Source organism: Balaenoptera ricei, chromosome 14, assembly GCF_028023285.1.
Source record: "Balaenoptera ricei isolate mBalRic1 chromosome 14, mBalRic1.hap2, whole genome shotgun sequence".
NCBI classification, from domain to species: Eukaryota; Metazoa; Chordata; class Mammalia; order Artiodactyla; family Balaenopteridae; genus Balaenoptera; species Balaenoptera ricei.
The window spans coordinates 21,352,475-21,594,900 of record NC_082652.1 but is presented as its reverse complement, the minus strand read 5'-3'; the positions used below and the strand labels follow the sequence as shown (position 1 = coordinate 21,594,900).

At 53.2% G+C, this 242,426-nt stretch overlaps 11 protein-coding genes across 15 annotated transcripts; 4 read left to right on the top strand and 7 right to left on the bottom strand.

The window, feature by feature from the left end:
- The first annotated feature begins 41,916 nt into the window (after nucleotides 1-41,916).
- On the top strand, nucleotides 41,917-46,793 carry LOC132348081 (NHP2-like protein 1). Its single transcript, XM_059895238.1, has 3 exons — nucleotides 41,917-41,993; nucleotides 43,083-43,129; nucleotides 46,217-46,793. The coding sequence occupies exons 1-3, from the start codon at nucleotides 41,917-41,919 to the stop codon at nucleotides 46,654-46,656; spliced, it is 564 nt and encodes a 187-aa protein (XP_059751221.1). The 3' UTR covers nucleotides 46,657-46,793.
- Nucleotides 46,794-58,962: 12,169 nt separating this feature from the next.
- On the bottom strand, nucleotides 58,963-64,152 carry LIF (LIF interleukin 6 family cytokine). The gene is made up of 3 exons (XM_059894165.1): nucleotides 64,134-64,152; nucleotides 62,167-62,345; nucleotides 58,963-61,451 (listed from the first exon to the last, which is right to left on the bottom strand). Exons 1-3 carry the CDS (start codon nucleotides 64,150-64,152, stop codon nucleotides 61,041-61,043), a joined length of 609 nt encoding a protein of 202 aa, XP_059750148.1. The 3' UTR covers nucleotides 58,963-61,040.
- Nucleotides 64,153-80,057: 15,905 nt separating this feature from the next.
- OSM (oncostatin M) lies at nucleotides 80,058-83,114 on the bottom strand. The gene is made up of 3 exons (XM_059895133.1): nucleotides 83,045-83,114; nucleotides 81,271-81,404; nucleotides 80,058-80,630 (listed from the first exon to the last, which is right to left on the bottom strand). The coding sequence occupies exons 1-3, from the start codon at nucleotides 83,076-83,078 to the stop codon at nucleotides 80,058-80,060; spliced, it is 741 nt and encodes a 246-aa protein (XP_059751116.1). The 5' UTR covers nucleotides 83,079-83,114.
- A 13,274-nt stretch (nucleotides 83,115-96,388) lies between these two features.
- On the bottom strand, nucleotides 96,389-100,992 carry CASTOR1 (cytosolic arginine sensor for mTORC1 subunit 1). Of its 2 annotated transcripts, none has more exons than XM_059893756.1 (9): nucleotides 100,724-100,992; nucleotides 100,059-100,129; nucleotides 98,698-98,918; nucleotides 98,480-98,612; nucleotides 98,083-98,206; nucleotides 97,511-97,624; nucleotides 97,257-97,339; nucleotides 97,067-97,161; nucleotides 96,389-96,939 (listed from the first exon to the last, which is right to left on the bottom strand). In XM_059893756.1, the coding sequence occupies exons 1-9, from the start codon at nucleotides 100,834-100,836 to the stop codon at nucleotides 96,871-96,873; spliced, it is 1,023 nt and encodes a 340-aa protein (XP_059749739.1). In that variant the 5' UTR covers nucleotides 100,837-100,992; the 3' UTR covers nucleotides 96,389-96,870. The 2 variants fall into 2 exon arrangements, with proteins under 2 accessions (XP_059749739.1, XP_059749740.1); XM_059893757.1 differs by having other exon boundaries at nucleotides 98,698-98,885.
- A 2,388-nt stretch (nucleotides 100,993-103,380) lies between these two features.
- On the bottom strand, nucleotides 103,381-133,502 carry TBC1D10A (TBC1 domain family member 10A). Its single transcript, XM_059894590.1, has 9 exons — nucleotides 133,217-133,502; nucleotides 114,247-114,346; nucleotides 110,567-110,674; nucleotides 107,042-107,148; nucleotides 106,244-106,358; nucleotides 106,096-106,161; nucleotides 105,208-105,397; nucleotides 104,935-105,089; nucleotides 103,381-104,195 (listed from the first exon to the last, which is right to left on the bottom strand). The coding sequence occupies exons 1-9, from the start codon at nucleotides 133,423-133,425 to the stop codon at nucleotides 103,710-103,712; spliced, it is 1,536 nt and encodes a 511-aa protein (XP_059750573.1). The 5' UTR covers nucleotides 133,426-133,502; the 3' UTR covers nucleotides 103,381-103,709.
- A 6,787-nt stretch (nucleotides 133,503-140,289) lies between these two features.
- SF3A1 (splicing factor 3a subunit 1) lies at nucleotides 140,290-160,095 on the bottom strand. Its single transcript, XM_059895736.1, has 16 exons — nucleotides 159,910-160,095; nucleotides 157,066-157,187; nucleotides 152,002-152,209; nucleotides 150,573-150,830; nucleotides 148,422-148,496; nucleotides 147,544-147,694; nucleotides 146,983-147,176; nucleotides 145,888-146,005; nucleotides 145,439-145,624; nucleotides 144,594-144,715; nucleotides 144,247-144,492; nucleotides 143,481-143,688; nucleotides 142,856-143,010; nucleotides 141,718-141,819; nucleotides 141,533-141,604; nucleotides 140,290-140,802 (listed from the first exon to the last, which is right to left on the bottom strand). Exons 1-16 carry the CDS (start codon nucleotides 159,970-159,972, stop codon nucleotides 140,701-140,703), a joined length of 2,382 nt encoding a protein of 793 aa, XP_059751719.1. The 5' UTR covers nucleotides 159,973-160,095; the 3' UTR covers nucleotides 140,290-140,700.
- On the top strand, nucleotides 159,836-174,148 carry CCDC157 (coiled-coil domain containing 157). 3 transcript variants are annotated; one of them, XM_059895735.1, is made up of 12 exons: nucleotides 160,222-160,308; nucleotides 163,418-163,496; nucleotides 166,268-166,526; nucleotides 168,224-168,395; nucleotides 169,096-169,741; nucleotides 170,435-170,512; nucleotides 170,871-171,061; nucleotides 171,430-171,606; nucleotides 171,775-171,943; nucleotides 173,026-173,165; nucleotides 173,621-173,709; nucleotides 173,799-174,148. In XM_059895735.1, the coding sequence occupies exons 3-12, from the start codon at nucleotides 166,279-166,281 to the stop codon at nucleotides 174,046-174,048; spliced, it is 2,160 nt and encodes a 719-aa protein (XP_059751718.1). In that variant the 5' UTR covers nucleotides 160,222-160,308; nucleotides 163,418-163,496; nucleotides 166,268-166,278; the 3' UTR covers nucleotides 174,049-174,148. The 3 variants fall into 3 exon arrangements, with proteins under 3 accessions (XP_059751716.1, XP_059751718.1, XP_059751717.1); XM_059895734.1 differs by having other exon boundaries at nucleotides 163,418-163,557; XM_059895733.1 differs by lacking the exon at nucleotides 163,418-163,496 and having other exon boundaries at nucleotides 159,836-160,308.
- Nucleotides 174,149-176,139: 1,991 nt separating this feature from the next.
- RNF215 (ring finger protein 215) lies at nucleotides 176,140-183,699 on the bottom strand. 2 transcript variants are annotated; one of them, XM_059894820.1, is made up of 9 exons: nucleotides 183,312-183,699; nucleotides 182,912-183,055; nucleotides 182,357-182,428; nucleotides 182,191-182,276; nucleotides 181,612-181,768; nucleotides 177,630-177,749; nucleotides 177,409-177,552; nucleotides 177,064-177,166; nucleotides 176,140-176,974 (listed from the first exon to the last, which is right to left on the bottom strand). In XM_059894820.1, exons 1-9 carry the CDS (start codon nucleotides 183,597-183,599, stop codon nucleotides 176,952-176,954), a joined length of 1,137 nt encoding a protein of 378 aa, XP_059750803.1. In that variant the 5' UTR covers nucleotides 183,600-183,699; the 3' UTR covers nucleotides 176,140-176,951. The 2 variants fall into 2 exon arrangements, with proteins under 2 accessions (XP_059750803.1, XP_059750804.1); XM_059894821.1 differs by having other exon boundaries at nucleotides 177,630-177,746.
- A 13,906-nt stretch (nucleotides 183,700-197,605) lies between these two features.
- Nucleotides 197,606-217,821, top strand: SEC14L2 (SEC14 like lipid binding 2). The gene is made up of 12 exons (XM_059894098.1): nucleotides 197,606-197,746; nucleotides 199,914-199,989; nucleotides 205,045-205,088; nucleotides 205,491-205,550; nucleotides 205,784-205,972; nucleotides 207,013-207,108; nucleotides 207,264-207,324; nucleotides 207,720-207,803; nucleotides 210,924-211,030; nucleotides 211,113-211,252; nucleotides 211,400-211,569; nucleotides 216,352-217,821. Exons 1-12 carry the CDS (start codon nucleotides 197,693-197,695, stop codon nucleotides 216,480-216,482), a joined length of 1,212 nt encoding a protein of 403 aa, XP_059750081.1. The 5' UTR covers nucleotides 197,606-197,692; the 3' UTR covers nucleotides 216,483-217,821.
- A 1,079-nt stretch (nucleotides 217,822-218,900) lies between these two features.
- Nucleotides 218,901-222,689, top strand: MTFP1 (mitochondrial fission process 1). The gene is made up of 4 exons (XM_059894099.1): nucleotides 218,901-219,350; nucleotides 220,122-220,249; nucleotides 220,623-220,855; nucleotides 222,055-222,689. The coding sequence occupies exons 1-4, from the start codon at nucleotides 219,284-219,286 to the stop codon at nucleotides 222,125-222,127; spliced, it is 501 nt and encodes a 166-aa protein (XP_059750082.1). The 5' UTR covers nucleotides 218,901-219,283; the 3' UTR covers nucleotides 222,128-222,689.
- Nucleotides 222,690-232,481: 9,792 nt separating this feature from the next.
- Nucleotides 232,482-241,740, bottom strand: LOC132347278 (SEC14-like protein 3). The gene is given in 13 exon segments (XM_059893670.1): nucleotides 232,482-232,670; nucleotides 233,497-233,666; nucleotides 233,766-233,932; nucleotides 234,300-234,406; nucleotides 235,996-236,079; nucleotides 237,272-237,332; nucleotides 238,010-238,105; nucleotides 239,046-239,234; nucleotides 240,213-240,232; nucleotides 240,235-240,271; nucleotides 240,407-240,450; nucleotides 240,737-240,812; nucleotides 241,687-241,740. Coding segments are annotated over 13 exon segments (1,227 nt in total). The 3' UTR covers nucleotides 232,482-232,548.
- Nucleotides 241,741-242,426: the final 686 nt, after the last annotated feature.

Sequence of the window (242,426 nt, the reverse complement as noted above, 5' to 3'; positions counted from 1 at the left end):
TCAGTCTGTAACCTGCAGATGATGCTACTAGCCCTCTCCTTATTCTGGAAGAATTTTGATAGACTTAATGATTAGTATCAGATGAATAATAAATGACGAAGTGTTATTTTTATTATTTATATAACATGAAATTTAATAATTTTCTTTAAATGGATAGGACCAATAAGTTAAATGTTATAAGTGTGTGTGCTTTCTGGTTAAATAAAGCCAAAATACGAGGTATTTTTTGGCTCATCTTTTTTTTCTTCATTCAGATCAGTGTAGAAAGGACATCAGTACCTGGAGTGCTTCTTAAAATACAGATTACTAGGCCTGCCTCATTTCTACTAATCAAAATCTCAAGGGGTGGGCCCTATGGAAAACTCCCTGGGTTCTAATGCACACAAAAGGTTGAGAACCCAGGACCCCTGATCCAGGCTAAAAGGAGACTCTCTGGGGCTAGACATGCACTTTAGCTAGCAGAAGGCTGTCGGTTATAACAGAGAAAAATCTGAGGGATCCTGCCTGTCCAGCACTACCTTTTGTGAGACTCTCATCCATTTCTGATTGCCCATAGGAAGCCTCCAAACTGGGGTCTTGAATTGGCCTGTAGCACTGGGGCCTGCCAGAGAGTAGCATTTTCCCTTCTCCCAGCATGTTAAGTATACTCACATAAGCTCACTCTGCCACTAAAAGGAGGAGGAGGGGGAAGGTATTGGGTTTATTATATCCTTGATAGAATTGTAGCCTGAGTCACCACAATTTCTTTTAAGAGAATCATATAAAGAGATTAGCTGTCTAGTAGAAGGATTAGGTTTATTTTGTGTCTCTCCAGAGCGTAGATCCAAGACCAAATTGGTGAAAGCTATAGGAGGTCATTTGGACTCAGTATAAGGAGGAACTTTGTAACTCCACAGGTTGTCAAAAATTTGAAACGGCCGGCCTTGTGAGGCAGTGATCCTACCCGCCCCCCAAGCGTTTGAACACAAAGAAGCTTCATAAATACTCTAGGAGGCTTTGACTCTCAGGGCAAATTAGTTGTGGGGAGTAATTAGTCAATCTGGATCTCAGAAAGAACCATTTTGTTTAAAAGGGGAATTTAGCTCTCAATCGATATTTATAATTTTCATAAACTTAGCCTAAGGTGGCAGGTCCTTTAAGTCAAAGTCTAGAATCTGAATCTGTCTAGATACTTTTTTAGTGAGTTTACCATCTCTATTAACAGCCCCCCTCCCGCAATGGATGCTAATAGGTGGAATGTGTATGTCTGATGCAGTGTGTGTGAGGCAGCAGAGAGAAGTTGCTGGGCCTGTGCCCTGGGCTGGGCACACAAAGAAAGAGATCTGCTATCAAGAGGATCTGAGAACCAAGAAAACGTGAACTAGCTGATTTTACACAGCAGAGTTCATATGTGCAACCAGCTATCAAGATTGGAGGCTGTTCAGTGCTATTTACTGGATGATTTATTGGGATGGGGAAAAAAAAAAAAAGAACCTCTTTTCTAGTCTATTCATTTCTGTCCTTAATAATAATGGAATGAGTAAACACAAGTTCATCAAGGAGCTGGAACTTCAGGGAAAAGAAGGAAGACTTAGACCCCAAGCTGGGGAGCCTAAGCTTTGGCACACTAGCCATTCCCTCACCCTGCTGGTGCCTGGGTTATCAGTGTGCTTATAAAAATCAGCTGCAGACAGCTTGGAAACCGGGACATTGTTAAATTAACATTTTTGCAGGGGAAGTTTGGCTGTCTGGGGTTTTTCTGTCTTTACAGAAAATTGGTCTAGCTGGAAAGAGACAGGTTAGGTTCGTGATTGCCACTAGCCTTTGAAGCCAGGCACCAAAACCACACGTTCATTTCCCTTCTTGTAGGTCCCTATGGTATCTGGGTTCTTTCATTCTCCAGCTCACCTCTACCAGGAAGAGACTGGACATGTTCATCAGTGTCAGTTACATTCACACAAGTTCAAAGTTGTGTATATGTTTTTTAAAATAACACTAACCATTAGAGCCAATTTTCAGTGTGTCTTAAAATTGTCAATTCATGGTTTCAAACCCAACAGTACTGGATCTTGAGAGATTTCCACAGATTCTTATAGTAAAAATAATTCTCAGTTGTAATCATCATCGGTCACAAGGAAGACCCAGGTGATAAAATGAGAGTTAACACACTGTGCTTGTAAGAGTTAAAGCAAGGTCCTCCCACGGTATGAGTCTAGACTCCGAACAAGGGAGGAAATGCCTTTGTCCCAAATGTATCCTCTTTAGAAATTATTAGTTTATATATATATTTTTTAAAAGGTAATATTTTCAATGTGATTGTGTGTTTGTGTAATGAGGCCCTGGCTGAGACTTGCTATGCAGTTTGCAAGTTTCTGCAGAGGAGGAGGGCCTTAATTAATGGGCTTTTTGGTTTTGCAATGGTAAAGCCAAGATCCTATCCAGAAATGGAGAGACATGAGATGCTAATCAGCTCACATCACTTCCCCTTGGGTGACTACATCTCTGCAAATAGGGTCTACCTTCTGGGAGTGTCGAAGTTGTTGAGACTGACTCTGGAGGTGGTGGAATCACAGTGGGGAAGGTGGAGGATAAACTGATCACTGCAACCTGGCTGGAAATTGCTGTGAGATTTGCTCAGTAGGGGACCCTGGGAACAAGTCTCACTAAACAGTGTCGTCTGGTCTCAACTGTGCCATGAGGTTCAGCAGTACAAGGGTTTCCCTGTGGCAGGAGTGGTGAGGCAGGCAGATTCAGAGAGCCAAAAACATCTAAGACAGACTGGTGGGGCACAGACCATTCCTTGGGGACTCAAATACTTAGGGACCTAGTATAAGAGTGGGGTTTGTTACTTGGGTACCGCAGGACTCCTGAAAGCTGGAGGAGTCTGGGGCATCTGGATTCCATCTGGATAATTACTAATCGGCTCTAGGGTAAGGAGGCAAATTTAGGTTTTCATCTTTCTGTGAGCAAGGTAGTTAAGGAAAAGGCTAGGGTGCTGGCTGCAGAACCTGGCTGCCGTTCTCTAGACAGGTTATTTCCCTGCTCTAGCCCTCGGATTACTCAATCTATAACATGTGGATAATAGCGGTACCTACCTAGTGACACAGTTGTGAGGATTAAGCCAGGCAATTCAAGCTAAGTGCCCAGCATGCATATAGTCGGTGCTCAACAGGTGTTCATCACTTTTGCTATTTTTTAGCTCTTGGCACGTCCCCTTCCTTAGTCTCAGGAGCTCAGGGTTCCTGTGCTGTTTTTTGCCTACCCCGAGATCCTGCATGAACACCCTCTCCAAGCCTGGGCTGGCACCTGAACCATGCTCCCAACTGCTTCTGTTCTCAGCACCCTCCCCACTCCTTTCCCTCAAGACAGTTTGATGGAAGGGACGCATCAGATTAAGCTTAATGCGCTGCCCTCCCACATTTGCACTTTAAAACAAAAGCTTGTTTATAAGAAAACTGAATCTCACATAGGGAATGAGATACGAGAAGAGATTGAATAAACAGGGAAGAAGAAAGTCTAAGCAGAACTTCATAGCTGTCTTCAAATATATGTGAGGCTGTCTAGAAATGCAGGAACCACAGACACAATCTGTGTTGTTCCAAAGACAGAACACACAGACCCAGGAGGAAGAAGTGGCAGAGAGGAAGGTTTGGGCTCAACATATTGAAGACTTTCTCCCCCATGCAAGGTGCCTGGCACATGGATTTTAATGTTTTCGTTAGCAATTAGAGCTGCCCATGACTGCTTCTTTCTTTTTTTGAATGAGTTTTATATGGAATTTTGATTTTTTTGGAAAATTTTTAAAATTCTTTTTAATCTCTATTTTTATTTTTACAGTTTGATGATTTATCACAGAGCAAACACCTAAGTATCTACCACTCATTCAATAAATAGATCATTGAATTCCCTGGAGGTCCAGTGGTTGGGACTTGGTGCTTTCAGCTGTGGCTCGGGTTCAATCCCTGGTCGCGGAAATAAGACCCCACAAGACGCGCGGCCAAAAAAAAAGATCATTGCCAGCATTCCAGAAATTGCCTTTGTACCTCTAGCACTCCTCTCTTCCCCATAAAAGTAACCACTATTCTCTGACTTTTTTATCCGTGACTGCTTCTGACTGTAATGAGTTCCCCATCACTAGAGGTGTTCAAGCCGAGTTGTCCAGGGTGTTGCTCTATGGATAAGAATTGAATCAAATGAATATTGAGGTCTCTTCTAGGTGTAAAATTCTATGACACTGTTATTAAAGGTAGAATTTCAACAGAGATATTTGGGGAGCAAAGGAACATTTTATAAATCCTTTTCCCAGAAGGCAATAGAGTGAAGTTGTTAAAGCTGAGGGTTCTGGAGTTAGACATTGCCTGGGTTCAAACCCTGGTCATCCTACTTACTAGCTGTGTGACTCTGGGCAAGTTTTTTGCTCTCTCTATACTTCAGTTTCCCCATCTGCAAAATGCGGTCCATAATAGTGTCTCTATTGCAGAGTTATCGTGAGAAATAAGTGAGTTAATATAGGTAAAGCACTTTGAAGAATGCCTGGCACAAAGAGAGTTAATGCTCAATACACGTTAGTTACAAGGTATTATCTGATACCCTTGCTACTCTGCAGCTTTTTACGTCTTTTCAGTATGTGGAAGGAAGTCCCTTCTACCATAATTGACCCTGACCTTGTTTTTTCCTAAATCATATGCCAGCCATGGCCACTGTAATTAACCAGTGCACTGTCTATCTCCTGTAAGCAAGCTTTAAAGCTAAACAAGCAGGCAGAGCCTGTGACGCACAGTTTATGAGGGATCCTGCTGATGAAACTCAATCACGGCCGTGGACACCTTAACCCTGATACATGCCTGGCAAGTGGTGGATGCCCAGTAAATACTTGTTGAAGGAATAGATGAACTTGGCAGGGTTCTTATTATTTCCTACATTTTATTTATTTATTTTTGATTTGGTAATTTTATTCACATGACTTAAAATTCAAAAGGAACTAAAGGCTATATAGTGAAACACATCCCTCCCGCCCTGTCCCCAGTTTTCCTCCCCATAGGTGACTAAGGTAACCACTATCTCATATGTCTTTCTAGAGCTATTTTAGGCATAAATAAGTAAACATACTAGCATACGCACGTTGGTTTCTTTCCCTCCTTTTTAAACAAACAGCCACATACACTGTTCCAGGTACGTTTACTGATGTGGTCACAGAAGTGGGGGTGAGCATGGGCGCACTAAGGAGGAATTAGAGAAGAAAAAGCTCAGAGACAGAAAATCAACCAGGCAACTCTTGCATCAACCCAGATGTAAAGTGATCAGAGCCTGGGCTAGTATATTAAAGGGGGTAATCAGGGAAAGAATTGTTTGAGTGGGTTTTTTTTTTAAGTTTTACACCAGGGTAACTGCCACCACAATCAAGATATAGAGCGTTTCTGTCACCCCCAGAAGTTCCTTCATGTTCCTTTGTAGCTGTGCCCCTCCCTGGGCCCACATACCCACTCCTCTGCTTTGTCAGAGTTTTTCAGCTTCTGTGTTTCAGGCCTACGTGGTGTGGTGGGACCTCCACTCAGCAGAGCTAATCATAGTATTAGTCAACATCAGTGGCACTTCCTCTGGGCTGGGCGTTCTACTAAGCACCCACTCGTGCTCATCCATTTAATCCTTTCCACACCAAAGGAGGCAGGTCCTGCTGTTATCTCGATTTCTGATGAGACATCTAAGATACAGAGAAGTGAAATCACTTGCCCAAGGTCACACAGCTAGTAGAGCCAGAATTTTGAACCCAAAGCAATGTGAAACTAATCAAGAAAATACTCAAACTCCAACAGAAAGACTTCATTACTATTTAACCAGAGCAAGGGAGGGGGGTAAGAATCCTTCGCAGGTTAATATAGAATGGATTTGTCCAGCAGTCTTCAAGTGTGCTTTAAATGGCTGGTAGCCTTTCTTCATGGGCATTAGTCAGTCAGCGGGCAGAGTTTCATTCCCTGGCCTTCAATGTGCACACCCACCACACCGCTTTCTCCTAAGAAATTACAACATTCAGAACTATCTCTTTATGGTAAAGAACTGGTGTGGTCAGGGTATTACTGAGAAGACAACTATCTCTGCCTATCTATGGGTCCCAGAATATGCATGTCATTCTGAAACCACAAGGAACGTGGTTAAGTCCCCTGGTCACATCTCTCAACAAAGATTTATCTGTTTCGCTGTTGCCTCCAAAGAGCTTTCCTCCTGGACTGAGATGTTAATTCACGGTGATGTCTACTAATGGGCCTTCCCTAAAGAGGAGCCTATTAAAGGAATTAATTACATTGAAGGTTCAGAAAACTTTCCAGCATAATGAAATAGCTCCCCAGCTGTAATAGCCTGAGAAAGAAACCACCGATCTAAATCCTGAGACAAGTTCCTATAAAGTGAGAGGCAAGTTTGCTCAGGTAACTACAGACCCTAGGAGAAACAGGATAGTGAAAATGTTAACAATTAAACCAATTTTCACACACTGATGGGGTTTTATTAAACACAGATCATATTTTTCCAAAAATTTCAAGTTCTTTATTACCGCCTCTTATATGAGACCTATGTTTGCCACTTATTAATACTACCAATTAACCTTAAAATGCAATTTTAATGTGGTTTTTTTTTTTAAATAAGAAAATAGTTCTCTCCAGTCAACATAGAATAAAAGATAATGGACTTAGGATGGATTATGTGGCACTCAAATTCAAGGGAAGGTGGTAGAATTATCCTTTCTGGAAGTCTAGATTGGTTTCAATGCAGTGCTGCCTAAAGCCTGGGGAGTAGATTAGATGACTTTCCAGTCTCTTATTCCTCTGTATGGCCTGTTCTTACACTGTCCAAATCTCCAGAAATGACAATGGCAGAAGAAAAAGATAATGGCAGAAGATTAACTGTAGTGCTAGGGATTGTGCTAGTTACTGATAAACCACCAATTTGTTGGTTTCTAGGTAGACTGAGGAGGGTAGTGTAATGTGGAGAACTGGCTAGCAATTTGGCAACATCTGGGTTTTAATCTTAGTCTTGGTTCTCCCTTTATTTCTGGACAAGTCATTTATCTCCTCTCTTCTTCTGTTTCATTAGCTGCAAAATGCAGATGGTGGCCCACCTAGGGTTTTTAACAACCAGGAGGTAGAAGCAAGGGGTGGTGACAGCTCACGCTAAATCTGGCCTTGTGCCTGGAATCCCTCTGCCTGGGCTCTGGGGTAGTTTGGAGGAGGAAAGGAGAGCTCCCTTGGGGGCCCAGCCCATTCACCACTGGTTCTAGAGAAAGCCTGATCCCCAGGAGCCAGGGGAGACCATACCAGTCCTCTGGCCCCTCCTCCAGACATTAAGGTTACTGTTGAGCAAAAGTGAAACTTATCTGAACCTAGTCTACGGTCAACTATAACATGGGCTTCACTTGGAATGAACTCAGCCTTAAGGTTGGGGCCCAGGGGAAAGGTTTTTTAAAATTATTATTATTAACGAAACTCATTTACAATTACGGTATACATAGAACAGTCATTTACATGCTATAAACTCTGTAGGAGACTATGGTGGTGACACACTATGTAAACTGACTTTGAAAAGTTAGTGGTTGCAAGATGATTAAACACCTTTCACTCTCTTGCTATTGTTTGGATTTTAAGTGTTTCTTAGAATGGGCAAGTGACATAAAATCTAACCTACTTCTAGCTAAAAGTCTAACAGTTCTGATGGAAACTGTTAAACCAATTCTGCAACCAAAAGACAAACGGCTTAAAACTGCCAGGTATCAGTATTATTGTAATATTCCCTTTATCAAAAACTTATAACTGAAATTTATAGGTAAGAATTTACAGTAAGCAGCAGGTACTTGGAAACTTGTCAGTTAAGGTTTCCCATTAGAGAACTTCTGCTGTAAGCTTTTTAACCCTCTAAAGTCAGAAAAAAGAAAAAAGAACTTTCACAATTAGTTTCTAAGGAAATTATATAAAAGTCATAATAACTAAGAGAAAAGTTTTAGACTGTCATTTCCAATAGGACATGACCTCCTAAAGAAAAAAACATTTTTTTTTTTTTTGGAGAAGGTTGTATATAAATAACAATCAAAATCTATATTCTTGATATATTTCTAAAGAAAATAGTTAACTAAATCTCTTTAAAGTGATTTTATTTCCTGCTGCTCCCCCAACCTCCTCAAAATTGAGAATACAACAAATATTTGCATAGGTTTATTATTCACATTTAATCATGAATAATTCACTTTGTACAGACAGCTGGGTAAACAAGAGATTTGGAGTTTCCTTTTTCTAGAATATTTTTCCCTTGGCTGAAAGGAAACAGCATCAGCGTGGTTTTGTATGGTTTTCAGTGCCGTCCTGTCCTCCCTCCCTCGAGCAGGAGGCATCCCCTCTTTTATGCATTTTTTTTTCCATTTCTTTCTTTCTGTCAGTTATTGGGCTACACCTCACAAACACATTTTTTTTTTTTAATTATGGAATGAAAAACGAGCTCCACCCCTCAGTACTTTGGTCTGCAAGACAACATCAAGTATACGTTCACGGACCTGCTTTTGTGTAGATACTCTCATAGTGTTGGGAAAAGATCCTTCTGAGCTCATCCTGCCTCGTCATTAGATCCTTCACCTTCTATCACTCATTAACAATTTCACAATTATTTGACTATCTACCACAAAGCCGGCTCTCATTTCCCTCTTCTCCTCCCAGGCCTACGTGAGGAAGTGAAGCACGCATCACTGCACACAGGTTTATCCAGGGCATTTCAACCTGGGCAAGGGGGCATAATTTACCAAAGGTCAAGGATCCTTCCAGTTCTGTGAACGTCACCAACCAGACTGTGATAGTATAACCTGTGGTTTAGAAGAGAATTAGTCTTGCTGTAATTCAGCTATGACCAAATTGGGGGTGGGGGGTGGAGGGAGGTCACAGTATACCCTTGAGAAAGCCCTGCTCTTTGTCATGACCTGGCAAATTAAGAATTTTAGCCACCCAACAAATGCCATGCGTCCACCCTAACTGCATTAGTTGAGCACAAAACATGGGCATAGGGATGTATGTATCCTCTCTTCAGCAACACGTATCATAAAATATGAATGCCATAGAAGTATGGCCAAGAGCATTCCAGAGAAAATTAACCACAATTTGAGTAAATTAAAAATTATTGTTTTCTTCATTTAACAAAAGTGCTTACCATGTGCTAGACATTTTCTAAGCACTTTACACACATAAACTCTTTAGTTCTTATAACAACCCTATGAAATAGGTACAATCCTTATCCCCATTTTACAGATCAGGAAAATGAAGCACAGAGAAATCAAGTCATTTGCTTAATGTCACCACAGGAAGTGGTAGGGCCAGGACTCGAACCAGGCAGCCTGGCTCCAAAGTCTGTGCTTTCAATAACCATGCTGTACAATGAGTATAAGTACCTGCTTATGGTAAAGTTTAGAAAAATAAGAAAAACATAAAGAAGAAAAAAAATTACCCATAGTCCCACCACCCATTTTTGTGTATTTTCTTTGTGTATGTGTATTTATGTTTGTGTGTGTGTACAAAAGCATTTAATTTAGTGGACTTTCTCATCTACCCCCCTCTCTCTTTCAATTAGCTATACCTTACGAACATTCTTCCATAGAAAGATATTACTTTGATTGCACAAACAATTGTCTTAGTCTACTTTGTAAATACCAGCCCAGCCAAGTTTGGAAGCACTTATTTATGATTTGTGGGGTGGAGTAGGGGGCTGCTGATTTAGTAGAGGCCTTATTTCCCTAAATTCAAAGAGCTTCCCTGAAAATGGGCGCAGAATGGTTTCTTTTAAGTGACCTGAAAAAATGTGTTGTGTCTAGAAACATAGCGTGACTTTTCCCCTTCAAAGCATTTCATGTTATGTCCACTTCATATTGTTCAGTTTCCTTAAGGGCGGGGCAGGGGGAGTGAGTCTGGGTGCAAAGAAAAATGTAGGCTAGTCAACAGGAAACCTGAAGTCCCTGAAACAGCACAGTGGCCACTAATCACACCCTGGCAGGGCTGCTTTCTCTTTGACAGGTGTTGCAAAAATAATAATAAATGTTCGAAAGAACCATTTACCTGGTAAACAAAACTGTTATTAAAAACTGGTATTATACGCCAAGACACTGAAGAACAGTCTCTGAAGCCAAGACAGTAGTGGTCATTGCTACGACCGGTGACAGCTTTGGGCCAAGTCACATGCCATCCCGTCAACAGCCAGGGAGGTAAACAGCACAGCTATGTGCCTGCCGACCTAACCTCAAAACCTCTGGGGAGCACAAGGAAATTGGCTTGAAAAGACTGTTTCTCTTTTTTTTCCTCCTTGTTAATTGAATTTCTAGCACTAGTTAAAGCAGCAGAAACAGAAAACCATATACAAAAGGGGAAGTCAAAGAATGACCCCAGTTTCTGAAAAATACGAGTCATCGAGTCATTAGAAACACAGTTGCATCAATCCTCACTCTTTCCTTGAGCTGTTTTACCCATTTGCAGGTGAGGCAGTGGAGAGCTGGGCCGAGGGCCAAGCTTTTCAGAGGGCCCTCTCTGGGAATTACTTTCATATGCACATAAATTTCCACAATAAGTACCTTCTGGAGTTTGCATACAACGGAGTTACTCTTCCAAGCTTCCTGTCCACCGTTCTAACTTGAGTTGTGCTACCAGAAAATCAGGTGAGTATCTCGACTGCTAAGTCAAACTTGGCTTTTTCTGGAAACTGGAACTCACTAACTTGAGCCCCTAAATCCACCCCCCACCCCGCCCCGTCTTCCCTTTAAATTACCTTTTACCCATAGTCACTGGTCCTAGGTCCCCTTGGAGCTGCTGAGGCAGGAGCTGTCTGAAATTTAAGATGCAATACCGGGCAGCCAGATGGATCAAAAGAAATTTTTCTTTGACCCTAAAACTAAGGTCAAATCTGTTTTTTTTTCTGTTGCAAGTGTTTTGAAAACTTCTTTCTGTCTGAGTCTTCTAATCCCCGGGGGAATGACAAGGCATTGGGACTAAACTAATCAGCTCTTCTAACCAACAACCTGCTAGGGATGGAGGGTCACCACTTCTCCCAGATCCCATAGAGCCTCCTTCAAGGGAGGGGTTGATCTGGGGAGAAGTGAGTGGTGAGGACCAGACTAACAGCCTGTCTCTGGAGAGGACCTGAGCAGACAATAACCACAACGCAGGACAACACAGAACTCACCTTTACGTAGGATTTACAGAGTGCCTCTAACGTATATCATTTCTTTGAATTTTCATATCTGTCTCGTGAGGTGGGTAACGACAACTGCCCACAGCCCGGAGAGGTTGTGTCGGCTGCCCCGATCACACCACTCACGTAGAACCTGGGTCTGAGGGTTGCAAGACGTGCATGCTGGCCTTGCTCTCCCCCACCCTCCATCTCCTTGGTCCACACCTTGTCCAGCTCAATATAGGGCCTTCACTGCAGTCGAAGGCTGTCTTTCTCTAAGGCACACTGATCAGTTAAATGACTCTGTTAAACGGTCAACGTCTGGTCTTGGTGACCCTCTACCCCATCCTGAAGGCTCCTCTCCTATGACCCCGGCCGCCTCCCATTCTCCCAGGACTCCCTGAGGCAACACCACAGCAGGCCTGCCCTCCTGGGTAACCACTTGGGCCTTGAACCTAGACCTTTTCTCCCACAATTAAACCCACTTACTCTGCATCTCATCTCTCCAAGCCCTACAAGGGGGGCAATTTGTGCTAAGAGACTACACGCTGGCAATGGTATAATATTCTAACACCCCAAACTGCCCGGGGACCACTTGCTGGCTGTGTGTGTTTGGGCAAGTAACTCAGCACTCACCCACGAATGTCACCTGTAAAATGCAGATAACAGTTCTTTACAAGTGAGGATCAAGTGAAATCATTCAGAATGTCATGTAAGTCAACTGAATTCCTTCTCTTCCCCTCAACCCTTCTTTCTCTCCTAAAGGAAATCTCAGGGCACTGTCCTCTCTCACCCAGTTTACAGTAGCGGCCCTTTGACCAGTCTCTCTGCCTCCAGACATGACCCCACCACACACCCTCCACCCTGGCTAAAAGAATCCTTCCCTAGAATGAGTATGAACAGATTTATCCTACCTAAAACCTCCAGCGGCTCCCCAGGGCCTCAGAGTCAAGTCCAGACTCCCCAGCGCAGCCCGTGTGCCCTGCACGCTCAGCCCTTGCCCCCCTCACCAGCATCCCGGTGCTCAGCGCCCGGCGGGCATGTGCCACGCTCTCCTCTTCCTCCAGGGCTCTGAGCAGGCTGTTTGCCTACAACACTCTCTCCCAGTGGTCTCTCCTCATTTCTATTCATTCTTTAGTTTAAGCATCATTTCCTCTAGGAAATCTTCCTGAGTTGGGTCAGATGCCTTCCCCTGTGGCCCTGTCCTCTCCTTCTTCTCATCCTGGCACCTAGAGCACACTGTAACCGCCTGGCCGCCCACCCCTTGCTTGCTCGTAACTCTCTGGGGCTAGGCAAGCAAGAGAGGGGTGAATATTCACCCTGGCACCTTTCCTGAAATACATAAGGTGGTCAATTATTTTAAGTATGTTACTCTTACTTGAAAATATTTGCATTTCAAAATGCCCACCCTTTTCTTTGCATCTCAAAATCCACTCAGCCTTCAATGCCTTATCCCAAATAAAAGAGTAACTTTGGAATATTAAGTCTAGCCAGTGAATATAGTATTTTTTAATCTAAATGAAAAGGGGGGGTGGGCTCATGTGATAATACTATTACAAGATAAATTAGTGTTAATACTTCTATGGTGGGGCTTCCCTGGTGGCGCAGTGGTTAAGAACCCGCCTGCCAATGCAGGGGACACGGGTTCGAGCCCTGGTCTGGGAAGATCCCACATGCCACGGAGCAACTAAGCCCATGCACCACAACTACTGAGCCTGCACTCTAGAGCCCGTGAGCCACAACTACTGAGCCCACGAGCCTAGAGCCCGTGCTCTGCAACAAGAGAAGCCACCGCAATGAGAAGCCCGCATACCGCAACGAAGAGTAGCCCCTGCTCGCTCTGCAACTAGAGAAAAGCCCGCACACAGCAATGAAGGGTAGCCCCCGCTCACCGCAACTTGAGAAAGCCCGCGCACAGCAACAACGACCCAACGCAGCCAAAAAAATAATAATAATAATACTTTTATGGCATAGTCATACAAATATCTCAATCTATTCTTATAATACTCCTATGGATTGGACTCATATTTTACACGATATATTAGTTATAACTCTACAATTGTAAGTGGCAAAACCCATCCTGAGTTAGTTTAAGCAAAAAAAAAAAAAAAAAAAAAAAAAATTGGAGAGTTTGCTATACCCATGCAGGGGTGGAACCCAAGGCTTATAGTCAGAGGTTGCAAAAGGATTAGACTTAGAAACTGCAAAACCTTTAGAAACCCAAGGTTACTGGGGTCTTGTTTCTGCTTCTTTCCACACATACAACCCATTCTTCTCTCTCTTCATAATGGCTCTTTCTGATACCCAGTCCATTGGCCAAAGATGGCTGCCCATGGTCCAAGGTCAACAGTCACAGGCCTAGCTACATAGGGAGGCTGAGAGGTTGCCCCTTGGATCCAGGCACTGGTCCTCCCGGGAGAGGGTCTGATGGCCCAGCTGAGTCGGGGAGGGGGGAGTGTGGACCACAATGACTGGGAAGGGTGGGAATCACACCACACAGAGGCCCATTCTCCTGACCCTGTGGCAGTGAGGTGAGGGGCTAGGAGGGGAGGAAAATGCCCACAGAAAGGGGTCCCCTACAAAGAGGTTAAGGGACTTGTCTGAGAGCAAATGAGGCCCAGACGGAGCCAAGATGAGAGAACAGATGTCAGACACTGACTTTGCGTAAAGGTCTACAATCATGTTTTAAAATCGAGAATCAGAAATATTGAGACTAGGCAGAATTATGACATATGGACCAAAATATGCATTCTACAGTGCACGTGTGACACTAAATGTACGTACTAAACACCCATTTACAGAAGAGGCCTGTCAGCAGCGTGGCAGGAGGGACATTCAAAGCTCTATGGAAACCTTTTGCCAGAGCTTAAAATTAAATTAAAACAACCTTATGTTAAATCCCAAAGAACACGCTTCCCTGGTGGCACAGTGGTTAAGAATCCACCTGCCAATTCAGGGGACACGGGTTGTAACCCTGGTCCGGGAAGATCCCACATGCCGCGGAGCAACTAAGCCCATGCACCACAACTACTGAGCCTGCGCTCTAGAGCCCATGAGCCAGAACTACTGAGCCCATGTGCCACAACTACTGAAGCCTGTGTGCCTAGAGCCCGTGCTCCACAACAAGAGAATCCACCATAATGAGAAGCCCGTGCACCGCAACGAAGAGTAGCCCCGGCTCACTGCAACTAGAGAAAGCCCACACGCAGCAACGAAGACCCAACGCAGCCAGAAATAAATAATAAAATAAATAAATTTAAAAAACAAACAAACCCAAAGAGAACTCAAAACCAATTAAGTTTATAAAACAATCATGTTTAAAACTCAACAGTAGGGCTTCCCTGGTGGCGCAGTGGTTGAGAGTCTGCCTGCCAATGCAGAGGACACGGGTTCGTGCCCCGGTCTGGGAAGATCCCACATGCCGCGGAGCGGCTGGGCCCGTGAGCCACAATTACTGAGCCTGCGCATCTGGGGCCTGGGCTCCGCAACAAGAGAGGCCGCGATAGTGAGAGGCCCGCGCACCGCGATGAGGAGTGGCCCCCACTTGCCGCAACTAGAGAAAGCCCTCGCACAGAAACGAAGACCCAACACAACCAAGATAAATAAAATAAATTAATTAATATTAAAAAAAAAAACTCAACAGTAATTTCAAAAACACATTTAGTTAATTCATTTAACTTCAATAGAAGTGGTTTTTAATATTGATCCTATTGGTTTTAAATTTGCTTTTAAGAATTCTGTAGACACTTAGAGGCAAAAGAGATTAAGCAAGTAGAGGTGGGAACCTGCCCTGAATTTCCTCTTAGCTGTGCGCCTTGCACCCGTCCACCTGGGAGTCCCCACTGTCCCTCTATGAAACCCTGGCTTTCTTCTGAGCAAGGGTGCAGCCCTGTTCGAAAAATCTGTGGTCTAGCCCAGATGGAAGAATGAGGCCCAGAGCAGTGGCTGTCAAACTTGAATACAGAAAAACACCTGGGGAGCTTTTCAGAAATACAGATTCTCAGACTCCACTCCCAGAGACCAGATCCAAGGAGTCTGCAATCCTCCCAGGTAGCCCAGCCGGTTCTGACTCGGGGGCTGCTCCAACCCACTTCGGCAGGAGCCGTCATTCCTAGGCCACTAGCTGCAGAGCCAGAACTGAGACCCAGGTTTCCTGATGTCCAGTTCAATGCTTTTCCCACCGTACTCCACCGACTCTCCAACTCTTCAATTGTTAAAATACAAACTTCACTATTTTAAAAAAGACCAGAATCAGACAACAATGGATGGATAAACAAAAGGTGGTATACACATACAATGGAATATTATTCAGCCTTAAAAAGGAAGGAAATTTTGACACACACTACAACAGGGATGAACCTTGAGGACACTATGCTAAGTGAACCAAGCCAGTCACAAAAGGACACTTACTGTATGATTCCACTTATATGAGGTACTTAGAGCAGTCAAAATCACAGTCAGAAAGTAAATGGTAATTTTCAGGGGCTTTGGGAGAGAGGAATGGGAGTCATAGTTTAATGGGTACAGTTTTAGCTGGAGAAGATGAAAAAGTTCTGGAGATGGATGCTGATGATGGTCGCACAACAATTGTGAATGTGCTTACTGCCACAGAACTGTACACTTAAAAAGGGTCAAGAGAGTAAAATTTTATGTTATGTATATTTTACCACAATTTAAAAAAAAGGAATCAAAATTTTCTCTGTCCTCCAACAGATTTCATTTACCATTTTGTGGATGGGAGGACACATGTACAAATCAGCTGGCTTCTGGATGGGGGTTCTGGACATTAAGGTCACCCAACTGCTTTAATTGTGTGCCTTCAGCCACCCCCAGAACGGTCCTCTCTCACAGTCACTCCCAAGGTGCTGCCTTTTGATGTTGCTGTGAAGTTCTGCGTCAGCACCTGCTCATGCCTCCGCCTAACTAACACCTGATGAGGGGGTGACAGAGGCCCTCGGGTCATGGAGGCTCGCCCCAGAGGAAACGAGGGAGGGCAAAGTGGACGCTGGAAAGTAACTCTGGAAACAGTGACAGTGGTCCTGAGCGCACATGAAATGAAGGCCAGGGAAAGCATTAATATGGAAAACTCTAATGTGGTCTTTTGCAAGAACCGCTGTAGCATTGCAGCTTCCTAGGAATATGGATGAAGGTCGTGAAGCACGGGGTAGAGATCACTGGAAAATAGGCTTCCTGACGCCTGGGCAGACTTTCGGACCTTCCTCTCGTGATGCTCAGCCTGACCTTGCGCGAAACCCTCTCCCAACAAGGTGTGCAGATTGAGTTGACCACTGAAAGCCTGCATCCACTTATGCCCAGAGACTAGCCCTTCACTGGAACTTCAGCCTAAGCTGAACAACCAATTGCGGAGAAGTTATAGGAAAGGGCAAAGCTGAAAATCCATGAGTCGTACGTAAGTCCTTGGCGACAGCTGGGAACCTAAATTCCATTCTTAGTGGAGAAAAGGGGCCTGAATTGCCTTGAGCAAGAAGGGAGAGCAAGGAAGGAGGGGAAAAAGAAACAGGGGGAGGTCAGGACTGACACTGGGGTGAGTTTTCTCTCCCTGCCCTGAGTTCACATGGTGGTCATAAGTTCACGGTGTCGAGCAATTTCCCAAACATTTGGGGAAGTTACTCATGAAGAAGAAGCCACCTCCAGACAGCTCATTGGGAAATGTGGACAGTCAGTGCCTGGGTGGTTTTCACACTAATCTGAGATTTATTAAGGCTTGGAAAGCAAGCAGCAGAGAGGGTTTTTACAATGAGAGTCATCGGCATTTCGATAGAGAAGAAAGTTTCTCTTTGGTCTGAAGGAAGTGGCAGGCCCCCGGGGGACTAGGAAGGCGGGAGGGGGGGCTCCTTTTGTGAGTGGAGTGGCAGAATCATTCCCTTCTGAGTCCCCTCCCTTGCAGGGTACAAGATTTTCAATTGCAGTTGGGAGGAATTGGACTCAATGATCTAAAAGACCTAACTTTTCCCCCCAAATATTGTGTGATGTCGCATCAGCACCTCGGCCAGATTCTGATGCTGCTCGGGGGGAAGTTAAACAGGTGGATTTCACTTTATAACACTGACTTTTTCTTCCAAAGTTATACGGAAATTAAGTTGTTTTAAATCTACAAAGGTAGGGCTTCCCTGGTGGCACAGTGGTTAAGAATCCGACTGCCAATGCAGGGGACATGGGTTCAAGCCCTGGTCCGGAAAGATCCCACATGCCGTGGAGCAGCTAAGCCCGTGCGCCACAACTACTGAGCCTGCGCTCTAGAGCCCGCGAGCCACAACTATTGAAGCCCGCTCACCTAGAGCCTGTGCTCCACAACAAGAGAAGCCACCACAATAAGAAGCCTGTGCACTGCAAGAAGAATAGCCCCCCCCGCTCGCCGCAACTAGAGAAAGCCCGTGCACACCAACGAAGACCCAGCAAAGCCAAAATTTAATTAATTAATTAATTTTAAATAATTAATTAATTTTTAAAAATTAAGAAAATAAATCTACAAAGGTAGTGAAAGAAACCCTACTGGAAATCTTTTGTAAATCTAAATATGTTTCTGAAAGATGATTAAACACTTCTGAAATATTTTGCACGTTGCTCTGAACTTTGATTCGTCTCCTTTGCCGCTGCAACATTCAGGATGTTGTAAATGTTGTAGTTTGATCATCTGTCACTACCTATCTTGATTTCCCAGAATGTTCCATCAACCAGATTGGTGTCCCTTAGTCAATGATCCAATAAGTCTATAGCTTCCTTGGGACTTTACAGTATATCAATACTTTACCAAATTTTTCTTTCACCAAAAAAAAAAAAAACAACCTAAAATAAAAAGATTTCCAAACACACTGGAAGACCAGCCAGCCCTAGATCACAGCTCAGGCTGAAATTCCACTGATGGGCTAGTCTCTGGGCATAAGTGGATGCTGGTTTCAGTGGTCAACTCAATCCACACACCTCATTGGGAGAGGGTTTGGTGCAAGGCCAGGCTGAGCATCATGAGAGGAAGGTCTGAAAGTCTGCCCAGGTGGTAGCAGCAAGCCCTGAGGAGGGATGCGGTTAACGAATTCCACAAGGACCCAGAGCACAGAGAGGCCTGGAATGTGGAGGGACAGCGCCACGGAGGGGGCCCCCTTCCAGCTAGCTCTTGAGGGGAGGTAGAGGTCTGGATACTCAGAGTCAGGCAGGAAAAACCTTTCCTACAGAGGTATGAGGATAGAGGTACATTTGGGGACAGAAAATGGACCGATGTGGCAGGGTTTCTGGAAAGGTTAGATCCTGGAAACGTTTCAGAAGAAATTAAGAATTAAAGGTTTGTAAACACTTATGAGAGAACAGTAATTGTTAGGAATCACTAAGCATGGATTCACTAAGAACTAGTCATTTCCTGTTTTTTATAAGATTACTAGACTGGTAAACTAGAGGGTGTTGTCAAAGGGATTCTTGCCATTGGCTGGAAGTTTCTATGGTCCTGTGCAGGAAAGGAACAGAAGGCCCTGAGTTCTAATGTGTGTCTCATTTCAGCAGGCACCTGACATAGTTGGGCTCAATGAGATGCTAGTCAAGAGCATGGTTTGTATGAGAAAACATTCATTCCCAAAGGCAGCTGGTGATGGATTGATGGTCGGATGGAGGACAGACTCTGGTAACTGACAGGGGCTCCATGTTTGGCCCTTTTTTCCATCTCCATCAACGTTTGACAGCGGCATAAGGAAACACACAGGCTGCATCTATCAGAATTTCAGATAATATAATACCGGAAGGGGAAAATAAATGTATTCGTTGATATATCAAAAAAAGGTCTTTGGGGACTAGAATGATGCCAAAAACAAGCAGCTGAAATACAATAGATATTAAGGGTAAAATGCTGCCTCCATCGTCAAAAAATCAACTTCTTAAGAAGCAGATGGAGAAATATGTCTCAGCAACAGTTGATGCAAGAAGAGACATAGGGCTTTTGGTTCACCGCTAGTGACCTAACGGTGCAACGCACTTCGAAGAAAAGACTGTATTTAAGAAGCATCTAGTCTCTATGTATTCTCTGATTCAACAAATCCTTATTTAGCCCCCCAGTATGTGTCAGGCACTGGGCTGGGCAGTGAACACAGGAGGACAAGACGGGTGGAGTCCCTGCCCTCATGCAGGCTGTAGTTTACTAGGGGAAAGAAGTAAACACACACACAAAAAAATCGCTGAAACTTGTGACAGGGGCCTAGCAGCACACAAATGAAGGTCGGAAAGAATGTGGTGAGGGATGCGCTTACTTTTCCTGGGTGGTCAGGGCAGGCCTCTCTGGGGAAGTAGCATTGAGGCCGAGGCCATATGAAGGGGAAGAGGAGACAGGGAAATGGAACATTCCAGGCAGGACAGGGAGTGCACTGGCCCTGACCACGGAAGGAGCTTGGTGTGTTCCCAGAATTGAAAGCCCAGTGAGCCTTGTCCATATTCATGGCTACCAAGATCCATTCTCGCTTTCCTCCGTGGTGATGCATGCCGACACGCTGTATCATGTTTCCCAGCCTCCTTCGCAGTTGAGTATGGCCACGGGACGGAGTTCTCACCAATGAGATGCTAACAAGTGGTCTGTGTTGGGAGCTGGGCTCTTAAGAGGTGGACACACCCCCTCCTCACTCTCTGTTCTTTCTTCCTCCTGGTTGCATCTGGGACTTGGTAGCCATCCAGCTTGGACCAGAAGACCCCATGGAATAGCGGAGCCCCAGCTCAAGGGGCCTGGGTCCCTGAATGACTGCAGAGAGCAGGGCCACTTGCTAACCTGCATCAATCACCTCAGGTAGGTACTTGAGAGAGAAAAAACATTCTATATTCTTTAAGCCACTGAACTACTATTGTATCTCTCACCTAACCTGACTATTACAGAAACAAAGGAGATACTAGCTCCACCAACCAGTGCACATTTAGAACATTGTGTTTAGTTCAAAGGGTCACTTTTTTTTTTTTTTAAGAGACACTGACCATTTGAAGCATGCCCAGGGGAAGGTAAGGACAACGACATTTAGGAATCCAAAAACCAAGTCAATGAAAATCTGTTAAGGACACCACAGTTGTTAAGTCTGGAAAAGAGATTTCTCAGGGGTGGCATGACAGCTGTCTTCAAACATTGAGAAAGAGGAATGAAGTTGAACTGGAGTAGCTCCTATAGGAGCGATGGGTGGTTGGGATTTACCACGAGGCAAATTCTGATTCAACATAGGGGAGAAGTTTCTAATGATTAGGAATGATTTGAAAAAGGCCAGATTGTTTTCAGGATCAGAGGCTTCTCCCCGCCACTGTGTCCAAGCAGAGACTGGCTGCCCACTTGTGAGGAGACATTTACAGGGGTGATTCTGGCATCATTGCAGAGATTCTAATGAATTCTAGGATTTTAGGTAGAAGAGGTGGTAGATAATGCAAGCTGAAGCCAGATCATAATGGGAATTGAATGTCGGTTTGGACTGAATCCTGGAAGAAAAGGGAATCTCGAAGGTTTCTGAGCAGAGTAGAAACAGGTTTCTGAGCGGATTAGCAACATGATAAAAGCAAGGAACATGGCTTTGGCCAACACAGGAGGAAGAAATCCTGATTTTCACAGCCCTTATTGGTCATTTGATGCATGCACTCCCTGAACCAGTAGCCATTTAAGGAAAGCCAAGAGTAAAGAATACAGATTTTCATTGCTTTATTCTTGAGATAATCCAAAAAATATTTGGGGACTAGCATTTTTTTTAAAAAAAAACTTATCTTCTGAGATGAATGATCCATTTAGTCCAAGGAACTCAAACTACACCCTTGTCTCATTCAGGCTTGTCTCATATCTGAACTGCTCTGTCAGGGGCAAGACCATCAAACCTCCTCTCTCAGATAAGGAGAAGGACTCACAAAGAGGGCCAGTGAGTTGTTCAAGGTCATGGTGAGTCACGTGCACGGTGGCAGCGCAGGCTCCTTGACTGAGGTCTCCCACGCTGCCCCGAGCCCACGCTAAGGGTGCCCTCAACTAGGAATGTCTCCCACATACAGGAAAAACCAACCTAAACCAACGGTCTTTCCAGAGTTGGAAATTACCCGAGACATTTCAAGTTCAACCAATTTCATTTTGCAGGTGAGGAAACTGAGCTTTAGTGAGGTCACCTGGGCAAAGGCATAGCTATGACTTGAACCCAGTTCCCGGGATCACCTGTACTACATCTTCTCATCCTGCCTACCGGTAAATTGCCCAGGAACACCCCACACACAATTACCTGGAATCAACTGGGTCATCACCATTAGCTCCACTGTCTGGAAATATAAAGGCTCATATTGGCTTTGGCCACCAAAGAGAGGAAACATTCTGCAATGCTTGAAAACTCACAGCTGAGGGGGTGCTGGGGCGCACTGTTTGAGCCTTGTACTACAAAGTCAAAAGGGAAAACATGTGTTTCACATTTGTCTTGGGATGGGAAAGAAAAACTTTTCCTTTCACTTAATCTCCATTTAAACAAACAGAGAGACTGCCCTTTTTGTAAACTCACCCAACGTCAAATATCGTTCACTAGCCTGGCATCGGCTTACTAAGCCACTACAGAGCCACTTTCCTCACGTAATCCCCTCAATTAGAAGGCACTTCAGCCTGAAGAGGGGCAAGTAAAATAATACACATTTCCTCTGATGAACTGAACAAGAGTCAGCTGAGGGAGTCAGGTTTCCAAATCTGTAACCTCTGGTTTCAGCCAGAGACCCGAGGCAATCCGGCTTTAGTCATGACTCAGGATTTGGGGAGTGAAAGCAAGCGCAGTCAAGTGATGTAAGAAAATTCCCCCCATTCCCCCATCCCCCTGGCATCCTGCTCCCCGGGGAATTCACTCTGAATGCCTTGGGGGGAGGAGTTGCCATGTCACTGGGTGCTGAGCTGCCTGCTCTCCCATCCCCACTGCAGTGGCCGGGTCTGCAATTGACAAAGGAAGTACTCAATTACAATTACTTTCCTGTTGGCCTGCGAGCTCAGATAATTGCTTTGCAACGTGTGTGTGTGTGTGAGAACCTCATAAAGTAAACCAAGAAACAGAAGGGCCAGGTCTGGCCTAAAGGGAAGTGTCAAGCTGGGGGAGTCAGGTGATGCAAGCCTGCCTTTGAAGTCATTTTGTTTGTGAAAAGTCTGCTGTGCTCTCTCTTAAGGAAACTCCACTGGAATGAGCTTTCTGTGCATGTGGGGTTTAGGGCTATTGTTTTTGGCTCTGAGGTTCACCTCAAGCCCGGCTAGGACATGTATAAATCCCATAACAACAGTCTGACATGAAATTGCTCACCCTCTCATTGCATCAGGGGACTTTTACTCAGGCGGATTTTTGAATGCCTCATTGTTTAACAGGACAGGAAGTTTACTCTTGATGCAAATGAGGAATCTTTCTGTTTTTTTCTCCGTAGCTCCTTGGAAGATTTTCACAGAGGCCTGCCTTGTCATCCCTAGTCTAGCTCCTTCCATGCGAGCAGCTGCACCCAAGTTCCTTCTCAGCGTAGGGTTTTCTTAGGACCAGAGTCTTAGTCAGGCTTTTCCCTGGAGGTGACACTGGGTGATGGGCTAAGGGCCACCCAGGGACAGGGAAGGGTTGGATCTTCTGAAAGGGGTTGGATTTTTCTCTTTTCAGTTTCGTTTGTTTGTTTGTTTCTTATACACACAGAGAGGGAAGCCCCATCACCAAACCTTATCATGCTTTTTCTCTTAAGTGACCAGCTCACATTGGGAACATGGGGCTGGGACTCAGGCATCAACAAGAAGATGCCTCATTGAGAACCATGACCTACCCTCCACTGGAGCAAATCCCTGAGAAAGAAACTTCTAGAAAAAGCCTTTCGGGGTCCCCCGTTTCATGACATAATCTGTAGGCAAACTCTTGAAAAGGCATAAGAAGAACCCTCTCAACCTTTTGCTGATGCCCCCAGCCAAGAGACTGGCCAAGAGAGGCCCTCAAAGAAAGAAAGCGTTCACAGATAACTACTTTTAGTCAAAGGAAACCAGATCTAGATGATGACAGGGTAAATGACAGGGACGCCGACCCAAAGCCCTAGGAAGGAAGGAAGGAAGGAAGGAAGGAAGGAAGGAAGGAAGGAAGGGAGAAAAAGAAAACAGTCAAGCACTGTGCATAAGCCCTAGAGATTAGCCTAAGGTTACAATACCATTGCAATTGTCTTCCGCACACGGCTGAAACAACATGTCCCCAAGAGTCACAGTGATACCTGACAACATATATGCTAGATTTGGTTTGTTTAAAATTACAGCGTTGACCAGGATTTTTACGTGTGTATGCGTCTATATATATGTACCTCTGTGTGTGTGTGTGTGTGTGTGTGTGTTTTCATTGTACCAAGTCAAGTGCAATTAAGCAAGAAGGAGCAACCTCACTGCTGGCCAAGTTCTGTCCCATGCCTACTTTACATTGGCATCACTTGCAGATCTTTAGCCACAACACACAGGTGCCTAAATGTCTCCCCACAGAGATGCTGATTTAATCAGGTGGGGCTGGGATCTGGGGGCAGATTTTTTTGAAGCTCCCCAGGTCATTATAATGTGCTTCCAGGGTCACCATCCACTGACCTAGGCCAGCCCCCATGCGCCTCCCTCCACTGGCCCACAGTCAGCCACACTCCTTGCACAACTTCCCTCTTACTCAGGCACTGGCACTTCTCTCTGTGGTCCTCACCCTGGCTTTACCACAAGCTTCCGCATCTGGAATCTGGCACCCCCTGTGACCATCATGATGGCAAAAAAAGTTCTCCCAAAAATGCCCTCGAGCATAATTTAACATCCTAAATTACTCCTTCACACTCAGTAAAAATGACTGTGTTTGTAGCACATCTGGCCATTCTTACATGATGAGGTGGGAAACACCAAGCTGTGTTCAGTGGCACTTGACTGCCTGGCTGCACCCTTCCTTGGCTAGTCTGCATCCCAGCTCCCTCAGGAGCCAGTGCAAAGCCGTCCTGTGCAAGGCACATATAACCACCTGTAGTGAACCTCCCAGGCCCAGGGCCTGGCACAGAGCCTATAGAGGCTCAGCAAACTTCTGATGAAACTGAGACTATTAAAGTCTGCAAATTCTGGGTGCTTCCCCAACCTAATTTGGGCCTGGAAATTCAAATGACTGGATTAAGAAAAAGATGTCCTGGTAATTACAAAGCCCCCACTCTGAGAACACAGTGAATGACAGAACTAGCCAAGGAAATGCAGCAGTGATCAGCAGATATGCATATATTTTACTCTCCCTGCCCCTCCCCCTTCCAAGCTCTGCCCAGGAAAGGAACAGCCTCTTGTGTCTTCACAAGGCCTTCTTCCCTGTGAGTGTGTCTGTGTATCTCTAAATCACTCTCTTCATAAGGATGTCAGTCACTGGATTTCGGGCCCACCCTACTCCAATACAGCCTCATCTTGACTTGATTACATCTGTAAAGACACTATTTCCAAACAAGGTCACATTCACAGGTGCCAGGGGTTAGGACTTTAACATATCTTTGGGGGGAGGGGAGACACACTCCTATAACATCCAGTGTGCTGGTCTCTGACCAGGCTACACCTAGAATTTGGGGTCCAGCTCATGAGCCACATTTCAAGATGTCCACTGAAAAAATTGCTCATATCTGTGTGATATGAGTATCGGTTATGGGAACTACATTCAGCTTAGATCCAGGAGGCATTAAGAGGAGTATATGTTCAGAAAACCATAAATTGAAAAGATACATGCACCCCAATGTTCATTGCAGCACTATTTACAATAGCCAGGACACGGAAGACACCTAAACAGAGGAATCTGTTTCCATCAACAGAGGAATGGATAAAGAAGATGTGGTACATATATACACAACGGAATATTACTCAGCCATAAAAAAGAATGATATAATGCCATTTGCAGCAACATGGATGGACCTAGAGATTGTCATACTGAGTGAAGTAAGACAGAGAAAGACAAATATCATATGATATCGCTTGTACGTGGAATTTTAAAACATGGTACAAATGAACTTAACTACAAAACAGAAATAGAGTTACAGATGTAGAAAACAAACTTATGGTTACCAGGGGGTAAGGGGGGGGGATAAATTGGAAGATTGGCATTGACATATACACACTACTATATACAAAATAGGTAACTAATAAGAACCTGCAGTATAGCACATGGAACTCTACTCAATACTCTGTAATGGCCTATATGGGGAAAGAATCTAAAAAAGAGTGGATATGTGCATATGTATAACTGATTCACCTTGCTGTACACCCAAAACTAACACAACATTGTAAATCAACTCTACCCCAATTAAAAAAAAAAAAAAAAAAAAAAAGTGTATATTTGCCTTCAAAGGGAAGCACTTTTTTTTTTAAAGATTTTTTTTGATGTGGACCATTTTTAAAGTTTTTATTGAATTTGTTACAATATTGCTTCTGTTTTATATTTTTTGGCCGCAAGGCATGTGGGATCTTAGCTCCTCAACCAGGGATCGAACCCGCACCCCCTGGACTGGAATGCGAAGTCTTAACCACTGGACCACCAGGGAAGTCCCAAAGGGAAGCACATTTTGGCTCAATATAATTTGACTCAAAGATCCAAATGATCTTTGGACGAAGGCCATCTACCAAGGGCTGTCTACCTGCAGCAGCAATGAGTTACCTCATTCTTCACACATCTGATAAATATGTACCAAGGCCCAGTATGTGCCAGGCAGCAGGCACCTGGCCAGACGATGGAGCAGTGACAGGCTTCAGAGAGAGATACAGGCCTTGCCCTCAGGAGGCTTCCCGTCTAGTGGCCCGGAAAGGGTCCAGGCAGGCTGGGTGGGCACACGCTTAGGATGTTATGGAGGAGGTTCTCTGTGGAGAGGGTGTGGACCACTATGTCTCCTCAGAGCCAAGGCACTCTAGTCTTTATGATCCCCAAGAGGCTAAATGTAGAGGAAATTGGAGGTGTGGGGCGGGAGCGTGAGGGCGGAATGAGTTAAGAAAAAAATTTTTAAGAGTTTAAATGAACACAGAGGGGCTTTCCCGGCGGGACACACGCAGAGACGCAAGCTCCCTCACACCATCACACGCTCTATGCAGAAGGGGACTTTTATCTCACAAGCCCGAGGCTCCGCTCTCCCGCTTCCCATCTCAGCCCGACCCCACCCACCCTAAGGAGCAGACACTCACAGGCCAGACCCACCGGGGCTGCTGCTCGGGCTGGAGCCACCTCAGTGGGGAAACCGAATCCCTCTCCCCAGTCTCAGCGGACAAAGCAGCCCGGGCCCTAGGTGCTTCCCTTCCTGCCGGGACACCCAGCCAGGGAAAGCAAAGCGAGAAACTCTAAATCAAGTGTTTTTAGCAGAACCAGGCCCCGGGGGTGGAAGGGAGAGGCCGGCGCTCTCAGCGGCTGCTCCTCCTTAACGAGCCTAAACAAGCTCGGCCCGCAGAGTCCGCAGGCGGCCAAGGTAAACCTTCGTCTGTGATGCCCAGGGCGGACAAGTCCAGCCCTCCAGGAAGAGAAACCCCAGCTTTGCTTGCTGCCCTTTTACCACTTGAGAAGCTAAGTACATTAAAAAAAAGATCTGTCCTCGGTGCTGGGAAACTCCTGGTACTCAACACCAAAGAGGTCTCGCAAAACAAAAAACCCATCTGGTCGCCATCACATCGTTCCCAACCCCACCTCCATCCTGGCCCAGCTTTCCGACGCATGCGCACACGTCCTCACGTGTGTGCGCAGACGCACTCAGGAGCACACAGCCTCATACGTGTATGCGTTCACTGTTTCACCCTTCCACACACATCCCGACACATATCTTCACACATACACACACATGCCCTCCCACGTTTGTGCACACATCCACCCTCACACGAGGACACGCATGTGCACCCTTGTATACAAACTTGTGTGCACGCACATCTTCACACAAGGCACACGTCCTCACACATGCACGCAATATATTTTCACACATGCATGCATCCACAAACATCCTCTGTGCACACACATTCATACACAAACACAGACCCTCAATCCTCACGCATGTACGCCCACTTGTGTGCGCACGCACACCCTCACACATAAGTGCACCTTCACAAACACACATGTGGGTACACATTTTCATACCGCAACATGTCCTCACATGCAGCACACAAAGGTTCACACGCATATGTGCATCCCTGGACACAAACACACATGCATCCTTACATAAACACATGCCCTCACACCTGGAGGCACACTCACCCTCACACACACCCCTTTTTTTTGCTGCTGCTTCCCTGCGAGTTGACTCTCCTCCTTGACTTGCTTACTGGGCCAGGTTTCGCTTTGAAGCTCATGGCCTGGGACCCAGTTGGTAGACAGACGGCTGGTAGCAAAGGCCCAGGGCTTGGGCCATGCACAGACCATGAAGACATTTGTCTGTCATGGAAAGAGCTAGGGCTTTGGAGTTGGGCCAGTAGGGTCCTCTCAATAGCTGAGTGACCTTGGGCAAGTTACACAGCCTCTCTGAGTCTTAGCTTCTCATCGAGAAAAGGGGGCTAATATCACCTACTTCGTGGGGTTGGGAAGGTCAGTATGATGTGGGTGAAGAGGCCATGCAGAGTAGGTGTTCAGGAGAGAGCTCGTTCCATTTGGCTGCCCTGAGTCACCAGAACTCCCCAGGCCACCATTTCCCAGGCCTCAGGTACATGCAGGATGGGACTAATTAAATCGTAGTACTAAAAGCGGTTCATGTTGTTGCTGGTAAAAGGGGCATTTTATGAGGTATCTGGCTGTCCCGGCCCTCCCTTTGTGAAGTCTGCCCAGTTGGAGAAAAGCAGAGGAAAGAGAAGCTGCAGAAAAGGAGATCCAAAGGATCAGAACCTGAAAGAACTCCACGGCTGCTGCCTGAAACATCTGGAAATACGCTAATGGGCATGAGGAGCAGAGCACGGCGCCAAGCCATCTCTTGGCACGTGTACTGAGAGCCGCCCAGGGAGCCGGAGCAGACACTGTGGGACTTTTCCTCTGAGTTACTGCAGCTTCTTTCTGAAGCCGGCCTGGTGTGGTGGCTGAAACACGGAAACATGGTCTGAATTCTCTTCCCACCAACCACCACCACCACCTGGCCGTGGCTTCTTACTGTCTAAGGTGAGCAGTTCAGTGACAATGACCAAGCCCATATTTCTAGGGAAAAATTATAATATTGTGGGTGCCAGGCACCATGCTGAGTTCTACACACACATCATCTCAATCCTTAAGGTGGCTCTGGAGGTGGCTACTAGCATGCCCATTTTACAGATAGGACAACTGCTCAGAGAGGGTGACAGCCTTGCCTAAGATCACAGAGCTGGCAAGGGGACAGGGTGAGGATTTGAACCCAGAGCCATCTGTCACCTAAGCCCTGTGCTCTCCTGCCAAAGAGGAACAAGTGTTCATCTAGCCGGCTCTCCCCCGCCCTTGGGAGCCAGAACCCCCTGGAACTGAACTGCCGGAAATGGATGACCTCAGACAGCCTCCTCGTTTCACAGACGACGGGGAAAGTGAAAAAGGCCAGGGACTGGCTCAAGGTCTCGTCCTGTGTCGCATCCTCATTCCCGGACTTCACTCTCCCCGGCAGCCCCCGGAAGGAGCTGGGGAAAAACTTTCAGAGACTTCCCTGGGGAAGACAGCTGGAAGGCAGGGCGAGCCAGGGCTGTAATAACGCGGTGATGAGGTGGTGACGATATGCCTGTGTTTCCCCCTTTTGAGAAATGCTCTGGCGTCAGATAAGTCCTGGGGGGAGGTAAGAGGAATTTGGCAGGGATCTGGTTATAAGCCATCTGGAGGCAGACGTGAGTACCAGAAAAGCCTCTGCCCAGTCAGTGTGGGCTCATCCGTGAGTGCACTCCGGTGCACAGCCCTCCGCTCCCCAGAGGCTCCGTCAGGACAGGCGAGAGTCAGAGAGAGGTGGCTCTACCCACAATCCCACGGCGGGGCAGGAATATTCCCCCCACCTGTCTTGCAGCCTTTGTCCTGGAGGACCAAGCAAGGACCCATTAGACACTTGCCTGGTGGCCTGGAAGCATGTGTCACGTCATTGCCTCAGAAAGCGGACGTCCTAGCACAAGTCACCACTGTTAAGCAATTCCTCTGTGCTGGGGCTGTGCTCAGCATCTTACCCACATTCTTGCTTCATCCTCACGACCGCGCTGTGGAGTCGGAACCAATACTGCCCCCGTTTCCACTCCAGGACACTGAGACCCAGAGAGGTTTGATAAGGTTCCAAAGGTGATAAGGATGGAGCCAGAACTCAAATCCAGGTAGCGGAGGTCCCGGCCCAGGCTCCCATCCACGACACCGAGCTGCACCTGTCACCACCTCCTGGCACCTCGAGGGACACCTGAGCAGAAACGGCCTAAATCCCGGCCATCGACCGTCCCCCCCCCTGCCCCACTTTCCCCTCTGAATTGGGGGCCTCGTCAGAGGCAGACCCCAGGAGATTCCACCCGTCCCCTCGTGTTGGCCTTGCTCACCCACGGATGAGTCAGCTGTAATTTTTGGACATCCCGGGCTCACAGCCGTGGTACCAGGAGCAGTCAGGAGGCAGGAATGCGCGGAATGCGGCTCCTTGGGCTCCGGCCTGTCCCCACCCTGCCCCGCCCCCACCCCCCAGGCTGAATCCACAGAGAGGCTTGGAAGGTGAATGACAAAGTGTTTGTCGAGGCTTTGGGACGACAGGTGCACGCGAAGATGAGGACAAAAACCGATTCTTTTCTCGGGGCTACCGCCACAGTTTCGCGCCCCTCCCACGCAGTCCGCGTTCCAACCCGGATGCTCAGCGCCCCGGGCTCCGGCGAAGGGCAAGAAACCACTGATTAGGAAGCGAAAAGTAAAAAATGTCCCGGGTTCTCAAGAAGACGGAATGTTCAACCTCTTTGCCCGACTCTGACTCGGCTCTGCAACTCCGCCACCCTGAAACATGACTTGGATTTTGTCGCTTACCTGCTCACATGCCTTTATTCAGGCGAAACGGGCTTTCCAGCACCTTCTCTGCGCGGGGCTCTGTCGGGCACTGCGTCTAGATGGTGGATAAGGCAGCAACAGACTTTCCTTCTCGAGCTTTCCTTCTAGAGGAGAGTTCGGATAATAAACGAGTGAGCGTGTAATTACAGAATGGGATCAGGTGAGGAAGGAAGCAAACCAGGTGCAGGATGGAAATGGGCGGGGGTTACTTTAAAATGAAATCCAACCCTCAGAGCTGCATGCTGCCTAAATTTGTCACCTGCCTCTGAGGCCTTAGCTCATGTCAGCCACCCAGAGCCCTTCTCGCCCTCCTGCCACTTTGCCCAGTGGATACTGGGTCACCTCCTCTCTCTGCCTGGCTGGTGAGCCCTTCAGGGGCAGGAAGCATGGTTATCTCACACACCAGAGACTCCTGGGGATCCCCTCTAACAAACGTGCCCTGGAACCTTTGATTTTGATGCCAGGCACTGGGGAGACACATAAAAAATACTTCTTTAGGGAATGGGCATCCCCAGACTCCAGCTGACTGTGGAAGGTCAGGAGGACCAGGGGCTCTGAGCAAAGAAACCATATTTAGGAAACGCTCCATGCCGAGAGCCAGCCTGGAGCCTCGTTGGACTCAGAATGTCCACATCACACACACGCCGGTTAGGAAAGAGGAAGGGTTGAGGGTAAAAACTGTTTGATCAGCCTCTCATCCGGAAGTTCGGGCCCACAGATGCTGCCTTGATTACCTATCGAAATGAACAAATGCCAGAAGTCACCCAAGGCCTTGCTGACGCAGGGCACTGGAGAGAGAGAAACCGCTCGGCTGATTATCTTGGCTTTATCCGCCACATCTGTTTTAGCTCAGCCTCTCTGCTTCTCATCTTTAAAGAGATGGCTACAAAGTTAGACACTCAGAGTTGGAAAGGGCCTGAAAGACCTCACATCTCACCTCCTTATTTCGAAGATAAGAGCTGTGTCACTTGAGAGACTGTGACTCACGCATGGCCACTCGTCTTGGAGGTGGGGCGGGCAGCTGGGACCATAGTTCTCACCTCCCAGGCCAGAGCTTTTCCCAGTTCTCCAAGCTGCCTCTCGGATCCCGCCAAGTCATTCCCACGCTTGCCTCAGTTAGGCCTCATTAGTAAGAGAAGCCGGCCATGGCCCTTTCTCATTCCCCTCCCACCTCTTGGCGAAAAAGGAAGGAGATTCCCTTCCACAACTGAGCAAGGATAGTTTTGCTTGTCATCTGATGCCTGGGACTACCCATGCCAGGCTCCCCTCCAGGGGTGCAGCTCCCTGCCCTCACATGGTATCATGGTATCATAAAAGAATTCACCCTCCCGCCAACCTTGAGAACAAGAGGCCATTTCTCAGCTGGGAATCAATCCACCTTGAGGGCCAAGGCATCAGAGGGACTCCGCTCGGCCCTTACCAGCCGCGTGCTCCTTGGCTGAGGCCTCCCCTTGGAGGGCAGGTGCTCCCCAAAGCATCCCAACCCCATTTCCTGAGTCCTCTATCTGGCCAGTCACCTCCACCCAAGCCAAGTCCAGAATCCCTCTGGAAGGTGCTTTACATCCATTCTGGAGGGGAGGAATTGTTATTCCCATGCCCAGTCCTTTTTTTTTTTTTTTTTTTTGGCCATGCCGTGTGGCTTGTGGAATCTTAGTTCTCCGACCAGGGGTGGAACCTGGGCCCTCGGCAGTGAAAGCGCAGAGTCCTAACCACTGGACCGGCAGGGAATTCCCCCCCCTTTTTTTTTAAACAGATGTAGAAATCCAGGCTCAGAGATGTTAAGTTACCTGCCCATGGTCACCCAGCTAGTGAGGGGCAGAGTCAGAATTTGAACTCGAGTCTGACTCCAAAGCCCATCTCTTTCCACAACGCCTCTCCGTGGGCCCCGAAGGAGCTGGAGGCATCTCAAGATACCATTGCACTCATGCTCAGAAATAGTCCCCACTGGTCTGCCTGAGTGCCTGGAATCCCCCCATTGGAGTCATCTCCTGGTGACCCCAACTGTTCTAACAGGAAAGGCCAGAGATGGGCAGGAGGAGGGTATACAAAGGTTTGATCATGGCAGGACCAACCTGAGGCCCAGGGGCGAGGGCTTGGGAGGGCTGGGGGTTGACAGGAGGAAAGGGAAATGGCCCGGGAGAGAAAGGGCTGACTAGTAGGGCCCAGAAGCTGGCAGGACAGGGCATGAGGGCAGCACCAGCGGGGATGGGGGAGCCTCCCTCCAAACCCCACAGAACCAGCTCCAGGGCACGGACTGGTTCTGGGGTGGAAGGGCCCAGTGTGACTGGGAGGCATTAGTCAGCAGTGGAGGTTTATGAAAGGAGGGATTGTCCGGAGTCTCCTTACTCACCAGGCCAGTTGGGTTGTCCCCAGAGACCGGGAGCAGGGCCGGTATCAGAAGGGGACCGGGAACTCTGAGCTGCTCACTGCCCAGGTTGAATGGCCCTGGGCATCGGGGGCCTGCCTGGCCTCACAGCCTGTGAGTCACAGCCGTTGGCTGGCAGGCTGAGTGTCTTCATTGTCCTCTCAGCCGTGGGACAGTGGGGCCAGAGCCCTGGCAGGAGGCCCGACTCCCTCCTCTTAGGATAGAGGACACCCAGGGCTGATTCACGGGGCTCCTGTGCCACGTTACCAGCCCGCTGCCCCATCCGAGGCCCCAGCAGTCATCTACCATTCCTTTGTCGGTCATTCACACGGTCATTCTTTCTGTTGCTGTCTTGGGTCAATCTTTATTTTTTCCAATTGCAAAAGTAATCTATTGAATATTATTCAGCCTTAAAAAGGAATAAAATTCTGACCAACGCTACAACATGGGTGAACCTTGAGGGCACCATGCTGAGTGAATAAGCCAGCCACGAAAGGACAAATCCTATATGAGTCCACTTATGTGAGGTTCCCAGATAGTCAAAATCATCAGGACAGAAAGTAGAGTAGAGAGGTTGCCAGGGGCTCGGGGAGGAGGCGCGGGGAGTTTGTACTTAAAGGTGCAGAGTTTAAGTTAGGGGAGGTGGAAACTGATCTGGAGAGGGATGGTGGTGATGGTTGCAAAACAATACAGATGTACTAATACCACTGAACTGTATTCTTAAAAATGATTAAAACAGGGACTTCCCTGGTGGTCCAGTGGTTAAGATTCCGTGCTTCCACGGTAGGGGGCGCAGGTTCGATCCCTGGTCGGAGAACTAAGATCCCACATGCCGTGCAGCGTGGCAAAAAAAAAAAAGATTAAAACAGTAAAGTTTATATTTTGTATATTTATCACAAAAACCAAAAAAAAAAAAACAAAACTCTGTTACTCGAACAATACATAAAAGTAAAAGGTAATTGGTAAATGTCCTCACCTCACTCTCTGGAATATTTCAAGCCTACTTATGTTCCTGTACAATCATGTGTGTGTGTGTAACAAAAGTCAGCCTGTGATGGGAAGGGAACACAGTCCCCGGGTGCCAGCCACGCTCCTGGTCTCTCTCTCTCTTTGAAGGACATGCGCATCTCACTCACTAACCCCAGGTGCCAGCTCAGGGTCAGGTGGCAAGGTCATGGCAAAGGTCATGGCATTGACAATCACGACCATCCAGAGAGAGCTTAGCCATGTCCAGCGTGGTGCTTAAGCCCTAACACGCACGAGCTCCTTCATCCTTCCACCAGTGTGGTGAGGCGGGGGATAGTTCATGCGCACCTCCAAGCCCATTTCATAAAGGAAGACTCAGAGGCTTTGAGAGTTGAGGGATGTGCCCAGATCACATCGCTAGAAGGAGGCAGAGCGGGAGGTACTTCCCCGTTGAACCGTTAGATTGTACTGCAGACAGAGATCGGCCACAAGCAGAACGATTGTTTATAGGATACTTGCTCACTTCCTAGTAATCCCTTAATTTCTGGCTTCCCAGGGGGAGGGCTCCTGTGGTCTCACTGACTGTTTGGTCCTCCTCAAGCCCTGGAACACAGTAGGTGTCCAAGAAATATTTGCAGAGAGAATAGTTCTCATTCATGTCTCTGTTTGATTGTCTCCCACACCCTTGTGAGGTAGCAAATTAGGAAATATGATTGCTGCCGGTGTTAGTCATCTGGCCAGTGGGCGAGATGGTCACACGGCCGGGCTGGGCCACTGAGGTAGAGCCCCCGGGCTTCTGGCTCCCTTCCCAGGCCTTTCCAATTTTGTTGTTGAGACCTGGGCCCGTACTGCTACAGAACAAAGATATTAATTGGGAGCAAGACTCCTTTGAGTCATTACCAGCAGTAATAATAATAATAATTGCAGTCATACTCATTGTAATCTTTAACTCATGTAACCCATATGGATAGCACCAATGAGGCACTAATATTATCTCAGTGCTACAATTAGGCCTAGAGAGGTTGAGCAACTTCCTCAACATCACACAGCTCAGAAGCGGCAGAGCTGGGATTCAGACTCCGTCTGGCTCCAGAGCCCATATGCCACACACTGCTGATATCTGAGGACCGATGAGCATCCTCAGTTGGACCCACGGCACAGCCGGGCTGAGCTTTGGTGAGAGATGGGGCTGAATTCCGCCTTCATTCATTCTGTCTGTCAGTGAGCCTTTGCCGAGCCACACCCGAGTGCTCGGCTGAATGTCTGTCCCGAGGACCTGACCCAAACAGGACGGAAGCCCTCCCCACCCTAGCAGAGTCTATGGACTGGCGGGAGAGGTCAATGTCCTTATTACACAGTTAATTGTCTCATTAGAACAAAGATGAGTACCACTGAAAGGCTATGGGCTCTGCCAGCCTCTCATGGGCACAGGCCAGGGCCAGGGCCTGGCAAAGGCTGCCCCATGGGGCTGACATCTCTGCTGAAATTGGAAGGGTGGGTCAGGATCAGGTGAGTGGAGTGGGAGAGCTTTGCAAGCAAAGAGCACAGCCTGGGCAGCAGCTTGGCTCTGACTAGGACAGAAACCGGTGTGGCTGGAGCCGGTGAAGGGGAAGGAAAGGGATGGGGGCATGGGGGGTGCAGGGGCCCGTGCCTGAGTCCTCCTATAGCAAAGAGGGCCCCTGTAATCGGCTCACTTTCTCTATTATCCTTAGAGAGAAAGTGGAAAAAGGAACGTGAAAAATTCCCTTTCCTCCCCAGCTGGCGGGGCTGGATGGGTCCTCCCATATGCATTTACTCCACTACCCGGGGGTTCGTACAGCTGTTTGCACTGGACATAATGCTCACTGTCCTATTTGACCCTCATGACCACCTGGAGGGAGGAAAGGCGAGCAGGTGTCAGGCATCCCCCGCACAGCAGAGGAAATCAAGGCAGGAAGAGGGGCTGCGCCTCCGGGACACGGTCTGAGGTCCAGGCCTTTCTTTCTCGGTGGCCTTTTCTCCTCTGTAAGATGCACTTAATAGCACCGGAGTCCCTGGGTTGCGGGGAGGGCAGGGTTAGGTGACAGAATCCGGGTAAAGAGCTGAGCAGGTAAAGGCTCAAGGTCAGTGTTCCGGAAGTGGTGGTGGCCATCATTTCCATCACCATCATCAGTGCTCTTCTCCCTGAGCACCTGCTCTGCTGTGTGCCGGGCACCGTGCCAGGTGCGGGGGGGTGGGGAGGTATGTGTCCCCTGCTCCTAAGGACAGTAACGCCTAATGGGGAGACAGTTAACTAGCGGCCTGGGGAAGCCAGTGAAGTGCTGAAGTAGATGGGCTCTGGGTGGGCGTGGCAGGGGAAGCCCAAAGGAGATGGATTCTGAGCTGTACTTGGACCAAAACTTGGACCTCGGGAAGGGAGAGCAGGTGCGGACTGTGGGGACACCTCAGATGGTTAGTGGTGGGTGTTCTCGGGGCTGGAGCCGACAGAGCTGAGGCTGGCGAGTTAGTGAGGGTCACACCGGAAGGGAGAGTGAGCGGGTGTGCACGGGGGATCAGGTCTAAGGACCACTGCCTGGACGATCACGGTCAACACAGCCATGACAGACACAAGTTGCATCATTCAGTGAAGTGGTCAACCAAGTGGAGCAGATGTTTCTGACAATAGCATTTGTTTGGAATTCTTTTCTAATTATTCATGTAAATTATGCATAATGTAGAAAAGAGGGGACGCAAACACACACAACGGGGGATGGCGGTGGGGGGAATGTCCAAATCGTTTGCAGCTCACCACCCCAGGTAGCCCTGGTTATCCCATGAGGGTACCTCCTTCCAGCCTCTTCTTATTCCTCAAAGAGGCCAATGCCAACTGATGTGAGGGTGAAGCACAGGGAGGTTACGGGGCCTGGGGACAGACGTTTCTTAAAGCTGTTTAAGAAAGAAAAGATTTGGGACTTCCCTGGTGGTCCAGTGGCTTTGGGGAGAAGGTGAGATTCAGACTCGCCCTTCAAGGAGGGGCAGGGTCCGGAAAGACCAGAGGAATTCCAGGCAAAGGGACAGCACTGCTAAGGCACATTTCTGGGGAGATGGATAAAGAACGTGACTGGCACCTTCTCTCGTGCCAGCCTCTATTCTCATGCATATCACATGTTACCTCATTTGATCTTCCCAACACCCTGTGGGGCGGAGACAAGAGAAGCCTCATTTTAGGGTGAGCAAATGGAGGCACCCACACTCTGGCCGAGATGTGGCCGTGTTCCTGACCCAGGGTTGGCTTGGTCTCGAGCCCAGGGAGCCACAAAGGACTGTGGGAGGGGGTGACCGGTCTGTCCTCGTGGGGAACGGGGAGGAGTGTAAGGAGCCAGGGCAGTCGAGGCCAGGGAAGGAAGGGGAGCGATGGGACCTTGGGTCTGTCCGGTCCCATGCTGCGGAGGCTTTATCGGGGCGCTGCAGGTCTTGACAATCACCGCTGCCCATCTGAAGCCTGGCTTCCTGGAGCTGGGCCGGCCGCCCTGGAAGAGATAAGGCAGCCCTGGTCATGTGGCTCTAACCATCGGTGGCCAAGCAGAAGCTGCTGCAGAGCTGATGGCCGGCTCGAAGGGAAGCCCCTCCAGCATCTTCTGACCACCTCCCCAGGGACCCTCCGGACAGGGCATATCCGGACGAGGAAAACTGCTGTAAGAAGGATACTTAAAACCCCTCCTATGTGTACTTTTGGTTCACAAAGCACTTCTACTGCCATTCTCAGCATGAAACAGAAAGGTGGGGCCTGGGAGGCCACCTGGGGTCCAGGCCTCAGGCCACCACTGTTGGCTCTGCGACCCTGCCAGGGGACATCACTTCTCTGAGCCTCAGCTTCCTCATCTGTCCAGTGAAATCAGCAACACCATCTCTCCTTTTCGTGGCTCGTGGCTCCGTGTCCGGCCAGCCTGTTGCCAATCCCCTCCTGGCCCTGCTCCCTCCCCTGCAGCCTCCCCTCCCTGCTCCCTCGAGGGCACCACCTTTGCACTGTACCAGACCCTGGGCCTTTGCCAGGCAGGGAGTTGAGTCAGACCTCAGTCCACCAACATGCTGCTGGGGTGGATGGGCCCGTGCAGCCTGGGATTCTTGTCCCAACTCCCCTCCCGGCTGGGGCTGGGTGAGAAAGAGGGGAGGGAAGAAAGAGGGGAGAAAGAGGGGAGGGGAGCTCCCAAGGGAAGGCTCCAATTTTGCCAGCGAAGGCTTTTGTGCTCTGAAATGCCAGGCCAGGGCAGTCAGCTCTGCCAACGAGGAGACTGGCCTCCAACAATAATGTTTTTCCCTGGGTTTCCAGAAGGCATCAGCTGCTTTCTAATGCAAACCATCAGGAGGAGGTTAACATGTGCTGAGTCTCAAAACGCCTGAGAAAGAAAACGGCTTCCCGCTCCCTGTGCCAGACAAGAGCGGCCTGGATGGGGCAGGGCTCAGGCAAGGGGCCCCTGGATGGGAGGCTGTGAGCGCTTCCCTGGGCTCCCTTGCGTCCAGCCCAGGTCCTCAGCTGGCACCTCCCCGGGGCAAACTTGCCGCTGGTCACTCCACCCACATCCACTGGGGCCCACTGTGTGCCAGAAACTGCCAGGCTTTGGAGTGATCACTGTAGCTGTTACTGTAGTTCACACTGATCAAGCACGTGTTGTATGAGAGCACTTATGCCAAGTGCTTTCCACTCATGATCTCTAGACCACCTACTATTATTCCATTCCACAGACGAAAAGGATGAGGCTCAGCCAGGTGAAGTCCCCCAGCAGAAGTGAAGAGCTGGGCTTCCAGCCCTGGATCTGCCTGCAGGGCTCCCCTGCCAGGCCTTGCTGCCCAGCACATAAAAGATGTGTAAGACTCACCACTTCACAACTACTAGGTTGGCTAGAATTAAAAAGTCAGATAATAACAAGTGACAGCCAAGATGTGGCGAAATCTATCATCATACTCTGCTGGTGGGAATGGAAAATGGTGCAGCTACTTTGGAAAATAGTCTGGCGGTTCCTCAAACAATTCAACATAGAGCTACCATAGGACCCAGCAATGCCATTCCTGGGTATCTACCCAAGAGAAATAAAAACATATGTCCACACAAAGACATGTATAGGAATATTCATAGCAGCATTATTCATAACAGCCAAAATGTGGAAACAATCCAAAGGGATAAACACAATGTGGTCCGTCCATACAATGGAATATTATTCAGCCATACAAAGGAATGAAGTACTGATACATGTTACAACATGGATGAACCTTGAAAACATTATGCTGAGTGAAAGAATCTAGTCACAAAAGTCCACATATTGTATGATTGCATTCATATGAAATATTTAGAATAGGGAAATCCACAGAGATAGAAAGGAGGTTAGTGTTTGCTCAGGGTTGGGGGTGGGAATGAGGGGGAACATGGGGGCTGGGTGATAATAGCCAAAAGTAACAGGTTTTCTTTTTGAGGTGATCAGAATGTTCTAAAATGGACTATAGTGATGATTGCCCATTGTCTGTGAATACACTAAAAACCATTTAAACGGGTGAATTGTATGGTGTGTGAATTTGATCTCAGTAAAGCTGTTTAAGAAAGAAAAGATTTTTTTTTAACACCTTTATTGGAATATAATTGCTTTACAATGGTGAGTTAGTTTCTGCTTTATAACAAAGTGGATCAGTTATACATATACATATGTCCCCATATCTCCTCCCTCTTGCGTCTCCCTCCCTCCCACCCTCCCTGTCCCACCCCTCTAGGTGGTCACAAACCACCAAGCTGATCTCCCTGTGCTATGCGGCTGCTTCCCACTAGCTATCTATTTTATGTTTGGTAGTGTATATATGTCCATGCCACCCTCTCACTTTGTCACAGCTTACCCTTCCCCCTCCCCATATCCTCAAGTCCATTCTCTAGCAGGTCTGTGTCATTATTCCCGTCTTACCCCTAGGTTCTTCATGACCTTTTTTTTCTTTTTTTTTTCTTAGATTCCATATATATGTGTTAGCATACGGTATTTGTTTTTCTCTTTCTGACTTACTTCACTCTGTATGACAGACGTCCCGAAAGAAAAGATTTGAGACTTCCCTGGTGGTCCAGTGGCTAAGACTTCATGCTCCCAATGCAGGGGGCCCAGGTTCGATCCCTGGTCAGGAAACTAGATCCCGCATGCATGCCACAAGTAAGAGTTGGCATGTTGGAACTAAGAAGCCTGCATGCTGCAACTAAGGGGCCCGCATGCCACAACTAAGAGTCCGCATGTCGCAATTAAGAAGCCCGCGTGCTGCAACTAAGGAGCCCGCATGCCACAACTAAGAAGCCCGCATGCTGCAACTAAAGATCCCACATGCTGCAACAAAGATCCCACGTGCCGCAACTGAGACCCGGTGCAGCCAAAAATAAATAATAAATAAATAAATAAATAAATAAATAAATAATTTTTTTAAAAAAAGAAGAAAGAAAAGATTTAAGGTGCAGGCTTTAAGGCGCTCACAAGTGAGGGAAGGCAGAGAAGCCAACAATTCCATTCATGACACCAGAAATCACAGGCCAGCATGAGGATGAGCATGAGTCCTGGTGTGAAAGTAACAAGTTTTCCACCTGAGGCCATGTAGTCATAGTGCTATGGGAAGAGAGGAGGACCATCTCTCAGCCCAGGGAGCTGGGGCGCAGTGGGAGGCAATCCAGGGAGGCTTCCTGGAGTAGGTGACACTGGCTGTGTCTTAAAGAATGAGTTGGGCAACAAAGTGAGGAGTGGAAAAAGATGTCACAGGTGGAGGAGGCAGAAGCATACCCAGAAAATGTCCTGAGGGTGGCAGTGGGGGAGAGGCTGAGAGAGGATTCCTGCCTGGCACAGTGGGAAAGGCAGGAGACTCCCATCTGCCCCTGCTCGCTGTGTTCCCTCAAGCAAGCCCCTGCCCCTCTCTGAGCCTGGATTCCAACAAAAACCCTCCCATCTCTGAAGTTGTGAGTCTCTGAGCCAGAGATTGAAGAGGGCAAACTGATGACAGATAGAGAGGGGGTGGTCGGGTGTCAGGACCTGGAAGCAGAGGGCCCGAGACCCCGTAGGCACGCTTCCCAGCCTGATGGGTGGCTGCCCATGGGCCACATCCCCCCACCCCCGCCCCAACCTCCCCAGGAAACACGGGGGCCTGAGGAGAAATCGAAACAGAAACACAGGCGTCTCTTCCTGGGCAGATTCCAAGAAAGAAAAGAAAGTGGCTTCTAAGGAGAGGACCTGTGAGCTTTGAAGTGAGGAAGGAAGCAGGCCTGGAGAGGAAGCGGAAGAGGAGGGGGGTATGAAAGAGGGGCAGGTGCCCTGGGTGTGGGCCCGCTCCCTGTGTTCAGGTGAACCCAGCTACGGGAAGCTTCAAAGGGGCAACAGAAGCGTGTGCGACGGCGGTGTTTCCCATGGGTGGTGCCAGGCAGCCTCCTGTCTTCTTACCCCAGTGCGTTCCTCTCCCTCTCTTGGCTGCCGTGGCTCTGGCATTTGTGGTCCTGAATTTGAGCCAGAGGATCTGGGTTCAGCTTTTGGCCCTGCCATGTTTTTTTTAATTGAGATATAGCTGATGTACAATATTATACAAGTTTCAGGTGTACAACACAGTGATTCATAATTTTTAAAGGTTATACTGCACTTATAGTTAGTATAAACTATTGGTTATATTCCCTGTATTGTACAATATATCCTTGTAGCTTATTTTATACATAATAGTTTGTACCTCTTCATTCCCTACCCCTGTCTTGCCCCTCCCCTCTTTTCTCTCTCCACTGGTAACCACTCGTTCGTTCTCTATATCTGTGAGTCAGTTTCGTTTTGTTATATTCACTAGTTTGTTTTATTTTTTAGATTCCTCATATAAGTGATATCATACAGTATTTATCTTTCTCTGTCTGACTTATTTCACTTAGCATAATGCCCTCCAAGTCCATCCATGTTGCAAATGGCAAATTTTGGGGGGTTTTTTATGGCTAAGTATTCATAGTATTCCATTGTATGGGTATACTACATTTTCTTTATCCATTCATCCGTTGATGGACACTTAGGTTCCTGCCATGTCTTAATTGTGGTCTCTGCCCCCTCAGTTTGCTCCTCTGTAAAGTGGGATCACCACTGCCGCTCTGCCTCTGCTATCAGCGAATAGGAAGACAGTCATATACATGAAAATACCTGGCCCAGGGACTTCCCTGGTGGTCCAGTGGTTAAGACTCCGCGTTCCCAATGCAGGGGGCCCAAGTTCAATCCCTGGTCAGGGAACTAGATCCCGCATGCCACAACGAAGATCTCGCACACAGCAATGAAGATCCCTCATGCCACAACTAAGACCTGGCGCAGCCAAATAAATAAATAAATATTAAAAAAAAAATAAAAAACCTGGCCCATAAGGTTAACCTCTTACACTGTTCTGTACAGTGTCTTCACCTTTCTAACGCATCTTCCTATCTGTTACCTCCTTTGAGCATCATGGCACCAAGCAAAAAAGCCAGGCTGTCTTCCTACCCATTTGACAGGAGACAACACTGAGGCTCCGAGAAGCTGCATGACCAAGGGCGTCAAGTGGCAGCAGGAGAACCCGGGGACACAAGGCTCCTCGGGCCCGGCCCTGCTGGCTCCCAAGTAGGGGTGCTGAGATCCTTAGGCTTTTCATACAGGCAGGGGACCACCCCACGTCCCAGGTCAAGCTTCCTGATCACATGCAGGGGCCTGGAACAGGGAAGATTCACAAGAATTTGAAGATTCACAGACATTTGAAAATTCACAAACATTTGAAGGTTCATAAACATTTGAAGATTCACAGACATTGGAAGATTCACAAACATTTGAAGGTTCACAAACATTTGAAGTGTCACAAACATTAGAAGGCATCTGAAGCAGATGCTCAATTTAGGCTAGTTCCAGGGTCAGAACTAGGACAAATGCTTGCAGGTTATAGGAACGTGCAGAAGGGATTTCAAATCATGGTGAAAAGGAACATTGTGAATATGCTGAACTTATGGACAGAACAGGCTGCCTGACAGTAATGACCTCCCTGTCCCTGGGGTGTGCTCAAGTGCAGACCTGACAGTCAGTTGGTGGAGGTGGCTCAGAGAGGGAGGGAAGCCTGAGGGAAGTGAGCCTAGAGAGGGGCTTCTCAACCTTGGTGTGGTTGACACTCTGAGTTGAGGCCCACCCTTAGCACCTGTATGATTTTCAGCAACATCTCTGGCCTTTATCTCTAATGCAGCACAGCCCTCCCCACCCAATCTTTGTGACAATCAAAGATGTCTCCAGACATTGCCAAGTGTCCCCTGGGGCAAAATCACACCCATTTCCCCCCTTCCTTGTTGAGAAACATTGGCTTAGATGACCTTTTAGATCCCCTGAGAGCCCATGACTCCGTCATTCTAGACAAGGAATTACAAGAATCACTGTCATTTTTTGAGCGCCCGTGGCCTGCATGATTGTTAAGCGTCATACATGCATCATCTCACCTAATGTCGTCATCTGTCTCAGTCATTCTGTCTTCTTACACCATTCTTCCTGCTCCTCTGCCTGGCTTACTCCAATTCCTCCCAGATTCAATGTCACTCTCCCTGGAGTCCCTCCCTACCCCACCCCCCCATCTCATTCACACCCCCGCTTTTTTGTTATATTCCAGCTCCCAGCGCCCCCCTAAATAGCACAGCATCTGAGTGCCTCCACGTCTGTCTTCCCGCTGGACCGCAGGCTCCTGGAGGGTCACTGGGTCTTGCTCACCTCTGGGACCCCACATGGTAGGGACTCCACACACACACCCACACCCACACCCACACACACACACACACACCGAGGGAGTGAGGCTCTGAGAATTCAGCTCAGCACATCACTAAGCCGACCCTGGTCAGTGGGGCTGCCTGTGACCGCCCTGCGCTACTCGCACACGCCTGAACCCCTCCTCGGGAAACCACCTGCTGCCCGGCCGCGACCCCCCCCTTCCCGGCTCTTCCCGAGCACAAATCTCTGACCCACATGCCAGCAGATGTCCAGACTGCTGGCTCCACGGGAAGGAGGAGGGGCGGGGGGCCGTGTGGGCAGGACCCTCCCTGCAGGAGGAGATGACCTGGATGGGGAAAGTGACCACAGTCGTGTTTACCAAACCCCTGGTCCCCGAGCAGGTCCTCTTCTTCAAAGCTGGAAGGAGATCAGTCTGGGATACACGAGGGAAGCCCAGTCAACTTCCACCCGGGGGGTGGGCAGGGCAGAGGGTGTTCTGATTTGGCAGGAATCTAGGCACAGGATGGTAGGAAGCCCACTGCCCCTTATGGGCTCAGGCCAGACCTCAGGATCCAGCAACCAGTGCACAACCGGCCACCTCTGCTAAGGTGCTCAGGGCTCCAGAGGTTTCCTTTGTCAAGTGAGGAAGATTTGAACCTTGTTGGTGGTTTCTGACATTTTACGGGTGTTTTTATTTTGTTTTTAGCAAAAGAAACCCCCCTCCTTAAAGGAAAATCTCATGTGATAGCCCAATATGTAAAACCCTGAGCTCTGCCTTCTCAGCGTGCCTCGTTCCCCACTCCCCCAAATAGCCCTGGGTCACCTCCCCGCCCCCCAGGGCTCCTCGGGGCCCGGTTTGAAACCCACAGGGGTTTCTTTGAGGCCCTTCTAGCTCCTGTGGTCTGCAGTTCTATAACTGGCCCCACCAAATGGTGAAATGCAACCAAACATGCCAGGGACGGGGTTTGGGGGGACGTGTATGTGATGCGCACTCAGGGTCTCGCAAGGCCCAGGGGATGGCTGTGACTGGGGTTGTCCTTGAACATGCTGAGATGGAAAATTCTGGTCATTTGAGTATTGTGTTTATTTCTGTGGGTCTCTGGATAAACAGGAATTCACAGTACCCAGCAAAGATAAACGTATGGAACTCATTACCCCAGAAAGGGTTACAGGCCGAGGACATGAGCACACCCAGGCAGGCCCCGCTGTGTTTGGATGACAGAGACACACAGGTCTGGTCCCAGCCTGACGGCAGCGGCCACAGCCCCAAGACAACAGCTGTAACTCTGAAATGCTGCACAAGCACTTTCTCATCCCTTTGAGGTTTGCTGTACATTCTTTTTCCTTTTTTTTTTTTTTAACTGATTAAGAAACCGAGACTCAGAGAGGTACAGTCACTTGGAAGTGGCTGAAGCCAGAGTTCTCAGCTCCACTGTCAAGGGCCTCCCAGGCCATCCTCTGAGTGGCCCTGAGCAAACCCAGGCTTGGTCTCCTAACCTGGATGCTGCGGGTGTTTGATGGGAGCCTGCCTTCGCATCAGCACAAGTGGCTTGAGTGATTGCTCAGGGCTGGGGATTGAGTTAGATGCTGATGATAGAGAAATGAATAAAGACATGGCCCCTGCTACATCAGGACAAGGGGCTAAGGGTTTACTCTGCCAGGCAGCTGGTGGGTGAGCGTTTGAAGATGGTTTCATTGAGAAGGGGATGTCTGAGCCCACTGGGAGACTGAGTAGTCAAGTGGCAGATGGAAGCAGCAGGGAATAGCATTTCCGCCTGAGGGAATAGCCTATACTAAGGTGCAGAGGCATGAGGAAGGATCTCAAAAGACTCTTCCAGCTCTAACCACCACGGGTATTGATGGGTTATTAAGGGATGATGGGGGAGGAAGTGTTAAGTGTCCCAAGATCAATATCTCAGAGAAGGAATAGGGTTTCTCCTTCTCAGGCTTCAGGGGCCCTGGGGCTACCCATGGAGAACATATCTGATAATAATGAGAATCTCTGGGTCAGTTCTCACAGGAGCTAGGTGAACCTTTTAGGAATTGTGTTCGTTTCCTGTGGCTGCCCGTAACAAATGACCGCAAACTGGGTGACCTAAAACAGTAGCCATTTATTCTCCCACAGTTCTGGAGGCCAGAAGTCTGCAATCAAGGTGTGGGCAGCGCCATGCTCCCTCTGAAGGCTCTGGGGGAGAATCCTTTCTTGCCTCTTCCAGGTGGCTTCTAGAAGATGGCTCTAGGCTTTCCTTAGCTTGTGGCTGCCTCACTCCAGTCTCTGTCTCTGTCTTCACATGACCTTCTTCCCTGTGTGTCTCAAATCTCCCTTTGCCTTTCTCGCTCTCTCTTTTTTTTTTTCCTTCGGCCATGCCGTGCTGCTTGCAGGATCTCAGTTCCCCAACCAGGGACTGAACCCAGGCCACAGCAGTGAAAGCCCAGAATCCTAACCACTAGGTCACCAGGGAATTCCCTCTCTGCCTTTCTCTTATAAGGACACTTGTCATTGGATTTAGGACCTACCTGGATAATCCAGAATAATCTCATTTAGAGATCCTTGACTTATTACATCTGCAAGAAATCTTTTCCAGATGAGGTCACAGTGACATGTTCTGGGATGTGGATGTACCTTTTTGGGGGACCACTATTCAACCCACTACAGGGATCAACCATCCTATGGCCTTGTTTTGAGGTTGGGGACACTGAGTCTCAGCCAGGAAAAGGCTCTTGCCCACGGCCAGCCAGTCAGTGACAGAGCTAGCACAGGGACCCTGGTATTGATGCCACCATTGTCAGCATAGCATAACAGGCATATTTCTTAGCACAGGCCAGACATTGTTCTATGTTATACGTCTATTAACTCAGAGTGACCACAACCTACAGAAGAGGACAGAGGCACAGAGAGGTCCAGGAACTTGCCCAAAGCCACACAGCCAGTCTGTGGTCCTGCACTCCCCACTGGGGACCCCATGTGTCCCCTGATACATAGGAATTGGTACACATTTGTGAGTGCCGGCTGTGGAATGGTCCTCTGTACAGCTCTGAGGACTCAGAGGGATAGAACAGGGGGTGGTCTAGCTGGGGAGATAGACACATATAAGATCACTTCTTAGAATATGGGGGAGGTCCTTGCGGCATCAGGCAGGAGACCGCCGAGGCAGACTCAGTGACTGAGGCTGATGTAAATCCGAAGGCCTACCCTCTTGCAGATGCCCACCTCACCAAGAAACTATTGGACCTCGTTCAGCAGTCATGTAACTACAAGCAGCTTCGAAAAGGAGCCAACGAGGCCACCAAAACCCTCAACAGAGGCATCTCTGAGTTCATTGTGATGGCTGCAGACGCCGAGCCCCTGGAGATCATCCTGCACCTCCCACTGCTGTGTGAGGACAAGAATGTGCCCTACGTGTTTGTGTGCTCCAAGCAGGCCCTGGGGCGAGCCCGTGGGGTCTCCAGGCCTGTCATCGCCTGTTCTGTCACCATCAAAGACGGCTCACAACTGAAGCAGCAGATCCAATCCATCCAACAGTCCATTGAAAGGCTCTTAGTCTAAACAGGTGGCCTCTGCCACACTCCCTGCTGCTGACTCCTACCCCAGGGGTTATGTATCGTTTGTCTGTTAGCATATAGTATTTCCAGCTACCTTCTATTGTTATAAAATATTGTAGTGCTCAATTTGGTTTTTGTATTTTTGTATTGTTTTTGTCTTGTTTTTAGGTTGTCATCTCCTCCCCAGCCTCTCCTGTAATCTCCACTTCCACTCTCTCTCTGCCATCTTATCCTCCCTTTTGGAAAATGCATGCCCAGAACAGGTGGAAGCAGGGTGGTTGACACCATTCAAAGGCAGGGAAGAGCCAAGGTAGAGATTTGGTTCCAGCTTTCAGGTGCCAACTTCCTACTGTGCAGGGCATGATGGAAGTAAACACTGTCCACTTTGTATCCCTTGTGCCCAGCATACAGGATCGTGTTTGAATAATCAAGGGGTTTCCTTTGCTCTCTAGGGCATTATGTATCATTTGGGGAGGAAGCACGTATTCTGTGAAGTTGTTGGGTGTATGTCCCAAGAGTCAGTTTCTGATGTACCCCTGCTGTTTGCTTTTGGTAATATATTTCCCCCCCAACTCCCACCTATGCCTCTGAGGGTGGCAGGGCAGCAACATACCAAAGAGATATGCTGCAAAATTCCAGAGGCGCCTTGGTGAGTGAGACATGGGACAGTTGACCTAGGTCTTGAAGGTGTGGCAAGAGGTTCTGGAATGGAGGATTCTGGGCCAGTCATGGAGAACTGGGAGCTACAGCAGAGATGATGGAATTCAAGGGAACATCCTTGCTTTGGTGAATGGAGGTTTCTTCAGTAGACACTTGGTACCAGCTCTGAGAGCCCTGACCCCTGCCTATGTCCTGCCATGATGTGGGTCAGATGTATGCATTCTCTGTCACAGCAGAAGGACAGTGCTAATGTGTCGTTCTTGTGAGCATCCTAATAAAGAACACATATATTCATAAAAAAAAAAAAAAGAATATGGGGGAGACACCAGCTTGGGGGTGCGGGGAGAATTCTCACAGGAGAAGAGGCCCAATTAGGAGGCTTCTCAGGAGGATGAAATGATACAGAGGAAAAAGAATGCGAAGGATGCGCTAGACACGGAGACTGGATGTACAGAGGCAGGGAAGCAGGAATAAGCATGGCATGTCCTGGGGACCACAAGCAGTTTGGTTTTGCTGGAGAATAAAGCAGGAAGTGATGGGGAATGAGGCTCAGGGGTGGGCAGAGCACAAGGTAAGACTTTGGACTTGCTCCCGAGGGTACTGGGGAGCCACTGAGGGTTTTAAGCAGAAGCTGCATCGGCTGATTTGTGTTTTAGAAAGATTACTCAGGCCCCAACCTTGACTAGGGCCCCCGGGGCCATGCCTAGTGTGGCTGGGGGCATCTCTGCAAGGACCCCTCACAAGGGTGCCATGTGCCCTGCCCTGGAGTCTAGCTCCGGTCCCTGGCTTAGCAGGTGTGAGATGAAGCTGAGATTTGAGGCAGAAAGACCTGTGCCTTGTTGACTCCCCTCCGTCTCCCTTTTTGTTCAGGAAGCCCAGGTCGTGCCAGAAGTCTAGGGAAGTGGAAGACAAAAGGTCTGCAGACAGAATTCGTGTGGGGCAGGCAGGCAGCGGCCTCTGGGAAAGATGCCTAACAGGACATTAAAGGAAGTGGGCAGATCAGCATTTCCCAGACCGTGTCCACAGAATATAGTTATGAAAGATCTATGGACATGCTGCACTCGCCCCTCCCACCTGACTGTCCTAAAGGCTCTGAGAAGTCCCACAACGAAGACATCTTTTTGATTTTGTTTAACCCAGAGTTTCCCAAACTTTTTTGATGCAAAGTCCTTTCATTCTCTGAACACCAGTGAGCTTCCCCTGAGGGTGGAGAGCAGTGGATCCCCCCATCCCCAGTGGGCCATGCTGATCCCTTGCTGGGATGCGCACCGCATCCCTGAGCCTCCATTTCCTCCTCACTGCCTCCTTTGAGTCAGTTGTCTTCTGTATTACAGTGACCACATGGCCTCCCTGTAAAACGGCTCTTGTGTTTTCACGCACCCACACCCCCGGCTCTAGTAGCTGGCACAGAGCCAGGCACTAAATAATATGTGAATGAAAGCCTCAAATGAGACCTGCCTCTCCAATCGGGTTATTAGGAAATTAAATAAATGAATGCCTATGAGATGAGTTTTACATTAGTAAATTTTATAGCCCTGCTCACCTGTAAGGAACTATTTTTTTATATACACTATAATCCAAGGGTCTTATCCCCCCACTGACTTGCCATGTGTCTAAAATTCCACCATTAGTCATTCATTTGCCTTAGGGCTCCGAAGACCCCAATTAAAATGTAAATGTGTGACCTAGTGGTGTCTCCATTGGGCCACCAGCACCCCTGGCACAGCATCAAGCCATAATCATTGGTAATCTGTTCATCAGATTAATCCGGCAGAAAAAACAGTCCAGAGGAAAGAATTCAGAACTGAGAGGCTCCTCTGTGGAAGAGGGGATAAAACAATGTTGCAGGGGGTTCCTGGAGCACAGGGAGCACGGGTGGGGCTATATGCCAGGTTTGACGGCTGTCACAGTTCCTATCAACCACCGCTCCCATCCAGACAGGGCTGGGCCGGGTTCCTTACCTCCCAGGACATCCGGGTCAGGCCCTTAGAGGAGGACAAGCCAAGGCTGGGAGGAGCCTCTGGCCCACTTTGCCCAGGGCTGCTGGTTGGCCCGAGGGTCTGAGCTGTGCCCTGCAGGAAGCCCCTGTAGCACAGCCCTCCTGGTCCCCTGGCCTGGCCACTGGGATCAGGCCAGTTTGGCCAGCTGTGGGCTTGGGACAGGACACTCCTGGGAATGGGCGCAGGAAAACAGGAAGGGAGGTAGCTGCTGGCCTTGGTCAGAATTCGGGCCTTCCTCCACTACCCAACCCCCCTCCCAACCCCCGCCATCCCCCCTGGCGGCAGCCCTACTGGCCAGAGGCCTCTCCTCTCCGAATCAGAAGGTGAGATGAAAGGCCCCTCTCTTAGGGGTCTTACACAAAGGGGTTTTAAAAAAATGTTGCCTCTTGGCCAGAGTTGACCCATTCCTGCCCTATGCAGCCGGGGCAGCCCCGAGGAGGTAGCAGGCGAGGCAACCGAGGCTCCGCCTCCATCACGGTCTCCACTCAAACATCACCTCCCACCACCCAGCTCTGCCACAGCATCCTCGTAATTTCCTCACCTGCTGACACCAGCTTGGGGACATGTGGGCTTGTTCATTTTCTCTCACCTCAGCTTGAATTGAAGCCGCGTGAGAGCAGGGACACGTGTCCGGCGGCATCTGCCACACTGCATGCGTTTAATGAACATCTGTTGAACAAATGAAGGAAGTAAGAACTGGGCCCAGAGAGGGGAAAGGACTTTGCCAAGGTCAATCAAAAGTCAGCGGAGGGCCAGGTCTAGAAGCCAGGCCCCTGTCCCCTGAGGCCAAGGCTCTTTCTGATGTCTTGCAGGCTGCAGCCAGCAAGGTAATCAGAAGGGCCCACCATCCTCTGCACATACCTTTTCCACCCACTGCCCAGAAAGCGGGGCAGTTCCTCCTTGGGCTCCAGACACACACACCCCACCGCCCTGAGGCAATCATTTCCCAACTTAGCCCAGGGCTCAGCAAACTTTTTCTGTAAAGGGTCAGATACTATTTTAGGCTTTGCAGACCATTAAGGTCTCTGTTGGATACTGACTCTATTGTAGCACAAAAAGCAGACCGAGACAATGTGTCAATGAACAGGCGAGGCTGTGTCCCAATAAAGCTTTATTTACAAAAGCAGACAGCGGACCAGATTTAGCAAATAAAAATACCGGACATCCAGTTAAATTTGAATGGTAGCATCCTGGATTTATCTGCAACCCTAAGCTGGTGGGTCATAGTGTGCCAACCCTGGTGGAGACTCTGTGTTGGTGTGAACCTCGGAAGTGTCAGGGAAGAGCGCCATCATGCAGTGCCTACCAGGTGGTGGCACTGGGCTGGGCAGCTTCTGTGTACTATCTCCTTTCATCTTCCCAGCAGCCCTGTGAGGTAGGACATGGGGTCCCCATTTTACATACAAGGAAATGGGGACTCAGAGAGGGAAGTAAGGAGCCCAGGTTCCCATAGCTGGTGAGGGCCAGAGCCAGGGTCCAATCCCAGGGCAGTCTGGCTGCAAGCCTGTGCTCTCCTAAACCAATCTCTATGATGCAAAAACTGAGGCTCAGAGAGGTAAAGTGGCAGGTCCAGAGCACACAGTAACGGAGACGCCTGCCCAGAACCAGAACCAGGATGTAGGCTTCCTGCCTCCCCATCCTCTGAGCTTTCCAAGGCTGCCCACCACGTCTGTGTGTGAACTTGCGTTGTTGTTGACCTCTCGGATTACTTCCTGTGTGTGTGCACGTGTGTGTACATGCATGTGCTCACACACAAGGCCTGAAGCTGCGGATCCAGTCAGTTTCGGGGGGCTGCATCTTCTGGGAGCAGATTAGATGCTGAGAGATGATGGGTTGATTGATGGATTCGTTTTGACCTGGGCTTAGCCTCCACACCATAGACACTTGGGCCGATGATTCTTTGCAAGGGGGGCTGTCCTGTGGTTTATAGGATGTTTAGCAGCACCCCTGGCCTCTACCCACTGGATGCCAGTAAGGAGCACATCCACTAGTTCTATGTGACAGCCAGCAATGTCTCCAGATGTTGTCAAATGTCCCGGGGCCGGGGGAAGTGTGAGTTGGGACGAAATCACCCCAGCTGAGATCTACTGCTTTTGACTAACTCTGAGATTTGAACCTCCTCAAAGGTCTCCTGGGGGATCCTGTACTCACCCACCCTCCAGAGGCCCACGAACCTCCCCAGGCCTTTGGCAAAAACATTCTGGGCGTCCTGACTGGTATGACTGGGAAACCCTAAAAAGTGGAAGAAAGACTTTGTCTTGGCCAAGCTGTGATAAAAGCTGTGAGCACAGAATAAACCTAGTCAATGCAGCCTGAGTTCTGGAGGCAGAGAATGATGCCTGGAGCCAGGGGTTCTGGCACCTGTCTGTGCCCTGAGCTTGTTCAAAGGCCCACCCACTCTGGGCCTGTCCTCATGGACCCACGCGGACTCTGGAGGGTGGTCGGGGGGTCTGTTCTCCCAACAGGTGTTTGGGGCCAACTCCTGAGGACCCCTTGGAGGGAATGAAGTGGAGGGAATGCGGGGCCCAGGGCTGCTGCTGGGAGAGAAGATTTGGACCAGGGACTTGGGGTGTGGGAATCCTGCCACGCGGGTGGCTGACTTCTTTGCATCAGGCTGGTCTGGTGGAGAGAATGACCTCACCTGCTTGGAAGAGCCCTTGGTGGTTGCTTGGATCTGGGGTTGGGGAGGGGTCCTGAGGGCCAGACGGAGGAGCTTGGGGGCTGAGAACAACTCCCCCCCGCCTGGCAGCAGCCCAGCGTGGCTGCCTGTGGTCTGGCCCTGGAGTGGGGACAGACCTCCCCCAGGGCTGGAACCCGCACAGCGGCCTCCTCCAGGGAAAGTGAGAGGGGCTGACGTTGGGGCTGACCTCACGCCCGGCTCCCCCTCCTCCAGCGCTTCCCTTGGGGGTTCACTGCTGCTGGGAAGCAGGACCTCCCGGGGGTCCTGGGGTGAGGGGCGGTAACTAGAGGATGCAGCAGGCTGGACTGAGTCGGGGGTATTGGGGTCCCCAGCCCAGGCCAGGGGTGGGAGTGGGGAAGACGAAAAGTCTCCCTTGCACCCCAGTACCTCCTCTGCTGCCTCTAGGAGGTCTGAGGTTTCCCTTAGCAGGGTCAGCATGGCGGGGGGCTTTCAAAAGTTCTCAAAGTGAATCAAGAACAGATGGCCCTTGTGGGCAGGGTAGGGGGAGGCAGCTAGGACTTGGATATTCAGATGCTACCTAAGCCACCTACCCCATGTGCCGGGCATTATGGCATCTACTTCTCTCAAAGGCTGTAGGAGAGTCACATGACAGAGGGGGAAAATGAGGCCCAGAGAGTGGAAGAAGCTTGCCTGAGCTCCCCCAGCTGCAGAGGACTGAGCCAGGATTCAAACCCAGGGTGTCAGAGCCCTGTACCTGTGCTGGGTGCTGTAGGTCAGCCCTTCTCAGACTCGAATGAACAGAATGCCCTGAGAATCACACTGAAATGCAGATTCCATTTGGGCCTCTCCAAGGTAGGGCCAAGATTCTGTACTTCTTAGCTCCCAGGGCTGTGGACACGGGCGGTCTGTGCTCCACTCATTTTACATAGTGTAACATGGTTAAGTGCCTGGCATGGGCCTTCAGTACATGGAAGCTATTATTTCTATTACCTAGTACATGCTCTGTGCATAGTAGGTGCACAAAAAACAGTAGGTATCATTATCTTTGTGAAACATGATCATATAAAGGAAAAGCTTGGCAAATTCTAGAGCCCTGTGCAAAAATACAATTGGAGCTAAAATGGACTTAGGACAGTCAAACTGAAGGAGTCAAGGAAGACTTCATGGAAGAGGTGACATTTGAGCTGGGCCTTGAAGGACCACAAAGAATTTCCCATGTAACATAGGAGGAAGGGCATTCTAGACAAAAGGCAAGAGCCAGAGCAAAGGTGTAGAATGGTGAAAAGATGGGACATTTAACAGACCACCAAGCCGCATGGCCAGAGGTCAGGGGGCACTGGGGAGGCCAGCCGAGAAGGTGAAGTTGGGCAGGGCCAGCAATGTGATTGCAAAATGAAAATGCAGGGCTCCTTCAAGGGGATAGACGGATGTGTTAGTGTCCTAGGGCAGCTGTAACACATTCCCACAAACTGGGTGGCTTAAAACAGCAATTTATTCTCTCACAGATCTGGAGGCTGGAAGTCCTAAATCAAGGGGTTGGCAAGCCCGAACTCCCTCGGAAGGCTCCAGCGGAGGATTCTCCCTCCCTCTTCTAGTGGCCCCAGGCATTCCTTGGCGTGTGGCTGCATCCTTGCAATTTCTGCCTCTGCCTTCATGTGACCATCTCCTCTTCTTTCCTCTGTGGGCCTCTTATAAGGACACTTGTCCTTGCATTTAGGGCTCACTTGAAAAATCCAAGATGATCTCACCTCAAGATCCTTAATGACATCTGCAAAGATTCTTTTTTCCAAATACGGACATCATCACACAGGTTCCAGGGATTAGGACACGGACATATCTTCTTGGGGCACCATTCAACCCACTGTAGCGGGCGATGCAGGCTACGCCCCTCTCCAAGGCGGGGGAGCAGAGCAGGCAGAGGAGGATGCCAAGACTTCTGCCCATGGGCTGCCCGCATCTGGTCTTTGCCTGTGACACACTCTTCTTCGAAGAACCGTCCTTCTGGGGAACTGGGAGGGTTCCAGCTGGCCTGCTGGGGTCGGAGAGGTGGGGCCTTGGTGAGCAGGGCCAGAAGAAAGCCTGCTGACAGGTAGAGCCCTTCCCGGCTTTGATTCATTGACCATCTGGGCAGGAGCTGGACCGAGCCTCTTGGAATTACAAAAATGCCTCACACATATTTTCCTCCCAGCCGGTGGTTTTGTTCTCAGCCAGCGGAGAAGGCCTGTCTGCTCCCTAAATCCCACTCAGGCTCCCATCCCCTCTCCCGTCTGCGGCTCCCTCTGCACGCCGCCCACCGCTCCCCCCAGAGATACCCTCTCCTCACCGCCGTCATCGAGGCTGGACTGGGCAGGCTTGACCGCGTCCTCATAATTGAAATATTTGGCCCCTGAAGTGAGGCCAGGGCAGGGCGGTGCTTCCCCCAAGTCAAAGGGACAGATTCAAGCTGGGCTCTGCTCAGGCAGGAGGGGGCACGGGAAGTGTCCTGGACGCTGAAGCCAGGGGCCCCAGGGGACCTGAGTGGCCTTGGAGTGAGGCGAGGACAGAGACTCAAGGCCCACCGACCCCCAAACCCCTGCCTGCATCACGGTGCACCCTTCCCACCCTTCTCCTCATGCACCACCCGGCATCACTCCAGCCTCACAGAATCTTCCAGGAGGGAGGAAGTCATCTGATGTCCATTTTAAAGGCATATTATACATCCATAAAACGGTTTTTCAAAATTCTGGGGATGGGGGTGCTTCTGAGGCATATTCAGCCCCTGCTGCAACCTCAGGACTCAGAAGTCCACTCTTGGGCCGGGCCAGAGCCCCAGTCTGTAACTGTGTCATCCTGGGCTCTTGTAGAATCCCTGTCATTGGGCTGCATCGGATGCTAAGCATTAGCTTTTGCAAAGACCGCTGCAGAAACAGCCCCCAGGAATTCACTCACTGCAGTAGGGCCCATCACATCACCCACTACCCCTGTGGGTCTCAAGGGAGGAATCCTCTTCAGAACCCAGTCCCAGGACAGGCTCTGTTTTCCCTGAGGCTCTAGAAAGCCTCCTCCTTTCTGACTATGAGATTTGCATAATAGATCACATTTCCCTTTTTCCTTTAGCTGCCAGGAATCTCAGAGCCAACTCTGAAGCTCAGCCATGATAATTATGTGGCCCCTCGTGATCTGAAACATTTATTTTCTTTCTCTCTGTGGTCTTAGTTTTCTCACTCTGTCTCTGTCTTCTCCGATGTTGATTCTCTTTATTTTATCAGTATTTTTATGACGTGCCTTCTGTTGCAAGATGCTTTGCATGCTGTTTAGGACAAAGAGGACTATAAATAAGGAAATAAATATATAGTGTTTCCATTACGATGTTAATTTTATTGCTGAAAATGTGGTTGTTTAGCATGATAATATAATTCTCCTTCTGCCTAGTCTGAACTTAGGGCAGAGGTGACCTGGGAAATTCTTTCTTCCACCGCTGACCCTTGAGCTCCTTGGGTCTAAAGCCTGGCTCATAGAGTCTTGACAAGGTAAGTGGACAGATGATGAATGTAAGGATGAGCAAATATAAGGAGCCTCTCTCAACAAGCTGAGTGATGGATGTCAGGAGAGTCAGCCTCCTGGGGCCTCAGTTTCCTCATCTGTAAAATGGACTAGTAATCTAGTCCCATCTCAGAATGGTTGGGAGGATCTCCTGATGGGTGAGAAAATGCTTTGTAAACTGTAAAGTGCAGGGTCATTACAGAGCCTGTGGGATTGTGCCTCTAGTGGGATAGCTGTTGACAATTGGCTTCTTGGTAAGGGGGAGGGGGTGTCTCTCCTGTCCTGTTGACCTCCCGAGAGCCAGTTTGGGAGAAGGCTCAGTTGGGTACCTGGGCTGCCCCTGGCTCCTCTCTGGGCTGGACTCCTCCAGGCCTGCGACTCAGGGTACCGTCGGAGGAGCAATTCACTGAAAGCTTGCCCGCCCAGCTCCCTCTCTTCCTCATCAGCCTAGCCCCCCAGCCTTGGAGTCAGAGCTGTCAGCTCCTCCCTCCTGCACTCACTGCGGGGGAGGACCCCCTTTCCCCTGAAGAGACGGCTCTGGGGTCTGAGGCACTGGGTTCTCTTTTCTCCATCTCCACCTACTGATGGGCCGGCTGCGCCAATTCACACAGCGTTTCGAGTTCCCTGCTCTCCGGTGCCTTTCGGCAGCCTCGTGAAGTAGATAGGATGGCATTCATCACCGATTCCTCTTGCAGTTTCACAGATAAGAGAGCTGAGTTCACTCTGGAGGGTCACAGGACTGCATGTGGCAGCACGGCGAGGACCCAGGCCTCAAGGGCACAGCCTTCCCAGCAGAGTGGCGGCCTCCTTTCCTCCCACCCACCAACTGTTTCACCTCCTACGGGAGGATCACCCAATGACCAATTAACCGCCCTGTGTTCTCTCTGGCCAGGGCAGGGCAGAGAACAAAACACCTGCCCTCTCTTGGGGTGAGAACTCCTCACAGAGGTGAGGGAAGACCCAGAGGGCCGGGCAGCCCAGCCAGCCCCCCAGGATGGCATTTAGGATCTGATATCCCTGCACTTCCCTCCTGTCTGAGCTTTGGTGTTTGCTTTGTTTTCCTCTAGCTTTCTAGCAAAGGTTTCTTTTGAAAAGCTTCAACCTTGTCTCCCACGAGAGAAGGAGAAGTGGGGGACGCTGGGGGTGTGGCCTGGAGGGGGGATTCAGCCAGCCTGCCCCCTCCCTGCCAGGAGCTTCAGGAGGAAAATTCTGAAACAGCTGTGTGTTTGGGGGCTCCCAGAAGCCGCCAGCCTCTCCCTCCCAGGCAGCTGCCCGCCCTGCAGCCCTTGGTGACTTACACTTGGCGTCTTGGTCGACTCAGGAGGAGAGGTGGAAGGAAGGTAGGGCGGCCTTTCTTGGGCTTTAACGTGCACTCGGATCACCTGCGATCTTATTAAAGGGCAGATTTCAATTCAGCAAGGATCTGCCCCCTCCCTACCTAAGACTTGCTGAATTGAAATCTGCCCTTTAATAAGAGGCAGTGATGCCACCTTCCTGATCACCCCCAGGTGAGGCCAGTGTTGCTGTGAGTCAAGGCCCTTCATGGCACAGAAAGCAGCGGACCTCAGCCTGAGCGCCCTGCTGACACCAGGCAGTGAGCGCTCTCTCCGCCTTGGCTCAGCACCCCTCTGTGCCTCTTCCATCAATGAGCGCACACACACACACACACACACACACGTGTTCACTCACTGTCCCACTCGCCTTGGAGCTTCCAGAGGCATGAACTCTATCCTACGCACCTTTGGAAACCTACACACGACCTGACACAAACATTCACGGAAGAGCACGTAGGTGGCTCTCAGAAAACTGCCCACATCCCTAAAGGAATCTCAGCTGGGGGAGCCCTGGACCCCAGCAAAGCACCGGGGAGAGACTGGCGGCTGCTTCAGAGTCCCTGCGTCTGTGACCATTCGGTTCCAAACTCTCTTGTTCCCCAAGGAAGGGGTCCCAGGAGGCTGCGAAGAAGGTTGCAGGGGAAGGGTGTCCCCAGGTGTGAGGCAGGAACAGGGACAGCAGTGTCTGCGGTGGGAGAGCTGCTCAGGCCCAGAAGAGCCCAACAGAAGCCCTGGTTCTGGCCCCAGTGTCCTGCGTGATTCCGAACAGGACCTCCTGGTGGCACCCCATGATCTGGAGCCCCACCCACCTTGTCCTGCCTGTGCCAACGTTCTGCCCACCCCACCCTCACCCATGCCGGCACCCTTGCCCGGTGGTAGCACCCCCTCTTCCCACCCGCCCGCCCCTGTCCTGGCAGAGCCCCACCCAGCTGTGCGCCCAGGACAGAGACGGTCCCGGCCCCTCCAGCCCCATCTCCCCACATGAATACAATCTGGAAAGCTTGCCAAGAGTAGATTCTTTATTAATTTCTCTTTTTTCTTTTTAAAAAAGTATTCCTTCAGTATAAAAAATAAATATTTTAAATATGACATTGAATAAATAAAAATAATCTGTCAGTATGAAACATTCCCACAGGGTACATTCATCAAAGAGGAATTTGTCCCCCAAGGCCAAGTCCTTTCCAGTAGAAAGGAAGGAGGGAAACACGGAAGGATGCACGGAGCTAGCAGTGTGGATGGGAGTGACGCCCAGGTACTGGGTGTGGGCGAGGGACAGGCAAGGGGGTGGAGGGGGGTGGCAATCCGGAAGTAAGAGCATCTGTACCATCTGAAGGGAAATTAACCTCTCACTTGGTTCTGGCCTCCAGCCCCACACGCTATGTCTATTCTGGAGAGCCAGCGAGGCAGAGCTGGACTGCTTCTATCGGGGAGACATCCCCAAGGAGGGGACAAGGAGAGGGGGAGAAGGACGAGGAGGAGGAGAGACAAATAAATAGTGGTGCTTTCTCGTTTAAAAATTTTTTAAATAAATAAGGTCCCCAATACCCCTCCTTCGATAAACTGCAAAAGGACTGTCCTCACCCCTCCTCTCCTGCCGGCCTCTCCCTCCTCCTCAGGCTGGGGCCGTGACCCAGGATGCAGGTGTGGGTCAAAACCAGATAAAGGAGGAAGTGGACAGCTTCCTGCCCTGCAAAGCTTTTTTCCACACAAAGGCTCCAAAATTCAGAGATGCTGCGCAAAGTGGGTGCCCATCTGCCAGACAGGTTCTACAAAGAGCACTGAGGATGAGGGTGAGGGGCAGAGCCGGGGCTGCGCCTGGGGGAGGAGAATCGCTTGGTCCCCGAGCCTCAGAGGCTGCCCAGGTGGGCCTGGCATGGGGAGTCTGCGTCCACGGGGTGATGAGATGAAGGGAGACCAGCCGGCTCCAAGCCTTCCAAGCCACATTCACTGAAGGAGCAGAGCGACGGGGGACAGCAGGCTGAGATCCTGGACAAGGCTGAGCGTGACCCTCAGTGTCTTAACCCTCAGTTAAGACAGTGTTGGAAAACGTAACCATCGTGGTCTCCTCCACCACCCGCCACAAAACAGTCTTGCCAACGGGACGGACAACTCCCACCTCCAGCCCCCGACCCCAGGCCTCAGGGCCCGCCTGCTGCCTTGCCCACCTGCCCTCCGATGGCCACGGGTAAAGTGCTCGGAGGAGGCAGAGGGGAGCAAAGTGAGTGCAAAGCACCAAAATCGTGCTGGCTGAACGGCTAGGCTCGCTGCCCGCTCAGGGTTTGAGAAGACGCCAGAACCCTGCTCTTAGCAGCTGCCCCAGCTCTGGGCCCTCCTCCCCTGCTCCCAGACTGGAGGGCGTTTCTCCACTAGCCTGGCCCCAGCACAAAGGAAAGGATCAGGTTCCCTGCCTGGGAGCCCAGACATGGGTGGGGGTGTGGGGGGAGGTGGGGCAGGAGGGACCACAGCTTCCTGGTCTGCATCCCAGGGCCTCCTCATCCTCCCCTCCAGAGCAGGGGCCTCCTCCCTGGGCCGTCCAGCTTCCTGAGGTCCAGCCAGGTCCTCTCGCCCTCTGTGGGTGTTCAGGCCACCCTAGAAGGCACTTCCCTGCTGGGTGCTGGTCAGGACTGTTCCAGGGCCCCTAGACTGCTAGTCTAGAGGCAGCGTGAGGACAAGGAAACAGCAGCAGGTGGGCCACCAGGGCTGCCTTGCTCACTGCTCCAGGGGTGCCATCTCCATGGTGAATGTTGCCTCCAACAGCACAATTCCAGGGGGCGCCAGACAACACAGTGTTGAATGGGCCCCTTGGAGCCAAGCAACATGGTGGCCCTGGGAAAAGGCCCCTTGGCCACTCCACAGACTGGCCCAGCCTGCCTTGCAGCCAGGGTCCCGATAGCCCCAGAGCCAGTTACCGTTAGGGTAGGGGTTGGAGCCGGGTCCCCCTTCCCCTCCCAGACTGACCAGTTCTCTCAGCTCCTGACCCTTCTCTGAGCCTCACCCGTAAGGCTTATCCCACTTGTAACATCTTCGACTTCCAGACCAGGCCCTGCTAAGGCCTGGCCCCGGCTCCTGCAGAAGGAGCCATCATATTATTTCTGTTGGAGAGGGAGCAGGGAAAGGGGAATTAACTTTGCTATTTAAAGCACCAATAAGTTAATATAAATAGGGCATCAAAATAAATAGACAATCATGCTAGGTCAGACACACAGCACCCTTGGATCTCAGGCTTCCTGAGACCCTGACCTCAACTTCTGCTGTCCCCTTGCTCCAGGGACCAGCGATGGCCTCTGGTGCCCCTCAAGTACCTTTGTGTGACCTCACGGGGCCTCCGTGGGCCTCAGATGTGAGCTGCCACTCTGAACTCCTCCATCCACCCCTCCCTTACAGACCCTTTGCCCACAAGACTCTGGGTCCCCTCAGAACCTCCTCACCTGACTTTGCAACCCGTCCACCTCCCCACACCCCGCCTCCAGGTCCAGCCACCAGACCCCAGCCATCCGGGACAGCGGGACAGACTGCGGGCTCAAGGAAGAGCCCGTCGAGACTTTCAAGGGCCTCTCTTCCTTCCCAGGACTGAAGGTGGCCTCTCTGCCTCCCCAGGAGCCTGAAGGCCAGCGACCTCCTTCTGGAACCTTCCACCTGGCAGTCCTAGGCCTGAGCTCTCCAATCACACCCAAGACAAGGTAGCATCTCAAACCAGAGCTCCCTTTCTAGCCTTCCACTCAACATACTTGTAGGGGCCAAGGATCCTTCAGGATCCCAGCCCCTCTGGGCTGCCTGAGTTCCAACCAGACCTTTCAAGGTCTACCAAAGGGGCAGCGAAGGCACTGATAGTCGTCATTCTGCTGGGGGCCAGGCAATGCCCCCGACCCCTGCTGTCTTGCCCCGTGGTCAGGGTCGCCGGAGGCAACTTGTGTGGTTTGCTCACGAAGACCCTGGCTGAGGGGACGAGAAGGGGCCGAAATCCAGCCCGACACCGGGTGCCTGGCTGCAGTCTCCCAGAAGAAGGGGCGCCTTCTTCTAGTTGGTGCCATATATAGGTTCTCCCTCTGGGAGTTTTGGCTCTGCTTGTCTTCATCACAGCCCACCCTGGAGGGGAGTAGACTGGCCAGGAACCCCTCGGGGTCTGCGAGCAGCCCCCACTTGGCGTTGGCACTGCTCTGGGCCCTGGCCACAGTTTGAGAGCCACCTAAGTCTAAGATCTCAGGTCACTGTGCGCTGTGAGACCTCCCATCTAGAAGGCCTGGGCCACCACAGCGATGACCTGCTTATACTTCCCCAGGAGCTGACAGCCGAGCTTCTTCTTCTGGAAGACATCCTTGCCTGAGGTGTCCGGGCCGTAGGCCACATCCACGTGGGCCACGTGGTACTTGCTGCACAGGCGGCAGAGCACGTTGCTGAGGAGGCCCCGCATGACGTCCGCCGTGGCGTTCAGCTTGCTGTGCAGGCTGTGGGCGCTGGGATTGAGGACCTTCTGGTCCCGCGTGATGTTGCCCAGGGAGGCGCCCAGGTATGCGATGATGCGGTACAGCTCCACCAGCCGGGCCCTCTCCGTGCCATTGGCGTGGAAGGGTGGGAAGTCGGTCACATTGGGGCTGCACAGCTTGTCCAGGTTGTTGGGGAACGGCTCCCCCTGGGCCGTGTACTGAGGAGCAGAGGGGCGGAGGGGAGGTGACATGGGAGTCAGGGACGGGTGTTCCAGCCCTGCCACCAAGCCTCTGGGTCAGCTCTTGGGCTTCAGTCCCCCCACCCCAAACACAGTGGCATGAGGACCCAATCACTTGCCCTATAGGCATCTCAGGACTGTCCTGAGAGCCTGAAGTAATTGTGGGTGTGGATTCCCTTGGTAAAGCACCCAGGCCTATACCATGCAAGGAATTATCCTCCTCATCACAATCATCAGGACCACATGGGGACAGAAAGGAAAACACCGAGTCTCACCTCCAACGTGTGCACCACACACACTTGCCCTTTCACCCACTGCACTCACCCTCTTCCTGGGCAGCTCTGCACCCCTGTCACCCACAACCTGCCGTCTCTCCCAACAGCACCTCCCCGTCCACCGCACCGCCTCCTTCTCTGTCTCTCATCGGCCTCTCCCTCCACAAGGTGGAGGAATCCCAAGGCTAGAAGTGCCAGGCACCCCCTTCTCCGGGCAGCTCTGCCCCTATCTAACTGGGCACCCTAGGAAAGTGGCGGAGCCTGGGCCAGGGGGTGGGGAGGAAGCTGAGGGAGTCTGGGTGTGGTGGGACCAGTCCCCCTCCCTTCCCTTCCCTGACCAGCCCCGCCAGCCCAGGTCCCTGCAGCAAAGCCCAGCCCCTCCCTCCCTCCTTCCTTGGCACCCTGGGGGGGAGACTTACATAGAGAATAAAGAGGGCTTTGGCACTGCTGTTGAGCTGCGCCAGCTGGTTCTTGATCTGGTTCATGAGGTTGCTGTGACATGGGTGGCGTGTGGCACAGGTGGCGTTGACAGGGGTGATGGGAAGAGGGCTCCCCGCTCCGTGTTTCCAGTGCAGAACCAGCAGCAGGGGCACAACTCCTGGGAACAGGCAGGAGGGAGCCATGAGCAGGGAGGTGGGGGTGTGGGCAAGGGGTCTCATGGTAGAGGATGCTCCTCGTCTCCCTCGGGGACACCAGTGTCCCCTCTCAGTGTCCAGCTCTCTCTTCGCCCAGCATGGCTGTTTCTTACTTTCACGATGTCACCAAATCTGCTTCTCTGTCCCCCTCTCCCCAGAGCTCTAACCCTCTGTCTCTGCTTCTCTCCCATCTATCACTCCCTGCTCTCTCCTGACAGGAGCAAGGGGGCAGGACGTGAGCTGTTTCTACCAGTTGGAAGCTGGGTCCAGGGTGACACCATCCTGGCCTCTGGCTGGAGGGTACCACGCCCCAGCCCCAGCAGGTCTCAAGGAAAAGAGCAGCCCCTGCCTCTCCACCTCCCAGCATGGTCCAGATTCCTGAGTGTTACTTCACGCTTCAGTCTCCCAGAGTGGGCTTCTTAGGGGACCATGGGGAGAGGGGGGGTTTCTGCTGACCCTCATCTCCCAAACCTGTCACATGATTTTGGCTCACTGGGCCCTTTGTCCCCTAATTCTGTGGTTATCCTTCTCCAAATGTGGCCACTCCCCTATCTAGGACCCTCAACTCCACCCCAATTCTGCAGTTCTGCCCCCCCCCTCCATTCCCAACTCATTCTTCAAAACTTCCTATCCCACTGTGTACTGCTCCTGGCCTCCATGCCCTCCCACTCCTGTCTACTGGTCCTTGCCCCAGGTTGTGGGTTAGGACAAGGAGAATCCTGGGGTCCCTCCGTCCCCCAGAGCCTTCGGGAGGGAAAAGGAATGGTGCAACCAGGAAAGAAAAAAGGGAAAATGTCGCACACAGCCAGGTGGGCGGGGGAGGAAGGAAAGTGAAAGGTGACAGGAGAGCTGAGAGCTGTCCGGGCCTGTCCAGGATCGCCCCTCCCCCGCCCCAGGGCGCCTGCTTCCCGCCTCCCACCACCCCCCCTTGCTTTCCAGGTGACCCAAGCATCAAGGGTTGGGGTCGGTGGACCTGTGAGGCTGGAGAACCGATGAGGTTGGGGGAAAGGGTGGCGCGCAGGAGCCGATTCCCCTCCTGGGACAGTGGCAGCCTCAAGTTCACTTCTGGGTCCCCTGTGCCTCCCAGCATCCCCCGGCAGTGCTGAGGCCCCCGAATGGCTGGGGGGCCCCCACACCCCAGGCTCACCTAGCACAGACCACAGCTTTCCGGACACTAGCAGATGGAGGCGGCACCTGCTCCTGTCCCGGGCCGGAGTTTGCAAGCTGCTCAGAGGCCGGCGCCCCTCCCAGGGAGCAGCCCGGGACGCGGTTGGAAAAGAGAAAGCGGAAAGACAGAAAGAAAGAAAGAAAGAAAGAAAGAAAGAAAGAAAGAAAGAAAGAAAGAAAGAAAGAAAGAAAGAAAGAAAGAAAGAAAGAAAGAAAGAAAGAAAGAAAGAAAGAGGGAGGGTGAGTCCCGGAGAAAGTTGAGCGGGAAGAGCAGCAGGGAGAGCCGGCGGAGCGAGAAGGAGGAGGAGAAGGAGGAGGAGGAGGAGGAAGGCTGCGGCGCACCCTCCCTTGCCCGCCAACCTGCGGGCCCCAGGGCGGGCTGGGCGCGCGGTGCCGGGACCATGTGCCTGCTCTCGCTCCCGGCCGCCACCCAGCGCCTCCGGCGGCCCGGCGGGCTGCGCGGGCGCCCCAAGTGTCCGTGTGTTTGCGGCGAGTGGGTGTCCCGCTCACGATCGCCAAGTGCCCCAAGTTGCCGCTGCGCCCGTGGCGGGGCGCGGAAGCCGGCGCGGGGCGGGTGGATTTACCTGCCGCCAAGACCTTCATTATGGGCTGGACTCCAGAGGGCCTTGGAGGAGACCTTAGATGCCTGCAGTTTTCAGAGGTTCATGCTCAAATGGGGAATTTGCCCGATTTATATACTGGAGCCTGTGTTGTAAGACAGAGAGAGAAACAGCTATATTTAGCAGGGATCCCCGTCCAGGAAGTTGTTTGAGGTGCATCATAGGAAATTATGAATGGAAGAAAGTGAGAGTGAAGGGGGGGCAGTGAGGGGGGAGAGTGGCGAGAGCAGACTTTTTCCCTCTTCTAAGAATTTGATTGATAAAATTATAATGAACTCTTCAACAAAACACCCTGCGGTTTTCCTGCGTGGCTTGCCCTGGGAGTTGTTTGAAGATGGGGAGGGGGAGGAGGGTCCCCGAGTCATCGGGGTCCTTGGGCAGTGGGTACCCCAGACAGCCCTGACTCACCTGGGCTTGGGGAGGTGGCTTGAAACTAGGCAAGCAGACGGAGGCTGCCACCTGCGGCCCCCTGGTCAGGGGGTTTGGGGGTCAGTGGGGAGGAGGCAGGCTGGGGCTTGGCTGAGAAGGAGGTTCCAGGAAGAGGGGCTGGGGCCCTGGTGTGGACTTTAGACGGTAAAAAAGCGAAACTGAACGTGGGTGCTGGAAGCCACCGCAGAGGTGGCCTCCTCCAACCTGCCCGCTGCCACCAGGCAAAGTGGGGCTCCCAAGGGGACAGGTTGTCCAGGGTCCCACAAGGTCAGGCCTCCTGACTGCCATCAGCAAGCCTGCACTGATGACCACAGGTACCTGTGGGGCTGAGGAGGGGGCTGGGAAGATGGGAAGTGAGGGGTTACTGTGACTCCCTTCTTTGGGGAGAGCCTGGGGAGGAGATTCTGGGAAGGTGTGATGTGTCTGGCGTTTACCTAAACTCTTTGCACCCTTCAGGGGAGGGTGGTCCAGCATTTCCATTTTGAAAGGACATTTGAAGCAGAGACTTAAGGAGGCTGAGCCAATCGGAGCCAGGTTTGCTCCTCAGGACGCAGAGGGATGGCTGAGGAGAACAGAAAATGTCTTGGAGGGCCCTTGGGGCTCAGCGTCAGAGAATGATTATGGCCCCCAAAAGGTGCTTCTGGAGTCTCTTAGGCAGGGTCACAAATTCTGGTGTCTATCGTGGCCAGGTAGATTCATAAATGAGTAAGGAGGGGCAGGAAGGAATGGTGAGGACTAGGGCAAAATGACCACAGCAACTCCTCCCTGGCAAAAAGCATTCAAAACAAAACAAAAGAGGTGGGGGAGTGCTGGTCAGACACATCTGGGGCTATGTGGTCCCACAAGTTGCCAGGGGTGTCCCCGCTGCAGCCCTCCCACCTGACCCTGACCAGAGAACGAGGCAGGAGAGTTGGTTCTCCAAGGCCAGGGAGTCCTGCAGCCTTTCCCTGGCCCCTGATTCCCTCTGCCCACCCCCTCAGCCATCCTCCATGCCCCCAACTCCCGCCTCTTGCCACATCCCAGAGGACCTGCCCAGCGTCGTTCATTCCTCCCTCTTCGTGCCAGGGCGAGCCCTCCTGCTGCCGCCGTGCCCCCTCCCCCCCACGCACGCCCTGCCCTCTCCAGGCTGCTTCCTCCCCGCTCTCCCAGCTGGGCCTCGGCTGTGGGGCGATAAAACTGCCCATCCCAGCGGGCGCTTCCCAGCAGGGAGGAGGCTGGTAGAGCCCACACTGGCTTTCCTTCCTCCTCCCGGCCGCTCCACACCTGGTGTCTTCCTTGGGGGCCATGGAAGGCCCCACCTGGCACTTGCCCCTCTCATGCACCTGCTCTGGGGTCTGTGTATGCCCCTAGGAGGTCCAGCCACCCCAGCCTGTCTCAGGCAGCCCCACACCCCAGGACATCCCAGGTCACCTCCCTCTCATAATCCCCCAGACCCAGTCTCTCCTGCAGCAGGGCCTGAGCACTCGGGGAGCACGAACTCTGGATCAGCTTCCAGACCCACACCCCACATCTCCCGGACCCCTGTCGTCTGACTCATCCTGACTCTTCTGATGTGGACCCCAAATCCATTTGACCAGGGCCCCACAGAGGCCCCATCTATGGATCCCCTGTTCCCCCGCCCAAGTATCTCACTGGGTGCCCTGATTCTCCTGGAGGCCGCCTCCTCGTCCCACTGCCCTCCTGCCACGGTTCCTCCCCTGCATCACTCCCAGTGGACTCGCCGGGTCTTGCACTGTCCTCTGGCTGCCCAGACCCCTCCTCAGCCCTATAAAACTCCCCCAAACGCCATGTAATCTCAGCCCCACCCCACAGGAAACAGGAAGTGGGGCGGAGTCTAGAAGACACTTCACCCTCGCCCTGACTGGCCCCCCTCCCCTGCCTCAGTTTCCCCTCTCACGGTACCTGACTTGGTCTGTGCTCCCCAAGTGTTCTGGGCCCCTCGGCACCCCAGGCCCAGCCTCCCTCTCCTGTCCATGTCCAGCCACCACCTGCACCGGGCCTCTCGGGGGCAGGCCGGGCAGGGTCTTGGAGCCGCGGACCCGTGAGCCGCCTGCAACGTGGCCTCGGTCCCCGGGAATCAGCTGCCCAGGCGGCGCTCCAGGCCAGCTTTGGTCTCCTGGAGTTTGTTTTCTTCCTTCCCTCTCTACACTGCTATGTGTGTGTGTGTGTTTTCCCCAGCTTCCTCACGGAAGGCATCCTCCCTTCTTGGCTGCCTGCTCCCAGGGTCGTGACCCCAGGCCCCACCCTGGAGTGGCAGCCCCAGCCCGGCCCCTTCCAGCTGTGACTTCATCCCCAGCCTGTCCTGCTTCTGCACACTGGGCCTGCTGGGGATTTGACCGGCCTCGGGGTGAGGGGGACAGTTGGGGCCCACATAGGGCACCCTCAGCCTGGGCGGGGGGCGGCCAGGCCAGGGCTGGGGGTGCTCCTCCAGGCGGCTGTGCCATCCACCTGCTCATCTCCAGGAAGTGAGTCCAGGGCTGGCCTGGGGCCTCCCCAGGGCCCCTGAGGGCTCTTTCTCTCCCACTCACTTTGGCGCATGTGGCCATTCAGCCCCTCCTTTTCTTCTGATTCTCACTCACCATCCACAAGTCTCTCTTAGAATGTCAGGTGGGGAAGCTGAGGCTCAGAGAGGTGAAGACACTTGCCCAGGGCAGCACAGAGAGTTAACAAGAGAATGAGGCCTGGACCCCCGGCCTCTGGCTTGAAGGCTGCAGCTATGCCAGCAGCACCTCATGCTGCGATGGGAGCAAGGGGTGGCGAGCTGTACTCAGGCCGCTTCTTCCAGGAAGCCTCCCCTTCCTCCCACAGCCCAGGTTAGCTGAGTCTGCCCAGTCCTGCCCACTCTCCTTTCAAGTGGGAACAAGTCTCATTCCTCCCTCTTTGAGGGCTTGGTTGGGGTCTGATCCTCATTTGTACTCTTGACAGCACCTGGCTCAGGGTTACATCAGAGCAGATGCTAAGTATTTTCTAAAAGCATTTTAGTTTCTAAAAGCTGTCTGTGCCAAGTCTCTCATGGCGAGAAGGCGTAAAGTCTGCTGGTTGGAAGCATGGACTTCAGCCTCAGTCAGAGCCAGGTTAGAGGTTTGGGTCTGCCAGTTATGAGCTGGGTGACTTTGAGGAAGTGACCACGTCCTGGCCTCAGTTTTCTCATCTATAAAATGGGAATAATGACACCTGTGCTGTGGGTTTGCTGTGAGGGCTCAGGCTCAGCGCAGTTCTGGGAGCCCAGCCAACCCTCTGCTCATCAGCATTGATCCTCCTCACCGCAGAGGAGTAGGGTTCTTGTCCCCATTTTACAGATGAGGAAAGTTGGGCATAATCCAGGGCTAAAGGGGGAAAGCTGGGCAGGAGAGGGGCCTGTTCATTCTCTCCTGATGGATAATGGAAACAAAACACCCTCGAGCCTCCAGCTTTCGGGGTGCCCCAGGAAGATCAGATGGGTTGCTGGGGGGGCTGGCACGGCGGTGGGCTCTCTCTCCCTATGTCCCATCCTGGCCCATGACCACCCCCACCCCAGGCTTGAGCTGCAGACAGTGGCTGACCCAGCCTCACCGCCCCCAGGAGCTGATTCACCCCCAGGGCCCATCTGAGAAGGAAGGAGACATAGTTCAGCTCAGAGGGGCTTGAATCACCAGCCGCCCCCTGCGGAGCCCCGGGGGGAGTTGTGGAGGTGGGGGACAGCCCCCTGCCTGTCTGTCTGTCTCTTTCCTGGGCCCCGGGGCACTCGGGGGAGAGGGTAACATGGCAGTGGCCATTGGCAGGGGGTGGCAGGGAGGTACCCTCTCAGCCAGGCATCCTGTGTGGGCAGCCAGGAGCAGTTACTCACCAGGTAAGCAGCTCTCTGGGCATCGGGGAATTCCCCAAGACTAGTGACCCAGAAACTGAGTGCTCTGGGCAACCCCCATTGCCCAGGCAGGCCCCCCTCCTCCCTTCCCATCCCTCTTCCCTGTCCCCAACTAAGATCTCAGTTCTCTGAAAACGCGACCAGCAGCTGCTCTCAGCCATCAGCTCAGGCCCCGCTCCTCGCCTTGATGCTCCCAGCTGGGAAATGAGCACAGGGGAGTCAGATGGACCCAGGGGAGGAAGTTGGGGGCCAGAGGGAGTGGCCCAGGACCAGAGTTGGTGAGGGGCAGCCAGAGGAGACAGGAGAAGCTCAGGAATTCCTGGCACAGCCCTGGCAGTTGGGTATCCTGTCCAAAAAGGCAAAAACACCTCATTATTCAGCACTTGAGAAAGGAGGATGTAACTACACCTGCAGGGCTGCCCACCTCCACCATCTATATGCTCTCATGTACTTTCCTGTGGCCGCTGGCTCGGCTTTGCAAGTCACCTTTGGTCCCTTTGGGGCTAGGGTGGTAGTACCCGTGAGTAAGGGTGTGTCTTAGAGCTAGGCAAACATGGGTTTGATTCCTGTCCACACCTGTGACCTGGGGCAACTGGCTTCCTCTCTCTGAGCCCACTGAGAGTGGGGATGCAGTAGCGCCGGGCTCATGGGGCTGTCATGAGGATGTTAAGTGGGAAACACACAGTGCCTGCCACGTGGCAGCCATTCTAACCAGAGGTCGGGGTGGCCACAGGAGGGGCTCAAACCCCAGCCTGAGTCAGGGGCTTGGGTTGGGCCTGGGTCCAGGGGTCCGTACTCCACCCGAGATCTGAGAGTTAGGCCAAGGAGGGCTCCTGGGTCCTCTCAGTAGACAGAGTGTGGCATGGGTCCTGGGGGAACAGGCAACCTCTCAGAGCCTCTGCAGGGGAATAAGCAATACTTCCCACCTTGGGAATAAGCAACACTTCCCTTCCAGCTGTCTTTGGGGCTCTTGAGGTCCAGCTCTGGGCCTATAGTCTGCCCTTCTCACTCTCACCCCATCAAATCTCTGGCAGGGACCAGCTACACACCCTCAGGGCCAAGTGGGAGCCAGAAGCCAGTCTGGCCTCCTGCCAACTGTCCCCAGCATCACCCTGACATTTCCTGACTGGTTCTGCGTCAGGAATCACCCCCCTGGAGGTGAATCAGAGTGACTGCATATTTTTTCTTCAATTCTGATAGAAATTGCAAGGGAAGCAGCAGCCTACAGGGCTCCGATCATCAGTGGGGTCAGAGGCCTGCCTCCGAGGTCCATGCCAAGTTGCATGGGGCCTGATTCCACTGCAGGCTCTGTCCTCAACGTCTCCATCTTTAGAATGGGTGTCTCTCCTCCCTGATGGTTCATGCATCAGCCCTTAATGGATCTGGCATTTTAGCCTCTGCAAGCACTTTGACCTCCCCCAGCCTCTCTCTGAATCTTGAACTAGCTTGAGACCATCGCAGGCAGAGGTAAAGAGCGATATTTTCACACTGTAAGTCTCTGCCTCTTAGTGGATCATGGATTCAATTTAGAGGGTTGCCGCCAGCACTTTCAAAAGAAAATAGAATCGCAAAATCACCCAGCATTGCCCAGAGCGAGGGCAAGCACTGCTCGGTGAAACTTTTGTTTCCGTTGTCTGGATGTGTCAGCGTGTGCATCACCTTCTGGTTGCAAGGTGCAATGTGTTTCTAACTGCAGGTCTCAGTCAGAAACGTCTGTAAGCCACTGGTATCGATGATGAAAGCCAGGCCCTGAGGGCCTGAGGAGTGACTTGCCCAAGGTCACTCGGCAGCTGGCAGCGTGGGGTTCCTGACTTGCTCCTCAGCTGCCGTCCCTTGCAGCCCAGGAGTGGCAGGAGGTGCTGCGGGCAGGGTGGGGCCGGGCAGGTGCTCACGGTGGGGGGCGGAGGCCTGGCATCATCCGGTGCCAGGACAAAGGCCCTCCCAGGGCCTGGCTTCTCACCGTCCACTCCCTTCCGCAGCCTCAGACCCCCGGGCTCCCCACCCCGCCCGCCCTGCCCGGGTGGGGCCCGGAATAGTCACAGGCCTTCCTCACTCTGCCACCGAGCTCTTCATCCTCACTCGGGCAGCGGGAGGGGGACGCGGGCTGCAGTCCCCGCTCCAGGGTAGCCCGCGGCCCAGAGGTCCAGCCCATTTCTGGGAGTGCCCGCTGGGCTCCCCTCGGGTCTGTCTCTCCCGGCCCGAGTGGGCATTCGCATGTGTGTGCGTGTGTGGTGAGGCCCTTTGTGTGGCTGTGTGTCTGTGTTGGGCTGTGTCTGGCCATGTGTGCGTGTGTGAGTGTGTGGCTGGGAGGGAGCCGGGGTGGACACACCTCTGGCTGACTTTGTGAGCCCCCTGTGTGATTGTGTGAGTGTGTGTGTGACCGTGTGCCTGGATCCTGTACCAGTGGCTGTGAATCTGTGCGTGCCAGGGGTCTCTGGACACGTGTGGGGAGGCGTGACCCTGTGTGTGTGTGTGTGTGTGTGTGTGTGCGCGTGCGCGCGCGCCCCCAAGTGTGTCTCCAACAATCCTTGCTCCTCACCCTCCAGCCCCCGCCCCTGGGAACTCTGTGGCAGCCTCACGTCACGGGGGCCACCAGCAGCTGGTTTCCTCCCCACCCCGCCCCAGCGCCGCCCCCCTGCCCTGGCCACCCTGACTCTTGGCTCAGGGACTAAGCTGATGTCAGAGCTGAGCTGACAGCTTCCTTCTCCCACTGGATTTTCCAAAAGAGAGAGACCACAGCCCAGCTCCTATTAAATAATCGCGGGGTTGGTGGGGGGAGGTGGGGAGGATGTTTCACTCAGTGATTTCCTGAACTCAGAGGCAATAAACAGAACAGGAAGCAGCCCCGCGGACCCACTCAGCCTGAAACTGGCGTCCCCTCCCCCAGACAAGCTCACTGGGGCCACCCTGACCCGACCCCAGAGCTGATGTCAGGGACCGTCCTTCAGTGCCAGCGCGGACTGAGGAAACCGTTCTGAGGATGGTGGGTGGGAGGTGATGTGAGCCTCAGGCCTGATGATAAGATGGAAAGAGTAGAGTAGCCCAGTCCCAATGGGCAGGGAGGATAGAGGGGATGAGGCCCGGCTGAGGTTGGACCATCCTCCTCCTGGGAAGAGAAGAAAAGATGAGCTCCCTGATGTCAGGGAGGGACAGGACCAGGTAGGGGAGGAGCTGGGGGGAGCCGAGAGGAGAGGGCCAGGCTGCCCCCTCTGTCCTCCAGGTAACCTGGGTATGACACCCATCCCCACTACCCTGCACCCTTGAGCCACTCCAGCCCTGCTTCCCATGCTTTCTGGGGCACGTGGCTGGCCCATCGCAGACCCCAAAGGCCTTATGAGCTTCTCTCCCGCCTGCATCCCCCAAAGCAAGCAAAGCACTCACGAGAGTCCCCTATTATCTCCGGTCCTAACACCCATCCCCACGGGAGACACTTTAATCCTGGTTTTACAGACATGGAAACTGAGGCTCAGAAAGTTGAACGGTTTGCCTGAGGTCACACAGGGTGCGATGGAGCCAGCTCTCCAGCCCACGACCCCACAGCCTCCCTCAAACTGGAGCCAGGAGGCCAAGGGTGGTCCAGGGCTCACTGGCAGCAGGGGGCCGGGGGGTCCCCAGGATGAGTCAACCCTGGGATCCCCTCCTTCTGCCTGGGCCGGCCGCTCAGCTGCTTATCAGCTGCAGGACTCCATGACACAATCCCGCTCTGATCTCCTGCCCAGCCAGGCCTCCTCCACCCCTGCCCCACCCCTGGACCCCGTTTCCGCTTCCTCCCTTTCTGGGTGGGACGGCGCCCGCCCCAGGATCACAGTGGACTGTCTAGAGAGCTGGAGTCCCACAAGCCCCTCAGTGGCTGTGGTCTCCCCAGAGTCCACTCTGGTCAGCAGGCTGGCAGCAGGAGACCCTCACATAGAGGGAGGACAGTGGCCTGTAGTTCCTGACCCTTAGGCTCCCCTCCAAGAGCCCACCTACCTCCTAAAGTGCTGTTAGCCTGGGAAACTTAAAGACCACCCTGGCCTCTGCTGCCTCCATGTCCCCACTTGCAAAGGGAAAAGGTCAGAAAGAATGAGGGGGGTGTCAGGGGGGTGGGGTTGGTGGTCTCTGCAATCAGCCAGGCCTCAAGGGCAGTCCTAGCTCTGCCACTCACAGCCTCAGACAGGTGACCTCATTGCTCAGACCCCAGTTCCAAGAGTATAAAATGGGACACTATGTTGTCAACCTGTGAGGTTAACATCACCCTCTGGGAAACCCTGCAGGCACAGAAGACATGCCTGAGTGACTGATAGTATTATTATCTTAGCTGTTAAAACGTCACAGGTGGGGCCCAGAGAGGGGAAGTGACTTTTCCAAGGCCACAGATTAGTGGCACATCCCCAACAGCATGTGGGCTGCGTGCCTCCCTCAGGCTCCCAGACAAGGAGTCAGGAACCCCAGGTTTTAGTCCTGATTAGCTGTGAGGATTCCAGAAAGAACCTTTTAGGAGTCTCGGTTTTCCCGTCTGTAAAACCAGCCTGGAGAAGGCCATCCATCTCCAAGGATCCAGAAAGGCTCTTTGAGGTGTGAACTACGGGATGGGGTGGTGGAGGATAGAGAAAGCCTCCCAGGCACCCTGGAGCACTGGACGCAGCGGGGGTGAGGGCCAGGTCCAGGGCTCGCGGCCCAGCGCTCGCCAGCACTCAGCCACTGAGCTCAGCCCCAAGCCGCGGGCTGCAGCGCCCCCCACTGACCAGTGGGCAGCAGGCACCGTGGCAGGGGCACCTCCAGCCCCGGGTCCACCTGACTGGGTCAGTGCCTCCCCTAGGGCTGGGCAGGGCAGGATTTGGGGATTGAGGGAGTGGGGGTAGATGCCTGGGGCTTGGAATGGAGGGTAGGCCGAGGCCATCAGCCAGGGCGGGGAAGGAGGCCAGTGGAGGGGTCCTGTAAGGGCCTCTGCCCTGCTGAGCACCTGGGGCTGGGGGGGGGGGGGGGGGTGCATTGAGGACTGGCCACAAGGGGGTGCCAGAGACCTCATGCAGCGGGCCTGGGGTGGGGGCTGCGTGCCTCCCTCCAGCGGGAGCTCTGGGAGGAGGGGCGGGGGTGGGGGGTGGGTGGGTAGGAGGGAGAGGACGGGGAGGAGGGGGACTTATGTCCCTTCCCACCCCCTTCAAGCCCCAGGACCACCCAATCCCCACCCAGGACAGGTTCTGGGGACAATGTTCCTGCCCTCCTGGGAGCCTCTCCCCAGTCCTGGGGAACTGCTGATGGCAAGATTGGGGTCCAGCCTCTTCTCAGGTTATTTATGCCAAGGTGCCACCCACCCCCCCCCCGCCCCCCGGTGCCAAACTCTGTGAAGACTACTTATATTTCTCCTTTCTCCCTGCATGGTCCCGTGAGCTGGTGCCCCCACAGTTAAGCCCATCTTACAGAGTAAACAAAGCACAGAGAGGTCGAGTCCTCTCTGGGTCAAGGTCAAAAGTGTAGGGGCCATGACCTTGACCAACCACACACCCCAGAGCCTCCCTTGAGGGACTTCACTTTAGCAAAGACTCCCTCTCTTCTCCCGAAAGCAGAGGCAGGCAGGGGCCACCCCGTGACCCACCGCAGCCCCTTCTGGGGGGATAGGGGCCCTCTACCTGCCAGGTCTCCATCCCAGGGAAAGCTAGGCCACCACGAACTCAGAACCCTCCACTGTTCTGGGGAAAAGGGAACTTGAGGGCCCCTTGGGAATCCAGGAATCAAGACCCCCAGGGGTGACCCCTTCAGGATGGCAAAGCCAGGATTCCGGCCTCCCCATCCAGTACTCTCTCCTCTGCCCTCTAAACCTGCCATGATCTTTAACCCCTCAGGTGTCCACATGACACTTTCACATCTGGTCTGAACTCTACCTCCACAGGCTCAGAGAGATGTGCAGGGCACGTCTTACCATGCCCATTACGCGGATGCGGAGACTGAGGCCTGGAGAGCCGGGTGGGCCATCAGGTGCCCCCGACACATGAGGGAAAAGGTGATGTTTGCCTGTGCTGAGGATAAATTCGGGGAAGCCTACCGTGGTCTGTGCCGCGCTGGACCCTCCAGCGTCTGGCGGGGTGCTTGCTGGGTCTTCAGTGGGGCACCATCGACATTGGGCCAGGCTCCTCTGCTTCTCTCTCCTGCTGAATCTTCTCTGGAGACAGCTCCTCACCCCGCCCCCGACTTGACTTCCCGTCCAGGGCCGGGTGGCCCCGAGGCTCCCCCCACTTCCACCCCACCCCCTGGCTGAAGGGCTGGGGGCAACAGGGGCCGGGAAGCCCAGGTCCCTGGCTAGACTGCACCTGACACAGATGGGGCAGGGTCTTCAGGCTGGTTGAGGGGAGAAGCAGGGCCAGGGGTGGGGAGGGGGCGTCCTTGGGCCCGGCGGCCCCTGCCCTGTGCTGCGTGGCGAGGCCGCCGGGGCCTGACTCACGGCTGACTGGGCCGCGCCCAGCCCGCCAGGGTGATCCAGGCCGGCATAAGGCGATGACTGGGCAGCCCTCCACATGACCGGCCGGGGTCGGCCTTAGGTGTTTTGACTCAGACCTGCCACAGGCCGTGTGCACCAGGGCCATGTCCCCTTGTCCCCATCCCTGGAGGAGTCACAGGGCTGCAGCCACCCCCCAGGACACGGTGCCCCTCAGCCACCACTCCTTGCCCTGGCACCCACCTCAGAACCCGGGAGCCACCTGGCCCATCTGGTCCGCCCTCCTCCACGGGCTCTGGGGCCCCACCTGCCCAACCCCCTCCCTCAGAGACCTTCGCCCCTCCCAGAGTCAGTGGAGCCCAGCCCTCGGGGACGCCCCAGGAAGCAGGGAGAAGGGTTGGCTGAGCCCAGGGCCTCCCCACTCTGACCGTGGACTGTGACCCTTTCCTCGGCGTGGAAAAGGGGTTCTGTGGGCGCTCCGGGTCCCAGGCCTGGCGTGGGTGGTGGCAGTGAGGAAGGGGGACAGGGACAAAGACAGAAGAGCTGCGAAGAAAGAAACCAACAAGGAAAAGGGAAAATGAGGGAGAGAAAATAAAGAGGACGCGGCTCGGGCACCTGTTCTGTGACAGCTTATGACGGCAGCGCCAACAGACCCTGCGTTGCATTGTTTCCCAGAAAATCTCTGCTCTGGCCTGGGAGGTGGCCAATTAACTGAGTCTGTTGTGCAGACAGGGAAGCCGAGGCTCAGCCCGGAGGTTACACGGGCCACGGGGCTGGGGTTTGAAGTCATTTTGCTGAACTCCCAAGTACTTTCCTGTCCCTTGAGAGAGAGCGTTCAAATCACATCAGAACTGGCGGGCAGTGAAGGCGCTGAGGCCATGGAGGCCAGAGACCCAGATCTGCCATTTGCAAGCCAGGAGTTTGTTCTTTAGACAGACTATAAGTGCTGGCACTCCATCCTTGCCTTTTTTCCTGCAGTTTCCCTGCCCTCCACGCCCCCCGTCCCAGGGAACTCTCCATCCGTGTGTGTCCTGTTCAGGGTTGACTGAGGGGCTGTGACTGTCACCCTGAAAAACTTGAGAAAGAAAAGAAAACCCAGCTTATGGTCGATTCCAGCAGCAGGGTTGCCCGAGGACTCCTTATCTCCCTGACCCTGTACCAGCTCGCCCATGGCCTGCGGCTGCTTTGTCCCTTCACATGAGCCACTGGGGGGAGCATATGCTATTTGCAGCCTCACAGGGCATCGCCACTCTGGGAAAAGCATGCCTTGTGGGGGATCAGCTTCACACTGTGGCACAAAAGCATTATTAGAACCCCGCCCCCCGCTACACCTCACGCCGGATGGTCATGGGAACCCTGATCTCACAGCAGTTGTTGCTGTAGTGGGGGGGGGGGGGGACGATCCAAGAGGGCTCGTTCTGACTCCAGGTGCAGACACCAGAAACGACCCCTGCAAGCTGCCCTGCCCGAAGCCCCAGGGAAGCCCCTCCAGCCACTCTATGGGGAGTTCAGGAGGAGGGGCCTGGGAGGGCGGGAGGCGTGGGGAGGGGGAAATGCAGGCACTGGGAGGTCAGGATGCCTGGATGTGTTGGGGGCCAGCTGAGCACGTAGCAAATGCAGAGATGAACTGGCAAAGCTGGCCGGGCCTGAGAACAGGGCCCTGGCCGGCTGTGCTGAGGAGTTTGGAATCGATGCCTCGGGCAGCAGCATGGGAAGGAGTCATCGAAGGTTTGTGAGCAGAAGACATGACAGTGAGATGTGTCCAGGGAATCAGGACCTGGTTGGCGGTGGGGAGAGAAGGAGGCACGTGCCAGGGACGGGGTGTTGGAGAAATCACAGGATCAATGGTGAGAGAAGAGGTTGAGGCTGAGGGAGGTTGAGGGAGGTGCGCTGGGGTTCTGGAACTTCAGTGGGGGCAATTAGGAAGCAGAAAGGTGTGGGCTTGGGGCTGAGTTCGGCCTTGAGGCACCCACAGGGCACCCAGCAGATGTTCTGGCAGCTGGGTCTGTGGATCTGGGACCAGGCTGGAGGTGGCACCTGCAGCTGTGGTCTCATCAGAAGACAGTGTGGAATTGACAAGTCCTCACTGATAGGACCCCCAAGAACCCCACCCCAGAGTCTGGGGCTCCCTGATCTGCTTCCTGCCGGGTGGGTGCAGCTCCAGTTCAAAGGCAGCCCCAGACACCTCTCCCGGGGCTTAGCCACCTCTCTAGAGGCTGGCAGGGGGCCCAGGCAGGGGTGGAGAACAGCCACCCTGGGCTTCCCAGCTCTTCCTCCGCAGACCAACCTCTACCCTCTCCGTGGGCAACCACATGCTGCCCTAATGCCAACTCCCCTTCTGCTCCGGGAGCCTGAGGGTGCCTGGCTTTCGGTGTCTGCCACCTCCCACCCCGAGATTCCCAGCAGCCCAACCCGAGGAAAGTGCCCCACCCCCATGCTGGGTCAGGGCAGAAAAGAGCAAGGCCGGCCCCTGCCTTTGGCCACACCTGGGTAGCACCTGTCTAGGCCAGGCTCCCTGCCCTGCTCCTCACTGAGCTCCTGCTGGGTGCCAGGTACTGTGCTGAGAGCAGAGCAAGGCAGATGTGGTCTCCATCCTTGGAGACTCCAGGCTAGCGGGGGAGGCAGATGGCAAAGCAAACCAGGGGAGGCCCCCCACATGACAGTTTTGAGAAAAATAATAACCAAGTTGTTAGACCCAGAACACAGATGGGGGTAAGAATAGCCGAGGATGCACTAACCAAAAGAACAGAGCACAGCATTGCAGACAGAGAGAAGAGCATAGGCAGAGACCTTGTGGTGGGAGGGTACCCTGGGCATACTGGGATCCCAAAAGTGGCTGGTGGGGCAGGAGCCCGAGAGCAAGAGAGAGCCCATTGGGGGGCAGTAGAGACCCTTACTAAGTACTTGGTAAACAGCCTGGAATACATTGGGCGCTCGCTGGTTGGGAGTAAGAGACCTGGAGTTCTAGCCCCAGCACTGCACTAACTTGCTCCGTGACATTGAGCAAGGTGCTTCCCCTCTCTGGGCCTTTTTGATAAATCAGCAATGCCTTCACTCACTATATCCTCATCCTTGAATGCTCGGAGCCTTTGCCCTAGCTGTTCCTGCCACCTACAGGCTCCACCCCTTCTCCTGTGCGTCATTCAGTCCTCAGAGTGGACATCACCTCTTCCAGGCACCACACTGACAACCCACATCACCTGACTCTCACTCTCTATTACATCACCGCTTTGTTTTTGCCAAGCTCAATCTCACACTGCAACCTCAGATGCTCCTGTTGGTTCTTTTGCTTGTCTATTGTCTGTCTGCCCCCACACTTGGGAGCTCCGTGCCCCTGGGGACTCATGAAATTGTCAGCGGATTTACAGAGGCTGAAAGGTGACAGGAGGATGCTCCTGCCCTGGCGTCTAACGGACCTGAATTTAAAACGTGCCCGCCCCCAGTAAATTTGCTCTGAGGACCCAAACTCTCTGAGCCTCGGTCTTCTCATCGGCAAAGTGGGTCATATCTATTGTGGGGAGTCCCACACAGGGCTCTCTTCCACCCCATGTTAAGTCCTGTTCCCACCAGAAATGGAACTGATCCAGGTCAAGTTCATCGGCTTCTGTGAGCCCTTCCTTTGTAGCTGCTGCCTCAGCATGTCATCAGCCTATAGATGACCCTCCCGAGGCGGGGCCCTGAGCATCCGGGGAGAGCCAGGTGGAATCCCTATCCACCCTGGGGCCCTTCAGGAAGCAGTTTCAAGCACCTACCAGGTTACAGGCCACATGTGAGGCAGGATCTATTATTATCTTGTCTGTTTCACACAACACACATCAGCACACATACCCCCAGCCAGACACCCACAAGGGCCCAGAGCAACCCGTACACTCCATCCTTCCTCCCTCCCCTCTGGCTCCCAAACCCCAACACCCCTGGTCCCCAACTTCTCAAGAGAGACCCATTCAGAAACAACAAGCACCTTGTCTGTGTTTGAGATGCCCCACAGTCAGAGCCCCCAGCTGACTGGGGTGGGCGACTTCCCTTGCTGGATAGAGCAAGGACCCCCCCCAGCCCAGGCCCCAGGTGGTGGATGCTTGTGGCCTTACCACATAGGGACAACCCCCCAAGAGGCTCCCCCAAATCCTGTCCCACAAGGCAGCAGAGAGACACAGGGGCTTTAGAAACCAGGCAAGTTTTAAATATATGTTGGCACAATAATAACATTAAATACACATTATAAATAAGCCTTATAAATAGGAAACAGATAAAAACTGATTTAAAAAATCTATAAATTAGTCATGTCCCTCCAAGGAATTGACCCAGTAGCTTCTGGGACCCCCTCCAGGAGGGCAATGGTTTCAGCATGAGAAAATACCATGATGTACCACCAGGGGGAGCAGCCAGCACCCAAGACCCAAGACCAGGCGCTTCCAGGTGCTAGCTAGGTCTCTTCCAGAGAGCTCCGTCTGCGCCCAATGGCCATCTGTACTGCGTGTCCCCATGTATGGAGAGAATTTGATATTCACCCTATGTCACAGAGTCCCAGCAACTGACAGGCAGAGAGGGCTTTACACAGTCCCCAAGCCCTTCGAATCACAAAGAGAAAACTGAGGTACAGAGAGGTAAAGTGGCCTTGCTGAGGCCACACAGCAAGTTAGGGGCCAAACTTGGACCTCCCCCCCCCCCAAATCAGTGCTCTTTCTAGTACACTCTGCCCCATCACAGCTGCCTAAAGTGAGGTCATCCAGACATCCAGGGGTCTGGCCCGAGACGTGATGAGGCATAGGAGGCCAGCTCAGGCCCTGACCTCCCCCCCTTGGAACCAGGCCACTAGGGAAAGGAGGAAGTATGGGGGCAACAGCCCTGAAAGTCATGAGAGGGACAGTCCGGCAGGCCTCCGGGGAGCAGAGCAGGGGGTGGCGGCCAGTCTGGCCATGAGTCATCCTGTGTCATCAGACCCCTGAATCAATGGAAAGTTGGCCCCATGTGGACCTGACCTGGCCACCCCACCAGACTGAGGAACTCAGGGCTGGGGGGCTCAACAGCCTGACCCTATGTCCCTAGCCCAGCCCAGAGGAGGTAGAGGGGCTGCCCGGCTCCCACCCCTTAAAGTGCACTTCTGAGAGGTGGGGAACAGAGGAGAGCAGGATGGCAGGCCCCGGGGCTGCGCCATCCTGCAGAGTACCTGCTGACCTTTCACCTGGCAGGGGTGCCCCTAAGGCTACCGGGGCAGGTGTCCCCTCGGCATGAGTCTCCTGTCCCTCCGGAAGGGCCACATCCTGCGGGCCCCCCCTCTGCAGGGCCCGGAGGGGGCTGTGTCTCCAGGGGCCCGGCGGGGGCTGTGTCTCCGGCTCCGGCTCCGGCTCCGGCTCTCCCCCCACTCCCGGAGGACCTGCCCCACAGAGTGCATGAAGCAGTGGTAGCCGCGCAGGAACCTGCAGCTCTTCAACTTGTGCTGGAAGGCGTCTGAGGGCGGTGTGGGCGGAGGCGTGGGCCCGGGGCCCGGCTGAGTGGGCTCAGGTGTCTCCGCCTCCGAGGAGCTGCGCAGCAGCAGGGACATGCAGTGGATGTTACTCCTGAACCCGCGGATGTTCAGTCCCACCAACTGCTGGGCTTCAGGGAGGTCCTGATACAAAGCGGTCAGTCTGTGCAGGACGAGGCCCAGCGTGGCATTGAGGGTCCGCAGGAAGCCCTGTCTACTGAGCCCCCGCAGGGCATCCTCGCTGGGGAAGGCCCTGGGACACTCCCTGCAGCGCTCCTTCAGTCCTGGCGTGTCCAGGCCTTGGATGCGGATCTGTGGGGAAAGGACAATCCAGGGATGAGAGCTGGAGCCCCCATCTCACGCGCACAAACACACACACACACACACACACACACACACATGAATCTGCTCTGCTCAGCCTTGAACCGCTGGACCTCATGTACCCCCCCATCCAATCCTCCCATTGTACAGATCCAGAAACTGAGGCCCAAGAGGGGAGAGGACTCCTGGATCACTGAAGGTGAGGTTAGAGGGATGCCAGGGGGCTGGAGGAGTGACCACACAGGTGGTGATTGTGGCATGAGGTGTGTCATTGGGGAGGTGATGGGAGGTGACATGAGCTCAGGAGGGTGGGACTGTTCACTGCTACATGCCGGTGCCTAGAACAAGGCCCGTGGTAGGTGTGCAATGAGCACATGGGGCAAACGGACGAATGAGGCAATGGAGTTGGGGTTCACACTCCAGGCCCACTAAGCTGGGGGAGCTGCATTGCCTCTGTGGCATCTCAGGGTTAGGCCTGGGATGTTCGCCGTGGCCCAGGAATAACATGGAGACTCGTTTTCCCCCCAGCCTCAGATTGAGTGGGGTTTGGGCCTGTCCTCTCTGGGAGTCACTGCTGCCCTAACCCCACAGTTCTCTGAGACTCAGATGCCCCCAGGGGCCGGTCACTCACATAGGGGTCCAGGAGCGTGCTGGTGTCCTGCATGTGGTCCGCCTGACGCCGGAGCTGCAGGAGGAGTTCATGGTACTTGCCCAAGCACTTGCTTGTGGCTGCCATGCTCAGGAACAGGAGTCCGAGGATCACACCTGGGGCAGAGAGGGGACGTGTCACCTGCCTTAGTGAGGAAGCCACAGGTGGGTGCCTTTCAGAGGGGAGGTCACTCAAGTGGGCCTCAGAGGGCACAGCCCATCATCCCCAGCTTTTTGCCATTCGGGGCGGGGCTGGGTACGGTGCATGCACGGGGGTACCTGCTGGGGCCACCACCACCTTCCCAGCGAGTCACTGCCCAGCACCCAAAACAGTGGTTGCAATTCACCAAGTAAGACTTTGAGAAGAGGTGGTGGGGCCTGGCTGGAGTCAAGCCTGCCAAACTCAGGAGCTGACCTGGGGTGGCCCAGGTGGGGCTGCTCCCCGCAAGTCCTCTGGGCTAAGGGGTGGCCATTGCTGCAGGCCCTGAACCTGCTGTAACAGACCCTACCCCCCACGCAGGTGGGCTCTGGAGGGTTTTGCAGCCCAGGAGCAGCCAGACACCTTGAGCTATGTCTGCAGAACCAGGAGAGGCTGCCTTTCTACCCAAAGTTTCCATCTGGAAAGGATGTGTGAGACCATCTCGTCCACGCCCCCATTTGACTGACAGGAAAACCAAGGCTCCAAAGGAGAAGGGCTTGCTCAGGTCACCCAAGGCCAGCCCGTGCCCCCATCTCTCAGGCCTCCCTCCTCTCTCCGTAAGTGGCCACTTTTGTCAGGCCCACCAGAGATGCTGTGAGCCAGAACATTCTGGGGGGCGGGTACAGTTACCACTCCCCCGCCTCCCCCCACCCACCCACAAGGCCCTGGCAGCCACGTGGTCGGAAGGGCCTGTGGCGCAATGGCCCGGAAGGCAGTGACACCACCTTCCCTTCCTAAGAACTGTGGCCCCTTGGGGAAGATGCTGCTGGGGAGGCCAAGGGGCCAGGCGCCCAGGCACAATGACTACCAGGCACCCCTCGCCGCCCCCCAGGTACCTGCTGCTGGGCTCGGGCAGGGGGGCTGGTGTGGGCACAGCGCACGTGGGACTAGGGTGCCTGCATGGGTGTGTGTCTAGATCTGCGCGAGGCTCGAGGGAACAGCTGGCCACACACAACCGTTGTGTCCCATCCACGGCAGGGGCCCCGGGCTGCATGCGGGGGTTCCCAGATTGGTGAGATTGAGGGTTCCAGATGACGTCACGTGGCTCTGTGTGCATGTCACCCTGTGGGTGTGGCTATGTGTGCTGTGTGATTGTGTGGGCTCCAGGGCCCCCAGGCCCGGCTGACAGTGTCCATTCATCCCAGAGCCTCCAAATCGGGGCAAGAAGGAGGCTCCACAGCCCTTCCAGACATCACACCATGACGCTGCTCAGCTTCTGCGGCTTCCTCCTCTGCCCCAGCACATCTCCCACCTCCCACCTGCTTCCTTGGCTTCTCCCGCAGTGATCCCCTTCCTTCACTCCCTTGCTCCCAGAGCTGACTCTACATCACCCTCCCCCTGGAAGCCCTCTGGTAATATCCTTCTCCACCCTGTGAAGATGCTCTGTTCTCAGTGGATCCCTCTCTTTGCCTGACCCCCTGGCTCTCTCCCCTTCTCAGCATCCTTCTGCCCGGCGCCTGGCCTCCCCTATTCCTGGAGGACAGAGAGTGCCCCTGCTCCCCGCTGGCACCCATGAGCACAGCAAGCAGGTGCTGGTGGGGAGGAAGGAAGTACTTACTGAGCGGTGTCCTCCGCATACGCTGTGCCCGCATGCTGGGTGACTGAGCTCTGGCCTGCGCCTGCTGGGGGTGACACCTCCAGGCTTGGAGCCCTGCGGGCTGGCAGCCACTTTATGCCCGCCGGGACGATTGGCCAACACCTCGTGAGGTGGGTGGGGAGGGGGAGGGGGGAGGGCAGGCCTTCTGGGAACATGACCCCAAAAACCAAAGTTTCCACAGGCGGCCAATGGGCGCTGGGTGCGGTGGCATGCCTGCTCCTCCTCCTGTTTTCTTCGAATTCGTTCTTCGAGGTCAGCCCCACGCCCAAGGATGATGCAAACCGCAGCCTCAGCCTTCCTGGGGCGAGCAGGGAGCAAGGGGGTCCGTGCTCGCTGCAGGGGGCTGTGCCCGGGGTGGAGGGGAGAGTCCACCAGCTGGGCTCCTGGAGGACCCACAGCCCAGTCCCAGCCCAGGAGCCATCGGCCTCACAGGCCTCTGTGGTTTGGGGCTGAAGGGAGCGAGACATCTTCCTTCTTGAGTGCCCTTCCCGCCCTCCTGCCAGGGCTGTTGGGACATCTGTGAGCGGAAACCACCGGGCTCTGGGCACAGAGCCAGATCCAGGCTGGCAGCCCCGAGATTGTGGTTCTGGCCCCAGGACCTGCATCCCCCAGCGGGGCTCCCAGCCATCTCCTTTCCCCCACGAGGCACCCCTCACATAACCAGCCTTCCCCATCCCAGGCCCATTGCCCACAGCCAGGCTCTTTTTCTATAGACAGGGCCCTCTGGGGAGAACCAGGCACTTGAGGCAAGAGAAACAGGAGATTAGGGTTCAAGCCCACTGACATGCTGTGTGACGCAAGGCAAGTCGCTTAACCTCTCTGGGCCTCAGAGCCCCACCCACCCACTGTAAAATGAGGATTTGAAAAGTATTTCCCAGCCACCTCACAGGGCTGCTGCAGTCATGGACATACAAGGCAAAAGCCCTTTGAAGGCAAAAGGAAAGATGAAAGTCTGATTCTAAGTACTAGCTGTCGGGAGGTGGGGTGGGGGGCCGGAGGAGATGGGGAGTTGCTGCGGCGACCGTTGGGGACCAGGTTTCACTTTCTCTGAAAGATAGTGATCTTGAGTCAGTCCTCTGCTTCTCACAGATGAATGAAAGGGCCAGAGACAGCGCCTCCCGAGCCAACCTGCTGCTTCAGCGCAGGATAAACTGAGGCCCTGGAGAGGGCAGATGAGGGGGTGGAGGGGCTGGCCCCAGCCTGCATGCCGTGCCTGGCAGCCCCAGCACATCCAGCAGACCTGGACGAGGGTCCTTGGCCTGCACCCTGAGGAGCTCGGTGGGGAGGAGGATGTCAAAGGCTGAGGAGCCAGGGTGGGGCCCCTGGGGGCTGCCAGGGAGGCCTGAGCTGCTCAGGCCCTGTGGAGCCTGGACTAGGAAAGCCAAGGTGGCCAGAAGGAGGAGGGCCAGGCACCCTCCCACCCATCCCCACCCCGGCACCCATCATCACCACCAGGGCCGTTCCCACCAGCCCTCCCCTCTGCAGACGCGCCCACGTCGCTCATTTATGCAGTCGACAAACTTTCACTCAGCCGCACGCTTTGCCAGGTGTTGAGGATCTAGCAGTGGGCAAAACCAGAGGCACCCCACCGCCAGGAGGCTTCTCCTCACCCCCACCCACTCCCTGGCGCCCAGCATGGTCCTCATCACACCGTTGCCACCCCTGAGGGCGGATTCTGCCACCCCTGAGGGTGGAATCCGCCACCCCAGTTCCGGATTCTCCTCCCAAGAACGTCACTTCCGCTCGATTTCTCATCTCAGTGCCCACCTCCAAGAGGCGGCTTCCTGGGGCCCTGGCCAGTCCGGGATCCTGCTTCATTTCACATCCCTGATCTCATCTTGCTACAGCCCTGGGAGGGAGACCGGCCGGGCAGGGATGCCTCAGCTCTCTTTAACGAGGAAACGGAAGCTCGGAGAAACTCAGGGCCGGGCTCCAGGCAGGAGAGCCAGGGCTGGCTGGAGAGCTTCATGCCCCTCTCAGGGGCTCCTTGCTGACCGGCCTCCACACTCGTGGGACAGCCCGGTGCTTTCACCCCTCAGTCCAGAAGCCGTAAGATCTCCTCGGTTTAAAGAGGGCTCCAAGACCTAGAGACGTTGAGGTCGCCCCTCCTTCAGTTGCCCTTTGTAGAAACCTTTAAGAGGAGGGGGGCGTTCAAACTAGGGCTGTCACATCTGAAAGACCTTGCTCTGAGCATGAGGCTTTAAACTTATATATTAGTTTGCTTGGGCTGCCATAACCAAATGCCACAGACTTGGGGGCTTAAATGACAGAAAGGTATTTTCTCACAGTCCTGGAGCTAGAAGTCTGAGATCAAGGTGCTGGCAGGGTTGCTTTCATCCTAAGGCCTCTCTCCTTGGCTTGTAGACAGCCGCCTTTTCATGATCTCTTCCCATGGTCACCCCTCTGTGTATGTCTGTCCTGATCTCCTCTCCTTATAATGACACCAGTCACGCTGGAGGAGGGCCCACCCAATAGCCTCATTTGACCTCAATTACCTCTTTCAAGGCTCTATCTCCAAAGACAGTCACATTCTGTGGTGCTGGGGGTTGTGACCTCAACACACGAATTTGAGGGACACAATTCAGCCCCTAAAAGCTTGCAAGAAGAGGGCATGGTTGGAGGGCAGCAGGGAGCGGGGACACTGGCAGGGGGAACCCAGAGCTGGGTGGGAGGGGCCGTGATGTTCAGGAGGACGGGGAGTGGCCACAAGGTGAGGCCCCAAGGTGAGGAGGCCCTGCTCCCCATCCGAGCAAAGCGTGAGGGGAAGATGCGTCAGCGTTTCTGGTGAGGTCAGCGCCCGGTGACGTCCCTCTCGCCAGCAGGAAGGGCTTGCAACACGGCCCTGCCAGTATAAATAGGCTCCCCGACCACAGGGCCCGGGCTGTCCCCTCTTCCCGGGCCACGTCAGGCAGGTCCGCGTGATTCGGAGGGGAAGAGAGGGCCGGCTTGGTTCCTCAGAACTGCTGCTTCCTTGCCTTTCCAGCCCACCCTCCGGCTGAGGAGCCCTCCATCTTTAAACGCAAGGACAGGATTTGGCATGGCCTGAGGGGCAGGTCAGCACTGGAGCAGGAGGTCACTGGGCTGGATGCAGAGGCCGGCAGGGTGGGGGGCAGAGACCAACCCAGGTTCTGGTCTCCATCTGCTTGTGGGCCCAGTGTTCCTGGCCCAGTCACACCCCCTTTCTGAGCCTCAGTTTCCCCTCTGTAGACTGAAATGCCACAACTTAGTACTAAAGAGACAGAACAACCCAGGTTTTAAATGGGCAAGTGATTTGAATAGACATTTCTCCAAACCAGACACAAATGGCCAAGAAGTACATGAAAAGATGATCAATATCATTAGGAATCCAGAAAATGCACATCAAAACTATGAGATGCCACTTCACCCCGACCAGGGCAGCTATAATCAGAGACAGACAATAGGAAGTGTTGGAGAGAACGTGGAGAAGTCGGATCCCTTGTGCACTGCTGGTGGGAATGGAAAAGGGTGCAGCCACTTTGGAAAAAATATGTCTCTTCCTCAAATGGTGAACATAGAAATGTCATACAACAAACAATTCCACTCCTGAGTATACACCCAAGAGAACTGAAATCATATAATCACACAAAAACTTGTGCACAATTGTTCACAGCAGCATTTATTCACAAAAGCCTGAATGTAGAAGCAACCCAACTGCCCATCAACAGAAAATGGATTTTAAAATGTGGTCTATCCATACAATAGAATATTATTCAGCCACAAATAGGAATGAGGTACTGATGCATGCTACAATGTGGATGAACCTCAAAATCATTATGCTCAGTGAAAGAAGTCAGTCACAAATGGCCACACAGAGACTTCCCTAGCAGTCCAGTGGTTAAGACTCCACGCTTCTACTGCAAGGGGTGTGGGTTTGATCCCTGGTCGGGGAACTAAGATCCCATATGCCATACAGCGCGGCCAAAAAAAAAAAAAATTGACGAAAGGCCACATAAGATTCCGTTTATAGGCAATGTCCAGAATAGGTGAATCCATAGAGACAGAGAGTAGATTAGTGGTTGCCAGGGAGTGGGGGATCTGGGGACCAGGGGTAATAGCTTATGGGTACGGGGTTTCTTTTGGGGGGATGAAAATGTTTTTGAACTAGATGACTGCACAGTCTTGTAAATATACTGAAAACCACTGAATTATACACTTTAAAAGCATTTGATGGTATGTGAATTGTATCTCGATTTTAAAAATGCAGGAGCAAATGCTGCCTTACTGGACGGTCAGTGTAATTCAGTGAAGAATGCACGCCAGTGCCCGGCCCATAGCAAGTATCCGATGACCACTTATCCCTCCTGCCACTGGGGCAGATGAAGGTGCGCATTTGCTTGTGTCACAGGGTGACTTTGAGGGCGGTTGGGAAACACGCGTTACATAAACACTGGGTGAGCAAGGATCTTCCAGGGCCCCCATGAGGTCAGTGAGGTCACCGTCAGCTGGGGGGTCATTTGACTTGAGACCTGCCACAGTTCTTCTGGGACCTGGTGTGTCCATGGGGATGGGACTCCATGCCCTCCCCTGCACCCAGTGGCTCCGCCCAGTTGGGTAACTGACTGATCCCCCTTCCAGGGGCCTGAACACCTATTCAGGGAAAGGCAGAGGTGAGGGACAACTGGCTACTGTGCAGGAGCCTCATGCCAGCTATCGGCCCCCAGACCAGGCCCTGCCACAGCGAACCCCTAGGCCGAGAGGAAGGCGGGTTGGGGCTGATTCATCTACTCTGAGGTGGGATAACCAGAAGCTGAGGGTGCAGACGGTCCCCACCCCCAGGCCACCCTCTCTGAGCCCAGGGTCCCCTCTGTGAGATTCGGAGACAGGCGAGATGACCACAGAGAACCCACAACCCTATAAAGCCCCAGGGGTCCCATGGCAGCTCTAAACACTGAGATGGCTCTGTAAAGAAAAGCAAACCTAATCATTAAACTGGATCAGGAAGTCCAATGGAGTTCTGACTTTTCTCATGATGACAACATACAACGCCTATTTTGAAACATCACATTCTTTTTGTTTTTAAATAAATTTATTTTTGGCTGTGTTGGGTCTTTGTTGCTGTGCACGGACTTTCTCTAGTTGCAGCAAGAGGGGGCTACTCTTCGTTGTGGTGCACAGGCTTCTCATTGCGGTGCACAGGCTTCTCATTGCGGTGGCTTCTCTTGTTGCGGAGCACAGGATCTAGGCGTGAGGGCTTCAGTAGTTGTGGCACATAGGCTCAGTAGTTGTGGCTCGCCGGCTCTAGATCTCAGGCTCAGTAGTTGTGGCGCACAGGCTTAGTTGCTCCGCGGCATGTGGGATCTTCCCCGGGCCAGGGATTGAACCCATGTCCCCTGCATTGGCAGGCAGATTCTTAACCACTGCGCCACCATGGAAGTCCCGAAACATCACATTCTTGCCAAAAATGTTTTGATGCCCCAGGCACAGGCTGTCTGCCCAGTGGTGACATTCGGGCCCATTTCTGCAGCTCTTCTGGGTGCCGGGCCCAGTTCCAGGCCTTTCACATGGGCCAGATCCCTGAATCCTCAAAACCTCCTAATGAGGGAGAAATCATGGTCTCCGCCCGGTACGTGGGGAAACAGGCCTGAGAGGTGGGGAACTTGGCGGAAGGTCACACAGCTGGGAGGGAGGAAAGGCTCAACAGAAACAAAAACCAGCGGCTCCCAGAGCCGGGAGAGGGGAGGTTGGCTCTCATGGGGGCGGCTGCCTGGGGAGGACTTGGCGGCGGAGGTCGGTATTTCTGCAGGTCTGCAAAGATAACGTTGGTTTCATTGGCGGAAAGGCAGAAAAGAAATGCTACAAATTCCACGTTGAGAGAACTGCATGAGCTGATGGGCAAATAGGACCTCACTGGACCAGTTTAGAGAACGGCGCGTGTGGCTGGAAGTCGAACAGGGAGGGAGGAAGGCAAGGAGGGAGGAGAAAACCAAGCCACCACAAAACAACTTTGCTGCCATTGCAGCCCCTCCGGAGGGGCTTGTACAACACAGCTTGGTCCCATCCTCTTGCTCAAAACACTCCCTGGTTTCCTGTTGCCATTCGGATAAGGCCAAAGTCATCACCTCAGCCCCCCAGGCCCTGCCCACCTCCCCAGCCTCACCCAACAGCTCTCTAGCCCGCCACTTTCTCTGACCTTCCTCAGCCCCATGGAGGAGCTGAGCTCTCACCCCAGGGCCTTTGCACATGCTGTACCCACTGCCTGAACACTCCACCTACTGAACTGCCATCAGACAACAAGGTTCAGTCCAAGCTTCACCTCTTCCAGTGACCTTCCTTCACCCCAGTCTGGTTCCTCTCCCTGACTCCACCCCAGAGTACCACGTACCCCTCTCTGTAGCATTTTTCAGAATTGTAAACTCTTACAACTGTGGAGTTGTCTCCCCAGCCAGACTGTAAATTCCAAGAGGGTGTGCACTCTGGTGGTGGCTCCCCATCGCCTGTCTCCAGAGCACAGCACAGGTCCCAGAATGTAGTAGGTGCTCAATAAATCGTTAGTGAATGGATGGATGCATGGCCGTACAGATGTGGCCATCTGCAGAAGCCCCAAGCTGCAGGGCCCCGGCGCAGCCCCATCCCACATCCAGTACACCTGTAGCCAGGCCTCTACAAGTGCAGCCCCACCTCGCTGCGGGGTGGGAACAGGCCCTCTTGGAGCCTTTCCCATGCCCTCTCCCCAAGGACATCAGAATCACATCACTCACAATACACCAAAGCATGTGATCTCTTTTTTCAGGAAGCCTCGATTTTAAAGACACTAACTTTTTCTTTTATGATGATTTTTCTAAAGCGAATTCAAAACCTATTCTTTAGCCATGGCAGATTTCAACACTTTCCTGGAGAAACAAACTGAAAAAGAAAAAGCTAAGGCATTTCTCCTGCTTCCTTTAAAGAATACATTTCAGAACAAATTCTACATAAGCGGCACCTGACAGCCTCGTAGAAAGGGGCCGGTCTTCACTGGAGGAGACAATCCTACAGTCCCTCATTCAACCTGTATTTAATAAGTAACACTGTGTGTGGGGCACCAGGCCAGGTGCGGGGGATAAATCAGCAAGAAAGACAAGGCTAACTTACAGGAGAGTGAAGTTACCATGAAGGATGAATAAACACACAGGCCAATATCCAGCACGTGGAGGGGCTTGGAAGACCCATTTGCCAGGCTGCCCCTTTCTTGCCCCAGGAGGGGTCTGACCCAGCCTGGTCTTCGTGGTACCCCAGGGTTTAGCAATGCACCTGCATCCTGAGCAGAATCAGAATCCTTCCCAGCAATAATGGCAGACCCAGGAGACACGCCTCCCTCGCGTGGCTGGGGTTTCTGCGCTGGGACGTCACGAGGCGGGGGTGGGGTCCTGCCGAGTGGGCAAGAGGGTGGCTGGTGCAGCCAGGAAGGCCAAGGGACTTCCCTGAGCCCCTGGTCCCTGCACGAAGCCAGGGCCAACCACGCGGCAGGTCCCAACTACACAGGACGTGATGAGAGTCCCGTTTCTGCTAGTTGAGCTGGTTTCCCGGCACTTGCCATGGGGATTCCTTAGTCCTCACAAGCATGAGGATGGGGGCAGTAGGGGTGGAGGGCACGGAGGGAGGAAGTAGGATGGGCTGAGCCTGCTCTGGGTGCCAGCTGCAGCCAAAGCTCAGAAGCTTTGCTCAACAGAGAATGCAGCTGGAAGAAATGGGGGAACAGGCCAGGGTCCCCATGGGGCTGTCTACAAATTGGGACACAGAGGCAGGACTCACTTGCAGGGATGCCGATTACTGGTCTGGAGGAAATGACCTGGGACAGGTGCTGGGAGGACTTGCTTTCTTCTTCCTCTTGTTCTTGGGGACACGCTAAGGAAACTCTGAGCATTTATCTTGATATGAAAAAAAGAAACCTCCTGCAGCTCCAAGGGGAGAAAAGGCCATCAAATCTTGCTCTGTCCAAGGGCCAGCTGGTGGCCATTCAATGGGTGACGGGGTGTGACCAGCTCGCGCCAGGTCACCCTGTCCACAGACAAGTGTGTAAGGAAGAGAAGGGGGACAGTGTGGCATTAAACACAACTGCCGGGTATCCCCACAGTCAAGAAGGCAGAGTTTAACAGGCAAAAGGTGGGAACAACCCAAATGTCCATCAACGGATAACGGATAAAAAAAGTGGTTATGTCCATACAATGGGATATTATTCGGCCATTAAAAGAATGAAGTACTGACACACGCTCCCACCTGGATGCACCTCAAAAACATCATGCTGAGTGAAAAGGCTAGACATCAAAAGTCACATATTAGATGATTCCATTTACAGGAAATGTCCAGAATACTGAAATCCATAAAGACAGATTGATGACTGCCAGGGGTTGGGGGAGGGGAGTGGGAAGTGACAGCTAAGGGGTATAAGGTTTCCTCTTGGGGTGATGAAAATGTGTTGGGAACTAGAAAGAGGTGATGGTTGCACAACACTGTGAATGTACTAAATGCCGCTGAGGTAGCTATTCACTTTTTTTTTTTTTTGGCCGTGCTGTGCAATCATGCCCCAACCAGGGATCGAACCCTGTGCTCCCTGCAGTGGGAGCGCAGAGTCTTAACCACTGGACCGCCAGGGAAGTCCCACTATTCACTTTTAAATGGTCAATTTTATATTATGTGAATTTCACTTCAATTAAATAAAAATTTAAGGCAGAATTAAGAACACAACTCCAGGAAAACCAAGAGGCTGGGAAGCAGGAAGTCGACTCCAAAGGGGCTGGAGAGAGTCAGAGGGTCTCCCACAGCCCCTCCTGTGTTATTGCCCGGTGAGCACCTGTGCATGCCTTTTTTTTTTTTTTTAATAAATGTATTTATTTATTTATTTATTTTTGGCTGCGTTGGGTCTTCGTTGCTGCGCGCGGGCTTTTCTCTAGTTGCAGCAAGCGGGGGCTACTCTTCGTTGCGGTGCGCGGGCTTCTCGTTGCAGTGGCTTCTCTTGTTGCAGAGCACGGGCTCTAGGCACACGGGCTTCAGCAGTTGTGGCACGTGGGCTCAGTAGTTGTGGCACGTGGGCTCAGTAGTTATGGCTCACGGGCTCTAGAGCGCAGGCTCAGGAGTTGTGGCTCATGGGCTTAGTTGCTCCACAGCATGTGGGATCTTCCCGGACCAGGGCTCGAACGCGTGTCCCCTGCACTGGCAGGCGGATTCTTAACCACTGCGCCACCAGGGAAGTCCCTGTGCATGGGCTCTTGTTTGTCAACTTAGAAAAGGCACACCTAAATTTAAAAGGCCGGGGTATGCCAGCTCAGGACAGGGCCTGGAAGCTGCCTGGAGCGGAGGCTCCTGGTTTGAGGAGAGAGCAAGTATAGGTGAGACACTGGAGGGGGAGGGGGACCAGGGGTGGGGTGGGGGTCTGGGGGCTGGTCTCAAAGACAGAGCAGGGGGGCTGCGGAAGGCTGGAGACAGGGGAGGGAGGGAGCACACTAGTGCTGGGGAAAATATGCTTCTGCAGCCAGAGGAGAGGGAGACCCAGGCAGGGAGACCAGCGGGAGGTCTGGGGTGGCCACATAGGCGGGGACAACCGTGGGCTGACTCAGGGCCCTGGGAAGTGGGGGGCGCTGAGCTGCAGAGGGCACTGGGGCTGGGTCACTGCAGAGAGCTCAGGCTGAGGGGCGTATGCACAGGGGGACAGAAAGCAGGGCTAGGCTCCCTTGGGGCTGTAGACAGAAGAAGAGGGACAGAGAAGTGGGCAGAGAGAGAAGAGGGAGACGGGAGAGGCTGGGGCCGAGGCGGCCAGGGGCGGAGGGCAGAGGTGAAGAGGTAGGGCTTGGGGAGCTGGGCAGCGCAGCCCACCACTCCCCAGGGGACGGCAGGGAGCTGGGCCTTCTGGTATCAGGGAGAGGGAGAGCAGGGGGCCCTGAGGGAATGTGGGTCCACAGAAGGAAAGTGGACAAGAGGGTGTACACGGGCACAGGTGTGAATGTGAAAACAAAAGATGCAGACATGTGCAAGCACACGTGGACATAGAAAAACTGCCCCAGCCACAGACAAAAACAGACACACAGAAATACATGCCACAAATGCTCACACACAGGCATAGATGCACACACCAGCCACACATACACGGGACACATGCAGACACGGAGCCAGGCACACAGCTGATGTTTATAAGAAATTGGATGCATGTACAGCCACAGACATCCAGACCTCCGACATGGAGCCATAAGTACAAGGACACATGGACACTTAGACACACGTGTAGACAGACACACATACACACACTTTCTGGACAAAACAGACTTGCCTGTAGATGCCCATGAAGGCCTGCACACTGTGAGTGCACACACCGGTGCAGCACACCCATCCACGTGGCACCGTGACCAACCCCCTGGGAAGGGAGCTCTGGGCACCCCCATTTGAGATACCCCTGGCTCGGGAACCCCAGCACCAGGGCCCGCCTGGGAAAGTGAGACACAAACCCCGCCTGTTGCCCAACGGGCTCACCCAGCCCAGCCCAGGGTCAGGGAGGAGGCAGGGCCACGCCTCACGTGCCCGCCCACGCACCCATTGTCACCGGTGGCGGCAGACACCCAGTCACCAACGCAGACAGCTGGGATTTCGAGGGATCTTGCAAAATCCTCCCAGTCCCTCAGGGTTCAGCTAAAATATCCCTTCCCCCAGGGAACCTCCCCAGGCCCCTAGGGGCACTATTGACCTTCTTTTTGAATAATGATTCTGCCATGCCCAGCTGTGTGACCTTGGTTAAGTCACTTCACCCCTCTGTGAAGTGCTTCGTTTCCCCCGTGTAAAAGGGGGATAACGAGAGCGTGTGTTGAATACATGAATTAATGGAACACACGCTCCCCTCCGCCACGTACAGATGGGGAAGCAGCTTCCCTGGGCTCACAGTCAGCCAGCTGCAGACGGCTGCCCCTCTTTCCTCCTGCTTGGACCAGTCCCACCTGGTGGGACCAGGTAGAACATGGAGAGGGCATGGCCTTATCCTCCCCTCTACGCAAGAAAATAATCCCGCTTTGGAGCAACTTGGTGAGCGTGGGACCTCACGGCCCTACCCAACTGGGGTGGGGGTGAAAACCTTAAACCCTGAATTTCTGCTCAAATGCCTTCGAGGAGGGCTGAAGAGGTCACTTCTTCTGTATGAGCATGGAGATCAGAAAGGGGAGAAATGAGCCCGGGACTCTTCACGCCTGAGGTTTGCTCATCTCCCGTCCCCACCCACCCAACAGCCCCCCACCCTGGTTCACATCCTCCCAGCAGATGCTGGACGTGGGGCTGAGGGACTGCGGGCAGGGCCCTCCCCGGGCATGGGCTGCATCTTTCTGAGAACAAGCACTCAGGCTCCGCGGTCCTCGGCCTCAGGCTCAGGAGTGGCCGCACTGAGGCAGACAGGTGGACTGGGGCTCCAGGTGAGCCAGCGAGTGCCCCCAACCTCAGTTATGAATGACCCAACCTGAGGCCTGGGCTGACCAGACCGACTTCCTTTTCCCTAGAACTCTCTGGGGCCTGGGTGGACAAGGAAGTGGTTCTGCGAGTCCCCCCTCACCCGGCCTGGGACAGCTCGAGACCTACCTGTCGGACAGCACCCAGCGCATCAGCTGTGCAAGAAGGCCAGGGTCATATCCCCTTCCCAGAGAAGCTGTGTTCTCCAGGCACTTCCCAAGCCCTGTGCCCCAAGCCCTGTGCCCCAGCCCCAGGGAGGTCTCGGTCTCCCGCACTCCCCGAGCAGGTCTCCCCATCTGTAACTTGCCAAGAAGGCTGAGAGCCGGCCCAGTGACCCCCAAGGACCCTAATGCCCTGGGAGCTAACAACCCCACACACAATTGCACTCATGTGGCAGAGACACAGGTGGACATGCTGGCCTCTAGGCCTGGACCTGAGTTGTACCAGCCCACCAGGGCGGGCCTGTGGCCTCCCACCCAGGCCAATCCCACGGGCAGCCGCAAAATCTAACCATTGCCAGGTTAGGACCCAGTTTGGGGGACCAGGTGAGACCTGACACACTTGGAAAACTGGGATGACAGAAACACCCAAATCAGGCAGTGGCTCACAAGCTGACAGACAGATGGACAGACCCCCAGAGCTGGACGTGCGGCCAGGAGCTCTCTAGCTACAGGTCAGGCAGCCCCAAGAATTCTGGTTCTAAAACCCCCATCTCAGCCCAGGACATCCCTCGAGCCAAGGCCCAGGGTGGCCCCTCCAGGGAGAGAAGCAGGACCCTCCCCAACCCAAAGACAAACTACAAACAAACGCCCCCTTCCCAGGGCCCAAAGGTATAGGATCCTGAGGGAGTTGCCTCCTAGGTCTCAATGCACTCGGGGAAACGGAGGCCAAGGGGAAGGGGCTGGCCCAGGGCGCCCGACCGCCACTCACCGGGCTGGGCTGTGCTCCCTGCTCCTCTGATCTTCAGCCCCCAGGTTCCCAGGGGCAGGGCGGGCGCACTGCCAGAGGTCTGGCCCCGTTCTGGCTTTTCTGGGGAGCCACCACGACCTCTGAGTACGCTGAAGTCACACCCTTCTTCCCTTCCTGAGCGCGGGCGGGTCTGGGCTGAGGGCACCCGATAACCTCCCCAGCACATCTGTGGGGCCCCATCGGGCCACAGCAGAATCCCAGCTCACAGAGCAGGGAGGTGGCCCCTCTGTGACAGGAAACCTGGGCTCAGATGTGCGGAGCCTCTGGCCCCAGCGTGTAGCCATCGAGGGGAGAGGGGGCTCCAGGTGGCCTCCAGGCCCCTGTCCTGTCCCCCCAGCCAGGGGAAGCCCAGTGTGCAGACTCCCAGGTGCACACTCTGCCTGGCCCCCTCCCACCACTGTTCCAGGAGAGCCCTGGTTGCAAGAACTGACTGCTCCCGTGAGGGACAGCCAGAACTCAGGCGTGGTCCAAAAGAAAGCAGGCAGCAGCCTGAAGGAGAGGTGCTTTAGGGCTCCCCTCCTTGAGGGGGTTCTGCAACAGGCCAGCCACACCTAAGGTGGCAGGGAGGCTGGGGGACCCCCAGGCAGGAGGGTCTGGGAGTCTCTTCCCTGTTCTGAACCTTCTGGGCTGTTCAGAAGCAGCAAGGAATGAAGAGAAAGCCCGGACCTCAGAGCCAGGCAGCCCTGGACAGGAATCACGTGACCCTGGCTAAGTCACTCCACCTCCCAGCGCATAGGTCCTTTGTCTGGAGAACGATAGCTCATCTATGCTCTTGAGGTGAGAACTGAGGGAGGTGAGGCGAGCCCGGCCCGGAGCCAGCTGCGCGGGGAGAGTCCAGGACCTCAGGCAGAGGGGCCCTGAGGAGCTGCGGGGCAGGCATGGCCAAGGCTCGGACAACCCCAAGGACCACAGCCCGGCCCGCTCACTACAAGCTCTTTATTAACAAGTTGATTAAAAAAGAAGAGAGACAGAGAGATGTAAAAATACATTTTTTGGAGGCCCCAGGAAGGGAAGGCACTGTCAGAACTCACGTGGCCAGGGAAGGCAACAGAGCCAGAGGCAGAAGGGAGATCAGGCCTTCTGGGGAGCAGCCAGCCCACCCAGGGCGCTGAGAGGGGGAAGGCTCGGGCCTCAGGCAGGGAATGTGCAAATGCCGAGGCCCCGCAGGGAGTGATGGGTTGAGGGCTTCCTGGAGGAAGCCCTGAGCACCGTGTTCCCCTGCGTTGGGCAGACACACGTGTCCACATGAGAGCCAGTGTCTGCACGCAGCTTACATACACAGAGCGGAAGGAGGAGTCCCCCGACAGGAACATCCCAGAGCTTGAGGAAATAGCTTTGAGAAGTCTCTGGAAGCTTGAGGACAAGGGGAGAGCCTGGAGGCTGCTGTTCCCCTCGGGGCCTCAGGAGCCCAGACCCTCCTGCCGATGCTGGAGGACCTTGATGACACTGCCGATGCCATCCTCAGGCACCTGCGGGCAGGTGGACAGAGGGAGGGGTCAGGGCTGCCCAACTTCCTGGCCCAGCTGGGACCACCTACTGCCACCCCACCCCCTCAGCGTCCCTCCAGGGGCCCTGGCCCCAGCCAGCAGCGCTCACCAGGGCATGGTCGAAGTTGAAGGTACTGATGTAGTAGGCGGAGATGTCGGCCGCAGCCAGGGGACCTGCGATCTGGGCCACAATCCCACACTCATCTGAGGGTTGAGGAGAGGTCCATGTGGATCACCCTGATCCCCACCCCCACCCCTGGCCCTTCCCAAGCCCCCGACACACGAGGTGCAGCCCTCACCGAAGCCCAGGGGCTGTCCGCCGATGCGCACCATCCTCCACAGCTCCCCTGAGGAGCTGGTCAGCAGCAGGTCACTGGGGAACCTGGGGAGGCAGGTGGGCAGTGGGCAGGGCACCCCTGTCCCCTCCTTGCCCCACCATGAGCTCCCTGGGCATGTCAGCCTGGTGACCTCGGAGTCTGATGCTCTACCTCCTACCTCCCTCCCTGGGGCTGACTTAGGGCCTGTGGCCCACCTAGGGTCAGGGGTCACATACTTTTTCTGTGTTTCAGCATCCATGACAATGGAGATGTAGCCCTCAATGAGGGAGAAAGCAAAGAAGGTGATGGAGCTGGATCCAGGACCACCGGAGGCTGCCTCCTTAGGGGGACTGGGGAAGGAGAACAGGCTCAGGTGCTCTGCCCACTCCACCTCCCCGTCGGCCTCCACACCTGGGAAGGAACTGGCACAGCTGGCCCTGGGCAGACCCTCCTGTCCCTGGGCCACTTTATCCCCTTCCAAGCGCCCTGACCTCCAGCTGGTGTAGGTGGGGATGGGGGAAGATGACGAACCCTGCTTGTGCCAAAGACACAGACCCCAGGGCCGGAGGGCCTGCCAGGGCACAGCTCAGGGGTGGCTCTGCCCACACCAGAGGGGAGGGCTCCAGCTGCGGCATCAGGACCTTGCCTGAACCTCAGTGCAGGACACGTGTGCATCGCAGGCTGCCAGGAACCCCAGACACAGAACAGGGCACAGAACCCGCAGAACCAAGGGATGGGCAGAAGGTGGTGGGAAAGAGCACGGGGAACAAGGTATGAGGACAAAGAGACAAACGCAAACAAGGCCCACCTGTGCGAATAGAAGAGGACATCAATGAGGGTGGTGGCGATGGCTGGCAGCGTCTCAGGGTCCAGCGTGAGGACACAGAAACGGTTCTCTGGGCTCTGGATGGGATGCACCGTGGGGCTGGGCCCTGCTCAGGAGGGACAAGGTGTTGGCGGGTGAAAGGGCGACTGTGGGCTGCGGCGCCCCCCGGTGGCCAGCCAGAGAGGAGGCCTGGGCTGGGTGCCAGGTCACGGTCTACATGCAGGAACCTGCCTGAGTTTTCCTGGCCCCATCTGCCTATCTTATGAGGGGGTCAGTGTCAGCTGGTCTCCCTAAGCCCACAGACCCACCTGCACAAGGGAAGGGCCCCAGTGGGAAGAGGAGCCCCTGGGCGGCCTGGGTGTCAGAGGGCAGCCCTCACCATGCTGGGCACGGGGAAAGCCGTTGCTGGAATCATCCCTGGCAACAGGCACAGGCTCCCCGCCCACCTCTCGATAAATGTCGAACTCCTGGGCCAGCGTGTGGATCACCACGGACAGGTCCTGCTCCCGCACCTGGGCCACAGGAGATGGCACAAAACATGGGTCCCCAGGCACCCATGCCCACCCTGCCCTGCACCAGCACCTGCAGGAAACTCACCAGGATAAAGTCTGTCTGGTAGGTGGACAGCATCAGCACCGAAACGTGGTGCTCGGCCAGCGGTGCAATTACTGAGCGGGCGATCTTGGTGACCCCAGCAGCCTGCACTGCTGCGCCACTGTGGGATGACACATTCAGCACCAGCCACGTGGCCTCGGCCACTTGCAGGAACTCAGATGGGGGCAGCTCTGTGGGGCAGGGGGCACATGCCCAGTCAGGGCCTACAGGGCTGGACCCTGCCCTCAGTTTCCCTGTCTGAGCCTTGGAGGGCTCTACCAAGGTCAGGTCAGGTCTGGAGACTGGAGCTGTCTTCCTCCCCCAAGTTCTGCTCCTGAGACCTGCATGTCTGCAAGGACTGAGAGGTGCTTCAGGTGTTGGCCTGTCAGGGATTGAAACTTCCCAGTTAAGATCGGAGCTCCAAATCCAGACAGAGCTGGTTTCCAATCCCAGCCTCACCATTTACTTTTTGCTGACCTGGGGCAAATGATTTAACTTCTCTGAGCCTTAGTTTCCTCCTCTGTAGAATGGGATGACAGTACTCTGTGGGTTCACAGATACCTTATACCACATGGCACCATCAGGGGGAGCCAGCAGACCACGTTGGCTGGGGGATGCCCTTCCCTCTGAGCAGACCCAGACTTTTCTGCTGCACAAATAGGGAAACTAAGGCCTGAAGTGGCGCTATGCGGGATGGACCAAGCCCCAGTTGGCTGGCCTGAGGCTCCAGGATGGGTCAAGCTGGCAGGAGTAGAAGGCAGATGTCAGCTCCAGGGAACAGGGAGGGACCAGGCTGGCGTCCAGTCCAGAGAAGGGGCCACAACCAGGCGGGCTGCTAATTGCCCAAGCACAGCTCGGAGGCCGGCCAGGACCCTGCCCTGGGCTGACTGCCTGCATTCCTTCCCCAACCCTCAGACTCCTGGAGTCGCCAGACCAGTCCGGGAGGGGGTGACCCACACCAGGGAGAGAAGTCCAAGGAGAAACAGTCCAAAGGCAGAGGGGGGTGGTGGTGAAACAGCCACAGGAACCCGATTCTTGCCCCAGAACTGTAACTGAGGCCCTGCCGCTGGCCTGCGGCCGCTAAGTGTCCTCCACACACAGCCCCATTATAAAGCCCTCGTGGGACCCTATAAGATCAGAACCATAACTATACCCACTTTACATAAGAGGAAACAAACAGCTCAGAGAGGGGAAGTGACTTGCTCAAGGGCACACAGCCAGTGAATAGTGGAAGTGGATTCGAACCCAGATCCATCCTCCTTCAAGGCCCCAGCTCTTGCGACCTTGGATCCTAGCATTCGGTGAGAATCTCGCAAAAAGCGCAGTCTCCTTCCCCTACTCCCCCTCCCCAGCCCAGCCCCCACCTTTGAAGCCCTCCTCGTCCACCATGAGCGTGTAATCCTCGGGGGTCTCCGTCAGGCTGAAGAACTTGCACCTGGTTGGGGGGGTGGGGGCATCTTCAGCCTGGGAGGGGCGGAGGGGGTGTAGACCCCCGCCGGGCGCCTCCCTGCCCCCTCAAGCCTCAGTTTTCTCCCCAGGACAGTGGGGTGTGTGCCCCATCTCCGGAATTGCGGACTCCTTTCCGCCTCCCCGACCTCCGCAGGAGCCCCCTGCCCCTCCGTTCCGGGAGGGAGGAGAGGCTCACCCGCAGCGACAGTCCCGGGGGCGTCGGACCTTGGGCCCCCAAGACCAGCCCCTCTGACCCGGTGGGAGGCATCTGGAAAAAGCTCCCCGCAGTCGCCAGGAAGGAATGCCCCCACCTGACACCACTAGGAGTTAAGCATTGACCATCCCAGGCTGTTTGCGCCTTAACCGGCCCTGGGAGGGGGCCTCACGGGGCCGGATAGGCGGCGGTCCCAGGGAGGGTAGGCCCAGGCCGGATGGCGGCCGGGGGCGGGGGGAGGGAGGGTGGCAGAGAGGGCTCTCCCCGCCTGCTGCCGCTGGCCCCGCGGCGGTCCTAATCTGCCGACCCCGTCCCAAAACGACAGTGGAGCCCACCCCCATATGTGCCCCGAACCCGGGCGCGCACCGGCTTCGGCGGGGCAGGAAGAGCAGCTTGATGAGCGGGTGGGTGTAGAGCCAGAGACCGGGGCGGGCGAGGCTCAGCACCCGCACCCGGTGCTCTAGGATGTGCAGCTCCATCGCGGCCCGCGCGTAGCCGACCCCGCAGCCAACCTGGCCCAGGCCGTGCTGGGGGCGGGTCGGTGGGGGCGGTGCCGGGGGGCTTAAAGGAGCCGGTGGGCGGCCGAGTCCACGCCGCCAGCTACGCCAACTCCCTGACGGCCACGCCGTGCGGGACGGGCGGCCAATCCAGAGTGGCCACGCCTCCTTCTAACGCCGGAGCCACACTCCTCTCCTCCCAGCCCGCCGAACTCCGCCCCTGCTGCCTCCTCCCCCTCGTCAGTGGCTCGGGAATCACCCTCTGACCCCACCCCCGTCGAGTCCTCTAGGCCCGGCCCGTGCCTCGCCCCCTCTTCGGGCTCCGCCCTTTCCGTTGGACGCCTGCTGCGCTGGGGTCCGGAGCCAGCGGATGCTTGGGGTCATTTCTGTCCTTGGGCCGCCATATGGGCCTTATGATTAATTTCACTGATCCTTGGAGGGCCACAAGACGAACCGGGGCTGGGCTGGGACAGAACGCTGCCCCCAAATCCGTGGAACACGGAGGGGTGGGGTCAACTGTGCAGCCCAGGCGACCCTGTGGTTCTCAGCCAAGAGTGTCCTGGTGTCTTTCCCCCTCCTTCCTCTCATGGCTCAGCATGGTGCAGGGCCACCAGAGCTGGCGGGGGTGGCGGAGACAAAAGTCCCCCAGCAAGCGCTGTCCAGGACTGGTGTTGATACGTACCCCTCCCTGCTTTGTGAGCCCTGTCAGTGGACTGACAAGGTGAAACCTAACCTGGACTTGGTGGCCCCCACATCTGTTCCTCTCACCCAACTTTCAGAAAAAGTTAGGTGGCCAGGCCTAACACTTGCCCAAAACTCAAACTTTGGGGGAACAGGGCCATGCATCTGGGGCTCACTGGGTACTCAGCTCTCAGCAGAGACTTAAGCCTGCAGTCATTAGCAGAACTTACGTGGCCTGAGCACATATAAACTTGCTTCATGCCCAAGCAGGCCCCCCCAGCACCGGCAGACACCCCAGATCTGAGGCTTGTTAGTGCCAACTTGGGCTCATTTCAACATTAGGGCTGGGCTCTGCTCAGGCCTCCTCAGGTCTACGAAGACCCCAGTGCTGAGCAGGCATCAGCACACCTAGGCTGGCTCCTAGCAGGACGGAACACGCTCCAGGGGCCCTTGTCTGGCCAGAGCATCCACAGGCCTCAGACGCAAGGCTTTGAACCAAACAGGTTAAAGCAGCCTCAGGTCTGACTGGGACCCAGCAGGCCTGAGCAGGCCTCCTGCCTGCTCGGGGGCCTCTACTGTAGGCGGATGGAAGTGGGGCAGCACCTTTCCCGCTGGACTCTCTGGCATGGTGGATCCCAGTGGAACACTGAAGCCACCACATCCTGGCCAGTCCCCTGGAGGGCCAGGGGGAGGGGAGTGTCCTCTAAGGCTGAGCCCCTCATCTCGTTGATGGCACGTGCAGATGGGGTAGGGAGCCATAGGGGTGAGGGGTAGGAGGTAGGAAGTGGATGGCTTGCCATGACAGGTTCATGCGACCCTTGACCTCCTCAGGCCTCAGTATCCCCAGCTGTACAAGAACAAGATGTTCCAGGCCCAGGCCCTGCAATGCCTAAAAGCTCCCAGGGAGGCTCTACTCCTCTCTCTCCCCCCTCCCCCATGGCCTGGCCCAGCTTGGTGGCCTGCCAGGAACAGCCACTATTGTTTGACTGGAAAAGCTGCTTCCTCAGCAGAAGGGGGGCCTCTCCCAGGGGCACCCTGTCCTTGCCCTTGCTGGTCATCAGTTGTGACCATAGTGCCTGCATGGGTTCTCGATGGCAGAGTCCGATCACCCTTGTCAGGAGAGGTATTGAGGGGCTCTGGGTACAAATCTGGATCAGCTTCATCTTTCCCACTCAGCTCCTCTGTTTCCTCATCTGTAAAATGGGGATAATAATAAAGCCTACCTGATCAAACACGTGACACAACCAGTGCAGCCAGGCATATGCTAAGTGCTCAGTAAATGGCAGGCGACCTTTTATCACAGATCCAGATTTCGCCCCACACCCCTCTAACTTTGATGGAGGCCTGGGCTGAGCATGTGAGGGCATTCATGATCACCCACCCTTGGCACCAGCACCTGACCCAAAATGAGTACTCAGTACCTTATTGGGGTCCGAAGTGGCATCCAGGCCAGCCCTTGGAGGAGGAAGACCCTGAAAGGAGGAAGGCTCCTTAAGGAGCCCCTCCCCTTCTGTGATGGGTAGGCATCAAAGCCTGGGAACAGGCCCTGCTTTGCCCCAGCACTGGTGACCCTCATCCATGGCAGATGGTGGCCATGGGGCAGAGGGGATGGAGTAAGGGGATACAGGGGCCAGGAATAGGGGCTGGCCCTAGACCTGGAATCTCCTCTGGCAAAGGTACTTCTCAGAGAGGTTCTAGTGCTGGGCTGTGACCAGGATGGGGGGCTCTGGAGGGTGTGCAGAAGAGATGCTGAGCACCAGGGTTGGCACCCCCTTCCCAGTCCCTAGCTGCACAGCAGCTCTCTATACAAGCGTGTTTATTTCTGTACAAAACCATGTTTCTATTTTACACAAAGAGCACCCCACCCTTTTCCCCCCCCTTTCCCCTCACGTCAGTGCCCTAGCCCTGGGGAGCATCCCCCCAGGAGGAGGGGGCTGAGTGAGGTCCCACCCATCAGCCCTCACTTCTGCCTGCCCCAGCGGGGCCGGCCAGAGCTCCACTCTGGAGAAAATAAATAAGGAGGCTCAGGCAGAATCTGTGCTGGGCCAGCTAGACTCTCTGCCGCCCAGGGGCCAGGCAGCCAGGCCCTCAGAGCGTGGGCAGGCCCTGGAGTGTCAGTCCGTGAACCGTGTAGGTGTGTGGAGACCCCAGCCCAGGGGCCTGAGCTGCCAGGGTTACAAGTAGGTGTCCTCACTCTCCTGGGACGTCAGGCTCTCCTGGGAGCAGTGGTAGGCTGAGTCCTGGGGAGCTGAGTCTTGGGGAGCTGAGTCTTGGGGGTCCTGGTAGACCAGGTCCTTTGGGGGCACATCCTGTGGGGGACATGTATCTCCTGCAGCAGCTGCCACCTTGGCTTGACTTGGGGTTGGGGGCTTGTCCCGCTGCCCACTCGCCTTTGCCTGCTTCCGTTGCTCCTTCTGAACCTGCTTGGGCGGCTTGTACTTGCCTTTGGAACCAGGGAGGGGGGCATCTGGGGGCAGGCGGATGGACGGTGAAGGTTGCAGGGTGGGCCACGGGCCTGGCTCTGCCTCCAGGATGGCCTTGGCACCGTGCAGCCTGGGTGGAGAGTGGCACTGCAGCTCACCCCGGGTCTCCTGCCAGCGCCGCAGCTGGATGAGGTGCTCACGCTCTATCTGACGCTCTGTCACTGGCAACTCTACCACCTGTGGGGGCAGTGACAGGTGGGTGGGCACCATGAAGAACCTTCCCTTTCTGCCTCCCAGCCTGGGCCCCTTCTCTCCCTCAGCTCCCCCAGCCCTGGTCACTAAAGGCTGACCACAGGAAGGGTGGGGGGGTCTGGACCCTGTGATGGTCACAAGTCCCAGAAGTGAGTGCCAGGTGAGCCAGGCACTTGAGACCCACTGCCTCAGAGGAGAAAGCTCATGAGTCCACTTGCCTAAATATGTGTCACCTCATTACAGCCCCAGAGAGACAAAAATCCACAAAGGAAAGAAAAAAAGGCTGGGACTTCAGTGGTGGTCAGTGGTTAAGACTTTGTCTTCCAGTGCAGGGGGTGAGGGCTCGATCCCTGGTTGGGAAGCTAGATCCCACATGCCTCAGGGCCAAAAAACCAAAACATAAAACAGAAGCAATATTGTAACAAATTCAATAAAGACTTTAAAAATGGTCCACAAAAAAAAGAAAAGAAAAGAAAGCCAAGGCCGTGGTTGTAGGGCCAGGGAGGAGGAGGGTGGTGGGTTGCACCTACTTTCATTCCCTCAAACCTAGGCCTCTCTGTTCCCCCTCTTCTTGTTCAGACAGAAGGATGAGGTCTGTCCACACTGTTCTGGGCTGCTGAGCACAAGGCCTCAGGGGTAGAGGGCTACCAGGCCCCCCGCCAAAGGGCCCTCAAGTCTCCCCCTCCCTCCCGGTGGTGAGGGGAAGGTGTGGGCTGGGCTGTACCTCCTGGACCAGGAAGGCCTCCTGCATGATCTTGGGGCTGAGGCTCCGCAACCGCTCGATGGTCTCATACTGGCCTTGGCAGGCTTTGAGCTTCTCGGGGGAGCCCAGTGCGTGCTTCAGCAACACCAACCCCACCCGGAATATGATCTTGACTCCTGCATGGGGGAAGCGGGCAGTGAGTGCAAGGGGGCCTTTAGAGAGTTTCTCTGGAAATAGAGGCCTCCTGTGGGCTGGGCTGGGGGCAAGGGTGCTCCCCCGAGCCCAGCCTGGTACCTTCGCAGAAAAACATGTCCCAGACACGCAGCACGGAGCTCCAGGGCAAGGTGCGCGAGAAGGCACACATGAACCACTCTGTCATGTAGAGCAGCGGGTCGATCTTCTGCTGGCTGAGGTGCTTGTGGGCCACGGGAGACACCTTCTGTAGCAGCGAGAAGAGGATCTCCCCATCCAGCTGGATGGCCTCCTGGGGGAAAGTGAAGCCACAGGGCCATGACCATGGGCCCACAGCAGCCAGGGCGGGAACTACGCCCGGCCCCAGCTCCAGGCAGGCATCCATTCGTTCCTCAGGCGGCTAATGTTGGAGGGTGTCAAGCTCATGCTGGGTGCTGGGTTACAACAGTGAGCAAACCGGACACATCTAAGTCCCCCTCATGGGGCATGTCGTGCAGAGGGCCAGACAGACATGAATTACAGAAGCAATGAGACCAGAGGGAGGGGAGAGGGAGGGGGCTAAGTGACCAGAACATGGCAGGAACAGGAACACTGGGGGAGCGTGTGCCAGAGGTGCCACCTGTCAGAGTCAAGGACAGCTCCGGAGGGCTGAAAGCTGAGGGAAAAGTAGAGTTAGAAGTGGAAGGAAAGGGGCAGAGGTTTAAGCCTATGACAAGGCCAAGGCAGGGAGGAACTCAGTGCACTGGAGGAACAGTGATCCTGCCCAACAGCCTTGCGGCTGGAGGCAGCGACGGAGGGAGTGTGGGACTGATGAGGCTGGAGCCTGGGAGCCCTGACCCTGGCAGGCCTTGGGACTTCAGCCTGAAAGCAACAGAAGGCTGGGAAGGACTTAAGCGGGGACAGGAATGGCTTAAAGAGTTAAGGCCTAGACAAAGGGCGTCCAGGCTGGGGTGGGTCTGAGGCCAGGGCCCAGGCCCAGCAAGTACTCACCAGTTTCTCACTGTAGTAGCCGGGCAGGTACTTCTCACAGATCTGCACCAGGCACCAGAAGGCTTGCTGTGGGCAAAAGAGACGTGAGGCCTTGCTGCTGGCTGTTCCCTGCCCGCCCACCGCTCACCTGCCCGAAGCCTGGTGGTACCTCAGCAGGCATGTGCATGAGCAGGACGGCAGCGATGGGCGCCTGGGCCTGGCAGTAGCCCTCCTCAGGTCGGTACAGTGTGTAGGCCTTCAGCACACGGAATAGGTCCTGCTGGCTGTGGAGAGGCCAAGCGGGGCAGGAATGACAGGTGTGACTCTGCCACCCACTACCCTCACCTGTGCCCCACCAGATCGGACCTGTCTCAGAATTGCACTTCCCTGGAGAGGGATGTGACCTGATTGTGGTCACCAAGGGGTCAGTCTCCCACTGTAGCACATCGACTCTCACCTCCCCCATTTGACAGGTGAGGGCAGCGGCTCAAAAAGAAAGCAGGGGTCAGGGCCAGGGCAAGATGCCAGATACAGGGTAAGGATGTGTCTGGGTTGGAAGTGTGGGCCCCTCACTCAGCAGCTGTGGCCTCTTAGCCAGGCCAGCTTTGTTCCAGGTGTCTGTCTTGGTCCCAGGGCCTGGCCTGCCATATCTCTCCTCTCCTACATACCCTCTGCCCACCCAACTCTCTCTATCCTTCTTTCTCCCCACCAAAACCTGTTTCCAGAAGAAGGCCAGGCCAGGCAAGCCCTAGCACTCTGGGGAGTAAATGATGAAGTTGCCCCAGACGTAAGAGGAGAAACTAAGAGGACCCATCAGACTCAAACCAAAGAGGGGAAACTAACAGTGTAGTTTGGGGCCCCCAACTCCTGGGACCCCAAGATACCCTCAAACTCATTTTACCTCTTCTCTCCCTCTGAGGGAAAGGGTGAAGAGCCACCTCCAGCCCACAAGGCCCAGCCTGCTCACCCGTGGCCCCCCCGGGACACAAACATCTCGTGGAAAGGGAACTGCCGGTGCAGGTCACGCTCAATCACATCCAGCCACTTGGGGTCCCCAGGGGACATGTCCAGCTCCTGGAAGCAAGGTCAAGAGCATCTCTTAGGAGTTAGGGATGGCTAGGAGGATACAACTGTCCCAGGTTTTGGAGGAGCACCCACCACCAGGGAAAATGTCCACCCGATCCCATCAGAGACTGGGCCTTCCCGAGGACAGGTCAGAAAGCTTGGGCAGGGGCAGAGACAAGTGGAGCAGAGTCCTGGAAACCCTGACGGGTGATCCAGGCTCCAGGAAGACCAGTGTGGGCAAGAGTGTCCATCATAGCTGTGGCTTGAAATAACCTCTAGGCACTTCATTCAGGACTCAGACACCTTATGTTACACCCTTAAGATGGAAGGCGACTATCAAAGCAATGGCCACCACCTGGAAGCACCACTCTGAGCACCGTTCAAGACGGCACCGGTGGGCCTCACTGACTGTCCTCCTCAACCCCCAAAAGACAGGTCCTATCATTACACTGTTCACAGATGAGGAAACTGAGGATCAAAGAAAAGCTACTTGCCCAATGCCTCGTGGTTAGAAAAACGGTGTTGCTGGGCCTGGAAGCCAGGTTGACTCAGAGCTGTCAATCCCAACTCCTCTGCTGCCCATCTCCCTGTACAAGTGGTGCCACATATTCAGGAAGGGGTGTGTGTGTTTGCCCTGCTGCACTGAGCACTGTAATGACACCTGTCAAACCATTAGCCTTGGAGCCATCTCTGGGTGCTGGGGTTTCAACAAACTTTTACTCTTTTCTTTGAACTTCCATGAGCATTTTAGCATGAGTTCCATTTATAAAAACAAAGCTACTACACACAAAACAATCATTACTTGGTCATTTGAAATGTTCTATATCTTGACTTGCTTGTTGGTATTTATTATTTGTCCAAACTCTGAACTGCATGGTCAAGATCTGTGCATTTTACTTTACATAAATTCATACCTCAACTTTAACCAAAGAAAGAAAAAAATCAATGGGAAGGAAACCTAGAGGGCTGAGCAGGGAAGCAGACCAAGTACTCATAGCCTTCCATGCTGGGCAGTGTCAGGAGAGGCCCCCAGGAGGAAGGCTGGGTCCACAGCAAACACATGGATGGGTGTAGACCCAGGTCCCTGCTCAGCAGGTGACTTCGTATAAGTCCCTTTTGCCTTTTGTGCCCCCTCAGTGGGGGTGTCCCAGCATTGAAATATGGGCCCTCGGGTGCCAGGTAACTTGACATGAGAGAAGAAGTACTGAGAGAAAAAGCTGACGCAGTGCTGGAGGCTGGAGGCTGGAGGGAGGGGCCAGGCGCTTCCAAGGAGGGCCCTGGAGCAGGCACATGGCTGAAGAGGTGGACGTGCAACCTGTAGGGCCCCGCACACCCTCAAGATGGGGGCCTGTGTGTGTCCTATGCACCCTGCAGGTCAGGCCCAGGGCTGGATACTGTCCGAGTACGATGCAGGTTTGCTTTTGTCGGAGGGAGAGGAGGGTCCCACAAGTTCTCCTGAAGGTTCTAGTGAGGTGGGGACCTGGGAACCCAAAAAGTCAGTTGCTAGGATATGCTCGCCGGCGACCTCAGCAGCCCAAGGCACTCGGCCACACAGGGGTGGGTGAGAAAGGAAAAGGTGTAGCTGAAGGGCCTGCAGGGAGAAAGGGTACTGGGAATCAAAGGCAGGTGTGGGCCGCTGGGGATGATACAGCTACCGCAGCCCCCAGAGAGCCTGCAGGCACTGGCGCCATCATGAAGTGAAGCCAGAGAAGAAAACCAAGTAAGAAAAAGGCTGGAAGGTCCTGCCCTGCCTAAGGAAGGAGGAAGAAGTAGCAAGTGCTGAGAAGAAGGAGCCACCAGGGGCTGAGGAACCTGCCCTGACAGCTGAGGTTGGGGTCAGCCGCCTGGGTCTGCAGGGGAGCACAGGAGCAGGATATGCTGCCACCACCAGCCCCATCACTGCACCCTTGCCTCTGGGCTCTTGTGCCCACAGCAGCCAGAGGGAGCTTCTCATCCCTGTCCACTTCCTCTATCTCACCCGCAGGCAAAGTCCTTCCGGTGTGTTCACAAACCACTGTTCTGGCCCCCAGGACTGCTTTGGGGACCCACCACTCAGCTTCAGAGCATCTTGAAGGCCTTTCTTGGCAAATCTACTTCCTCCCACAAGCAACCTTCAAGACCCCACAGAGGTGGTCAATTCCTCTCTGGACGGACCACTCCCCAGACATGTAAAGCACACAGAACTCCGTGCTCCGCTGCTCACACAGGATGCGCTCACGTCTGCTAACTGTGGAACCAGGAGGCTGACTGGGCCACCCAAGTCTTGGCTCTCATGCTTGCGCTCTGGCAGCCAAAGGTAAGCTATGGGCTTGGGGTGAGACTCCCACCCCTGAACCTCCCACTCTGCCCAGGATGCAGCCCCCTGAAATGGAAGAGATGGAAGACTCTGGAGTCCAGAGGCCGCCTGAGTGGGGGGCACAATGTTGGTGCTCTGTGGGACAGTCCAATCGCCCTGATTCAGGTCTGACCCCAGCCAGACACTCCACCAACCCCCAATCCCCCGGGGCCAAGTGCTGCCAGCAAACAGCTCTCACCTCCTCCAGGTCAACGGCAGAAACTCTAGGCTGCCCTGCCTCCTCTTCTCAAGGAACAGGTTTGGCGGCACAGGAGTGTTCACTGAAGCATGAAGCATGTCAACAAAGAGCTGGTGGCCGGCAGCTCTGTCTCATTGCCTGTCACCAGCTCCAAGAGCCTGGGAGATACCCTGATGCCTGGGGCCAAGTCTGGCAGGTGAGCCGGGGCAACCCCGGGGAAGCCAACTGACTCCCCTAGTTCCCTAGAGGAGCAGGCTAGTGGAGCTGCCCAGCCCAGGTGGGCCCCAAGAAGCCCCATGAATGGAGGGGGTGTTCTTCACCCTGGCAATCATGGAGCCAGGGGGCAGCAGGAGGGGAAGGCATGGCTGCAGAGGGTAACCTCTCTGACCCTGACTAGCTTCTAAACTCTAAGGATACTGGTTTGGCTCTGCCATCCCTAGTGCAGACAAGCCCATAAGCAACACAGGTGAACCATGTCTAGCTGGCTTGGACAAGGCAGGAGAAAGAGTAGAGGATGGGAGGCCAAGAGGTCTTAGGGTTCTGTGGCCCTGCTGGGCAGGCCCCAAAGGCCCAGAGCACAGGGCCCAAGGCAGTCTGGGAGGTGGCCCACTGAGTCCAAGAGAGCAAACCTGGGCGGTTGTCAAGAGGAAGAGCTGGAATTGGGGGGTTTCAAATCTGTCCATCCCACTGAGGCCTTCTCAGGGCTGGAGCCTCAGATGAGCAGAGCCCCCAGGAGTCACAGACTGACCAGGCCTGGCAGTCAGGCTCTTGACAAGTGATGTCATCAATCACTCATACTGCTGAGGTCCAGGTGAGCACACAGAGGATCACTGCCACGCAAAGAAAGTCAAGAGACGAGGAAGGGAGGACAGGGTGAAGGAAGGGCAACTCACGTCAAACTTTCCAGGGTTCTGCTGCAGCTTCACCTTGCCTCCTGACAGGTATTGCCAAGCACGGCCCCGCAAAGAAGGAGGGATGCCCTTCTGGCACCGCAGACGGATCTGAAAGTCAAAAGGAGGGTTGTGCCTATGCATCCCGCTGGGCTGCTCCCCCAGAGGCTGTGTGCTAGCCCACCCCTTCTGCTGGTGCTTGTCAGGCCTTCAGTGAGCACGTCAGCAAGAGCAGAAAAGGGGTGAAAAGAGGACTTCTCCCCTGTGGCTACAATACTGCAATCAGATATGCTGCCACCAGGTGATGGCAGAGTCCCCGTATTCTCTGGTCCAGTGATAACACAGGTATTCTTTTTTTTTTTTTTTTTTTGACCATGCTGTGCGGCTTGTGGGATCTTATTTTCCCGACTACCAGGGATTGAACCCGGGCCCTCAGCAGTGAGAGTGCGGAGTCCTAACCACTGGACCACCAGGGAAGTCCCCAACACAGGTATTCTTGAAGTCTACCACAGGATTATGAACCCCCATCACCATTTTCTGAATTAAAATGGAACCATACAAGTTAGAGGATCCCCATGGGATGTCACCAGGAAGGGATCTGCACAATGTGGAACACAGCTCAGCCACACGGCGAGTAGCTCACGAGATGACCCAGAATGTGCCCAGACACATGGCCTGGGCACTTTCATGGGAGTGTTTGTTTAAGCAGCTGTGTGGCAGGACACATCCAGCCTAGAGGAAAGACCTCAGCAGAATTCAGAAGGAAGATGGGAGCTGATCAAAATGGCTCCCTCTTTGTTTGGTCAAGAATACCATCTCTTCTCCTCTCCCTGACCCTAAGCTCCCAGGATTACCAGACCGCGGCCGAGGCAGCTGGCCTGGGTACAAGTCCTGATTCCAGCCCTTGCTAAATAAAATGGCACAGGCCTTCCCCACTACTCACAGCACGGACCTTAGCCAATCACTTCTCATCAACCGTAAGATCAAAATGATAACAACTATGATTCTATTAGAAGTGGGGTGATGGCGGGGGGGACATGCCTAGCCTGACACAGTCTGTATTCAATAAATGATGGCTTCATCTCCACCCCTCCAATCCCAGGAGGATGCCTGACACAGAAGCCCTGGGCCTCGGGCTCACACCTAACTTCCCCTCACCTGGAAACCCCCTCAAAGAGTCCCATTGGAAGCTCTCAGAGGAGGGAGCACAGAAGGCCCAGGCTTCCTGATGACCAGCACAAACAAGGCAAAATTTTCCAAGGGTCAGAGAGAGTCAAGAACCAGGAAGGAGACAGGCAGACAGGCTGAGGGCAGTAGGGGAAGAGCAGAGTGGCTGGTCATAGGAGCCAAGTTGAGCTTCTGGGACTGCCTGCAAAGGGGGGAGAGGAAGGGAGCAGAAGGAAACTGCCCCAGACTCCACGAACAGTTTCCTGCTGCTGTGGGACAAGGGTCTCCTGAAGGAAGCCGCTTGGTCTGGGCAGGCTTTGGCAAAGGGAGGCAGTATGGCCCAGAGCCACAGGCCCTTTAGGCTCCCCTAGGGCCAAGCTCAGCTGGAGCCAGCCCCCACATATCACAGCCCTATCAAACTTGGCCTGCCCCAGGGGAGCTCAGGAATACCTTAGGTCCACTAAGTTCTCAAAGAGGCCGCACCCTCACCCAGGCCCAAGGCTGAGGAGGTGGGGGTGGAGAGCCAGGAATACAACCAGCCTTTCCCACTCTGGCCTCTGGAATCCTCAGCACAGGGGTGCTGGAGATCATAATCTCCTCCTTAGGGAGGAGGCAAAGGTGGGGATCAGCAATGATAAAGCTAGAGACAGTGCTCAGCTAACAGAAAGCACAAGGGATTATCATTATCTGAGGTAAGGCCTTGGGAAAGGAGAGCTCTGATGACAATAGTGTGAAGCCACACCCAGCCTGCTGAACTCCAGGAGGGCAGGGCCAAACTTTGAGCAGAGCCCTACAGGGGAAGACAGAATTCCAGCTAGAGCCTGCCTCCCTGCAGGGCCTAGCCCCAGTCCTGGGGACTCAGGACAAGTGCAGTGGGTGTGGATCCACTTCCTGATGCAGGTGTTGTCCTTCCTGTGCCACAACTTCCTGACCACGGGGAAAGCCCAAGCCTGCGCAGCAAGGCAATAAGAGCTCCCAGGGCCAGCATGGCAGGAGAGAAGCAGAGGGCTAGGGCCTCTGGGGAGGGGAGGGTGCAGCCTCCTGCAGTGGCCCCTGCTGGGCAGGAGTAGCCTTGGCCTCTAACCACAGTGCCAGGGAAGCAAAGGGGAAGAGGAAGTGATGCTGGCTGCTCTGCTGAGAGGAGCTCCCCAAGGCTCCCCTCTGGAATCCCCATCTGCGAGGGAGGCTGGGGCGAGAATTCCACAGCCATCTCCCTGCCAGCCACTAGTCACCACAGCAGACAGTGGAGAGGGAGCTGAAGCTCAGGGTAAAAGCCCGAGGGCTGAGGAAGCAGGAAAACTGACCCCAGAGTCAGGCAGGAAGCAGTTGAAGAACAGCTGCCCTAAAAAAATATTTTTTTTAAAGTGAAAGTTTTTCTAATAAGCAAAAAATGAATGCCCCAAAGCCCACATAGAACAGCAAGAAAGAGCCCTGGGCTCAGGGCTTTACAGTAGGAGCCTCGCAACAGGATTGTCATTCCCACTTGACCAGGGAAACTGAGGCTGAGAGGGTGAAGTGACTCACCCAAAGTCACACAGCTAGCCACAGGCATGAAGAGAGGGAGGCCGTGGGGCTGGGCCCAAGCCCTTATGTAACCTTTGGTCCTGGGCTTTCTGTGAAGCCCTGCAGCCAGCTGTGCCAGCCTGGAGACCAGCATGTCAGCAGACAACAGCAGGCCAGCGGGGTCACTGTGCACTGGGTACTTGTGCAGAGAGACCCCGGCTGTGGGACTGTGGACAGGCCTCCGCTAGGCCAGGGAGTTAAGTAGACTCTGCTGAGGTGGACAAGAGTACCAACACATACATGTGGTGGACAAGGATGTTCCTACCGGGTGATAGAGCTAGTGCCTAAATATAGCCCACCAGAAAAGGACCACAGGGTATTTTCATTTTTATAAGACCATTAAACTGTGAGGTTACTTTTCTTTCTTTTTGCTTTGTCCGAGGGGCAAGAGGGAACTCATCAAATTAATCTAGAGGGTGAAGAAGGCCCCTTATTGTGGTGGTGAAGAGTGCAGGCACTAAAGTTAGACTGCCCGGGTTCAAACCTTGATTCTGTAACCATCCATAAAGTGAGGATACTACCACCACCAATCTCACTGGGGTGTTGTAAGGATTATCCAAGTCAAGTGCCCAGCACACTGCAAGTGTTTAACATACATTGGCTATTACTAGTATTATAAAGTCCTCCCTGATAGGTGGTGAGCAGCAGTAAGGACTTCCCCCAGGAGAGCTGGAAGAAAGCTGCCTGAAGGGCTTTTGGCTAAGAGCGGCTTTGAAGTTTGACTCCAGGACAAAGTTCTGTGAGAGTCTGAAGTCATCTGGGAGGACCAAGTGAAACCTGGGACCTGCCCTCCAGCCAGCTTCTGTCCCCATTTCCATGCTGGCAGGTGGGGACACCTAAGGCAGCTGGCGGTTGGAGAAGCTCCTGCTCCTCCAAATTGATGCAATTCCTCCCTCTTCACTTCCTCCCCCGGCTGTGACTCCCAGCCTGAGGCCCAAGGCCAGGACCCTCACCTTTTTGTGCTTCTTGGCCATCCACTTGTCCCAGTTGTTGAGCATGTCCAGCCATTTGGACTCCCTCTGCCTCAGCACCTCCAGGGGGACTTCCTCTAGCCTGTGGAGCAGAGGGCAGGGCCTGTCAGAGGTGCCAAGAGAAGCAAAGGCCCTGGCTGAGGCCCCAGCCACCAGCCTGGTCGGTCTCCATTCCTCCCCCTGCCCTCCATCCCTGCAGTTCCCTTTGGAGCTGCTAACTCATGGACACCCTAACACAGATGCAAGGGAATGCAACCCCCTCCCTGGAAGACATAGGCTGGAGAGACACTAGGTTCAAGTGCTCACTCCTCCAATGCGTCAAGGGGCCAGGGATCACCGTGCCTCTCTGGGGCAGAGGCCTGAATGCCTGCACCTGTGCACCATAGCAAAGCATTCCCATGCTGGGTCTGTCCCGATAAATAAGCCTCTTCGCAGGGCCAGCATGCAAGTTTCAGAGCTGGACGAAAAAACTAGTCAAACAAGTACAGAAATAACATGCTCACCTCTGCACTCTACAAAACTAGTTACTCAGAGTTTCCCTAATTACGCCCTGGCCCTTTCCCACCTCTCAACCTTTGCTCATGCCAGTCCCTTTGCTGGAATGCTCTCCGAGTTGTCTCTACCTATCAAAATCCTAAATACACTTCAAAGCCCCGTCAAATGCCACTCGTATTTGTACATCTACTAACTGTGCAGTTGTCACAGCTATGCAGGCATTGTTCTAGGGCCAGGGTATCTGGCCCTAGAAGCACTCCTAGAAGAACTCCTGTGACAAAAACAAACTCCCAGCCCTCCTACTGGCCTCTGAATGTCCGCTAGAGCTGGTGGGGAAAACAGCTCAGCATGAAGACCCACGCCAGGCAGCACCAAAGCAGCTGAGGTAGGCTGAGGCGAAATCCCTGGCTTAGAGGGCGCTTCAAGTGAGTGAGCTTCTTCCAAGGAGTGAGACCCTGGAAATTCCTGAGTTCACGTAACTAAGGGGCAAAGAGAAGAAGGAGACTAGTGTTTGTAGGCTGCTTCCTTATTTAGCCTACAGAGCAATACTGGTAAGAAAACAACAATGAAAAAAATATATATGTGCACTTCTCTACACACACATACACACTCTCTTAAAATTATTTTTAAAGTAGTGGATTATGGATCTTTTAAATTTCTTTTTTGTGCCTTTTTTTTTCAATTAAAAAAATACTGACATTATTGAGAGGAAAGATACCAAGGGAGGGTATATTGCTTAGAGTCAAACAGCAAATCAGTGGAAAAACCCAGACTCAAATCCAAGTCAGATCCTAGCCAAGTGCCTGCACTCAGTGCTGCCTGACCTCCCAGGAAGAAGTTGAGGCACTCAGGCAGCTGGGAGGAGGCTCGCAGGAACAGGACATGGTGGGGCCAGAGTTTGGCCCAGGCCTTGATTCTCTGATTCTCTTTCTACCGGAAGGAAATGCACTGCTATAACTTTTACTGGTTGGAAGAGCAGAGGGAGGGGCCCTGGCAGGGCAAAGGCCCCCAGACACAAAGGGCAGGTCCTCTTCTTAAGTGTTCTTTATCTGGAGAACTGCACAGGCCTGAGAGCAGCCTTGGAGCTGAACAGCCAAGGAGAAACAAGAGCCTTGGGCAAACTTGGCCCCCTCTACACAGGGACACAGGCTACCACCCTCTGGAACTGCTGACCCTCTCACCACCTACAGATAGAACCAGGGCACAAGGATACTCTCCTTCCTATCCCTCCCCATAGGAGAAAACCTGAGACCATACCTTTAGATCAGGTAATTTACAAAGGAATGTAAATTATGCACGTCTCCAGGCAGCCCCCAAAACACCCAGGGAGCAGAAACCAAAGGCCCAGCATCACAGGCCAGGTGCCCTCCCATCACCTACAAAGTACTCACTTATACAAGTCAGGGGATGAGCCTTCTAGCTGACTAAACAAAAGGGGTACCCACACTGAGTCAACAGGAAGTGCTGGCAGTTATGGATGTGGATAATATCTGATCCAATCCCTCCCTAGAGCAGATGAGAAAATGGAGGCTCATAAGAGGGCAAGGCTTTCGCCTGAGATTACCAGTTTCCAGAGAATTCCCATCTGATTAAATATATGCCCATTTGATACCTCAACCCTCCAGTCTGTCTTTATTGATAAGATCTGACAGCAGGGCCCCAGAGATACCCATTCTCCCAACTACAAATACACAGGGGAACACGTTCAAGTTCGGTGTTCTTTTAAATGATTCCAGATAACAGCTTTGGCAGTTTCAAAGCCCCAACATCAAACCTCAAACCGGAATTTCAAATGGGTACAAAACAAACAACCATATTTCCTGGATTCTAAGACACTACTGATTTTAAACTACACCATTGATTTGGTAAGGTCTGCTCAGAAACGAACAAAAAACCCACCACTGCTTTAAATGTACATGTCAACTGAAAGATCCATTTTGATTTTTAAAATCTTAAATTGGGAAAAATTTGAGGAAATATGGTCATTTGAGTGCCTTCTCCTCCAACAGCAGAGGAGTTTAACCCACCTGGAGAGGGTGGGAAGGAAGACACTGGAGGTCGGGAGGTCTGGTTGAACGGAGCATTCAGCACTTTACGTGCTCTCTAACTACAGGTAAACTTCTCTTTACATACAGGATGTGCGCCTGAAAAGCTGCAGGCTACCCATTTTTTTACCCATTTCACATACCCTTCAGTCTGGTCAGTCAGGATCTCAGAAGGCATCTGATCAGACTGCTGTCTGATATAGGAATCCCTTCTACAACAGTCCCTTGCCCTCTCTGAGGCTGTTTCCCTATACAATTGGATGGCCTGCATTGTGAATTGACCCTCAAAAGATGCCCAGAAAAAAAAAAAAAAAAAAAAAAGATGCCCAGAAAGGAGCCGTGAGATGGAATTGGGGTCTGGGTATCCCTGCAAATGGCATAATGGTGTAGAGGCCCTGAGGTGGCTTCCTCCTAACAGTGGGGGGAGAGCATGAGCCAGTTTCCAGTGACAGGGAAGCTGACCAAATGGCAGTTTAAGGAACCAAACAGCCCATGGGGGATGCTTCAGGTCTGAGAGTTTCACTCACCCTTTCAGAAAACCCCTCTGTCCTTAAGGTGACCTGAAGGAGTCTCTGCAACCAAAAGAGCCTAATGATAACAGTCTCTAGTGGCCCAGCCTCTGCTGGAACTCCTCCAGGGATGGGGCCTCATTATCTCTAGGTAAAGCCACCCTTACTGTTGAAGTTTTTACTGTTAAAACTTAATTCCCCCAAATTTTCCTGGTATCTTCTATCTATAATCTCAATACCCCCTTCAAAGGCTGTACAATTCTCAGCCAGATCAGCCCCACACCAGGCACACACGTACTTATCCCTTGTCACCCCCCCATCCCTACCTGGAATGCCCTTTCCTCTCCCCTCTCCAAGTCACAGCAACACTTTCAGGACCCAATATAATAATAAAAATGACAACTTCAACAATAACAGCAGCAATAGTAGTTACCATCTGTACATCATTTACTACTTACCAACATCTTCTAAAACACTTATATATATCCATTTTCCAGAAGTAGAATCCAAGACTTAGTAAAGTTAAGTGCCTTGCTCAAGGCCATGTAGCTGCATTCAAACCCAGGCCTGCCTCACTCTACAGCCCATGCTCCTGACAGTGTACTATACTCCTCTGCCTGCAAAGGTCAAGCCCTTAGCCTCCACACAGCCTCCATGCCTGCCCAGATCTCACTGGCTGTACTCCAACCTGAAGACCTTCATCCTGACCTAGAACACCATTTCTCAAAGTTTTTAAACTGAAACTCCCAGTAAGAAATACATTTTAGACTGAGACTACACACACACACATAACCAAAATACATTTTATGAAACAATTTACTATTACATGTACTAATGTACCGGATATTTTCAGTTCAATTTTTATATTATTCTACTCTTTTTTTTTAATTAATTTATTTTTTTAAATTTATTTTATTTTTGGCTGTGTTGGGTTTTTGTTGCTGCACACGGGCTTTCTCTAGTTGCAGCGAGCAGAGGCTACTCTTCGTTGTGGTGCACGGGCTTCTCATTGCGGTGGCTTCTCTTGTTGTGGAGCACGGGCTCTAGGCGCACGGGCTTCAGTAGTTGTGGCACGTGGGCTCAGTAGTTGTGGCTCGCGGGCTCTAGAGCGCAGGCTCAGTAGTTGTGGTACACAGGCTCAGTTGCTCCGCAGCATGTGGGATCTTCCCGGACCAGGGCTTGAACCCGTGTCCCTCGCATTGGCAGATGGATTCTTAACCACAGCACCACCAGGGAAGCCCTATATTCTATTCTATTTTTTTTCTTCTTCTTTTAATGCTGGTCACAATCCCCTAAATTTGATTACAGCACTAAATCACTAATGAATCAAGATATGGTCTGAAATGAGCATTTCATTACAACTTGGTCATATTGCTCAGCACTGTCCCTCCCTAACTGGACTGGGTCTTGAACTTCTGTAACTCCCACCATGTACCTCACAGGTGTTCAACAGATGCCTGCCTGGTTTTCTCCATGACATCATTATTTTCATCTGTACTGCCTTCAGGGCTACAAGCCACTGTTGCCTACAGCAATTTTATTTGTGCCCCTAATAGCCCAGTGAGATCCTCATAGGTTAATTACTATTTCCATTAGACCCATGAGAAACTTGACCCAATCAGAGAGATTGTATGACTTGGGCAAAGTCCAAAGCTATTAAGTGGCAAAACCAGGGCTTTCCTTTGCAGTAGTGACTCATGTGCTGCTTCTCACTCCCCTGGGAAGGCTGTGAGGAAATCAGGCCGTTCTCCAGGTGCCACTGGGTAGCTCTATCTCTGGCCCCAAAACCCCTGGAGACAGTCTAAACCCTCCTCTAGTGTTCTGACTGTCTCAGTGAGCGGCTTGCCCCTACCTAGCAATGCTCAGTGAGGCCAATATGCTGGATGGGCAAAGCTCGCAAGCGCACCCTCGGCCACCACCTCCTAAGGGAGAGAGACACAGAGGAGACAGAAGTGGGCAGCCAGAGAGTGACTGAGCCCAGATTCTGTCGGGCTCTCAGGCTGAGCTAGGCTTAGTCATGCTGTGCCATGCCATGGCCCAAGGCAGCAGTGACACTCCATTGACACCAGGCTCTGCAGGCTCCCTAGCCTTCTCCCCAAACCCAGAAGCTGAAGACTTCCAAGAGCTCAGAGGGAGAAGACCAGTTCCCAAGGCTACCCAAGACCTGGGCTCTCTCCGCCTTGTCCTTCCAGCCATGTATCAATATTTTCCAACCAAGCACACCTCAGCCCCTCCGGTTGGCAGACTCAGCCAGGTGTGGTGCCTGTGCCCATGACCCCTTTATCGAAAGGTGTCAGATAAACTTTGGTCCCAAGGAACCAGTGTAACCGCCTCCTCCAAGCCTCACTCTCTAAACCAGCCCAAGCAGAAGGCCCAAGGTCACAGACCTCAGGATTGATCCTCCTCATCTCAACCATCAGGAAGGCCAGGTGGAGTGTGGGAGAGAGTAAAAAGAGTGGAGACCTTGAAGCCAACCAACCTAGGTTTCCATTCCAGCTCCTCCAACTGGGAGACAGACCTCTAAGTCACAACTTCATCTTCAAGTGGGACCATACACATACCTCATACTTTATAAGGCCTAAATGAAGAATAGATGTGTATAAGGACCCAGCCTGGTGGGTGGCCGGCTAATGGTAGCTTTAGGTGACTGGTATTTGCAGCTTACCTAGCACTTTCACATCCCTTTTCTCATCTGACTGGTCCATACACACGCGCAGCAGGGCACGATTATCTCCATTTTACCCATGAAGCAATTGAGGCCCCAAGCGATTAAGTCATTTACTCAATGACACATAGACTGTAACTCTTGGCTTCTGACCCAGCTCTGCCACTTTGTGACTACTCCACTCTCTGAGCTTCTGGTTCCCCACGTGTAACATGGGGGCAATACCACCCCTTCAGAGGGCAGCAATAAAGACCACATGAGACAGTAAGAGCTGATACACTTCCAGCACTCGCTCTGTACTAGCTCTGCCAAGCACTACATAGGCACACAAGTCCCCAAGGAAGTAGTTTTTATTATCTCTACTTAATAGACATGAAAACTAAAGTTCAGCACAGCTGAATAATCTGTCCAAGGTTACACAGCCTGGAAATAGAGGCTGCCAACTGAGTACTAAACTATCCAATAAATATAAAGTGACCCACATGTAACAGGGCCTCAATACCTGTTACATTCCCTTCTTTTTCCTTTATCACCCAGTAAAGTAGAGAACCACTACCCCCTGTGCTGAGATGGCAAGAGTGAGCAAGATAAAAGTGCAGAAAATTGGGAAATGGATGTGCAATCACAGATCCAGGGACAACAAAATGGGGGAGCTCCCCTCTCCCACCCAGAGCTGGAAAAAGAAGTGAGAATAAACAAAAGGCTGACCTACTTTGCACACTGAGTAACAACCTCTGGAGTTCATTAACCTAAGAGGTGGTAATGACTAAAGTATAAATAGCTTTTATGCCAGCTCCATAATAACCAATGACAGGAAACTAGAATCAAGAGAGGGTGGGTTGGTGGTGTGCAAATGGCCGATGATCAGGGCTGGGAGGCCTGTGAGGTTACCTAACGAGTCCACCCACTCCCCAGACAGCCAGGGAAGCCTAGAGACCAAAGGGTAAGTGATCTGCCCAAGGCGACGCTGTGAGTCAGTGTAGAAAAGGAAGATGGTCTGCAGCAGCCTGGTGCTCCCTCCTGCGTCCTGGCAACCCCTGGCTTGGAGGTAGGGCAGTGTCCAGGCTCCCTGTCTGGGTGAGAGAGAGAGTCTGGTTTGCTTCACTCTCCCCAACTCCTGGTACAAGCTCGTTCCCGGCCTGCCTCCCTTTCCCATAAGGAATTCCCTGGCTTTGCTCCTTCCAGCCCTGGGTCAGTGCACAGTGGTAAACAGGTTCTCTCCACCCTTCTCTGGCCTCAGTGCCATGGGCCTCTGCCCAACTCTCCACTCTGCACAGCCCCACCCTCCCCCCCATGTCAGAGGCAAGAAATGGTTCCTTTAAGCACCAGCCTTGCTGGCTCCAAAAAGCAAGGAATCCCCCGCCCCCAACCCCCACTCAGCTAGGGAAAGGCACAGACCTTAGCAAAAACTCCCAGGGGAGCTCTCCCTGACAAATGCAGAGAGGTATGGAGACTATTCTCAACAGAAGACATCCCTTCCCCAACCCCCCACCCCTATGGGGCAGAGTACTACTTGAAATTCCCCACCGGCAACTGGGTCCTCAGGTCACAATCTCACTGTGGGCACCTGGGGGCCCCCATGACTCAATTACATCCCCCCTCACCCATCCTTACAAAACTGCTAAATTTTATTGATAGATCTTATCAAATTAGTCTTAACTCACTGCTTATCTCTGCCAAGACTCCTTCAAGGCTCCCTACTGCCCTACTTGCTCAACAGAAACCTCAGGCCCTGGCTCCCAGGCCTTCCTATTCCCTCTACACGTCCTTCTTTTTTCCCAGCCCTATTTCTAGATGGCCCTCTCTCTGAGCTGCCCTCGCTCACCCCTACCCCAACTCTAATTCAGGCCCACTCATCTTCTGAGGCCTCCTTCAGAATACCCTCTCATCTCTACGAAGCCTTTCCTAACCACTCCAGGAGCAGAACACAATCAGCACCTCATTACATTCCATACACATCTCTCTAGAGCCTGTGTTCCAGGCCCTGAATCTACAAAGTTGAATAAAATGTAGTCCCTGCCTTTGGGGAGGTCAATCTGGCAGAGGAGACAGATGGGTGAGTAAATAACTAGCACACACAGAGGTGCTATCACAGAAAAACTAGAAGGGTAGAAGGTGCTAGGAGACTGCAAGAAGCCCTCAGGGTGGGGGTGGGGGGAGTTAGAGAAAGCTTTAAAGGGGAGCTGACTTTTGAGATGGTCCTTGAAGGGTGACAGGAAGTGGCCAGGGTGAGAAAGGGGAAAGAGCATATCAGGCAGAAGACCCAGTATGAGAAAGCACAAGTGAATGGAAAAGGGCCTGGCTTGTTTGGGGAATGTGAGCAGTCCAGTGGAGCGAGTCTGGCTTCTCCGCTGGACTGTCCACTCCGCTGAGGCAGCATTCCACGAGAAGGTGCGCTCCTGGGGGACAGAGGCTCTGCCAATCACACCCTCCACAGTGTGTCCTGGCCCTAGAACAGAGCCTAGTACCTAGCTGGTGCTCAATAAATGTGTGTTGACAGATTCATTTGCTTTGTGACCTCAGGCACTCTGAGTTTCAGTTTTCTCCCCACTGAGATGGGAATACTATCCTCTACCTTGAGATCAGATGGGAAAAGCACAAGCACAGAAAGTGCTTCATAAAGGGCACTCCCTCTCTGGCCTGATACCAGCTCTGGATCTTCTTTGAAGCCCAGCACAGGGCTGAGCCCAGATGTGCTTGATGATGGCCTCTTACAACATTATAATTCTATATTCAATTAACATAATTGAATGTTTGTTATAACACTTACCAGGTACTTGCTATGGACCAGACATGGTGCTCAACACTTAAATTATTTCATTTAATCCTGACAACAAGCACATGAAATAGGTCCTCTAATTATCACCTCCCCCCGCTTCTGCAGATGAAGAAACTCAGGTTTTCAGCAAGCCAGTAACTATCCAATGTCCTGGGTGAGCAGAGGACAGCTCTGGGAGGTATACCCGGGCCCTGCTCTTCTGCTCTGTCACTCAACTCTGGCACTGACTGCTATCCACTAGGCTGGGTGAGCACAAGCCTTGCTCCCAGGGAGCTTGGAACTTAGTGACCTCAGAGCCATATACTGTGTGATGATTGGCAAGTCACTTTACCACTCTGGGATTTGGTGTCTACCTCTGTAAAATGGAGATTATGATGATAATAACTATATCTCACGAGTTAAATGAGGTGGTATTGGTGAAAGCATGGTCCACCATGCAGGCTCTTCTGTGAAATGGCATTACCATGTGACTATGCTGGGAGGTTGGAAGGGGTCACTCAGAGGCAGGACAGGAAGCCCAGGATGAAAGTCTACAAGGAACCCAGGAGGGTGGTGGTAATTATGAAGCAAACTCTTACTCCTTCCCCAAGTGACTGCCACTACCCAAGAGGCCAGAGGCCCCAGGCAGCCCTACAGTTGCATGCTTTGAATTGAATCTTTCAGGAGACCCACTTTTGTTCTCACTTCTGCTTTATCTTCACAGACCAAGGAGAAGATCAGGCCCTCGCATCAGGGTCCTCAGAGTCAGGGTCACCTGAGGGCTCTGTTCCAAATGACTCAATGAGGAACTGATTGGGGGATTCCCAACCTGCCCTGGCAGGACAGAAAGCTCCAGACCACAAGCTGAGTGGGACTGGCTTCCATTTTACCCCCAAGGTCCAAGGGTGGGTAGGCAGAGCACATGAGGGAGTCTGGATCTTCACACCCACGCTGCCTTGTTCTCTCACCATTATGCCAAAGGCCTGAAGTAAACCTTAGAGGATTATTCACACTCGAATTATAAGAGCCACCATGTATCACTGAACTCTTACTTTGTGGCATACACTGTGCTGGGTGCTTTACCAACATTTCCTCCCTTAATACTCATAACCATAAGTGGCATGGGGCCAGTTCCCTCTCCCAATGCCACCACCTGGCCCATTTACAGACTCAGAGAGGTCACATGGCTAGGAAGTGACAGATCCAGGGCCTGAAGTCAGGTCTGCTGGTGTCTTGAACCCAGGATCTCCCAGGTCCAAATTTAGGTTCTCCTTTTTTGTGAAACCAAGACAGAGAGGAAAGGGAAATATACAGCATCCTCCAAAAGAGGCTGGCTAGGAAAGATGGTTTCTGGACACACAGAAGAGGAGGAACAAGAGTTTTCCATACTATGTTCCTGGGCCCCTTACTACCCAGCTGCGCCTGCCTTATCTTGGGGTATATGTGAGGGGCTGTGTGTGGAGACCTGGGACAGGAAGTGTGCCATACATTATAACAACTCAACAACAAAAACAACTCGAGAAGCCTACTAGGAAAAGTGTAGACACTTGGGGCTGGACTGAAAGTCCTAAGGCTGGGACAAGAAGAGGGAGGACAGGCCACACAGTAGCAACAAGCTTTGGTAAGATGGAAAATTGGGAAGGAGGAACCCTGGCTTCTAGGCACAATTCCATTACTCGTTCAGCTTGGGTTTCCTTGTCTGTAAACAGGGCAAAATAAAACTTACCCTACTGACTTCCCATTGCTCCTGTAAGGATTACTGCAAGGCAATGAGAAAGAAAGCACTTTGCAGAACAAAGAGCTAGACAAATCAAAGCATTCTTTGATTTGACTGCACTCCCAAAGACATGAGGGCCACTGGTCTGACAAAGGGAGGTCCTCTCATAAGAGAAACAGAGCATGCTGGAAGCATTGGCCTTTGTGGGCTGTGCCCTGATGACCCCTTGCACTTGTGTGGTACCTGATAAAAAACTTCTCAAAGCCCTTTTCATATACTCCAAGGTAAGTCTCAGAATGTTAGAAGCAGAAGACCTCTTCAACATCACCCATTAAAACTGTCTTAGTTTATATGCAGGGGAAACTGAGGTTTAGAAAGATTAAGCAACTTTCTCAAGGTCGCAGAGCTAGTTAGGGGCTCAGGGAAGCCCAGGACTCAGGTCTCCTGATCCCCTGTTCAGCAGTGTTTGTTTACACATGCTCCTAATCCAGTTATCTCATTTGATCCTCACAATCCTTTTGTACACAGACCACACCTTTATCTACTGTTGAATGTCTGACTTCCCTGCTAGGCTCTAGGTCTTGGGAGGGCAGGACCACGTCTCCAGAGCCTAGCACATGGCTGCACACGTAGTACGTGCTGGATGAAAAGCAGGGAGCATTAGTCCCATGGTCAGGTGAGAGGACGTGCTTAAGTCACACACCACCAGGGGCAGTGGTGGAGCCAGCACTGGCACCTTGACCCCTGGGTTCAGAACCCTTTCCCATATTAGCCTAAATCCACATATCCAGCCAGAATCATCTCTGAGAAATGGCTGGTGGTGCCCCAAAGGGCTGAGGGGTTCACTTTCTCATAGGCACTGGACTTGCTTCCACCTCCCAGCTGAGGCACCAGCTCCAGGAACAGAATAAAGGTGAGATGAAGTCAGCCCTCAGCTGCCATCTGCCTCCCCTTGATCAGCTTACGCTGTGCCTAAAAGCCCCAAACCTACCCTCCCCAGCTACATACCGTCCTAAGGTAGGCTTTCCATGCCCTCAGGGCTTACTCCTCTCTCCTTGGAGAGGTCTAGCCCTTCTTGCAGCCTTCCTTGCCATCCAATATGTTTACTGGGCAGAGACCTCAAAGCTCAGTTCCACTCACCCCACCCCCTCCCAACCAGGCCAAACCCACTCTCCTACTGGAGAGAGACAAAGAACCCCTTGATGTGCCCAGAGCGTGCCAGCCATGCCAGGCACCTTGGGGAGCCCAGGGCTGTGACAAAGCAGAGTCAGCAGCAGCCCACTGTCTGCTTCAAAAGAAGGCCACAGATGGCCTTCCTTCCCTGTGGTCAGAAGGCCCCGGAATGGCTAGGCCACTTCAGCTTGGCCAAAGCCTTCCCAGTTCCCCTCAGTCCATACAGCCAATCAGGCACCAAGCCCTACTTGCTGATCTCTTCATCCTCATAGCTCAAGGGCTCTTCCAGGCCTCTCTACAGCCCTTTTGGGCTGTCCCAACCTCTCCCAACTGCTCTCACTGCCTGTGGCCCAGCTCCTCTTTATGCCATCTTCCATGCCAGCACCAGACTGACCTTAATGAAACACAGGAGGCCTCAGTCTGACATTCAAGGCTAGTCACAGTCTGCCCAACCTACTTTGCTACCCTCCCCTTGCTTCACGTCATCCTCCCGCCTCCCATTCTTCTTGTCACCTCTTGGCACACCACATTTCTCAAACAGCTGGCTTCTGGTGGGACTCTGTACACGGGTCCCCTCCCATACAACAGAATGGCCTTCCTTGCTCCTTCTCAGGCCTGGATCAAATGCGACTTCTTTTCTTTGGGCTCCTATGGATGGAGCTTGCTGCTTCTTCTTCCTATATATTCCCAGAGCAACCACATGCCTCCATTACAGGCTTTATTGCTCAACACTGTAATGATTTGGTTGTGCTTCTATTTTCCAACCAGTCTGTGAACGCTTTGAGGGCAACAAGACACAGATGTCTTGATCAACTCTGTATCCTTAGTCCCAGTCACAGAGGCTGGTAGAGTAGGGGCTCAATAAATGTTTGATAAATAAACTCACTGCTAAGATGGATAAACTGGTGAAAGTAAAGCCTTGGCTTTCTCTCCCAGGCTCCTGAGTCTGCTGCCTACTTCCCTACATGAAGAGCAGAGACGAGCTAAGCTGTGCCAGCCTCTGAGGAACTGGACAGAGCATGGAATAGAGTAGGGTGGGGTGGGATAGAGAAGGGAAAGAGAAAGATGAGAAAAGAAAAGCCTAAGTTGGCAGCTTCCCTAAAATCCTGGAAAGGGGGCTTCTAAGCAGGTCAAGCATCAGGAGAGTTGTTTTGCCAGTAGAGCAGCCAGGAGTTTTCTCCCTGCCAGGGTCTCCCTTCCTGGACCCAGGACAGCAGCAGATTTTCCAGGGGCAGACAAAGCAGCTAAAGGAGGCCTCTTCCCCGTCAGGTGTGCTGCCAGCAGGATAAAGAGAGTGATCAGCTAGGACACTGACAATGGGTGGATGACGACTGGGTTCTGCTCTGGTGGGCAATGCATCCTGGCCTGAGGTTCAACTGGCTTGGAGTGAGGAAGAGAATGGGCAGGTCCATGTAGCTGTGGTAGCAATGGGCTGAGAGTCAGAAGATCTGGGATCCCTCCCAAATCTGGCTCCACTGTTAACTAAGGGCAAGGCTTCTCCAAGCCTCAGATTTCTCACCTGTACGGGGTGCATAATTCCTGCCTTACCTACAAAGAAACACTTCTTCCAAAAGGCACACACTGGATATCAAAGTCAGATGGTCATTATGCAGTATTTTGGGGTCAAGAGCAGTGTAGACTCTGGCCTATGGGAGGGATAGAACAGGCCTGATCTGCCCAGGCTTCCAGGGCCTCCCCAAGGATCTTCACTGGGTGTTTCTCTGGCCTGGTTGGCCATGGACTTCAACTGTACTGAGAGACCTGCCTTGCCCTCCACACTGGGATGGGGAGGTAGCCAGGTTCCTGCTAACTGCTGCTCTGGGTGTGGGGGCCTCAGGGACTGGTGAGCACCTGGCGCCCTGCCTGCTTCCACCTTAGCAAGGTTTAGTCACTGGATTCAGTGTCGAGAAACAGGTTCTAGTCCCAGTTCTGCCATTCACCAGCTGGCAAGCCTTGGACGCTTTCTTCTTAGAACTTCAGTGTACTCATCTACAAAATGGGATAACCACCCCTCTCAGGGGAACGTAAGGGTTCACCATGGGTTAGGGGTCACTCCTGCCCACAGTGGATGGACCTCACTGATGCTCATCATCACAGCCAGAGATGGAAAGTAGGAAATGAAAAGACAGGACCGCTAGCTACTCCAGTCTCTATGAGGAGGTAGAACATTCATTGAGCATTCATTGACAACACCTATGGTGTTGTCAGGCTCTTTTCAAACATCAGCTCATTTAAACCTTACAACAACCCTGCAAAGTCAGTATTATCATAACTATTTCACAGTGAGAAACTGAGGCTCATAAAAGTGAAGCAATATGTCCAAGGTCACACAAACAGCCAGACTTCAGAGCTTAGGTGAGGAGGGAGCACAGAGCACCTTCTTTTCCCACCGCGGTGTAAACAGATTGCGAGGCTGAACCAGAGCCAGGCCTCACCGGCCCCCTGAAGGTCCTGTTTCAGACCCAGATGCTGGGAGGACAAAACATCAAGCAGGTCCCACCGCTTTATCTCTTTCCCACAGCTTAGGATTTCCTAGCAGGCGGACACACAGGCACCTTCCCAGGGCAGCAGCTGGTGTGCTGCCCCCTCCTTCACCAAGTCAAGTCTTGTCTGAGGCCCTAGAACACCCACAGGGCTACCAAACCGGATTTTCCTTTGAAACTGGAGGAAGAGAAGGAGAGAAAATGAAGGATCTGTGGCCCAGAGTCATAGACCAGGGCTCCACATGTACAGCTGTCTCTTTCCAGATGGGCTACCCAGGGACCACTCCACTGCCAGCTCCATGCTCTCCTGGGAACTGTAACAGCTCAAGAAAAGAGGATGTTCTGAACTTACAAACTGGAGAAGGTGGTGGAAAAGCAGGGAGGCAGGCCCTGGCCTGTCAGGAGGGCCCTGGCCCAACAATAACTGGCACAGATCAAACTATCAGGATTTCAATTAAGCCAGTTCTAAGATTTCCAAAGTCATAGGGCTGCCATAGTTGGCTATAAGTAGTGGAGGGCCCAGGGGACAGGGGAACTGAATCAGCAAAAGACAATATTGCTGTTCCAGATGTTTCTCCCTGGGCCCAGTTCAGATCCCTCTCTCCCCTAACAGGAAGCCAACACCCACGGGACCCCAGAGAGCATAGCTCCTCACCTTATCTGGCCTGAAGCACTGAGCAGACTGAAGCTGGGTGGGAAACTCCAGCTTCAGGAGGCCAGTCCTGGCAATCACATAGGAAAAGGAAAGGGAGGTCAGGGATCCACCCCTCTCAGGCCATCTTGCTCAGGCCAGAGACCTGGTATCCAACTGATATCCTTCTTTCCCTTCCTGACCAAGTCCTCTATGCTGCAGAAGGGACCCCCCACCCCCCTACAAACAGGTCTGCTCTTCCTACCCCTAAGTGATAGGAATGGTAACATCACTCCTCCCACACTTCCCTGCTGAGGATACTTCTTTCTCCTCCTCTGGTCCTTCCTGGGCTTCAACAACCAGCTCAGTTGCCAGCCAAGCCAAAAGAACTAATGCTGCCAGCACTCCTGTCTGTGCCCATGCCACCACAGGGTCCTTCACTGGCTGGCTGCTTTCTTGCCTCTTCCCACTCACTGGCTACTGCTCAAAGGCAGGCAGGGGCCATCATGGGCCCAGCAAAGGTTCCCTGTAGAGTAGGCTCAAAAGACAGACAAGGTGGGACTTCCCTGGTAGCGCAGTGGTTAAGAATCCGCCTGCCAATGCAGGGGACACGGGTTCGAGCCCTGGTCAGGGAAGATCCCACAGACCGCGGAGCAACTAAGCCCGTGAGCCACAACTACTGAGCCTGCATGCTGCAACTACTGAAGCCTGCGCGCCCTAGAGCCCATGCTCCACACAAGAGAAGCTACTGCAATGAGAAGCCCGCGCATCACAACAAAGAGTAGCCCCACCCCACTCACCATAACTAGAGAGAGCCCACAGGCAGCAACAAGACCAAACACAACCAAAAAAAAAAAAAAAAGACAGACAAGGTGAAGTAGAAAAGGCCTAGGGCTGGGAATCAGGAGTTCTGGGTTTAATTCCTGGCTTTGCTCCTAATTGACTGAAGAGGTGAGGTTAATCACTTCTCTTAGGCCTCAGTTTACCTATCCATATGAGGATGGCCATCTCTAAGCTCACTTTCAGCTTCCTGATTTGAAATGTGTGCCGGTAAATGTCACTCAATAAATAAATATTAATTGAGCATTTACTTCTCTGCAGGCCTGAGGAAAAAGTGAATAAGCCTGGTCCGAGGGAATTCCCTGGCGATCCAGTAGTTAGGACTCCACACTTTCACTGCGGAGGGCCTGGGTTTGATCCCTGGTCAGGGAACTAAGATCCAACAAGCCGCGGCCCACCCCCCCCAAAAAAGAAAATAGCCTGGTTCCAGTCCTGAAGCTCATCAGTCTAATGAAGTGGTAATGACAACACAGCCTTATCCTTGCTGGGCCATCCCTGTTAGCCTCCCACACTGCTGAGGGAGTCAAAAGTGCTGACCTAAGCCAGGGAAGGTGAGGGCAGACAGGTTCTTCTAGGAACCTTCTATTCTACCTGTCCAGCACTCGATTTACTGCTGGGGCCATATGCCATATTAATGGGTGGTAAAGGCAGTGGAAACGGTCCTGACTGGGGAGTCAGAAACCCTGGGTTCAAGTCCTGGTTCTGACACTAATGTGCTGTGTGATGTTTCTTTTCTTTTTCTTTTTTTTTAATTTATTCATTTTTGGCTGCGTTGGGTCCTTGTTGCTGTGCGTGGGCTTTCTCTAGTTGTGGCAAGCGGGGGCTACTCTTCATTTCGGTGCACAGGCTTCTCATTGCGGTGGCTTCTCTTGTTGCGTGTGGAGCACGGGCTCTAGGTGCACAAGCTTCAGTAGTTGTGGCACGTGGGCTCAGTAGCTGTGACTCGTGGGCCCTAGAGCACAGGCTCAGTAGTTGTGGCGCATGGGCTGAGTTGCTCCGCGGCATGTGGGATCTTCCTGACCAGGGCTCAAACCCACGTCCCCTGCATTGGCAGGCGAATTCTTAACCACTGCGCCACCAGGGAAGCCCTGTGCTATGTGATCTTAAGCAAGTTATTCTCTTCTCTGGACCTCAGTTTCCTCATCTGTATAATAAGTTAGGGTTAAGCTGGTCAAACTCGTAAGATCCCTTCCAGTGTTAACAGTCTATGATTTTATGATCTACTCATGCCAGGTACCCAGCAGTCACCTGAGTGGGGTAGCTTCTGATCTGCTTTCTTCCCCCATCCCCCTAACCCCTGGCAACTGCCAAAACTGATTGTCTTGAGACAACCTTTGGCCCAGGATGGCTGAAACAGACCTTTAATCTGGAGCCAGAGTCCCTGCCATCTCCACTGCAGCCATCAGTGCTAATGTTTCACTTCTCTGGGATAGCACATGGTCTCCTAGCCCTCAACCACGAGACTGGGTTCAGGGCGGTCACCCTGAAACTTCCCATAACTTCCTCTTTTATGGCCTTGAGCAGGGACTTACTTTTGGCTTTTTTTGAACCACAATATAAACTATACAGGGAACATCCAAGCTTTCAGACACCAGAGATTTTAAGTTGACCAACAGGGTCAAGAAAGTGAGGCAGGGAGAGAGGAAGGGATGTGGAATCCCACCTCAGCCCCAGCGCTATAGACACCAATGATGCAGATGGTGTCATTGGTTTGCGGTTGGAGGGTGGGAAAGACAGATGTCTGGCTGCTTGGCTAGGGACTACAGCCAAAGGGAGGTGCTTCCACTGGGGCCTCTCTGTCCACAAATACCAGAGGTACGCCCTCATTTTCTCATCAATTTTCAGACCCTTAGAAGGAAAAGAAAGGAAACAACATTTTCCTGGGCCACTACTTGAGCCAGGCATTATGCTAGGCACCTTCGAATACTTGATGTCATTTAATCCCCACAGTAATCTTGGGAGTAGGTATTACTGTTTCCCTTTACAGTGAGTAAGCAGGCTCAGAGATTCAGGAACTTGTCCAAGGTCACACAGCCAGCAACAGTGATTTCTTCCTAAATCTGGCCTTTTTCCACTATATCACACTGCTCTGTACCCTGATACCTGGTTAACTGCCTGATAAGCATGGAGTAGGAATTCTTATCTCCCAGAATTCACCAGCAAATCTGAGCTCTTCCTTCCAAGCACCCACAAATGCAACTGAGGACTCCTTTCCCACTTGTCTAGACCTCATGCCTCCCAGGACCCTGATCCCTGGTGTCTGCTCTTCAATTCAAAAATATACCCTAAGTACCCTTTGGGTTCTCACAAGCTAATCCCTGGGGAACTGTGACAAAGCTGCAAGTCAGGGTAAGGAATCAGAATAAGGGGTGCTCTCTGAGTCCTGGACTGGACTAGGCTTAGCTTGCTGTGAACAAGTGGGAAGAGGCTGGAGGAGACAGATTCAGTGGGTAAAAGAGAACTCTCCTTAGGGGAGGGGCCTGCATTTCTCTCCAGCTCTCCAAAGGAGAAGGAGGCCTGGTGAATGTGAAGCTTTGGGACTGCGGAAAATCCCAGAAGGGACCTTTATGGGGTGTGGGGTGGGGATCTTACAGATGGTTAAGGCTCTTCCATAAGTCATAAGAGAGGCTGATAGGACCGTGGGATGGGAGTGGGGTCTGGAGTCCATCTTTCCTAAGGGCATCACCAACCCATACATATGATCTCTGTGAGGACTGGACTCAGGGAGTTCTGTGGGGGCAGAGTGTGGCTGCTCAGCTTACCCTGCCTGGAGGGAAGGTGCTGCTCCACTGCCTCACATTTCTCTGCCTGCCAGCTGGGTGCCTGGGTGTGGGGGATCTGGGTGTGCTATGAGCAGGGACCCAGCTGTCTCCTTGCCTCCCGCCCAGTCTGCATTTGGAGAGGAGGTGCATGCTTCCACAGCATACACAGAAGACAGCTGACAGTCTGTCCTGGAGGTGAGGTACCATCATCCTGTGGGTACTGGGAAGAGGCAGTGCCTGCCCACCTGTTGCTGGTGACAGGGAGAAACCTGCCTCTGAGCGGGGAGAGGGGGGCACTCTCTGACCCTTCCATTAGGGGAAGGGACTGTCTGTCCCAAGGTGGTAGGGAGCTGACCAATGTCAGTTCATCCAGAGGTCCGTGTGTCTTGAGGTGAGGCTCAGTCTGTCCCGGAGTGCGGTGGGGGCAGGGCAGCCCGTCCCTCTGAAGTCTGCCTAAGGTGTCCCCCTGAAGTGGGGGTAGTGGGGCGCTGAGACAAGGGCGTCTGTGGGTCTCGTGGGAGGCTGGGTATGGAGAATAGCAGTCTGCTGGGGGAGGGGCGGCCACCTGTGAGCCTGTCAGGGGCTGGCCGAGTCAGCCAGCCCTAAGGCGAGGGTGGCAGCGCTGGGGTTGGGACAGGTATCTGTCGACCAGTCCGCACTGGTGAGGAGAGCCCAGTCGGCCCTTCCTAGGGGTGGGTCAGTCAGCCTGGGGGGGAGGTGGGGGTGGGGCAAGGGAGACCAGGGGTCGGTTGTTCCTGGTTGGAAGGGAGACGTGTCTGTCCTTTCTGAGAGCGGCTCTGTCCGCGTCAAGGACCCCACGCGGGTCCCGCCCCCGGCCGCCGGACCCCCGGCTCCGAACCCCGGAGATACTCACGCGCCCTCGGCGCCCTGCGAGCCCACGATGAAGCCGAACTTGTCGATGCGGCGCTCGGCAAAGCCGTTGGCCTCTGAATCGGAGCCCAAAGAGCTGAGTTCGTCGGCGGCTGCGGCGTCGGGGCCCGGGGCCAAGCTCTCCCGGGTCCCCGACAGGCTCCCCCCCGCTGCAGGCGCGCGCGGCCCGTTCTCTCCGCGGCTCTTCGCCATCCCGGCCGCGCCCGCCGCCTCAGCCTCAGCGGCCACCTCAGCCACCTCAGCCGCCCGACCTCCGCCGACGCCGCCGACGCCCCGCCCACGAGCCGCGCCCATTGGTCGCCACAAAGCCGGGGGCGGGGCCCTAGGCCTTCCCTGGCACCTCCTCCCCCCCATGCCCAATGGGCGCCGCAGACCCCGGGGCCCGCCCACCTCCCCCAGGCTGGCGCCAACAGGCCCGACGTGAGGGGGCGGGGCAGCCGTCACCCGAAGCCCTCCCCCCTGGGCTGCCAATCACTAGAACTCACCTGAAAAAGCTTCTCGGGTCTTTCCGGGTTAGCCCAGGCCTGGCCCGACACCTGCCGCACCGCCCAGGCCGAGACCGAGGGCTCCCTCTGAGAATTCCGCCTCTGCCTCCTGAACCCCCCCCACTCCTCGCGAGACCCTAGGGACGTGGGTGGGGATTGTTCTCCCATTCATTTATGAGGAACTCTGAGACGCGGGATGGGTCCGGGGACACGCCCAGGGACACTCGGCGGCTTAAAGACCTAGGCTGAGCTAGAAGTTCAGCAGCCCCTTCCTTCCCCCTGCTCACTGTTTCTGGGGCTTTAAATTAGAGAGGCCTAATTAGTAAGATTAATGACCAACGACTATTGAGCTACTCACTGCCCCGAGTTCTACCTACTTTCTCTTCTAATTTTTATTTTTCCAACAGCTTTATTGAGATATAATTAACATACCATAAAAATCGCCTGTTTAAAGTGTATAATTGTTTTAAGCATATTTATAGTTGTGCAACCATCCCCACTATCTAGTTTTAGAACATTTTCATCACCCCAAAAAGAAATTCCTACCCTTACCAGTCACTCCCCATCCTTCCTCCCCCAGTCCCTGGCAACCACTAAAATTTCCGTCTCCATAGTTTTGCTTTTTCTGGACATTTCATATAAATGGAGTCATACAGTATTTGGCCTTTGTGTCTGGCTTCTTTCACCTCGCATGTTTTCAAAGTTCATCCATGTTGTAGCATGTATCAGTACCTCCATTCCTTTTTGGGGCCAAAAACCATTCCATTGTATGGACATATCACAGTTTATCCATTAATCTGTAGATGGACATTTGGGCTGTTTCTACCTTGTGGTGATTGTAAATAGTACTGCTATAAACATTTGGGTAGAAGCTTTCGTGTGGACATTTATTTTCATTTCTCTTGGGTAAATAGCTAGGAGTGGGAATTGCTGGGTCTTTAACCTTTTCAGGAACTGGCAAGCTGTTTTCCAAATTGGTCACACCATCTCTTATAATCTTTTAGCAAGGAGGTGGATACTATTTTTAGTCCCATTTTACAATTAAAGAAACTGAGGTGCAGGGAAGTGATGTCAGCTGCCTGAAGTCCCAGAACTAGCTTGTGGCAGAGCCAGGATTTGAACCTAGCTCTTACCAACATTTTCTATTGGGAAGCATGGGCCAATTTTATCTATATAGACTTAGCTCCCAGCAGCCTACTTCTGACCCCACGGATTATCAATTCATGGAGTCATAATGATAGCTCCTCACTTAGGTCCAGCACTTTTTGGCTCTTAAGTCACAACCATGTTGTCACCTGACACTCCCCTGTAGACCTATCAGGAGACAGGCCCAGAGATGGGAAGGGACTAGAAGAGCCAGGCCTGAGCTGCAGAGCCTGGGACAGGCTGCTAAGAGGCCCAAAGCAGCCCTAAGAGGGGAGGTCTTAAGCCCTGAGTGATCTCACCAGCCGTTTCCTTAATGCCATGTGGCCCGGACATTCTTAAAGACTTCACTGTGCAGTCTTGACATTCCATAGGCTTCTGTTTTCCATAAACAGGGCAACAGCAGACACATGCTATTTCGGTCTTAAACTCTCAGTCTGGGAAGACATGTTCCACCTCTCTAGTAGTTCCAGACAGAGTGGTGGGCTCTCAGTCCCAAGCTCCCAGGAAGGACAGAGTAGGCCTCGCAACAGGGTGTGGGCCCATCCCAGGGAAGGGAGAAAGAGGAGTCAGATGCACGTGGATCAGATGTGAAGCACCAAGCCTGACAAAGTACCCACAACCCTTTGACTATAATTCTGGTTCTAGGCTCATATCCCAAACACGTTCAGCTCTGTGAGGCACATGTACAGTGATGTTCACTCCAGGGGTATCTGGGGTGGGGTTGGAGGAGCAGGTCAGAAGCATCCACGTGTCCTTCCTTGGGAGACTAGATAGATGTTGACCTCAAGTTAAGGCCTTGATGCTCCAGCTTCTGATTTTCTTACATAAGACCACCCAGGGGAATTCCCTGGTGGTCCAGTGGTCACAACTCAGCACTTTAGGATCCTGCAACCCGCACGGGGGGTGTGGCCAAAAAAAACACAAAAACCACCACCCAGGATTCAAATCTCTGCTGTCACTGTGTGACCTTGCGCAAATCACTTCTCTCTGAGCCCATTTCCTTATCTGCAAAATGGAAATGATGAAAAAATATCTCCTCGGAGTTGTTGTTCTGAGACTTCTAGTGTGATAGTACATGGTAAACATCTGGCACATGGAGATTCCCAGTAAATGGTAGCCAGACGTGGTGGCATTTGTAGTTTGCCAAGCACTAGCAAATTCATTATTATCTTGAGTGTCTCCCACCACAGCCTGTGGCTGCAGCAGGGGAATTTTCCTAATTTAACTAATGGCACATTGCTTGGGAGACTTCGCTTCATGGCTCTGCCCCTCAATAACTGGATGTTCTTACGCAAAATTGTTTAGCTTCTCAGACCATCTCCTCCTCTGAAAAATAGGAATGTCAGTAATTACTTTGTGAAGAGTCAAGTCTCCAGCACACAGTAGATACTTAATGTTAGTTCTTTACACTTCAAAATCCAGAGCTCTTTATTTGATGTTATCCTAGTAACCCCTGGGGGAGGGGGTGGGCAGAGGTGGGGGCAGAAGGAAATGAGGAAGCCTCTGTGCAGGGATCTGGGAGACGGCTATACGGGAAGCGGGGCAGCAAGTGCAAAGCCCTTGAAAGGGAAGCAGGCTCAGAAGATGGTGTAGTTAGACTGGAGAAAGAAAGCAGAAATGAATGAATGAATGAATGAATGAATGAATGGTCCAAAGGAATGCCCTACAGAATCACATCGTTCACTGGAGTATAAAATAAGAGGCCTTTGGCAATGCTGTGAAACATCCTGGTAGACTGGCTGCTGTAAATGTTCTTTTGAGGATGAGAGATGCTTGGCCAGGGCTACAGGAATGTGTTGAAAAACTCGAGTCTCATCCTACTGGGGTCATTCCTAGAAGTTTTGGCTCAGGCTCTCACACGAGCCCACGCGCAGTCCCCTCTCCTGGATCCTGGAATGTGCTTGGGAAATCTGTCAGTGTTCGCCAGGAGCAGACAGATGTCCAGATATCAGCCTTTATCCGTAATGAGAGCAGAGCTGAGGTTCAGAAGGTATGTAGCTGGTGCCCAGGAGCCTATGAAAAGTAGGCAAACTATAAAGCTTCTTTATGCCTACACTGAGGATAACAGTTAAGAATCTTTTGGTAAGTGGCAGAGAACACAACTCAAATGGGTTTAACCCAAAACTGCACTTAGTGGGTCCCAGAGCTTAAAAACATTCACAGGTACATAAGCTTCAGGAGCAGTTTGATCCAGAGACTGTCACCAAGGATATTAGCCTTGTTTTTCCTTTTTCTCCTTTTCTCTTTGTCCTCTTTCCTGTGGTTGCTTTATCCTCAAGCTAGAGCCCCTCATGGCAGCAGCTCCAGGCTAACATGCTTCTTCCATCCATACATACAATGGGTGACTCTTCTGGTAGCTTCTGCTCGATGGTGGGGAGGCTGCATTCCTTCACTCCATACGAGGACACATCCCTATCCCTAATCTAATCATCCCCACAGCTCAGGGCTAGGGAACACTGACTTGCTTAACTGAACTTAGCTTAAGGCAACAGTAGTACCTTCTCTGTAATATGATAAAGAATAGGAGTGTATCTTGTCCTGCTTCACGATTGTATGACTCAGGGTACCTAGAATTACTCACTTACATGTATTTTTAAAATAAAACAATGTACACAGTTAACATCAAATCCCCAAATCAGATAGTTAAAAATCTGAACTTTAAGAACTTACATTTCACTTTTATTTTTAAAAAGTAACTTTTAAGAATCTTAAATACTAACTCATGTACTTTTATTATTTTTTAAATAAATTTATTTATTTATTTATTTTTGGCTACGTTGGGTCTTCATTGCTGCACGCGGGCTTTCTCTAGTTGCTGCGAGCTGGGGCTACTCTTCGTTGTGGTGCGCGGGCTTCTCATTGCAGAGCGCAGGCTCTAGGCATGCGGGCTTCAGTAGTTGTGGCACGCGGGCTCAGTAGTTGTGGCACGCGGGCTCAGTAGTTGTGGCTCGTGCGCTCTAGAACGCAGGCTCAGTAGTTGTGGCGCACGGGCTTAGTTGCTCCACAGCATGTGGGATCTTCCCAAACCAGGGCTCAAACCCGTGTCCCCTGCACTGGCAGGCGGATTCTTAACCACTGCACCACTAAGGAAGCCCCTCATGCACTTTTAAACATGAGCTATATTGTACTTTTTTACCTTTTCGATTTTTGCATTATAAGGATAAATGAAATATTACCTGTAAAGATTGCTATTACAGTATATCACATATTTCAATTTAAGTATCCTAATATAACTTTTGTACACATTCTCTTAATACAATACGTAATTTTAAAACGTGAAATGGGTCTAATCATTAGTAGCCTCCTCTGGGCTACATGGTAAGTGCTCATTTCAAGCAGCTGGTGGAACTGAAAGTGAAATTTCTTAATGTCTACTACTCCTAGAGCCCTCTTCATGCAAGTCTTTAAAATTACAGTGAGCCTGAAAGCACCAAGCCATGCCGGGTTTTCCTGGCAATCTCACAACAGGAGCATTTCTCCCCATTTCAGTCTGGTCTGGCAAAGTGGTGAGGACAGTGTGGTCACCAGTAATAGAAGAGCTGCTTTGGCCTTCCAGAGCCCTCACTGGCCTTGGGTATCCACCTTATCTAAAAAAATGGGCCAGATAATCCTCAGAGGAATGCAGTGAGAATCAGAAAAGCTGTGCAAGCAAGGCGCTGCCTACATGCTGCGGGTTCTAAACAAGAAGTGCAGAGCACTGGGCTGCACGCTGGGCCTGCAGCCACTGACAATCGCAAAGCTGTTTGGTCAATGGGTCTTCTGCAACTGAGTAAGCCAGGACAGATGTTCATTCAGGAACTCCAGGAAGCTGAGATTGGGCCCCAGAGGGCAGCTCAAAGGACCCATTCACTCACATTCCACCCAGCAGCATTCCCGGCCTCCAGTCACAGCCTCAGTCACGGAAGGCCGGTGAGATCTGCCAACCTGTGAAGGAGAGATTGGCCCCAGAGCCAATCCTAGGAAGAAAGGAGAGCTTGAAGTATGGGACTCCCTCAGCTCTACTGACCCCCTTCCCTCTTGGAACAAGACCCAGGGGGTGTTCAGGGGATTTCTGGTGTTAGCCAGGGAGAAGCAACCAGCAGTAGGCTCACTATAGGCACCCAAACCTTGGAGCTTCAGGAAGATAAATTTCAGCCCTGGCCCCTGGGGGAAACTTCTAGCTACCAGGCGGGAAGCAAATGTCAGAGTGAGGAATAACATCCCACTGACCAAGTTAAAAACGTTAGCAGTTCGTAATGGAGCCACATAACTGGCACTGCAGAAGGGCCACTTGAGCCCTAGGTCTAGAGTTGGAAGCTTTGAGCTTGGTGAGGGGGTGGAGGGGATGGTGACTAGAATACTGTGACCTTGGGAATGGCCTCACCCCTCTGGGCCTGGGAGACGACTGCATAGGATGAAATGGAAGGACTGCAAAGAAAAGGCACTAGGAACTCTCGGGATAAACACACGAGATCTTCAGAATGAAATCAACTTTAGGTTTAAAACCAGGAAATGGTTATCAACAGGCTCTCACCTTCCTCCCTGTGAACACCCACCCACAGCAGCACCTACCTCCCTGTGACAGCACAACTCCAAAAATAACAGCCTGTGTCTGGCCCTTACTATGGGGCAAGGACTGACAAGTGTTTTGCACACATTCTCTTTTTATCTTCTTACTGTGTGACTGTGGGCATGTGATTCAGCATCTCTGTGCCTCAGTTTACTCAAGTGTAAAACAGGAACACCCACATCAGGATTACATGAGTTAGGGAGTTCCCTAGTGGCCTAGTGGTTAGGATTCCAGGCGTTCACTACCATGGCCTGGGTTCAATCCCTGGTCAGGGAACTGAGCTCCTGCAAGCCACACAGCGCAGCCAAAAAAAAAAAAAAAATTTTACATGAGTTAAAATTGATAAAGTGCTTAAAACAATAAGGAGTAGTTGGCTAAATTTTATAAAGTTCTTAAAATAGTTCATGGCCTTGGCACAATGAAGCATTTTTAAAATGAACACATTTTTTTTTTTAAAACCTCATCATATACTTGTGCTCACTCAGGATAAGCCACCTGCCCAAGGTCACTTATCAGGTGATGAGTGATCCCTGGCCTGCAGGAAACTGCCACCCTCTAGTCTCATCTGCATGCTGCCCACTGACCTAGGAACTGCATCCCATCTGTCTGTGTTCTTTTGTGGTCCTGGCATGTTGAAGGCATGTTATACGTATTTGTCTGTTATACGTACGGGGCTATGCCTTTGGAGGATCCATGTGTTTCAAAAAGGCAATAAAAATATATTGAAGAAAGAGCCATAGAAGACTTGATGGCAGCAAGAATGTAGTTAAAAGCCCAGCATTCCTCAGAGCAGTAGAGGAGCCACAAGGCACTGTGCCATGCTCCTAGGTCTGGGCAGGGCACAGGTGACCAGGAGACAAGTCTCATGACATTAACTTCACGAGAAGGGTCGGAGAGGTTTATTAGCCCATGGCAAGATACAAAATGATTCATGATAACAACAATATTCTACCAGCCAAGTGTCACTTGGCACTATGATAACATCCTATAGGACATCCCTGGTTTCACATTTCCTAATGGGCTACCTGAAGAAATGACCCCTCAAATCAAGACCCAAACACAAAGGGATTCCAGGGGTCACTGGGGAGGAGAATGCCTGAGAAAGCCCTCTCTGATCAATGTGGGGAGGGAGTGGGGGGAAGGAAACTCTGCAGGACAATTTGGATTTCCAAACTTAGTAAGAGGAAAACAAATGCGCAAGGCAGGGTCTCCTGGGTCTGGGACAGGGGTAGGGGACAGGAGAGGCAAAACGGCAGTAGTTGGGACCTGACAGCAGGTTTCTCTCTTCTACTTCTTCCTCCCGCCTCTCTCTTTGAGCGCCAGGTGGATGATGGCACCATTAGCCATGTTGTAGTAAGCCAGCGAGTTGGAATCCTTGATGAAAATGCCCTAGAAAACAGATGGAGTGCCTCAGCCCAGGGCAATCTGGCCTTGAACTCAGAGAGCAGCCTCACAAGTCCCGACACTCTGAACTTAGCAAATACAAGGGCTTGAAGGAAGGTGGGGTGGGAAAGGGAGTGGCACAGGGCAGGAGTGAAGGTCTCTGGTTCCTCCCCCAATGCTTTGCTCTTCCTTCCTTCTGACCAAGCCACGCTGTCAACACCCCAAAAATCTGGCCCTGACAAACCCCATGGAATTTTGACTCTCAAATCATAAGACCTTTAGAGATCAACAGCCTCACTTTACAGAGGAGGAAACTGAGGCCCGGAATGGGGATTTGTCAAAGTCCAAAAAGGGAGAACATAGCAGTCCTGTGTGACCTGGCAGGCACCAAGGTGAGCTGGACTATCACCTTTGTGTCCAAGCACAAAGCCAGGCTACCTGAGACCACACTGACTGGGATGGCTCTACCACTGGGACAGAAACCTACCAGAGCACTCTGAAGTCTGGTCCCCAGATGTCACTGAGGCATTCAAACCCAATACAAGACTGTGCTGTGACCCCGCCAGAGCCTCACCCTGTCAGACTAACCTGCCCCAGCACCCCCCACCAGCATCATCACTTCCAGGATGGACTCAAATGACCACACCCAGGTGTCCCCCCACTCCTCTGATTCCACAAGGGATTTATTAGCTTCTTGGACAACAGAGGGGGCAAGGACTACAGACACCCAACTCACCTCATACTGCAGCTTCTGTTTCCCTGCTGGCATGCCCGTGGCTTCGTGAATCTTCACCTTGATGACAGAGACCTATGGGACCGAGGAGAGGTCAGTCACCTCTTGCTAAGGTCAGCTGCAGGAAGCTTCCCCCTGACTCTCTGTTTTCCCTGTACCTGATGCCAGTTGGGGACAGCAACTCATACCTGGTCTGTGAGTGGGAGGGTGAAGACCAGCACCTGTCCGTTCAGCTTCCATTCCGTCTTATCCTGCATGTTGGGCACCTGGACTTTGATGGACACTGGACCCTGCAAAACAGGAGGTGGCCATTATGCCTGGGGAGCCCTGAGTCAATCAGGAACTACGCTCTCCTGTTCCTGAGCCAGTCGAGACAATGTCACCTGTCCATCAGGGCTCCTGGACTCTGGCCTGTTTCACTACTGACACCACTTGTGACATAGAACAAATCACTCCCCCTTTTCAAGAATTGGTTTCCCTTCTTTAGAACGATCCCTGCCTACTGGTAAGGCTGGAGCTGAAGAAGAGGCATGAAAGTGCTCTGCAAGCCTCAAGAAGTACCACAGGGGAAAGAATATGAACTGTGAGGTCAGAAGATCTGGGTTCCCAACTCAGCTTCCCTGCTAACTAGGTCTCTCTGAGCCTCAACACCATGTCTGTAAAGCGGCTGATCACAACTGCTGGATGGTGATGTTGTGAGCATTCAACAGACCAAGTACTGTAAAATGTGTGGCTCTGCCCCAGCACTTGAGTAGGTACTCAAGAAATGGAAACTACCATCAAAAAGGAAAAAAGAAAAAAGATTTGGTCAAATGCACTGGCGGTGGGGGGGGGGGGGCTGGGAATGTTTCTGCCTCCTCACTGGAGCTTTCCCAGGCACCAGCAGTGCCAAGGTTCCCAGCTCTTATTTCTAGTACCCCCACAGGATCCCCACAACACACCATCTCCTAAGGGCTGGACCTGAGGCAAAGGCCACCAAGAAATTAAGAATCGCACTCAGGATTCCCTCCAGTGCCCAGAACCCCTTTCACACCTGAGTCCTACTGCCTGTGCAGCTGGGTGTCCCTGCTGGCCTCTGCGACAGTTCACACCAGGCGGACTACTGACAGCTGTCTGCTCCTCTGGCTGCTGACCCCCCCATCTAGTGTGTGCTCAGAAGCTTCACGGGCCTCCAATGGCTGACCCAGGTCCCAGAAGCCAAAACCATGGAAGAATAGGGTGGGCCAGGGAGCATGTGACTGGGGCAGGACTGGACACCGCCCCCGCCCACCCTCCCCCCGCCCATCTAGATACTCCAGGCTGTGGGCAGCACTCTGAGATGCATACCTTGTTTCTGCGCAGAAACTCCTCCTCTGGCATGAGGCTGTCCTCGGTCTTCAGTTTCTTGGAGGCAGGCTCATCTTCCATGGGAGGTGGGGGGTGGACAGGCGGCATAGGGGCTGGAGCTGGGACGGGTGCCACAGGCGGTGCGGGCACGAAAGCTGCAAGGACAGGAATAAGCAGCCACGTGAGTGGGAGGAAGGGCCCAGGACTCAGGGCTGGTGAGAGTGAAAAGGGGAGATTGCAAAGGTTTCCCATTTCTCCCAGAGGTGTGAAGGACCACTCCTTGCTGAGTCTGGTAGCCAGTAAGTTCCCTGGCAGGGGGACCTGGGAGACTGCCCAGATTGGGTAGCAGGAAACTGAAGGAGGGGCAGGACCGATGGATGGAACAGGTGGCAGCCAACAGCAAGCATCATCAGGCCTCTGTGCCTGTCCAGGCTGACCCCTCTGGGTGCACAGACCCCAGCTCTGCCATATCAGCCTACCTCCCCCAGGAGCCGTAAGCCCCTGGCTTCTAGCTCAGGGATCTCTCACATGGTGAACTCAAGGCTCTCTTTTGAGCTGGACCACCAGGCACTACCATCAGCCACTGCTCTGCTCAGGGCTTGGCCTGTAGTCCTGACCCACTGACCTGTCGGCACAATCATGGGTGGTGGGCGGGGTGCCATGATAGGAGGGGCCGAGGGAGGCATGGGCACCACGTTGATCCTGGGCGCGTGGATGATCGGTGGCATGGGGGCGATCACCGAGCCTGGGGGCAGTCGGACCACTGATGCCATCGGGGGCCGGGGCATGACGGGTACTGCAGACACAACTGTAGCACGGACAGGAGGTGGCATCTGCGGGGGTGAAGACCCACAGGTCACAGGAAGCCAAGGCTGCACTCTAAGAGCACACACAGCTGGCAACTGGCCACCTGCAGCTTTGAGGATGAGGCTGGATAGCTTCAACTCAGCCCCCTGGGGCTGAGAGTGCAGCCTCACACTGGGTCCTGACAGGAACTACGCTGAGAGAGGCCCAGGGCAACCCTCTTTCCACTTGGGACTCAACCAGCTGCTCTTGGCAAACACTGAGAGAGCCACTGAAGACACTGACCTCCATTTAGCCCCCTGGAGTCAGGCCAGCAGTCCTCCAAGACCCATTAAGCCCTCCAGCCCGTCCCTGACCCAAGCCTGCTTCTCACATTTGCCACTCGCCTCCCTCCCTGTTCCAAGCCTCCCACACAGATGGAAAATCAGGCTGGAGGTTCCCACTTCTAACTAAAGGGTTCTTTTTCTCTCGACTTGACCCACTCAGCGCTTGGGCCCACTGTGAGATAGCTGCCCTTCTCAGCCTGCAATGTCTAACCCCAAGAACCCAGCTCTGAAAGACCAGTCACAGGGTGGCTGCTGGCTAACCGCGGGTGGCCGGGGCACCGAGGTAATGGGTGGGGCTGAGCTGGGGATGTTGGTGGCTGAAGACGGAGGTGGTGGCTGCTGGGGGATTTCATTGGGCTTGCTGGGGCCAATCTTCTCCTTGGTATCATCTTCTGGCACCAAGCCCTTAGCCTTGTGGATGGCCTCAATCTGCTCCTGGAGGGTGATATTGGCCTGGGCAGCCTGCTGGGTCCGGGCCATGCTGCCGGAATGACCATCCCAGGTCACCTGCATGGGAAAGCAAAGCCACAGCTTGTCAGGGCTCCTGGAACTGAGCCCAAGTGTGAGTCTGACGGCAGGGAAGGCACTAAGAGTCATCTGAGCTGCACCTTTTCCTCTGGCTTCTGGATCTCCTCCTCGCCAATCTTCTTACCAATGGCCGTTTCCTCTACACCAAAGATGTCGGTACGCCGCTCAGCCAGCTGTTTCAAGCTGCTCTCAATATCCAGACCTGGAAATAGTCACAGAACGGAGGCAGGGGACAGAAAGGGGAACTAAACCAGATGCCCTTCTGACAACACAGCAGCTCTACTGGTGCAGGGTGGAGGCTGTTCTCATGGGACAAGGCTATCTCTGGGTCCCAATACAGCACGCCTGTCCTCTGAGCCTAGGGAAGGCTGCCCAACGAGCACTAAGCCTGTAAACCAGGGCTTGTCCAACCCCTTGACTTACAAAAGGCAACTGAGAAGACAGGGTCACGTGAGTGGCGTGGAAAGTAGCAGAGTCAGGACTAAAAGCCTGGTCTCCTGCCTCCAGGACAGTTTCCTCCCTCCCTATCATGCTGCTTCTCACACACAGTCACGGCACCAGGTCTCATTTCAAGGTGCTCAGTGTACTCCAGCCATCAGAGCCTTCATTCTAAGACAGCCCTGAGAGTGAGCACCTCTCCCAGCTGTAGTCAGATCTTGCACTAGGACGTCAATGGACACATGCTATCCACATCAGGTGCCTACCTTTGGAAGAATCCCTATGAAGAGTCCTTCTAGAAAATGGGAAGTTATTTTGTAGTGTCATAGGCTGCACCTATCCTCAAAAGCTTTTATTGACCTCAATTGTTACCTTCTATGCTTGATTAAAGCATAAAGTTGATCAGAGATTCCCCATGGGCCAAAGTGAGTTGGGGCTGAGTCAAAGAAGGGGTGTGGACAGAGTGGGAGATGCCCCCCAACCTCACCTGGTGCGTACACCTCATCATCACTCTGCTTCTCACGAATGGAGCGATCTCGCTGCTCCAGCCAACGGGGGTCAAGAAGCCCAATGCGCATGTGTTCCTGCATCTTGCTGGCTGGGATCTTCTCCCCAGTGATGGGGGACACGAGATATTCATCTGGAGCAGGGGCTGGAGGCAGGGGCTTGGAAGCTAAAAAGCAAGAGATTCTTGAGTGAGAATACTGGGTGGCAGGCCAGGTTAAGAAGGTGCTATTTCATTTGTGCACCATCCATTCAGTGCCACGCTGTACCTGGCACTATGCATTGCACCAGAGCACCAGCGATGACGAAGTCCCATTCCCCATCGTGAGGCCTATGACAGAGGAGCTATCAATGCCTTTATGACAAGCCACCTCGAGCCCTCCTAAAAATGGACAGGTCTGAGGAACATGAGGGCAGAAGAGCAGAACCAACCTTTTGGGTCATAGTCCTTCCGGACAATGACCTGGTCTGGAGTTGGGGGCAGAGGCGGTGGCATGGGTGTCTCTGGAGGTGGGGGCACTTTCTGCCCTTCTTCTTCATCATCTGAACCCTGAAAAGCAAAGTAGTGGCAGGACTCAGAGAGGGGATGAGAAGCCACCTCCCTGCAGCTGAGCCCTGGTGGCTCTCAGGGTGGCAAAGAGCCTAGGCCCCTGCCGGTCAGCACCCATGTGCTAAGCCTCCCAGGGCAGCCGAGGCCAGCCGGCAGCTGGCCAAGCTGCTTCCTCACAGCATGAATGGGAGGGCTGGGGGCCGTGGTGCTAACACTCTGCCCAGGCATTTCCAGCAGCTGGCACCAGGCAGTCACAGGAGGCCAACGGCACTTAACGTGATGGAGAGGGGTGCGGGGAACAAGTCTGTGTTCAATGGTAGCTGCTCAAGAAGCAATGCTGGGAGGGAGAGAAAAAGTCAATTCCCAGACACACGTGCCTTTATTCTCAGGCTGCACACAAATTCTTTCCGAGGGGAGGAAAGCAGTTTGGCTCTGGAGACTCTATGCCTGCTTGGAGAGCCTGCCTCGATGGGGGTAGAGGAGGCCAAAAGCCACTTAGCAAAGCTCTGGAGGACTTCCCTGGAGGTCCAGTGGTTAGGACTCCATGCTTCCACTGCAGGGGGGATGGGTTCGATCCCTGGTCGGGGAACTAGGATCCCGCGTGCCACACGGTGTGCGCCCCCACCCAGAAAAAAAGAAAAGCTCTGGAAACTGCTGATCATTTGGGCCTCAGCGCAAAAGCGTCAAAGTACATGGTATAGAGGTTTCCCTAACTGAGAGCCAGCCTGGGGTCGGTAGTGAGCAGGGCCCCTGGGCAAAGGAGGAAGGTCACAGAACAGGGCCAGCACAGCTTTCAGATCCTTGCCTATGAATGAATCTTTGTTGCCTGAGCTGGAAAGAGGCTCTGTGCTGCCTGGGCTTGGGCAGCTACTCAGCCAGGACTCCTTCAGGAACCCACACTTCCTTTCAAGATTCACAAGGGAGCTGGACTTCTCTGGAGGAGAGCACCCCCATCTTCTTGGGCTCCAGGAGCATACCTCATCCATGTCTTGCACTTGGGTGTCCTGGTCCAGCTGGGACGGAGGCTCCTCCGCCTTCTCCTGTTTCTCGTCCTCCTCATCAGACTCGACCTCCATCTCGACCTCCTCACTCTCCCCAAACTTCTCGTAGCGCTCCTGAATGAGAATTCGGGCCCCCAGCTCCTCTGGGGTGGTGGGGGGAGGGAAGTTCCCTGGCAAAGGGTGAGCCAGAGTCAAAGGCAGGGTTCCACAGATGCTCCTTATCAAAGCCCCATCTATCTGCCCTCTCCACACTGTCAACCCTCTGAGGGCTGGGACTGTCTGATACCTCTCCTATCTCCAGAGGCCCACCCGTTGGGCCATTATTGTCAGGCACGATAATATTTGTTCAATTGGGTTTAACTGGGGCAATGTGGTAGAAGTGAAGTCTTCCAGAAGCAGAGAAGAAACAGATGCCCATAGAACCCTCTGAGGGATTCTGCTGCTCCTTGGGGACAGCTGGAAGAGATATCCCAGGATGGCTCCAAGCTCCTGGCTCCCCTAACTGGAGTCACAGACCTACCTTCCTCATAGACCTACCTTGCTCATTGGGTTGGAAGTCCACTGTTTCCACCACCACAAAATCATGCCAGTCAATCTGAGCATAGGCCACCCGTTCCTTTTCCTTCTCCTCCTCTTCCTTCTTCCTCTCACGCTCCTGAAACTTGGCCCACTCCACTCGATAACATACCTGAAGGGATAGGAAACAGCATGGTGCTGAGCTGAATCAGAGTCTGCTCCTGAGGAGGCTATCATCTCCAAGGTCTTCACCAAAGCCAACGTCTCCTTCAGAACAGGAAGCTGACCTGCCCATAAAGGGGAACTTCCTGGGGCAGACTATGGTATTTGTATCTGGTTTCAGCCAGGCTCAGAGTTTGGACAGGATGAAAATATGACATGCCACAGAGACCTTCTGTCTGGGGCCCAGAGAGACCTTTTGTCTGGGCAGCTGTTTGTTATAACCTCAAAGTTTTCTGCTTCAGTTGGTGAGTGGCTAGCAAACTCCCTCCCAGAAGTTTGCATGACAACCAAGTGCCCACAAAAGCAGCAGCAGTCTGAAAGCCTGCAAAACAGAAGCCTCAAGCAGCCACCCAGAACAGCCAGCCCCAATATGCCCTCTTTCTTCGACTCTGAAAACCTGGGACTTCAAAAGGCAGTTGTCACCAGAGAACCCATTCAAAAGCTGGCTTCTAGCAACAGAAGAAAAGAAGAGACTGAAGCAGACAGCAGAGCAGAAAGTTGGGGAGCAGAGAATCCAGGTTTCTTGGTCTTTGTAGCCTCAAGGCCTTTCCTCCCACCATGACTGTGCCTGGAGCATAACAAGGTACTGGTTCGGAGCCTACTTCCGAACACACAACAGAACCCACACAATGTAACGTTAGTGCCGTCAGTAACTGGTTATAAGAAATTTAGTTTACCTGGTCCAAAACTTCCCGGGGGTTCTCTGCCTCTTTCTTGAGCTTGGTAAATAAGCCTTTGGGTGGAATCAAGATCTGAAACACAGAAGATTTAAAGCAACTGTCAGTGCAGCACAACACGGGACAAAGAAGTGGCCTTCCTGGGCCTGTGGAAAGGCACAGGAGAAAGGAAAGCATGGGATTCTGGGATCCAATCTCAGCTCCACTTGGCTGTGCAACTTTGGGCAAGTTACTCAACCTCTGTAACTTGGTTTCCTTCTACAAAATGGTGACACTGCCACTTAAAGTTGGCATCATCAACTTAAAAGGTTGCCAAGGATAGCAGGAAAGTATGCAAAACCACCACCAGATCACTGAGCATACAGTCAGCACGTGATGACTGCTCTCAGGGGGCGGATCTGCCCTTTACCCTTCTGCACATGCCAAGAGGCCCCCTGATGACTTTACTGAAGACTGCAGCCCACAGGCTCCACCTCCCTAGACTTCTATCCCCTGCTTTCTGTTTAGCATTTTCTCCATAGTATTTATCACCATCCGACATACACTGACGTTGCACTTGCTTGTTGCCCCTTCACTAGACCAGTCTCCACAAAGACAGGGATTTCTCTGTCTTCGGCTCACTGCTACATATCCAGCACCTAGAATAGTGTCTGACACTCAAAGCATATTTGCTGAGAGAACGAATGCTGGCTTTGTTTGAAACAGCCAATCTTTCCAACTGCCCCAAGCGTATCCACTCTCACTGGCAAAGCAGCTCAGCCCCACTCCATCCTCTCTGTCCTTCTGCCTCAGGAATTGATCTGCTCCTAGAATTCCCAGGCTTAGAGACACACCGGCGCCCTCAGATTCGAGTAATGAATGTCAATACCCAAATTCTGAAGGAGAAGGAATAGGAAGTTAACAGAATAAAAAGGAATCTGTGGACCTTTAACTCTGGAAGCAGTCCACTGAGAGAAATTAACCCAGGGCTCACTTAAAATTGATACTGTGTAGTTACAATAACCCTTGGGTCTTATGACTTGAATGATTGTTATTTCAGCTACTCTCCTAGCTTCTGGACTTCCTAAACACAAACATTTTTGTCATTCTTTCTAGTTATATACTTAAAGTGAATGAAGTTAGAGGAAATCATTACATAACCTTTCAAGTCAGATCTTTAACATATTGTTTCTAGGTATCAAAAACAGATGTGCAAACCATGCCACTAAAAAGGAAAGACAACCTCCATTATGTATGTAGCAAGAAAAATGTTCCACAGGCATATCTATACCAGTGTACTTCTTAATAAATTAGCAATCTGATTATTTTAAATACCAGTATTGACTTGTCTGCATTCTTGATTGCAACAACGCAGCATGATAATTAAGATCTTAGGGTCTGGAATAAAAATGCCAGCACTCAAGTCCCTGCTCTGCAACTCTTTAGCTGTGCAACCCTGGTCAAGTTAACTTCTCTGTGCCTCAGTTTCCTCTTCTGTAAAATGAACATAATAACAGTGGCTACCTTATAGGTTATTAGTGATTAAATGAGAAGATACTACATAATATAAGTACTCAATACTGGCTACACTTATTTATTTTAAATTGCTTCCCAATGCCTATTTAAATGATACTTCTAATTCAAGGTACTTTTTAGGGTGGAAAACAACAGAGGTTTCAGAGTCAAATGTTGGTTAAATCTCAGTGCAGCTACTTACTAGCTGAGAGACCACAAGTAAGTACTTCACCTCTCTGAACTTTTTGAAATAGGAAGGAAAACACTTACCTTATGGATTCTTGTGAGGATAAAATTAGGTAATAATACGAGGCAACTATTAAGAGCTTGCCTCTTCTCAAGCCCTACTGAGGCAACCGAACATTTAAATGTACATAAAAGCAACTAGCACCACTTGGCCTTATCACGCAGCAGGCACTCACCTAATGAGTTATCAATCACACGTTTCCTTTCTCTTTAGAAACAGCAGTCTACGTTGCATTTACTAGGAAAACTGAATAGAAATCAAGATTTTATACTGAACTGGGATTTTTAACATCTGCTTGGGGGCCCCACACAGGAGCGGGATCCTTGCAGACAGTGAGTGGATAGAGTGCTGATGGTAAGATGCCTTCCTTCCCTGGGCCCAGCACCCCGGCCCCCGCCCTGCCCAGGCACCTTGGTATACTGTTCCACCAGCTTCGTAAAGTAGTTGAAAAGGCTGTGTTGCGGGCGAAGGAAGTCAAACTGGTAGTTGCGCTGCTCTTTCTGCATCAGCTGGGTCAGAAACTGGCGCCCATTCCTGGCCACAAACTGAGCCGTCAGCTTCACCACGTCCAGGTCGAAGGCTGAGATGGAGGGGGGGTCTGCAATGAACTCGAACTCGGGAGGGGGCTCTTTGGGCACGATGGTCTCTTGGATCACTTGGGCTTGAACCTAAGATGCAAAGGGAATGTGAGGCAAGAGGCACAGGGGTGGAGAGAATCCAGAGAGGGGGCGGGGACGCACCCCCGGCAGACGGCACAGACCTCTACACTTCTAATCACGCACACGCCACTGGCACGTGGTGTGAGAGAATCCTAACTCACAAGGGCACCGATTTCTTGGCCAACTGTAGCCTCGACTCCCTAAATGCCTTTCTGAAAGAGAACCGAGTCCCTCTGTATCTCTACTGCTCCCTTGAAACTGAGGACCAAAACTGCGTGGCAGAAGATCTAACAGGAACATAGCTTATGAAACCCCGCCCAAGGGAGACAGAGGATGTAGTAAGCCCTACATGTGTGCAGAGGACCCCACTGGACAGAAGACTTCCACATTTGTTACCTCATCTGGCCACTACACGAACCACAAGGTGGACAGAACTAGTACTGTGAATTCTTTTTATAGATGAGGAAACTGAGATCACCTGAGGTCCTAGGAGTAGTAAATTGCAACACAAGGTCTCAGAACCTACTCCAACCTTTACTTCCCACTGTAAAACAAGGGGCAGCCTTTGCCACCATGGCTCAGGAGTGAAGCAAAGAGAAAGGACCAGTCCAGGTCTACACAGGAGGCAAAATGTGAGGGCCCTTCCTGTCCTCACTGATAGCCCTAATCATCCCTAGTGCTAAGGGGGTATTAGGGCAGGCCAGAAAGAGAGGCCCTGGCAAGGTGAGACAGTAGAGAGGGATGCAGAAGAAGGGGTCCACAAGCCACACTGCAGCACTGCCCTCATGCCATGGCCAAGGAAAAGAGTAGGAACTGAGAGCATGGACTTTAGGGTCCTGACTCTGTGGCCTTGGGTAAATTGTGCTTCCCTAAGCCTCAGATTCCTCATCTGAAAAATGGTCACTTTACTGGCCTCCTCATGCAGCCCCTGTGAGGCACCAATGAGACAAGGCTCTCAAAGCACTGAGCACAGAGTGTGACAGGCAGCATTCAGCAAATGCCAACTGTCAGCAACACTTTGCTGTGTGAGCCTCAGCATCTGCCTCTGTAAGATGGGGATAAAGACCTCAAGTTTCTCCCTGGGTGGTTGTGAGGTCTCGACAGCAGAGTTCATTATCTTCCCCTCCCTGTCCCAGCCTCCCTCAGCCCTGGGGAAGCAAAGGGAGGGGCTGGTTCCAACCTTCTGGGGCAGCTGCTGCTGGGTGGCTTGCTGCTGCTGCTGCATGACCTTGGGGATGGCAGCCGAGGGCTCCTGGGCTTTCCCCTCCTTGAACTCGCTGACCTTGTGGCGGTAGTAGGCATGGTAAGGGTCATTGGGGTTCAGGAAGTTGAACTTGGGGTTGTTGATCTCGTTCTGTCGTATCCTAGCTTCAAATTCAGGTCCGTTTCTAGAAAAAGGAAAAAAGAGAAGCATTAATACCACAACCCTTGCAGCTGCTCAGACCAGAACACTGCCCATGCAAGCCCCATTCTTGCCATCACCTATCACTCAAACTAGCCCGTCCCTCAACACAGCAGAGGTCCTCTTCGAGACTCCTGGCATCAGCGGCCAGTGCCCCCTGCCTCCTTCGGCCTGCGCAGGCCTCCTCTACCACAGGGTCTCCAGACCTCCATCATTCCTGCAGCTCCTCTGCCAGTCTTGCCATTTCCAAAACCATCTGGACTATTGCTTTTTTCTTTTAATAAAATTTATTTACTTTAAAAAATGTACTTAAGAAGGCATGGGAATTCCCTGGTGTCCAGTGGTTAGGACTCCGTGCTCTCACTGCCGAGGGCCTGGGTTCAATCCCTGGTTGGGGAACTAAAATCCCACAAGCCATGGCACAGCCGGGGCGGGGTGGGAAGGCAAGTATTACTACTTCAGATAAAAATCATTATGGCTTTACTAACAAAAGGCAGTCATAAAATTCAATACAATGAAAACAAAGTAACATGGTTAAAGTTTAGCTGAAGTTTGCTGAGATTGAGGCCAGTTCTCTTAGTTAAAAGTGGGATGACTAAGTGCTGGGGAGGTATTAAAAGATATGCTAGCACCAAAGTGAGTCTCTGTCCTTTGGGTAACAAGAAGGAAGAAAAAAAATATGAAATTTAATGGGATTTAATGCCTTGTCCAAATATTGGCTAAAATCACCTCATTTACTACTGGGTGAGGCTCATATAGGAAACACTGTTCTCCAAGGACCGCATCTGTGCTGCTGCATAAGGCGCATTCACATGACAGGGGAGTGATGAGAACGGCAGGGAGGTCCCCATCTCTCTCTGTATCTGGAATAGTTTCCCACATACACCCTATGTCCCCAGTTTGTATGCATTTTTTAAAAATTAATTTATTTTTTATTTTTGGTTGCACTGGGTCTTCGTTGCTACACGCGGGCTTTCTCTAGTTGTGGCGAGTCGGGGGTTACTCTTCATCGTGGCGCGCAGGCTTCTCATTGCAGTGGCTTCTCTTGTTGCGGAGCACGGGCTCTAAGAGCGCAGGCCTCAGCAGTTGTGGCACATGGGCTTAGTTGCTCCGCGGCATGTGGAATCTTCCCAGACCAGGGCACGAACCCGTGTCCCCTGCATTGGCAGGCAGATTCTTTTTTTTTTTTTTTCTTTTTTTTTTTTTATAATTATTTATTTATTTATTTATTTATTTATTTATTTATGGCTGTGTTGGGTCTTCGTTTCTGTGCGAGGGCTTTCTCTAGTTGCGGCGAGCAGGGGCCACTCCTCATCGCGGTGCGCGGGCCTCTCGCTATCGCGGCCTCTCTTGTTGCGGAGCACAGGCTCCAGATGCGCAGGCTCAGTAGTTGTGACTCACGGGCCCAGTTGCTCCGCGGCACGTGGGATCTTCCCAGACCAGGGCTCGAACCCGTGTCCCCTGCCTTGGCAGGCAGATTCTCAACCACTGCGCCACCAGGGAAGCCCCGGCAGGCAGATTCTTAACCACTGGGAAGTCCCCCAATTTGTATGCCTTTAAACCCTCAGAATGAAAAATGTCTCTCTCATGATGTGTAGGGAACCCTGATTTTTTTAAAGAATCCCAACAGTAATATTTCAAGGTGCCACATATCCACAACATCTATGGAAGTGAACTAACCTTAAAGACACAAGATGTGGACACATTCAAGTTTTGGGTTCACTACTGACTCACCAAGTTACCAAACTTCTCTTTGACTCAATCTCCCATGCGTAAAATATGGCAAAAACCACCTTCTCTCCCTACTTTGAAATACTGAGAAAATCGAATTAGTTAATGAGACGCCAAAGTCTTTTTGAATCATACAGTGGCCTGCAAATGCCAGGGACTGTTACTCCTATGAAGGCTAGAAGGGGCTGTCCTATAAAGATGAGAGATGATCTGGGGGGCTTCCATCACTCCTCTGACCAGAGCCCTGCACTCAGAGGTGCCCCAAACACACCAAAGGACAGCTCCAGAGGCTGGTGGCACCCGGGTCACTCCACTTTCATACCCTGGCCCTGTCAGTTGAAGACAGGGCAGGACACAGGGTGCAGGTGACGCTGTGCCCCAGTTTAGCCACCATGGCAGTGGTCATCAGCACCCTGGCTAGCTCCTCCACAAGTTCTGGTCACACTCTGCAGCGTGACTAACACCATGAGGTCTGAATGTGACAATGCATTAGTCCAGCTGAAACCCCATGCTTGAGGAAGAAGCATTCTTCCACCCTCTTAAATAATGCAAACCACACAAGGAGGAGGGTAAATGTGCATTTAAATATGGCTAAACTAGGCCACCATACAAAGGGCTGCTAGAAATAGGGGCTCTGGTTGTCTCCTCTACCACTGCCTCCTAAGCCATAACCTCACATCTAGGAACAATCTGAAATACAAAACAACAAGAACGCAGGCATGTTCATTCCAAGCTACTCTGTTGCTTTAAATTAGCTTAATGTTAATTTTAGAATTATATTTTCTAACACAAGGAATAGATTTCAGCAGAAAAAGACATGATTCTGACTCAACCTAGCTGGTGGGACTTTTTAAGAGTAATTTCCCTTAATTTCTTGACAGGAAAATGCAGGGAAGGGAAGACCAAACCTAGAGAGAAAAAACTCCTTTTGGAAAACCACACTGGGTTGGTGATTTTTTACTCTATGCTCAATGAATCAATACATGTGAACCCAATAGAAGTAAAGCAGAGGGTCCTGCATGTTTGCTTTTAACCCAGTGAGATGCTGCTCTGTCCCTTCATTGCAACGTAAACAAAAGCAAGTCCACAGATTTCAGAAATGCCTACAAGGCAATCATCATAGTCAAAAATAGATCTAGAGATGTGGACATATAGATTTATTATTAACGGAACTTGGAGAGATTCTTATTTTTGTGGCTGGCACAAAATTATTGGAAAGCTACTTGGCAAAATAAGAAATATTTTAAAATGCTCTTTTAGCCAGTAATGTGCCACACAGAATTTTCTTCTAGGAAAACAATCTAAAAGGGAAAGAAAATGCTCAGAGACTTCCCCATAGCTTCGTTTGCCAAACTGAAATGTTGGAAACAACTTCAAAGGAAAATACAGAGGAGTCAGCCAAGTCAAGGAAGGCCCATCACCTTAACATGGTGCATCCTTTCCAGAGAGGACCATGCAGCACCAGGAGACCATGGACCAACACAGGAAAATGCTTACAATACAGTGCAAATGGAAAAAGCAGGATATGAAAGTATCTCTACTAGTATTACAAGAATCTAAAAAAGGATGCCAAGGGCCAGAAGGAAAAAGGAAAAAGTGAAAACAGCTAGTAGAAGCTATTCTGGTCGCGAGACTGTGGTGATTCTTCCTCTTACACTCTTCCTATTTATTGTTTTAAATAGGAAAACATATCAGGAGGTGGATTCCCTGGTGGCACAGTGGTTAAGAATCCGCCTGCCAATGCAGGGCACATGGGTTCGAGCCCCGGTCTGGGAAGATCCCACATATTGCGGAGCACCTAAGCCCACGTGCCACAACTGCTGAAGCCCATATGCCTAGAGCCCGTGCTCTGCAACAAGAGAAGCCCGTGCACCGCAACAAAGAGTAGCCCCCGCTCGCCACAACTAGAGAAAGCCTGCACGCAGCAATGAAGACCCAACGCAGCCAAAAGTAAATTAATTAAAACAAAAAAAAAAATCAGGGGACAAGGGGAAGAATGAGCATTGCTATGAAATATTAAACTTATAAACACAACACCTGCTGCCCTAAATCTGACATGGCCTGATAATGTTCAATCAAGCACAGAGCTGTTTTAACCCAATATCCAGGTTGGTCAAAGCCTTTGAAATGTGAAAGGTTAACCCGCATGGAGCCTGACACAGTGAAAGACATCAACCAGAGTAACCTCTTTCTGTTTCATTTTATAAAGAGGTTGAGAAAGGAAGGACCCATATGTTAAATGATGTATCATGATGGGGATGCTGCCTCAGGGTCAAGGTGTGGCTCCCTGGAGAGCACATGCCCTGACTGAGGGCAGCAGTCTGCTCAGGCCAGTGACTGCTTCCATGCAAGGAGCCGTCCAATTCATCAAGAGAAGCCAGAAATCCAGATTTACTGTGCAATCTCATTTTTAAACAGTGACAACTAATTCAAAAGTTAAAAAAATATATATTGTTGAGAATGAACAAAAAGATCTGTAGGCTGGATGTGGCCTGCTGGCTGCCAAAGGAATACTTGAAATGCCCTAAACTAAGGGATGGTTGACCTTTGGAGTCAAGTGGCCATCAAGAAGACTCCATCTGAGGAAGTGTAATGGGGAGGAACAAGAGGAGATCAAGCTGATTTCCATGCCATCTGAGGTAATAGCTACATGATGTACCCGAACTGCACTCAGTCCCCTCACCCCTGCCTCACAACAATTCTGAGGTGGTATTTTATTCCATTTTGCAGATGGGTCAAAGGAAATGCAGTCCTTGCACAATGAGAATGATCAACTCCCTTTTGTCTTCCTAAGACCAGTAGCTCAGATACAGACACACATTACCCATGACAAAGCAGTTTTCCAGGTATTCCCTCAGGCTCGGTTTGGAAGCACAGGTTCTTGGTGACTCTGGAGCTGGGTGTGCCTTGTACTCTGCCACCGGCATACCATGTTAGAGATGCCAGTCCTGCCCACTGCCTACCTCACACCATGTTGTGGTTTTAGATGAGCTGACAGGCCTAAGCCAACAATACCACTCTAAAAACCCAAGTGTTACCCTTGTGCAAATTCAGGAGCTCTTGATGCTAAAATCTACCCGTGACCCACACGAGCAGGAGTAGCTATGTTACCTGGCCACGAAGCTGGCAGTCTTGTCAACGATATTCCTGACCTCTGGAGGAGGGTAAATAATACCCACCACTGGCTTGGAAGGGGTAGAATCCTCCTTTGAAGATGCTTCCTCTTCCGTGGGCTGTGAAAACAGGAAAAGGAAGGTCTTAAAGTTCCTGGCTTGGTGCCAGATGCCCACCATTAAACTCCTCTAGGATATTATTGAGAATACAGACTCTCCCGCCCAATTCATTGAGACTTTCCTCGAGTCAGGAACCTCTGCTCCAGAAGAGCCGCTCTCTCAACTGCTCTGTGCTTGCATGGGACTTTCCCAGGGAACCAATGAAAAGAGCAGCCTCCTTGGCTCCCCTCCAGCTAGAGCATCTCTGTGACACTGGGAATCTGCATTTTTACCAAGTGTCCATGTGATTTAGATGGAGGGGGGAAATCTAACCACGTTCTGAGAAACCACATTCCAGAATCCAGAAGGCCATGCCTGTATCCCCACCCTTGGATGTGCCTGATACGGGATATGTAAGAATTGTCTGCTGAATAAAGAAATGGGAAACTCCTTGCTGGCCACTTCTTCTGCCTTGAATGCCCTTTCCCTCTGCATCTATTCCATAGTCTAAACCGTCACTTAATGTTCAAATGTTAATGTAAAATGTACTCAACATTAACTGCCCCATAAATTCCAATATTCTTTCCTCACCAGCTTCTTCCCCTTAGTAACCAAAGGGTCAAGTCTCTCATTTTAGAAAAACAAATTTTCTCCCCTGCCTTCATGTTCCTTTCTGCTACTGCCTTCTCCCCACCCTCCTCTGGTAGCTAAACAGCCTGAGTTCTCTCAGCCTTGCCATTCCCACTTGCTCACCTCCCATTTGATCCCCCTTCATTTCAAGTGCTCATGCCAAAGTCAGAAATGACGGCCTACAGCCAGCTACATCGGTTATCTGGCTGTGTGACCAGTGACCGCTCTTTCACAAAACTCTCAACTCCCAGGTCCCATTCTCACCTGTATTTCCTTCTTGCTCACCATTCCATCCAAGGTTCTCTCCTGGCTCCTGTTTCACCTCCTGCCCTCTAGTGTTAGGGGTCCCCAAAATTCTGTTCTTGGTTCTCTTCACACTATACACACTGTCCTCAGTCAGGCACTTACAAAATGTCCTCCACTTCCCCTAGCACCTGTAGGCTGAACCATTCTACCCACATCAACGTCCCACATCACTCTTATGTGCCACACAGCTTTAGATCCAGCAGTCCTGGGCACTTTCATCTCTAACCGCTTTCCTCATGAACGGCCAACCATGCCTCCAGTCATCCAGGGCAGAAATGTGGGTCTCTTCTCCCTTCCTCAGCCTACACGTTCAATGATAAGAACATTTATCAAGCACAGAGTAGGTTCCATATACTTTCCTAAGCACCTTAAACATATTAAATCTATAACCCTTACAGAGCCCTAAGAGATTAAGTATCCTTATTATTATATTATTGTCTTGTCATTTTACAGATGACAAACTGAGGAATGGAGACCTTAACTGGCCCAATGGCAGAACCAGGATTCCAATGTAACACTTTGGAGGGAGAGCCTGCACCATCAGCCCTTTTGTGATTTGAGCTTGCCCATCCCCTCTGTCCCATGCCCCAGCCACAATCTAGGCCAGGCTCTCAACATCTTTTGAATAACATGACTAACCTGTCCTCCTAGCAATTCTCCCCATCACTGTTTACCTGAATTTCTGAAATACAAATATGTCACTATCCGGCTTACATCCCTTCCTTTTCTCCCAATAGCCTGCCAGGAAAAGTTCAAATCCCCAGAAATACACCTCTTAACCACCACTTTCCCAACCCTATGCTTTAACCTTCTTTACTCTTGACAAGAGGCACCATCTGATTCCCACCTTGGTATCTTGGCACTTATCTGGTATTACCTTGGTTATTTTTCCCCAAGATACTGGGAAAATGCCAGGGATACATAGGTACTTGCAGTGGTCAGCATACAGGATGTGCTCAATAAATGTTTGCTGAATGAATAAAGAATGGTATTTCCCTTCCCAATCACCTATCTGGTGAACTACTGATTCATTCTTCTAAACGCAATTTACCTTTCATGCCGGTGGGCTTCACCTACCTTAGTCTCACCTATATCCCACCAAAGCAATGGTGATTAGAATTCCTGTCTCCTTTGTACTTGATACTTATATCACACTGCAATTACTGACCCACGTCTTTCCTCCTTAGCTAACTGAGATCTTTTGAAGGGCTGGCTGAAACTATATCATTTATGGTAAATGAGGCAAAAACATTTATTGAGTATTCACTTATATCTGTCTCCCCACTAGTCTGTGAGCTCCCTAAATAAAGCAGGAGCTGCGATTCATTCATTCCGTCGGAGCCTGGCACGGTGTCTGGCTTAGAGTAAGCACTACACAGATGCTGAGAATTAACGTTCAAAGATGCACTGTGCAGGCTGGGAAATTAGGGACTCCTGAGCAAAGACTGGGGGCCGGTGGGCCCAATTAACACAGAAGACCGGTGGATGCGCTGGATCCGTTCTTCTTAAACTTTAATGAACCACCTTGGGATCTTGTTAAAATGCAGATTCTGATTTAAAAGGTCTAGGGTGGAAACTCAGAATTTCTAATCAACTCCCAGGTGATGCTAGCCGGTCCGCGGACCACACTTTGAGAACTACTGTTCTAACAGGCTTGTTTCGCTAACAGAAGGTAGGCGGGAAGCGCGCTGCCTCCTGGGACCTGGAGTCCCTCCAAGCCCTTCCAAACCGCCGTTTCTTCCTGCACGAGTAAAGAGGGCCCGCGCCCGAGGGGAGGGCCCAGGTCGAGGTGCGGGGGTCGCGGTACCTGTTTGGGCTCGGTGGCCGCGGGCGGCGGCGGGGGCACCGCCTGCACGGGTCCGGCCGGCATGACTGCGACGCTCAGGGCTGCCAGTCCGCCTCTGTATAGGTGAGCGGTGTGGCGTCAAAGCGGCTTCCCCGTACCAACAGTACAACAAGCTCGCAAGATGGCGGCAGCCAAGCAAGTTTTCGCCGAGGGAGGGGGGCGAGGCTGACGCACTTCCGGGGCCGCCCCTTCTCCGTGACGTAAATTCCCGCCCCTCCCTCTCGAGAGACGCCGTTGCCGTGGCAGCGGTCGGGGAGCCGGGACAGGTTTTGCCGGGGATCCCAGGAGCGGCAGGCGCACCTGGGGGTAGTTTCATGAGCCGACCAGACACAGTGGCTGAGGCTGCGACGCCGGAGACTGGTGAGACGTTTTACATCTCCCGCCGACGCCCTCGCACGCACCCCACGGCCCCGGCCCCCCTCTCCTTTACTCCACCAGAAGATTCCTCTCTCCCTCCGACCCCCGCCTTCCAAGGCCCCCGCTCTCTCCCATTGGCCTCCCACTTTGGCCAAAGCCCCGCCTCCCTATTCCCCCAGCCCCCTCTTTTGCTTTCAGGCCCACCTCTTTCAGACCCCCTTCCCAAATCTCAATCCCTAATTCCCACGGGTTCCTTTTCCCGCGGACCTGCCTTTTCCAGTTCCACCCCTGCCTTCCATAGTCAAGCCCTCAAACCCCGTAGACCAATTCAAATCAAGGCTTCTTCTTTAGGCTCCACCCCTCACGCCCGCAGGTTGGTCCCTGCGGACCACTTCCCCGCTCCGCAGTACATCTCGAATCCCGCCCTTTCCGCTTCCCCTCCTGAGAGCCTCTCCTCCCTTTCCCCTCTCTCCCAACTCCTGAACCCTTGCCTGGACTTCAATTTCTTCACCTGTGAAATGGGGGGTGGGGGAGGGGGGATAGGAAAAGATGCCCTCCCAAGTCTCCTCCCCGTCTCTCTTCCTCACATACACACCATAGCTGGCTTATGTCATTGTTATTATTAATGTTGAATTATAATGATAGTTAGGCTTTATTGAACACGTACCATGAGCCAGACCGTGTGCCAAACACTACATGCATTCCATCATTTATTTCGTATAGCAACTTACTTACAGGTGAGGACAGTGAGGTTCACATCCTCAGTTCACATGGTGGAGTGGGAATCCAAACCCAGGTCATTCTTCTCTACTAGTGCAGTTACTTCTTTGTCTTCACTGGATTCCTTCAGTGTCCCCAGGGATCCAGGCAATTAGCACTCCTGAGTCAGAGACTGACACTGCCATTTAGATGGTTTTAGAGTTTCCAAAGTGTTTCCATGGGTTCACTGGCCAGGAGGGAGGCATAATCTTTACCTGAGGGGTAGAGTCCCAGGGGTCACGAGAGAGAAGCAGGAGAAGAGAGGGAAGGGACTCGAATGTTGAACGGGAGTGCAGGAAAGGCTCCTTCACTTCTCTGCGAGTTAAAAGTCCACCTTGGGCTGAGGGGCCTGAGGAGAGGCAGAGTTACCTGCTGCTCCCACCACAGGGTAGTGGTGGCTCAATTAGTGCCAGCACTTGTGTGATCTCAGGAACAGTGCGGGGCTGGCAGCTTCAGGGCGAGGGTTCTACTCAGGACCCAGGAATTACAGAGAAAGCCTGTGTCAAATGTTCCTTCACTTGACACACACACACACGTGTTTCTTAAAACAGGCTTGTATCTGCAAACCCCCACTGTTCAGAAGAAACGACGTAGGGTAACCTCGGATGTTTTTCTATGTTGTGTTTTGCTCTCATATATTCTTACTGCTTTGGCATTTGCTGCTGCTCATCAGAACCAGAATCTAACATCTGGCCCCAGATGGCCCCGGATGGCAGCTGTAGTTATTTGAGGGTGAACAGGTTACTGTTTCTTTTTTTTTTTTAATTTTTATTTATTTACTTATTTTTTATAGTTGGCTGTGTTGGGTCTTCGTTTCTGTGCGAGGGCTTTCTCTAGTTGCGGCGAGCGGGGGCCAGTCTTCATCGCAGTGCGCGGGCCTCTCACTATCGCTGCCTCTCTTGTTGCGGAGCACAGGCTCCAGACGCGCAGGCTCAGTAGCTGTGGCTCACGGGCTTAGTTGCTCCGCGGCATGTGGGATCTTCCCAGACCAGGGCTCGAACCCGTGTCCCCTGCATTGGCAGGCAGATTCTCAACCACTGCGCCACCAGGGAAGCCCAAGGTCACTGTTTCTTAATGTCTGCACAAGCAAGCTCCTGAGTTCCAGGTGCTTTGCCACCTGAAAACCCTTCCTCCCGGGGTGGGATTTCTTGCTTGCTGTATTTATTTCCTTCCTGCCATTCCAGGAAGGAAACCCAGAATGTTTCAGTCGGTTCTTCTGTTTGTTTCTGCCTCATTCTTTGGGGACATAACACCTCATGGGTGGCAATATCTTATGAGAGGCCATCACTGGGGCAACATTTGTATGTGGGAAGTGGACCTGTGTGTGTGTGTGTGTGTGTGTGTGTGTGTGTGTGTATTGTAGGGACTCATCACCCCACCTGAGGGTGGAACTGTAGAGCTGACACACCAAGACTTGCCCCCTGCAGAGTCCCTCAGACATAGATGGTGCTTCCTGGGGGACAGTGCTCTGTGTGCCCTGCTCTGTCCCTATCCCTGACACAATGCCCAACATGTAGAAGATACTCAGTCACCATCTGCTTAATGAACACAGGATCTGACCCCCTACCCCTGCACTGTCCGATATAGTACCCACCAGCCCATGTGGTGCTGTATATGAAAATGGTGGCTGGTCCAAATTGGGATGTGCTATAAGTGTCAAATAGACATTGGATTTTGAGACTTAATGCAAAAAAATAGACTTAATATTTTATATTGATTTAACATTGAAGAGATATTTTGGGTATATTAAGTTAAGTAATATATGTTATTAAAATTAATTTACCTCTTTCTTTTTAGTTTTTTTAATGTGGCGAGTATAAAATTTTAAAACCCATACATGGCTTGCATTATATTTCTTTTGTCCAGTGCTGCTCTAGAAGTAGTATGGCCTGAAGACAGAGCAGAGATGTTGGACTCAAGAGCTCCAGCTCCCTGAGTGATCTTGGGCTAGCCCCCTAACTTCCCAAAGCCTCAGTTTCCTCATCTGTTTAAAGGAGGTGGATTTGGGGACTTCCCTGGCGGTCTAGTGGTTAGGACTCTGCGCTTCCAATGCAGAGGGTGCAAGTTCAATCCCTGGTCAGGGAACTAAGATCCCACGTGCCACGTGGTGCAGCCAAAAAATAAAAATAAATAAATAAAGGAGGTGGATTTGGGAAGTGGCCGATAGTAGGTCCTGTAGTCAGAGCCAGCAGTGCTCAGGCTCAAGGCTGGCAACCCCACCTGCCCTTTCCCTCACCCCATCCTCCAGCCTGAAACAACCCCCTTCTTTTGGGACAGCCTCCTCCCTGCCCCCCACCCCCAGGAAGCCCTCCCTGAGTGCCCACTCCCTCACTCTCCCTTCATCCACTCCCAGGGACTGCAGAGCTGGACACGGGAAGCCAGGCACCTGGCTGAGCCTCTGACCCTCTGACCCTGAGCCCGAAAGCCCACAGGCAAGTCCAAGAGCCGGGGACACTCAGACATCCAGCTCCACAGACAGGCACCTGTGCAGAGGTGAGGACAGGGCCCAGTCCTCTGGGAGGCCGGAGAGGCTGGCTTGCCCTCAGGAACCACCCTGGGGCCTCTGAGTTTCCCTGCACCTGTGGGCACAGGCAGGCCCTCAGGTCCCAGCCCAGGTGGCCAGGTCATACTGCAGTGAACTCAAAAACAGTCTAAGTGCTCACAGGGAGACAGATTCCCAACTGCAAATAATGACTCAATGATTCCATGCCACTGTGGTGTGTACTGGGAGGGAAAAGCACAGGCTGCTTTGAGAATGTGTAACAGGGGACCTCACCAGCCCGGGGACCTGAGGGAGGCATCTTATTTAGACAGAGTATGGGGAGGAAGCATATTCTGCGGGGGTGAGACGCCGAGGTGCGAGGGGGTGCTGGGCAGAGGGGAGAGGGCGACCCTCAGGAAGGCTGGGGCAGTGGTCTGGGGGAGGTGGCGGGTGTGGAGCAGTGTTGATGGACAGAGGTGGTGGGTTCTCAGTGTGGGTGGGATGTGGAGCTGGCAGTACTGGGTGCCTGGATGTGGGGATAAAGGAAAGGGATTCGAGGAAGTGCCCAGGTGCTTCCAGTGAGGGTGCCATTTTCTGCGATGAGGAAGGTTGGGAGATGGAAACAGGTTGGAGGAAGAGAGGTTTCCCCGCCAGGCCTGGACTTCCTGGGGGCCTAAATCCTGCCCAAGGAGCCCCTGCTGCAGGGTGGGGCTTTGGTGCAAGGAACTTTCTGCTGCTGAGAAAACCACAAAGGACAAGGGGCCCCACTGCAGGGTGGGGAGGGACCAGGGCTCGGCATCCACAGGGCTGCTGGCTCTGACACCTGCTGTCAGAGGCCTGCGAAGAGCCATGGGAGGGGCCAGACCTTCTGAGTCAAGGGCCAGGGATGGTTCATCCAAATCACTGTCTTCTGATGTCCACACACGGCAAAGATGGAAGGGGAGCAATCTGTGCGGGCCGCAGGGGAGAACAGGAAATATGGAAGGTAGACAGCAGCTCCAGACAAGGATGGTCTTTGCTATTGTTACTGCTAGTAATAGTAATCACAGTAATAATAGTTACTATGGCTGCAGAACTTTTACTGGTGCCTTGTCCTGGACCAAGCACTTTTTTATTTTTTTTTATTTTTTGCTGCGTTGGGTCTTCCTTGCTGCCCGCAGGCTTTCTCTAGTTGTGGTGAGCAGGGGCTACTCTTTGTTGTGGTGCGCGGGCTTCTCATTGCGGTGGCTTCTCTTGTTGCGGCGCGTGGGCTTCAGTAGTTGTGGCACGAGGGCTCAGTAGTTGTGGCTCACGGGCTCTAGGGTGCAGGCTCAGTAGTTGTGGCACATGGGCTTTGTTGCTGCGCGGCATGTGGGATCTTCCCAGACCAGGGAACCAACCTGTGTCCCCTGCATTGGCAGGCGGATTCTTAACCACTGCGCCACCAGGGAAGTCCTGGACCAAGCACGTTACTTGCAGATACCACCTGACCTGATGGGGGACGGTGTCCCCATCTTACAAGTGAGACAGCTGGAGCTCAGAGGGGTGCAGTGACTTGCCCATGACCACACAGCCAGAAAGGGGCAGGACTGGGACCCCTGTATCAACATATAATGGGCCCCCTGTCACCAGAGTGATTAGGATAGCTATCCATACAAATTTTCAGGTGTTCCTCTCTTACACTTCAGGACTTGTTTTCCTCCCAAAGTCAAGGTATTTTAAATTTTCTTTGTGGATTCTTTTTTCTTTTCTCCATTCAATTACTAGTCGTTCATTTGTCAGTGAGCATCTGCAATAGGCCAGGCCCCAGGCTGCCATACTGGGGACACCACAGTGACTGAGGTGCGGTGAGGACCTGTCCTGGAGAGCAGAGGCCATTCCTCTGCGAGAGCGATCAGGGCCAAGATGGGGGAAGCCCAGAGGGAGTATCTAAGCCAGCCTGGAGGGTGCTCAGGGAAGGCTTCCTGGAGGAGGTGATGTCCGGGAACCCTGAAGGATGAGAGGAGTTAGGCAGGTGATGGGAATTGGATGGGGGAAGCATGACTCAGATGGAAGAGACAGATGGGCACGGATTCAGAAACGAGTGCCTGCACAGGAGCTGCTGCTTGTAGCTGATGGTATGTGGAGTGGAGGAGAGGGGAGGGGAGGTGACTAGAGAGGACAAGGGGAGGGGTGTGCCTGGAGGTAGGCTTTCTCCCAAGGGCCAAAGTGAGTCCTGAGGGGCTGTTGGCCAGTGTGATGTGGTCAGATAGGCTTGGCCCAGGTCTCCATAGCAGAAGTGGATCAGATTCCAGTGGGCAGGCCTGTGGCCCAGCTGGAACTGCTGCTGCAGTCCAGGCAGGAGACGAGAGTGGCCAGGGGTGGTCCAGTGCTCCCCATCATACTGTAGCTACAACTGTCTTTTCGTTGTCAGTAGCCGTCCAGTGCTTTGCTCAGGGAGGGAAGGACAGCAGGTACATCCTCATGCACAGCTGTATCCACCCAGCACTTAGCAGGGGCCTGGCGCACACAGGTCCTCAGAGGGACTTGTGGACCGAGGGAATCAGTAGTGTGGGCTTGGGGTAGGGTGGATGAGAGGGAGGCTGGTGAGGTCACCCACAAGCAGGTCCCGAAGGGGCCAGGGAACCGCCTTCTCCCCAGGGTCGAGGTTGGATTTCAGCAGGTTTTCTGGGGTTTTCAGAAGCTTCCTGCAGCAGCAGCCGTGTGGCTCTGGCTAACGGAGATCCTCTCTGTCCACCCCAGGAGCCACGAGGATGGCACACCTGCTGGGCAGCCAGGCCTGCATGGACAGCCTGCGCAGGGACCTTACTGACCTGCAGGGTGCCATCGTGGACGTGTTCTCGCGTGCCGGGCCCGTGCGCTTCCCCTCCTGGAAGTTCCCTGACTGCATGGCCTGTGACCTGGACATGGTGGCCCTGCTAGAGCACTACGACCACGTGCCGGGTGACCCCGAGTTCACGCAGCTGTCCCACGCTGTGCTGCTGGAGCTGGTCATTGACAGGTGAGAGCCTGGACCAAACCTGGTCATCTCAGGATGTTGGCACCCACCCCATAAACCAGTAGCAGCCACAGGATCCGCTTCTGGCGGGGGTGATGACATTGATGACAACAGTCACCTTTGACTGAATGCTGTCGGGGGCCAGCTTGGTTCAGGGCCCTCACAGCGATCTCACCTGTGTCGTGCTGTGCTGTGTGTCTTATACTCCACCCTCAGGGAGTTGCTGGCCACCCTGTTGGTCTCTGTGACACCACAGCTCTGACGGCTACTTCTCCAGCCACTGCCAGCTGCTTCCTTAGGGTTTCTGTGTGTCGAGGACACTACAGCTGCTGCTCAGACTTTCCATCCCAGGCTGTTTTTCCTGTCCCTTCCATGTGTCACAGGGCCAGACACAGGATGTGCTTTTCCAAATCCTGGCCCTGCTGGGAAGGAGGCCAGTGGATTCCCCTGCAGCCCCACCACTTCTACACTGTCATTCACATTAGCATGGTCGTCAGCCTCCACTCCCTGGGGACCGCAGCCCAGGCTCCATGTGCTCCAAACCTTGCATGCTAATGAAGTCACGGGGGACAGACAGGCAGGGACCCCAGCAGTTTGGGGATGACCTGCCTGGAGACAATTAGAAGCCAGGGTAACCACTCAGAGGCCTGGAGGAGCCAACGGTGTGAAAGTACTACCTGGACCCTGTAGGGGGCTGAACATGTGTGAGCCCAGAACACACCTCCCTTCCTTGTTGTGCCCTCTGCTAGGAGTGCCCCGCCTACTCGTCCCTGGACTGGCCGAGCCCGTCAGGGCCCAGTTCACCCATCCGCCTTCTAGAAAGCTGGTGCTGACCCGCCTTCCCACCCCTCGCCTGGCCCCTCTGTCCAGGCCACTCTCCACCCGCCAGTGCTGCTCATTCATTGTCCCCATTCACAGAGGAGGACACCTTGGCCCAGAGAGGGGCAGGGCCTGGAGCGGTCAGCACCCCCTCCCCCAGGCCCTCTCTGCCCAAGGGCACAGTTGGTTTGGGATGACCCTCCTGCACCTGCAACAAGTTGAGGTCATTTATCTGCCCATATGTTTTGTAAACACAGTACCTCTTCTTTTAAAACAGCCTGATTCCCATGCAAATACATACTTCTCTTCCCAACAACCCTTTTCCTTACAATTAGCCCCTGACTCAGGGTAGGATAGGGACCTGGCTCTCTCACTCCAGTCTCCGTTGTCGCAGAAGCAGCTCGTCCCACAGGAGAACCGCCCCCCCCCACCAACTAGAATCAGGAAACCGCAGGGCACACTGCCCTGCACACTCACCCTGAGGCCGTGCGCAGCCTCCTCCGCTCTGGGGGTCTCAGCTGGGTCCTCTGCGAGGTGAAGGCTCTGAGCCACATGATGGAAGGCAGCCACTTACCCAGCACTTTCTGAGGACTCTGGACACAACCGAGGCAAGGCCCGGCCTCCCAGAGCCTCCCAGTCCAGTGGGGAGCAGCCAGGCAGAAGTGCTGCCACCCAGGAGGCCCCGAAGGGGCCCCAAGCTTAGCCTTCAGGGAGGGTTTCCTGGAAGAAGTGGCTGTTGGGTCGGGCAGAGCATATTCTGAGATGCTCCGAGTCCCTGACGCCCAGGCCGGTTCCCAGAGCTGGAGGCTGCTGGTCGTGTGGTGTGAGGGCACACTGGCGCTGGGCTCTGCCCCAGCCAACCCTGCCATCTCTGCCCACAGGCTCCTGCTGCTGCTTCAGAGCTGCGCGAGCTACTTGGAGAACCTTGGCTTGGAGCAGACGGTGCCCCCCGCCAGGGCTGCCAGGCCCTGCATGTCTGTGGGGCTCACAGTGCGGCGCTTCTGGAACAGCCTGCTGAGGCTGGGCATGCTCATTCGGCAGGTGGCCCCCCAGGTGGGTCGGCCACCCGCTTCCCCAACTGCGGTCACCCTCACACCAGTCCACCTGCCCCAGGCTCCTCGCACACCACATGTGCACCACATCTGTCGCTGGCTCCACTCTGGAGCCCCCACTCAAGGCCCATGCAGCCTGGCAGTTCGCAATGCAGGCCTCGGGGGTCATGTGTGGGCCACCTGGTTCTGCAGTTTACACTATGGGGCTTTGGAAAAATCCTACCTAGTCTGAACCTCAGTTTGTTCATCTGTGCAGTGGGGGTGATAACAGTCCCTACCTCCCAGGGCATTGTTGGGGAATGGTGTTTGTAAGAACCCCATTTGTTATGGGTTATTCCGTAACCCTCACAACCACCTGGTGGGCAGGACCACTGTCACCATGATGGGAAGGAAACTGAAACTGAGAGTGGCTTCAGCAACACAAGAGCAGACAAGTCCGCTAAGCAAGGGCCCAGTACCCGGCAGCTGTGTCTGTCACGGTGTTACCCTCCCAGTGCCATGCATGTAACAGCATGGAGCCTGGGCTTGGTAAGCTGGGGCAGCAGAAAGGAGAAGGTTCGCTCTCTCACTCACATTGGTATCAGATACCATCTGAAGGTCTGAGCATCAGGAGTGGCTGCTGTCACAGAAATCCCCAGAGAGCTGGTCACCTCCCAGGCCCATCTCCCTCACCTGCTTTCCCTTTCTTTTCCTGACTACAGAAAAGGGCAAACCAAGGGGAGACCCCCACCTCCAAGCCCACAGCCAAGGGCGAGCCAGCCAGGAGCCCTGAATTTGTGACCGCCAAGCTCATCAAGCCCGCCTCCCCAATGCCAGGCTTGCCCCAGACCTGCCAAGAGCTGGACAGACTCTCTGTCCGCATCTCCCTGCCGTGTCCAGCCAGGATGGCCGAAAACACCAGGAGTGTCCACTCCCAGACCGTGGAGACAGCCCTGGTGCCCTGTGATGCGTGCACCAGCGTGCAGGGCAGCCTGCGGGAGGTGGGCAAGATGGTCATCAGCCTGTGTCAGAGCCAGAACTTGCCCTCGTCCTTAGGCCAGTTCCAGCATCTGGTGCAGGACAGCATGGGGCTCAGGCCGCTGCCGGCCACCACCGTGGGCCACTGGGCGGCCGAGCAGAGCAAAGACCTGACACGCCTCAGCAAACACATGGGGGCCCTCACTCAGCTTGTGGGGCCCCTCAGGGCCCAGCTGGAGGAGGCTAAGGGGCAGAAGGACAGACTGAGGAAGCAAGTAGGCGAGCTGGAGCAGGCCCTGCAGCGGGAGCAGGGGGCACAGCGGCAGCAGGCGGATGAGGCCGAGCAGCGCCTGGCCCAGTGGGAGCGTGACAGGCAGCAGCTGCTCGCAGGTGTGTGCCTGAGGCCGGACCCTCAGTGCCAGGCTCTGCCACAGCCTGAGCATGGGCTTCCCCAGGAGCAGACCCCGCAACGGGGCTGTGGGTGCTGGGAGTCGGTGTGGAAGAAACCTGGACTGGGAGTGGGCAGCAGACGCAGGGAAGGGAAGGCAGGGGAAAAGGGGTGTGCTCATCAAGCCGGTTACACTGCGGGCAACTGGAGCTTAATCCCACTGGGGAACGCAGGAGCCCGTGTAGAAGTCCGAGTCGTCCCACCAGAGGGGCGAGGGAGCGGCAGATTCATACACTCACTCGTGTCGGTCACCGAAGGGGACTCCTGGGGAGTTCATCCCCTGGGTAGCTCCAGCCAGCTGAGGCCCCTCTTTGGCTTCAGTAGAAGCCGTCAGGCAGAGAGACGCAGCTATGGCACTCACAGTGGGCCAGCTCCTGCTGAAGTTGTGAGGCCTGAGGGAGTTGGGCAAGTCACCCCCGTGGAGGACACTGAAGCCCAGAGAGTCAGCCAGCTGACAGGAAGCAGAGTGGACAGGGACCCAGGCCTCCTGGCACCTCCCCAGAACTCCTCCCACAAGCCCAGGCACTCCTCCACCCTGGCCAGGGCTGCCACCATGCTGTGGGGTGCACTGGGCGTTGAGGCTGCCAGCCAGGCCCAAGGGAGCCTCTGAAGGGCCTCTCTCTCGGCTGCCATAGAAACAAGTGACCTCAAGACAAAGGTGTCCACCCTGGAGGGGGAGCTGAAGCAGCAGCGGGAGTCCACGCGGGCCGTGGGTGAGGAGCCCTGCCATGGAGCCCTGTACCGTGTGCCCTGTGCTCGGTGGCTGGACCAGCACCCTCTGTCTCTGTCTCCTGGGCTTCGGGGGCAAAGCTAAAGGGAACCACAGAGGAGGCTGGGTCTGACAGGCCACACTGTTGGGTGATGCCACCTCCCACCCAGAAAGTACCTTCTGTTTTCAGAACCCACCTCAGGCAGGGTTCAGAGCCCCATTTTGTGGCTGAGGACACTGAGGCCCAGAGATGTCCTGTGACCAGCCCCCACCTCCCAGGTCTCGTCCTGGGTCAGAGGCAGTGCAGGGACTCCCCAGGGCTCCCCCGCTCTACCCCTTTCCCCACCCGCTCAATCCTGCAGAGACGAAGGCCCAGGAGCTGCAAGAGGAGGCTGAGCACAGGGCGGAGGCTGAGAGGCAGGTGCAGCAGCTGGAAGAGCAGGTGCAGCTGCTGGCAGGGCGGCTGGACGGAGCCAGCCAGCAGATCCGCTGGGCCAGCACAGAGCTGGACAAGGAGAAGGCCCGTGTTGACAGCATGGTCCGCCACCAGGAGGTGAGGCTGGGAGCCTCGTCAGCGCCTGGGCTCCTGCAACGAAGGCTGCAGGGAGAGAAAGGGCTACACTGACGGCGGGGAGACACTGGAGACCTAAGGAGAAGAATTCCTGAGTGGCGACTGTGTCTGGAAAGAAGTGGGGGCGAGGTCTGCTTTCCAGGCGGGGCAGGATCTCCAAACTTGGGGGTCCTGGCCTTGCCAGGGTTGGGGTCTGCTCCCTTCTTCCCTCCACCCCTTCCACTGCACGCATGTGCACAGACAGATGTAGCACAAGGGGGTGGGCTTGGATACAGCTGCCTCCTTTGTCCTGCGTGGCTGGGCCTGGCCCCATGGGCCTCATGGCCTCCCTCCTGCCCATCCCGGCTCAGTCCCTGCAGGCCAAACAGCGAGCCCTGCTACAGCAGCTGGACACCCTGGACCAGGAGCGTGAGGAGCTGAGGGGCAGTTTGGACGAGGCCGAGGCCCAGCGGGTCCACGTGGAGGAGCAGCTGCAGCACGTGCAGAGCGAGAGGGAGCAGGGGCAGTGCCAGCTGCGGGCCCAGCAGGTGCGAGCGGGCAGGGTGAGGGGGCAGGGGCGGCACTTCCCTTTCTCTGCAGGAACCTCCAGCCAGCTAAGCACCTGCGGGCCTGCCCCGTGCCTGGGGAGTGATGGTGATGGGGTGTCCCCAGGGGGCTGGGAGCCGGTCCTCAGCTCTGAGCCTCCCCTGCCCCAGGAGCTGCTGCAGAGCCTGCAGCGAGAGAAGCAAGGCCTGGAGCAGGCAACAGCGGATCTGCAGCTGACCATCTCGGAGCTAGAACGCGAGCTCGTGGAGTTGAGGGAGCGGGAGAGGCTGCTGGTGGCCTTTCCGGACCTGCACAGGCCTGTGGAAGCCCAGATCCAAAGTAGGGGCCTGGGGTTGGTGTGGAGGGCACGCCGGGGCTGGGGGCGGGCAACTGAGGGCTCATCAGGGCAGGACACAGGTCCACAGCAAGGGTGGCAGAGCCCCCACAACACACAGGTGCTGTGCGAGTTACCCACTCCTCTGTGTGGATAGGGACACGGAGGCCCAGTGGGGAGGTGACTGCTCAGAGTCACACAGCCAAATCCAGACCCAGGTCTGGCTACCTGTGTAGCCTGTGCTCTGTACCACGTCACAGGCCAGTCCTTGCTCAGCTTCCATGTCCCCTGTCCTGGCATCTCCCCAAACTACACCGTGGGGCCAGCTCCAGGGGCACAGCCCCAACTGTCCAGTGTCCATGGGAGTGCCAGGGACCCATCTCAGTGGAAGACTGACTGCCCGGCGACGTGGGCTCTCGTCCTAACCCCTCCAGCCCCCTGAGGCTCTGGGGTGAATCCCCGTGCAGAGCTGTTGGGATGATCCACTGCAATCTAGCTTGTCATGATAAGTCGTCACTTGTGAGTGCTGGGCCCTTGTGTTACCCTGTCAGCCGCCCCGCGAGGCAGGTAGCAGCCGCTTGTGACAAACCAGGAAACTGATAACCAGAGCAGGCAGCACCTTGCCTGGGTTCAGAGTCAGGGGGAGCATCTGTCCCCCCAGCAGTGGGAAAGAACATCCTTGCTGAATTCCTGAGACTCGTATCCAAGAGCTGGCTGTGGCTTTGGACGAGTCACTGTCTCTCGGGCCCTCCGAAAACAGGTGGCCTTGGAAGAGCTTCACTTTCTTACCTATGTGCTAAATTTTTGGTGAGCTCCAGGTCCCCCTCAGCTCTCAAATTCTGCAAGGCTTTGGTCACCTCCCAGCAGGCAGGGGGGTAGGGAGCACGGGGGGAGTGGGGGGAACAAGGCCTCAGGAGAAAAAAGATGAGGTGGGAGGTCCAGTATGCTGACCCCGCCCACCTGCAGGGCCACCGGCAGGGGACCCTAGGCACATACCGGCTGGCGTGTCTGCCCTCTGAGGTCCTGTCTCGTTGGGCACAAGAGGCAGACCTGATGGGGTTGGGTGCCAGATAGTGGGTCTCCACAGGCTCTGGCAACGTCACGGACGACATGGAGAAGCAGGTGCAGGCCAACGACATCCGTATCCAGGTCCTACAGGAGGAGAACAGGCGGCTGCGATCCATGCTGTCTAAGATCCGGGAGGTGGCCCAGCAGGGGGGCCTCAAGGTGGGCAGCATGGCTCCCCCACCTGAAAGGGGCCGGCCCTTGGGGACTTGGAAGAGGCCCCCAACCCAGCAGAGGTCTTCAGCTTCCCCCGGGGAATCTGCCGTCAGCCCAGCTCATTGCACATGGGGCTCTCATGACAGGTGGCTTTAGGCTGTGCTTTTGTGAACCATCTTCCACGATTCAGGAAGGCATGAGGATGTTACCGTGCCTTCTAGCTCCAAATCCCCCTCTAGCCCTTTGAACCTTTATTTCAAGTGCACCAGGAGCCTTGTGAGAAAGCAAACCTTTCCACCCTTACCACGGCTAAGGACAGGCCCTGGAAGGCTTTCCAAACCCTGCCCCTCAGAGGAAGGGGCCGTGGCGACAGGATCAGGCCCTCCCGCCTCCTCTATGACACCCTCTCTGTTCGCTGCAGAGGGGATCCTGGGCCTTTCTGAGCTTGGTTTTCTTTGCAGCTGATCCCACAGGACCAGCTCTGGACCCCTCCCAGCAAGGGAATCCACGGAGCAGCGCCCCCAGCCCAGGCCCAGAGAGCATCTCCAGGGTGAGTGAGGCTTTGTCAGAGGCGGGGCGTGTGGGGGTGGGGTGGTCCCCCTCGCTCACAGGGGATCTTGCCGTCTGGTCCTCCCTCAGGCCCCTGGGCAGGCGGCACTCACCTTGCAGCAGGACGGCCAGTGCGGGCAGGACCCTGCCGGGCCAGCCCCAGGCCTCCCCGCCTCAGCAGCCCTGCGGTCGACCCAGCAAGTCCTCCCTGGAGGATGTGACCCACTCGACCAACTGTGCCCAGAACCCCATCCGGGCCTTGGCCAGGCTGAGAAGGAGACTGTCACCAAGCCGGGGCCAGGCCGGCCCTGCATACCAGCCCCAGGAGCGGCCCACGTAGCCTGCAGTGGAGTGGGGCTGGAGGGCGGGAAGCTGGCAACCCACCCCATGTAATAAAGCCCAGGCCATCTGCTCACAGCGACCTTGGCCTCACCACACTGGCTCAGCAGGGCAAGAGTCCTTCCTTCCCTGTCCTGAGTCCCCAGCCATGTGGGTCATTGGCCAGCAGAGGCCTGGCACACTGTGCACCCTCAGTAAATGGGAGCTTCCTGCCTCCCTCCTGATAGGGGCAGTGGGGGAAGAGGACACACCGAGGGCAGAAAGAAGCTTCTAGCACCTGGGCGATGTGAAAGGCAGTCTTTTGATCCCCATAGCAAAGGCTAAGGGGTAACATGGACTCAGTGACCCCCACCAATAAAGAGCAGGGTCAGGGTAGGGGGTGCGCAGGGGAAGGAGAGCAGCCGCCACGGTGGGCCCGGTGAGGACACCCGAGGCGAGGAAGGAGTCAGAGGCCGGGGTCCTGGCTCAGGCTCACAGAGGCAGGCAGGGACCACCCAGCTGTGAACCTGGGGATGGGGACATTAAGGATCCAAGAAAATCAGCCCCCCTTTCACTGCAGAACGCCTCACCTTCAGGAAACACAAGTCGGAAAGGGTTTCTCTAAATCCAGGAGGTTGGATCCCCAGGAGGCCACTGAAGGCAGGGCAAGCCTTCACCCAGCCAGAGAGCGGGACACCCCAAGCCAGCCCTGGCTTTCCCAGGCCTGTCCCTTGGGGCCAGGGCACTGATGCCACCAGCCACACCAGGCCTGCAGTAGTCGTTTTCCTCACGAAGCCTCCAGCCTGTCCTGAGCCACCCCGCCTATGAAGGACAGGCGCTAAGACCTTGCTGAGGAGTTCTGGGTGTGGGGGTGGGATGGGAGATGCTCTTGGCTTTCTATGACAGTTTTCCCTGGTCAGGAGGCCAACAAGTAGAGCACCTCAGTTTACAGAGAAAAGTCAAGAAGAGCTGTGTGTGTGGCTGAACTGGCATGGCCACGGGCTGCCCAACTCTTGCTTCTGTGGAGCCCGGGGGCTCGCTGAGGGAGCCTGGGCTGTCTGGACTGGGCCCCTCACAGGTGAGAGCCAGCCCTCAGGTGTGCTCCCTGAGGCAGGGGGCCCAGGCCCAAGTGCAGGGGGAGGACCTGTCACGGCCCGGCTCCTCTCCGCATCCATTCAGTAGCTCACAGGTCTGTAGGTCAGACGTCCGGGCCCTGTGTGGGTGGGTTCTCTGCTCAGGGCCTTACAAGGCTGAAATCAAAGCGTCTGCCAGGGGTTTCCCTGGTGGCACAGTGGTTAAGAATCCGCCTGCCAATGCAGGGGACATGGGTTCGAGCCCTGGTCCGGGAAGATCCCACATGCCGCGGAGCAACTAAGCCCGTGCACCACAACTACTGAGCCTGTGCTCTAGAGCCGAAGAGCCACAACTACTGAGCCCGCGTGCCACAACTACTGAAGCCTGCACACCTAGAGCCCGTGCTCCGCAACAAGAAGCCACCGCAGTGAGAAGCCCGCGCACCACAACAAAGAGTGGCCCCCGCTCGCCGCAACTAGAGAAAGCCCACGCACAGCAACAAAGACCCAACGCAGCCAAAAATAAAAAATAAAATAAAACTTAAAAAGCATCTGCCTTCTTTTTGCAAGGGTGTGGGACAGAATCCAGGCTCATTCTGATTGTGGGCAGAATTCTGGTTCTTGCAGCTGTCGAACTGGTGCCGCTGTCAGGGCTACTCTGGGCTCTGAGAGGCCATCCAACTTCTTGCCACGTGGCCCCTCCATCTTCAAGTCGGCAACAGAGAATTTCTCAGGCATTGAATCCCCTCCATGGTTCAAATTTCTGAATTCCTCTCCTTCCACCAGCTGGAGAAAACTCTCTACTTTTAATGGGCTCACGTGGTTAGGTCAGGCCCACTTGGATGCTTTCCCATATTAAGGTCAACTGTGCCATATAACATAACCTAATCATGGGAGTAAAATCCATCAGCGTCATAGTGCCAGGATCACATAAGGCGTGTCCATGGGGGCTGGGGGAATCTTGGGGGCCACTTTAGAATCCGCCTCCCACGGGCAGTAGACTCCAGGGCGACTTGTTTATCTTAAAACATCCACACAAATTTTACATCTTATGTTAAAATATATCCATGTTTATTTTAATATTAAACCTCCCATACCCCAAATCTAAAAAAACGGATGCCCCTATAAGATGTACATTTATCCTGTGGCTTCAAGTATCCTGGTCAGCAACCTGTAGCCCCACGGAGAAGCACAGGACTAGATGGTTTCTAAGGCCTCTGGTCCCAGCCAGGCCCCAGAAGGGAGCCCAGCTGGACAGGCCATGGGACCTGCAGCTGCCGGTGCCCAAGGACCGAGGGTAGCAGGCAATGGAAGGGCCGCTAGGTTTAACATCATAGCCTTCACCAAGATGTGTCATGGAATATGGTCAGGCTAGAGTGCCCCCAAGGCCGGATAGCTCCTCTCCCAACCCACCCCCCAATAAATAAGCACAAAACCTGGCCACTGCAGCCTCAGCCCCCAGGGATGCCCTGACAGGCAGGCCAGAGAGCTCCCAGAGCCCTGGGAACAGCAGCACTGCCCACACCCTCTTCCCCAGGTCCCTGGCCAGAGTCCTGGGAGCTGTCTGAGCGGAGGGCAGGCACCCCAGGATGGCAGAGAAAGGCCCCAAAGCAGCCTCTCTTCCTGCCGGGTCTGGGCCCTGCATCCTCAGCCTGGGGGCTGTGGTCCCTCCACCCCAGTGTGGATGTGGTGGGCACCTTGCCCCTCAGCAGGGGAGGCCCCTATGCCTCCTTCCACCCATAGGGTTTTCTGTCCTGTTCCCCCTGCCGTCTTGTTCCAGGCACCCAGGGCCCAGGGCCGGGATGCAGGTGGAGGGGTCCCTTCCCCACATGCAGAGACCCAGCCGGGGCAGCTAATCATCTGAGTAGCGGTTCCCTGCAGAAGAGGAGAAAAAATATCAGGGAGGGAGGTGTCAGGTGGGAACCAGGTGGAGACGGTCAAGGGCCCCCACCCTTGGTGCTCACCCAGGACGTTGAATTTGCACAGCGGGCAGGTCTGCTGGAGCATCAGCCAGGGGTCCACGCAGTCTCGGTGAAACTCATGCTTACAGGGCAGCACCCGGAGCCACTGCAGGGTGGGGGAGAGGGCTCAGGACACAGGCACAGGCCTCTAGTGGGGGTAGCAGGCCCCACGCCCTCACCTGAGCTGGGGAACTGAAACCCCTGTGACCTGCCCCACCCCCATGCTGCTTTCCATAGCTCTGGTGGGGCTGGGTGAAGGCCTGGTTGGGGTACTTCTCAGGTCTCTTGGGAGCAGGGTAGGGGGCATCACGTGTCAGCCGAAGGCTGGCCTCTGCCCAGGGCACTAACTTGCTTGTTGCAGAAATAGTCCAGACACACGGCGCAGGTCTCAGCACCAGGCTCCGGGGGGCCCTGTGCTGCCCGGCCCAGCCGGCAACGCCGGGTCTTGAGGGACGCCAGCCTCTGCACCACCCGGCGCTTGAGCAGGTCCACCTGTGGGGGAAGGGCACACAGTTCCCAAGGGCTGGGGACACCAGGGCTCCCGAGGGCCCCCGAGGGCTGGCTCCCACCTGGCCTCGGGGCTCCCGCTGGCTCTGCCGGGATGCCTGCCGCTGAGCTTGGACCACGAGGCCTGTGCACAGGAGCATGGCCACCAGCAAGATGGTGTTCCACAGCTGTTGCAGGGGCTTCTGGGGAGAAGAGCAGGGTGTCAGGGGCACTGGGGCCACCCCACCCTCTTTACCCAGTAAATCCACCCCAAGGACCAGGCAGATGAGGTCCATGGGCACCATGACCCCGGAGGCGCCAGGCTTCCTCTTCTGAAGCTGCTGTCCCCCACCTCCGCCCCGTGCTCTCTCAGGGACTGCCCCAGCTCCACCCTACATCAGTGCTCAGCCCAGGCCAATCCTGGGCAACAAACCTGGTGCTTGTGCACTCACAGAAGCATCTACTGACAGCCTCACAGATTCCCCAGCCCAGGACCCCCATCCCTACCCAGCACTCCTCCTGGTCTGCTCTCCTGGCTGCCATCACCCACCCACCCACCCCCATCCAGGCTGAGCATTCACAGCCTGAGAGGGCGCTAGTCCCTAGGCCCTGCCTCCTCACTCCCTAGAGGCCCCGCACGCCCCTCCTCTCCTCCCCACTCTGCTGCTCTTCAGGTGCCCTGCTCAGGCCTCACCCGCCCAGTTCCCACCCACAGTCACAGGGATCTCACCTGCAAACCCGATTACACAGCAGCCCTACTGGACCCTTCCCTCTGATGCTCCCCTCCCGCCTCCTCCGCATTCCCCATCCTCAGGAGGAAACCCAAACTCTTCTACCAGGGGGCCCTCAAGGCCCTTGATCTCCACCCCTCCCCCCTCCCCCCTCCCATGCTCCCTGCCCCTCCCACGTCTGTGCCTTTCCACACTGTTCCCGGTCTTGGGAACTAATGCTCTTCTTCCATGCTCCCTCCCTTGGCTTATAGCTTTGGACACCTCTTGCTCTGGAAGCTCTCCCTGACCAACCCTGCCAGGCAAATGTTCCCCCCTCACCTCCCCTGCCACCCTCCTCATACCCACTCTGCCCTCAGCGGTCCTCCAGCTCGCGCTGGTCGGAGGGAACCACGTCTGAGGTACCTCACTTCGCCTTTGAGAGGCCCCCAGGGGGACACACTGACGTAGACTTAACTGCCACCATATCCAGTGCGGCAGACAGGCTGTGACCACTCAACAGCTGGCTCAGGAGATGACACAGCGGAGGAAGCAAGACCCAGCCGCTGACCCACCAGCACGCGGGCCTGCGGATGTGTCACAACTAATAAATGCATTCGTTTAAAAGTTTTCTGCCACCGTGTTCTTCCCCAGCCAATGCTGAAGTTCAACTGCCAACACGTGGTGGGAGAGGGGCTGAGAAGTGATTTGATGGGCAAGGTTGGGTGCTGTTAGGGTCACAAGATGTTGCTTTTGTTCAGGGTGGAAGCACTCTGGGGGCCACTGCCAAGAGGGGTCTGTGAGCCCCAGCTTCACGCTCTGTCCCACCCTTGCCCCCTGGCTTGTGTCCCCGTCCCCTTTCATCCATGGTGGGATGGTGACACCTACTCAGGAAGCTCTCCCGAAGCCCCTAGGCTGAGCTCAGGTGCCTTCACCATGACTGGAGGGCCATGCCCCTCACCAGCTCAGTCATCACCCCAGCAGGTGACAGTGTCTCTGGCCTAGCTCCTCTCCTGATGGGGCCGCATGAGCCCAGGGCTGGAGCTGTCCTGTCCTCATACCCCCTGCCATGCTGAGCCAGGCTGACAGGTCGCAGGACTCGCGCGACCTTTATACTGTAAGCTCTCTGGGGCAGAAACTGGAGCTCCGTGCTTTGGAGCGGCCAGTGAGTTCTGGGTGGGCCGAGGGTGTGGCTGGCCTGGAGCTCTACTGGAGGCCAGAGACCCCATCTCCCCAGGCTCGGTGCATCTTGGGGACCCCCACGTGAGGAGAGAGGGCAGGGTTGGGCCTTGTCCATCAGAGCAGTAGGACATGGTCATCGGACTTTTCTGATACATGCTGGCTACAGCTCTGGACGCCCAGAGGCTGGAGGAATGGTGAATGGGCCCTAGGGCTGAGAGCTGGCCCTGGCTGGCCTTCAGACACCTCAGCACCCGTGGGCTCCCAACACCTGTACTGGCCCACCCCGGCCAGCAGCAAGGTCAAGGCTGTTCAGCTTTGCCCTCACAACCAGCCAGCCTCACCTGACCTACAGTACGTGCCCACCTCCTGGCCTCTTGGGCACGCTCCCGGCCTGCTCCTCTCTGAGCTCCAGGCTTTCTGCCCGCACCTCCTCCCGGTCTCGCATCTGACAGCCCCTCACCAAATGCCTGCCCCTCCCAGAAGTCCATGTGGGCTGCCCTCCAGGGGGAGAGAGGGCGGGCTCCCTCCTCTTCCAGAAAGCCCTTCCTTCCACTCCCGCAGCCTCACTGCCCGCTCCCTCTGCAGAACTGCGGTTCACGCTGCTCAAGCGAAATCGTGCTGTCTGGGCTGCCTCCGTGTAAGTTCCTCTTCTCTGCCTGTCTTTGAGGCCTTGAACGGCAGAGCCCGGGTCTTCCAGGCCTTCTGTACCCTCCACAGCCCTTCTCACGGAGCCCCAAATGTCCTAGAATATCAGAAGTCCTTTGGTGACTGTTGACTTACTCGAGCACTCATAACAATACAGGTATTGTAGCAGAGCAGCCACCCATCTGCTCAGTGCCCGCCGTGAGATTTACATTCACGATCTCAACAATCCTGTGGCCGTGTGCTATACCTGTTCACAAATGAGGAACGTAAGACCAGAGGTTAAACACGCAGCCTAACATTGCCCAGCTAAGGTTTCAGAGCCTCATTCCAAGTCTGCTTGACTTGAAGCTGCCTTGCACGGCTCCCCATCCACCAAGGCATGCTGGAGGCTGCGTGTCAGGAGAGCGGGGCAAACCTGCCCTGCAGAGTGGGGATTTGAGAAATGCTTGTAGACACAATACCTTTGACCCTCTCTATGCTGAGCACTGGGAAAGCCAGAGACAAATAAGACACAGCCTGGCCTTCGGGAGATAAAGTCACAGTCCCCAACGGTCACACAGGATGGGCTGTCCTAAGAGGCCTATGAAGGGCCTGACAAAGCACTGCTGTGATTTAAAAGCAGGAGAGGGGGCTTCCCTGGTGGCGCAGTGGTTGAGAATCCGCCTGCCAATGCAGGGAACACGGGTTCGATCCCTGGTCTGGGAAGATCCCACATGCCGCGGAGCAGCTAAGCCACAACTATCGAGCCTGTGCTCTAGAGCCTGTGAGCCACAACTACTGAGCCTGCGCGCCACAACTACTGACCCGCATTCCTAGAGCCCCGTGCTCCACAACAAGAGAAGCCACGACAATGAGAAGCCCGCGCACCACAACGAAGAGTAGCCCCAGCTCGCCACAACTAGAGAAAGCCCACGCGCAGAAACAAAGACCCAATGCAGCCAGAAATAAATAAATTAAATAAATAAATTTCTTTTAAAAATTAAAAAAGAATTAAAAAAATAAAAATAAAAGTAGTAGGGGGGCTGGGGGCCCAATGTGAGGGAGGCTTTCCAAAGAAGGCAGGAGGATGAGTTGTGAGGGCTCTGGCTGGACTGGGACATACAGAGCTGGAGAAAGAGGGTGTCCAAGCCTACAGACAAGCCCCGGTGGCAGGAGACCGGGGCGTGAGTGGAGACCGGTAAATGGCACAGAGTGGCTGGAGTGTAGGGAGAAGACTGGGAAAAAAACGGTGAGTGATCAGGAGAGCTGTGAAAGCCAGGTAAGGAGTTTGAACTTCATTCTGCAGGTGATAGGGAGTCAAAGAAGGCTTCTGAGAGGGACAGGGACGTGACAACAGCAGCAGCTAAGGCTGACTGTGCATGACCCCGGGTCAGGCACCACACTGAGCACCCACCCGGCCCCTGAACCCTCACAGCAGCCCTGGGAGGTGCAAGGGGTGGTCCTCCCCACCAGGGCAGGAAGAGGCCACAGGACTGGAGACAAGTCATGTGTGTGGTCCCCCCACCCCCACCTCCTCTCCCCAGGCACCCACCTGCTCCTGGGCCCGACTGCCTCCCAGGCACACCAAGTCCTGCCATCCTCCGTAGCTGTCCTTGGAGAGGCCACAGGTGGTCCACAGGGTCAGCTTCCACTCGATGTTGGCCGACAGGGACTCTCCGCTGGTGATCTCAGCCGTGGCCTGGGTCCTCCTGGGAGGGAAGGCCAAAGGGGCCAGACGGAAGGGCTCTTGGGAGGAGAGGCCCGGACCCACTCACCCCAGCCTTGTGGGAAAAGGATACCCCTGAGTATCACCCCACAGCCCTTCTGCTTCGGCCCCCACGCCTTTCCCAGCCAGTGGTTTTTCTAGTTCTCATAACAGCCGGCCAAGCAGGCCCTCAAGCACAGGGAAGAGTCAATCAGGAATCTGGCTTCCTCCTTGTTGGAGCCAATCACCTCCACGTATAGAGCCCATAGAATCATCTCCTCCTAGTCCCCTCACCCATTTTTCAGACTAGGAGGCTACAGTCTCAGACTAACAGGGAAGGCCCTGGTCCCAGGACGCCTGAGCCCATGACAAAGCCAAGGACCCTAGCACCCAAGCCCAGTCCTTTGAGCCCAAACCCCAACTCACTGCAGCAGTGCCTCCAACAGCTTAGTGACATTGGAAGAATAATGGAGGACGATCACTGGTCTGAGCAGAAGCTGGGATATGTCCAGCTGTAGGGGGACAGGGAGGTCAGCCAGGCCGGGTCACCCATTCCCCAGCCTACGTGCCCCGAAAGCCTGATCCGGTTTACCTCTCGGACCACGTTGTGGTTCAAGATGAGGAGAAGCAGGGCAGAGGCTCCCAGGAAGAGCGCCCTCCGCATCTGCAGGACAGAGGCAGAGGCTAGCACACACCCTGCCCACACACCTGTCTCACCACCTGTGGTCATAGTTATTCTCAGCTCCTGGCTCTGTGGTTAGCATTTCCTCTGGACAGATCAGCTATAAGCTCCCTGAGGTCAAGGGCAAAAACCCTTATTCCTCTCACCTTCCCCCCAGATGCTCTGGGGGACCCAAATAATACTGTGCCTTCCCTGGTCCAAGCAGGGCAGGCCTGCCCATCGACCCCCAGCAGGAACTCCCCATTGGATACTCTCAAAGTCTGGCTGAGCTTCCTGACTCTCTCTGGCCTCCTCCCACCTCCCTGCTGCCAACCACACTGACTCCAGTCTACCTCTGGGGTCCCTTGCCCCAGCCAGGCCCAGGGCTTCTCTGGAAGCTCCTTAGGGGCCCACCTGGTAGTCTGGTTCTAGCAGTTGCCTTGAAAACCCTTCCTCCAGCCCCCTTTCCACATACACCCCCTGCACCTGCTGAACCAGAGCCTTAGGATAGCCCTGTGGGCCGCTGTCCTGACTCTCCTGGTGAATCTGGGCCTCCTGCTCCTTGCCCACGTATGCCACTGCAATCCAGCCTTCTACCGGCACCTCCTGCTCAGCATCCACGATGTCCATCTGTGGGGCGAGGGGCCATGGTAGAGGGAGGAGGGGGAGGAAGGGGGATCGGTCACACAGACGATGCAAGGCCAGGGTTTGGGAACGAGTCTGGAGGGGAGGGCATCTGATCTCAGGTTCTGGAAGCCGGAATGCTGGGGGCCTGGGCAGCCTGGGGAAGGGGCGCTGGGCTGATAGGGCTTGGTCCAGGATGAAGGCTGGATCTGGGTGCAGGGTCTACGGCGGGGCGGGGGCCATATGGCTCAGCGGCGCTCACCAGCAGCAGGCGGCCACCCAGAGGGAGCGCCGGGTCGGCCTCGGGGCCGATCCTGACGCCCTCCAGCAACAGAGCGTCCTCCCGCGGCAGCCTCACGTCCACCCGCACGGCGCGGGCCCCGCCCCGCCCCGCCCTGGCAGTGGGCTCGCTGCCGTCCGCCGCGGCCCCGGGCCCCGCCAGGCCCAGCCAGAATGGCAGCAGGGACAACAGCAGCAGCAGTGGCGACGGCGGCGGCGGAGGAGGAGGCGGCGGCGGCGACCTCGGCGCGGGGCGAGCGGCGGGGCCCATGGCCGGAGACAGGGGCGCCGGGGGTCCTGGGAACGTGGGGAAGCGGAGAGAGCCAGGCCGCAGCCGGACAGGGCGGGACGCCGGGAGGGGCGGGGGCGGGGCCGTGGCCGGACGGGGAGGAGCGCCGGGAGGCGGGGTGGGCTCGCGGCGGCTCCTGCACCCAGACCCGGCCGCGCGCGCCCCCTGGTGACCGTGGAGAACACAGGCGCCGGCGGTCAGCGGGGCTGGAGCCGGGCGGAGCCCAGGTCAACGAGCAGAGGTGGGAAGTCAGAGGAGGCGCTCCCAGCTTTCGGTTGTCAGACGGCGGAGACCAGACGAAGGGAGACCGACGGAGATAGTTGGAAGATAGTTGGCGACTTGGGGAGCCGGAGGCACGATTGGGGCCCCAGAAGGGCAGCAACGAGGAACTTCTGGGGGTCTGGACGCTAGCCCTTGCTCTGGAGCCGCCCGACGGTCACACGGTTGGCCTGGTTCTCCATTTCTCCACCAGACTGAACTCCAGAGACTGGCCTGACAGGCGTTCGGGGGGTGGGGAGGGGCGAGATTGAAGCAAGGGCCCTGGAGGGGCAGAGAGAGGGGCCAGGGACGCCCAGCTAACACAGTTCCTCAGTGGGGCCCAGAGGCTGGGTCTTCAGGCCTTGAAACGGGCACGATAGAAGACCAGCACTGCCTCACCCCCAACATGTCATGTCTGATGCCCACCGGAATGTGAAAGTTCCATGGACGGCCCTAAAACTCGTCCTTCTCTCCCAGGGGTTGCTGCTGCTGGAAGCTGGCTCAGTCTGAAAACTTTAAAAAAATTGTGTCGTGATAAAAGGGCAAAGGCCTGCGGAGCCATGACACTCTTTCCCCCAATATTTTATTATGAAAAATTTCAAGCATGCAGAAAAATTGAAAGAATTTTACAGGGAACACCTGTATAACCACCAACGTTGAACTATCAAGATGCTCCTGAAGAATAAGATGGAGAGAATAAGACAGTCTGAGATCAGCCTGAAGTCAAACAAATAGGGCATCAAACGCAGAAGCCAGAAACTGACCCGCACACAAAAGCATGGCTGTGTAAGAAGAAGCGTTGCATTTGAGGAGAGGGGAGGAGGCAGTAGGATGGACTGTTTGATAAATTGTGCTAAGGGAATGGGTTACCATAAGGAAAATAAATGGTATTAGACTCCTACTGCACATCATACACAAAAAATCAATTCCATGTGGATTAAAGACGTAAATATGAAAAGTAATACCCTAAACATTTTTTAGAAAAAAAACATAGGAGAATATCTTGGTTACTTCAAGGTCAAGAGAGATTTTTTTTTTCTTCCAACTTTATGGAGATATAATTGACATACAACACTGTATAAGTTTAAAGGGCTACAGCATCATGATTTGACTTACGTACATTATGAAATTATCATAAGTTTAGTGAACATCCATCGTCTCAGACAGATACAAAATTAAAGAAATGGAGGACTTCCCTGGCGGCACAGTGGTTAAGAATCTGCCTGCCAATGCAGGGGACACGGGCTCGAGCCCTGGTCCGGAAGACCCCACATGCTGCGGAGCAACTAAGCCCGTGTGCCACAACTACTGAGCCTGCACTCTAGAGCCTGTGAGCCACAACTACTGAGCCCGTGTGCCACAACTACGGAAGCCCACGCGCCTAGAGCCCGTGCTCCACAGCAAGAGAAGCCACCGCAATGAGAAGCCTGCGCACCGCAACGAAGAGTAGCCCCTGCTCACTGCAACTAGAGAAAGCCTGCACATGGCAACAAAGACCCAACGCAGCCAAAAATAAAAAATAATAATAAATTAAAAAAAAAAAAAGAAATGGAAAAAAATTGTGATGATAACTCAGGATTTACTCTGAACAACTTTCATATATAATATTCAGCAGTGTTAATTCTATTTATCATGTTGTACATTATATCCCTAGTACTTATTTATCTTATAACTGGAAGTTTGTAGTACCTTTTGACTGCCTTTATCCAATTCCCCCTCCCCCAGGAGAGATTTCTTACTACATAAAAGCAGATTATAAAGGAAAGTACTGAAAAAAATTCATCCACAATAAAAAATGAAAAACTCTGTTAACCCAAACATTGTAATAAAGTGGCAGGGAAAGCCACCAAATGGGAAAAGGTATTTGCAACCAAATGATTCATATGCAGAATATACAAATACATAGATATGGGCACAAGATACAAATAGGCATTTGCCAAAAGAGGAAACAAGAATGGTCAATAAATATGAAAAGATGCTCAACCTAATCATTAATCAGAGAGATACAAATTAAGGTCTTATGAGAGATCAACTGGCAAAAATTTGAAGTCTGACAATGCCAAGTGCTGGTAGGAATGTGGATCTGTACACTGCTGATGGGCGTACAGCCTGGTTGTGCTGGTACAGGACAGCCACGCTGGTAATAATTGTACATCAAATAAAACTGGAGATGCACACTCTCAGGAATTCCACTGCTGGGTATACAGTGCACTCTAGAATAGTGGTTCTCAACACAGACTGAACATTAGAATCATTTAAGGATCTTCTAAAAAATACTGATGCCCAACCTCTACTCCAAATCAACTGAATTGTTATCTCTGGAGGTGGGGCCTTTGTTGTTGGAAATGAAAAGAAGCTTGCACACCAGGTGACTCTGCTGGCTGAGAACCATTCCCTGGGCATGTGCAGAACATCCCTATTTGAATAGTAAAAGACTGAAAACAGCCCGACTCACAATCACTAAAGAGATAAATCGTGATATCTTCATGTGTAGCGTACAATGCAATAGAGAAAAATGAATGGACTAGGTATGTGTATCACCATGGATAATTCTAACAGAATGCTTAGCTCAAAAAGCGAGTCTCCAAATAATACATGCTATTTAAGTTCAAAAAAATCGACTTAAGGTCAACATACAAAAATCAGTTGTGTTTCCACACACCAGCAATGAATAATCCTAAAAGGAAATTAAGACAACAATTCTATTTACAATAGTATTCAAAAGAATAAAAATATCTGGGAGGGACTTCCCTGGCAGTCCAGTGGTCAAGACGCCGGGCACGGGTTCCATCCCAGGTTGGGGAACTAAGATTCCCACATGCTGCGCAGCGCAGCCAAAAAAAAAAGAATTACCATCTGATCCACTTCTGGGTATATCCAAAAGAAGTGAAGGCAGGGACTCAGACAAGTGTTTGTACACCAGCATTCATAGCAGCATTATTCACAATAGCCAAAATATGAAAACAACTGTTACTGAACCAGGTTTGTTTTGCCCGTTGCACAAGCCGAAACGCTGGGACACTGAGGTTTGCAGCAAAGAGAGGGTTTATTCATAAGGCAGCCAAGTTAGGAGATAGGAGAAGTCTCAAATCTGCCTCCCTGAAGGCAAGGGGCTCCGGGGTATTTATGGGATGAAGATAAAGCAAGCAGGGCGGTCTGAGGCATGGGGAGTGTGGGGAGCGTAGGGAAAGGCGATTGGAAAAAGGGGCGGTAATCTTCATTCTGCACAGGCGTAGCTAAACTACAGGTCTCTGCACGTTCATAGCACAATCTGAGGGTGGAATTTTGGCCCTCTGACATCAAAAGGGCACCAAGCGGGCACTCGAGCATGCCCAGTTGGAGGGTCAGTGGTCCTATCCAGTCTTAACCAGCTCACCTCAAATTAGGCACAGCTGACTCTAAGTTTCTGGAAAACAACTCGGGCAAATATCTTATTGTTTAGGCCACTGCTGCTTGGAGGACATGCATCTTAAAATGACCTTGATTAGTGAAGGCAGGTGAAATGGATTTGACTCATTACCCACAGTTTTGCAACCAAAATGTCCACCAGTGGATAAATGGGTAAACAAATTTTGATATGTTCATATGCTGGAATAGTATTTAGTCGTAAATAGGAATGAGGTGCCGACACCCATGACAACATGGATGAATCTTGAAAACATTATGCTAAGTGAAAGTAGCCATACACAAAAGGCCATGTATTATTGTATGATGTGTCCAGAATAGGTAAATCCATAGAGATGGAAAGCAGATCGGTGGCTGAGGAGAAGGGGAAATGACAAATGACTGCTTCACAGGTACGGGGTTTCCTTCTGGGGTGATGAAAATGTTTTAGAACTGGATAGAGGTGCTGGTTGCCCAACGTTGTGAATGTACTCAATACCACTGATTTTCTTACTTTAAAATGGTTCATTTTATGTTGTGTGAAACTCACCTCAACGGCAAAAAAAAACCGCAGGACTGTCTGTATTTTTAAGAAATGCATTCACTTGTAACAAAACTCTAAAACAATCAGGCAAACGAGAAACACAAAGTTCAGTTCACCAGTGTGGGATGTAATTGGGGAGGGACACCCTCCCCAGCGGTCTCGGTGTTCTGCTTTTTAAGTCACATGATTGTTCGTTATATCATTCTTCTTTGTATAGGTTACTAACATTCTTTTGTATGTTCTAAGTTGCAAAATGCACGGTGGAGGCCCCTTGGTGTCCACGGAGAGTCTTGCTTCTCTGATTCTGTGAATGTCCCAACCCGTCTGTCAGCCCCAGTGACAAGGTTGCAAGGACACACCCTGTAATTAGCCAGGCCATTGGCTCCACTGTCTCCCTATCCCTGTTCCCACCACTTTCTCCCTACCCCCGCCCCAGGCAGTGGGTCCTTGCTGCCCCCCAACACACACACACCTACCAGATACAGATCCCAGCTCACACCCGTCCCCCACCTAGAACACATCTCTTCTTCCCCACAAATGTCCACATCCTAGCCTTCAGTCAGTGGGAGCCTGAGGGCTACTGTAAACTTGGTGAGTGAACAGTGTTACCCTGAGGTCTGTCCTCCCACGGGGTAACCCTGGTGATCCTGGAAGAGACAAAGGCTTGAGGATACAGTCTCAACGTGGGAGGGTGTAGCCCAGGCCAGGCCAGCCCAGCCCAGGCCCTTCTGCTGCTGGGTGGGGTGGGGTTGGGGTCAGTAGAGGAGCAGTAGAGATCAGCCTTGCTACTGATGGGAGAGTAAGCCCAGGAACAGAGGCAGCAAAGGACCAGAGATTGACTACAGGGAGGTGAATGCTCAGAGAGGCCCTGCTTGGGAACAGAGCATCTAAAGACAAGAGAGACCAGGGCTTCCCTGGTGGCGCAGTGGTTAAGAATCCGCCTGCCATTGCAGGGGACACAGGCTCGAGCCCTGGTCCGGGAAGATCCCACATGCTGTGGACCAGCTAAGCCCGTGCTCCACAACTACTGAGCCCGTGTGCCACAACTACTGAAGCCCATGCGCCTGGAGCCCGTGCTCCTCAACAAGAGAAGCCACTGAAATGAGAAGCCCGTGCACCGCAACGAAGAGTAGCCCCTGCTCACTGCAACTAGAGAAAGCCCGCACGCAGCAATGAAGACCCAACGCAGCCAAAGATAAATAAAATAAATAAATTTATAAAAAATAAATTAAATAAATAAATAAAGACAAGAGACCACAGGGTAGGAAGGGATCTCAGAAGGGATCCCAGCTGGGGGAGGAGGCGGGTCACGGGGCCTGGTGCTGACCCTCAGGCCACTCTACTCTCAGGGATGGACGGACAGGATGCTCAGCCCTGCAGGCCCCTCCAGAGGAGCAAAACCCCCAAATCCTGGCTTGCTTCACTTCTGGGGCAGGGTAGGGAGCTGGTAGGGACAGAGCCATCAGTTTCTCAGCCTGTGCCTCCAGGCAAGCCGCTTCCCTTTTCTTGGCCTGTGTCCCCAACTGGGAGTTGGACTAAAAATTTGGAGGGTGGGTCTTTTCACCAGGCATGCTGTGATCCCAAGTGGCTTGTGTCTTGGAGTACAAGGTTTCCTGGCTCTGGGCTGGGCTGTGAACTGTGTGGAGGAGGCCCCCCATCCCCCATCTTTCCTCATCCCCCCTAAAGTTGCAAGAGGACAGAGGAAGAAATGAAGCCATTAATGAAAGTGTGAAGCATGGGGTGCCTTACCCCAAGCACTAATGGGGCAGGGGCAGGGAAATGGTTTAGACTTGGTACCAGGAACGTGATATGTGGTGAGGCTGGCATGAGCCCAGGGCTGCTCTTCCTCTGCTGTGGAACGAATTCTTCATTGTGATTCCAGGCTGTGCATAAAATGGTCAAGCACCCCATGAGTCCACGGATGGTGGTGCTGGCAGAAGGATGAAGGGCAGGGAAGGCAAATCCATGTTCAGAATACAAGTCTGCTCCAGTGAGCACGAACCTCGGCCCCTGTGATGGAGGAGCGCCAATGTGATCGAGCTGCCACCAGGTGGCAGGCTAGTCCCCAGGGAATGGGGCCACACTGGGGCCCAATGTTGGTCTCTGCTGTTTTTACAAAGGGGCCTTGAGGAAGGCAATGCCTTGCTCACAGGAATGTACCACCCATGGGGGTGTGAACTAAAAAGGCTGCCTGCCATATCAGTAAACAAAGGATGTCGCAGCCATCAAGCCACCACATTATAGCCACCCCACCAGTGAGCCCTGAGGGAACTCAGGATGAGAATACAAAGGATGCTGGCCCCATGTAGCTGAGGTGCATATCAAAGGAATGATTTCAGTGAGCCCAGACTCTTCCCATACACAGAAAAGCGCCACATTCCTTAACTTAAGATATCTGGTTTTCTTATCTTAACAGGAATCTTCTGATGTTCCGACTACCTGGTCTTTGTTGCAAAAACTCCTATGTATCCTTGCTTCCCCACCTTCCTCTTCGGAACAGTTTCTCAGAATTATCTGAGATGCTGTGTCCTGGGTTTAAGTCCTCAGATTTGGCCACTGAATAAAACATAACTTTTAGGTTGTGCATTTTTTTTTCAGTTGACAGGGCTTCAAGCCCAGTTGCAGCAACAGAGGACTAGGCTGGTGGGGGGACTGTATTTCCAGAACTCAGAGGTCCCTGAGATCTCTTCACCTTATAGGCACGAGCCCCAGAACACATAACAAATCATCTTAGAAAAATCTTAGACTGTCCCTTAGTTGCCTGGTTTCATCATCACCTCCCTCTACTCACCCAGACGCCCAGCGAGGGGTGTTGACCCACCTGAGATCACACAGGGCAGGTGCACATAAGGAATGTAACTGTGGTGTGGCAAGAGGAGGGGCTGCAGAGTAGAAGGGGGGTCAGGGTGGTCAGGGTCCAGTCCTAAGGGGACAGAGTGAGTGTTGGGTCATGCCCACAAATGGATGTTGACCACCTACGGGGTTCTAGGCACTGGGCAGGTAGCCATGACTATGACCAGCAATGGCTCCTGCCCTTGAGAATAGATGGTCAACCATAACCATGTATTTCAGACCATGGTAAGTGCCACCTGAAGGAGATAAAAATAGCATTAGAGGGTGACCAGGGCTGGGGGCTGCTTCAGCTTCAGTGCCAGGGAAAGAAGGACTGTCCAAGAGCAGTGTAGTGAGGGTTAAGACCTGAATGGCAAAAATATATGGGGGAAGAAGCAGGAAGTTCAAGTAAAACAGCTGATACATTTACTACGTTCCAGGTACTGTTCAAGTGAATTGCATGAACTAGCTCATTTAATCCCATCAACACCACATGAGGTAGTAAGATTGTCATTGCCATCTGATGGAAGGGAAATTGAGGCACGGAGGTCAAGTAACCCCAGTAAGTGATGGACCCTGGACCTGAATGCAGGTGGTCTGGCTGCAGAGTCGGTGGGCTCACCCTGAGCTGTCACGCTTCTCAAAGGCACTGGCTGGGAATGAACAGTCTGGCTGTAGAATCTGGATTCTGTCTTGGGTGTGGGTAGAAATGACAACCCACTCCTCCCAGGGGAAGCCTCCAGGCTTGTGCCAGTTAGTGGCAGAGCCAGGGCAGAGTCTCCAGCAACCCTCCTGCCCTCCCCTCCCTTCTCCTCCTCACCCCGCCCCTCCAGGAGCCCTGAAATGCCTGCTCCCTGCCCCCAGCCTCTTGGTTCACAGCTAACTGGGCCACCTCACTCTAAAGGGATTTGACTTCTGGAGAGAACTGGAGACTGGTGAGAAAGGGCTTAGGGATTAGACAATGATACCCGGGAAGGTAAGGGACTTAATTAGCGGGGTTCGGGTGTGGGAAGTGGGGCAGGGAGAGGATTTGTGTCTTCGCAAAGCCAGGGTAGACTGTGGAAGCGAGGAGGAAGTGGGCTCCTGGGGAGGAGCCAGGCGGGCTTGGTTTCTCACGTTCTGTTGTGCCTTCAGAAATAACACATAATAGATTATAGTACTGATAATCCGTCTCATTTGTGCACCCACCACTTTTCCAGCCATTATTTCGCTTGGAAATCTCACAGCAGCCCTGGGAGAGAGGCAAGGATTATTTTTCTCCCCAGGTGACAGGCACCCAGAGAAGGCAGGTAGGTGACTTTGCCACTGGAGGAGCTGGGGTTTGGCCGCAGGCCTCCTGGCTCCTGGTCCAGGTCTGCTGCCTCTGCTTTCACAACATCAGTGCAGGGGGAGAGGCAAGAGCAGGGGGTCAAGAAGCTGCAGCAGAAGTCATCGGGAACTCAGGCTGCCACCCTCCTAGACGGAAGTCCCTGAACACCCCTGGCCTCCTTATTTGGTGGGGTGGGTGGAGGGTCAGTGGGGAAAGCAGGAGGGAGAACAAACCGTAAGGTAATAGACAGGTTGCCATCCTGTATTCTGGGCACCTGGGCAGGGCTGCAGCTGGAACCCGAGGGGCCTGCAAAGAGGGCTACTTATCCTGCCCCCTCCCCTAGATATAACCCTCTCCCCAAGGGAGATCCACGTGTGTCCCTTCAACCTACAAAGGCACTCTCGTCCACAGTCGGAACTTACCCTGGTGGATATTCTACTCTTGTTCAACATCAAGGATGCCCAGTTCCGAGAAGAAGAAAGACCACCCCACTAGCTCAAAGATCTCAGACTAGGTTCTCCCCACCACTCAAAGGTCCCTCCTGACGCCCGGCCCTCCTACAGCCACATCCCCCCATGCCCTGACTCTTTATCTGGCCCCCACTGCCCCCTCACTTCTCCACAGCCTGATCTCAGTCTGGGCATGCCCCCCACCAATACTGTAAGTTCCCCGGGCGCAGTTTTTGACTCCATGATTAGCACAGCGCTCAGTTAAATAAGTGCCGAACGAATGAACAAATGTATGAATGAATGAATGAACGTTTGAATAAATGGATGAATGGTTCCCAGGCCTCCGTCTCCCTCCAATCTGGCCGAATCCTGCTCAGCTATCAGGTCTCTGGGAAACCAAGGAAACCTCCCCTCTGCACCCCCTATGGCAGCACTGGCCACTCTGTACCGAATGGCCTTTGGCCTTGGCTGTCCCCCTGTGGACCAGGAACTCCAGGAGGGCAGGGCCTGCTGGCCTCATCCTCTGAGGTGCCCCCGTGCCTGGCCCCATGCCCGCTGCATAAGTGCTGGTGGAGCAAAGGCATGAAAGGTGCTCTAGCTTCAAGCTCCACTCAGGAGCGGAAGTCTGGGCTGCCTGGGTGCGGGGGAGGGGCGGGCACAGGAGTGAGTCCCTCACCACTGCTTCCTCATTCTGCTGCTGTCACCTCCACTGTCCGGGCCGTGTAGTCCTGGGTGGTGCAGATTTCTTTATTCCTTCCCCACTTTGCTTGAAAAAGACTTGAGGCAGCATGTGGGCAGGGCTGGGAGGAGGCTCAGAGTCAGGGCCTTTCTGCATGGCCACCCACAAGTACAAGGGCTTTCCAGAGTTCCAGCTGCCCCAGCCTCCTGGAAGTAGAGTGTTCCACAAATATTTGTTGAAGGGTTTGAAGGACTGTTCTCTCCGACTCTCAAATCCCCGTGCCAATCTCCGCACCACCCCTTCCCCGTTGGCACCACAGAATCAGAAGGCAGGGCACGCAGGGGCCTCCAACCTCCTGGTCAATGCCCTTGTTTTAGAGAAGAGTCATCCAAGGCCCAGGTCAAGGGCAGATGGCCCCAAGGAGGCCCCCTGCTGAATAGTCACTGCAGCACATTCACTGAAGAACGTGGTCTAGGGACTTCCCTGGTGGTCCGGTGGGTAAGACTCTGCAGTCCCAATGCAGGGGGCCTGGGTTCGATCCCTGGTTGGGGAACTAGATCCCACATGCATGCTGCAAAAAGGATCCTGCATGTCACAATGAAGATCCTGTGTTCCACAACTAGGACCCGGTGCCGACAAAATAAACAAACAAACAAATAAATAAATAGTTTAAAAAAAAAAAAAAGAATGTGGTCTAAAGTCCAGGCTCTGGACTCCCAGTCCAGTGCTCTTGCCTGTGTTCAGAGCCGCCTCCCAGAGGAATCTCAAGCCCTGGGCACTACCTCCCAAGACTAGAACTGTTACCCAATATGCCTCCTAAATCTCTGGGTTCCAGCAGTCTTCTTTCAGCTGTCCATATGCCATGCCCGGCAGGGTATACTCAGAACAGCACACCCATCACAGAGCTGGCAGGTGGCAGGGCCTGGATCTCGCCTCCGGCCTGCCTGATCTACGAGGCTGGGCTCTTTCTCTTGGGCCAGGCTGTTGCCTGACAGTCACCACTACAACACAAAGCAGTCAGTGTCAAGGCCAGGAGAGAGGGGCTACTGGTTGGCAGAGGTCATGCTGGGTTGGGTGGATCAGGGAGAAGTTCCTGGAAACATCCCTGGATCAGGCTTTGAAGGCCAGGGAGGATCTGGCAGGAGGAAACAGGAGAGGGAAGCAGCTCTGAAGAGGCAGGAGGTCAGAAGTGCATCTGAGGAGCAGCTTGGAGCTTCTCTGACTGAAATTAAAGTGTGCAGTGGGGAGAAGTGGCAGTCGAGGCCACAAGGGATGCTGGGATGAGCTGGGGGTAGGCCTTGAATGCAAGTCAGGGAGGTTGGGCTGACTCCTGAAGGAACTAGGGAGCCATTGCAGATTCTTGAGTAGCGGAGCAACATACCTAACAGGGAGGGAGAATTGCCAGACCAGGATTGGGGGGATAGAGAAAAGGTGGGGATGTGGAGGAGGGAGTTCTCTTAGTAACCAGCCTGGAGGAGTTTAATTATAGATAATAAATATATAATAAATAAATAAATATATAATCCAGATTTTGATTCTAGGATTTATTTGATCAGATTAGCCGCTCCATAGTGGGGCTGGAGATAGGTAAGTTTCAGTGGACAAAGGAGAAGCAGGCAGCCCCAGGGCCTGGAAAGGGCAGACTGGAGGAAGTGTACTTCATTTAGGCCTTTATAGTGGGTAAATCCAGATTCCTTGGGAGAGGGGGCTTGTTTGGGGCTGGGGACTGTTTCCTGTTGGGTGAATGTTTTCCTTGTGCTTTCCTGGGAAGCCTCTCCAGGCAGTTCCCAGGCTAGTCCAAACCCCAGCCCGTGGGCACCGGGGAGCATTTGGCCTAGAAGCCCAAGACTTGGGTTCAAGTCACAACTGCAGGCACTCTCACATGACTGCCTCTCTCCCTCAGAGTCCTCAAGAAGTCACCTGACCTACCTACCTTAGGGGGTCACCATGGGCTTAAATGACAAGCTAGGTCTGAAAGTGTCTTGTAGACTGTAAAGTGCTGAACCAACCTAAGCAGTTGCTCTATTTTCCTTTGAGTAGGTCCTTCACTGAAAAGAACATCTTGCCCCTGCAAGGGTCTAAAAGAAAGATCTCAGCCAGGCACGCAGCAAGGAAGTCGGCTGTGCCCTGCCCTGAGCCAAAGCCGATGAGTCTGTAACCAGGGCAGGACTGCTAGGACTGCCTGAAAATGCTTCACAGGGGTGGGAGCGGGGGCCTCTCAGACACCAGGCTGGACCCAAGACCCTCACTCTGTGCCTGGCTGCAGACCTCCATGGTGGAGGCCTCGCCAGGTGCAGAGCGAAGTCCTCCCAAGTGTCTTTAATGGGCCTGCTGTAGCCTGCCTCTGCCTTCTAACCCAGAGAGCCAGGGGCAGTCTGCTTTCCACTCTCCTGGAGTGCAGAGTACAGAGGTGGCAGGGGTTTTGCTCTGGGAGGTGTGATGCTTACAGGCTCCTAGGCCTCGCTCTGCATGAATTCCAGGCAGTAAGAGGAGGGCGCGACTCAGCACCTTCCACAGGCCAGGCACCCCACGAAGCTCTCTACATCTGTCACGCCACTAACGACTTTGGGCAGGCCATGGCCTCTTTGGGCTTGTTTCCACAACTGTTAAGTGAGGTGAGCTGCTTGATCCCTGAATGATCTATGTTTGAGTCTCTTTCCCAGGGCTCCCCCAGGACCTAGCTCTGTGCCTACGGGAGTGTTTCTTGCATTCATTCATTCATTCATTCGGCATTCATTTATTGAGCAGCCCCTGAGTGCAGGATGCTGTGCCAGGGGGAGGGGCTTGTGGGGATTCAGGGGTGAGTAAATAGGGTCCTGTGCCCAAGGACCTCATGGTCTAGCAGGGCAGATGCTCCTAAGCAGGGCCACGTCAAGGTCCTGCTGGTCCTGGCTCAATCCTTCTCTCCCCTCCTCTCTAGTTGTAGCCATGCTTCCTACCTACCACCAGAACTTTGCTCGTGCCATTGTGCCAGCATGGAATGAATGAATCTCCTTTCCATTTCCTTCCCATCCCAGATTTTTAGGGCCCAGTCCAATGTCGCTTCCTCCATGAAGCCTTCTAGGATTATTCCAACCCAAAGCAAATTCTCCCCCCTTAAGCTCCCAGGTACTTGCCGGCTCTCTTTGGGACATTTATCTCGTCCTTGTATTCTAGTTGATGGTGCCTGTGTCTTAACTTTGGGAGTGCAGGATGGCATCCGACTCATTTCGGGATCCCCAGAACAGCGCCTAGGGCCTGGCACGCAGTAGGAGGAAAGAATGGCCAAAGCATGTGACCAGCTGCTACCCTGGAGGTAGGATTAGAGTAGGGGAGGGGGGAACCCAGACAGAGAGGGAGGGCTGGTGAGCTCAGAAAGTAGGAAATGGCTTCATGGTATGGGGATGGGGCATGGCAGGACAGTCAGATGGCATCTGTCCCGCAAATTAGACTTGCAGCTAGCTACATGGGAACCCACAGCTCCGGCCCCTGGGTGTGAGCGGGGGGAAGCAGATAAGCTGATAGAAGGTCCGCTTTCTTTGGGCCATCGCTTTCACTGTGGCTTCCTCCACGTCCACCCTGCATCTCCACCCCGAGGCCGAAGCCTGGCCAGGCAGGCAGCAAAGGGAAGCTCTGCACAGTGGACAAAGGAGTGGTCACATAGGGGAACCCTGTGCTAGGCACTGTCCTGAGTGCAGGGCAAGCTATGCACATTAGCTTGCTTTATCCTCCCATGCTGACTCAAGGTCCAGACCATCCAAATCCATTTAGTGAATGAAGAAGCTTGGATTCAGAGAGGTGAAGTTGCTCCCTGAAGTCTCATAAAAACAAAAGGAAGATTTAGGAGTCAAACCCAGGTCTTCTGATTCCCAGAGAGGAAGCAATCCTCCATGCCAGCTGAGGGTGCCAGCACCTATGAGCCTCTCAGAGAGCTGCGAAGGTCAGAAGCAGAGGACAGGGCTCTGGGTGGGGAGATGGGGTCTGGGCTTCCTTACCCCCCCTCAGCCTGCCTGCCCCGAAGGGGGAGGGGAAAGGCTGTTAACACTGAAAGGCTCCAAACTGGGTTTGCAGCAGTGGTCCAAAATCCATGGCAGGACAAGAGGAGGGCAGGGGCCCCAGAGAGAAAAGGCCAAGGCCACTGTCCTGGAGGCAGGGCGATGGCTAGACTTAGGGGACCTGGTCCCCTACAGAGGCTTCAGTCAAGCTCCCTCCCGTATTGGAGGGAGATGTCCTGCACCGTGGGGACCTGATCTTAGAAGAGCTCATTAGATAGCACCTAGTTGGGGACACTAAGGCCTAGAGAGTTCAGGTGTCTCCTCCAAGGTCACAGTGTGAGCTAAGGGTAAATTGGGGACTGGAACCCAGACTTCCTGTCCTCATGTCTACCGGCCTCGGCCAGCGTGGGCACTCGGGCTCGCCTCCTGCTCAGGTCTCCGCTTCAGAAGGGCGGAGGGTACCCGCGTCAGACGCTCCTGCGCCCAGCGTTATCTCTCCCTACTCCGCCCCTTGGGATCCTTTAAGAGGCGGGGCTTGGCTGCCAACCGCGGCCCCGGCAAAAGGCTGGGACTTTACTCCCGCGGCGGAGAGCGAGTCCGTGCTCCATCTGCTGCCGCAACCGCCGCGCCCGGAGCCTGGGCCACGATGAGCGGCAGAGTCGGCGATCTGAGCCCCAGGCAGAAGGAGGCACTGGCCAAGGTGAGCCCTCACCCCGGCCCGGCCCCGCCCCGGGCGCTGGCCCCCATCCTCTGGAGGCAGCGGGCTGGGAAGGGGCTGGGTGGGGGGCGAGCGCGGGTCCGCGGCGGGCAGCGGAAGGAGCGGCAGCTACCGCACCGAGAGGTCCGCGGCCGCCGCCTCCCTCGCTCCCCTCCGTCCGCCGAGGGGACCCCGGGGAAGTTTGGCCGTCCCGGCCCCAGCCGCGAGCGAGCCCTTGGCGCTGCCACCTGGGAAGAAGTGGTTGCTTGGAAGCCCACGGAGGCAGCTGAGGGCACAAAGGCAACGTTCATTCTCGGGACTGGCAGCCGGGCCCTGGGGGCAGGGGCAGGGGCAGGGCCCTAGGTTTCCTCCCATTTCCGGGAGGTTTTCCTCTTGCAGGGGCAGTGGCACGATGGAAAGGGCCGGAGGGCTTCTTAGGAGACTTGGATGGCTCCTGCTCTGGCACCAAGTCTCTCTGCGACCTTGGGCAAAACCGGTCCTTCTCTGTTCGCTCCTTGAGGAAAGGAATTGAGGAGGCTGGACCAGATGATGTGGAAAGGAGCAGCTTCAAGTGCAAAGCCTAGGATCCTACCGGTGACTGACTGGGTTGGGGCTAGTTTGAGCTGAGACCAGCCCCCCACCCCGTCCTGCAACCCAGGCCCCTCTCTCAACCCAGGCCCCTCCCGGGCTGGGGACTTGGGCTGATGCTCTTCAGAAGGCAAGGAGGTAAGCCTGGCTTTGCCTCGGCGCCTGGGCAGAGGAGGGGGCAACAGTTCCAGAGCCGGACCCTCTCCCACCAGCTGGATCTCCCCTGCTGCCCTTGGGGAGAGAGGGAAGGTTGGCTGTTCTTGGAGCTGGAGCTGTTTGGGTCCAGTCTTAAGGTCTGGAGGCTCCACAGCAGTTTTCCATTGCTGAGAAAGTGGTGGAGGGGGCGGGTGGCAGGTGTCTTCTGCCATGGTAGTGGGGCAGAGGCTCCAGTCCCATGGAGGCCTTGCCCCAGGCTGGGCCTCCCCATCCCAGGGAGGCCGGGTAGGGAGGTTTCAGATTTTACTGCTGACCTGCAGGGGAAGTCAGGCAGAGAAGGGATTAGGTAGTGATTAAACTAGATATCAGGGGCTGGGTAGTGTCCTTGGTAAGGGGTGGCTTCATGCCAGTCTCCCTGGGGGTCTGGGAGCTCTTTGGGGGATGGGATGGTTTGAGTCCCTGGCTGACCTAGGCAAGGGGCAGAGGTGGCGGGTCCTCATTGGTCCTCTCTGTGGCTGCCCTGTAGGTCAGTGACTAGGGAAAGGTAAGTGGCTGGGAGCAGGAGGCTTGGGGACAGCACAGCACGTGGGGGCATGCTCACCTACAGGGTAATGAGCAGTTGGAGGGGGTGTGGCCATCCTTGGGGTCACGTCCAGCTCTCTTGTTTGGCACTCCCTACACTTTCCCCCTTCATGGCTTCTGGCTGGAACTGTTCCCTCCACCTGGATTGCCCTCCTTCCTCCTCCTGCTGCCTTTGGAGTCCTTCAAGCCCAGCTCAAATGTCATTTTTTATATGAAGTAGTGTGAGACCACCCTCTTCCTGGCCCCAGTCAGCATCAAACTCTTCCTTCCCTCTGCTCCTTGGACACATTGCTCACCATTCCATTACTAAGGGGACAGGCCATGGTGGAAAGAGTGCCTGCTCTGGCCTGGGACAGACCGGGGTTTGCATCCCAGCTCTGCTGATGACTAGCTGTCGACCTTGGGCATGTTACTTGGCCTCTCTGAGCTCTAATTACTTCATCTGTAAAATGGGAGCAGTAATAGCTCTAGAAGAATGAATAAGCACCGAGGTCGGTGCTGGGCACACGAGGAATGCTTGGTAAACTGACGCTTTTACTGTGGCACACCCCTGAGTGTCTACTGTGGCGGTTAGCTGGGGGCAGTTCTGCCCAGCCATCACACTGGAGCGTGTAAGTGCACACAGCCAGGCAGGGGCAGTGTCTTACTCCCTCCTCACCTCCTCCTGCTACTCAGCTCCCACCAGCATGACCGACAGAGTGTCCCATGCTGCCCAGGTGCTCAGCCAGTGTCTGCAGAGTTGACCCGTGTCAAGCAGGGGTCCAGCAAAAACCTCTATGGAGAGTCCCGGGCAGAGGGTGGTCAGGGTGGGACCTGCTACTCACCCAGCTGCCTCTCCCTACAGTTTCGGGAGAACGTCCATGATGTGCTGCCCACTCTGCCGAATCCAGATGACTATTTTCTCCTGCGCTGGCTCCGAGGTGAGGAAAGAGGGGCTGCGGGAGGCTGGGGCAGGGGCTTGGGCTGGGGAACAAAATAGCACCCTCTGGAAACCCTGCCCCAGGCAATCTCAGAATCTGGAGTATTCAACCTTCAGAACCAAAAGCGTTCTTGGCAATGATATAACCTCAACCCTCCTGTTGGATAGATAACGACACTGAGGCTCAGAGAGGTGAAGTAACTTGCCCCAAGTTGCACAGTGTTGAATTGCAGGCAGGGAGAGGACTAGAGCCAGGTCAGCTGACTCCCAGCCCGGTGCCCTTTCCATCCACTCGATGAATCTACTCTGCCGATGGATGTGGGGAAACAGGTTGAAGAAAAGCCAAGAAAGGCCCCAAGCTTGTGGGAAGTTGGAGGCAGAGCCAAGTTTAGAACCAGAGTCTTGGCCCGTGGGAGAGACTGGCCCTCTCTGTGGCAGCTTGAAGGAGGGGCAGAGTGCACGGGGAACACGGGGGGTGGGGTTCAGCCTGACCTAGGTTAACAAAACTCCCCTCAAGCCACCATCTGGCTCCAGGGCCCTGAGATCTATTCCAGCTCTGCCCTGGCCTGGCTCTGGTACCTGGTCCAGGGGTGAACATCTGTTCGAGGCTCCTCTCTGGGAGAGCAGGATGAGACAGGGTGCCCTGCCTATGGCAAGATGGGACATGACAGTGCTATGCCCGTGGTGATGCAGTGTACATGTTTCTACTAGCATCAGGGTCAGACTCAACCCCATGCTCCAACTCCTGAAATCCTTCCGTTCTTTTCTTTCTCCTCCTCTCCTGTGATTCAAGTCATGTGCCACCCTCTCTGGTTCTTGTGACACACTTTTTTTTTGGCTTTGTAGAAACTTTATTGCCAGACATAGAAATAATAGAGAAAATTCCTCTGTGTTAGATTAGCAGAGATTAAATCGTGATAACAGAATCAGAGCCCAAAATATTAAAGTATAAGTCATGGCCAATTACTTATTTATAGACACAGACACACACATGTATACCCTGCGAGTCTTGGGACAGGGGAAGAGATGTATTTTCCTTTTCTGTCCAGAAACCGAATAGAGCTGGCACACTCTTGAGAGGCTGCTAGCTAGCAGGCCACCCAGAGCAGGCCCTGTGTGCCTCTGAAAGTGCCACTTGCCCTTTTCCCCCTAAAAAGCTGTGAACTCCCCCCACCCCACCCACTCAGAGAGGGTGGAGAGGCAGCGAAGGGGCGGCAGTGGAGTCAGTCCAGAGCTGGAGGACATTTTGGCCCAGCCTTTGCTGAAGGGCTGTAGCTAGAAGGGGGCGGGTGGGGAGAGTGGGCAGACAGCGCTGCATTAAAGGGCCAGCTGCAAGATGATCAAACAAACTACCCAGCTACTGTGAGGTGGGGGAAGTGTGGTTTCAGAGAGCTGTTGAATTGAACAGCTTCGCAGCTCTCTTTTTATCTGAGAGAAGGCTGGCCTGGGGCCCTGGTTTCCCAGGCACCCCAACTCCCCAGTCCTGGGATAACCCCTCTCTTTGCAGGAATATAGAAGAGTGCAGTTATCCTCATTTGCCAGATGAGAAAACTGAGGCTCAGAGAGGAGAGGGAACTTAGCTGAGGGCATACAGCTAATGCGAAGGGGAATCAGGGCAGAAACCTAGGGCCCCTGATTCCCAGGCCAGCGTCCTCTCCAGTAAGCCACAGCTGCCTCCTGAAACCAAGCTCTGCCTCTTCAAACTGAGGAAGTATCTCCTCTGAACTTTATTTGTGCCTCACATTTCCCTGGGCAGGAGCTCAGGCCTGGTCAGACTCTACTGTGAATTTCAATTAGGGTTTTTGTCACCTTGCTTTGCTTTTCTTTTCTGTTTTTGCCACGCCGCGCAGCTTGCGGGATTTTAGTTCCCTGACCAGAGATTGAACCTGGGCCCTCGGCAGTCCTAACCACTGGACCACCAGGGAATTCCCCTTTTTTTTTTTTTTTAGAGAAACCTTTTCTTTTTCTCCTTTTCATCTAAAGGAAACATTTGCAAGGCACGTGCCAGCCAAATGTCTTTGTCTAATCTAGGTGTGAGTGAGCTCTGGGTTCCTCCCTTTCTCCCTTCCCCCAACATGGGCTTGGCTTTCTGCAGGCCCCCAGGCCCGAGAGCAGGCACACAAATCACTGCCTCTCCCTGAGTGGGCCTGAGCTCTGGGCACCCCAGCGAGGGGGCTCAGATGGCAAGATAAAACGAGGAGGTGGAGGAAACCTGTGAGCCCGGCAGAGCTCCTTGTTTTCCAGGACAGGAAGAGATCAAATAAGAACCCAGGACAGCTTGCTCCCAGGCCGGCCTCTCTGGCAGTGCCCTAAGCCATGCTTTGAGCTGCCCCTGACCAGGGTGGCAGGAGCCCTGGAGAGGCCTGACCCAGCAGGCCTGGGGAGGCATCAGGCCGGTACTGCCAGGGGCAATGGCAACTCGGGGAGGGCCCTAAAAGACCCTGGATGTTGGACCCCAGCAGCTAAAGGTTAACTGGAGAGCCTCCCTGAGATAAGGGGGCCCGAAGTTCACCACCACTCCTGTTCCCAAGGAAGATGACTCTCCTCACAGTTGGGTGTGTCCCTCCCATGGAGGATTCCCACTTTCAGGTCCAGCTGGGCTCCCCCATCATGATAGCATGGTGCCATGCATCACATGGCATCTTCCAAGTGTTTCTAGCTCACTGGATGATTCGGCCAGAGATGTGCAGTATCTTGTCCAAGGTCAAACAGGAAGAAGGTGGAAGGGCTGAGATGCAAACCCAGATTATATTTCTCTGAAAGCTGCCCCCTGATGCTACAATGGCATGTGAAGGGTGACCATGAGAAGGAACTTCCCAAGAGGGAAGGCTGCTCATTTCTGCAAACGTGTGTCTAGCACACATGACAGGGTATGGCATTGGTCAAATCTCTTGTCGCATCCTTGGGTGCAAGAGAGTGGACTGCATTTCAGGGCAGCAGAATCAGGGAATGTGCTCGGCCACTCCCGAAGAGCAGTGATTAAGGGGCCGGTGACAGTCCAGAGGGCAGCCTGTCTGGCCCAGGTTCCAGGGCTGTCAGCAGATCTGGATGTCAGTCAGACCCACAGAGGACATACAGCTGGGAGGGACAGTTCATAGGTCAAATGGCAAAATTGGTCAGAATCTGGATCTCAGAAACTCTTTAAAAGATGAAATGCAGGGGCTTCCCTGGTGGCGCAGTGGTTAAGAGTCTGCCTGCCAATGCAGGGGACACGGGTTCGAGCCCTAGTCTGGGAAGATCCCACATGCCGCGGAGCAGCTAAGCCCGTGCACCACAACTACTGAGCCTGCGCTCTAGAGCCCGTGAGCCACAACTACTGAGCCCGTGTGCCACAACTACTGAAGCCCGTGTGCCTAGAGCCCGTGCTCCACAACAAGAGAAGCCACCGCAATGAGAAGTCTGCACACCACAACAAAGAGTAGTCCCTGCTCGCTGCAACCAGAGAAAAGCCTGCCCGCAGCAACAAAGACCCAACGCAGCCAAAAATTAAAAAAAAAAAAAAAAAAAGATTAAATGCAGCTGGCCATAACAAGATGAAATCTGATAGGGATAGATCCAGAAAACCACCTCTCAACCTATGGGGTAGAGGCTTCATAAGCAGCACAGGTGAAAAGAATTTGGGGGTTTCAGTTGACTGTAAGCTTCGCCTGAGTTAAGGGCCTGGCCTGGTGCCGAGAAAGTTCTTAGGCTTAATCGGAGAAGGGTAGGCAACACCTGTGCTCTGGACCACACACTTCAAGAGGGGCACTGGCAAACTGGAAAACATCCAAAGGGAAGTTGATGGACTTGAAACCAAGCTTTAAAGGATGGTTAAAGGATCCATGGACGGGCAGCATGATAGCAGGGAGCACTCAGGGTGGCAGCACAGAATTTGCCAGTATTGGAAAGGTGGTCACGTGGCTGAGGAAGCAACCCCGCCCCTCCTCTCTGAATGTCTCTGTAGAGGGTCTCTGCTCAGTACAACAGTGAGGGCTGTGTGCAAATGGCAGCTTGGATTGTTTGGGAGCAGATGGCCTTGGGGGGCAGGGAGGTCTTTGTGTTCAAGCTTGAGCAGGACAGCATGTCAGGGTTTGTACATGAAATAGAGTTGAGCCAGGTGAAATCTAATTCTGAAACTTTCTGGGAACCCTGGGAAGAGGAGGGCCCTCTGTGTCCCCCTGGGGTATGCATGGGTCCTTTGAGGACATGGCAAGGTTGACTGGAGGCTCATCTCCCCTCCATCCTACTGGAACATTCTGCCAGTCCTGCCCCAGATTATGCGGCATCTGTATTCATCTTTGAACCACAGGTCAAGCTCTCAGGACTGGATGTAGACCGTGGAGGAGGTTAATTTTGTGGAAGGAGAAGGGTAAATGATAAGGGGGTCCAGGGTTCGCTTTCCCTGACAGGAGATAAGACCCTTCACCCGGGCTTCCCTGGTGGCGCAGTGGTTGCGAATCCGCCTGCCAACGCAGGGGACACGGGTTCGAGCCCTGGTCCGGGAAGATCCCACATGCCACGGAGCAACTAAGCCCGTACGCCACAACTACTGCGCCTGCCCTCTAGAGCCCGCGAGCCACAACTACTGAGCCCGTGTGCCACAACTACTGAAGCCCACGCACCTAGAGTCCGTGCTCCGCAACAAGGGAAACCACCGCAGTGAGAAGCCCGCGCACCGCAACAAAGAGTAGCCCCCGCTCGCTGCAACTAGAGAAAAGCCCACGCGCAGCAACGAAGACCCAACACAGCCAAAAATAAATAATAAATAAAATAAATTAAAAAAAAAAAAGATCTTTAAAAAAAAAAAAAAGGACCCTTCACCTGATTGCATCCACTAGGGTAAAACTCTTTTGACCCTGAACTTGCGATGCTGCCCCCACTTGCCCTGAAGCTTGACCTGCTCTCCCCGCAAGCCCAGGGGCTGTGGTGCTCTAGAAGCAGTGAATGCCCTCACATTAGCTTCTATATGTGGGGTGATCTGAGAGTCAGTGGGCGTTCCAGCACAGGAGCAGGGAAATCTTCCCATTCTTGGCGCCCAGGCTGCTATCCTAACCCTGACCATGTTTCCCTGTTACAGCAAGAAGCTTCGACCTGCAGAAGTCTGAGGCCATGCTCCGGAAGGTGAGACCCATTTGGCTCCAAAGCCCACTGTTGCCTCCATTCCTGCCCATCAGAATCACACCGTGCTTGGACTTCTGTCCACCCCCTCCCACCCCAATCACCGCCTGTGGCTTATGTGACATATCTGAGTATTAGCCGACCCGTACTGCCTTATCCTCCAGGGCAAAGTGCATTCCCTTCCCTGGCAACAGAGCTTTCACAGTTCTGGGCCAGCCAAGAATTATAATCTGTTCTGCTGAGACCTCTGAAACAGGCACTTCCTTCTTTTCCATTCCTGCTGGTTGCCTTCTCGTGACTTACCTGTGGTCCAGTGGTCTGTTCATGCTGTCACCCATTGCTAGATGCCTGTTAAGGACCACCCCCTCCCCGCCCCGCTTTTTTAAAGCCCTCGTGTGTTTGCAGCATGTGGAGGTCCGAAAGCAAAAGGACATTGACAACATCATGAGCTGGCAGCCTCCAGAGGTGAGAACAGATTATCCCGCCCCACACCATGTGAGGTCTGTTAGACCCACGATTTGTATCCTGGGTCTATGGGACTGGGACCCTCAGAGGAAAGGTCTGACAACGCCAAGTCATTGAATGAGTATCCATTGGCACCCAGGGGCGGATGAACCCAGAGGAAGGCCCTGGACACCGGGAAGGTGTGGCCGCCCGGGGCCTGCTGACCAGGCGCCCCCATCTCTGTCTGGGCCCAGGTGGTCCAACAGTATCTCTCAGGGGGCATGTGTGGCTATGACCTGGATGGCTGCCCCATCTGGTACGACATCATTGGACCTCTGGATGCCAAGGGTCTGCTCCTCTCAGCCACCAAACAGGACTTGGTCAAGACCAAGATGCGGGACTGCGAGCTGCTTCTGCGGGAGTGCGCCTGCCAGACCGAAAAGGTGAGGGGACCAGCACGGCTGAAGAGAAGTTAACGCCCGGTGGAGGTGGTCACACAGAAGTGTGGGTGTCACATGTGGCTTTAAGGGCAGCTTTAGGCCCCGACGTTTAGATTTCATAGACCAGTGAAATTGCAAAGTTTTAGGGAGTGATCTATGTTACTGAATTTTTATTTTTCCAATAAGGACTTAGAAAACACTAACCAGCTATAATTGCCATAATTAACCCGCCAAACTATAGGGACGGCATTGTCTCAGAATAAAGGGCCGTCCTTTAATTGAGTAAGGTTTAGCTTCATAGAAAACGTGCTACGTTATCATTACTTTTCTCCTGTTATCTGGGCACCAGGGGAATCCTTGTCAGGGACCACTCTATCCTTGGACAAGTATTTGGGTGCCGCTGGTGTCAGTGAGCTCAGATTCTGTGCTTCCCTAACTCTGAATTCAGACAAAGCTAAGGACAGCTGATTCTCTTACTGGAAAAAGACTGAAGAGCAAGGCGGAGCTGCCATGGTCCTCTCCCCTGCCCTCCTCCTCAGCAGTCGTAAAGATCCAGTGAGACCATGTGATACATTTGGGGACATTTCAACAGTGTCTTCCACATTCACTGAAAATCTAGTGTGCGCAGAGGCCCTGTGGGGCTGGGCATGCAGAGAAGCGTTAGAGATGCACCTGAAGGGCTTAGACTGGACAGAGAGCATCTGTGCCTGCGAGATGAGTGGCTGCATGGGGTGCAGAGGACGAGGGGGGCCACCAGGTCAAACTGCAGAACAGAAGGGACTTCAGATGTAATCTAAGTTCACCCAGTTGTTTAGTGGATGAGAACACGGAGATCTAAACGGGAAGGGTGACTTGTCTAGGCCACAATTCTGGCCTGGGGTAATTACCTCGATTTGGAAAACCCTAGGTACGGCCCTGCGGGATCTGGTTGCAGTATGGGCACAGGGTACAATCAGCATTTTCCCTGAACCGGGGTGGGCTTCTGTGTGTGTGTTGTGTGGGGGGCAGCCTGATGCGACTTTCTGTTCCTCTGTCCCCTGCAGACGGGGAAGAAGATAGAGACCATCACCCTGATTTATGACTGTGAGGGGCTTGGCCTCAAACATCTCTGGAAGCCAGCTGTGGAGGCCTATGGAGAGGTGAAGGCCAGGGCTGGGGGGTGGTGGGAGGGTGAGAGGTGAGGGTCGGGGGGTGGGTCCCTCTGCTAGGAGGCCCTGTGGGGTGGGGGAAGCCAGAGGAAGCAGGGCCTCCCTCCCTGGCACAGAGTTCTGAGCCCGCTGGATTCTTTCCACAGTTTCTCTGCATGTTTGAGGAAAATTACCCCGAAACACTGAAGCGTCTTTTTGTTATTAAAGGTAAGTTGGCATCTACCTGTGATGAAGCCCAATGGGAAAGAGGGGCCAAAAATATTACTGGGACAGATTAAGGAGAGTGAAATAGAGTGAGCCAAAGTCGGGGGTGGAGGGTGCGGTCTTAGGACCTGTTCAGAAGACCGACCCCTGATGTACGCAGACCGCTTTATAATTCACAAAGCTTTTAGTATTCGTTACCTCCTTCGAGCCACCCAGCCCCGTGAGAAAGGAAGACCATCCCCCCATACAGACAGGAAAGCCGAGCCTCACATAGGGCTGCCTGTGTGGGCTCCACAGCACCAGGGAGTATGTGGCCAGACACTGGGGGCTACGGCGGACACTGTTAGGGACAGAGTGGGGACTGCTCCCGGCCTCACGTGGCCTGGTCTCTGTTCCAGCCCCCAAGCTGTTTCCTGTGGCCTATAACCTCATCAAACCCTTCCTGAGTGAGGACACTCGTAAGAAGATCATGGTCCTGGGGGGTGAGTAGCCCAGACTCTCCGCCACTCCATGGCACAGCTGCAGCCCCGCTGGGGATGGCGTTAGAGGTACGGCCAGAGCTGCCGGGGCAAAGGCTCCCTCTGCTGGTTTGGGAGCAGTGGGACCCAGGAGCAGGCTGGGCCAGAGCAAGGGGCTTCCTGTCTGTTTTCCTAAGAACTCTTTCTCTCAGACACTCTGGAGAAATTCAAAGATGAATGGAATGCCAGTCCTTGTCCTCAATGAGCTTGCAGTGAAACAGGAGACCTTTAAGAGAAAGCTAGGACACAAACTAGAAAAGGCACTAGATGCGGCAGAGAAGGGAGGTCACAGGAGCAGAGGTTGCTTTCAGTTGAGGGCAAGTACACATGGCTTCATTGGATGGGTTACCTGCTGTGTGCCCGGCCCTGAACTAGGTAGGTGTCAAGGCCACAAAGGTAAGACAGAGTCCCTTGAAGAGCTTGCGGCCTCTCGGAGAAGGGAGACACAAACAGATGTATATCAGCGCGAGATGTTACATGTAAAAGAGAGGAGTTACATGTAAAAGGAAAAGCCCATGGGAACACTGAGCAGGGGCGCTCACCCCGCCTAGCCTGGGGAGGGGGTGATGCCTCCCTCAGCTGCAAGCTATGGAATGAGTAGGGTAGCCAGGTGAAGCAAGGCAGGAAGCTGTTGGGCAGAAAGAAAAACACTGAGCAAAGACCTTACACACCATGGCACGGGCAGCTGAAGAGGGCGCACAACAGGGTGTGCAAGAGATGATGTGGAGAGGCAGCCGGGTGCCAGGAGCTGGGTCGCCGAGAATCCAGGGCACTGTGTCGGGAAGCTGGGACACAACTCTACAGGCCACTGGGCACCAGAGAGGAGTTCCTGAGCCGGGGCAGGGAGTGGGGTACCAGGATCTGATTCTCAGGACAGATACCAGTTTGTACACCGCGGCCACAGCCTGCGCACCAGGTGTTGCAAGCCTGAGCCAGGGCGGGGGCTGTAGGGACGGAGAGGAGAGGGTGGATTTCAGACTTCCATAGAAAGTGGAACAGCAGAACTCAATTGACTGGATGTAGGAAGGGAGGAAGAGAAATCTAGAATGGCTCCCTGGTGTCTGGCATGAGTGATAGCATTGCAGTCACTCTGATGCAGTTAGTTCCAATGGGGAATAATACAATCAGAAGGAAAGGCTTGAAGTTGAGTTCTAGGAGTCTGTGAGATGTACACATGTTGGGGATGCCTGGGCCTGAAGCTTAGGGGCAAACTCCAGTCTGGAGATTTGGAGTTTTAGATAGAGACAGCACCTAAAACCTTGAGAGGAGATAAGACTGCCCACAGAACAGAGGCTGAAGCCTGGGGAATATCCAGGCTCAAGGACATGCAGAGAAAGAGGAGCCCACCAGGGAGTGGAGAAGCGATTTTGAGTTTGGTGGGGAAGCGGGCAGACGGACACTGGATAGGCAGGGCAGCAGGAGAACATCAGGGGACAAGGGGAAGCCAGCAAGGAAGACCCATGGGAATCAAGCCAGCCAGGGACAGGCAAGAGTCGAGTTTGGCTGGAGCGTGATGTGGAGTGGTGGGAGACAAGCCTAGAAAGGTAGATTGGGACTGGCTCGTGGACGGCTTAATGCCACCTGTGGAGTTGAACTGGGGGTAGGGAATTCTGAAGGTTTCTGAATGTTCACCTTCAGGCACCACATTGAAAGTGGAGGTTTTCCAAATGTGTGCTGAGCCTGGGTGTGGTGCAAAGCAGTCTGGAAAGCACAGGACTTCTGGGTGCTGGTCCTGGCTCTAGTGCAACAAATTCTGTCCTTGTAGCCTCAGTTCCTCTCTGTGAGATGGGAAGAATCCTTCTGGCCTTATTCCAACCCTCCAGCTGAACTGGGTGAAGAAACACAAAGTCTGAGGAAAAGGCTCTAATGATTTTTGGCTTTTCTGTGGCTGCCACCCACCATGAGCATGAGCCAGTTCGGTTTCCTGGCAGCGGGGCTGCAGAGGAGGTTCAGTCAGTTCCCCCACCCACACCTGAAACCCTTTCAACCAAACCCGCCTCGGGCTGGGAAGGTATAGGATCTTCAATAGAGGAGGGGAGAAATTCACCCTGGGCTGGTCACTGGTACTTAGCACAGATTAAAGCACCCCTGGAGTTGCATGGTCTCAAGTCCCTAGAAATCTGAAGGCTGGGAGACCCTGGACCATCCCTGTGGGTTTACAGGCATCTCCAGCCACAGAGGAAGCTGGGTGGTACCCTGTGACCTGGAGCTGCTCCCTATATCTGGTCTCTCTCATCAGCACGGAAAGGTTTCCAGTATCAAAATATTGTCCTTGGCTGATACTTGTTTAGGAATCTGGCAGAGAAGTGGATCTCAGCCTTGGTTGCACTTGAGGCAAACTCTCCTAGTCAGGAAAGGGCTTGGTTATTTAAAAAAAAAAAAAAAAGAGCCAAATCACTGGTAGCCAAATAGCCTACAAAACAAGAGCAGAAGTGAAACTGTGGCTGGGGTAAAGCCAAGGGAGCCCATTTAAGGGGTCAGTCTACAGTGATGCATTCATTCAATAAATCACAAGTGAGCACAGTAGGTGACAGTGGTCATGCCCTCACGCTCAGTCTAACTAGGGCAGATCATGTTGACTGCCCTCCTGCCTGCCACATGCGCTGTTCCCTCTGCGTGGAATGCCCTTCCCTCCTTTCTTTGTTCCCTCCCACTTGCACTTCAAATATTTGTATCTCCTTCCTGGGAGTGATAATACACTCTCATACAGGTAGGGCATTCTACAGTTTACAACAAACACCTTCTTAAGTACTTAGTTCACTTCACTCCCACCATAACCTTGCAGGGCAGGAGGAACTAGGCTCAGAATGAAGTGATTTGCCTCAGGTCGCTTCACTGGCCAGAGGCAGTGGGGACAGGACCTCTGTATCCTGCTTCCTGGTCCAGAACAGGGCAGTCATCTGGGTGACAGCTCCTCTTGAACCCCCTGCAGAGCTGTGCGCACGTCCTGTGCTCCCAATGCCCGTGTTTTGTGTGCAGGGGCAGACGGGTTTTTTTCTGCCTCTTTTGTGTAGACTGCCAGGGCTGTGATGAAATCCTGCCTAGTGGTGATCCTTTTTTCTCCTTCCTTCCCTCTCCTGCCAGCAAACTGGAAGGAGGTTTTACTGAAACATGTCAGCCCTGACCAGCTGCCTGTGGAGTATGGGGGCACCATGACTGACCCTGATGGAGACCCCAAGTGTAAATCCAAGGTATGGGCTGCCAGGGGCCAGAGGTGACCAGGGACGCCTGGCTCAAATGCACATTCCAGCTCACTCTGTGCTCTGCTTCTAGATCAACTACGGGGGTGACATCCCCAAGAAGTATTACGTGCGAGACCAGGTGAAACAGCAGTACGAACACAGTGTGCAGATTTCCCGGGGCTCCTCCCACCAAGTGGAGTATGAAATTCTCTTCCCAGGCTGTGTCCTCAGGTAGGGTTCTGGACCCTTCCAGGAGACCTGAGCCTTCTGGCCGTAGGTGCCGGGGGTGGGCTGGGGTGGGAGAAGCCCTGGTGGCAGGACCCCAGAGAGGGCACATGCACACGGAATCATGTCTAAGTGGGTGGGTGTCCCCTGCAGGTGGCAGTTCATGTCGGATGGTTCGGACATCGGTTTTGGGATTTTCCTGAAGACCAAAATGGGGGAGCGGCAGAGGGCAGGGGAGATGACAGAGGTGCTGGCCAACCAGAGGTACAATGCCCACCTGGTCCCTGAGGATGGGACCCTCACCTGCAGCGATCCTGGCATCTGTAAGTCTCTGTCTTGGCTCGAAGCCCCTGCTCTAGCTGTCTGCCTGGGAGGTCCCTCTTTCTCCATGGATTTAAGGTCTCACACTGTTAGAACTAGAAGTGGAGCTCCATCAGTTTCAACCTCTCTTGCATAGGTGAGGAAACCTAGGCCTGGAGAGGTGAGATGACAGGCTCAAGGTGACCTGGTCCAGGTGTAACTGGGGCTGTGACTGCCATTAGACATTTCCTGGGGATGCGCCGTCCCCAGATATCAGAGAGGCAGAACACGTTACGTAGGTGTAGGGATCACAGGGTGAGCAAAGTGCTGACAAACCTAGCCTTGACTCTGCTGAACTTCACTCATCTCCAAATTGATCAAAAAATGGCCACAGAACATGAACAGGAAGTTTACCCAAGAGGAATAAGAATGGCAAATAGGCATTTGAAAAGGTGTTTAACCTCACTTAGCTTTGCAATATCGATTAAATTCCCTTTGACTCAGCAATTCTACCTCTGGAAATTTATCGTACAGAAATATTTACACAAAGACACAAAGATATAGGTACATGGATGTTCCTAGCAGTTTGGGAAACTGACAATAAACTAAATGGCCTTAAGAAGGTCTTGTTAAATGAATTATGGTCCATCCATATAATGGAATACAATATATGCATTAAAGAGAATAAACTGACATATAAGATGTCTGATACATGTTAAAAAAAAATAAAGCATGAGACTTAGCATATATGGTATATACTCACTTTGGCTAAAAAAGGTCAACGGAATTCTGGGGTTGGCCGCTTTCACCTTCTGAGATGGCCCCACTCCGTCTGTGGAGTATGTTTCTCTAAATAAATTCACTTCTTACCTATCAGAAAAAAAAAAAGAATTCTCAGGACTCTGCTAACGCTAATGGTGGTTATCTCTGGGGTGGTAGGAAGCTTATAGAGGGCTTTCGTTTCTTTATACTGGCCCTGCAAATACAGGTTATGTTACAAAGAACATGTACTACATTTATAAGCAGAAAAATCACATACACACACACACAAAACCCCCATCAAATCTCCAGTTTCCTCTCTGTCTGAGCCAAGGGGCCAGGCATGGAAAATCAGTGACAGCAAGGGCTTTGTCATCAAGCTGAGATGGACTTGACCACTGACTAGTCCTTAGGCAAGTGAGTTGGCCTCCCTGAGCTTCAGTTTCCTGATTGCTACAATGGGGATCAAATTCTCTACCTCATAGGGACACCTAATGATGAAATGCGATCAGGTCTGTGCAGCACTTAGCGTAATGCCTGCCACGCAGCACTCAGCGCACTGTGGCCACCATTATTATTATTAGGGCAAAACCTGGGGGAGAAGGGCCACTGGGGAGATTGTGCCAGAGATGGGAGAAGCCCTCCGCCCTATTTCCATGGCAGCACTGCCAGAGGTCTGAACTAGCCCCACAGATGTCTTGGCCTCTGTACTTGTCCACACCATTGCCCCAACCTCAGATCCTGTGTCCTCCCCCACAGCCCAAGCAACCTCAGTCTCCACCGCCCGCTCCTCACATATACTCTGTGGTCTGGCTCCCCAGGGAGGAGAAGTATTCTTGTTAGCGAGCTGCCGGGTCCTGAGGGAGAAGGGGGTATACTGTGTGCTTCATCAAGAACAAGGCTTAGGACCAGCCCAGACACTGTCATCCTCAGAGCATAAAGCATTTCATACATATAAGCTTGAATTTCTCTTTTAAAGGACAGGGAAGCTGAGGTATAGAGAGGGGATGTTATCTCTCCCACAGTGTAGCCCACATAGACACCAAGAAACGGAGACAGGAGAGAATCCTAGGGTCCTAGTGCAGGATCTCGTGACCATAGACTACCCTAGAGATGATCATGTGACAGAGGAGAGAGTGGGGTCCCAGACCTGGGAAGTAATTTACCCAAACTCAGTAGCAGAGCCCAAACCGTTTTCCAGCACTGCCCACTACCTCTCTGTAGTACCATGAACCCTTTAACATAATCAGGCTTAGGTTTGCAAATCCCAAATTATAGTTCCCCTTGGATATATTCCCAGATGGAATGTTTATCTGCCTGTGGGGCCTTGACTGGGAGCTACTTATTGTCCATTCTCAGGAGGTGAAAAGGCCGCAGCATCCATGCCCCCTGCCCAGGTATAAAGACAACCAGGTGGGGTCGGCTGTTGCCTGGGCCATGGCTCAGGTTAGAGTTGAGCCCAGTGAGAACCCAGTGTTAGGTTATAAGCTCACCTGTGGGCGGGTGATGCACTTGGAGAACCAGGCGACCCCCTGCAAAGTGGGACATAATCACCCAGTGGAGAAATTAAAACTCTGTGCCAGCTTCCAATGCTGAGAGCACATTAACCCTCCCTGGGCTGCTCTGGTCCTTTCCCAACCGTACTCAGTTACTGAGAACCAAAGTTTAAACTGATTCCACTTTTTTTTCTCCCAACTAATATTTCCTGAGGTCCTGAGTGTAGAGTACTCTTCTAGGAAAGGAAAAGATTCAGAAAAAAAGATCTGGAGCATGCAATGTGGTCTAGAAGAGCTGAAGCACTGTAGGAAGGTTAAACAGCCCCTCTAGGCACCAGAAGACCCGGTTTCTGAGTCCAGCTTTGCCAGTAACTCTCCGAGTGTCTCTAATTAGATTTTGCTCTCTTTTTCCTTAGAATGAGGGGAGTAGGCTAGAGCAGATCTTAATCTGGGGTCTATGACTCCCCAGAGCAGTGATTCTAAATCTTTAAAGACCAAACACTTCCCTTTTATAATAAGTGGTGTCTAATGTCCCCTTTACTACTCTGAAATGAAATTCATAGATATTATAACCACCTACACATAATTAAAAAGTCAATATACTCTCCTATCTGGAATATAAAAGAGAAATAAAAGGACACTAAGAATATATATGTTTTCTCAATACATAAATGAGAGGGCACAGTTACCCCCAGCTCCTCCTCTCTTCAGAATGGTAACTTCCCCATGGGAACCACTGCCCCAAAGGGTCCATGATGGGCTCCATGGGATCTGAAATTGTATGCTTTCATCAGATTCTCAGGGGGGGTCAGTTCCCCAACAAAAGTGAAGGAGCCCTAGCCTGGAGGATCTCTGGGGCCTCTACAAGTCTGTGAGTACATGATTAGTGTCAAAATGAACCACTTCCCTCGGGCCTGGGTGTCACAACAGCCCCTTCCTTGCTTCTGAGGTTAGAACGTCATGCTAGGCAGAGTCATCTCAATCCTGATGCTTGGTCCAAGGAGCTCAAAGACTTCTTCTCTAGCATGACTGACTGGTTGCTAAGGCTCTGTCATCCAGGTCAGAGAGGAAGCTTCCCTCTTTCCAGAGGCACCATTGGTCCTGAAAGACCTCTGGCTCAGAGAGAAGATCAATGACTAATTACTCACTTCACACCATGAAGAAAAGGGTGAGTGGTGTGTCTACCCTCAGTCTAAAACTATGCATTTTATCCAGGGGCAGAAAAGGGGAAAGATTAAATGCACAGGGTTTTTTTTGGCTGGGAAAAGTTAGAGAAGACCAGGATAGGGAAGGGGCAGAGCTAGTGTTTTTGTTTTCCCACTCTGTTCTTTGGAAGGGGTGTTTGACTGGAATGGAAAAATTTCTAAAAAAAAGAAGGGTTAGATTAAAAGCAGTCTGTTCCTTGGCCAAGGGTTGGAAGCCTTTTCTGCCAACTGCATGCCCATTTTCTCTCCCCAGAGGAAACCACTAACAGATCTTGTGTATTATCCTACCAAATATTTTCCATCCCTTTAGAAGCATTATGTGTTTCCATAATATACAGGACATGTGCCCACCCATATACATTCATAGGAATTATATCTGTTATTCAGTGTATATTTGAAGGAATTTTTAAATTGTAAAACTTGTCAATGTAGGTAGACCAAGTAACAAAGCCAAAAAAATTTTTTTTACATATATTAACAAAAATGTTAGAAATGGTTTACAAATTGTTCTGCAACTTGCTCTTTTTAGCCTAAGGATATATTGTCACTAGTTTCCCCAGTCACTTCTATGAAGCTCACCTCTTTCTTTTTATACAGAATAGTATTTCAACAAAAACTTTTAAAGCAATTCTTCTTTGAACATTTTAGTTTTCCTCATCTTTTATTACTACAAATAGGGGTGCATTGAGCATCTTTGTCTATTTATCTTTCTGTGGGATAAGTTTCTGGTTCAAAATGTTTGCATATTTTACCTTTTGTCAGAAACTGAACAGGATTAGGCTTTCTAGGGCCCAAGTCAGGCAGCAGTGCAGGCCAGAGGGAAATTCCAGCTCCATCCCTTCCTCACTGTGTGACACAGTGACTTTCTTTTTATATAACACAATACTAATGCTGAACTCAAGAGTTATTGTGAATAATATATATAGATTGCCATCCCAGTATTGAGTCACATAAATAGCCATTGTTACCATTATTATTATTATTATTATAATAACTACTGCTGCAACTAATTCTACTCCCTCCTTTCAAGACCCAGTTCAAGCTCTAACTCCTTTAAAAAGCCTTTCACATGATTTCAGTCTACAGGGCCCCCTCCTTCCAAGCTGTTACAGATGTGACTGTCTCTGCCACTCATCTGGCACTTGGCATGTTCTGTCTTATATATTTTTCTCTTCATGAACATCTTGTAACCCAGCTAGACTAGGTTTCAGAAGGTGAAGGACCATTGCTCATGCTACCTTCATCCTCATTACCTACCACACTGCCTTGCTCAGTCAACCAAAATCACTGTCTCTAAGCTCTTTGTCAGAATTGCCTGAATGTCTGTTTTTTTCCCTCCCCTCAGATGTCCTGCGGTTTGACAACACCTACAGCTTCATTCATGCAAAGAAGGTCAGTTTCACCGTGGAGGTCCTGCTTCCAGACAAAGCCTCAGAAGAGAAAATGAAACAGCTGGGGGCAGTCACCCCAAAGTAACACCTCCTCCCACAGCAGGCCTGGCTCCCTCAGCGTCTCCCTGTCAGTTTCTATCCCTTGTAGCAGTCATTTTCCCAGCACTCTGACGCCCAAAGAAACTGGGCTAGAAGAAAGACCTCGGGGCTGGATCTGGGGAGCCTTCATTTCAGAATTAGGAAGAGGGAGACTAGATGGAGTGGGCCTCCTTGCCTCTCAAATTACTAAGAAGTCCCCAGGGGCTGAGCATCGTGACAGCATCTGTCTTAAAAGCTGTGCCAACTTCACCTGTCCAGTGACAGATGAGACAGGAAGAGGGGTACCATGGGGTGGCAGGGAGGAAATTAGGAAAAAGGGGAGAGATTGAGACCTAACACTTTAGGGAAGCTAGCTGCAGGGGAGGAACTTGCTCCCAAATGAACATGTAAGTCTAGATCATAATAAGGAGTAGCAAGGTAGCCGGTTGCTAGAGTTACGGTGGGGGTCTGAGGCTCTTCTGAACTTTCTACCGAGGCTAGGATCTTTTGGCTTTTCCCAGGTCTCGGGAGGGGGCCCGAGTCAGCATAGGTCTTCCGTTTCAAGGGTAGACAGGCAGGCCTCTCCCTCACCTCGAGGAATCCACCAATTCCTGGGTCCCACTGGCTGCCTCTTTAATTACTAATGATTGTCAGTGACTCAGAGCTTCCTGGGACAGTGAGCTTTGGTACCCAGCCATTGTCCTTCAGTGCAAACAAAGCACAGAGAAGTTACCTCCAGGGATCCCAGCTCCGTGAAGGGCCAGGGAGGCTGGCGGTGGGTGTGAGTCCTGAAGCTTCCACCCCTCAGAAACCCAGGCCCTGACCCATCCTGGGGAGATGGTCTGGCCAAGCTGAGGGAGCAGGAGTCAGGGGCAAGGCTGGCACTGACAGGAGGCCCCGAGGCCGCATGGGTCCCAGCCAGACCCCCCCAGGAGGATATCCCGACCTTGGTTTACAGCGCTCTGTTAGGAAAAGTAACCAATGAATAAAGAACGTTCAGCGCGCAGGGCGTGGAAGTTAGTACCCTCCGCCTAGCTCCTCACAGTTCCTCACACAGGCAAACTTCCGCCTCGGGGTGCCAGCTTCTCCCCGCCAATAAGCGGGGCGCATGCGCAGAAGCCATCTGCTCGTCTTCCGTGCGCTGACGGAGTCCCGACGGCCTGCTCGCCCCCTGATTGGCCCAGCCGGTGGGCTGTCCTCCGCCATCTTTGCTAAGGGCACTAAGGGTGCACCTGACCACCTTCACGGTCAGGACGGAGGCCCCGCCCAACTCGGGCTTCTCTGAGCGCGCCAACTAGTGCGGGTCTGGCGAGCGCGCGCGGCGCCTGCGGTGGGCCTGGATTGGGAGGGTGACGGAGAAGGAACGATCACGTGGTGTTAGGGACCGTCTCCTAATTCCGTGCAGGCACTGCCAGTGTTTCCGGGGTTGAGGATCACTTTGAGTCGCGATCCCAGCTTCCTGCGAGATCACAGCTGACCTGGCTGCCCTACACGATCCTACAATGATGAAGACTCCCAGGGCTGAAATCAGGGACCTCAACAGGGAGGCTGTGACCTTTATTTGATGATAATAAAGCTAATTCTTTAATGAGCGTCTCCTGGGTACCAGGCAACAGCCCTGTGCTTATCGCCTTATTACAAGGATTCAAGGAAATAATACACTCAGAGCGCTTAGAAAGCCTGGTACAAGTGTACGCTCAGTAAATGTTGGCTACTCTTATTTCTTACAGACGTGGCTGACCGTCCATAGGCGGCACAACTGGCATTTGAACCCAGGACTGCCTGTCTTTAAAGGCTGGGCCTTTGCTCGCTGGTACCCCCAAAGGATTCACAGAGCTTTAGTGAAGTGCACTTACTCCTCACATGGGTAAACTGAGGTGCAGCAGGGGAAGAGTTTCCTCTTCAGTAATCAATAACCCCACGTCCTCTCATTCTGTTCTGCTCATTTCCCTGAAGTCTTGTACCCCAACCCTGTTTCCCTGGCCTCATTCGTTCATTCGTGTTCCTGCCCCGAAGAGGCTCGGTCCAGTTAGACTCCAGTGCTTGATAGATGAGGATGGGGTAGGGACTCTAAGAGTCCAAGCATCCACATCACCAGGGTTCTCACCATTCGCTCCCCCAGCCTCATTTACTCAGCTCACCTTAGGAGCATGGGAACTGGAGCTGCACTGCCTGGAGTCAATGCCGGCTTCACTACTCAGCGGTTATATGTCCTGGGAAAGTGACCTATTAATATTTTTCCTGTGTCTCTATTACTCATCGGTAAAACGGGGAGTGGGGGGCGGTGTCCCAGGCTGGTGGGAGGGTTTAAAGAAGTAATCCATCTAGAGTCTTTAGCCAATGGTCTGGCCGGTAGTAAACTCAATAAATGACGACTGTATAATTAATCCTCGAAACCGTCCCAGGACTGAACCTGTCCTGTTCCCCACAATTAACAAATGAATAAAGTGAGGCGCAGAGAAGTTACAGGCTCTTGCCCGAGGTCACAGAGCCAAGAAGTGCAGCATCCCGTATTTGAACCTCCGTCTCTCAGGTTCTAACACTACAGCCAGTGCTGGAAGAGGATCGCGCCAACCGCTCGACTCCCGAGAAAACGTGAAGAAAATTAAGCTGTAAAACTCAAACCTGGGAGAGGGGCTCCGGTGCGCGGGGGGAATTTGCAGACGCTCCCTGCTGGCGGGGACTACATGACCTGTGCTTCAGTTGGGGACCTTCGGCTCGGCCCGTCCCGCCGCTGCGAACGGGAGTGCCGGTGGAAGCCGAGGCGGTAGTACACGCTGCAGCGACTGAGGCCAAGGAGGAAGCGCCATGTCCGAGCCGCCCCCGCGGGGGGCCGAGCGCGACCTTTTCCGGGACACGTGGGTGCGGTACCTGGGTGAGCGCGGGGCGAGGGGGACAGCGACCCCTACACCACGTGTCTGGGGAAGCAGGGGTTGCCAGACGCCGGTCAGGGACCTGGAGAAGGTGGGAGGATCTTAGTTCTCATTTAGCCAGGGAAGAGACTGGGCTCAGAGAGGGTTCTGAACTTGCTCAAGGTCACACAGCTCTGGTATTCCCAGCCCTGCCCTCGGGGTTTCTGCTGGTCAGATGCCCAGGTGGAAGCTGCAGCTCAGCTAGGAGGATGGACCCGGGTGATCGGATCGCCTTCTCTGGCATGCCTGGCACAGGCTGTGGAGTCAGGGCATTTGGACTCCCATCTTGGCTTCTCACTGGCTCTGAGCCTGTTTCCTCCTCAGCAAAAAGGGATGAACGCAGGGTCTCTCTCATTGGGTGGTAATTGTAAGGGTAGAATGAGATAAAGTACATAAAGGCCTGGCATATGGTGAGCCCCTGGTCAGTGGGGCTGCCCTTAGTCTCTCTCACTGCCTGTTCACCCATCAGCTCAGATGCTTCTAGAACCCAGGCTGTGAAGGCAAGTGAGTGATGAGAAAGGTGTCTGCACTCAGCTTTTCCGCAAGGGGAGAGTTGGGGTGGGCATCATGAGTGCCATTTTATAGGCTGGGAAACTGAGGCTCAGAGGGGTAAAATCACTTGTCTAAGGTCACCCAGCTACTGCTCAGCAGACTGAGATAAGAACCAGCTCACTCCAGTGCTCCCTTGTGAAACAATCCAAAGGCTCAGGAATTAAATATCCCCTCCCCACCAGGCTACGCCAATGAGGTGGGGGAGGCCTTCCGCTCCCTGGTGCCTGCAGCTGTCGTGTGGCTGAGCTATGGTGTGTCCAGCTCCTACGTGCTGGCTGATGCCATTGACAAGGGCAAGAAAGCGAGAGACGTGAGTGTTAACCTGCCCCTCAACCCCCCACCCCCGTCCACTCCCCTTGTGGTCAGTCCACAGCCTTGCATGTGGTTAAGTCCCTCTGGGACAGTCCGATCCCCACAACCTGGCCTGGTGGACTCCATACCCTGGTACTGTTTGTAGCATAGTGCACCCTGTCCCCAGCGCAGGTGACGTAGTCTATATCCTAGTCCTGGATATGAGTGAGTCCACCCTCAGCCCTGAATTGGTGGAGCCCAGAACCCAACACTAGCGTGGCTCTGTCCCCAACCCCCTTCACTTCCCTCTCCCTGGTCCAGCCTCATGCCCCTTGTCCGCAGGGTTTCCTGCCTCTGCCCCTGCTGGATTAAATGTCTCTTGTGCCTGCCAGGTGCCGAGCCCTGAGGCAGGCCGCAGCACCAGAGTGACTGTGGCCATGGTGGACACCTTCGTGTGGCAGTCTCTGGCCTCTGTGGCCATCCCAGGCTTCACTATCAACCGTGTGTGTGCTGCCTCTCTCTATATCCTGGGCACTGCTACCCGCTGGCCTCTGGCTGTCCGCAAGTGGACCACCACCGCACTGGGGCTACTGGCCATCCCCATCATCATCCACCCCATCGACAGGTAGGTGCTCCTCCCAGCCCCAGGAATCATCCACCCTACAGGCAGGGATAAACTTTGAGAGGTGTGGGGGTGTATCCACTTTTCACAGAACAGTTGTAGCGGAGGCAGGGCTGGCACTTGGGGCTCCTGAGGTAGAAAGGACAGTCTAGGCCCTTGTCATATGATCTGGCAGGTACTTTGGCTATAAAGGTAGGAGGTGCCATGAGAGTATGGGACACAGGACAAGTAAATTCCCAGAAAGAAAACTCAGTGTTAGAAAACCAGAGGTAGGCAGGAACAGGTGCACCCTGGAAGGGATGGGTTTTGAGAAGTTTTGGTGACAGAAGCCCAAGTGAAACTGGGTTAAGTAAAATAGGAATTGATTATTTCACATAACTGAAAAGTCCAGAGTTATGCTACTTGGAGGCATGACTGGATCCAAGCACTCAACTGATGTTATTAGGGGTCTGGGTCTCTCTGCTGGCCTTCTCCCCACCCCACCCCGTGTTGGCTTCAGTCACTTTCCCTTCATGGGAACAGAGATGGCTCCCAGCAGCTCCCAGCTCCCCTCCTCCCAGCTTAGCAAGCCCCATAAGAAGCTTCTTTTTTTTTTTTTAATTTTTTTTGATGTGGACCATTTTTAAAGTCTTTATTGAATTTGTTACAATATTGCTTCTGTTTTGCGTTTTTTTATGTTTTGGTTTTTGGCCGCGAGGCATGTGGGATCTTAGCTCCCTGACCAGGGATCAAACCTGCATCCCCTGCATTGGAAGGTGAAGTCTTAATCATTGGACTGCCAGAGAAGTCCCCCCATAGGAAGCTTCTTAATAGTGACAGCAAAAATCCCAAGGAAGGCTGTCATTGGTCCATACTGGACTGGGTGCCCATCCCTGAGCCAGTTTCCCTTTTCCGACTGGCCCGGCTTGGGTCATGTGCCTTCCCTTAGAACCAGAGATGGGGCCAACCCAACTAGACGAACATAGAGTGGGAGGAGGAGTCTTTCCCCTCAGGAACATAGCTGACCTTGAGGTCCTGTGTGAGTCTTTTACCCTCTCTGTGCCTCAGTTTTCCCAACTGAATAAAGAGAGGGTGATGGCTGACACCAGGATGGCACTTGTGTCCTGCATCCAGGAGTCCCTTTCCTAGCCCTGACCTCCTGCCTCCCATTCCCCCATTAGTACCCCTTGGTTGCCTGCTCATGACCCTCCATTGCCCCACAGGTCAGTGGACTTCCTCCTGGACTCCAGCCTGCGCAAGCTCTACCCCTCTGTGGAGAAGCCCAGTTCCTCCTGACCCCACCCCAGTACCTGGCCTGTGGGTTGGCCCACTCCCTGCTCTGTTCCAACTCCCTCCTCCTGCCAGGGGTTGCAAATGCCTAGCTCTCTGGGATCCAAGGCCCTGGCACCTGAATGGTTTTAAGCTGAACGGAAACTGAGAGACAAAGACCTCAGGGCAGCAGCTGCAGTGACTCACAGACAGGACCTGAACCCCATCTGCTTCCATGGAATCTGTGATACTGAGCCGGACTGGACTGTGAGTGGGCCCAGCCCTGTCTCTTGACAGGACAATAACATACTCCCATGGAGGGTAAGGAGACTAAGGCCCAGACAAGGCAAGGAATATGGCCAAGATCACTTGGCAAGCTGGGGACCTACAGGATTCCCAAAGGCTCGGCCAGGTCACCCCATGGCAGTGTGGCTGACGGAGAAGCAGCAGGCAGTTGGAGAAACGCAGGAGTACACTAGTGGGGACCCTGAGGACTGATTCTCTGGCAGCCCCTTCCTGATGGAGGGGCTGCTGGGGCCTGGCTGGAAGGCAGCACAGCCCCCGGTCCAATAAATCCTCAAGAAGTTGAGTTTTCTCCTTTTCTATTGGGGATAAGCAGGGATGTGGTGATGGGGAGCAGGGCTGGGGGCCCTCAGAGGTGGAGGCCGATGTCTCTGGCAATGTATCACTCACAGTGGCTAGCACTGGGCCTGTCTGGTACCTCCCCGCCCATCAATGCCCCCCTGCAGGTGCCTGGGATTCCACCGTGGTGCTGCCAGCCTCCTTTGGGGTAGGCATTGCCCTCTTTCTGCAAGCCTCCTAAAACCACACTGTGGTTAGGTCCCTGTTTCCTGGAGTTGGAGTCACTCCAACCCCCACCTCCTCCTTCCCCCCCCAGCCCAGTACTGCTTCCTTGCCTACTGCCTTCCAGCCTATGGCTCTCTACAGAGTCACAGGCAGAGCTGATTCACAGGCTGTGTGACCTTGGGCAAGTTACCTGACCTCTCTGAGCCTGCTTCCTCACTGTACAGTTGTCTGTAATGACCCTCTGAAGCTGCTGTGAGGGTTACAGGAGAAATGGCTTGCAAAGCAGTTGGCCATAGTGGGGCTCACAGAGTTATTTAACCACTATTATGATTGTGGCAAGAGACATCCATTTCAAGGGCAAATAATTGGTAATTGTGCCATCAGATGACTAATCTAGAGAGAAAGTATGCCAATTTTATGGTTCAGGCATTCCAATCCTAAGAATTTATTCAGAGGAAATAATTGGATGATGATTCGAAGATGTGCATCTGAGGGTGATCATCATGGTTTTATTTTTATAAGCGAGAAAGTCTTGGGCACTCCTTAAAGGTCCAGTGCATAAAGGAACATGCTTCTTTTTTTTTTGTTTTTTTATAAATTTATTTATTTTTTATTTATTTATTTTTGGCTGTGTTGGGTCTTCGTTTCTGTGCGAGGGCTTTCTCTAGTTGCGGCAAGTGGGGGCCACTCTTCATCGCGGTGCGCGGGCCTCTCACTGTCGCGGCCTCTCTTGTTGCGGAGCACAGGCTCCAGACACGCAGGCTCAGTAGTTGTGGCTCACGGGCCCAGTTGCCCCGCGGCATGTGGGATCTTCCCAGACCAGGGCTCGAACCCGTGTCCCCTGCATTGGCAGGCGGATTCTTAACCACTGCGCCACCAGGGAAGCCCAGGAACATGCTTCTGATCTGATTCTGCTGCTGGCTCAATCTCCCCAAGTCCCTCCTCTGTTCTGATACCTTCCTTGACTCCTGACAGCCTCCAGGATCCAGTCTGAACACCTCAGCCTCGCTTTCAGAGCCTCTGGGCCTACGCAGTCTCATCTCTCACCGTGACGCATCCTGCACCTCTGTTCTGCCTCCCCTGACTCCTGCACATCCAGCCTCTGCGCCTTTGCTTAGGCCATGCCACCTGCCAGGAATGCCCTCCCCGCCATTTCCCTCTGTTCTCAGCCTTCAAGGTCCATCTCTAACGGTACCTACTCCTTGAACCCTCCCTGGCTTCTGCCCCCCAGACAGAATCATCATCATGCTTCTCCCTCCTCTTGAACAAGAATCATCAGATGACACCCACAGAGAACATGGATGGAGTTCTTACTATGTGCCAGACACTGTGCGAAGCACTGTGTTACAGAAACTCCATAACGGCCTGTGCGGTAGATGCCACCATTATCATCCTACAGATGAGAAAGTTAAGTCCACTGTGCGGTGAGCCTTCCACCAGCCTTATTAAATCCCACGTGAGTGAGGAGGGCTTCAGAACCTTTTCTAAAATCAGAAGGCATTGCAGTTGGGTGGGGGGCCCCTGGTGGGGGAACGTGGAAGTGCTGGGCCTGGCCTAGCTCAGCCGTGCCCTAGGCTCACGTGTGGGCTCCAGGTGAGGCTTGTTCCTTCTCCAGCCTTCTCTGGGCCAATTTAAGGAGGCTTGTGGGGGGTGGGCAATGTTTCTTCTCATTATGGCTGTCCCCAGGGCGCTTCTGCATGTTGCTCGGGTCTTGCTTCTCGGTAAGGTCTGGGCAATGGGTCTACCTTGGGAGCTGGAGTGGCGGGTGGTGGGTGGCGGGTGGCGGGTGGTGGGTGGCGGGTGGCGGGTGGGGGCCCTCCTCACGCCCTCCCCACCCCTGAGCTGAGCTGAGCCTCCCTCTGCCAGTTGTGTACCTGGGGAGCCCCTGCGAGGATAACTCATCCCCCCATGCCTGGTCTGGGCCACCACAGGAGCTGGACTTGGCATCCTGGGGATACTGGGAGGAGGGGACTTCCCTCCTGATGGCCTGTGAGTCACTCTGTCAGGTGCCCTCCAACACTCAGCCCTACCTCCCAATGCGCCCTGACCTGGGAGTCCCTTGCTGCCTCCCCCACTGAGAGCCCAGGACACCAGAGCCCCAGGTTACCTCTTCCTCCTCCCTGACCTTCACCCTATGTCTGGGGAGCCAGGCTGAGCAGGAACCTCCAGAGTCCAGGGTCCTCCTTCTTAAGGTTTGAGCTGTCCAGCCAGGCCAAAATCAGGGGTAGGGGCCCACCCCCACCCTGCACCCCTGGCCTCCAGGACAGAGCTGGCATGCAGTAGATGCTCAGCAAACACTACACAACTGCCTTAAATTCTTCTCCTTTCTAAAAAACCTTTCAACTCCTTTCTGGTCCTTGGTCTGCTCTAGGCGCTCTGGGTCAAGATAATCCTTCTTCAAAGCAGCATGGCAAGGTGATCAGGAGCCCAAATGGTAAAAAGAATTAACTGGGGACCATTCAGGGATGAGTCTGCTTACACACAGGCCAGCTGCTCACACTGACACAAAGCAAGCAGTTACTGGTAGGGACGGGGTAAAGGTAAACTCAGCTTTTATTTTAATACCATTGGTATCATCCAAATCTTGCCATGTAACTTCAATCTTTAAATAGTTCTGGAAGAGCCCTTCGTTGGGAGTTTGAATCGAAGTTCTGCAGCTGATAGCTGCATGTAACTATGGGCAGATGGTAGCAGGACTTCCCAGCCTGTTTCCACATCTGTAAAATAGGGGCAGTTGTGCGGTTCATATGGGGGTATATGGAATAGCCCCTAATGGCAGCTAGGAGGATGCTCAGTGCTGGTCAAGCTTATTTGAGCAGCTTCCCTTCGGTCCTCCCATTCCCATTCCCTCCCCCTAGGGGAACTTGCTCAGGGCTTGCCCTCCAGTCTGACTGTGGGGACCCACTGGACCCCTTGACCTGTGGTGCCTCTTCATTAGCAGCTCCCCAGCACAGGCTGCTCCTTGGGTGGTAGGCAAACAGCTCGGCTGCAGCTGGCCCGTCATGAACCCTGCCTGGCCCCCCTGAAGGACCCCTCCAAGAAGTCCTCAGCCCTCAACACACAGCTCCTGCAGGTGGCCCTCCAGGTACTGCATGGTGAGGCTTGGCCTGGTGCCTATGGAGGGGATGGAGAGTGAACCCCTGAGGGCTGCCCAAGGAGGGCAGAATGTGGGCCATGTGTACCATCCTGTACCTGGCCTCAGTCTTCCACCCCTGGTGGGACAGGTGTGCACCCATTTGGTAGATGAGGCTGGGGTAAGAGAACCGAAGTTCTCTCTGAGCCTCCATCACCCCATCTGTAAAATGGGCATAACACTTCTAGGACCATTCAGGAAAGAATGGGATAATGGCTGTGATTTACCCGGCATGCAGTAGGTGCTTGTTAGGGGGTAGCTCTGGCTACGTACCAGGAATAACCCTCTTCCCTCGGGTGCCTCGCCACTTCCCTTATGTGGAAGGCTTGTGGTTGACCCTAGAAGCCCGCATCCAGCCGGTGCTAAACTGGGCCATGAAGCTCTACATGGACAAGTGTGTGAACCTGAACCGCTCTCAGAGGACATACACCCTCGTCTTCAACTGGGGGTCTGTGGGGTTTTGAGGGGTGGGGAGGGAGATGGGGGCAGATAGCTCATCCCTATCCTGGGGTCTTGCTTAGCTGGGCCACTGGTGTAATCATGTGTAGAAGTCTGTTTTTTGCACTTGGTCATTAGTAACCATTTATGGTGCCTGGCCTGAACTTGCTGGGGTCTGAAGCTGCCCACCTGGGCTGTGAGTAGCTTGGCAGAGGACAGACTGTCCTTCCCAGCCGGGGTGCAGGCCATTGAGTGGTTGCAGGGGCCTTAGAGTCTTGTCACTCGTGGCTGACTTTGTAACTTCTGCCCTTTGCTCAGGCTAAATACATCTGTCCGCAGACTCTAGTAATGGGGTGGACATTCTTTAACATGGCTTTAGGGAGCAAGAAGGTCCCAGAGTAAGCCTCTCCATGACTTCCCAGGAAACTTGTTATGGCCAGTCTCCGAGGTGATGGTCCCTTGGGATCCTTGTCTGTCTCCAGACTCTAGTAATGGGGTGGACATTCTTTAACGTGGCTTTAGGGAGCAAGAAGGTCCCACAGAGTAAGCCTTTCCATGGCTTCCCAGGAAACTTGTTACGGCCAGTCTCTGAGGTGATGGTCCCTTGGGATCCCTTGTCTGTCCCCCGGGTGCTTCTCAGTAGGCCCCGGTTCTGCCCCTTGGTCCCGGCAGAATAATGAGACACTGCGGTTCAGTGTGGAGGCCTTCATGCTCAACGATGACGTGCAAGAGGATGAGGTGAGGGCGATGCCCCAGGTCGAGGTGGATCTGGAGATTCTCTTCCTGTCACTGTGCTTCCCCTCCCAGGGCTATCTTGGGCAGAGTTGGGGGTCAGCCCAGGAAAGGAGTGCTGGATCCCCTGATAGGTTTTCCAGATTTAGCAAATCAAAATTTAGGCCTTGCAGTTAAACATGAATTTCAGATAAACAATAAATTTCTTAGTTTAAATATGTCCCAAATATTACATGAAATATATTTATACTAAAATTTTAAAGAATTAACCAAGCATCCTGTATTATCTGGCAACCCTCACCCTGAGAATGGCAGTGGGATAGGCATCCAGAGCTGGGACTTGGAACCCACAGCCCTGGATTCGGCTGAGCTCTGACCAAAAGGCAAGGCCCTGAGGGTCTCGCATTTGCATGTGCAGGAGCAAGTCTGGGATCAAGCCTGGCCCAAGGATCGCACGGGGGGCTGGGAAGGCCCACTCACCCCAGAGATTTTGATAGATGTGATTAGGATGGAGGAACCTGGGCACTGTGGCCTGTCCCAAAGGATGCTGGCAGCCTGGGGCAACTTGAAGCTTCCTTTCTTTACAGTAAGATACTTCCATCACCGGAGATACAGATGCACAAAGGACAATTAACGCTGCTTGGAGATTATCCCAAGATGACACTAGAATTTCCTGTCTGTACGTCTCTTTATAAGAGTCATACGCTACACTGACTTCTCACTTCCTTTTAAGAGCTGATCTCAATGTTAACTGTTAAATCATATATAGAACAGAAAATGAAAATCCTGAAACCCTGAGAATCACCAATCCTTGGGCATATACTAAGTTAGTGTTTTATAAAATAGGTCTGCATATGCCATGATAGAATTTGTTTTCCTCCCACTGAATATCCCATTTCTCTGCACGGGAGAATACTTTTTTTTTTGACCATGCCGCATGGCTAGTGGGATCTTAGTTCTCTGACCAGGGATTGAACCCATGCCCCCTGCGGTGGAAATGCAGTTCTAACCACTGGACTGCCAGGGAATTCCCAGGAGAATACATTTTTGTATTCTCCCATGAATGTTAACAGCTATGTAGAATTCCAGTCTGGTCGAGTTGTAACTTAACCAGTGCCCTATAGCAGAAACTACCCATGGGTTCCAATCTGCCCCTGTTCTAAACCAGGGTTGCAGTGAGGAAATGCCCATGGGTAAAGGAAAATCAGGAGAAGAATTTTCTCTCCCTCTAAGGACCTATTATGGGCTGGGGCTGTGACAGTCACAGGCTGACCTGGCTTCTCCCTGCAGTGCCCAGTTGGATAAATGAGGCATAACGTAGTTCAACACAAGTGGTTGTGTTGGGGGGCATGGGAGCTCAAGAGGAGCCCTCTCACCTGGGGCTGGGGGCCTAGGTTCTTCCTTAAGTATATACCATCTGCTGGCTGAGCATCTGGAGTTGGAAGAGACCCTTTGAGCCTGGCCAGAAATCCTGTTTTTACAACACCACCTCCTACAGGTGAATACTTCCTGTTTCAAGCTGTGGGAACCTGGGCAAACTCCTTCCCCATTTCTCTGAAATGAAAGTGTTGGCCGCCATAACGCACAGGCCTTGGGTTCTGGAAGCTGGGTAATTGGGAGAGATGAAAGGCCTCAGCTAGCTCCGTAGCTGGATGCTTCACCCACATCATGGGAAATCCTTATCCTGGAAATGTAGGTGGCCTCTCCTTGGTACAGGAAAACCAGGAAAAGGACTGAGAGGACTGGTCCCACCACCATCCAGGTTCACAGACACTCGTTTGTGGTCCTGTCCCCTCTGCCCTGTCCCATCTCCAGCTTCCCTGCCTGCTCCTGGCTTTTCTTTTTTTACCTTGATGAGTAACTGTGGGCTCAGGGTCACTTCTAGCTACCCCGCACGGCCTGCCCCACACCACTGGGCAGCCCTGAGGTGCTTCCCGGCCTCCTGTAAGACGTGGAAGGACTTGCTGGCAGTGCTTCTGGCCGTCAGCTGCGTCACTCTGCTGTAGATCCCGATCCTGCTGTCCCTGAGGAAGGTGCTGGAGGCTTTCCAGCTGAGCTGCCCTCGAGGTTGGCTGGGGAACACACTGAGGCGGGCCTGGACCAGGCCAGACACCGAGGAGAGGCAGCCTGTGGCCAGGGCAATGGAGAGACCGTCTTTGGAGGAGGAGACTGATGGAGTGTCCCAGACAACCGCTGAGGAAATCAGGGAGTCAGGGGGCCCTTCAGAAGACCACTAAATCACCCTTTATATACACACAATAAAGCTTTCTACTTCTCTAGTGCTCTGGTCTTAACTCCCTCTGGTACTTGTGTGTGTTTGTACCATGTGCTGGGGGGCAAAGCTGACCTTAACTGTGTGATGTGAAAGTGGATTCTCTGGAAAGGCTGCAGCAGTGCTGGGTTCCTGGGGAAGAGGATGGGGTCTGGTGCCTAATTAGCATCAGGACAGAAGGTTGCCCTGGACTGGGGTCTACAAGGTTAACTGGCCCAGACTTTCGGCCTCAGCTGCCAAATTTGAACCCCCTCTTTTAAGGGAAACAGGCTGTGGTCACCATCTTTGCCTCCCAAGGGCAGCTGAGGTCTTTCCTTCCCCGTCTCTTCCCTGGCATTTCTGGGCTGTGGGAACTGGGAGTTCACTTCCCTTCGCACACAGTGGGGAGCCTGCAGTCCTCGGTCTTCCTGCCACTATACTGGTTACTGACTGCTGCTGGAATGAGGGGGCCCATTAGCCAAGGCTAAGTGGGGTCTCCTTCCCTCCCCAGCCACCTCCTGGACACTCAGAACTGGAGCAAAGCATCCTGCCCCTGGGTGAGACTGGAGACCTGGAGGCTGGGAGCTGGAGGGCTGCTTCCCACCGACTGTGGCTACGGAGTAGGAGTGGGTTTGCTTTAGCTGGGCATCCACAGGTACCAAGGGGCACTTTTTGGTTCTTGGCTCCAGTCCTAGCCTAAGCTCTCTGCGCTGCCCCTGCCTCCTGGTAGCAAGTTCCCCCTTTGTTCAAAATGGGGTCTGTGAGCTGCAGTAGAGGAGCTTAGACAAATGCAGATAATCCAACAGAACTGCTCACAGCTGCCTCAGCCTCAAGGGTGCAAAGGGTCCACCCCTTCATCCTCTGCCCCTGCTGCAGCCTGGGGGTGGGGTCTTTACCTCAAGGGGCAAGGGTGAGACCCCCTGTCCCTCCACGCTGTATCCCTGGGGCTGAGCCATCCTCCCCCCATGACATCCTTGCCCCAACTGCAGCTGCTGCCACCATCTTCCAAGAGTATGAACCCATCCTCCTCTTCTCTGCCTCCCCGCCTCCCTCTCCTCTCTCTCATTCCTTATTTGTAGGGTGGCCAGATAAAATATAGGACACTCAGTTACATTTTAGTTTCAGATAAACAATACATTTTAAGTATGTCCCAAGTATTGCCTTTTTTCTTCTTCTAAATCTGACAACCTTTCTTCTTTTCCTCCTTCCTATCCACACCCCCACCCCAGACCCCACCTCAGAGAGTCGGCAGTCTTGTCCTGTTCTGGCAAGTTGCTGCAGTAACGTGAATTAGTGGTGGGAGGAGGGTGCCTTTAGCTCCAGTCCTATTTCTGCCACCCATGGGCTGAAGGAAACAAGGCCAGTGCATTTTGGGAGCTGTTTTTCATCTATAAAATGCGTCCATAAGTGCAGATGGAAAGTACTAGCTGCTGTTGAACATTAGCTTGATTAGTCTAAGAGTCAGGCCTCCTGTTCTGCCCATGGGTGGGCTCACCCCAGCGGGCTCGGCCCTCAGCTCATTCCCAAGGAATCTCAAGTCCTTTGGTTCCCAACCATCCACAGTCTCTGTGTAATTCGACGACTCCTGTCAAGAGATGTGTCAGGACCTGGGGCTCAAGCCAGCAGCTCCATGTCCCTGAGGCCATGTCCCTGGAGCAAGAACGTCCTGGGGCCCTGGTGTCTCCTCTAGTCACCCAGGGTCTTGGTGGATGGCAAGAGGCCATGCTTCTCAGAGGCCATGCAAACAGTGGACCGGATGCTGGGCTTTGAAGCACAAGCCCTGCCCCCTCTGCTGTGAGTTTCCTTGGAGGAGCTGCTTAATTAGCATTGTGGGTCTCCATTGTTCCAGCTGCCCAATGGGCATAACACCTCCTCTGCCCACAAACTGAGATTGGAGAGGGTGACATCCAAGACACTTCCACTGGACGATCTAGGACAAACAAGTCATTCCTTCTCTCCTTCTCTGTAAAAGTAGGGTCTTAGGAAGCAGTATTATAGGGCAATTAAGAGCAATGTCTTTAGAGTGAAAAAAAAAAAAAAAAACAGGTCTTGGATCTGCCACTTAAGAGGGCATGGGTTCGATCCCTGGTCAGGGAACTAAGATCCCGCAAGCTGTGTGGCGCAGCCAAAAAAAGAAAAAAAAAAAAAAGAGTTGTATGATGTTGGGTGAGTGACTTCACCTCTCTGAGCCTTGGTTTCCTTATGCATAGGTGACCATGATACGTGGCCTCAGGGCAGGCCTGAGAGTGAAATGGGCTAAACTCATAAAGCACTTGGCACTGTGTTTGGTACATAGAGAGCACTCACCGAATGACAACTGTGGGTTTTTTTTATTATCGCCAGGCAGCAGCTAGAGCCAGATGTGACTTCCTTTGCTTCTAGCAAAGTGCCTTTAATTGCTTAAAACATAAGCTGTGAGTTGCAAGGGAAGGCGGCGAGGGTGGTAGAGATGGGTTGGGGAAGCTGTGTGCTCTGAGTCAGACGAAGCCTTCTCTAGGCAGCTCCTACCTACCCAAGGGGGCAGCCACTGCCATAGATCTGGGGGCTGGGTCCCCTGGGTCTCCAAGAGAGTCCACCCCCTCCACGGCTCTGTCCCTGTCCGAGGTGCTGAAATCTCCCCTAGTACTTCTTATCTTGCACACCCATGAATCACTTGCTCCCTACCTCCATTCAACTTCACAAGTATATATTGAGCATATACTACATAAGGAGTAGCAGTAAAAAGAATTTAGATACATCTCCAACCCAGGTTGCTGATAACTCATGGAGAAAAAATTCAAGCACACAAATGCCTCAGAAGTGAGGACAAAGGCTAGGAGACTCGTTTTGCTATTTTTTGGGTTTCAGGGACAGCCACTTGTTTTTACCCTTGCTTCTTCCTTTTCTGCAACCTCGGCATTCTCCAAAGCTGTGCCTCTCGTACCTTTCCTGACCTGACCACAGCATATGCATTTTCCCCAAGACAGCCTTTTCTTTACTTACTAGTGTCACAGAGTCAAGAGGACTACTGAGCAATTTCTGGGGGAAGAGTAGGATATATAGACCAAAAGCAGAGGGTCAGGGGTCTCTGGGAAGTGAGGGAGCTGCCTAGACAGGGGTGAGCTCCTTGTCGTATTTCTGCATGCCCTCATCCGGGAGCAGCACCTACACTGTGTAGCTGACCTTCTTGGTGTGGACAAAGCTATAGGTGTTGTCAAAGCGCAGGACATCTGGGGGGACAGATGGACAGATGGGTAGTTTGGCCTGGCTTCACACTCCCTGCGCCCTGCCCTGGCCATGGGGGAGAACGGGCTGTGTTCCCACCTGTTGTGTTTGCCAAGCTGGACCAAGTTCCCCCGACTCCTGTTCCCTTCCCCATGGGAACTGTCATTCCTGAGCAGGGCCTGTAAACAGAAACTGACCTCCTCCTGGCATGTGCCCAGCCTGGCTTTAGTTGCACCAACTGGCAATGAGAACAATAGCCACTGCCTCCCATTGTGTCCACACCTGGACAGTCACATGACAGGTGTGCCAGGGGGGCATTTCGGCACATCAGAGGCCTCCCAGGCCCCTTGATGAAGTGGGGTGCAGGGCGAGGCCTGTGCATGCCTTCTGCCTCATTACAGGCACCCGAGAGGTAGGAGTAGCCTCTGCTTCACAGGTGAGCAAACCTGTGCTCAGTAAGACTTTTTGCTCAGGGTTATGCAGCTACCACGAGGCTGAAGTGGGACCCTGGTACCACACTCAGCTGTGTGGCTCTGGGCAAGTTGATTTACCTCTCAGAGCCCCAGTTTCCTCCTGGGGAATGTCACTGCCCTATTGTCCCTTGCCTGTGTCCTGCGGCCTGAGTGCTCTCAACCCCTTCTGTCTCTGGCTCTTGGCACACGATAGGTGCTCTCAAGTGTGGACCGAATGAGTGACTGTATGGATGAATGGCACTGACCTAGGGTGTATGTCCGTGAGGGGGGTGGTCACTACCCCTCTGTTTCTTCCTATAAACCATGGCACAGGTGGCTCCAACCTTCCAGGTCTGGGGCCCAGCCAGGGCAGACTTACAGACGCCAGCTTCCGTGCAGGTGAGGCTCCCATCCTCGGGCACCAGGTGGGCGTTGTAGCGCTGGCTGCGCTGCACCTCCGTCATCTCCCCAGCCCGTTGCCACTCCCCCATCTTGGTCTTTAGGAAAACCCCGAAGCCGATGTCTGCACCGTCCGATGAGAACTGACACCTGTGTTGGGGGAAGGAGGGGAACAGGTCGCTGCTCAGGCTGAAGGGTCCCTGAGGGGCTAGGGCCCAGCCAGGGGTGGGTCGGTGGCCTGTTCCTTACCTGAGGACACAGCCTGGGAACAGGATCTCGTACTCCACCTGGTGCGAGGAGCTGCGGCTGATCTGCACCAAGTGCTCGTACTGAGTCTTCACCTGGTCCCGCATGTACATGGACTTGGGGATCTCCCCACCATAGTTGATTTGCAGACACAGAGCAAGATGGGCTTGCTCCCCCCCTCTTGCATTGTTCATGCTGTTTCTCCTGCCTGAGGTATTTCCCCATCTCCTGGAAGTATCCTGCTCATCCTGTCCTCCCCTACCCATCCCCCCACCCTGGGAAGCCTCCTGTGTCCCTCCATCCTCAATCAGGGCCTCTTCTGGGAACTTCCCCTTCCAGCTCATCCCTCTGGGTCAAAATTTCCCCATTTCTTGTTTGCCTGCACAGCTGCTGAGAGCTCTGTTAGGGCAGGGCTGGGACTAACTCAATACCTGGCTCACAGGGGTTTCTCCATAGCCATTTGTGGAATGAATGAGTGGGTGAGAAAGGAACCCAGCTCTACTCCTCTACCCTCCCCTGTTCTGGGGCTCTTCATACCTTAGTTAAATATTTGGGGTCCCCATCTGGGTCGGTCAGGGCCCCCCCAAACTGGGCAGGCAGTTCCTCAGGACTGATGAGTTTCAGCAAACCTTCCTTCCAGTTGTCTGTGGGGAGAGGGGTTGAAGGGTGACTATTGAGCATGGAGGGGACCCATCAGCCCCCCTCCTACCAGGAGGACCTGACCTTGGGGAGAAGCCCTACAGGAGCTAGGCTGCCAGGGCCCATTCCCTAGGCCCCCAGGCCTTAGGCTGCAGAAATGTCTTCCAGCATTGTGTTGCTATAGAAACATCTTTTCCCTGGCTGATGGGTTTGCACATTTTTGAGGGTCTCCCAGTCATGAGCAGTCAAGATTAGAGTTGTTTAATTGTTTCAAGGAGCCTAATGAGGTCAAGGACCATGTCAGGGGCCACACTGTGTGCAAGTGGCATACACAAGTCAGACCTCTGGGTGGAGAGGGACAGCCCTGGGTCTTTGAAAGGACCTCCCCCTCTCTGCTGCTTAATCACCACAATCATAATGCCCGTTATTGTTCTTCATGCCCTATGCAAAGCTCTAAGTGTTCTGGATCCTGGGGTGTCACCATGGCCCCAGCCCTATAACCAATTCAAGTTATCCCCTGCTGTGGCCATGGGAGATACCAGTGGGATGAGAAGAAAGACCATAATGCCTGGCATCTCACAGCCAAATGCACAGAACCCTGTGCACCACCAAATGGGGCAGAGGCCTGGATGTGGGTCTGGAGTGTGGCAGTTACCCACACTGCTCCAGAATTTGGGGGCTACCTGTGATCCACCCAGCTCCCTACCCCAGTGGATCTAAGCAGAGGCAGAGACTCAGGTATCAGAAAGGGAGAGAAAACAGGGATTTGTTAGATTCATCCCCATCCCCCTGGATCCTCAGATCTCCTGATTTGATGATCTGATCATTCTGATTATGAGATGTTATCCTCCAAGCTCAGGGTCACCAGTTGAGTTTAAGAAGTATTTCTCTTCTCTATTTCTTTTTTTCTATCATTAAAACATTTTTTTTTGCCCACTTATAAAGGTAATACATGTAATTCTGAAAGTTTAGAAAGTACAGAAATATAAAAAAAAATTATAAACCACCTGATTTCTTGCTAACCACAAAATTATTTTGTTGTATTTCCTTCTAGAAATATATTCTTGTTTTTATAAAAATAAGACCATACTATCCACACCACTTTATAATCTATTTTTCTTTTAACTTAATGACATTTCCCATGACATCAAATCACTTTTCATGGCTGCCCAATAATTCATCAAATGGATGCATTGTTATTTACTTATCCAGTCCCTTCTTACTGAGCATTCCTTCTCTGAATCACTTCTCCTCTTCCTGCTCTTCTTCCTCATCCTCTTCAGCCCAAATTGCCTTCAGAAGCACTGAGGCGATGAGTGTTGAAAAGAAACTGATGCCCATAGCCCAGAGGTTGACTAGCAACCAAACTGAAACTGATAAGGAGAAAGATGTGGAGGCTTTAGTCACCAAAGATGCATGGCAGGAAGTAAGACAGAGGTAACAGGATAGACTCTATAGTGTAAGGCCCATTTCATCTTTGAGAAGGAGGAGCCTCTGACTTTAGGTGATGTGTGGATCTCTGGAGAGGTTGATGGACCAAACTTACTCCAAAGTTCATACGTAGAGCTTAGGCGATGGAGCTGGAATTACTTATTTCCCAACACTATAATTTTCCTGTGAGTGTCCTCACTCAAGAAGGGCTTCATGAGGTTGTATCCCACAGGGAACAGTTTGGTGGCTGGAGAGATATAAGCAAGTATAATGGGGAAAAGATAATTCCACTGGGCCACTCTCTGCATAACAGTCATAGCCAACAATGTGGAGGAATCATGAGTTACCTTGGCAAGTTCCAATGCCCTGCATCTGACAAACCATCCAACCAACTGGTCAACTAAAACAACAAGCAGCCAACTAACCAACCACCCAATCAATCATTCAATGTATCAAACAGCCAGCAAACCAGCCAAAAAATAGCCAATCAATTCACCTTCTCACCAACCCATCAATCAGCCTACCAATCAAAGAGCCAACCTACCAAATAGTCAAACAACCAATCAACATGTCAGCCAATCAGTAAACCAATCAGCTAATTAAACAACCAGCTAACTGCCCAACCAACCGCCTTTTCCAGTCAGTCAACCATTCAAATAACCAACCAGCCAACCATTCAAACAACCAGCAATCAACCATCCAAGATACAGCCAAGCAACAAATCAGCCAACCAACCAACCAATCTCCCAACTAGCCACTCACCCACATAGGCAATCAAAATGCTAACTAGTCACTCGGTCAGTCTACCAAGCTAACAGCTATCCAACCAGACAACCAGATATCCAGCTAGCCACCAGTCAACCAGCCAGCTAAACAACTGGCCAAATAGACAACAAACTAAGCAATGAATCAACCAGTTAACCATCAAACATACATCCATCTTTCTATCCACCCACCCACCCAAACAACCACCACCCAAATACCTACTGAGTTTCCACCTGGCCCCAGGCCTGTGAGGGATACAACAGAAGTGGAGAATCAGAGGCCCTGCCTTCAAGGAGCAGACAACCCAAGGAAAACAGGATGAATACACACAAGACAACTGGAGGCCCCAGAAAGCAGTTGACAGGAAAGGCCAGACTGAGCTGCACCAGCTGCCAGTGCCAGAGGCAGTTTGAGGAGGGAGAGATCAACATGGGTGGGAAAGGTGAGGGGGGATTCCTGGAAGAACTGAGGTTGGAGCTGCCTCTTCTTGCAGTAAAGCCAACCATAGAAGTTACCATTTATGGAGAAGTTACTCTGTTTCAGGCACTCTGATTTGCATGCAGCCAAGCAACCAACCTGCCTCACTGCTATCCAGGGAAAAAGGTGCTAGTATTGTCCCCAGGGTGCAGATAAGGAACTGGAGGCACAGGGGACTGAAGTCACCTGCCACACACCTTCCACAATGAGCATGAACTTCAGGGTCTCTGGGTAATTCTCTTCAAGGAGGTCAAAGAACTGTGGAACCAAGAAAGACCCCATGAGAGCCCACACCTCTTCTCCTCCTACCCCCATTCCCTTTGCAACCTCCCCTCTGGAGGATTCAGAGGGCTGTGGAGGGTTTCCCTTCTTTCTATCACCTCTATGGCCCCTGGAGGAAATCTCACCCCAGACTATTGCAACCATACCCTAATAGTAATTACACAACAATAATCATTTTTAGAGCAAATGTTATAGCAACGGTAGTATATAATAATAATTTATGTAATAGTAAATAAAACGTTTACTGTTTATTAAACGTTCACTATTTGCCAAGCACTTGTGTATACACTTTACATAACAACTCACTGAAATATCCCTACATCCCTTTGAAGTGCAATCAGTATCCCCATTTTGTAAGTGAGGAAAATGAAGCATGGAGGGATAAAGTGACTCCCCTGAGTCACAGAGCTAGGGATGACAGGGCTGGGCGGGGTTTGTCTGAAGCTGGCCCCTATGGTCTCAGTACAGTGTTGTCCCTGAGGCCTGCTCTGTGGGATCTTCCAGCGAACATATCTTTGGGTCCTGAGCTGCAGGGATGGGGCCCAGGAAGGCCACCACCTTTTACCAGATCCTGGCTCTGAGTGAGCAGCAAGGTCACAGCAGGCCAAGCTGGTCGTTAAAGCAAGCAGGGGTGCCCAGGGGCCTTTCCCCACCTCCTGGTACACTTCCACCAGGGGTTTCCAGAAGTGCTTCAGCCCCAGGCCTTCACAGTCAAATATCATCACGATGGTCTCAATTTTCCTCCCCAGCTGTGAGGATGAGAGCAAGGATCAGGGTGCAGGCTCAGAACTTGGGAGATGGTGACCCCAGCACATGACCCTTCAGGGCTTCTCCCAGATTCCTACTCTGCCCTCAGATGAATGAGTGGACAAAACAGTGAATGCATTTACCACCCATCCATCCACCATCCATCCATCATCCATCACCCATCATTCATCATCCATCCACCCATCATGTCTATCCATCCATCCATTAATTGACCCACCCACTCATCAGTTCACCCATCCATCCCTTCATACTGCTGTTTATTCAGCCAATCATCCCTCTATTTGTCCAACTAATATTTATTAAGCACCTATTTTGAGCCAGACACTGAAAGTATAGCATGTAGCTCAATAATCCAGAGTTCTTGTCCTTAAAGAGTTCACAGTCTGGTTGGGGAGACTGACAAGCAACCAGATCCCCATGGTCCTGAAGTGAGAGCTGGACAACATGGGAGCTGTGGAAACACACGTTAACCCAGACGGGGGCCTCAGAGAAAGTGACAGTTTGAGACCTGAAAGATAGATAGGAGAGAGCCAAGGAAGTGTGGGACGGAAGTGTGTGTGCTGGAGGTCGGGTTATCCAGACAGAGGAACAACAGGGGCAAAGACTCAGAGGGAATAACAGTAGCTAGCATTCTGAGAAATATGAATTAGGCCCTGTATGCCAGCCATATACTTGCATTATCTAATTTAATCTTTGCGACCATTATTATTGTCCCTGTTCTATAGGTGAGGAAACAGGCTCAGAGAGGTGAGGTAACTTTCCAAGGTGGCAAAGTTACCACCACCAAAGTTACCACTTTCCAAGGTGGCAAACTCTTCCAGCTCGGGGAAGCGGCAGAGCTGGTGTTTGACCACAGAGCCCTCTGACTGACAGCAGAGAGCACAGGGGTGTTCCTGGGACCACGTCCCCTGGCAGCCTCACCCGCTCTGTCTGCAGGTCACACTCGCGCAGGATGCACTCACAGTCCCTCATCTTGGTCTTGAGCAGGTCCTGCTTGGTGACGGAGAAAAGCAGGCCCTTGGGGTCAAGTGGCCCGATGATGTCATACCACACAGGGCAGCCGTCATGGTCATAGCCACACAGGGCCCCAGGCATGTACTTCTGGATCACCTGGGCATGGACAAACACACGAAACTTGGCATCATGCACTTCCCAGAGATACCCAGACCAGGCTGCCGTGGGTGGCCTGAGCCAACACACACCGTGGTACAAGCACTGTCTCTCTGCTGGAGGGCGGCACTACTGTCCAGGTGAGAAAACTGAGGGGCTTGCAGGAGGGGGTCTTGCTCACAGCAGGTACATGGCCAAGGCAGGTCTCAGCCATGCCTGCTTGAGGCCTCTGGGCTCCTTAGTTCTGCCCCCAGTGTCTCCCGTGTCCCTTTCCATGGGAAGGAGTTGGGCTTAGTGATGAAGAACATGTATTCTGAAGGTCACAGACCTGGTTCAAAAACAGATGCTACTGCTTCCCTCCTGTGCATCCTTGAGCAAGTGATGCCACCTATCTGAGCCCCATTCCCCCTCCTCTGTTGGGGAAAGTCCCCAAGATCACACAGTGCCTGACTCAGAGCTTGTGCTCCACAAATGAAACTAGGACCACTGCTTTACTAAGACGCCAGTGGTGGGACTCTTCTCTCCAACTTCTTGCTGAGCTAAGTTTCTTTCCCACCTAGACAGGATGCTTTCACCAAGGCCCTAGGGGTGAGAGCTCAGATCCACGAGCTAACTGTGGTGGTGAAGAGCCTGGATTTGGAGGACAGACAAGCTTGAGCTCAAATCCCAGCTCCACCTTGGGGCTGTGGGACTTTGGGTGGGCTGTTTAACCACTGCTGGGCTTCAGTGTCCTCATGTGTACAATGGGGACAATGGTACCCACCTCATGGGGTTGTGAGGATTAAATGAGATCATGCAGATAAAGTCTTAACTCAGGCTTGGACCTCATAAGCCCCCAGGAAATATTCATAATTATTACAGGAGAGGTGCCTGCACACTCATGGTCTTTGCTACCCTCCACTCATGGTCCCGATGATCCAGAGACTGCTCGGGTGGTAAGTCTGTAAGAGACTGGGGGGTGTGTGGGTGTTGGCTCACCTCGGGGGGCTGCCAATCAGTATGTGGTCAATGTCCATGGTCTTCCGGAACTCCATGTACTGAAAGGGAGTTGAGTGGTAAGATCTCACTGGGCTCCCAGCACCCCTGAGGAGGGGCTGGAGGTAGGGGCTGGAGGCAGGGATTGCCCCCACAAAGCCCCTTGCCAAATTTCCAGGGAGGGGGATGGGTCTCACCTTGTGGAACATGGCCTCTGATTTCTGCAGGTCGAAATTCTGAGCTGTGAGAAGATGGAAAGAAGGCATGAGGTGGGAAAGAGGTTGCCTTGCAGTCATCTTGCCCTGGTCCTGGGCAGTGGGGGGCTATGGAGGGCAGTGGGGGGCTATGGAAGGCACTGAGGGCCTGGGTGGGACCTCCCTTTCCTGTCCCCTCCCCTCTCCTGCATCTGAACATGTGAAGCAAGATGGTGTGGTCGGATCCTGAGAGCCTTGGGTCCTTCTGGAGCAGCTGGGACAAGGGCCCTCTCACTGCCCCCTCACCCTGACCTCCCCCACCTCTGCCCTCACCTCAGAGCCAGCGCAGAAGGAAATAGTCATCTGGGTTGGGCAGGGCAGGCAACACATCCTGGACATTTTCTCGGAACTGGAAGAGAGACGTTGATTGAAGAGGTTTTCACACTGAGCCTTGGCCCCAGACTCAGTGATTGTTTTCATCTTGCCTCCTTCTCTTCCAGTGCAGTCTGGCCCACAGTGATGGAGGATGGGTGGGTGGATGGATGGGTAGGTGAATGGAAGGAAGGATACATGGGTGAGTAAATAAGAAAGAAGAAAGAATGGATGGATGGATGGGAAAAAAAGGAAGGACAAATCAATGAATAGTGGATGGACAGAAGGAGAGATGGGTGTGTGAGTAGATAGATAGACGGGTGGGTGGGAGTAGGAGGATGGATGGAAGAAAAGATAAATGGGTGGATGGGTGGGTAAGTAGATTGGAGTATGAATGTATTCTTAGTTCTTTTCATGTGTTAGCCCACCAAGGCTTCTGTCTTTTTTTCCATCCCATTTTCTACAAAAACATGGTTAGTGATTATCCATCCTCTTCCCCATTGACCGTGGGGATGACAACACACTCTACTCCATCTCTCAGCTCTTACAGACAGGTCATCTTTCAGGGTCCTGGGGAGTGAAAGGGAACACAGTCAGAGTGCAGACCATCAGCATCTTCAGCTCCCACCTAAGGGGAGATGGGGAGGGGCATGTCAGGTAAAGGTCTCTGGGTCTGGCTCCTGGATGAGAAGTCAGGCTTGATCTGGCACCCACACTATTGCCCGGAAGTGGTGCTGTTCCCTCAACCTCTGCCCTGGACAGGGCTGATGTCACCGGGCACTGGGAGACCCAACCCTGGGTGAGGTGATGGCAAAGAGACAATGTCAAGGACATGCTGAGCCAACAGAGTGGGGCAGTGTTCCGGCCACCGCCCTCCCTCCTCCTCTCAGCCCTTTTCCCCTGGCTCTCACCTTGGCCAGGGTCTCTGCATGCTTGGGGCTCAGGTCTCCGACTCGGCCACCCATGGTGCTGGGTGAGGCTGGAGGAGTGGAGGCCACTGCAGGCAGAGGCCAAGCCTGGTCTGTGGTCCTGACCAAGCAGAGCCTTTTGCCCCCCGTCCTGGGCATGGCTCCAGGCACCTCCTCCTTGGCCAACTGTTGGGTTGCACATTACATAATTGGGATTAAGTGAGGTCCCGTGCTTGGCTCTGGGATAATTTAGGGTGGGGGGAGGCAGGTAGGCATGGCAGGGCGTGTCAGAGGTCCCCTGCCAGGTGGAAGAGGCTGGGAGGAAATAAGGCTGGCTTCCCATGGCATGGGGGTCCAGGCTAGGTACCTGTAGAACCCCCCTCAGTGCTCCCCAGGCCTCCAGGGAAGGGGGGATTTCAGGGGGAGTGAGGACTGCTCCCTGCAGGCACCCCTTCTCTCCGACCCTCAGTCTCCCCATCTCACTAAGGAAGAGACCCCGCACCTACGGTTCTGCAAGCATCACCCTCACCCTGCTCTGATGGCTAGGAGTCAGGGACTTAGTCTAGTAAACAGTTCATTCACTTTGTCGGGGTGGGAGGCTCATGTCTTTTTGCAACAAATGTCCATATTCAAGAGGAGACAGGCTGGGGCAGAAAAATGGAACTCGAAAGGTGTCCTTGCTAAAGGTTTTTTTTTCCCACAGGGCTGATGCTGCTTTTCCTGTCTTTCAAATTCTATCCTGT

Excerpts from the sequence above, each read along its gene's own strand:
- LOC132348081 (XM_059895238.1), top strand. The coding sequence starts at position 41,917 with ATGACCAAGGGCGTCAAGTGGCAGCAGGAGAACCCGGGGACACAAGGC. Across the intron at positions 41,994-43,082 it reads CCGGCCCTGCTGGCTCCCAA|GCTCCTGGAGGGTCACTGGG; the intron begins GTAGGGGTGCTG and ends GCTGGACCGCAG. Across the intron at positions 43,130-46,216 it reads CACCTCTGGGACCCCACATG|AATATGGGGGAGGTCCTTGC; the intron begins GTAGGGACTCCA and ends ATCACTTCTTAG.
- LIF (XM_059894165.1), bottom strand. Across the intron at positions 61,452-62,166 it reads AAGCCCTCTTTATTCTCTAT|TACACGGCCCAGGGGGAGCC; the intron begins GTAAGTCTCCCC and ends TCTGCTCCTCAG.
- OSM (XM_059895133.1), bottom strand. The coding sequence starts at position 83,078 with ATGCGGGCACAGCGTATGCGGAGGACACCGCTCA. Across the intron at positions 81,405-83,044 it reads TATGCGGAGGACACCGCTCA|GTGTGATCCTCGGACTCCTG; the intron begins GTAAGTACTTCC and ends TCTCTGCCCCAG. Across the intron at positions 80,631-81,270 it reads GCACGCTCCTGGACCCCTAT|ATCCGCATCCAAGGCCTGGA; the intron begins GTGAGTGACCGG and ends CTTTCCCCACAG.
- CASTOR1 (XM_059893756.1), bottom strand. The coding sequence starts at position 100,836 with ATGGAGCTGCACATCCTAGAGCACCGGGTGCGGGTGCTGAGCCTCGCC. Across the intron at positions 98,207-98,479 it reads CTTTCCCCGTGCCCAGCATG|GGCCCAGCCCCACGGTGCAT; the intron begins GTGAGGGCTGCC and ends CCTCCTGAGCAG. Across the intron at positions 97,340-97,510 it reads GATGCTGAAACACAGAAAAA|GTTCCCCAGTGACCTGCTGC; the intron begins GTATGTGACCCC and ends CTGCCTCCCCAG.
- TBC1D10A (XM_059894590.1), bottom strand. The coding sequence starts at position 133,425 with ATGGCGAAGAGCCGCGGAGAGAACGGGCCGCGCGCGCCTGCAGCGGGG. Across the intron at positions 107,149-110,566 it reads AGAACCCTGGAAAGTTTGAC|GAGCTGGACATGTCCCCTGG; the intron begins GTGAGTTGCCCT and ends CCTTGCTTCCAG. Across the intron at positions 105,398-106,095 it reads GCTACTACAGTGAGAAACTG|GAGGCCATCCAGCTGGATGG; the intron begins GTGAGTACTTGC and ends ACTTTCCCCCAG.
- SF3A1 (XM_059895736.1), bottom strand. The coding sequence starts at position 159,972 with ATGCCGGCCGGACCCGTGCAGGCGGTGCCCCCGCCGCCGCCCGCGGCC. Across the intron at positions 147,177-147,543 it reads CTTCCAACCCAATGAGCAAG|GGAACTTCCCTCCCCCCACC; the intron begins GTAGGTCTATGA and ends ACCCTTTGCCAG. Across the intron at positions 143,011-143,480 it reads ACCCATGATTGTGCCGACAG|CTTTCGTGCCCGCACCGCCT; the intron begins GTCAGTGGGTCA and ends CTGTCCTTGCAG.
- CCDC157 (XM_059895733.1), top strand. The coding sequence starts at position 160,263 with ATGAGCCGACCAGACACAGTGGCTGAGGCTGCGACGCCGGAGACTG. Across the intron at positions 170,513-170,870 it reads GGAGTCCACGCGGGCCGTGG|AGACGAAGGCCCAGGAGCTG; the intron begins GTGAGGAGCCCT and ends TCAATCCTGCAG. Across the intron at positions 173,166-173,620 it reads CCCAGCAGGGGGGCCTCAAG|CTGATCCCACAGGACCAGCT; the intron begins GTGGGCAGCATG and ends TTTTCTTTGCAG.
- RNF215 (XM_059894820.1), bottom strand. The coding sequence starts at position 183,599 with ATGGGCCCCGCCGCTCGCCCCGCGCCGAGGTCGCCGCCGCCGCCTCCT. Across the intron at positions 177,750-181,611 it reads GCAGTCGGGCCCAGGAGCAG|AAGCCCCTGCAACAGCTGTG; the intron begins GTGGGTGCCTGG and ends TCTTCTCCCCAG. Across the intron at positions 177,553-177,629 it reads AGCGGGAGCCCCGAGGCCAG|GTGGACCTGCTCAAGCGCCG; the intron begins GTGGGAGCCAGC and ends CTTCCCCCACAG.
- SEC14L2 (XM_059894098.1), top strand. The coding sequence starts at position 197,693 with ATGAGCGGCAGAGTCGGCGATCTGAGCCCCAGGCAGAAGGAGGCACTG. Across the intron at positions 211,031-211,112 it reads ACCCCAAGTGTAAATCCAAG|ATCAACTACGGGGGTGACAT; the intron begins GTATGGGCTGCC and ends CTCTGCTTCTAG. Across the intron at positions 211,570-216,351 it reads CTGCAGCGATCCTGGCATCT|ATGTCCTGCGGTTTGACAAC; the intron begins GTAAGTCTCTGT and ends CCCTCCCCTCAG.
- MTFP1 (XM_059894099.1), top strand. The coding sequence starts at position 219,284 with ATGTCCGAGCCGCCCCCGCGGGGGGCCGAGCGCGACCTTTTCCGGGAC. Across the intron at positions 219,351-220,121 it reads CACGTGGGTGCGGTACCTGG|GCTACGCCAATGAGGTGGGG; the intron begins GTGAGCGCGGGG and ends CCTCCCCACCAG. Across the intron at positions 220,856-222,054 it reads ATCATCCACCCCATCGACAG|GTCAGTGGACTTCCTCCTGG; the intron begins GTAGGTGCTCCT and ends ATTGCCCCACAG.